The sequence below is a fragment of the Magnolia sinica genome, chromosome 16, assembly GCF_029962835.1.
Source record: "Magnolia sinica isolate HGM2019 chromosome 16, MsV1, whole genome shotgun sequence".
NCBI classification, from domain to species: Eukaryota; Viridiplantae; Streptophyta; class Magnoliopsida; order Magnoliales; family Magnoliaceae; genus Magnolia; species Magnolia sinica.
Genome location: NC_080588.1, coordinates 23,764,533 through 24,052,890, shown reverse-complemented (window position 1 = coordinate 24,052,890; position 288,358 = coordinate 23,764,533). Strand labels below are relative to the sequence as shown.

General features: G+C 41.1%; 3 protein-coding genes, 1 long non-coding RNA gene and 2 other non-coding genes across 10 annotated transcripts; 2 read left to right on the top strand and 4 right to left on the bottom strand.

Annotated features, from left to right (window-relative positions):
• The first annotated feature begins 93,821 nt into the window (after window positions 1–93,821).
• Window positions 93,822–93,928, top strand: LOC131230069 (small nucleolar RNA R71). Its single transcript, XR_009163796.1, has one exon. It is a non-coding gene; the product is annotated as a small nucleolar RNA R71 (small nucleolar RNA).
• A 43,536-nt stretch (window positions 93,929–137,464) lies between these two features.
• On the bottom strand, window positions 137,465–241,691 carry LOC131229354 (O-fucosyltransferase 2-like). Of its 5 annotated transcripts, none has more exons than XM_058225290.1 (10): window positions 240,693–241,681; window positions 228,365–228,454; window positions 228,165–228,264; window positions 227,924–227,985; window positions 198,567–198,655; window positions 165,001–165,121; window positions 164,736–164,879; window positions 162,368–162,705; window positions 161,792–162,032; window positions 137,465–138,139 (listed from the first exon to the last, which is right to left on the bottom strand). In XM_058225290.1, exons 1-10 carry the CDS (start codon window positions 241,320–241,322, stop codon window positions 137,831–137,833), a joined length of 2,124 nt encoding a protein of 707 aa, XP_058081273.1. In that variant the 5' UTR covers window positions 241,323–241,681; the 3' UTR covers window positions 137,465–137,830. The 5 variants fall into 5 exon arrangements, with proteins under 5 accessions (XP_058081273.1, XP_058081275.1, XP_058081274.1 ...); XM_058225294.1 differs by having other exon boundaries at window positions 137,974–138,135; window positions 240,693–241,691; XM_058225292.1 differs by lacking the exon at window positions 164,736–164,879 and having other exon boundaries at window positions 240,693–241,683.
• Window positions 141,880–142,937, bottom strand: LOC131229355 (uncharacterized). The gene is made up of 2 exons (XR_009163271.1): window positions 142,162–142,937; window positions 141,880–142,120 (listed from the first exon to the last, which is right to left on the bottom strand). It is a non-coding gene; the product is annotated as an uncharacterized LOC131229355 (long non-coding RNA).
• On the bottom strand, window positions 181,363–181,469 carry LOC131230175 (small nucleolar RNA R71). The gene has a single exon (XR_009163897.1). It is a non-coding gene; the product is annotated as a small nucleolar RNA R71 (small nucleolar RNA).
• An 11,695-nt stretch (window positions 241,692–253,386) lies between the features above and the next one.
• On the top strand, window positions 253,387–254,115 carry LOC131228784 (uncharacterized). The gene has a single exon (XM_058224651.1). The coding sequence runs from the start codon at window positions 253,387–253,389 to the stop codon at window positions 254,113–254,115; it is 729 nt and encodes a 242-aa protein (XP_058080634.1).
• Window positions 254,116–263,425: 9,310 nt separating this feature from the next.
• LOC131228783 (uncharacterized) lies at window positions 263,426–264,091 on the bottom strand. The gene is made up of 2 exons (XM_058224650.1): window positions 263,934–264,091; window positions 263,426–263,851 (listed from the first exon to the last, which is right to left on the bottom strand). Exons 1-2 carry the CDS (start codon window positions 264,021–264,023, stop codon window positions 263,426–263,428), a joined length of 516 nt encoding a protein of 171 aa, XP_058080633.1. The 5' UTR covers window positions 264,024–264,091.
• Window positions 264,092–288,358: the final 24,267 nt, after the last annotated feature.

Genomic DNA, 288,358 nt, shown 5'->3' with positions numbered 1-288,358 from the left:
TGCGGCCCATTTGATGAGGCCCGATGTGACGTATGAGGCCCAGGTGTGAGGCCCATTATGATGTATTTGGGGCCCAAGCATGAGGCCCTTTGAGATGTATTTGAGGCCCAGGTGTGAGGCCCATTGTGATGTATTTAAGGCCCAGATATCAGGCCCAATGTGATGTATATATGGCCCATATGATGAGGCCCATTATGATGTGATGTGGCCCATGAGTGAGGCCCGATATGATGTATGTGTGGCCCATATGTGCGGCCCAATTCGATGTATACATGGCCCATATGATGAGGCCCATTATGATGTGTATGAGGCCTTTATGTGTGAGGCCCAATGGGATGTGTATTGGGCCCTTATGTGAGGCCACAGGCCCACTATATGTTAGGCTCTATGTGGGCCACTCCTTGGGAGCAATGTTGGTTAAATGTCTACATTGATGGGCAATAATGGCTAAATGTCCACATTGTAACCTTTCCTTAGGCCTTAGGCCCAATCTCATCATTCTCTAAGTAAGTCAACCTAAATCATTAGGCCCCGTTGATGTTTGCATAGTCCATTTATTCGTATTGGGTTAACCCAAGATGTTAGGTCCCCATTGGTTGCTTGTAAGACTATTTTTTTAAATCTTTGAGTCCGTCTAGGACTCATTTGGGCCCCCTAGGGCATCTAGCGGGCTATATAATTGTATGGAGAAGGAACCCTTTTTGGATCCTTAGGTTTATAGGTAGGCCATCTAGGCCCAACCTTGGTATGAGGAGAGTTCATCATTGCCATAGACGGATGGATTGTGCTATCGAATTTGGTATATCCACAGTCAAGGGCCGATCTTTATATTATGGTTTAGATCGACCATTCATCTATGGACCCCGCCTTGTATATAGGCCAGTTATCAATACCGATTATGAGTATGTGACACCGTGGCATCATGATACATGGCTATACGCATCATCTACATGTTTGTTATGAGATGTACTTGGCCATTGCTTATGCCATAGGGTAGCTTGTTTATGGGACTCCTTGATAGGCAGAGTCATCCCATATGAGTGCACAGTATATGTCGGATTGATGCATGATTGGACTGTGTGACTCATGCATCTCGCATTGTGTATTGTAATTACTATATACCCTAGTGGATGACAGGTTTTGACACTGAAAATCTTCTCTTTATATGTGGCGCGAAGGATGTCCCTGGGTGAAAGTCCGTAAACCTGACGGTATCGGAAGACACTCCAATGTCGAGACGGAGTGGATACATGAGCACACAAGGGCAGAATACCAGGAGGCCGCGTCTCCCACTGTGTCGTGGTTAGTTGGAAGGGGGTGTGGCCTTACCTGCTCAAGGGTAGGGGGCAATTCTAGGCTGAGTGTGACCAGCTCATAAATGGGTCCGTTATCGACTTGCCGGATAGATATATTAGCTGACTATTAGCCAGGCGGATAGTGAGGTCTCTCGCTTACACGGTTGTGCGTCCAGTGTAAGGCGACAATTTAGTGTATAGTGTATTAGACCCCAGTGATTATCCAGAGATAATTGTACTGATATATGATGCTCTAGAGATGAGCTAGATTGGTATGTGGATTGGTATGCTTGAGCTGCATCTTGCACATGACATTAGCTATGTAGGCCTTGCATCGTTTGGCCTTGGTGTGGCCAATAGCATTCATGCTTTGCATCGCATGGCCTTGGTGTGGTCGATAGCATTCATGCCTTGCATCGCATAGCCTTGGTATAGCTGATAGCATTCATGGACTTACTAACATGTTTTCGCATTACTCTGATACTGTATACTTGAATTGCTACCTTACGCACAAACTTTCACCCCCTATAAGCTTTCTATAAGCTGATGCACAATGGATGCATGCATAAGCTTTCTATAAGCTTATGCACGATGGAGAGTAGGTCCCGAGTGTGTAATCTTTCTGATTTGGTTTCCTAACATTTGAGCCTTCGAGGGTTCTCAAGGCTAATGGACGCCTTTTTTTTTTCTGTAGACCATGCCGCCTAGGCACGGTACGCGAGGCACACGAGGCACCTGAGTGACTCGAGCGACCTAAGTGGCTCCTGCTCCACCACTTGAGGATCTCATTCCTTCACCCGAGGTTCTTATTCTGCCTCCCATAGTTCCCATTCCCCCACCTGAGCCTGCTGTACCTACACTCAAGGCCCCTGCAGATCCTGCACCTCTGCTTAAGACTAGCGTAGCCCCTACCATACCAGCTAGTGTAAAGTAGTTGCAGCAAATACTTCATATTGTGAAAGCCACCCTCCAGGGGCAGGGTAGGCGCCCCGCGGAGACCGCGGAGCAGACAGAGCAGGAGCTCGCGAGCACCTTATTGAGAGAGTTCCTTTGGCTTGATCCCTCACGATTCCAGGGAGAGCCCGATCCGACTGCAGTAGAGAGGTGGCGCTCCTGTGTGGAGAAGATGTTTGAAACTATGAGGTGTACGATCCAGTATCGGGTCCCTTTGGCTTTGTATTTGTTCGAGGGTGAGGCCGAACACTAGTGGACCTCTATCACCCGTGCTATGGGAGCTGACTTCGTTTGGACATGGGAGGACTTTATTGACCGATTCGACCGACTGTACTTCCCCGACCACATTCGTCGGCAGCGAGCTTGGGAGTTCGAGACCCTGGTGTAGGGAGACATGTTAGTGACTCAGTACGTAGTCTATTTTATAGCTCTATTGAGGTTTGTGTCATATTTGGTTGACGATGAGGGGTGGAAGGTTCGCCGTTTTGAGAACGGCTTACGCTACGGCCTCTGAGGCTTTGTTGTTGGGCATGAGCTCCCGACCTTCGAGGAGGTAGTATGGAGGGCTCAGATTTACGAGGCTTATTGGGCTGGTACGTAGAGCGATCGTGATCGGAGGAGAGACAGGAAGAGGCAGGCCCCCTCCAGTGGCCCCTTGCAGCAGTAGCATTGACAGCGGCAAAGGCACACGACCCACCGAGCACTAGCTGCACCTTCAGCATCACCCCAGAGGCCGTTTACAGGGATGTGTTTTAGATGCGGTGGAGTAGGGCATTGTATGCAGGAGTGTCCCCCTCCCTCAGCGGTAGTAGTAGCAGCCGAGAGCGCCTCAGTAGCCTTCACAGCAGCAGCGATTGCTGCCACCCCCGCAGCAGAGGCCCTATCCATAACCAAGATAGTAGTATGGGCCACCGCATCATCAATAGCAGCAGCAACACCCTCAGAGAGGATAAACACCTCCCCAGCCGGCTCAAGATAGATTCTATGCGGCTCAGCAGGATCCGCAGTCCTCTAGAGGGGTCGTTGAGGGTATTCTTCCTGTCTCTACATGCATTGCTCGACTTCTGTTTGATTCTAGTGCATCTCATTCTTTCATGTCTAAGGATTTCTACAGTTCGACTGGGTTACCGACAGAGTCTACCCATGAGGGATTAACTGTATCGACGCCCTTGGGGAAGACTACAATGCTAGACCGATTTTATTCATTTTACCCTATGTTGGTTAGGGAGACCTTGCCCACCGATTTATTCAAGTTACTGATGTCAGAGTTCTATGTCATCATGGGCATGGATTGGCTTACCGAGTTCCACACTGTCTTGGACTACTTAGCGAGGACGGTCACGTTCTGTATACCTGGCTTGCCGAGCCCAGAGGAGAGCCGTTGCCTTGTTTGATGTTGTGCAGTAGAGAAGCCCGTAACAGTGAGTGTTAATTAGTTGCTAGTGTTTTGCAATTTCCCCGATGTGTTTTAGGAGATTTCGGGATTACCACCGCGCTGGCATATTGAGTTTTAGATTGACCTTGTGCCTGGTACCGTGCCTATATCGAAGGCCCCGTATCGTATGACATTGATGGAATTATGAGAGTTACAGTAGCAATTGGACGAGTTATAAGAGTTGGGATTCATTCGTCCGAGCAGTTCACCGTGGGGAGCGCCGATACTATTCATCAGGAAGAAGGATGACTCGTTGAGGCTCTATGTGGCTTACCGCAAGCTCAATCAGGTCACGATCAACAACAAGCATCTGCTCCTGAGGATTAATGATTTGTTTAATTAGCTGCAGGGTACATAGTTCTTTTCCAAGATTGACCTACAGTCCAGTTACCACTAGATTCGAGTTTGAGAGGAGGACATCTCGATGACAGCTTTCAGGACGCGCTATGGTCACTTTGAGTTTTAGGTCATGTCCTTTGGACTGACTAATGTGCCTGCGGTCTTCATGCAGTTAATGAATAAGATTTTCTGGCCTTATCTTGATCAGTTTGTTGCAGTCTTTATCGACGACATTCTGATATATTTAAGGACCCACGAGGACCATGAGCAACATTTGGAGATCGACTTGCACACCCTCCTTGCCCATCAATTGTATGTGAAGCTGGAGAAGTGCAAGTTTTGGCAGGATGAGGTGAAGTTCCTCGGTCACATGGTGACGAGGGAGGGTGTCGCAGTGGACCCCTCGAAGGTTGATGCAGTGCGTCAGTGGGGCTAGTCCACGAGTGCGTTTGAGATCCGCAGTTTTCTTGGCTTGACAGGATATTATTGACGATTTATCAAGGGATTCTCCCGTATTGTAGTACCGCTAATCAAGTTGACCTGGAAGGGTGCAGAGGTTGTGTGGAGTGATGCCTGTGAGCAAGTATTTGTGGAGCTGAAGAATCGCCTCATGTCCGCTCCTATCCTCAGTCTTCCCTCTGGGAGTGATGGATTTGTTATATTTACCGATGCTTTGCGTATTGGTTTGGGTACTGTCCTAATGCAGCACGGGAAGCCGGTAGCTTATGCGTCTCGCCAGTTTAAGGTTCATGAGCTGAACTACCCTATGCATGATTTGGAGCTTACAGCAGTTGTCTTCGCACTGAAGGTGTGGAGGCAATATCTTTATGGGGTCAGGTTCAAGCTCTTCTCTGACAACAAGAGCTTGAAGTATCTATTATCTCAGTCCGAGCTGAATATGAGGTAGAGACGTTGGATGGAGCTCCTGAAGGATTATGATTTTGATCTTCAGTACCACTCGGGCAAGGAGAACATGGCGGCGGATGCCTTTAGCTGTAAGCCAGGAGGCCTGGTGGCGCACATGGTGATTCAGGAGTGGAAGATACTTGAGGATGTGTCAACACTCAACTTTGAGATCAGCTTGCAGTCTTCTATTATGCAGTTATCGATCCTATCGATTCAACCCTATCTTATCGCAAGGGTGACGAGGCTCAGCAGGCAGATGAGTCATTGTGGAGTTATTGGGTAAGAGGCAGTATCTGAGAGTCAGTCAGATTGGTAGATTGGTTTTGATGGTGGACTTCCCTTTAGAGGTTGATTATGTGTCTCAGATATTCTAGAGTTGCGCAGAGATCTTATGACCAAGGTACATCGTTCGTAGTTTTCTATCCACCCTGGCTCGACGAAGATGTATCGTGATATGTGGCGTCACTATTTTTGGGCAGGAATGAAGTGCCAGATAGCTAGTTTTGTGACCGAGTGTGACACATGCCAGCGTGTCAAGACCGATCATCGGAGACCCCTAGGTCCATTACAGTCGTTGAGCGTCCCAATGTGGAAATGGGAGTACGTATCCACTGATTTTATCATAGGCTTGCCGAGGACTCAGCATGGTTATGACTCCATCTAGGTTGTTATGGATTGTCTGACGAAGTCGGCACATTTTCTTGCAATTCATGTGACTTGACCTTTGGACCAACTTGCCAAATTGTTTGTTGATGAGATCGTGAGACTGCACAGTGTTCTAGTCTCGATCATTTCTGAACGAGACCCGAGGTTCACATCTTAGTTTGGAGGAGCTTTTAAAGGGCGATGGGGTCTACCTTACAGTTCAGCACCGCGTATCATATGTATACCGATGGGCAGACCGAGACGGTCAACCAGATTCTTGAGGATATGCTCAAAGCTTGCGTGATCAGCTTCTCGGGTGCTGGGATAGCATTTGTACCTAGCCGAGTTTGCATATAATACAGCTATCAGGCGAGTATTGGTATGGCTCCCTTCGAGGCTATGTATGTTAAGCCGTGTAGATCCCTCAGTCGTTGGACCGAGGTTGGAGAGCACCATCTCCTAGGCCCCGAGCTTGTGCAGCAGACATTAGAGGTTATCGATATCATCAGGCAGAGGATGCGCACAGCTTAGAGCCGGCAGAAGAGTTTTATAGATCGTCGGCGTCGTCCCATGGAGTTCACTCTTGAGGACCGAGTGTATCTTAAGGTCTCGCCCATGAAGGGCATGGTTCGATTTAGAGCGAAGGGCAAGCTCGTCCTTAGATTTATTACACCTTTCGAGATCACTGTGAGCATTGGAGCTATAGCCTATAGGCTTGCCTTACCTTCGGAGTTGTCTGGCATCTATAATATTTTCCATGTTTCGATGTTGCGAAAGTGTGGGTTAGGCACCGTTCCTATGATTAATTGGTAGCCTCTTAAGGTCCGTGAGGATGCTTCCAATATTGAGCAGCCGATTCGCATCCTTGATTGGAAGGAGCAGGTCCACCAAACTAAGGTCATTCCTTTGATGAGGGTTCAGTGGAGTCATTATTCTATTGAGGAGGCGTCTTGGGAGTGCTATCCCCATTTGTTTGCAGATTGATTGTGCTTATATTATGCTTTATATTGCATTAATTGTTATATATATCTGATGATGCTTTCTCTTCTTCCCTTGTTTTGTCCTGCAGATAGTAAATTTTGAGGATAAAATTTTTATTAGGAGGGGAGAGCTTTCAGGCCCATGTCCTAGTGTCCATTCCATTTCGTAGGATCCGACGGTCCTCCCGGTCAAATTTCGGCAACTCGCGGCCTGTAGATTGCATTTGCGCATGACCCTCAGTCACATCCTATAAACCTGAGTCAACTCAGTCGGAGACCTGTGCCATTGTGATCGCGCCATCACCGCGTCTTGTGCACCGATCCGACGCTTAGATCATAAGATGTGAACCGCGCATGATCATGGCTGTGGACCGCACGTTGCTGGACCGACTTATCCCTTATGTCACATTTTCCTAGGCCATTATGATAGTGACATCACCCCTACATCTAGCCACCTTCCTACCCCTACTCTATAGCCTCATGCCTTTTACAAGGCAATGATGATTTTAGCCATGCCATCTTACAACAAATCATTCCTAGCTAAGAGAGAGAGAGAGGCTAACGATCATCATTACCCCTCTCTCTCTCTCCATCATCTCTCTCTTTCCCTCTTTCATTTCCCATTTTCCTCCATTGCAAGAGCTCTCAACGTCCCAACCCATCCAAAAAATTCCAGCAATTTCCTCTCCCCAATCTTCCCAATCCAACCATCTAGAGGCCATCTCAACCATTAAATCTTGTTCCCTTGGAGCATTGGAAGCCATTAGTGGAAGAAGAAGTCCTAGATCTAAGGTAGGTGCTTGTTTTGGTTAGATCTTTCCTTTCTTTCATTGATCTTTATTTTAATTGCATGGGACCATGTAGGACCCACCAATCAATGGTGGAGATCCTACGTGACCCTTTGGATGTGGCCAACGGCTCATCCTTGATGCATGCATGATCCATGATGGGGCCATTACCCATGGACCCCATCATGATGTTTTTATTGAATCCATGTTATTGATGTGTCATCTAGACCCTTAATTTGTGGTGAGGATGGCCTCTTCACCTTAGATTCCTTTATGTAGGGCCATGCAATGCATGGGACCCATCTTGATGTATGTTATAGATCCTAGAGGGGCCCATAGTGGTGGGGTCCCTCCATCACACATTTCTTCCTCTCTCTCTCTCTCTCTCTCTCTCTCTCTTTCTTTTTATGGTGATGATGAGGCCGTGTGGCCCACCCTGATGGACCCCCACCATGAAGTATGTATTACATCCATGCCGTCCATATGTTGGACCCACCATTACTGGACTGTCCAGTGGTAGGCCCAGTGGCCTATCCATCTGGGTGAAAGTCCCTAAACCTGATGGTACCGGAAGACACTCCAATATTGAGACTGAGTGGATACATGAGTGTAGGAGGGCTGAATAATAGGAGGCCGCGTCTCCCACTTTGTTGTGGTCAGTTGGAAGGGGGTGTGACCTTACCCGCTCAAGGGTAGGGGGCAATTGCTAGGCTGAGTGTGACCAGCTCATAAATGGGTCTGCTATCGATGTGTTAGATAGATATTGGCTGACTATTGGCCAGGTGGATAGTGAGGTCTCTTTTGCTTGCACGGTTGTGCGTCCAATGTTGGGCGGTAATGTGGTGTATAGTGTATTAGACCCTGGTGATTATCCAGAGAGAATTGTACTGATATATGATGCTCCAGAGATGAGCTGGATTGGTATGTGGATTGGTACGCTTGAGCTGCATCTTGCACATGACATTGGCTATGTAGGCCTTACATCGTTTGGCCTTGGTGTAGCCTATAGCATTCATGCCTTGCACACATGGCCTTGGTGTGGCCGATAACATTCATGCCTTACATCACATAGCCTTGGTACGGTCGATAGCATTCATCGACTTACTAGCATGTTTCTGCATTACTCGGATACTGTATACTTGCATTGGTACCTTTCGCACACACTTTCACCACCCTCTAAGCTTTCTATAAGCTTATACACGATGGATGCATGTAGGTGATGTCAGGACACAGTCATAGCTGAGCAGGAGTAGGAGCGTGTCGCAGAGCTTCTGGAGTTTTATTATTATTATCATTGTATTTCCCTTTATGTGCATTGTATCTTAATATTTTTTTTATCATAATGGCTTTTGTGATGGAGTTCTAGTTATTGTTCATGGGTTATGCTTATGGTTATGCTTGTTACAAAATAAACTAATGTCAAAAAGTCCTCCTTGTAGGATCCCAAGATCGGAACCTGGTATATGGGTGCCGGGAGCTGAGAATGGGGTACTACAGAGGCTGTCGGCGCTGGATTCCGCGATCAGGAATTTTGTGAGCCCAATTTCTGAGTTTGGGGCATGACAGGAGTATGTACGGCTGGATGAAATGGATACATCATGCAGGGGTCCCACGTACCAGCTAGAATGGACGGACTAGATATACAACATATACATAAGGTGGGTCCCACCATCCAGAGTGCTGGACGGTATGGATCAGACCCACACCTCATGGTAGCCCACTCAATAGGGATGAAACACATACATTATAGGTGGGGTCCATGTCCTAGTTGGATGGTGGGGACCCCACACGTGCAGGGTGGGTCCCACCATCCAGAGAATAGGCGGACGGTTGGGATATGACACATGCCTTATGATCAAGCCCCCAGAACTTGCTGACGTCAATGCAGCAGCAGCTGCATGCTGCGTGGGATCCATCGTCCCTACCAATGGATGGTGTGAATATAAGGTGGGTCCACACGTGTGGGGCCCACCAGGTCAGCATCAAGTTGATATTTATGTTTTCTCTTCATTTGGTCTTGTCCAGATGGACAGGCCAGTGGGCCTGCTGCTGGATAGTCCAGCAATGGTGGGTCCAAAAACAAAATCTGGATAGTCTAGAATTTTGCTAAACACATCTGGTGGGCCACACAACCTCATCATCACCATAAAGAGAGAGAGAGAGAGAGAGAGAGAGAGAGAGAGAGAGAGAGAGAGAGAGAGAGAGAGAGAGAGAGAGAGAGACGTGTGATGGAGGGACCCTGCCACTATGGGCCCCTCTAAGATCTATAACATACATCAAGATGGGTCCCATGCATTACATGGCCTTATATAAAGGAATCTAAGGTGAAGATGCCATCCTCACCACAAATCAAGGGTCTAGATGACCCATTAATAACATGGATTCAATAAAAACATCATGATGGGGTCCATGGAGAATGACCCCATCATGGATCATGCATGCATCAAGGATGGGCCGTTGGCTACATCCAAAGGGTCCATCCAAAGGGTCAAGTAGGATCTCTACCATTGATTTGTGGGTCCTACATGGTCCCATACAATGAAAACTAAAGATCAATGAAAGAAAGGAAATATCTAACCTAAACAAGCACCCACCTTAGATCTAGGACTTCTTCTTCCACTGATGACTTCCAATGCTCTAAGGGAACAAGATTCAATGGTTGAGATGGCCTCTAGATGGTTGGATTGGGAAGATTAGGGAGAGGAAATGGCTAGAATTTTTTGGATGGTTTGGGACGTTGGGAGCTCTTGCAATGGAGGAAAATGGGAAATGAAAGAGGGACAGAGAGAGATGAAGGAGAGAGAGAGAGGGGTAATGATGATAGCTAGCCTCTCTCTCTCTCTCTTAGCTAGGAATGATTTGTTGTAAGATGGCATGGCTAAAATCATCATTGCCTTGTAAGAGGCATGAGGCTTTGGAGTAGGGGTTATAGGGTGGCTAGATGTTGGGGTGATGTGTAAGACCCTTAACCTTAGTGTCCATTTTGTTCCATTTGGTCCCGCAGTCCTACTGGTTAAATTTCGGCGACCCACGACCTATAGATTTTGTTTGTGATCATCTTTGAGTTCCATCATATAAACCTGACCCGGATCGACCTGAAACCTATACCGTTGTGATCGCATCGACGCCGTGGTTCCAACGCCACATCTCGTGTGTCAATCCGAGTAGCAGATCAAAAGATATAGGCGGAGCAATTTTAGACCCTTGATCATTATGTGGGACCCACTTTATCCTTGTGCATGTCTTCCCATGTGGGCCCACCGTAGCATTTCTCATTTCCCATGTAAGCTACAAGCTAGCCTATAACCTAGCCTAGCAATTATGAATTTTCTTCACCCCCCCCCCCCCCCCAAAAAAAAAAAAAAAAAGTAATCATGAGTTTTCTTCCCCATGTGCAATGGGTGGCTTTTCTTCCCGAAAAACTAATCATTTCCATCCCTCCAACACCCCACCCTCTTCTCTTTTTACCTCATTCTCCTCTCTTTCCATTGCTAGCAAGGTGGTACGTCCACCATTTTTTGAAATTTCCAGCAACTTTCCCCTCCTTTCCCTCCCAATCTAACCTTCCAAATCCCATTCTAGCCATTAAAACCTCTCCTAAGGTGCTATAGATCTCTAGTGTGGAGAAAGAAGAAGAAGTCTTGAGGTGGGTGATTCATAAGATTAGTTTCTCTCTTCTCTTCTTGCATGAATCTTTTTCATTTGTTTGGGAGTGTGTGGGACCCACCAATCAATGGTGGAGGTCCTGCATAACTCCATGAGTGTGGCCAACGGCCCACTTTATGCATGGATGTTGCCATGATGGGGCCATTCTCCATGGACCCCATCATGAGGATTTTTCCTTTGATCTAGGGTTGTTGGGTCATCTAAACCCTAAATTGTATGGTGGGGATGGTATCCCCACCATCCCGACCTCAGAATTTTTTTTTGAATGTAAGAACCTCATGCATGCATGGACCTATGATGTAAGGTTTGGATTGTTGGAGGACTAATAGTGGCGGAGTCCTCCCTATGGTCATGACTCTCTCTCTCTCTCTCTCTCTCTCTCTCTCTCTCTCTCTCTCCTTCCCTCTTTTGTTCCTAATGTATGTGGCCCACCTGATCTGTCCATAAGAAATCCAGACCGTCCAGATTTTTGGGACATCCAGGCCCACCTGCTGGATGTCCACCCTAAATTGTATGGTGGGGATGGTATCCCCACCATCCCCACCTCAGAATTTTTTTTGAATGTAAGAACCTCATGCATGCATGGACCTATGATGTAAGGTTTGGATTGTTGGAGGACTTATAGTGGCGGAGTCCTCCCTATGGTCATGACTCTCTCTCTCTCTCTCTCTCTCTCTCTCTCTCTCCTTCCCTCTTTTGTTCCAAATGTATGTGGCCCACCTGATCTGTCCATAAGAAATCCAGACCGTCCAGATTTTTGGGACATCCAGGCCCACCTGCTGGACGTCCAGGCCCATCCTATTTTGCATGGGTTGGATGGCCACTAAGGCTTGATTTCTTAGATGTTTTGAAAGGGGCTTGGGTCTGGAGTATATGTGGCCCATCTATGTGGACACCACTTTGTTGAATCTAAGCTTTAATCCCTCCATTTATTTTACAATAGGCTGGAAATGGACAGCAACATGTTGTTGTCCAGATTTCAGGCCCATTGTTGTATAGTTTTGTATGTTGTTGAAAGACCCGTTTACAATGCCTTTCTTCTAGATTTTTTTTTTGGGTATTCTCTGAGGTGTGGACCCCAACTTGATGTAGGATGGAGCCCACACCATCCACCCTTAATTTGAGCTCCATGGAGTGGACCCAAGAGGGCTGGATGGTCCAAATTTTCTGGACTGTCCAGCAGTCCTGCATGCAGAAAATGCATATGTTTCAGCTTGGTTTTGGGGATAGTGGGCCACTCTGGTGGGCCCCATTTGTTGTCCACATATGGGTGCATGCACTCCACCCATTTCTCCTTTGATTTGGCAGGCCTAGGCCCACCCCATTGGCTGTACAAGATGATGACGACAATATTCCAACAACATATTTCTTTATATATATATATATATATATATATATATATATATACACACACACACACACACACACACACACACACACACGTTGCTGTCCATTTGTATAAAAATTATTTGGGAGTGTTTATGGCCTTACTCTTTCCCCTATTTTGTGGCCCACTTGTGGGGACCCACCTCAGGTGCATGTAGGCCACTTAGATCATCAAATTTTTGGGGTTTTTGGGGCTGGGACGGTAGCACCATGCTGGACATCCAGCTATGGGCTAGCCTGACCGTTCACCCCTTGAGGCCCACTTTGATGTGTGTTTAATTCCCAACTGTCCTCCCTTGTGTGGCCCACTGAAGTGTGGACCGTCCCTTGGTGGGACGTCCAACTGTGGAGCCCACCTTGAGGTGTTTCATGCTGGCCGTCCAGCCCCATTGGGACGCCCAGATTTTTAGGGTGCTGCTGGACTTACAGTCCAACAGCAAGCCCACCATGTTTTATGTGTTGTACATCTACCTATCATCTGGTGGGGCCCATTGTATCATGTATTGGCTACCTTGGACTATATATTTTAACCAGAAAATCTATTTTGCTGGACTTCAACAGGTCTAGGAAATAGGTGGGCTAGATTTTCAGCAAGGGCCCAGAATTTGCGACATATAGTTGTTTGTTTTGAGATTTAGAGGCCCACCAGGTTAAGGGTGTTATGTGTACACACCATACTTGTAAGTCTTTGATTTTTGGGCTTAATTAGTGCCTTGTGAGGCCTACTTTTGGGTTGATTTTGAGGGCCATAGTAGGCCAGATTTTTGGACGTCTAGCCAGGCCCAGATGGGCTGGACGTCCAGCCTTGTCATTCTCCATATGCAAGTGCTGCCCATTCCATTGTGCTAGATCTTGTGGGTTGGTTGTAAGCCCACTATGGTGTATGTGATAGCACCTCTATGGCCCATCCAATTTACCAACTCTTGGGCTAACCTATAAGGCCCACAATGTGAATGTTGGATACACCTTAGCCATTTGTTTTTGGGCATATGGGCTGCCCATGAGACCCATCATAAGGCATGAACTTGGTAGCCACTGTACTTGGGCCATAATTTACCCCTTTTGGGCCCATGATAATGTATGTAGGCTTTGGACCATTTTCTTAAGGCCCATCATGTTATGTAAGATGTATGTATTGCTGCCCATTTCATTTTGATGGTTGTACTCGGGCCACAGGCCTTGTCTTGGCTATACTCCTTGATGGGCTGCCTTCTTGGGGATAAATGGTGGCTGAATGTCTACATTGTGTACCCCTCTAGGCCCCTTTGTTAGGCCCACTTTCATCTATAGGTGATTGAATGTCCACCTTAGACCTTGATTGGGCCTATTCTCACCCATTTAGGCCCATAGTATTGCTCTCTTAGTCTTTGTGGGCTACCCCAAATTGTTGGGCCCCCACTAACAGTTGTACTCTTTTTATTGTCTAAGTACCTAGACTCGATCTTATTATGAGCAGAGTACAACATCGTCGCATGGTACACTTAGTTATCTTCATGACCCATTCCCATGTACATTATATGTATGCCTGGTTGAGATGTGATTGATCATGGTTTATGACACTGGACAGGCTGTTATGGGACTCCCTGAGTGATGTAGTTGTCCCTCTTGGGCACGCGGTATGCGCAGGACTGATGCATGGTTGATTTATGTGATTCACGCATCTGACATTGCATAGCATGGTTGATATTCACCCTAGCTTCATCACGGCCGTAACCTCCACAGGCATATTGTAGATGATCAGATTTGGACATCGAAAATGTTTGTTTGAGCACTGAGGGCACGTGGGATGTCCTTGGGTGAAAGTCCTATAACCTTCATAGTATCGGGAGATGCTCCAACGCCGAGACCGAGTGGAAAACATGAGTGCCGGTGCCTTTACCTCTAGGCCGCATTTCCCACTGTATCATGGTCGGTTGGGAGGGGGTGTGGCCTTACCCGCCTAAGTAAGGGGGCAATAGCTAGGCTTAGTCTGACTAGCTCGTAAATGGGTTCGCTACCGCCATGCCTTGTTGGTGTTGGCTATCCACAGGCGGGTAGTGAGGTCTCTTACGCTCGTTGGGCTGTGCGACTAGGAGAGCGGCAGTCGGCAGGTAGTGTATTTGACCTCGGTGATTCTCCAGAGAGGAACTGTATTGATATATCGGATTGATATATGGATGAGCTTGATCATATTACATATTGCACGCGGCATTGGCTCCATAGGCCCTTCTTCTTATTGTTTAGCCTTGGGATGGTTGTTGGCACTCCTGCATCCCCTTTCATAGCTTTGTTATAACTAGTGGTGTGCATGGTCCTTGTCACATATTCCGCATACTTTGATATTGCATTCACGACACTAGTCTTACACACACTTACACCACCCTCTAAGCTCTCTATAAGCTTATGCACGATTGATGCATGCAGGTGATTCTAGGCAGTAGTAGTAGCTGAGCAAGAGCGTGGAGCGTGTCGTGGACCCATTTAGAGTTGTTCTTATATAGTTCTTGTATCTTTCCCCCTTTGAGCCTTGTACTTGTGAAAAGTTTAAATTCTTAGTGGATTTGTAATGCTGTTCTTGTGGTTATGATGTTATGGTCATGGGTATGCTCATTATGAATAAAACTTATGTTATAGAAATCCTCCTTGTAGGATCCCAGGATCTAAACCTAGTGAATGGGCGCCAGGAGCCGAGAATAGGGTACTATGGATGTTGTCGGCACCGGAATTGACAATTGGGAATCTTGTGAGCCCGGTCTCCAATTCTGGGGCGCAACATGATGTCACCCTCATAATGGCCTAGGGAAATGTGCCATAAGGGATAGGTGGGTCCAGCAATGTGCAGTCCACGGCCATGATCATGTGCGGTCCACATTTTGTGATCTAAGCATCGGATTGGCGCACAAGATGAGGCGTTGGAACCGCGGCGATGGCGCGATCGCAATGGCACAAGTCTCGGGCTGAGTAGAATCGGGTTTACAAGATGTGACTCAGGGTCACGTGCAAATGCAATCTACGGGTTGCGGGTCACCGGAATTCGATCGGGAGGACCGCAGGATCCTACAGAATGGAATGGACACTAGGATATTGGTCTGACATAAATGAAAGGCAATAGTAGAAATATGATAAAGAGTAAATCAGAAGAGTGGGAATAAGATTTAGAAAGCATAAAGAAAGTAACATCCAAGAGTATAAATTAAGTCAAACAAACCAAGCATAAGTTAAAGTTATATAATACATAACAAATAAAATCAAAGTCAAGCTAGTCAGAACTAGAGGAAGAAGGTGGGATAGATGGGTTAATCTAATGAAGTCCTTTAGTAATGCGATGAAAATATTTTCGCGTATACTTCATTGACAACTTGTGACTTTCCGTCAAATTGTCCTTTGAAACTTTTAACTTAACCACCTTCTCCTCTAAAGAACGAAGGTGATCATCAAATTAAGATGGTTGAAAGTCAGGAAGATGAAGAAAAATGAGAAAAAAGTGATTTCCCCCCTTTTTGAGAAGAGCACCCGCGCTCCTCGACCGGTCAAGTACATGCTCGACCCATCGAGGCTCAACTGGTCGAGTACATGCTCGACCGGTCGTGCCACACTGAAATTTCAAAATTTATTAAAACTTTTTTCAATTTTTTTGCATAAAAATTATAAATTAAAAAAAAATGCAAAAATAACATTATTTAATTAATTTGAAATACACATACTAATATCATGTTTTAATTTGGAAAATCTATTCCTATCAAGTAGTTTAGTCGTAATGTTGACAAGCTAATTTTTGGTCTAGATATATTCTAAAAAAATGCTTTTATCTTCAACCAATTCTTGAATATAGTGATAACAAATGTCTATATGCTTCGTACGAGAATGTTGGATGAGATTTTTTGAAATATTAATTGTGTTAGAGTTATCGCAATACAAGATCATTGTATCATGTGCAATTTCGTAATTGTTTAGCAACCTTTCATCCAAGCCAATTGAATACATGCATCACCAGCTACAATGTATTGAGCCTTAGCTGTAGATAAAGATACTGAACTTTGTTTCTTACTATGCCAGGAAACTAAACAATTTCCAACATAGAAACATCCATCACTTGTAGACTTTCTATCATCAATGTTCCTTGCCCAATCAACATCTGTATATCCAGCTAGTTGAACATTTGTATCATGCAGATACTAGAGGCCTAAATTAGTAGTACTTGCGACATATCTAATTATGCGCTTGACAGCAATAAGATGTTATTCTTTTGGATCAGATTGATATCTAGCACAGATACCTACACTGAAGGCAATATTTGGTCTACTAGCAGTTAAGTATAAGAGACTACCAATCATGATGCAATTTAAGCGAGAGTCTATACTTTTACCTATTTCATCCTTTGAAAGTTTGAGAGTTGTACTCGTAGGAGTATCAATTTTATTTTATTTTTTACCATTTTCAAATCCAAACTTCTTAACCAAATTTAAGGCATATTTGGTTTGAGAAATGAAGATACCGTCTTCTTGCTGTTTAACTTTTAAGCCTAAAAAGTAATTCAATTCTCCAACCATACTCATCTCGAACTTGCATTTCATAAGCTCTACAAACTCAATGGACAGGTTAGTGCTTGTAGAACCATAGATAATATCATCAACATATATCTGTACAATTAGTATGTGTTCATTGTACTTTTTAACAAATAAAGTTTTATCAGCACTTCCCATAATAAAATTGTGACTGAGTAAAAACTTAATCAGCTTCTCATACCATGCCCTGGGAGCTTATTTTAGACCATAAAATGCCTTTTTAAGTCGATATATATGATTTGAGTGTTTAGGGTCCTCAGAACCCTTAGGTTGTTCAACATAGACCTCTTCATGTAGATCACCGTTTAAGAATGCACTTTTAACATCCATTTGATATATCTTGAATTTTTTAAAGCAACCAATGGATAGAAACAATCTGATGGATTCAAGGCGAGCTACTGGTGCAAAAGTTTTTTCATAATCGATTCATTCTATTTGAGTGTATCCCTGTACTACCAGTCTAGCCTTCTTTCTAATTATATTTCCCATTTCATCAGATTTATTTTTTAAAATCCATTTGGTTCCAATTATATGTTTATCAAATAGTCTTGGAACCAAATACCAGACATCATTCCTAATAAACTGATTTAGCTCTTCTTGCATGGCTACAATCCAATTTTCATCGGTAAGTACTTCTTTTACATTGGCTTGTTCAATTTGATAAGTAAAGCAAATATAATTGTAAATATTCTCTAATTGTTTTCTTGTTCTCACACCAGTGAGAGGATTACCTAATATCAGATCAGTAGGATGGTCTTTGACTGATCTTAGTTCAGTGTTAACTGGACTAGATGAAGAGTTAGGTTTCTCAATTAAATTGACTTCATCATCTTCTATACTAGGTGTGGGTGTGATCAGGTGATCATCAATTACAACGTTAAAGGATTCCTGGATCTCTCCTATTCTTTTATTAAGAACACGATATGCTCGACTATTCAGAGCATAACCCAAGAATATCCCTTCATCACTCTTAGCTTCAAACTTCCCTAAGTTTTCACGGTCACGTAATATGAAGCACTTACTTCCAAAAATTCAAAAGTACTGAACAGTTGGTTTCTTATTGAACCATAACTCATAGGCTGTTTTATCTTTTAATTTTCTTACATACATATGGTTTATAGCATGCGGTATTTATAGCTTCAGCCCACAAGTTTTTAGGTAAATTCATGCTATTTAACATAACATTAGCCATCTCTTATAGCACTCTATTCTTTCTCTCAACAACCCCATTTTGTTGAGGTGTTTTAGGAGCAGAAAACTCATGCGATATGCCATGATCAGTATAATATTTCTCAAAATTGCTATTTTCAAATTCAGTACCATGATCACTTCTGATCTTGATAACATTCATTTTTTCTAGTCTGAATTCATTTTAATATTCTTTTGACTTCATTGAGAGTCTCAAATTTTCTCTCATGAAAGCTACCCAAGTAAATGTCACGCCCCAAACTTGGAAACTGGGCTCACAAAATTTCCGATCGCCGAATCCGGCGCTCGGCTCCTAGCACCCATACACCAGGTTCCGATCCTGGGATCCTGCAAAGAGGATTTTCAACATGAATTTGATTTGCAGTAAGCATAATCATAAGCATAACCCACAAACAACAACTAACAACATCATCACAAATCCACTATGATAAAAAACTTTGAGGTACAAAGTGCATGAAGGGAAATACAATGATAATAATAACGGAAACTCCTGATGCTCAACTACATGCTCATGCTGCGACTAAGCCACGACTATGTCCTGGTGTCACCTGCACGCATCAATCGTGCATAAGCTTATAGAAAGCTTAGAGGGTGGTGTAAGTGTGTGCGTAATATGAGTGTGCTCAGAATGCAATATTAGAGTAATGCGAAATCATGTTGATGAGTTCATGAATGCAATCAGCTGTACCAAGGCTATGCGATGCAAGGCATGAATGCTATCGGTCATATCAAGACCATATGATGTAAGGCATGAATACTATCGGCCACATGAAGGCCATACAATGCAAGGAGTGAATGATGTCGGCCATACCAAGGCCATGCGATAGGAGAAGCAACTCAAGCATACCAGTCCTCATCCGAATCCACATATCAATGCAACTCATCACTAGAGCATCAAATATTAGTACAATTCTCATGCTGGACAATCACCGGGGTCTAGTACACTCTACGCCAGCTTGCCACCCCTATCCGAGCGCACAATTAGGTAAGTGAAAGAGACCTCACTATCCACCTGCCAATATTGGGCTCTGCTCATCGATAGCAGACGTATTCCTCAAGCTGGTCAAACTCAACTTAGATATTACCCCCTCACTCAGGAGGGTAAGGTCGTACCCCTTTCCAACTGATCATGACATAGTGGGAGACGCGGCCTACTGTTGTACGGCCCTCCTGCGCTCATGTATCCACTCGGTCTCAGCTTGGAGTCATCTTCTGGTACCATCGGGTTTAAGGATTTTCACCCAGGGACATTTATGGCGCACCGATGCTAGTAATAATATTTTCGGTATCCGATCTTGCCATCCACGATATGCCTGTGGAGGCTACAACCCTGATGTCGCTAGGGCGTACAGTAATTATGTCATACAAATGTGAGGTGCATAGATCACACTAGCAGTCATGCAACAATCCTGCAGGTACTGCGCACTCATGTGAGGCAACTCCGCCTATCAGGGAGCCTTATAAATAATCTGCCCAAAGGCATATGCTATGATCAGTCACTCCTCATATTAAGCATACATATGATGCGCATGAGCATGAATCATGGAGCTACACTAAGCATATTATATGGTGATGAACTCTATTCATAACGAAGACGGGCCTAGATGGCCTGCACACAACAAGTATAGGCCTAATAATGGGTCCTAGGGAGAGTTACAATGCGAACATTTAACCATCATTGCTCCTAAGGGATGGACCATTATAAGCATCATTACATACATCACATTAGGCCTCACATAAAGGCCTCACGTACATTTCTTTGGGCCTCACTTATGGGCCTTAAATATATCACAATGGATCTCAAATATATCAAAATGGGCTTCATTATACGGGCTTCATATACAACGCATCGGGTCTCATCATGTGGGCCTCATATACATCAAGTGGGCCGCATCAACAGGCCGCACTAATGGGCTGCATTAACGTGCCGCACTAATGGGCCTTATAAACATTAAGTGGGCCGCATCAACGGGCCATACCAATGGGCCTCATAAACATCAAGTGGGCCGCATCAATGGGCCATCCAATGGGCTTCATAAACATCAAGTGGGCCACATCAATGGGCCGTACCAATGGTCCTCATAAACATCAAGTGGGCCGCATCAATGGGCCTCATAAACATCAAGTGGGCCGCATCAACGGGCCACACCAATGGGCCTCATAAACACCAAGTGGGCCGCATCAATGGGCCGCACCAATGGGCCTCATAAACATCAAGTGGGCCGCACACATTCCCTAAAAATGAATCGTATCAAAAGATCATCTGCACCATACTACAAGTAGAAGTGGAGATAATGACTTCCGCTGTTAAAATCCTACAGGGTCACCATAATGTTTATTTTCCATCCAATCTGTTCATATGGTCACAAGGACCTGAATCAGGAAGAAAAAAAATATCATATTGATCCAGAACCCCTATGGTCCCTAAAGGATTTGAATAGTAGCCGTTCAATCCCCCATTGTTATTTGTAGTGTGGTCCGCCTGATAGACGGTTAGGAATTGACATAAACATCATAGGTGGGGTTCACGATCAGGTCCAGACAACTAGATGGCTTGGATTAAACAGATGAACAGTTCGGGTATAACACATACCTCATGATCAGACCCTACAAAACTTGTTGACTTCAATACAGTAGCTATATAGCTGTGTGTGGGACCCAACAGAGGGATAGTTGGATATACACATGCCTCATGTAAGACCCACCATCCAAAGGTCTGGACGGTGTGGATTTGAAGCACATACATCATGGTAGTCCACACGTGTGGATCTAGACATGCATCATGGTGCGTCACACATGGATGGAGTCCACCGTCAAATGGACAGTGTGGATTCACAGATACATCATGGTTGGACTGACATTCAACACATACATTAAAGGTGGGTCCCACAGAATTTACTGACGTCAATTAGCTATGTAGCTGGTGTGAGATGCACCAGCCAGTCCACTTTCTCCAGCAGGTGGGTCCCACGTGGGGCCCACCACATACCTATATATATTTATTATATATTATTATTATTTTATTTAATATATATATATAATATTATATATTATTATTATTATTATATTTAATATATATATTTTAAAACCTCCAGCATCTATGTGGGATAGTAGGATAAAGCACGTACTTATATGGTGGGCCTCCACAGTGGATGGATGGTGCAGGTAAGCACTTACATCACAGGTGGTCCCACCGTGATGGACGGTGTGCAGATGCAACACATACATCTGATGGGGTTCACGTAGATGGACAGTTTGGATGATCTGACCTTAGTGTCAATGCACCAGCTGATATAGCTGATGTGCGGTAGACCAACCAATCTGCTTCCATTCAAAGTAAGCCCCACGTGTAGGATAGGTTCCCACTTGTCCAGCCATGGATGGTGAAGATGGTGGGACCCACATACTTGCTGACGTTAAAGCAATGGGACCCATAGAGCTTGGTGGCGTCAATACACTAGCCATAAAACTGGTGAGAGGTACCAGCCATTCCATTTTCAAGGTGGGGTCCATCTCGTGGACGACATGGATCAAGTGGACCATATAATCATCATCATCATAAAAAAATAGAGAGAGAGAGAGGAAGCGGTGTAGTGGAGGGAACCCGCCATTATGGACCCCTCATGCTTACAACACATACATCAAAATGGGTCCCATCACTAGTGGGCCATCAAATCAAAAATCAACGGTGGATCACCCACCTATTGGCCTCCTTCTTTAGCTCCTAAGACTCCTTAGCTCCTTGGCTTCAATCTTAATGGAGGATGATGAAGATTGGACGGCTAAGATGGGAGATTAGGGTAGGAAAGTGGGCCACACTTGGGTTTGGCTTGGGAGGCTTGGACATTCGGTGCTCTCTTGGAAGTTGCTTGGAATGAGAGAGAAATGAGAGAGGAGTGATGTAAGGAGAGGGGGATGGGTGTGTAAGAAGAGGGATGGGCTTGGTTGAATTTTGGGTGCGAGTGGGTTGGGTGGATAGAGAGAGAGAGAGAGAGAGAGAGAGAGAGAGAGAGAGAGAGAGAGAGAGAGTTAACTTTGGGTAAGGTTGTATAAGAGAGGGATGGGTTGGGTTACTTGTACTTGATTGATTTGATTGATTAATTGATTGATTTGATGGGTGGTAGAGATTCTCTCAGAATTCACACGCATGATATTTTTTCTCGAAATAAATGCGGGCCCACAACTCCTGGCCAGGGTATCGAATCGGTGCGCGAGTCATGACGTTGGAACCGCGGCGACGGCGCAGTCACTGGGATACAAGTTTCAGGTCGAGTTGACTTTGATATACAGGATGTGACTTAGGGTCGCTCAAACGCCAATTACAGGTCGCAGGTTGCCGAAATTCGACCAGGGGGACCGCAGAAGCATATGGAACGGTACGGTCTAGGATACAGGGCTTACAGTAAATCTGATAAAGTCATCAACAATAACTAGAAAATACTTTTTTCCGCCTCTACTCTCCATTCTGGTTGGTCTAACTAGATCCATATAGAGAAGTTCAACAGGTTTAGTTGTGAATAGAGTTCACTTTCTTGTGACTTCTCCCAGTTTGTTTGCCAATTTGGCATGCGCCACATATTTTATCAACCCTTTTAGTTTGGGTAGACCTTGAATAAGATCAATTTTGCTCATCTATAGAGGTTTTAGTAGTTAACATGTCCAAGATGTTTATGCCATAATTTTGATTCGTCTGTTTGGACCATGTAACATGAAAATTTAGAAGAGCAAGACTCATTAATAATATAACAATTTTCAGAAGTCCTACGACCATTTAATATCACACAACCTTTCTCATTTGAGATCTTGCATCCTTGATTAGTAAATTTTACACCATGTTTGTTATCGCAGATTTAAGATATATTAAGAAGATTTTGTTTAAGATCGTCAACATATAAGACGTTTTCAAAAGGAGGAAGGTTAGAGAGTTGAATAGTACCTTCGCTGATAATCCTGCAGTTGCTTTCATCACCAAAAGTAACTGAGCTATCATTCATTTCTTTGTAGTTAGTGAATATATCCTTGTCACCTGTCATATGTCTTGAACATCCACTGCCTAGGTACCATTTTGAATGGCTGGAAGCTTTGAAGGCAGTGTGGGCAACAAGACAAGTAACTTTTAGAATTCATTTCATTATAATTTTGGGTTTAGGAGTATCATTTTTTTCTTGGCTTGTGAGAGTTGAATTTTCTCTGTTTATCAACTCTGATAATATTAGAGTTAGATTTGAGAAGATCTTTGAGTAAGTCCACTATTTTTTCAGCTAAAGGGTTGTATCTTTGATTTCTAAATCTGGTGTTATTAGAATTAACTTTAAAAGCTTGAAAAAGTTTTGAGTTTTTAAAATTGTTTTGGTTATTATTTTTCAAGTTCTTATCTTTTAAGTTTGAGGATTCTCCTTTTTACAAATGAATTCTTATTTTTCAGTGGAGTATCTTTAATATAGCCCAGACCCGATTTATCGCCACATTTTCAGGATGTGGTTAATAATTTTTCCAGCTTAGGGTCTCCATGGGCGTATCTCCATGTAGCCTTAGAACTCATTATAGAAGAAACTTTGAGTTTTAAATTCTTATTATCTATTCTAAGTTTTTTCAAATTCAGAAGTATTGAAACTTAAATCAAGTTTTGCTTCTTCATAACAATTAAAAACATGAGATTTTTCTAAAACAATATTTCCAAGTTCTTCTTTTAATTTGAGAAATTTTTCTTTTTGAATATTTAACTTGATAGCTATTTTGCAACTTTCCCTATACAAGGCATTATAGGCATCTTGAAGATCATCTTCATTTTCATTTTCAGGGTCACTCCTAAGATTCTCATAATCAGATAAGTTACAACTATCTGAGGAGGTGACTCTGGCCATAGTCATTAGGGCCTTTACTTCATTTGAAGTTTCATGTTCTGATTCATCTGACTTAGAAGAACTTTCAGAGCTGGATGATTCATCCCAAGTAGCTATCATGCCCTTTCTCTTTGACTTATCCTTTTTGGGACATTTATTTGCCAAATGCTTATATTCATGGCAATTGAAACATTGAATGTCTTTCATAGATTTCCAAGTTTTAGATTTTCCCATTCTCTTATCAAAACGTTTTTGAAAATTAACTCTTTTCTTACTTTTGAAAATCTTGTAAAACTTTTTAGCAAGTAAAGCCATATCATCCTCTGTATCTTCAATATCAGAATTATCATTGTTATCTTTTGAAATAGATTTGGATGACTTAAGGGCAATGGACTTACCTTTAAGAGCTTTGAAATTAAACTCGTATATTTGAAGAGAACCAACTAACTCCTCAACCTTCATTTGATCAGTGTCTCTTAGTTCCTAAATGATAGTTACTTTGGAATTAAACCTCTCAGGAAGAGATCGCAGTATTTTAGCACAGACTTTGCTTTCTGGGATTCCATCTCCTAAACCGCACATAGAATTAACTATGTCATTTAATTTCATATAGAAGTCCATAAAAGTTTCATTTTCTTCCATACGAATTTCCTCAAACCTTGTAGTGAGGATTTGAACTTTAGATTTCTTGACAATAGTAGTTCCTTCGTGTGTCATTTCAAGAATATCCTAGGCTTGTTTAGATGTATCACATGAAATAATTCTTTTGAATTCATCAAGTGATAGAGCACATGTAATTGCATCTAAAGCCTTAGCATTTGCACTGCTTTCATTTTTCTGAGGTGTAGTCCATAAATAAAAAGGAGTTTCTTTAATGGACTTGGTTGCATCACTGTCTAGAACCTCAGACACAGGTGGTTTCCATTTGGTTACAGTGGTTTGCCACACGCTTTCATCTATGGATTTTAAGAAAATCCTCATTCTGGCTTTCCAATAAACATAATTTGAGCCATCAAAAGGTGGTAGCCTAGTACTAAACAAGCTATCGAAATTTGACATAATGAAAGCTCTAGATCTTAAAACTCAAGAAACTTAATCCAAGTAAATGAGCAACTTAGCTCTGATACCACTTGAAAAGGTTGAGCTCTCAATCCTGGAGAGGGGGGGGGGGGGGGGGTGAATAGGACTATGCCAATTTAAAAATTAAAGAACTAAAAGATTAAATAAATCAGAACTAATCAGAGATCTCAACTATAATAGTATTGAGAAATTGATTCAAACCTTGTTAAAAGGAGAACCTTACACCAAAAACAGATGTTTTAGGTAGGACAACCTGATTTCTTGAACTTAGCAAGGATCAAGATAGCAAACTAAAATAAGAGAAAAAAAAGGAAAGAAGGCTATCTATTACAAGCATTCACCACATGTACATGATAAGATTACAACCATTCAATACATATACATCACATACATCATTCACCACAAAACACTAGGAGTTATAGTGGTTCGGTGTGTACACCAACTGTTTTAAACAGCTACACCTACTCCACTCCCAATAATCACAACCCACATGATATTGGCGTTCACTAATAATCAAGGTTTTCTTAAGTTCACCTTAAAACCTATACAGTTATGTTTTCAAATGGGCTATCACAATCAAAACCCCACGCTGAGATTTTCTGGCTATCTCAGTGAAAACCAATACAAAGATTTTCTTCATATCTTAAGAAACCCAAATTGAATAAAGAATATGTATTTTCTTCTGAAGATGCTCTTTGATGTAGCCCGTAGACCCGCTTCGCTTGATGTAGAAATGTTCAATGTCCAATAACACAATCAAGGGTTCTAGGTTCTAAATTGATTTTAAATTAATTCAAACATTGAGCTACTTGTTTGAATTCCTTAGATCTCACAAGGAAGAGCATGAACTCTCTTTTAAAATAAAATTCATAAAAGAGATCAATGAATTACAAAAACAAAAACCTATTAAAGGATTTAAAATTACCGTGTTATAGCTTGAAGATAATGAGGACTTTTCTCTCTCAAAGTGAAGGCTTTTTGTGGCTTTAATGAATGAATTCGGGTGAGAAAAGACCTTTATTTATAGGCTAAAAATTGGTTGTGTCGACTGGTCTAAGGTCTCATTCAACTCATCTACGATCCAACAAAATTTCAAATTTTTTGGCGCGATCCGATAAAACCGTTCTTCGATTAGTCGAAGGGCCTGCTTGACTGGTAGAGTGGCCTGCTCAATTGGTCAAGCATTTCCTTCGAATGGTCGAGGGAGTGCAAAATTAGTTACTAGAGTTCGAGTCAAGCTCCCTTCGACCAGTCGAGGGTGTGCCCACGACTGGTTGAGCACCCTGAGCGACTCGTCGAGGAACTATTAGAAAAGTCCGTTATATGAGTTTGAATCTTGGACTGGTAGAAGTAATTCTTGGACTGGTCGAACCAGAACTTAGACTAGTCGAAATTAGGCTTGTACTAGTTAAACCAAAGCCTATCTAAAGTATAAAAACCCGTGTATGTTTTGCATGTGAAAGGTCTTAAGTCTAGGGTCTTTCTAGGGTCAATTATACCTGAAATTATTGGACATTGAAGTATATACCTTGAAGTTTCTACTTGAATCTTCAGTAGTGTTCAGTGGATCTTCTACTTGAAGTAAACTTGAAGTTGTAGCTTGATCTTGAACTTGAGGTGAAGTAGAGCTCAAACTTGAAGTAACCATCTTCATGTTTTGCACTTTCCAACTTCATGTGTTGATCTCGAAGGTGAACTTTCCATCTCGATTCACTTGAAGGTAAACTTTTCATCACATGAATGAGTCACACTATAAGCTATTTTGTCCCATCAAAATTTAACAAATAAGGGTGTTTTATACAACACAACACTTACATTTGGTGTGTCAACAACTGTTCTCAAATAGCCACACCTACTCCACTCCAAAGATTACTAACCACATAATCTCGACTTTCATTAAGAAAAAGGTTTTCACAGGGTCACCTTAAAACCTGATTCAGTTGTGATTTTACTGGGCTATCACAAACAAGGAAACCCCTCACTAAGATTTTCTTGTTATCTTAAAAAAACCAAATACAAAGTACAAAGAATACTTATCTTCACCATAGAAGAAGTTGTAGCCGTAGAATGCTTTTCTTGAATGACGAATGTTTAATGTTCAGTCCAATAGAACAGGTCTAGGGTTCTATTTGATTTTAATATATTTAAACCAAAGGCTACTTACATTAATTCCCTTAAATCTTAATAAGAGTAAACTCTTTTTAGAATCATAATGACAGAGTTTTGAGATGAAGGAATTAATGAAAAAGCTATAAAAAACGATTATAAATACCGCTTGATAGCTTGACAATAAATGAGGCTTCTCTCTCTCTCTCTTGTATAAGGGATTTGATAGGCTTGAATTATATTTTTGGATTGAAAAAGAACTTCTATTTATAGGTAGAAAGTTTGTTCCTTTGACTGGTTTAAGGCAGTCTTCGATTGGCTTAAGCACAGGATTCAGTTGCAACAAAATTTCAATTTCGAGTGGGATAAGATCTAACAGATCTTCAACTGGTTGAATGACCTGTTCGACTGGTCGAGCAAGTTGAATCTGAACTGATTTTAGTTGCTGGACTTCGAGTCGAGGAAAAAAAATATTTTACATTTCGGCTGGTGCTTGGACTAGTCAAGAAATTTTTAGACTGGTTTAGCCAAAACTTAGGCTAGTCGAAAGTCAGTCATTTATAAGTATAAAAACCTAATTTAGATATGTTTTAAAAGCACCTAAACCTAAGGTATTTCTAGGGTTTAAAATACCTGAATGGACTGAACTTCATAGGATTAAAAACATGAAGTTTTCAAAGGAGCTTGATATTCTACTAGAACTTTCAGTAGATCTAGCTTGGTCTTCAACTTAAGTTTGAGTTTGAACTTGAGCTTGAACTTGAACTTGAGCTTGAACATGAGCTTGACTTGAACTTAATCATGAGCATGACTTGAACTTGATCATGAGCTTGACTTGAAGATCACTTTACTAAGTTTTTTTGACAAGACGAAATTTAACAAACCAGGTGTAAAATGTGCTTTAAACATAATATCACTTATAGAACTGTAACTTGTAATGACCCTTTATTAATATAAATGGCCACTGGGCCATTTTTGAACCTTGTCGTCCCTTTAATTTCCACTTCTTATGTTTATAATTGACTATTGACCTGTCCCTAGAAATTTGGTAGAACGTGGTCCATCTCCGAACTTTGTGCCTCAACTACTTCCTGCTCCTGATTGTTTAGAACCTGTGATGACTTTGTCACCACGATCATTTTAGATCGTGGGTGACTGGACTACCTATTTAAATGGCATCTGGCGTATACTTGAATTCAAGTCATCTTCTCATTATAGTCCTACTCTACATCCATGGCTTCCAATCCTTCTTCCCTCATTGCAGGCGCCGAACGTTATTTGAAAGAGATTTTTGAATAGGGTCTAAAGGAATACTCTCATTCCTCATTACTATTTGATGACAATGGTTTTACGATGTATGCATCATCTATGGCCAAATTAGAAGCCATGCTCAGGAAGCTTGTTCAAATACTGAAGAGATTGTACGTCATGGGAGACAGGTTCCACAAACTGACTTTTGCTAATCAAAGGAACTTAGAATACCTTCTGTAGCAAGCCTTAGCCAAGGAAGAATCTACATCGATGAGCAAGACACATGAACTAGCCTGGTATGGCTGATTGCAATGTGTTCAAATGCACTAATTCAACCGAACCATGCTGAGAATGCTGCAATCTTATCAGGCAGGGCTAGTAGAAGAGCTGAAAGAATGAAAATATACCTTCTTCGCCAAGGAAATGGGTGTCCCTGAAGATCTTTCATTCCTGGATGAACAAATCACTCTATATCAACCATGATCGAAAGAAAGCCTTAACACTAAGAGAGCGGCTGAGGATGTAGTCTCTTCAAGCGGTCTTCATGTTGACCAGCTACTCCATCTTCTGCTGCTTATCATTGAAAATGGAGCTACCCGGGCTGCGTTACATGAGAAGAACAAAGTTGAGATACAAGTCCTCCTTGAGGAGTTCAAGAGGAAGAAGATTTAGGTCACTCAACTGCATTCGACCCCTTTTACTGTTGTGTTTCCCTTCTAATGTGCTACGGTTGATGACCTGTAGAACATCAAATAAATTCTGCTGTTAATAAAATTGTCATGTTTTTTCATAGGGTGTACGATGTACTTTCCTTTTAGTAATGCAACTTAAATGTTTATCTAAGGATGTTTGATGGTATTTTAACCATCGGCCAGGCTCCTGGGTTACCATTCGGTCGCGCTATACTTAACCACTTTTTTCCTTTTCATGCACATGTTGACTTAGTAGGAATAACGATACCACGTTTCTTGGGACAATCCCATTTATTTCGCTACATTCCCCCATGATCTCAGAAACGAATTGCCACACCATCCATTGGTCTCAGGCTCCCAACCGCCACACTTTATCCATGGTGTGCATTAATTGTTGAACTTCACGTCTATAGAAACACCCCTTAGGATTTGAAATGCATTACTATAAGCGTATTTTGAACAAGAAACCCTATCAACGCAATCTTAAATGCCATGGATTCTCTCTCACCCTTCTCTCTGTCCATTCAAATCATGGAGGAAATCTTTATAGAGGGACTCAACTCTTTTTTCTCATTCCTCTTTTTCTGCATGATCCTTATCTCTTCCTCAGGGATGTTGCTAGATCGTCCGAGAATGACAAACCACCGCAGTTCTGAAGATCATTTCAGAACTTTAGCTGCTTGAAGAGGCCTAATCTAGGGCCGACCAGGAGATCGAATGGTGAGCTGCTCCACTGATGCAGATATCGGCCCTTCTTATAGAATCTAAAATTCTCTTGGCCTGCTATGGGGCAGCTTGGAAAAACCAACTGCGTTGGACTTGTGAACATCACCTCAATAAGGAGATGTTACAGTCGATGGAGGTTGTACTTGGCAACCTCTTCACTGACCTCCATGAGGCCTAGCGTCTCTATCCAGACCGTGATCAGCTTAACAATAAAAAGATGGTCACCTTCATTGAGTTATAGGTAGCGCTTAGAGTCTAACAGGGTCGAAAAGAAATCGGCTGATCTGGAGTGCACGGACCTCGATTAACATCTCTAGTTGATCGCTCGCCTCTTTGACCAGCTCACGGCCCAACAACCCTTATGGAGGGAAAGAAAGAGGATGGTGGTGAAGGTGAAGGCATCGGCTGCCAAGAGATTTGAAGAGCTCAAGTTGGTCCATCTATAATTTGAATACTTGGCTAGCCATATGTTCTTTTCCTTGCATTTGTTTGTAATCAATTAGCCCTTATTCTGAGGCTTTTATTAATTGAATTATTCACCCCTTTCTTGCTAACTCCCCTCAATCTGCCCCTTGAAAACTTTTCACAGTGAAGGGAAATGTGGTTTCAGGAATCGGCCATTTGTGGGGGCCTTGACAACTTTTCCATTCATATCCCTCAGTACAAAAGCTTCTCCTTTAAGGACTTGCACGATCATATATGAACCTTCACATGTGGGTGACCACTTTATTAAGGGATCGGTCCTTCTAACTTATTGGTAATACCATTTTCTAGACTGTATCACCTACCCCAAAAGATTTTCTTTTCACTTTCTTGTTGTATGCATGTGCTACGGTCGCTTTGTGGGCAACGATCGAGTCCAAGGCTCTAATTCGGACATCGCCCAGTCCCTCAAACTTGGCCAACATTGCCTCTATGAACTCTTGGGGGGTGGGTGGGGATCAACTTGGCCTGATAAGCGGTCTGGAGTGTTGGTACCGTGACCTTCAGAGGTAGACTACATCATGTTCACAAGTTAATGCAAACAGGCTCACCTCGGTACTGGTACAGGGTGAATTTTTGTAGGCCTAAAGAGCCTCAGACAGCTTGGTATGACATTCTTGGGAATTTTCTTCAATCATCTTCCTTAAGATGTTCTTAATCACCTTGTTACTAGTTTTGGCCTATTATTAGTTTGGGCACAGTATAGGGTCCCGAGTGTAGAATTTTTATGTTGTATTTATCAGCCATTGCCCACACTTCCTTAATTGAAAATGTTGTACCCCAGTTCATAGTGATGGACTTTGTGATCCCAAAGCGGTGGATGATATTAGTCTCAATAAACTCAATAATCTCTCTATGACCAACTCCCTTCATGGGCTTAGCTTCTACCCACTTAGTAAAGTAATCGGTCGCTACAATGATAAACGAATGCATGTGAGTTGAAGGTGGGTGAATCTGACTGATTAAATCAATCGCCCATCCTTGAAATGGCCATGGTTTTATTATAGAATGTATTTCGATCACAGTCACTTGCTGGACCGGCCGATTCCTTTAGCAAGCTTCGTAGCCCTTAAAGTACTAGATGTAATCGGCTATCATTGTTGGCCAAAAGTAGCCATAACATCTAAGTGTGAGCCTCATCTTTCTCCCAACCTGGTGGGCCTCACATATCCCTTCGTGGACCTCTCCCATGGCCAACATGGATTCTTTCTTTGACAGACACCAAAGTAAAACTCTATCAACACCTTTACGATACAACTTGCTATCAATCATGACGTAATTAATAGCCGATTTTCGTACATTTCTATTAGTCTTAGTGTGAGGGCTTTGTAAATAACCCATAAGGGGAGCCCTCCAATCCTCTTCCTTTGTCTTTGCCTGGCACACTTCCATGGCACTCCCTCTTTGAAAAACAGAGGGCAAGGACCTTTTTTGGACGATAATCGTCCGCTTGGTCGAGCCTCTAAGGCCATCGAGCCCTGTGGCTAGCTGTGCCATTTCATTAGCATATTCATTGTGTTCTCTAGTAACATGCATCAATTCGACTTCATTGAACATGTCAAGCATCTGGACTGCTAAGGTGTAGTATGGCAACAAAGTTAGACTGGTGCATTTGAACAATCCTGCCATTTGATTTATCACTAACTGTGAATCCCCTATGACAGTTATAGTTTTTGCCCATAACTCCAATAGTAGCTCAAGTCCAATTATCATTGCTTTGTATTCGGCCTGGTTGTTAGTACAATTAAACTCCAATTGGAATGCAAATTTTTACCGATTCCCATTGGGAGCAATTAAATCACCCCAGCCCTAGACGCATCATGTGTCCTTGATCTGTCGAATATTAGCTTCCATGGTGTTAGCTGTATATAATAGAGATCTAGGATGCTCAGGGGAATTTGTTCCTTAAGATCTGAAGGGTGATTGGCCAAAAAGTCAACCATGGCCTAACCCTTTACTGCCTTCCGTGGAATATAATGGAGATCAAAATTAGATAAAGCCAACACCCATTTACCAATTTGGTCATTTAATATCGGCCGGTTCAACATATATTTTACCAAATCGGTCACTGCTATTACATTAATTCTTTCATCTAGTAAGTAACGCCTCAACTTAGTGGTCGAGAAATACAATGGCAAGCATAGTTTCTCCATAATAGAATACTATCTCTCGGCATCGAACATGTTCGACTCAAATAGTAGATCGCCCGCTCCTTTCACATATCATCATCCTATGCCATGAGAGCTCCGATTGATTCTGTTGAAGCCGCAACATATAGCTTGAGCGGTCGACCCTCGACTAGTGGAATCAACACAGGCAACTTCATCGGATGTAATGCCCCAGATTTTTTGCTATCTTGGGAACCAGATGTCCTTGGGCATTGCCTTTGATTTATGGACTTGAGTTATAATGCCCTGAATTTCAAGGGTCGAGAAAAGCTCTACTCTCGAGATCCAACACATCACTTATGCAATATGGATAATGATGTTTAGATTTCATCCATATTAATGAGTTAAACATGAGTGAGATTATACTAAAGCAACATAGCATAATCCAGATATAATTAACTAAGCAAGCGGAAGTTTGAAGCATATATATTTAAGTGTATAAGTGTTTCACAACCTCCAGAGTATGAGTATGTAACTGGGCTGAATATATACATGTATTATTTCAAAATATACAAAATGTGGAAATGTAAGGTGTCCAACTAAGCCAAATATCCCAGTGTTCCCTGCGAATCAGCATGAGGTCTACATGGACCCGCTCGAGAGCTGAAAGTCAGAGAACTCCTCCTCATCCATAAAGTTCTGCTCCATTGCATAGACTTCATCAACACTTGCATATAAACCGGAGTCTGGCTAGTGTTTTAAAACATCATCCCAGGGTGAGAGTGAGTGATCAACTCAGTAGTACTATAAGACAAAGGTTAACATGTTATCAAGTCAATCAAGCAGTAATGATAATGCAACTTAGCAATCACTTCCCAACTACTCTTGTTAATGCATGAATGGAGTGTAAGTAATGATGTATGCCCTCGCATCAAAGCTCCCTCAAAAGTGAATCCTACAACCAATTTCGCATATGACATCACTGCCTCCAGTGCGACTTTAATGCCTTTAAAGCACTTCCTAACTAATGGAGTGAGATGCATGGTCATGTTAGCCAAGTTGTTAATTAGGCTTATTCATATAACAGATTTGGGAAGCTGGGGTACCTCCCTTTATATCATTGATCCGAACTGAAGGATCCATCTAAGTTCGTCACTCCTAGTCAAGCACATATAATAGGCAAGTTATAGGGTTATTACTCCCAATGGAAAAAAACATTCGATAGGCAAATTCAAAAGTTTATACTCGCGGTCATTATGGGAAGGCTCGTCACCTCAGTGTAGTCCGAAAGCACAAACATGGTGTCCCATACCACCATTCCTGGCTCATGAGTCTTGGTTGCTCATTGGTCACTACGGGGAGGCTCGTCACCCCAGCGTAGGCCGACAACTCGATCACGGTGTCCCATAACACCATGCTCGGCTCATGAGTCTTAGCGGATCGTGGTACCATAGTTAAAGTGAGCCTTTACGTTGGAGAGGGGTACCTTAGATTCAAGAAGTAGTGTCCATACATGGTAAACACACAATAGGCCAATCGGTTCATTAGAAAAGTTCGATTGGTATGGGCACACGCTGACCTAATGGACATGGGGTGCATAAGCACTCCTCGTGGCCTAACCACCATCGACAATCGTCGTGCAACCCAGATTTTTCGAGCTTACCCAATGTGGCGAGACTAATTCGGCCACCCGAACAAGGACTATTACCGATTGCCTGGGCTACGTTGTAGTCCCAATCTTACTCAGATGTAGCACGTAAACACATGTGATAATCACTGCAGCATTTTTCAAACAATTCAAGTGAATTTTTCATTTGAGAATTTCATTAAACACATTGAACGTGTTACCAAACACTTGTATTTTATCCATAAATTTCGTAGCGGCAAATATGATTACATGAAAGAAACTATACATATGAATAAGGTAACTAAGAATCCTATCTTAATACTCTTAATAAATACAAATCATCAATAATTTCTCATTCAGACAATTCATCAAACACTTAGATTACACTAGGTTAGTTACAACGTATATTTTGGTAAATCCTTATACAGAGAGGTCCGCATGCATATGAAAATGGTGAATCCTAGATTAGTAGTCATGGCAAGCACAAATCATATTTACATGTTCATTCAAACATTTCAATAAACACATGGGATGCATCTTTTGTTCAACATAGTTCATACATATATATTATATCAAAAACGACGTATCTAAGACAATATGGCAGCAATCAAGTCAGACATAAATCATTAGCTGACATTGAAAGCATTGATAACCATAACCTAAGTGTTTATAGTCCGCACCTTTCGTCGGAATACTTGATTTGAACTCGGTTCGAATCCTACGTTCTCGAAAACGGAACGTCGGGCACCAAAATAACAAAATAGGTTAGCTAGTTTGATAAATAATTAGCCTAGATTCTATAACAAGAATATGCTTAGGTTTTCTTACCCAAAATCGTAGCTAAAACAGATTATGTAGCGTAACAGGGAGGTGATTCGGTGCGCAGAGTCGTGGGAGAGAATCACTGCAACGATCACCAAAGATCCTTCTTCTCTCTTTCCTCTTTTCTCTTCTTTTCTCTCTCTCTCCCTTAGGGTTTTGGAGAAATTCGTATATGAGAGAGGTGGGGTCGTATAAGGGCTATTTATAAGCCCAGAAGTGATGCAAATGGCCCTAGGGCCACTATATCCATGGGTTATATCCTTTGGGCAGCTGTTTTTGACAAATAGGGCTCACAGGGAGGCCCACTACTCACTTACGTCATAGGGTACATTCCCTGATAATGGATCTATGCCAAGACATGATTTCGGTGCGATCGGATAAGCCGATCGGCAGTAGAGGACCTGTGTCAAATCAACGGTCATACTTACTCAATCGGGGCCACAGTTATACAGATATGTGCAGGGAAATTTCCTTTTTCCATGGGTGAAGTTTGTTCAAAAACTAACTGTCTGAAATCCTCAATTTCACGCGTGAGTGAATGGCCCAATGCACTTAAGTTCCATTACATTTTCTAAAGATATTCGTGTTTCTCACACACTTCACTCAGGGCTCAAGTTGTGCGTTTCTAGACACTATCTAGGCTTGATTCCCACGATGGTCGTCAAGCCTAGCAGGACGGACATAGTCCTATAGTTTCAGAACTAGTGGCCCACTAATGAGTGGTTTAGAGCTTGTTCAGGAAATCGGGCCATTTCTGGAATGAATTAGGTATTGAGATTTCTTGTGCACAATTATTAGAGTTTGGATTAGTTAAGTTCATAGTGTGACCTATTCATAACCAGTGGAAATGAAAATTCGATTATAATCACTCTAAACCATCGGTTCTTAGGCTAAAAGGATATTGACTCAGTTTGGTTTGTTAATTAAGATCTGACCCTTAGTTGTCATAACTTTTGGCATGTCTTCATTTAGTTATGGTCATCTCAATTAGTTAGTGATAGGTCGGCTAGAATTGGACCCTACATGAACAAACCCGAGGCTAAGCTCGATGTTTAAGTGATCGGACGGATTCGTTGGTCTTCTACAGTCGATCAATCCTATTTGTATGGTTCTTTATCGGTACTAGTCGCGTATAGGCCCATCTCGAGTGTCGAGGGTCAGTAAGTGATGATGGGGCTAGTTATAAAAAGAAAATATAAGGATTTTTGGAAATTTCAAAATAGCAAAAATTTGGGGTGTTACATGAGTGCATGTTGATGCGTGTATTCACACATGTTTGGGACCAAAAGGAGTGACTTTGGATCCACCAAAACCGCTCGACTGAGTGAAATTTGAGAATTTTGAAGAACATGGACAACAATGTTTAGTTGAACCGAGTGGAACTTGGTTGCACTGAGCAAACTAGGGCAACTGGGGCAACAATGCTCGGTTGCATCGAGTAAACATTGAGCAATTGAGAAAATATGGAAAGCAAGGCTCGGTTGCACCAAGTGGGACTCGGTTGAACTAACTAACCTTGTTTAGCAAAATTCTGCATGTTCGGATTTTGACAGTTTTAATGTACTGACTTCAAAAAGTCATATCAATTTTTATACTCTGACTGAGGTTGTTCAAAAGCTAGATTGAAGATTTATAAGAGTAGTTTCATGGAAAAATAAAAACAAAATTTAAGAACGTTAAGTTTTAGACATTTTGGAAACTGTACCAAAATCATTGGTTTCAGGAGGCTAGTACTCCCATAATTTTTAAAAATTTTCTGAAACTCAAAATGAGATGAAATTTGGTAGGGATAAATTAAATTAAGGATAAACTAATATAAAAAATTTTAAAATAATTTGGCTAATCAACATATCAAAAATATTGCAAGCAATAGACCTATTGAAACTGAAAAATTTCTGCAACTACACATTATCGACATGTCATGCATATCTTTTTCATCTTAAAGTTTTTATATTTGCTGTCTTCTTAGGAATTTCTTATAATCATACTAGGAATCATCCCATATGATTAAAGTAATATTTTATTTTTTTAATACATTTTACAAATTTGGATAATTTCTAGTATAGTTGAATTAGGGTTCTTGATTAGGGTGATTAGAGTCGAATCACCATTTTCGCTAATTAGAAATAGACCACTCTATGAATTTAGATAATCCAAACTCCAATCATCGTGCATGAAAAATCTCACGACCGATTTCATTCTAAAAATGCCTTGATTATCTGAAAAGCTCTAGATCGCTCGTTAGTGAGGTACTAAACTCGAGACTATAGAAAGACGTTCATCTTAGTGGGCTTAACGTCCATCATGGGTAGCAAAGCAAGAAAGTGCCCATAAATGCTCAACTTGGGCTAAAGGCCGAGTGCTTGAGATACGCGAATGCCTTAGGTAGAAACCTGAAATTTATGTGAATTGACCACTCGTTAGTGGGCTACTAAACCCAAGACTATAGAAAGATGTTCTTCTTAGTGGGCTTGACATCCATCACGGGTAGCAAAGCAAGAAAGTGCCAATAAATGCTTAACTTGGGCTAAAGGCTGAGTGCTTGAGATATGCGAATGCCCTAGACAGAAACCTAAAATTTAAGTGAATTGGGTCTCTACTCTTTCGCAAAGTTGTGGCTTTCAAACTGTTAGATTGTGACTAAATTTAAGGCAACAAATTAAATTAATGTTCTAGATAAATCCGTATAGTCGTGACCCGAATACCGCTCGGTGACTATCGATCTAGGTTAGGGCCTTTTCGGTTGATGGGCACATCCAATCATCGGATGGTCGTGTCCAAACATAAATCACCTAGTGGGAAACCTAACTCATGGCTTAGATTGACCGGTACACCTCCCGATGGGTCCCATTAGTTGGAAAAAACTCCCTTCAGGGTTAATATAATGAATAAAGGGCCATTAGGGCCATTTTCATCAATTTTAGCTCTATAAAAGAATCTCATTTGCACTCTCCCTCTCCCCATATGAATTTTTACAAAGCTAAGGAGAGAAAGAGAGAGGAAGAGAGGGAAGGGAGAAATGGTGGAGCCCGATGCTACATCTCGTCGTTCGAACGCCGTGCTTGCCAGATCTTATAAGATCTCACATTTGCATTCGGTTTCATGATTTCCACGGCCGAGATCCAATTATTTTGGGATAGATATTTCACCCTTTGCTAGGTAAGAGGTTTTATACTTATCTTTCCATCTCTTTCTTTCATTTCCTACATTTCAAGCCATTAAGGTTAGAACCCCTTTCATTTCCGTCGATTCTTGTAAACCCTAATGTTAGGGTTGAATGTGTTAGGATTTTGAGTCACAATTATCGATTGGAGTAGTCCATACTCTTATAGGAACTGTAATCGGGCTTCACTCTATTATGGTTTCGGTTGTGCACTGATGATGGGCCCCGATTTAAGGAACAGAGTTGATGGATCAATTAAATTGAGTTAGTTCAGCCATAATTCATTGTTTAATATTTAATGAGGACTAAATCTACATCATTAACGATAGTCTTAGACTTTAATTTAGGTTTGAAGAGTTTTCCCCAAATCCCCGACACTAGGGCCGCATCCTAGTCGATGATTTTGACTCTGAGGTGAAGATTCACAAGCTTCTACTTGACATTTTAGAATAATTAAATATATTTATTTGCTAGTTGATTAATAACATGCTCGATGAAATGCTTGAATGACATGAAACTCTTAATATTATAAAATTCTTGGATGTTGAATGCTTAGAAATACTAGGTAAGACCCGTGTCCTAGTCCATACTGTTCCGCAGGCATCTGCGGTCCTCTCGATCAAATTTCAGTAACCCTCGACCTGTATCCAACATTTGCGTATGATCCTAAGCCGAGTCCTGCATACTAAAGTCAGATTGACCTAAAACTTGTATCTTAGCGACTGCACCGTCGCCGCGGTTCCAACGCCGTGACTCTCGCACCGATCTGATACCCGGGTCAGGAGATGTGGGCCTGCGTTCATTTCGAAGAAAACGTCACACGTGAATTTCACGGGAATCTCTACAACATGTCCCATCAATCAATCAATTAATCAAGTCAAGTACACTCCATACCTCAAGTACTAACACCTATTCCTCCTTTTTCCAGAAGTCAACTCTCTCTCTCCCCTACCCATCCCTCTTTTACAAAAATTCAAACACACCCATACCTCTCCATCCCCTTTCCTTACAACACCCATCTCTTATCAATCTATCACCTCTCCCTCTCTCATTTCTCCAATTCATTTTCTAAGCCACAAAAAAGTTCTAAACGTCCAACCCTTCCAAGAGCAAGCAAAGTGTGGTCCACTTCTTTACCACCCAACCTCTCATCCCCACCATCAAAACTCCATCATCCACTGTCAAAAGTTGAGCATAGGAGCTAAGGAGGCTAAGGGAGCAAGAAGAAGGCCAATAGGTAGGTGATCTATCGTTGATTTGCATTTGAGGGCCCACTTGTAGGTGGAACCCATTATAATGTATGTGTTGTAATCATGAGGGGCCCATAGTGGCGGGGTCCCTCTATCATCGTCTCTCTTTCTCTCTCTCTCTCTCTCTCTCTCTCTTCCCTTGTATGGTGATGATGACGATGAGGCGTGTGGACCCACCTGAAATCACAATGGCTGGAGTAGATCTGATGATCAGGTGGAGCACCTCACACCCAGCTGGATAGACGTCAGCAAGTTTTGCTGATCCCACCATGATGTGTGTTAAACCTTACACCATCCATCCATTTCCTTTTGGATGTGTGGGGCCCACCCCACACGTGCTACACATGTGGGATGGGACCCACCTTAACATTGTATCTGAGCATCCAAACCATCCAGTAGATGGTCGTCTAGCCTTTGGACATTACAGGATTTCTTTTAAAATAATATATATATATATATATATACATATACATTGGGGGTTTGCACTACGTGGGACCCACCTATCTTGGCAGCTACCCACTGTCATGGGGTGGAGAAATCCACACTGTCCATCCGTTTGCTGGATGGTGGGACCCAACCACACATGTGGGGTCCCCACCGTCCAGCCAGGATATGGCCCTCCCATGATGTACATGTGGCACATCCAAACCGTCTATCCAAATGACGAGCTCGTCATGGGCTTGAGACAAAAAAATATAATATAAAAAAATTTAGCAGATTCAAACCTATGGTGGGTCCACGTATATACGGTCTATCCAACCGTCCATCCTCTTGGCACTGTCTGGCTGTCCATCTGCTAGACAGTCAGCGGTCGCACCATGATGGATGTGCAAATCCAGCTGTCCATCCATTTGGCCAACCGTCCATCCATTATGGATGTGCCACATCCATCAGTCCATCCATTTGGCAAGTTTGTCTCAAGGCTTGAGACTGGAATTAAGTCAGATCTAGTTATCAGGTGGACCACACTACAGGGAGCAGTGGGTGTTGAACGCCTATCATTGAAACCCTTTGGGTTACAGCAGTTTTGGACCAATTTGATATTTGTTTGTCCTCTTAGTACAGGTCCTTGTGACCTTATGAACAAACTGGATGGAAATAAATACTATGGTGGGGCCCACTAAAAGATTTAACCGTAAAAAAAAAATCATTGTCATGCCCCAAACTCGAAAACCGGGTTCACAAAATTCCTAATCACCAAATCTGGTGGTGACAGCCTTCGTAGTACCCATTCTCGGCTCCTAGCGAACATACGCTAGATTCCGATCCTGGGATCCTATAAGGTGGATTTTCCAACATACATTTATCTCGTAATAAGCATAACCACAAGATTACCCAAATCACAAAGGCAACACCATCATCACATATCCACTAATATAATCATTTGAGTACAATACTAAAAAGGGAAATACATAAATCGAAAATTAAGCTCCAGAAGACCGCTGCATGCTCCAAGCTCAACGCTGTTGTGACCTAATGCCACCTGCATGCATCTATCGTGCATAAGCTTATAGAAAGCTTAGTAGGTGGTGAAAGTGTGTGCATAAGGTAAGTACCAAGTAAACAATATCAGAGTAATCGGAGTAAGCAGAAATACTAACAAGCCCATAAATCATACAATATCAGAAATACTGGTAAGTTCATAAATCATATGATATCAGAGTAATGCGAAAACATGCCGATAGGCCTATAAATACCATCAGCTTTATCCAGGCTATACGATGCAAAAAAATATAATAAAAATAATATCATATACTGATGAAGCAATGTAGATTAACTATGCAATGCAGGGACAGTAAGCCAAATATCAGATGCTGATGATGCAATGCAATATGCGGTGCGAATGAAATGACCAAGCTGGAGTGAAGTTGGGATGATAGTACTTAGTATCGCAGGCTATGGGGTCCATCACAAGGGACTTCTATCCAAACTAGTCCCATACCTAAATTTGGATAGTCAGACCCAATGTAGTAGACTCCTGATCTCAGGTTAGTCGCGCGCCCAACCGAAATCCTGGCCATGCGAAGGAACACCACAATTAGTTGTGCACCACCATCCCTAGTGGATAGTGAATGAAATGAATGTATGAGTATGTAACTCCTACTCAATAGGTCCACATATCAGTACGGTTTCTCTCTCTGGGATCATCACCGGAGTCTAGTACACTTTACATACAAACCGCCGCCCACTGACGTGCGACCATGTAAGTGGAAGAGACCTCACCATCTGCCTAACCAGTAGTCAGCTAATATCTACCCAACACATCGATAGCGAACCCATTCACGAGCTGGTCAAACTCAGCCTAGCAATGCCCCTTACCCTCGGGTGGGTAAGGCCACACCCCCTCCCAACTGACAACAACACAGTGGGAGATGCGGCCTCCTGATATTCGGCCCTCATGCGCTCATATATATCCACTCGGTCTAGACGTTGGGGCATCTCCTGGCTAGGAGGCGTAGGGATTTTCACCCAGGGACATCTATGCAGCTGTATGCTAGAACCAAACATTTCGATGTCCCATCTGGCCATCCACGATATGCCTGTGGAGGATATGGCCCTAATGTCATTGGGGCATACAGTTGTCATGTCACACAAATACGAGATGCATGAGTCACACAGTCCAACCCTGCGCACACCGTGAGCTCATGTGGGGCAACTCTGCCTATTAGGGAGTCCGTGCCATATGACATATGCAATGGTCAATCACATCTCATAACAAACATGCAGATGATGCGTATAGGCATGTATTATAATGTTATACTGTCACATACTCATAATCGGTATCAATAACCGGCCTCAATAATCGTCATCGACAATCGACCTTGATAATGTGGACATTTAACCAACATTGCCCCCAAGGGGTGGCCCACATAGAGTCTAACATATAGTGGACCCATGGCCTCATAAAGGGCCTGATATACAACACCATAGGCCTCACTCAAGAGCTTAATACATATCACAATGGGCCTAACATACATCACAATGGGCTCCATCGCCTAGCCCTCAAATGCATCACAATGGGCCTCATCACATAGGCCTCATATACATCACATTAGACCTTAAACATGAGCTGAATACACATCATAATGGGCCTCAAATATGGGCTGCATATACATCACAAAGGCCGAATACACATCATAATAGGCCTCAATTACGGGTCGCATATACATCACATAGGTCTCAACAATCGGCCTTAACAATCGAAATTTGCCTCAACAACCAGAATCGACACTTGGAATCGGTCTCGATACTCGGCCTCGACAATCGGAATCGGCCTATACAATCAGCCTTGACAATTGGAATCGGCCTCGATACTCGGCCTCGATAATCAGAATCGACCTATACAATCAGCCTCGATAATCAAAATCAGCCTATACAATCGGTCTCGACAAATCAGAATAGGCCTCGATACTCAGTTTCGACAATCGGAATCGGCCTATACAATTGGCCTCGACAATCGAAATCAGCCTCGATCTCGGCTTCGACAATCGGGATCGGCCTATACAATCGGCCTTAACAAATTAGAATCAGCCTCGACAAATCAGAATAGGCCTTGATACTCGGCTTCGACAATCAGAATCGGCCTATACAATTGGCCACGACAATCGAAATCGGCCTCGATACTCGGCCTCGACAATCGGGATTGGCCTATACAATCGGTCTCGACAAATTAGCATATAAACAAGGCGGGGTCCATAGATGGATAGACGATCAACCATAATATAAAGATCGGCCCACGGCCATGGTTATATCAAATCTGATGGCACGGAGCCATCCATCTATGGCAAATGGGGCCCACTTATTTGGGTTAACTCACTTAGAGAATGATGCGAAGGGGCCTAACAAGGCCTACGGGAAGGTCACAATGAGGACATCTAACCATCATTGCCCATCAATGTGGACATCTAACCAACATTTCTCCCAAGGAGTGGCCTACATAAGGGATTCATACAAGACATAACGGCCACACATACATCACATTGGGCCTCATCCATGGGCCTCGAATACATCACAATGGGCCACATCACATGGGTCTAATATACACCGCAATGGATCGCTCACATGACCTAACATACATCAAGTCGGACCTAATCACCTGGGCCTAATATGCATCGCAATGGGCCACTCACACGGGCCTAATACACATCACTATAGGCTGCATCACATGGTCCAGAATATATCACAATGGGCCTCGAATACGTCACAATGGGCCTTAGCACATGGGTCCTAAATACATCACATTGGGCCTCATCATATGGGCCTCGTAGCTACGCATCGGGCCTCATTATAAGGGCCTCATATACATCAAATTGGGCCTCACTTATGGGCCTCATGTAAGGGCCACACATGTATCAAGGTAGGCCCCATGATTTGGACAGTTTGGAGAAAACACATACATTGCATAGGTCCCACCGTCCATACATGGATGGTGGACTGCATGGATGAATGCATGCATCATGATAGGGCCCATCAACCAGATCATGCTGGGCCACGACCAAAAGAAAGAGAAATGGATGAACGGCTTAGAATAAAACACATATATCATGGTAGGCCCCACATGGTACCATGGATGCATGGAGTGGATACAACACTTCATCCAGGTGGGCTTCACAAGTCCTGTCCAGATGAACAGCATGGATACATGATACATACATCAGAGAGGGTCCCACATGGACGGTGGGTATAAGACATATGCACCATGGATGGGATCCCACCGTCCTGCACATATGAATGGTGAGGATGGGACCATGCATCATGGCCTGACTCCACATGGCTGGGATGGAACACATACATCAATGTGGGGTTCCACACCACCATCCAGGAATAGATGGACGTTGTGGATATAGAATACATACTACAAGGTGGGTTCCCACCCACACGTGTGGGGTGGCCATGTTCTCCAGATAGATGGATGGTTTGGGTATAAAACATGCATTACGGTGGGGTCCACCGTCCTAGCCAATGGACGGTTGGATGAAACATACATCATGGTGGGGCACACAGCACTTGCTGACGTCGGTCAGCTATATAGCTGGTGCGTGGTAGCCCAGCCAATCCGTTTCCACCGTGAGTGGGTCCCACGTGGGACCCATCATAATGTTTATTTTCCACCCAATCTGTTGGTAAGGTCACACAAATTTCCAGTGACGTGGAAAATAATGAGCTAAATTTCTGTGAAACCCAAGGGGCAGATGTTCAATCCTCCACTATTTCCAGTGACGTGGGCCACCTGAGTTCCAGGTACAACTAATTTTGGGGGGGTAGGGCTCACAACAAAAAGGGGCCCACCAAATGCATAGTGTGATGTTCAACACACATCACGATGGGGCCCACATAGGGGAACCATGTCCCTGCTCATCCATAGCGCAGAGGATGCTTCTGCGCCGTCCTCTGGATGTGTAGCAGTAGCAGCGTCATCTATTATTGTTTATATTTTATTTTATTTTTTTAAAAAAATATTTTCTCGCGGTTTTTCCTAGTTGGGGTCTGCATCAGGAGAATCCGACCAATTCTATGGCTTAAGATAGCCTGAATGAGCCCAATATTTGATCTGTTTTAGTGTATAGAAACATCAGAGTGCATTCTAATGTTAAAAACCACTGTTTTCTATGCTATGGCCCGCCAGATAATTAGATTGGCTTCATTTTTCGGTTCAACTCCTAAAATGATCTGGGGAATGGGATGGACGGCGTGGATTGGATCAATGCATCAAGATGGGGCCTGTATGAGAGGTCCTTCCCAAAAGCTTTGAACCAAAGCTAATATTTATGTTTTCAATTAACGTCCAGCATCCTTGGATGCTGGATAGTTTGGGCACACCACGTATATAAGGTGGGCCATGCTCAGGTGGGCCACCAAATGGTAGATGGTGTGGATACAACACATATATAAAGTGGGCCCCACCTACAGATGACTTGGCTAAAATACATACTTCATGGTGAGGTCCATCCGGGTGGGTCACATGGCCACATCATCACACATAATAATAATAAAAAAAAAGAAAGAGAGAGATAGACACACGTGTGATGGAGGGACACCGACACTATGGGCCCCCATTTTCAAGCATTCAATCATACATCAAGTGGGTTCCAATAATGTGGGCCCACTGAATCAAAAATCAATGGTGGAGATTACTTCTCCACCAAAATGGAAGGTCTAAATGACCTATTTAAAATTTAAAAAAGTAAATATCATGATGGGGTCCATGGAGAATGGCCCCATCATGGAACGATCATGTGAATCAAGGTGGGCCATCGGCCACATCTTAGGTCCAAAGTGAGATCCATACCATTAATCAGTAGGCCCCACTGGGCCCATCATCAAAAGAATGAAATCTAAGCCTATAGAAGCACCCACCCATGCTTCTAGGTCCGATGAAATCCCTAGCTCCTCGGCTACGACTTTAATAGAAGATGATGGAGATTGGACGGTTGGATGGTGGAGATGAGAGGTAAGAAGTGGGCCACACAAAGCTCTCTCATGGAGCTCTCATACCTTGGACGGTTGCTTGCTTGAAAGTGGGGAAGTGAGAGAGAGAGAGAGAGGATGAGATGTAAAGAGAGAGAGAGGGGGGGATGGGTGTGAGTGATGGGTGATGTGTACTTGACATGTAAGGGATGGGTATGTAAGAGAGAGTTGACTTTAGGGGAGGGGTGGTTGTACTTGACATGATGTAGTGATTGATGGGATTGATTTGACATGTTCTCTCTTAAGTTTTGCAACTGTACGGTGTTTTCCTCGAACTTTACACGGGCACACATCTCTTGGCCTGAGTATCACCTCGGTGCGCGACGCGGCATCGGAACCGCGACGACGGCGCGGTCACACTAGTACATGTCTCGAGTCAAGCCAACTCTGAAATATGAGATATGACTAGGGGTTGCGCGTAAATGTTATCTACGCATCGCGGGTCACAGAAATTCGACCGGGAGGACCACAGAAGCCTAGAGAACAGTATAGGCTAGGATACGGGTCTTACAATGATTGAATTGTGTTCCTACAGTGGATCGAGTTTCTTAAATTATCAAAATATGTGGATAGCCCACCCAATGCCAGTTTGCTAGGGTCCTCCGTAGTTGATCACATTAGTCTAATGCAAGGTCGATCATTCTTGTGCTTGGTGATTGTATAAGATTCAATAGAATCTTGGATACTACCATTAGTGTGTTATGATCCTTAAAGACTCATGAGCTGATCAAGGTGGTATGAAACATTGTGTTCGAGCTGTTGGCCTATGTTGGGGTGACGAGCCTCCCCATAGTAACCATTGAGCACTTATAGTGGTGATAGAATGTTGTTTGAATGACCCTCGTCAAATTACCTAGCCTATGGTTTCATGCCAGAATACCATTCGAACAACCGGGTGTGAGCAGAATTGGGTGAACAACCCCTTTCCTTTGTATTTATTTAGTTTTGAGTGACAAGCCCCCTCCTCTGAATTGATGGTTTATACCTGGTATTAGCTGATGACCTGTACCTTGTTGATACCTTGATTTGGATTAAGGGACACTGGTGAGGAGTCACCACACGCTGTAATGAAACACGTGATCCAGATAATGACTCATAATATAATGGCGGTATCTTAGCTTCACCAACCTACTATATAAATTAGGACTAATAATTACTTGGCTAATCATGCATATCTTAGGATAAGTTGCAATTTGGCGTTAGAGTTGCTCGTGAGGGAGTGTTGGCATTTGTGAAATAGGCATGAAAGTCATTTGTGAGGGAGTGTTGGATTGTGAGGAGTATGCATCATTTCATCATCGCATTAATAAACTTACCAAATAGATTAGGAAACTGTTTGTTTATTATGCTATCATTACTTGTGCTCTGTTGTATTGGTAACATGTGTAACTTGTTTAGTAGTTGTGTATTAAAGATAACATGTTTGAGTGTATAATATGTATTTTTTGTGAACTCGCTAATCACTAAAATGTCCCAAATAACAATCTTGGGGATATTTCTTCACTATGTTAGTGTTTGACGCCTCATATTTGACATAAGCAGATAACTCAAGAATAGGACTGGTTGGTGGTGTGCTCGGGGTGAGTAGATCCCCAGCCTCTTCCCTCCTAGTAGTTGTCCTTCTATTCCTATTATAATTGTTGTGCTTTGTATAATTCTCACAAGGGTGGTCGCCACTTTTGGAACAGTAACTTCTAGGTATTAGCCCTATATTGTTGGATGTTGCTATCTCTACCTCGCTTTGCTTCTGTTAAATTGAAATGCATTACTCTAATTATTTATGTGTGAAATAAATGTGAATTTGAATCAGGACACATGTGATTTTTATTAAGTTAACACCAAAAAACTCGGGATCAGAGTCTTATGTACTCGGGTGCCAATTTTTAGGGTGTTACAACGGATATTCTTTGATCCTATCAAAAGCCAGCTGGTGCTCTACTTCCTAAATGAATTAAACCACTGCTTTAATTTTACCAATGGAGAAAAGACATTAGTCTTACCTACACAATTAGAGATAAATCTTCTCATAAAATTAACTTGGCCTAAAAACCTTTGCAATTCTGTTTTATTTTTCAATGGTCAAGCATTGACTATGGCTTGAACTTTATTCTGATCAACTTCGATCCCTCTTTGGTGCATGAGGAATCTTAGAAAATTACCATCCAAGACCCTGAAAGCAAATTTCAAGGGGTTCATTTTCAATATGTGGAGCCTCACCCACTCAAAGGACTTACGCAGGTGGGCCAGATGCTCATCCGCATCAGTCAATTTAACTACCACATTATCCACATAAATTTCCATGAAACAACCAATCATGTCATGAAATATGGCATTCATGGCTCTTTGGTATGTAGCTCCCACCTTTTTAAGTCTAAAGGGCATCACAACCCAACAGTAGGTCCCCAATGGCCCGAGGTGTTCATAACCCTAAGTGTAGGGTCATGATGTAGTAATAACTCGGTGAGACCGAGGTCGAATCCACAGGGACTAAACTTCTATGTATTCTCAAAATAACTAGAACTAGAACTAGAACTAGAAATATAATAAGATCTAAACCTAAATCTGGAATAAAAGAGAGTAATTATGAATGAGATTTCAATAATCAAAAGGAAACTAGGGAACTAGGGTGCCAAGGATCCACTTGTAGCTATCATGAGACTACCTTGCTTGATTCAAGAAACAATTGGAATTGGAGTCCTATCCTATCTAGTTGGAAGATAAAGCAATTAAATCAAATCTCTGAACTTTTTATTGATCTAGTCCTCAATGAAGGAGTATTGTGATAATTGGAAGGGATTCTATCATCCTACCATGCCCAAGAGATGATGGTGAACAACAGGATTTACCAATATCACAATCTCAAAACAGGAAAAGAAGATATTTAAAGCTATCACAACATCTATTGTAAGAAAATCAATGAGGTTCAAGACAACTGAAAATATTCCTTAAATTCAAACTAGAAATCAATGAGGTTCAAGAAAAATAAGAATCAGAGAAAGAAAATCATCCCAACACGCTACAAGCTTCACCTCTTAGCCCTAACTAAGAGGTTTAGCCAACCATAGACATGATTGGATCTAAATCTCCTAAAGAAAACATTAAAAATAAATAAAGAAGGAAGAAAAACTCTTGAGAGGCTGCTTCACCCTTTGGCTTTGCTTCTTAAAATCTAATTCATGTTTAGAATTCCTCAAAGAACCCATATTTATAACCTTTATCCGACTGTCTTCAAAAACCACCTCAAATTTATCCACTCTATGTAACGCCTTCGATGCCATTGAACAACCTTAGATGTCATCGAGCGTAACTTGAATATGAAAGTCGCGCCTTTTCACACTGTGTAACGCCTTTCACACTGTGTAACTCTTCATGTCATCGAACATGCTTTCGATGTCATCGAATAGTCCTTTAATGTCACCGAAGGGTGTTAGATCAATCGAGAATGTGTCCAGAGTGTTCCAGCGAGTTGCTCCAAAAATCCATAAAAATCTCGATGTCATTGAATTGCCTTCAATGTCATCGAGCAATCGTATAGGTCTTCGATGTGATTAAGAACTGCATCCAATTTGACTAGCAATCAAACTTAATTTTTTATAATTGTTTGATGTCATCGACCAGTGGTCATGTCATTGAACACTGGCTTCGATGTCATCGATCATACTCGATGACATAGACAGTGAAGTTTAGATTCTATGAATTTCTACACTTTGCACTTTCGACTTCCTTCCTTCTCCACTCGGTTTCCTTGAATCTTGGGGTTTTGAAATCTTCAATCTTGGTCTCCTAAGATCCATCCCTTACCTTGGTGATTCTTGAGCATCAAATCCATGCTTTTAACATTATTTTCAATCCAAGCTCTTTAACTCACCTCGCAATACAAACATGTATAAAATATGCCCATTAAGCATTATCATGTTCATAAAACCAAGATATAAACAGGGAAAATATGCAATATTTAACATTCAACAAAGGCACCTGAATGTTGTTTTGGGCACATTGTATAATGCAATGTAGATCTGATTGTACCTTGAATACCCATCCATAAATGACATAATCCTATGTCTGGTAGCCTAGTTGATAAGCTGATCAGCCACCGACATGGGATATTCATCCTTTGGTGTAGCCAAGTTTAGAATTTTGAAATCGATGCAGACCCTCAACTTACCATTCTTTTAAAAAATAAAAATAAAAAATTATCGGGACCACATTTGACATCCATTTGGCATACATAATCGGCTGAATAAACCTGACTTTTAGAATTCACTCTATTTCTTCTAAATTTTAAGGGTGACTTCAGTCGTCATCTGCCTAGGTGACTATTTGTACAGCTGATAACCTTCTCTAGTGGGTAATCTGGGCCCAACCAGGGACTGATCGAGCCATGGAATTTCATGATAATCCACGCGAAGCAATTAGCGAATTCAGTAAGCAACTCTACCAATCGCTCTCTGTCAAGTGGCTTTAACGATTCGCTGATGTTTGTTGGTTTCGGGTCGAGCTCTGTTCCCAAATTGACCTCAACCAGTGGATCCTGAACTTAAGGTCGAGAATCCTCCATCTTTTCTGATGCTTCTTCAAATCTGATGTCATCTTCGTCAGCCACTTCCTCCATTTAGGCAAGATACACGAAACAACCATCGTCCATTTCTGTCAAGCTTTCTTCAAGCGTTCTTATTTTGGCTGTGAGGTCAGCCCGATTTACTTTCTTCTCTGGCATTCTGATCATGAGATCTCTTCAATGGTGAAGTGCGGGACCGACCGAAATGGGACAATGTCCCTTGACCAAGTGTCATTGGCTTGGGTAATCTTCAGGATGGCCTATACAATACTATCCGGGTTCTTTTTTACTGTAATTCTAGTAGGGTGGTCGAATGTATTTCTCCTAGTGACTCTGATAGGCTCCACTTCCTCGCCATAGTAGTAAGCCTCATTGGCATTCAAAGTGGTTGGGAAGGGCTTCTTGTTGGCCAGGACTAGCTTGACTTTGTTCTGGTTTCAAAAGATTACGAACTAGTGTAGCGATGATGGGATGCTTGAAAATGAGTAGATCCAATCTCTTCCTAATAGTGCATTATAGCTTGACGAGGTATCCACAACAACAAATGGTGCTACGACTGTTTTGGTGCCTGTGGTCAGATCGACTGACAAGACACCATGTGTGTTTATGACATGGATAGAAAAATTGCTAACAGTCACTTCTGACAGAATCGGATTAGCCGTGGTTTTTCCTAGTTTGGCCATCATTCTCCATGACAACAGGTTCACTGCATCCTTATTATCAACCAAGATCCTGATAATAGGGCATTTGTCCAGATGAGCCGATATGTACAACGGCTTGATGTGCTGTGTCTTGTCATGGGCAGGCTTGTCAATAATCACCCTTTCGGATACATCCCCGGTCGTACGGTAACCATGTTGACATGTGGTTCTTTATCACCATTAGACTCATTCCCCACTCTTTCATCAAATGGGAAAGAGGCGTGTTGTATGATCACTGGAGGAGTATATTCTTCCACATCACTAGCCATCATGTTCGGCTGAGTAGGTCTAGTCTAAAAGCTGGATGGTAATGTAAAAACCATATTGCAATAAGATGTAACTGGTGGCAGCATCCCTATTGGAGCATAAAAATGTATGTGTGTGAAAGTAATCATAAAGGAAGAAAGAAAAGGAGATGAAGACTGAATGGAAACAAGATGTGTTGCGTGTGACTACACAACAAAGATGTGTTTCGCGGGTCCATGTAACACAGAATGTATCAGAGGTTCATTGCGCGTGGCACAATAAGAAGTTTGCAAACAGTGGGCCCCATGGCACAAGATTTGAGGTTTTGCATGTGTGGAGGCCTATAAATACCCATCCACTCCATTTTAAAGAGAGAGGAGATCAAAGCTCCTGAGAAGAAGGAGACCTCTGAGTACCCCTGACAGGTACTTGAGAAGAGGAAGGAAGAAAGAGCAAGGAGGAAACAGCCTGAGGCCTATTGAGCCAGATCGCGCAATAGAGCTTTGTTGTGCTGGCCCACGCAATAAGACTTTGTTGCACGCAAATAGGGTGTATGGCTCATATGCTGTCGGATTTATGAGTTTTCTATAATCTTTCTTCGAATACAATTGTTATTCCATAAAGACTACTATTTTAGACAATCTAGAAGAGAGAATGGAAGATGTTCAGATCCGGACAACACTTCTCTCATTGAGATGAATGCATCGCAAGCTGGAATACTACCGAAATTATTATTTGAACTATTTTATATAATTCATACTTGTAATTTTATACTTTATTTTGGAATCAAGGGAAAATTGAGGATGTAAATGAACTCAAGATGAATAAAATATTTTATGACGACCGTTCTCTCTTTCTTTCTTTGTTGTTATTGAATAAGATAATTCTCAAAACCAAACACTTTCGTTTCTTGTCAAAATAATCCCGAACACAATTTCATTACTCTAACATTGCCCCCCAATGTTTTAAATTCCATCTTCTCGATTTGATTAGAGTACTCATCAGCCACAAGCTCGACCGACAGATCAATAGGAGAAGTAATTTTCAATGCATCAGTGATCAATGAAAATTCGGTGGTTAACCATTCATCCGTTGGGAAGTATTCCTCATTGAGGTAATCTGACAAATTACCACAGTTGTCTTCCTCTTTGAGGTTCATTGACCGATCCGTGTCATCAAGGGCATGTGGATCTTCCTGTACTACAGCAGGTAGCACTGCTCGACTATGTTTACTGCCAACCATTCATCAGAAATATGGATCCTTCAAAAAGGCTAGGGCACCTTTGTTTCTAGTCGAGGAAGTATCGTCTCTTCTTCTCTCCTTGCAGTAGCCCACTGTCTCTGCCATCAGCGCTTTTAAGTCCTCGTCAATGCTTCTGACATTGTTGGAAACTTTGGGTGAGTGACTCGTTTCCACACCCCTTCACATGTGGTGAGGGGTTTGACCATCCTTGGCAAAGGTGGACCCCATCGTGAATGGTGATTGGAGGTCAGCTGTGGTGGTTGACGATGGTCAGGGCCATTATTTGGTTGGATAGTTGCATGACGACGCTCCCATCCTCGCCTAGGAGAACCTTCCGACTGAGATGTGGTCTCTAGAGTGCATCGGTCGCAGAGTCGAGGGGTTTGACGGGCTCCTATAACAATATTTGACTGATCATTTCTAAGACAGGGGACCCATTGGCATTTCTTTGTGGATCGACCGGGCATCCCTTGTTAACCACCTGGACCGAGATCAATCTTCGACCACTGTTGATTCCTCAAATTGGCGGTGACTTATTTACTTCAATATTAGATGGGAACAGGTTGGTATAGATCAACATTGCCTCTTTTCCTTTTTCTGGGAATTTCAATAGCCCACGATCAATGTGGTCCTGAATGACGTTCCTGAATATAACACACTTGCTAGTTGAGTGGGACTGAGTTCCATGCCACTCAAGTACTCGGTCTTCTGTAATTCATCGACCGAAGGTATCTTATGATTCATAAGAATTTTAATGAATTTTTCAGCCAACAAAATATCAAATATTTCTTTGGCTCGAGTGATATCAAAGGTGTAAACCTTCTTACCCTTTTATGCAATCGAAGCATCGACTCCACTTTGACCAATGCTGAATATACTAATGACTTCTTAGCCACTACTTCAGTAATTGTAATCTCATAATTGGGGTTATTGTAATACGTCCCTAATGATGAGTTCTTTTGCCTGGCTCCTTCTTGCAGGAGTTCTTCGTAAAGAGAGACCTTTTTAATCAGGTCACACAAATCAACAAACTTTATACCTATGAATTTCTTACGGAGCTTATATTTAACGCCATCTTGCACGAGTTGCACAAATTTACCCTCGGTCATGACAACTTTACAATGGCTCTTCACTCTTTTGAACCACATAATATAACTCTCGCATGATTCCCCGGGCAACTATTAGAATCACACGAGATCGGCCATAGTAATCTCTTTATTCTTGGAGAAGAACTAAGCGTGGAATTTCTCTTCCATCTCCTGCCAAGTATGTATCAAGTCTGGTGGCAAATTTGAGTACCATGTGAAGGCCGATGTGGTCAACGATTGACTGAATAAATGCAACTTATAACACTCATTGTTGGCCAATTCCCCACACTGCATTGTGAAACGACCAACATGCTCAATGGTTGAATGGCCAGACTTGCCTGAGAAGAAAGCAAAATTCAGTTGATAATTCCTCGGCAATGGATGTTGTCGGTTTATCCACTCGGGGTAGGGCTTATGATACACAAGGATAATGTAGCGTCCAAGCACCTGGCTACCAACTTCTTAGACAATTTGTACTATCTGTTCACGATCCGTCTGCTGAGGCTCTAAAGCTAGCCGGTGATCCGGAACAAACTGATTGAGATTATCCTAGAATCTAGGGAATTGTTGTGGATTGAATCCTCCCAGTAGTCCTTGATTCCTATTCCTAGGCATGAAATTTCTAGCCTCTCGCTCCAGCCGCCTAACTTCCATAGGAGGTGGTGCATTTTTGGGCCCATGCCCTAAAATGAGCTGGAAAAACAGACGGACAGAGTGGATATACAAACATACATCGAGGTGGGCCCAGTACCAGTTCACTCAAAACTAATCCAACTGCCTAGTTGGGTCCGGGTTTTGAAACATTAATTTTCATCAAATGGATCATATTTTCGGTATTTTATTTTCTATGCTTAGTACTTCTGCTCCCTTTCCAGTGACCATACTTGTTCTGCCTACCATCACTAATTCTTGTTAAAACCAATCAGAGTGATATGGATAGATTTGCATGGTGTATTTGAAGATATGAGGGGATATACATGGATAGATTTGCATGGTGTATTTAAAGATATGTGGGGATATGCGAAGAAGATCCTATAATATTATAGTTGGAGCACATCAAGCGATGCCATGATATTTCTTAAGCGGTTGATTGAAGAACGATCGTATAAAAGCAGTTATAGGATATATGGCAGAAGTAGTAGCAAAGAAAGCCTAGAACATGGAAATGATCTAGATGTCCAGGGTAAGGCTATAAATATAAGAGAAATTCAGTGGGGAAATTGTCTCATAACAACCCAATCAAACCCAAACATATCTTTCAATTATCCGTCATTTTATATTCCTTATTGTAATCACTTTACTATTTCTGTAAATCAGTTACATTTCCTAGCGGAATAATTTATTTTTCGCCTACTGTTTACATTTCATAGTGTAATCCGTAGTGTTAATCAAGTAGTTGGTAATCTTAGTTGTAATTTGGGTCTACGCTCATATGCTAGATTTAGTTCCTCATTCAGGAAGGTGCTTTGCAGCTGTTCTCTACGATCGAATGTAAGAATTCCTTTCTCGTTTCTCTTTTATTTGTACTGAAAAGTCCTTTCGTATAAAAGACAAAGGTGTAACCCATCATCAGAGGACAAACTCTACCCTCTAAATATCACCTGATCCTATTTACATACTGAGTGAGAGACTGAATAGGCTGCCGATCCCATTTGATTTGGTCATATAATGCATATTCGCCTATCTTGGCGCTTATGGTCATAGTTATTCGATTTGAATTGAGCCGCAAAGTCAATTCTAGCATGCCCGCACTAACCACGTGACAAAATTGGAAAAACAATGAATAACAAGCAATAATTTGGCATGCTCAATAGGACCCTATCTTTAACATAACAATGTAACATTGCCAATCAAATTGTGAATAGAAGGAGTAATCAAATCGTTGGGGTCGAACCCTCTACACTGACTACACCAACTTCGATTGAGGATATGCCGGTTCAAGTGGCCCTTGAAACATTAAATCTGAACAGTAGCCCCACACTCAACAATGGGAATTAAGAAGGGGTGTCAACCTCTCGGATTATTTCTCCTGAAGAGATAACGGTCGCACTCTCGGTGGTACAACTAAGTATCCAACATGTTCAAGAATATGAAAGAGCCTAGGTCGAGCAGTTTTGTATTCAATCTGAGAACACTAACATATACATGGTGAACTAGACTAAGGCCATGTATCGATTAATGGCTACGATGGCCGAAAGAATGTGTCACGCCCCGAACTCGGAAATCGGGCTCACAAAATTCCCGATCGCCGAATCCGGCGCCAACAGCCTCGGTAGTACCCTATTCTCGGCTGCGCGCATACACCAGATTCCGATCCTGGGATCCTACAAGGAGGATTTTCCAATATACATTTGTCTCGTAATAAGCATAACCACAAGTTTACCCAAATTACAAAGGCAACATCATCATCATATATCCACTAATATAAACAGTTGAATATAATGCTGAAAGGGAAATACATATGTCAAAAATCAAAGCTCCAGAAGACCGTTACACTCCAAGCTCAACACTGCTGCAACCTAACGTCACCTACACGCATCTATCATGCATAAGCTTATAGAAAACTTAGAAGGTGGTGTAAGTGTGTGCACAAGATAAGTGCCAAGTATTCAATAAAGTCCATAAATCATACATCATCAAAATAAGCAGAAATATTGACAAGATCATGAATCATACAATATCAGAGTAAGCAGAAATATACAGGTAAGTCCATCAGGCATATAATATCAAGATACGCAATGTAGATCATAATGAGCCAAATATCATATAATGCGGATACAATGTAATATACAAATCCTGTTAAGTCTGTCTAGGCCATATAAGTGTAGAAACATAGCAACCCAAAATGTCATATGCCTATGGATGAAATGTAATATGTGATGTGAATGAAATGACCAAGCTGGAGTGAAGTCGGGATGATAGTATGAAGTATCATAGGCTATGGGGTCCATCACAAGGGAATTCTATCCAAACAAGTCTCATACCTAAATTTGGATAGTCAAACACAATGTGGTAAACTCTTGATCTTAGGTTAGTCACGTGCCCCAACCGAAATCTTAGCCATTACGAAGGTACACATAACAAATAGTTGCGCACCACCAGCCCGAGTGGATAGTGAATGGATGAATGAATGAGTATACAACTCCTGCTCAGTAACCTACCAGTACCGTAGCCTGCCAACCACTGGTAGCTCGCCCAGGCCTCAGCTCCACCCACATCAGTGTCTGCCCACGTGCACCCACCCATATGTGCAACAATGATGGGGTGTCATAATATCATGCAGTCCTCATATCAAGTCCTCATATCAGTATTGTTCCTCTCTGGGGAATCACCGAGGTCTATTATACTCCACACTGACTGTCGCCTCCCTAGCCGCATAGCCCGATGAGCAGAATAGACCACACTATCCGCTTGATCAGTAGTCTATCAATACCTACTCAGCTTATCAATAACGAACCCATTTACGAGCTAGTTAAACTCAGCCTAGCTTACAACCCCCTCACTCGGGCGGATAAGGCCACACCCTCTCCCAACCGACCACGATACAATGAGAGACGCGGCCTACTGGTTTTCGGCACTCGGGCGCTCATGTTCCACTCGGTCTAGACGTTGGGGTGTCTCTTGGCCTGGGAGGTTCTGGGACTTTCACCTAAAGACATCCTAAGTGCACACAGTGCTAGAACTAAGTACTTTCAGTGTCCCATCTGGCCATCCATAATGTGCCTGTGGAGGCCACGACCCTGATGTCTCTAGGTCTTACAATGATCATGTCACACATATGCGAGATGCATGAGTTACACCGTCCAATCATGCAGCAATCCAGCGCATATCATGCGATCATGTGGGGCACTCCGTCTCATAAGGAGTCCCGTAAATGTCTTAGCCAAACCAGCTTATGCTATGATTAAACATTCCTCATATCAAGCATACATATGATGCGTATGGGCATGAGTCATGGAATTATACTAAGCATGTTATATAGTGATGGACTATCAACAAGTATGGGCCTAACAATAGGCCCAAAGGAGAGTTACAATGCGGACGTTTAACCAACATTGTACTTACAATGTGGGTGTCAAACCATCATTGCTCCCAAGGTATAGCCTGCTATAAACATCATTGCATAAACTGTGGTGGAATCACATTACAATGGGCCTTATGTACATCCCAATAGGCCTCGACCCATGAGCCTCCAAACATCAGATGGGCCTCAACGGATGGGCCATAAATACATCAAGATGGGCCTTAACGGATAGGCCACAAAGACATTAAGATGGGGATCAGCAGACGGGCCACAAATACATCAAATGGGTCCTCATATGGCAAGTGGGCCACATCACATGGGCCGCACCAATGGGCCTCATGTATATCAAATGGGCCGCACCAATGGGCCTCACCAACCACACCATTCACCTATATGCTTAAGATTAATTTAGAGCATAAAGAAAATAAATAATATTGAAAGGTCATCTTAATGATTTCCACCATTAAAATCCCCAAGGCCCACCATAACATTTCATTTCCATCCAAACAGTTGATAAGGTCACACAGACCTAATAAAAATAAGTAAATAAATTTTATATTTCTCCAAAACCTCTAAACCAGGGGAGTTTCAATGGTAGACGTTCAATTCACCACTGTTACAAGTAGTGGCCCACCAGATAACTAGATCTGTCTCATTGTGCCTCAAGCCTTAAATGAGCTTTCAAAATGGTTGGACGATATGGATGCAACACATGCATCATGGTGGGTCCCACCGTCCAAGGTTTAGACGGTGTGGATAAAACCCATACACCACGGTGCGCTCCACAGCAGGTGGTCCACCAGAGATTTGGATCGTCCTCACATCCAGATGGACAGGGAGGAGTACATATGTCAAGGTGGGTCCCACACATGTGGCCCACCAGAAAATTATATTAATATATATATTATACATATATATATTATATTAATATATATAACATATATTATATATCCACTCTAACGTCCAGTTGGATGGCCTAGACGGTGGATACAATACATACATTGAGTACGAACCCACATGGGTACTGACGTCAATACACCAGCTATATATAACTGTGTGCGGTACACTATCCAATCTGTTTCCACGCAAGTGGGTCCCACGTGGGGCCCACCATAACATTTATTTTCATGCCCATCTATTCATAAGGTCAAAAAGACCTGAATAAAGAAGAAAAATAATTTCATATTTATCCAAAACTTCTAGGACGCAAAAAGGGTTTCAATGGTAGACGTTCCATCCCACACTGTTCCCTGTGACGTGGGCCACTTAAGCTTAGTATATGGCTGATTTTTTGTGGGGGCCCACTACCCTAAGGGGCCTACCAAATGCACGGTGGGGCTCACAGTTGGGACCTGTGGTCCCTGGCCTAAACACAGTAGTGTCCTGCTGCAACGTTAGCAGCAGCAGGCGCTGCCTAAATATATATTTTTTCTTTTCTTTGAAAAAGTGAATTTCTGGGGTTTTTCGTACGTGGGGCCCGCATCAGGTGAATCCAACCCAGCCATTGCATTCCATGGCTTAAGACAGACAAAACAAGCCCAATATTTTGGGGTGTAGAAAGATCAGAGTGCATTTTAACGGTGAAAAACACTGTTTTCTAAGCTATGGCCCGCCAGATAGTCAGATTGACTTCGTTTTTTGGCTCAACACCTAAAATGAGCTTAGGAATGGAATAGACAATGTGGATTAAACTTATACATCAAGGTGGGGCCTGCATGAGTGGCCCACCCAAATACCTTATATAAATAAATATATATTATTATATTTCATTTGCTTAGTTGGCCGATCAGCACCACACAGTCAGTGCACCCTTCACTAATGTCCAGCGTCTAGGGACGTTGGATAGTTTTGGATATAACACATATTAAGGTGGGCCCCACCTTTAGACATGCTATCCAGGTGGGCCACCATATGCATGGATGGTGTGGATAAGACATACACCAAGGTGGGGTCCATCCGAGTGGGCCACACGCCACATCATCACATAAAAAAATGAAAAAGACAGGGAGAGAGAGAGAGAGAAAGAGAGTGGGACATGTGTGATGGAGGGCACCACCACTATGAGCCCTCCCTTGCATTCAATCATACATCAAGTGGGTCCTAATACATGTGGGCCAACCAAATCGAAGATCAACGGTGGAGATTCCTTCTCCACCCAAAATGGAAGGTCTAGATGACCTCTTTTCAAACTAGAAGGTAAACATCATGATGGGGTCCATGGAGAATGGCCCATCATGGAGTGATCATGTGAATCATGGTGGGCCATCGGCCACATCTAGGGTCCAAAGTGAGATCCATACCATCAATCGGTAGGCCTCACTTGTCCCATCATAAAAATGAAATCTAGGCCTAAGAAGCATCCACTGTTCGATCTTCTTGGTCCGATGGAATGCCGATCTCCTTGTGTCTCACTTTGATGGAAGGCGATGAGAAATGAAGGGCTAGGATGATGGATCTTGGGATGAGAAGTGGGCCACACACATCACATGTTCTCTCCTTAGAATGCTTGGACGTCCACCATTTTTGGTTGCTTGGAAATGTGAAGTGAAAGAGAGAGAGAGAGAGAGAGAGAGAGAGAGAGAGAGAGAGAGGGTGGTTGTAAGAGAAGTGAGGGATGGGTGTGATGGGTGAAAGGGTAAGTGACGGCTGAAAAGGTGAGTGATGTGTACTTGACATGTATAGGTGTGTAAGAGAGAGGGTGAGAGAGAGTTGACTTTAGGGTTGCTATTGTACTTGACATGAGGTGATTGATTGATTGATGATTGATGAGACATATTGTAAAGGTTCTCTTGGGATTGCAAACGCGTGGTGTTTTCCTCGAACTGAACGTGGGTCCATATCTTTCTGCCAAGGTATCGGATCGGTATGCAAGACGAGGCGTTGGAACCGCGGAGACGGTGTGGTCGCAATGGTATAAGTCTCGTATTAAGCCGACTTAAATTTACAGGGTACGACTTAGGGTCGTGTGCAAATGTCGATTACAGATCGCGGGTTGCCGAAATTCGACCGGGAGGACCGCGGAAGCCTACGGAATGGTACGGGCTAGGATATGGGCTTTACAGAATGCCTATAGAAACATAGTATAATGCCAAGCGAGGTTCTATCGACAACGCAGTTTAACCACCACCAATGCCTCCCCTGTAGAGGAACCCACAACCAATTCCAATTTAGGAGATACGGAATGCTCCACCACCCACTAAATTCAGATGACTAGAGTAGGAGGCTAGGAATTTTGGAATCAGGGCCTATTAGGAGGGCATAATTTTTCATAATTACCTAAGAACCCATTATTCCAAGAGGGACCAAACCAATTAGGTCTCGATCCACCACCGATGGTTGAACCTTAGCAAGTGGATTATGACCAAATCATACAAATGGTCCAAGAAGTTGCGGGCCAAGTACTCAGCCACAAAACTATTAGGAGAAACTTGCGAGAGCTATATTGCCTAATTTAAAAGGGCGAAAAGCCGATGTAAGGTTGTTATGATCAAGGCCAAATTTATGCAGCTTATGCATGACAGGCTCAAATACAAACTTCATAAGAAATTCATTAGGATAGAGTTCATGGACATGTACGACCTAATTAGGAAGATCTCTAAGTACGTAGAACTTCTACAAGGGAGTGCTAGGTAAAGAACTCGTCAATTGGGCTCAAACACAAACTTTGGAAAAAAATTCATTGGGACAGAGTTCATGGACATGTATAACCTAACTAAGAAGGTCTCCAGGTATGAAGAACTTCTGCAAGAGAGTTCTAGGTAAAAGAACTCATCAATTGTGACATATTACAATGATCCAAATTACGAGGTCATGATTGCCTAAGAGGTGGCTAAAAAGCCACTCATATGCTCAGCGCTGATCAAGGAAGAATCGACCATGTTGACCGCACAAAAGGCCCCAAAAGTATATGCTTTTAATATCACACGGGCTGATGAGATATTCAAAATTCTTTTGGCAGGAAAGTTTATTAAGATTTCCATAAATCATAAGATACCTTTGGTCGACGAATTGTAAAAAATGGAATACTGTAAATGGCATGGAACTCATTCCAATTCAACTAATAAATGTGTGGTATTCGGGAACGTGGCTCAAGATCATATCAACCACAGGCTGCTGAAGTTCCTCGAGAAGGGTGAAGAGGCAATGTTGATCGATATTGATCCATTCCTACTAATCTTAAAGTCAATATGGTTATGAAAAATCTAAGAAAGGCTAATCGACAACGACTAAGGGTTGATCCTGGCTCAACTAACCGTGAAAGTGAACCATAACAACCGGGGCAGGGGTGACGTCAACCTACCCATTCGATCGCCATGCAGCTGAACACAGTTAGGTAAGACGATTGAGGCTCACAATTGTGTGACTAGTGTGCAAGAAGGACCATTCCAGGATGGGGAGACCCTCCTCAACCAAGGTCGTAAGGTTGATACATGGCTCTAAGAAGGGCCGAAGGAAGCTATCAGCATCGTTTGTAGAGGACACCTTCACTCCTTAATCGTTACTCTCATGGCAGGGTGTTAAATCAAAGGATGGTTAAATTCCATCAACTTAAAAGAAGTCTGGAAACGGGGTCACGCATCCAAAATTCCCAAAAGTGCCATAAGCAATGACTCGAAATCAAATATGCCGTTAGCAGAGGCATATAGCGGCCATGAGAAGTGAGTTGGTAAGGTTCGAAGACATACCTTGATCGAAAGCAGTGCAACCATGACCATTTTGGAGAGTCCCTTTATTTGGAGAACCCCTTTATTTGGAGAACAGTTAGCCGTTAACACGGCCGAAGTAGTTCTACCGCTTGTATTATGTGATTTATTGGCATTCTCGCCTAACCTTGTTGATCAGCTAGTCCGAAGGACAAATACAACTATGATAATCTATCTAATTATCTCAAAGATGAATGTTTCCCATGGGATGAGTGGTAGGTGAATAAGCGACCGTTGAAGCATTGCAAGTGGTCTCACCTATGACCACATCATCTTGTGTGTTGTGGCCGACGAGAACAATGGGCATATTAAAAAAAGACCCAATATGCAAGATGCCCCAGAAACACTAGGGGGGGAATGTCAGAGTTTAGAGATTGTGTTCGGGACATTGCCACTTGTTATTTTTCATTGCAATATGGTACTTTGCCTTCTAGTTTCCAAGCTAAACCGGCCAAGCCAAGTAAGATGGTAGGCGATGTAAATGAATTTAGCCCTCTTATAGTGATCCAGCACACTTCTTTCCCAACAAAGAAAACAATCAAAGGGAGAACTAGAGTGGATGAAATGCCACATGTGAACACTGTTACGATGAAATTAGAAGCTACGTAAGAAAGAGTAGTCATAGAAAGACCCACTCATGGCATGATGCAGCATCTTAAGTCGTTATATATATCTGCTCACCTTGAAGGTTGCCCAGTCACTAGGATTTTGGTTGACAATGGGGTTGCTATTAATCTCCTACCACTAAGAATGATGTTAAATTTTGGGAAGACAACAACCAATTTGATCCTATTAAAGGTAATTGTTAGTAATTTTGCTAGCTATATTACGAATACTCATGGAGTTTTGTAAGTAATGTTGGCCCCATTTTTTGTGGTCAATACCTCATCTAGCTATAATGCTCTGCTTGGCAGGGATTGGATCCATTCGTTTGCATGTATCCTATTATCCTTACACCATTTCATAATCTTCTGGAATCAGGATAAAGTTGAATTGGTTTTAGTCGATAATAAATGAGGGACCGTCATTCTAATGAGTTCTTTTTGCCTTTCAGCTAAAATGATATTTTCTCATTGTAATAGCAAAGATAAACTATGAATGTTACTCGCGCAACACCCCTACAACCACATTCTTTTGTCCTTGGCCTATAAGGGTGAGGAAGCGATAAGGGGGGTAGGATTGTGACATGTGCTCGCCACTACTTTTGGATTCAGGGCGATGTGTATATGTTGGTTTGGATGGGCTTCACTTCCTTGGTTGTGCAATATCTTTCCACGGTTGTTAAGAGTGGAACGTTTGAATACTTTGAAGTTGTCACAAGCTAGATTGGCGAAGTGATGGTCCACGGTCAGCTAGGGCCATATACCTACCTGGTGTGTCAAAGAGTCGTGAAACCCTTTGACTTAAATGGTTCCTGTGGTTGGCCTACGACCATGGAGATCTAAGTAAGGGCCTCGGTTATAAGAGAGGAAAGGATTAGGCACCCTCTCCTGCTCGCACCGGGTGTAGTCTCTACTTCAAGAGATGTGTGACCATTAAGAGAATATGATACCTACAAATGGATTAATCATTTAGCCATGCTTCATGTAACCCCGCAAGAAGGCCAAGTAGGCAAAAAGGAAAAAAAAAAGTAAATAGATCCTAACCTTACTTCGTAAAGTCAAAAGACAATGGACATGCAAACAAAATAAAATAAAAGGCAATAGAGGAGGAATGTAGTAAAAGAAAAAGACAAGTAGGGTTAGTTGTAATGGAATGTGCAAAATAAATTGCTTTATACATTTGACTGAGATGTGAGAAAGAAAAAGAGAGGTCAAACACCATTTTTTTTAAAGTAAAAAAGGGATAGTCGGATATCCCTAATCCTAATTCTACTTTTGAATTGAGTAACTCCCCTGATAAATTGACCTTTTGCAGCTGATTTGAATGAACTAAAATCTAGGTATAGGTAGGGGTGTTTTAGTGTATCCTAGGTGGTGGAGTTTCCTCATTTGGGGGGCAGGGGCTTGCTAAGTTTCTGGAAGTTTCTCACAGCCTCTTGGGTATTGTATCTGCCTTCTCTTTGTGGCTGCCTCCTGACTAAATGCTGGAGGCTTAAATTTATAGGCTTAAAAGCTATCGGCCATCTATTGGCCGACTGGACACTTGGCAAAAATTTACTGTGTGAGATTTGTCAGAGAGCATTTAAATCTCTAGGTGAAAAAAAGTGGGACCAGGTGTCTGTCGACCAACTGTTGGCTGATGGTTTACTATCCCTCGCTTTAAGGTAGCACTCGGGCTCTTCCCTCCTCCTTTTTAACTTTTAGAGTTTCCCCTGGCTTAGATGACTAGAGATTCGGGGATCTGGCCCATTCATGTTCTTTAGAAGGGTTCCTTCTGTTCGAATGCCTTAGTTTGGTGGGCTTTCAAAGGTTCCTTTAAAGGGTAGTGAGTTCTGGAAGTAGCTGCCTAAATACCCTATTCGAGGAGCCGAGAGTGGGTAATCTATGGATATGGTTTAATAGCCTAATTGGGGATGAGCTAGTGTCTAAACTTGCTTGGTTATCCAACATTGATTGAGGAGGTTAGGTACAATTTTATCAAGGGCTTCGCCAATTGGTTCAAGAGTAGAGTCTTCGTGATTTGGGTGGGGTGACTTCTTTGAAGAAGCCATTTGTGATGATAGATCTTGGAAGAGGATGCACCAAGAAACCTTCAAGATATGACTCAGGCTTTAACTCATTATCGATTCTTTTGCTTTAAGATCCTTGGTGAATGGGTTTAGACCTGATAAGGGGGTCTTTTTCTTTTCCTTTTTTTTTTAATTAGGTCTTTGAGGCTGTTCGTATTTCTTTGTCTTCTCACTTTCTCCTTTTATGATCATGTATATATTTTATTAGTTGCTCTTCCATCATTTTATGACACTATCTTTTGTAGAATCTTCTGGCCCATTTTGTGTTTATAAACAACATATCTTTTATTATGATTAAAGTTGGACACAAACTGAGCCAACTCAAAAGCTTGGCTTGGATTGGTTCAAATTAAAGTTCAAACCAAGCCAAGCCTCAGAGTCAAGCTCAATTAAAAAAACAAACTAAACTCAAACCAGGGTAGTACTAGCTAGGCTCGAAGCTCGACTTGATTTAGCTCGGTTTGATTCAGTTCGTAGATTGTATGCACACAGTTTCCTATGGTGTGATTCACTTGAGCTTTGGATATGATTCAATTTTGGGATCATGTCCTAAAATGATATGTAAAACAAATGGATAGGCACAAGGGTCAAGGCGAGATTGCGTTTGCATGAAGGTCTATTTTTTACCTGCACTGAGATGTTCCTTTCATGTAATTATATTACTTTGGTCATGGCCTTCTGTAATTGGGAACTTATGAGACTCATATATGCTTGTATTTTAAATCATAAATTTTTATTCATTATTAATCATATAGAGGATATTAAACTTTATGTTATTTTTTAGTGTTGTTAATTTGGATTAGTCTTTTTTAATATTATTTTGTAGTGTTATCTTTATATAAAAAGTTCATATTATGTATATTGTTTATTTAACCAAAAAAATGAGCTGACCCCTGTTTGAACTTCGCTCAATTCGGCTCGGCTCAAATATTTGGACCAAACCAAACCAAGCTCAAGCTCGTATAATATGAACCAAATCAAGCTCAAATAGTAGGGATAGGCTCGAAGCTCGGCTCATGTAAAGCTTGAACAGGAGGTTCACATAAACAAACAAAACCGAACTTAGGTCAAACTCAGTTCGATTCACATGCCTTTAAATCATTAGTATTAGTTTTGCATGCCTATGATCTATATGTACTTTTTTTCTTTTTTCTTTTTTATTCTTTATTCTTTTTTATTCTTTCATTCCCCACTCACTTAAATCGCCAATGAATTGCATACCATACAATAATAAGATACTATGCATACCATATATGTGAGGTCTATAATACTAACATCATTTACTCTATAAGTTCCTATATGAATTTATATTAATTTTTATATAAAACTATATTTTGTTTACTTAAGGCACGCTCGGGTGCCACCGAAAAATGCATTATCTCATTTTGTTAATATTTTAATATGTGTTAGATATTTTAATATGCATTTCGTTTAGGATCGTTTTTAATCCCTCTAAAAAGAAGAAAGAAAAGAAAACATAGATTAACTAAAATGAGCTTAATTCAATTTTAGGTGGCACTATAGACACCCCACATCAAACCAACACATTTTGAGCCAATGTGGTGGTATCACCATTGCATTTGTGCGAAGACAGCGGTAACTCCACCGCATCTGCACAAATCCAGTGGACGCTCCATCATTTTGACAAAATGCGGTGGATTTGTGGGTTTCATTGCCCTAGTTCGGGCTTGGTATACACAAGCCTCTCTTTAGGACGAACCTATGGTTCAAGTGATGATCTGTACCCTGGCCTATATCTTGGTTAGGTTAGCACAAACCCCATTTTCTAACGAAGTTGTGCTCGCGAAAGATGAACCTGCTTAAATCCCTTATGTATCCCTCTCCAATCGCCTATAAAAGGGACCCTGCACTCATAGAAAGAGAGGAGAAGCCATGTTCTAAAGGTCAATAACCAGTAAGCCAGAGGAGAGTCTAACGAGAGGAGTAGAGGTTTAAGGTGAGAGAAAAAGAAAGAAAGTGAGAGATAGAGGTAGTGGTAAAGCTTTCGCCCTTGACTGACCTTTACCATCCAAAGCCAAGAAGCTCGGCTTCTCTTCTTTTCTCTCAGTCTCTTCCAATTTTTCAATATGTTCTATTCTATTTCAACTTCAAAGCCAGCATTATTTTATTTCTACTTCAAAGCCAATGTCATATTCTCGATTTATCCTTTTCCAGTCGGTATATTCCAACCACTGCTTTTAACACCTGAGATAGTAGGCTCTGCTCTGATATCACGTATGCTCTACAGTTGCCGCTCTTGAGGATCTTCTGTATTTGAATACGTGACTTAAAGGAGTAATTGAAAACTCTGTGTTCTTTACTATTCCATATTTTTATTGAAAAACCATTTTCATTCCATTTTTCATTTAATCTTTTATAGTTTAGATATTTAAATCTTAATATTTTACTATAAGTTCCTTGAATCCCCTTTGAAAGCATATATCTTGGAAAAATAGAGATCGTGTTTCACACGAGTGGTAAAAGGGTGCCTAACCTCTTTATTTTTCTTAATCGTAGCCCTTACCTAGAATCCACGATGTAAACCTATCGAAGACTAGTCCTTGCCAAAATTCGACTAGTCCTAGCACTGGCTCGACCAGTCCAAGAAATTCTAAGACTAGTCCTAAGTTTGTTGCGAATTTTTAGAATTTTTTTGTTTAGCCACGACCAATCTTGGAGTCTGCTCGACCAGTCGTGTGAATAGTGCACGACTTGTTCATGACCACTCCAACAGCTATGACTCAAACTCTAGCAACTATTCCTAGCTCCACACGACCAGTCGTGGATAGGTCATGACCAGTCGTGGAGGTCTCACGACTAGTCGTGAAGTGCCTACGACCAGTCGTGGAACGGTTTTATCCGATCGCGCTCAAAATTTTAAAAATCAGTTCGTGTTAAGACCAATCGTAGTGTCCACAGGACCAATCGTAGACGTGATTTTTGTAACTATAAATAGAGCATGATTTTCAGAGTTTAATATTCAATTCAAGTAAAATCAAGGCATCACTCTGAGAGATAAGTTTGTAATCTTCTTAAACTAGATTGTGCATATTTAATATTATCTTTTTATTAGCTTTTTATATTTGATTTTGTTTCTGTATTCTAATTTGATTTGAAAGAGGAATTGTGATATTCCACTTCTTGGAATCAAAATCAAATAGGGCTAGCCCTAACTTGATTTAATTTAAAATCAATTAGAACCTAGAACCATTTCAAAGTGAGTGTGGACATTGAACTTCTATATTCGAATTTCTACTCCATCTTGGTTCTTCCGAGCTACAACAAAAGGAGAAATCCAGGTATTTTACATTATTATAATTTCCATTGTGTTGGTTTCTTTTGAGATTAAGCCAGAAAAATATCATTCTTTTTAGTTATCTGAGGAGAGCTAGAAAACTCAGAGAGTGTGGTTTTTGAATTATGTAAGCCCACTTGAAAGACAATGTGAGGGTTTTAGGTGAACCTGAGAAAAACCTATTTTCATAGTGAACACTAATATCCACTGTGTGAGGATATTAGGAGTGGAGTAGCTGTGTGGCTATTGTTGAACAGTTGGTGTACACACAGGCGAACCACTATAATTCTTTGTGTTTTGTGGATGTGTGATTTATTTTCTATATCTTTTATCATTCAAAGTTGTGGGATGTATTTGTGGATGTGAATGCTGTAATATTTTCATTTCAAGCATTGTGGGGAATGTTGTAATAGTGTAGATTTTAATTCTTGCTATTTTATTTCTCTTCAGTTTATGATATTGATTCTTAGATTGTTCTAGTAAGGCTATCCTTACCATAAACCCTTGGTTTTTATGGTATAAGTTTGTCCTTAGAACATCTAGAATTTTAAGGTTGCTTTACATTTCAGTATTATAGATTGTTTAAAGTGCTATCTTTCCTTTATTTAATTAAATTCCGTTATTATCATTTTAATTTGGCATAGACCTATCCCCAGGACATATAGCTTGGCCTTTTCAAGTGGTATCAAAGCCTAATAGCTCATTTTAATTGTTATATTTTTGGATTTATTTCCTAAGCTAATCAATCTAAGCTATTTATAAGATATCAAATTTTGATAGCCTTTCAGTCACTAGGCCTCCACCATTTAATGGCACCAATTATGCCTATTGGAAAGCTAGAATGAGGATTTTTTTTTTTAAATCCATGGATGAGAGTGTGTGGCAAGCCACAGTTACAGAATAGACCCCTCCTGCCATTGAAGTAACTAGAATCGATGGATCCAAAGCTATGAGAATTATACCTTACTTCTCTTGGACCACACTTAAAAAAAGTGAGAGTAGTGCAAATGAAAAAGCATTAAATGCAATCACTTGCACACTATCACCGGATGAATTTAAAATAATTATATCCTATGATTTTGCAAAGCAAGCCTGGGATATTTTAGAAATGACACATGAGGGAACATCAATTGTCAAGAAATCTAAAGTCTAAATCCTCACAACCAAATTTGAGGAAATACGTATGGAAGAAAATGAAATGTTCATGGACTTCTATACAAGATTGAATGACATTGTGAACTCTATGTGAGGTCTTAGTGATAAAATCCCAGAAAGTAAAGTGTGTGTAAAAATGCTACGCTCACTTCCTGAATGGTTCAATTCTAAGGTAACTGCGATCTAGGAACTTCGTGAAATGGATAATATGAGGGTAGAAGAATTAGTTGGCTCTTTACAGACCTATGAGTTAACTTTTAAAGCTCCTAAAGATAAATCTATCACCCCTAAATCTTCTAAAAATATTTTTCAAGAAAATAATAGCAATTCTGATTTAGAAAACTTTGAAGATGATATGGCCCTTTTAGCGAAAAAGTTTTACAAAATTTTCAAAAGCAAAAAGAGGGTTGATTTTCAAAAATCTAATGATAAGAAGATATCTAAACCTAAAACTTGAAAATCTTTAAAAGACAGTCAGTGTTACAACCGCCATGAATATGGGCGTTTAACAAACAGGTGTCCTAAAAAGGACAAACCTAAAAAAGAAAGGAATGTTGGCTACTTGGGATGAATCCTTTGACTCTAAAGCCTCTTCTAAATTAAAAGATTCTGAAACTGAGTCGGGCAGTGAAGTTAAAGCCCTTATGACTCTAGCCAAATTCACTTTTTCAGATAATGATGATTCAATTAGTGAAGAACATCAGAATAGTGATCATGAAAATGAAGATGATCTTGAAGATGCTTATAATGCCCTTTACAAGGAGAGTTGTAAAATTACTGTTAAACTTAAACTTCAGAAAGAAAAATTTTCAAAGCTTAAAGAAAATTTTGATTCTCTTATTTTAGAAAAATCCCACATTTCAGATTGTTTTGAAAAATGCAAATGTGATTTAGAATTTAAAACCTTCCTTATTGACAATATGAAATCTGAAAATGAAAAACTTAAACTTAAAGTCTCTTCACTTTTGAGTTTAAAGGATACATGGAGGTATGCCCAAGGTGATCCAATGTTAGAAAAACTTTTATGTGGATCAAGAAAATGTGGCGACCGATCCGGTTTGAGCCATGATAGAAATATTCCTCCTAAACAGAAGAATACTCCTCCTAAGTTTGTGAAAAGAGAATCCTCAAACTCAAAAGGGAATAGTTCAAATTAAAATTTTTCTAAAAATGCTAAAACTTTTTAATCTTTCAAACCTAAAAGTAATCATATCAAGTATAAAAATCATAATCAAAACCCATTAGCTAAAAAAATAGTTGATTTGCTTAAGGAGCTCTTAAAATCTTACTCAGTGGGTCATTCTTACAACAACTACAAACATAAGAAGACCAACTATACTCCTAAACCCAAAACAGTTATGAAATGGGTTCCTAAGGTTACTTGCTTGGTTGCCCACATGGCTTTCAAAGCTACAAGTCATTCAAAGTGGTACTTAGACAGTGGATGCTCAAGGCATATGACTGGTGATAAAGGTCTATTCACCGATCTTAAAGACATGGCTAATGGGTCAGTCACATTTGGTGATGGTAGCAACTATAGGATTATTGGCCAAGGTACGATTCAACTCTTTAACTTTTCCTTATTTAAAAATATTTTATATGTTGAAGGATTAAAACACAATCTGTTAATCATATCTCAAATATGCGATAACAATCATAGCGTAAAATTTACTAACCAAGGTTGTGAAATTTTATACAAAAAGGGTTCTGTAATATTAACTGGTCGTAGAACTTCTGAAAACTGCTACATTGTTAGTAATTCTAGCTCATCTAGTCAATCGTGTTACATGGTCCATACCGATGAGACTGAGTTATGGCATAAACGCCTTGGACATGTACACTACTGTAATTTGTATAGATTGAGCAAAAGAGAACTGATAAAAGGTCTATCTAAATTACAGAAAGTAGACAAAATATGTGGTGAATGCTAGATTGGCAAACAAACTAGGAGTGCTCACAAAAAGGTGGACTCCAATGCCACATCAAAACCGCTCAAGCTTCTCCATATGGATCTCATAGGACCAACCAGGACGGAGAGTCGAGGTAGCAAAAAATATATACTAGTAATCGTGGATGATTTTACTAGATTCACTTAGGTGGCCTTTTTAAGAGATAAATCAGAAACCCTTGATGAAGTAAAAAGAGTTCTCAAACGAATCCAAACGGAAAAAGGTTCTCAAGTCTGTAAGATCCGTAGTGATCATGGATCAGAATTTGAGAATAGCAGTTTTGAGAAATTCTATTGTGATCAGGGAATATCACATGAATTCTCTACACGCAAAACTCCACAACAAAATGAAATTGTTGAAAGAAAAAATAGAGTGCTTCAAGAAATGAAAAATGTAATGTTGAATAGTCTGAAGCTCCCTAAAAATCTTTGGGCTGAAGCTATAAATATTGCATGCTATATAATCAACTGAGTTTATATAAGTAAAAATTATAATAAAACGGCTTATGAAATGTGGTTCAATAAAAAGCCTACTGTCAAATTCTTTCGAGTTTTTGGTAGCAAGTGCTATATTTTACGTGACCGTGAAAATCAGGGCAAGTTTGACACTAAAAGTGATGAAGGGATCTTTTTAGGATATTCTTTGAACAGTCGAGCATATCAAGTACTGAATAAGAGGATCAGTGTTATTCAAGAGTCCATTAATGTGATCATTAACGATCACTTAAATACACCTGCCTCAAATTCAGATAATGATGAAGTTTTTTTAATTGACAAACCAGATACTGAGGAATGTTAAAGATCATCCAACTACTCAAATTCTTGAAAACCCTCTCACTAGTGTGCGCACTTGTAGACAACTAGAAGACATATGTAATTACGTGTGCTTTACATCACAGATAGAACCGGCTAACGTAAAAGAAGCTCTTACTGACGAACACTGGATTGTTGCAATGCAAGAAGAGCTTAACCAATTTTTGAGAAATGATGTTTGGTATCTTGTTCCTAGACTTAAAGTAAACATATTATCAGAACTAAGTGGATTTTAAAAAATAAGTCTGATGAACTTGGTAATATAATTCAAAATAAGGCTAGACTAGTTGTACAACGGTACACTCAAATTAAAGGCATCAATTATGATGAAACCTTGCCCCAGTAGCTCGTCTTGAATTAATCAGACTATTTATATCCATTGCTTGCTTTAGAAAATTTAAAATTTATCAAATGGATGTAAAGAGTGCTTTCTTAAATGGCAATCTGCATGAAGAAGTTTATGTTGAACAACCAACGGGTTTTAAAGACCCTAAGAATGTTGATCATGTCTATTGCCTAAAAAAGGCTCTCTACGGTTTGAAACAAGCTCCCAGGGCATGGTATGAAAAATTGACTAAGTTTCTACTAAGTCATAATTTGCTAATGGGAAGTGTTAATAAGACTCTTTTTGTTAAGAAACATAACGATCATATCTTAATAGTGCAGATCTATGTTGATGATATTATTTATGGATCTACCTATACTAACATGACTGTTGAGTTTGCAGATTTAATGAAATCTAAGTTTGAAATGAGCATGGTTGGGGAATTGAATTATTTCCTAGGGTTGCAAGTAAAATAACAACCTGATGGTATTTTTATTTCTCAAACCAAATATGCTTTGAACTTAATTAAAAAGTTCAGATTTGAGAATGGGAAAATTTTTGATACTCCTATGAGTACAACATTAAGACTCTCAAAAGACTCTACAGGTAAAAGTGTGGATCCTAAATTATATTATAGTATGATTAGCAGTTTACTTTATTTAACTGCAAGTAGACCTAATATTGTTTTTAGTGTTGGTATTTGCGCTAGATATCAATATGACCCTAAAGAGTCCCATCTAACTGCTGTTAAGCAGATTATTCGATATGTTGCAAGTTCAGCTAATTTGGGTCTCTGTTATCCATATGATACTAGAGTTTAATTGGCTGGGTACACAGATGCTGATTGGGCTGGTAATATCGATGATAGGAAATCAACCAGTGGTGGGTTTTTTTATATTGAAAATTGTTTAGTTTCTTGGTTTAGCAAGAAGTAAAGTTCCGTATCGCTCTCAATTGCTGAGGTTGAATACATCGCAGCTGGAAATGCATATACTCAGCTTGTATGGATGAATAAAATGTTATGCGATTACGGAATTGTACAGGATTCACTGGTTTTATATTGTGATAATTCCAGTTTAATAAACATATCTAAAAATCTAATTCAGCATTCACGAACCAAGCACATTAACATTAGATATCACTACATTCATGAATTAGTGGAAGAAAAGATAATCTCTTTGGATTACATTCCAACCAAGACTCAACTTGCTGACATTTTCACTAAACTGCTCGACAAAAGCAAGTTTAATAAATTAAAATTTGATCTTGGTATGTGCAATTTAAATTGATTATTCATGCATTTCTATATTATAGTTTATATATTTATTAAATTATAATTTTAAATTTTAGAATTATGTGAAAAATGCATGTTTTTGTCTTTGCATGACCAGTCGAGGATGTACTCGACCAGTCGCGGCACGACCGGTCGAGGAAATCCCACGACCAGTTGTGTAGCGCACTGGATCTTTTAATTTGGGAAAAAGTCATTTCTTCCTCATTTCCTTTTTTTTCTCCAACGGGTCGTAGCACGACTAGTCATACCCAACTTCTTGATTCATCAAGGTTAGTGCATTATTTTAGTTTTTCTTATAGATTCAAGCTCTAATCACTTCATTTTCTTCCTTGGAGTGCTTAATTTCAAGTTGCCTTAAAGTTTTTGGGGTTTTCTTCTCTAAAATCTATTTTTGAGAAAACCCATTCCACATCTTTTGTAACTCCTTACTTCTTTGATTTTCTAGTTACAAATGGATGCTAGAGGAAAAAAGAAAAACACTTGTGGTCCTTTATCATCTCATTCTTTAACTATAACAAGACGCCATCTTCGGTCACCCGAAGATGATACCTCCTATGTGTGGGATTTGCGAGTGCGCAATGTTATTGTTAAACGACCTGTTGATCTTGATCACATTGCTTCTTTTGGTCTCCTTTTACTTCTTCAAGCTGTAGGATGAGCTAACATTTTACATTGAGGTGGGTCGGTATACCGGTCTATTGTGCAGGCTATGTTTGCTTGTATTTCTGATTTTTCAACTGAGAATTTAATTTTTATAATTGCAACTAGAGAAGGCCCATTTCAAGTTAGTCAACACCTGATTTTTGGCCTAATGGACATACCTGTTAATGATGACGGTATTCCACTTAGCACTCTAGTTGAGAAACCCTAAAAAAAAAACGCATGCTTACTAGAGCATTATGCAATATGGATGCACAATGGAGTCAAAATGGAAATGCGCTTGCTTCAAAGTACTTGTTACCCAAATACAGGGTTCTTCATCGAATATTTATTTCAAATCTATATCCACGTTCTGGTAACAAAATAGAACTGACTTCCTTTATGGTTCAAATTTTGCATTCCATCATCTCAGGCACAAGTATTTGTCTTCCTTCTTTGATCTGTCATTCTATCATTCAGTTCCGTCTCCATCCTAGACACAATGATATTCCATTTGCATTTCTTATGACTGTGTTAGCTACTCACATGCTAGTTGCTATGCCTGTTGGAGAGGCTCCTATTCATCACCTTATTTTCAACAACTTAAATATACACAAAATGAAGTTGTGGTTGGCTGAGGGCCAAGTGGATGTTGGTGATGGTGGAGCAGCTATGAATGAAGAAGAAGGTGGTGAACTATCTCCTGATGATATAAATATGGATGATACCTTCAATGAGATTGAATCAGATTCTAAGGCTGACCCTGACTATCAGCCTTCTAATTTTGTTGAGTAATTACAATCTCTTGAGGAACAAGTGGCTCAAATTCGTGTAACCCAAGATTCTCAATTTGCTTATATGTGCAAATATATGAGGCGCTTAAACAAGGGTTTACACCAAATTGATCCATCTATTCCTGCACCGTCTTCTGGATTTGATTAAGTTTTTTTTGGACTGTAATAACTCTTGTGATACTTCACTCTTTTCTTTCAGTTTTTGAGACTGACTTTAGATGAATTTGGCTTATGCTGGTTAATGATATGTGATCTTTGAATTTGCTTATATCTTTCATAACATGACTAGTTTACTTCCTTATTCCTCTTTTCTTTTCCTCTTCCATATCTTAGTTGCTTCCTTTGTCATATTGTGACAAAAAGGGGGCGAATTATTTTGTTATGCTTGTACGGATATGGATTGGGATTGGATAATAGTATTTTTTTTATGGATATACGTGTGCTACTTAGGGGGAGTAAGTAAGGAGGTATTTTGACTAGTTCATGATGATGTGTGCTAAGTTGATGATAACTGGTGCATGATTCTTTAACCAGGCTGTAACTGGTTTTCTTTTATAACTGGTGCATGATTCTTTATTAAGATGCTTTTCTTATTTTTTGAGTGTGTTTTGTCACAAATTTGACAAAGGGGGAGATTGTAAATGCTATGGTTTCATGCTCCTTTGATTGTCAAATTTTGTAGTGCCAAAACCTCAATCTGTGTCTTTTGTAGCACATTGGTATATATGTTCAAGGCAATGCATCACATGTATAAGGACAATGCTTCAAGTTAAGAACAAAGATCTACTTTAAGAACTACAAGATCAAGTACATTGTTCTCTTCTGTAAGCTTCAAAGCTCAGTGTTTTAAAACTACATCGAAAGACGAGATCTTGTTCAAGACTCAAGGTGAAGTACAACTCAAGAACTACGAATTCAAGCTTCCAAAAATCTCAAGTTCAAGCTTCATCATGTGTCGAGATCTCATGCTTCATGAATGTCAAAGATCATCCATCATCTAAATAAAAGAAGGTTTAATGTTCATACTTCATGTTTAAGGTATGAATGACCTTAGATTGACCTTAGGGTAGGTCATTTTGAAAGCATAATTCAAATTGAATCACTTTATAAGTGTTTGGATTATTGTACAACTAGTCTTAGACTTTGTTCGACTAGTCCTAGTACTGGCTCGACCAGTCTAAGAAATTTCAAGACCAGTTCTAAGTTTGTTGCGAATTTTTAGAATTTTTTTGTTAAGCCACGACTAGTCCTGGAGTCTGCTTGACCGGTCGTGTGAATAGTGCACAACTCGTTCACGACCAGTCTAGCAACTACGACTCAAACTCTAGCAACTATTCCTGGCTCTGCACGACCAGTCATGGACAGGTCACGACCAGTCGTGGAGGTCTCACGATTGGTCATGAAGTGCCTACGACCAGTAATGGAACCGTTTTGTCCGATCGCGCTCAAAATTTTAAAAATCAGTTCGTTTTACGACTAGTCGTAGTGTCCACAGGACCAGTCATCGACGTGATTTCTGTAACTGTAAATAGAGCACGATTTTTAGAGTTTAATATCCAATTCAAGTAAAATTAAGGCATCACTCTGAGAGATAAGTTTGTAATCTTCTTAAGCTAGATTGTGCATATTTAATATTCTCTTTTTATTAGCTTTTTATATTTGATTTTGTTTATGCATTCCAATCTGATTTGAAAGAGGAATTATGATATTCCACTTCTTGAAATCAAAATCAAATAGAGCTAGACCCAACTTGATTTAATTTAAAATCAATTAGAACCTAGAACCATTTCAAAGTGAGTGTGGACATTGAACTTCTATATTCAAATTTCTACTCTGTCTTGGTTCTTCCGGGCTGCAACAAAAGGAGAAATCCTGGTATTTTAGATTATTGTAATTTCCATTGTGTTGGTTTCTTTTGAGATTAAGCCAGAAAGATCTCATTCTTTTTGGTTATCTGAGGAGAGCCAGAAAACTCAGAGAGTGTGGTTTTTGAGTTGTGTAAGCCAACTTAAAAGATACAATTGTGAGGGTTTTAGGTGAACCTGAGAAAAACCTTTTTTCATAGTGAACGCTAATATCTACTATGTGAGAATATTAGGAGTGGAGTAGCTGTGTGGCTATTGTTGAACAGTTGGTGTACACATAGATGAACCACTATAATTCTTTTGTTTTGTGGATGTGTGATTTATTTTCTATATCTTTTATCATTTAAAGTTGTGGGATGTATTTGTGGATGTGAATGTTGTAATATTTTCATTTCAAGCATTGTGGGGAATGTTGTAATAGTGTAGATTTTAATTCTTGCTATTTTATTTCTCTTTAGTTTGTGATATTGATTCTTATATTGTTCTAGTAAGGTTGTCCATGCCATAAACCCTTGGTTTTTAGTGTAAGGTTGTCCTTAGAACATCTAGAATTTTAAGGTTGCTTTACATTTCAGTGTTGTGGATTGTTTAAAGCGTTATCTTTCCTTTATTTAATTAAATTCCATTGTTATCATTTTAATTTGGCATAGTCCTATTCACCCCCCCCCCCCCCCCCAGGACATATAGCTTGGCCTTTTCACTTTCTAGCTCTCCAGTGAATATTGGTCAATTTATTTTCTTGCTTACATCTCGCATTCTAGTGTAAATTGGTCTGTTATACTTTCTCGCAAGCATCCTTCATTCCAATAGATACTGGTCTCATTTACATTTCTGCCTGTAGATACCTCACTTTATTTTTTGTTGTAATTACAAAAAAAAAATTACTTACAGGTTTGTCACCCAACACACATGTGTCAGAGCTTTACCCGAACTTGCTCACCGAAAACCACGTTGGTCTAAGGAGATAGTCCAGGATCTCTCCTAGACCCTCCTAGGTGGCATACCCATCAACTTACGGCTGCTCCTTTAATAGCCAACCTAGCCTCAGCATGAATAGGCTAGAAAACATCATGACCCACTTTCTTCAAAGCGGAGCAATCCCATTAAACAAAAGCATGCCGGCACAACTATCGATCACTCCAATCAGTCTGTCGTTTCAAAGCTCGGCTTTGTTTAAGACTAATCAATTCCAGCATTCTCCCCCTAAAAGAATCCGACCACATTCCAGTCAACCACAATATGTACATTCTAATAGTTAGCATCATCTTGTTGCCAAGATTTCTTTTCATTTATCATATCCCCTCCCCGTTCCAATTCAACACACTCCCCTTAATAAGAGCAATAAGAACCCATCTAGGCTTATCTTGGCCATTGCTAGGAAAGTCTATGTGACGCAGGGTGACTAACCCCTTACTCTAAAAGCTCGAACTGATATAGTGTGGCGAATCAATTCCCTTTTCTCATAGCCCGGGCCTCACTTCACATGGGTCCACTTCACATGGGTCTCACCTAACACTAGCCACCCGCCTGACACAGGCCGCCCATCCCTAGTGTGCCCTTGAGCCACTGTGCTATCAATCTGTAAGTCTTTGAGATTATGCTTAAACTTGGGCACCAGACAATCAAACCACCAAACTTTTGAAACACCTAAGCCACAGTGCTGTCCTTGTAGACCGCAATTTCAAACTGGTCCCCAAAGCCTTTGTAATTTCTGGTAAAAGAGAGAGAGAAGAAAGAAAAAGAATAAAAAAGGGAAAATAGAGGTTTGAGTTGGACCTTCTCACCCCCTTTCGTTTATTCACATGAGTCATAAAACCAAAATACCAAAAATACTCCCTACTTGATGCAATTTACCACATAAACCCCTGAGAATGTAAAACATGTTGCGCAGCATGCCAACAACGCAGTGAACTAAGATCCAATCTCCGGTCTCACCCACAAACAATAAACAAGAAATATAAACTAGAAGAAGAATCAAAGTATTCCAAACAAACTACAAGACACGATATACGTGGAAAAAACCCAAACAAGGGTAAAAAAACCACGAGTGTAAACTTCCACTATGAACAAAACAAGATTACAAGCAATATACTAACCTTTTCCCTTGGATGTATAGAGAAAACACTTTGCCTACACTTTAGAACAACTCCCATTACCCTAGAAAAGTCCTAGGGACCCCTATTTATAGTTTAGGCAACTTCCCTTTCGCACCTCTGCGAAAACCGACTAAAAAATCCATAGTCCGTGCAAAATCCAGAAATGAATCTTCGTAACCTCGAATGGACCCTCGACCGGTCGAGCACTGCAGACCCAAAAAATCATAGCTCGCTGAAATTTGAGTCGAGCCAGCCCTCGACTAGTCGAGTGGGCCCCTCGACCAATCGAGCAGCCCACTCAACTAGTCGAGTGGCGCTGCCCAGATGTGACTCTACATCTCAACAATCTCCCACTTAGAGACACATCACCATAAACCCTCGTCTTTACATCCAGAGTGCACTACCTCCTCGTCTTCAAGCCTGAAGATCAATCAAAGTTGAACAGAGCTTCAGCTTCTCCCGTGTGACTGCCTTAGTCAGCATATCCGTAGGATTCTAACTTGTATGAATCTTCTCCAGAGCAATCGATCCATCTTCCAGTAATGAACATATGAAGTGATATCTGATGTCAATATTCTTGGTCCTTGAATGAAAGGCTGAATTCTTAGCCAAGTGTATTGCACTCTAATTATCACTGTACAGCTTGCAATCTTCTTGCTTCTTACCCAACTCTTCTATGAAACCTTACATCCACACCTTCTCCTTGTACGCTTCTGTAGCTGTAACATATTATGCATCCGTTGTACTGATAAATACTATCTTCTGTAACTGAGAGACCCAACTGACTGCAGCACTATCCAGAATAAAGACATAACCTGTAGTGCTTCTTCTATGTTGATATTTTCTGCCAAATCTAAATCTATGTAGCCTTGTAGCTTGATTTTTGATCCACCATAGCACAACCCTATATCCACAATTCCTACCAGGTATCTGAGAATCCACTTCATAGCTTTCTAATGTTCCTTCCCAAGGTTGTTCATGAACCTGCAAACAACTCCCACTGCTTAAGCAATGTCTGGCCTCGTGCTCACCATAGCATACATGAGACTCCCAATAGCTGACGTGTATGGGACTTTAGCCATGTAGTCTCGTTCCTCCTGCGTCTTTGCACCTTGCTCCTTAGAAAGCTTAAAGTGGTTGGCTAATGGAGTGCTAACCGGCTTAGCACCTCCCATATTGAATCGTTCAAGTACCTTGGCTATATACTCTGCCTGTGACAAAACCAGTTTCTTGTTTTCTCTGTCACACTTTATCCTCATGATTAGGATTTAATTTGTAGCTTTTAAATCCTTCATGGCAAATTCTCTAGACAGTTGTCTTTTGAGATCTGAGATGTCCTTCATGCTTGAACCGACCACAAGCATATCATCAACTTATTGAAGAAGGATGATGTACGACGTATCAAACTTCTTCAAATAGCAACAGTGGTCTGCATGACATCTCCTAAAATCGTTTCCTGACATGAAACTGTCGAACTTCTTATACCACTGCCTCGGGGCCTGCTTCAGGCCATATAGACTCTTCTTCAGTCTACACACCTCATTCTCCTTTCTTGGTGCCACGTATATTATCGGCTAATGCATATATATCTCTTCTTCAAGGTTCCCATGAAGAAAGGCTGTCTTAACATCTAACTGCTCTAGATGTAAGTCCTCTGTAGCCACTATACTTAAGACCATGTGAATCGTAGACATTTTCACTACCGATGAAAATATTTCGGTGAAATTGATACTTGCCTTTTGTTGAAACCCTTACATGACCAATCTGGCCTTGTACCATTTCGAACCATTGTGCTCCTCCTTCAGTTGTAAACCCACTTGTCATGAAGAGCTTTCTTACCCTTGGGTAGAGTGACTAGCTCTCATGTACGATTAGACTCAAGAGAGTCCATCTCATCATCCATGGCCTGCTCCCACTTAACCCATGTATCTGACTATAATGCCTCTTCAAAATACTCTGGTTCACCATTATCTGTCAGTAGTAGATAATGTAAGGAGGGTGAGTATCGGACCGTGGGTCTCCTCTCTCAAGTAGACCTCCTCATAACTGGTATATAAGGCTCTACCTCATAATGCTCTTGTGCATGATCATCTTGTGGTGCTTAACACCCGTGTTTAGTAACTCTTCCAACTCTACGAATTCTTTCTCCTCAGCCTTATTTTTCTTCACACTATCCTTATGCATCACTTTTTCATTGAAGGCTACATCTTTTTTTCTAATGATTTTCTTGTTTTCTGTATCCCAAAACCTGTAGCCAAAATCATGTTGCCCATAGCCTATAAACGTGCACCTCTTAGACTTCGCATCTAGCTTGTTTCTGTGCTCTGCATCAATGTGAATATATAAAGTGCAACTGAACACTCTAAGATGTGCAAGGTTCACTTCTTTCCTAGTCCACATTTCTTCTGGTAGCCCACCATCCAATGGTGCTGAGGGACTTCTATTGATGTGATATGCAGCAATATTCACAACATCTACCCAAAACTCCTTGGGCAACCCTGCATGTAGCCTCATGGTCCTGGTGCGCTCAAGGATAGTCCTGTTAATGCGCTCAACCACACCGTTCTGCTGAGGTGTCCCTGGAATCATTTTTTAATGTTTGATTCCATTTGTTACACAATACTCTTCAAATTTCTTATCACAGTATTCTCCCCCATTATCAAATCTGAGACATTTTACTATTTTACCTGTCTCGTTTTCTACCATTACTTTCCACTTCTTAAATACATCAAATACATTAGATTTATGCTTTAAGAAATAAACCCACAGTTTTCTACTAGCATCATCAATAAAGGAAACAAAATAATGTGAACCACCAAGAGATGATACCTATGCCGGTCCCTACACATCAGTGTGTACAAGCTCCAACAGATGCGTCTTTGGAGCGCGTCCTGTCTTCTTGAAACTTACCCACTTCTGATTGCCATACACGCAGTCCTCATAGAATTCCAAGTCAATAGACTTCAGCCTTGGTAGCTTCCTTTTTAAGAATAGCACTTTCATCCTCTTCTCACTCATATGTCCCAACCTCTGATGCCATAACTACCCATCACTCCAGTTGATACGACTACGAGTGAACTATACGATCCTGAAGTCACGTACAAAGTACCTTCCTTCTTGCCTCGAGATATTACCAAAGCACCTTTTGTCATCTTCTAGGAATTACTAGTGAATGTCATCGCATATCCAGTATAGGCCAACTACCCCATTGAGATCAAATTCCGTTTCAAACTCGGTACATGTCTGACATCCTTTAATTTCAAAGTCATTCCGTCTTTCTGATTTATATGAACGTCTCCATTTTCAACAATACCACATGGCTCATTATCACCCAGGTAGACTCGCCCAAAGTCACCTGATATATAATCACGCATAACTTCCTTACACAAAGTGGCATGAAACGAAGCACTCGAGTCTATGACCCAAGACTCATTCCTCGCATCAAGAGACAAGATCAACGCTTCTGTGTCACTCTCCTCAGATAGATTCATTGAATCCTTCCCACCTTAAGAGCTTCCTTCTTATTTCTTAAGCGCTCTACAATCTTGTTTCATGTGCCCCTTCTTCCTGTAATGCCAACACCCATTTTTATCTTTCGGTCCCTTGGACTTCTTCCTCGACTTAGAACGTCCGTGTTTATTGCCTCATTTGTTTAACAATCTTCCTCTTCCTTCAACATTTAGAGTATTCCTTTAATCCCCTGAAACTCCTGATACCTTTCTCCTAGATTCTTTGCTGAGAATTAGACCGACCACATCATCAAATTTCAACTTTATCGACCCTAAAGAATTGCTCACAGCAATCACCAAACCATCCCAACTGTCTAGAAAACTGGACAAGATCAATAACATCCTAACCTCATCCTCAAAAATAATGCCAACGGATTCCAACTGGCTCGTGACTGTATTGAACTCGTTTAGATGTTCAGCCACGCTCCCACCATCTGACATCTTCATGTTAAATAGTTGTTTCATAAGATGAACCTTGTTGGATGCTGAGGGTTTTTCATACATCGTAGTTAGGGCTTCCATTAATTCTTTTGTGGTCTTTACCTTAGATATATTGAAGGCGACACTCTTAGACAAAGAGAGTCGGATCGTTCCTAAAGCCTTCCGATCCAATAAAAACCATTCATCATCTATCATCTTCTCTAGTTTCTTCTCTTTTCCTCCAAGAGGAATATAGAGGTCCAGATATAGATAATCCTTCATCTGCATCTTCCAGAAGGCAAAGTTTGAACCATCAAACTTCTCAATTCTAGTCTTCCCTTCTTCCGTCATCACTCCAATAGAACTAAAACTAATAGCTCTGATACCAGTTATTGCGCAGCACACCAACAACGCAATGAACCGAGATCTAATCTCTTGTCTCACGCACAAACGATAAATAAGAAGAAATATAAACTAAAATAAGAATCAAAGCATTCCAAACAAACCACAAGATAAGATATACGTGGAAAAACCCCAAACAAGGGTAAAAAACCATAGGTGCAAACTTCCACTATGAAGAAAACAAGATTACAAGCAATATACTAACCTTTTCCCTTGGATGTATAGAGAAAACCCTTTGCCCACACTTTAGAATAACTCTCATTACCCTAGAAAAGCCCTAGGGACCCCTATTTATAGTTTAGGCAACTTCCCTTTCGCACATTTGTGAAAACCGACTAAAAAATCTGTTGTCCATGCAAAATCTGAAAACGAATTTGCGTAAACTCGACTGGTCAAGTGGACCCTCGACTGGTCGAGCAAGGGCCTCGACCAGTCAAGCAACGTGAGCCTAAAAAATCATAGCTCACTGGACTTTGAGTTAAGCCAGCCCTCGACCGGTCAAGTAGGCCCCCCGACAAGTCGAATAGCCTACTCGACTGGTCGAGTGACGCTGCCCAGATGTGAATCCACATCTCAACAAAACATACATGAGGGGAGGAACTAAAGAATAGAAAAAGAGGATTAGGTGGGCCATGTGTTCATACCATTCATATTAATCATCTTTAATAGTCTTCACATAGCAGAGACTCGAGACACCGCACATCCTTCTAAAAATGAACCATGTAGAAATCTCCTACTTTGAAATGGAAAATACTTACATAGATTGCATGGTCCCAGGAGATAGGCGCTTATGAGATCATTCTCCAGGATACAGAATTCATATTCCAACCATTGTTGTCGTAGCCATACCTCGCTACTAAGAGATATCCAACCTCCTTAGCCGAACCAAATTCTCCACCACCATTTACATAGGAAAGTTATGTTGCCAGATCTGATCTTCTCAATGCATAGATCTCCTGATCGATGAGGGTTGCAGATAGGCATCATCATTCTATAAAAGAATTTTTTACATAGACTCCATTCTCTACACCACCTTGATGGGGCACGCATCAACTATAGAATACATATTAGAATGCTACTCAACACTGCCTTAATTAGCACATTTCTCCTAATTTTAAACCACAATGTTCCAATTTCCCTGAATCTTAACCCTAAACTTCTAATTTCCATGACTCCCTCAAATTCCCTAACTACAATCTCTCACCTCTACAGGAGATAATAAATATGAGATTTCGAAGACCACCCTTGAACTTTTCAGAGAAATGGCTAACTTCCCATAGCCTAATGAAATTAATTCCCTTGAATGGCTGGCTCATTTCTCTCGAAAACTACAGTACATTTCTTTCTTTCTACTTTCTCTTTCTGAGTCTTCATCTCTGTTTTAATAACCATATTATTTTTCTTTGACAGCTTTGCAAACCATAATCAAGGTCCATCCTCCAAGGGAAGAGGAAATGATGCATGCATCGTAAGGTGTAAACCCTTTCCATTCAGACCCCTCTAAAATTGATCAGCTCTAAGAATATTTCGAGGAGCGACTTAGGGCTATAAAAAGTGAACACCAAAAATGGCATGAGGTGGATCTCTCGTCCACCAAATTTATAGATCTTTGCCCTTTCCCAAACTCCAGGATGCCTGGAAACTTCAAGGTGCCGAAATTCGAACGATACGATGGTGCGGGATGTCCTGTAGCCCACATAAAAGCATTTTGTGGTGAACTCAATGCCCCTACAGGGGATGATGGAACCTTAATCTGATTGTTCCAAAAATCCCTAAAAGGTGACATGCTTAGTTGGTATACATCGCTTGATCATCACAAAGTCAAGACTTGAGAAGATTTGTCCCAAGCATTCATTTATCGGTAGCACTCGGAAGGAAGGATCTTGTTGCTTTAAGATAAAAAAAATAATGAGTCTTTGTCAGTTACTGTTGGCTAGTGGCGGGTCAAGGATGAAAACATCAATCGACAAGGAAGAGCAGATCTTTATGATTGTCCACTTGGCAGACCTGAGTGTATCTGGATACCTCATCTTGTATTCGTATGCTAACTTCACCCAACTAATCAGCGCCGAGGAACAAGTCGAAACCAGAATAAGGACCAGAACAATCTCCCCTTGGCCACATTAGCCGTCCCCAGAAAAGTGGGATCAAGTGGATGAAGAACTTTCCTAATACAAGCCTATCGAATACGAGCCTGTCGAATATGAGAGCGATGATGACGATATCCCCGTCCCCTGTCCAACATAAGATGAAGATCTTGTCTTCTTTACCTACGGCACACCATTTGCCCCTCAATGGAGACAACACCAATAATAGTAACAACTATGGAGATGGAGCTTGTAGTACTCTGTAAGTGCTTATATGTTTAGCACACATAAGGTTGTCAAATTTTGTAAGACAAAGATACATAGTGATACCGGTCAGATTGCAACTACACTACATCTCGTGAAGATCAACTCAAGATCAGCTTGTCACCTTAAGACATCACTCAATATAACATTTATCATGATTAGAAGATCTCTGTATTAGCCAACCAACATGTGATATAATCCTAGAAAGACCATAGTTTATGTGCTTTTGAACATTGTTCAAATTGGGTGAACTTTGGTGTAATTTCACTAAAGTTCAGCTAGCCTACCTTTAGGTTCGGCCAGCCTAAATTCTTTGCCTAACCTAACTTCAGGTTCAGGCAAAATTTCATATTTGAATATTTGAAAAATCTGTTGTAAATTTGGCCAGCCTAACTTTAGGTTCGACCAGTCTAACTTAGAGTTTGGCCAGCCCGAGGAAAGTTTGGGTCAAATTCCAACAACAGATTCTCGAATTTTCAAGAGAATTCGGCCAGCCGTATTGGAGATTCGTCCAACCATAATGGAGATTCAGTCAGCCGAATTTTCCCTTGGGACAGTCAAATTTTGGATAAATCTTATCCCACGTAATCCGATAGCTGTGGGAACGGAATCGTTGGAATCCGACTAGCCGAACCTACTCTTAGGCTAGCTATTCACAACCCCAAGTGTAGGGTCATGATGTAGTAATAATCTCGGTAAGACCGAGGTCGAATCCACAAGGACTAAACACATGTGTATTCTGAACGTAACTAGAAGTAGAACTAGAAGAAGATATGAATCTAAATCTGAAGTAATTAAGAAAGTAATTTTGAATAAGGTAATTTAAACTTATAAATTTAAATGTGGGGACTAAGGTGCCAAGGATCCACTTGTAGCTCTTGGGATACTACTTGATTCAAAAGATCCAACTAGAATCATAGTCCTATCTTATCCAGTTAAAGAAAGAGAGATGATCAAATCTCTGAACTTCTCATTGATCTAGCCTTAATGGAAGAAGATTGTGAAGATTTGGAAGGGATTCCGTCACCCAACCGTGCCCGGGAGATTATGGCAAACAACAGGATTTACCAATCCACAATCTCAGAATAAGAAAAGAAGATACTCAAAGCTATTGTAAATCTACTATAATTTAAGTCATAATAAACTATTAAAAATGAAAGTATTCCTTAAAATCAACTAGAAGTCAATGAAGTTCAAAATAAAAACCATGAATCAAAGAAAAATAAACATCTCGATCACACTGCAAGCTTCACCTCTTAGCCCTAGTTAAGAGGTTTAGCCAACCATAGACATGATAGAACTAAGAATTCTTAACAAAAGCATAAAAACCAAGGAAGAAGAAGAAAAACTCCTGGACGCAGCTCCACCCTTTTTCTCCACTCCTCAAACCCTAGAAGATGCTTTGGAGCATCCTAGGAGGTCCTATTTATAGTTGGGGAACTCCAACTTTCACACCGAGTTGGAAGATTCCAGAAACTGACTCAAATTTACGTAGTTTGCGTAGGCTCTACGTAACAGCTTCGATGCATCGAAGGTCTTTCGATATGATCTTCGATATAATCTTCAATGCATCTAAGTACTTTTGATGTAATCGAAAGTTGTTTAGAACTGTCTAGTGAGTTTGGCTTGAAAATCATGAAATTCTCAGTTGCACCTTCAATGCATCTAAGTACCTTCGATATGATCTTCAATGCATCTAAGTACCTTCGATATGATCGAAGTTTATTTTGACAGTTTTCCATAACTATACTTTTCTGGTCCTAGAATTTGTTTTCAGGACACTTTTCAGGATTCCTTTTATTTACTTCAAATCTTCAATTCTCTTCCTTCATCACTTGGTTTCCTTAGATCTTTGATATGTGAATGCTTCAATCTTGGTCTCTTAAGATCCATCCCTTTCCTTGGTGATTCTTGAGCATCAAATCCATGCTTTTAACATTTTTTTAATCCAAGCTCTCAGATTCACCTTGCAACGCAAACATGTATAAAATATACCATTAAACATTATGATGTTCATAAAACCAAAATATAAATGGGAGAAATATGCAATATTTGACACTCAACACACTCCCCAACCAACATTTTGCTAATCTCGATTAAAACATGCGTGAAATAATCTTCAATTCTCCATGTTCAAACCTTTTTTAGAAAATAATCTTTTGTGGAAACAAGTATGAATGAGTAGGATTAAGACGAGAGAGTGAGATTTTGAAGACCTAGAGCCGAATCAAATAGGTTCTTTACCAATTTCTTCAGATCATAAATTCATATATCAAGTTTTTCAATGTGCTCAGTGAAAATCAACTTACTTCCCATAAAAGATCTATCTTTTCATAATGTTAGCCATGCTCATCACTTCAAGATTTATTAAATAATCAAGTATTGTTTCTGAACTTATCCCCTTCTCATTGTTTTTCCAGTTTTTGATTTTATATCAATGGTCACTTGTATTCATTTAGTCTTTTCATTTTCATTCTTTTTCATTCTTTTCATTCTTTTCATTATTTTTCTATTCTTTTTCATGACCTTTTTGCCAATCTCACTGTTTTTTTAACTGGTTATTTTCATCTTTTAAGGTGGATAAAATTCTCCAGACTCAATTTTCAACATCTATCAATGATTCACATACTAACAATCAAAAATTCCAGTATGACTTACAGAAAGCAAATTGAAGTGTCCTGTGACTTAGATTAACATTATATTTTAAACTTCCTCTTAATCAATTAAGTGCAAGAACCATAAGTGAGAGGCTACTTAGTTGATCAAACTCCAACAATTCAAAATGTGATTTCTATCATATCATCATACTCAAAGCATTCTTAAATACACAAGTTATCAATTTCCAAACAGGTTTTTATCTTTAAAAATTGAAATTTTGAAAATTTTTCATAATTTTTGCTCAAAAACTAAGAAAACACCTTATTAGTTTACCTAATCCACACCCCCCAACCTAAAATCTACATTATCCTCAATGTAAAAGAAATAAGCATGCAATGCAAAAGGCGCAATGAAAAGAAAGGAGTAGTGATGGAAAGATAATACCTAAAGAAGGAATTTTTTTAAAAAGGCTTTTTCCAATGATCTCAATGTGAAGATGGGTTAGCCAAGAAAAAATGAAACAAGTGGAAGGCAAACTATCCTAATCCTAAATTCTACGAAATCAATAAACCGAACTACACCTTCGTCAGACTAGGAGGTCAATCTTAATACACAGGATCAATCAGAGGTATGGACATGTCCTCTGAATCAAGTTTCTCAACAAATGGCTTTAAATAATGTCCATTTACTTTAAAAGCATTGCCATTGTTCGGATTCTTTATCTCAACGGCCCCATGAGGATAGACATTAGTAATAGTGAAAGGGCCAGTCCAACGAGATCGGAGTTTACCCAAAAAAAGGTGTAACTGAGAATTGTACAAAAGGACTTTTTGACTAGCCAAGAATAATTTCCAAAGGATATTCTTGTCATGGAGCACTTTTATCTTGTCCTTATAAATTATTGAGTTCTTGTATGCATCATTCCAGATTTCCTCAAGTTCATTCAGTTGAAGTTTGCACAGGGAGCCAACATTGTCCAGGTTAAAGTTTAGATTTTTAATAACCCAGTAAGCTCTATGTTCTAACTCCATAGGCAAGTGGTAAGCTTTCCCATAGACAAGTCTAAAGGGAGACATTCCAATGGGGTCTTAAAGGCGGTCGGTAGGCCCATAGAGCATCGGTCAAGCAGATTGATCAATCTTTACGGTCAGGGTTAACCATTTTCTCCAGAATTAGTTTAATCTTCCTATTAAAAATCTTAACTTGCTCACTCATTTGTAGGTGGTATGGAGTGCTTACCTTATGAGAGATGTTATATTTCTTCATTAAGTTCTTGAACGGCCTATTACAGAAGTGTGAACCTCCATCACTAATGATGGCTCAAGGCGTTCCGAACCGAGAAAGAATGTTTTCTTTTAAGAATTTAATAATCGTTCGATGGTCAATGTTCCAGCACGAGATCACTTCAACCCATTTAGAGTGACATAGTCTACTGCTAGTAAAATGTATAAATTCTCAAAAGATTAGGGGAATGACCACATGGAATCAATGCCCTAACAGTCAAATGCTTCAATGATTAGTATAGGATTCAGAGGCATATATGTTGACGTTATGACAATCCCAATTTCTGACAATGCTCACAAGCTTTGAAGAACTCATGAGTGTCCTTAAACATAGTGGGCCAATAGAAGCCACATTGCAGGATTTTAGTCATGGTCCTTTTAGCAGAAAAGTGACCACCACATGCCTGAGAGTGACATAAGGAGATACACTTTGGTGTTCATTGTCTGACACACATCTCCTTAGAATTTGGTTTGGACAATATTTAAATAAATATGGGTCATCTCAGAAGAACTTACATACCTCAGTGAAGAATTTTTTCTTATCCTGTGCAGTCCAATGATTTGGCATGAAACCTATAGCAAGATAATTTACAAAGTCAATAAACCAAGGTAAGTGAGAGAGTTTAAACAGTTGTTTATTAAGGAACATGTCATTTATAGGTGTCATCTCAAGGGAATCAAGGAGGTCAAGTCTTGAAAAATGGTCAGCCACTACGTTTTCTACTCCCTTTTTATCTTTTAGTTCTAAATTAAATTCTTAGAGTAGGAGCATCCATCTTATCAAGCGGAGCTTAACATCATTCTTAGAGAGAAGGTACTTGAGTGCCGCATGATTAGTGTAGCATCTTATATCTAATCAAATAGGACCTAAATTTGTCCAAAGCGAATACTACGGCTAATAGATCCTTCTCCGTAGTAAAGTAGTTCACTTGGGCAGGATTTAGAGTTCTACTTCCATAATGAATGACGTAGGGCTTCTTTTCTTTTCTCTGGCCTAAAAGTACCCCAATAACATAGTCAGATGCATCACACATAATTTCAAAAGGAATGCTCCAGTCGGTGGCTGCATGATAGGTGCGATGGTTAACATGCCCTTGAGCTTAGTGAAAGCTTCCTGGCATTGCTTAATCCACTCGTATGGTACATCCTTTTGAAGTATATTACATAAAGGACGAGAGAGGTGACTAAAGTCTTTTATGAATTTTCTGTAAAATTCAGCGTGTCCTAAAAAGGATCGCACATCTCTTATGCTCTTAGGTGGAGGTAGGTTAAAGATAAGATTAATTTTAGCCTTGTCTACCTCAATTTCCTTAGACGAGATGATATGTCTAAGAACAATTCCCTTACGAACCATGAAGTGGCACTTTTCCCAATTTAGTACCAAATTCTTTTCCTCACATCGACTCAATGCATTTTTCAGATTTTTTAAACATTTGCTGAAGGATGGACCAAAGACAGAGAAATCATCCATGAAGACCTCTAAATATTGCCCCACCATATCAGAAAAAATACTTAACGTGCATCACTGAAAAGTGGCAGGGGCATTACACAGGCCAAATGGCATCCTTCTATAAGCAAATGTGTCATAGGGACGTGTGAACGTTGTTTTTTCCTAATCTTCAAGGGCTATCTCTATTTGATTGTAGCCCGAATACCAGTCGAGGAAGCAATAGTAAGAGTGACCAGCAAGCCTTTCCAAGATTTGATCAATGAAGAGCAAAGGAAAGTGATCCTTCCTCGTGACGGTATTCAACTTCCTGTAGTCAATGCACATTCTCCAACTAGTAGTGACTCTAGTTGGCATAGTTCATTATTGGCATTGTCTACGATGGTGATTCCAGACTTCTTGGGAACCACTTGAGTTGGACTCACCCATTGACTATCCGATATAGGGTATATGATACCTACATCCAATAGCTTAAGAACCTCGACTTTAACCACTTCCTTCATGTTTAGATTTAATCTACGTTGTGGTTGCTGAGAGGTTTTTGCATTATCCTCAAGATGAATGCGGTGAGTACATCAATGGGTCAATTCCCTTGAGGTCTGCAATCAACCATCCAAGGGCTCTTTTATGTTCAATAAGAGTAGCGATGAGCATACTTTCTTGTTCGTGCTCAAGGTGGGAAGAAATCACCACTGGGTATATCTCATATTGACATAAATAGACATATTTCAAATCAGCGGGCAAAGGTTTTAGGTCAAACTTAGGCGCTTTGAAGCTAGAAGATAGAAGCACTACATCGGTTCGGGACAACTTCTCAAATTGTGGCCTCCACCAGTTAAGTTCAAGTATCGGTGTAGTATCATGCAAGGCATCCCTCTCCCTAATCATATCATTATCTAATTTAGAGGAGTGGGCCAAGCACGTATCTAGAGGGTGAGAGTATAGGGTCGGGAGTGCTCTATCTTCCACGAAAGAATCGATCATATTAATATTGTGGGAATCATCATCATCCTCTGACTATTTGCCCGTATTGAAAAATATATTCAGCTTCAATGTCATATTTCTGAAAGATAGGCTCATAACCCCATTCCTAGAATTAATGATTGCATTTGACGTAGCAAGGAATGGACGGCTAAGTATGACAGGGATTTGAGTGCTCACATCCACGATGGGTTGAGTGTCCAGGATGATAAAATCTACTGGATAGTAGAATTTTTCATCCTGGACCAGCACATCTTCTATTATTCCTCTTGGTACATAAACTGAGCGATCAGTAAGTTGCAATGTAGTTTTGGTGGGTTTTAATTCACCATGGCCTAGTTGTTCATAGACTGAATAAGGAATCAGGTTTACACTCGCTCCCAAATTAAGAAGTGCATGCTCAATTCAGTAGTTCCCAATTATGCAAATGATGGTTGGGCTACCGGGATCCTCATATTTTTGTGGCACATCTTGCTTTAGGATGGCACTTACTTTTTCTGTCAAAAAAAATCTTCTTTTGTAGATTTTGTTGTCTTTTGGTAGTGCATAAATCTTTCAGCAATTTGGCATAGAAGGAATTTTTTTAACGGCATCCAGTAAAGGGATGTTGACCTTCACTTGCTTAAGCACCTCTAGAATATCCTGAGAGTTCTACAAAGGTTTTGGTGCGATCAACCGTTGGGGGAATAGAGCAATTGGCTTGCCTTAAGGTTCCGGTTCTAAATCTTGTGGAGCAATGCTAGGTCTATCATTATTGTTCTCTTCCGAGTCCTTAGGCTTTCCAGCCCTAACCGGAATGGTTTTGTCAATGGTTTTCCCACTCCTAAGAGTGGTGATAGACTTGGCTTGCTCTATTTGATTTGAAGAGCTTGGGTCACTAACTTCATATTGTGGCTTAGGATTGGAGAGAGTTGGGCTGGAAGTACCCCTTTCTCTCCAACCATCAAGTGTGACTCAATTTGTTGCATAGCCTTGGTAAGATCTTAAAAGGCTTGTAGTGTGCCTTGATTAAAAAGCTCTTGATTTTAAATGTGTTTCAAAACCGGATCCTCTTGAGGATTCTTTTAATTAAAAAAATGGTTAAGGATGCCCCGAGGAGTAGCAATTTGCTCATTCCTCCAACTGAAGTTTGGATGGTTTCTCTAGTTAGAGTTGTATGTGTTTGAGGTGGTTCCCTTGAAAGGCCTCGATTAGTTGTTTATGGCATTCGACTGCTCATTCAATATTTCTTGAAAGGCAGGTATTGTTGGACAATTTTCAGTCGTATGAATGTTGCACGCACAAATACCACAAACTACTTCTTAGCCTTGTCCTTCTTAAGTTCAATGGCCTCGAGTTTCCTTGTCTGACCACTTTAGCACTTATATCATCTTCTTCTCTCAAAACATACATTCCACCCCTCTCCTTTGTTTGAATTGGCTTAGAAGTGGTATTGGGTCTAGGGGAGATGTCCCATGATTGTGTGTTTTCAGCAAGCTTGTCAAAATAATCCTACACATCATTGACATCTTTACTCATGAATTCCTCATTGCACAGTATCTCGACCATTTGGTGCATGGAAGATGTTAGTCCATCATAGAAGTAACTTGTTATGTGCCACATTTCAAAACCGTGTTGTGGACATGAACTGACAAGATCCTTGAACCATTCCCAACATTGGAAGAATGTTTCATCTTCCTTTTGGGCAAAGTTCATGATCGACTTTCTAAGGGTGTTCGTTTTATAATATGAGAAGAATTTCTTTATGAACTCCCTTGTCATGTTGTTCCATCTACCAATGGATCATGGACATAGTGAATGTAACCATGTCTTAGCCTTTTCTTTTAAGGAAAAGGGAAAGAGTTTCAGCCTGACTATGTCCTCAGACACGTTAGGAAAATACAAAGTGGCTATGATCTCATCAAACTCTTTCATGTGTAAATATGGACTTTTAGATTTAAGTCCATGGAACTTTGGAAGGAGCTAGATCACACCTGCCTTGATATCCATGTTTCCTGTATTTTCTGGAAAAACCATACAAGAAGGTGTGCTCACCCCCACCGGTTGTAAATAATCTCATAAAGTACGAGGCGGGGGTACTTGACGCATCTTGTTTTCATCCTGGATTTCCTCAACCCTAGGATAAGGAGGATTTGCAGGTTGATTGGCCGATTGGTTGGTAACCATAACTTCAATTGACTCTGAGGATCTCAAGTGGTGTCTAATCCTGTGATGGATAGATAACCCCTCAACTAATCCTCCTTCACTCGAGAGACGTCGAGTGTTGTCACAGACCCACTTGAGCATGAAACACTCTCAGCCCTCAATTTCAGAATTTTTAACCTAAGATCTAAGAATTGAAAACTACAACAAATAAGAAGTAAGAAAGAGAGTTAGAATGAAGTTACCAGATAGGAGTTGCTAGGTTAGAATCCTACAAAATAGAAAACAAAGTTAGTTTCTAAAAACAAAGTAGAAAAATTCTTAACCTAAAAATAAAACAGAAAGTTAACCCCTAATCTTAACCTAATTTTAAAACTAATTAAATTCAGAAAAACGCAACCGTTAGTCCTTGATAATAGCGCCAAAAACTTGTTCACAACCCTAAGTATAGGATCGCGATGTACTAATAATCTCAGTAAGACCGAGGTCGAATCCACAAGGACTAAACTCGTATGTATTCTAAATGTAACTGGAAGTAGAACTAGAAGAAGATATGAATATAAATCTGAAGTAATTGAGCGAGTAATTTTGAATAAGGTAATTTAAACTTGTAAATTTAAAGGTGGGGACTAGGGTGGCAAGGATCCACTTTTACCTCTTGGGATGCTACTTTACTTGATTCAAAAGATCCAACTAGAATCAGAATCCTATCTTGTCCAATTGAAGAAAGAGAGATGATCAAATCTCTGAACTTCTCATTGATCTAGCCTCAATGGAAGAAGATTGTGAAGATTTGAAAGGGATTTCGTCACCCAACCATGCCCAGTAGATTATGGCAAACAACAGGATTTACCAATCCACAATCTCAGAATAAGAAAAGAAGATACTCAAAGCTATTGTAGATCTACGGTAATTTAAGTCACAATAAACCATTAAAAACTGAAAGTATTCCTTAAAATCAACTAGAAGTCAATGAAGTTCAACATAAAAACCATGAATCAAAGAAAAATAAACATCCCAATCACACTACAAGCTTCACCTCTTAGCCCTAGCTAAGAGGTTTAGCCAACCATAGACATGATTGAACTAAGAATTCTTTAGAAAAACATAAAAACCAACTAAGGAAGAAGACGAAAAACTCCTAGATGGCAGCTCCACCCTTTTTCTCCACTCCTCAAACCCTAGAAGATGCTCTGGAGCATCCTAGGAGGTCCTATTTATAGTTGGGGAACTCTAAGTTTTGCACCGAGTTGGAAGATTTCAAAAACCGCCTCAAATTTACGCAGTCCGCGTAAGCTCCGCGTAACAGCTTTGATGCATCGAAGGTCTTTCGATATGTTCTTCGATATAATCTTCAATGCATCTAAGTACTTTCGATGTAATCGAAAGTTGTTCAGAACTGCCCAGCGAGTTTGGCTTGAAAATCATGAAATTCTCGATTACACCTTCGATACATCTAAGTACCTTCAATATGATCTTCGATGCATCTAAGTACCTTCGATATGATCGAAGTCTATTTTTGCAGTTTTTCAAAAATATACTTTTTTGGTCCCGGAATCTGTTTTCAGGACACTTTTTAGGATTCCTTTTCTTCACTTCAAATCTTTAATTCTCTTCCTTCATCACTTAGTTTCCTTAGATCTTTCGCATGTGAATTCTTCAATCTTGGTCTTCTAAGATCCATTAATTGCCTTGGTGATTCTTGATCATCAAATCCATGCTTTTAACATTCTTTTCAATCCAAGCTCTCAGATTCACCTTGCAACACAAACATGTATAAAAGATACCATTAGGCATTCTCATGTTCATAAAACCAAGATATAAATAGGAAAAATATGGAATATTTGACACTCAACACTAGCCAAATTTCCAAATCCTTTGGCTATAAATAGGGACCTTCTCTTATTATATTTTACAACGAAATTCACTCAAAATCTTCTGCAAGTAAGAGAGAAGGTCAGGACCTCATCAAGATATTTGTCCGGTATTTATAAATTTATTTAAGCTTATTTAATTCCCTTTCTCAAGCAGATCTCAAATACATTTTTAGAGCGTATTAAATACTCCACTTAAGAATCAAAAGAATTGAATATGTAGCATTAGGGGTTTCATTTCCTGAAATACTTTAGATTCCTATACTCTTTGTGGTTAACCGAATACCGCTTCCTCTACACTTAAGAAAGAAGATCATTGCTACAGGTTTCGACTGCATCTTCAAATCATCATTTGAAGATGAGTACATTGTTAATTATTTTATTTTATTTAAGTTTTTCTGAGATAGCTCGAAAATCTCTGAAGGTTGATTTGCAATAACCTGTGAAAATCACAAGAATTGTATAAGGTGAACCTGTGAAAACCTTGAAATAGTGAAAGCCAAAATTATGAAGGTAGTAATTTTGGAAGTGGAGTAGGTGTGGGTTTAAGCACCAAACTATTATAACCTGTCACGCCCCAAACCCAGAAATCAGATTCACAAGAATCTCGATCGCCAAATCCGGTGCCGACAGCCTCCGTAGTACCCCATTCCCGGCTCCTAGCGTCTAAACGCCAGATTCCGATCCTGGAATCCTACTAGGAGGATTTTTTTTAAAATGAACATTTAACTCGTAATAAGCATAACCACAAGATTACCCAATTCACAAAGGCAACATCATCATCACATATCCACTAATATAATCATTGAGTACAATGCAAAAAGGAAATACATAAATCAAAAATCAAGCTCCAGAAGATCATTGCACGCTCCAAGCTGAACACTGCTGCAACCTAACATCACCTGCACGCATCTATCGTGCATAAGCTTATAAAAAGCTTAGAGGGTGGTGTAAGTGTGTGCACAAGGTAAGGGTCAAGTATGCAATACAATGCCATAAATTATACAATGGAATAAATGGAAATACTGACAAGATACAATATCAGAGTAAGCAAAATTATACTGGTAAGTCCGTAAGTTACATAATATCAGAGTAAGTGGAATACAGATCAGCTATACAAAGGAGTCGTCAAAGAGAGCCAAAAATCATATACTGAGGGTACAATGCAATATGTAAATCCTGCTAAGTCCGTCTATGCCATATAAGTGCAGAAACATAGTAACCCAAAATGCTAGGTACTGCGGATGCAATGTAATATGCAGTGCGAATGAAATGACCATGCTGGAGTGTGAAGTCGGGATGATAGTACGTAGTATCGCAAACTACGGGGTCCACCACAAGGGACTTCTATCCAAACCAGTCCCATACCTAAATTTGGATAGTCAGACTCAATGTAATAAACTCCTGATCTCAGGTTAGTCGCGCGCCGAACCGAAATCCTGGTCATGCGAAGGTACACATAATAAATAGTTACGCACCACCAACCCGAGTGGATAGTGAATGAATGAATATGCAATTCCTACTCAATAAGTCCACATATCAGTACAGTTTTTCTCTAGGGAATCACCGGGGTCTATTACACTCCAAACCAGATTGCCGCCCCATCGCGCACAACAAGGTGAGTGGAAGAGACCTCACTATCTGCCTGCCGATATCGGGCCCAGCTCGTCGATAGCGGACCCATTCCTCGAGCTGGTCAGACTCAGCCTAGCATTGCCCCCTCCTCTCGGGCAGGTAAGGCCGCACCCCCTTCCAACCGACCACGACACAGTGGGAGACGCGGCCTATGGTATACGGCCCTCATGCGCTCATGCATCCACTCGGTCTAGACGTTGGAGCAACCTCTGGAACCAAGAGGGTTTAGGGACTTTCACCCAGGGATATCTATAGCACCCCATGTAGAACAGATTTCCGGTATCCCATCTGGCCATCCACAAAATATCTGTGGAGGCTATGACCCTGATGTCGCTAGGGCGTACGGTGGCCATGTCACACAAATACGAGATGCATGAGTCACACAGTCCAATCATGCATCAACCCTGCACATGTCATGCTCTCATGTAGGGCAACTCCGCCTATCAGGAAGCCCCATGAACAACCTACCTATAGCATATGCAATGGTCAATCACATCTCATAACAAACATGCAGATGATGCGTATGGGCATGTATCATGATGCTATGCTGTCATATACTCATAATTGGTATCAAGAACCGGCATCGACATTCGATCTCGACAATGTGGACATTTAACCAGCATTACCCTTAAGGAATGACTCACATAAAGCTTAATATATAGCAGACTCATGGCCTCACACAAGGACCTAATATATAACACCATGGGCCTTACTCAAGGGCCACATATACACAACAGGTGGGCCCTAATCATGGGCTTCAAATACATAAAATGTGAGCCCTACACATGGGTCACGAATACATCAAATGGGTCATACATCATGGGCCTAATACATAGCACAATGGCCTTGCCCATAGGCCACGAATACACCACAATGGGCCTTGCCCATGGGCCATGAATACATCACAGTAGGCCTTGGCTACGGTTCACATACACATCAATAGGTCTCGTCAATCGGAATTGACACTCAGAATCGGCCTCAACAATCGGAGTCGGCCTATACAATCGACCTTGACAATCGAAATCGGCTTCAATACTCGGCCTCGGCAATAGGGATCGATCGATGATCAAAATCGGTAAATCAGTCACGATAATCAGCCTCGATCGTTAGTCAGAATCGGTAAATCGGTCACGACAATCGGATCGATCGATAATCAAAATCGACGAATCGGTCACGACAATTGGATCGATCGATAATCCAAATCGGCAAATCGGTCACGACAATCGGATCGATCGATAATCAGAATCGGTAAATCGGTCACGACAATCGGATCGGTCGATAATCAAAATCGGTAAATCGGTCACGAAAATCAGCCTCGATCGCTAATCAAAATCGACAAATCGGTCACAACAATAGATATTGATCGATAATCAGAGTCGGCAAATCAGTCACGACAATCGGATCGATCAATAATCAAAATCGGTAAATCGGTCACGAAAATCAGCCTCGATCCCTAATCAAAATCGACAAATCGGTCACAACAATAGATATTGATCGATAATCAGAGTCGGCAAATCAGTCACGACAATCGGATCGATCGATAATCAGAATCGGTAAATCGGTCACGACAATCGGATCGATCGATAATCAAAATCGGTAAATCGGTCACGATAATCAGGATCGATCGATAATCAGAGTCGGTAAATCAGTCACGACAATCGGATCAATCAATAATCAGAATCGGTAAATCGGTCACGACAATCGGATCGATCGATAATCAAAATCGGTGAATCGGTCACGACAATTAGATCGATCGATAATCCGAATCGGCAAATCGGTCACGACAATTGGATCGATCGATAATCAAAATCGGCGAATCGGTCACGATAATTGGATCGATCGATAATCAAAATCAGTAAATCGGTCACGATAATCAGCCTTGATCACAAGGCGGGGTCCATATGTGGACGACCGATGATGGACCAAGCAATATCAATGGGGCCCATTTGTTTGGGTTAACCCACTGGAGAATGATGAAGATGGGCCTTATCAAGCCTAAGGAAAAGTCACAATGTAGAATCTAACCATCACTACTTAACAATGTTGACATTTAACCATCATTACTCCCCAGGAATGGCCCACATAAAGCCAAATATATAGTGGGCCCATGGCTTCACACAAAGGCCTAATATACATCGTAAAGGGCCATAATACATTGCATGGGCCTTACCACCTGGCCATAAATACACCATAATGGGCTACGACTCGTGAAACTCAATATGTAGCAATGGGTCGCACAATGGGCCTCACACACATCAAGTGGGTTACATCAATGGGCCGCTTAATGGGCCTCACACACATCAAGTGGGTTACATCAATGGGCCGCATTAATGGGCCTCACACACATCAAGTGGGTTACATAATGGGCCACATTAATGGGCCTCACACACATCAAGTGGGTTACATAATGGGCCGCACTAATGGGCCTCACACACATAAGTGGGTTACATAATGGGCCGCATTAATGGGCCTCACACACATCAAGTCGGGTCCACCGATATGTATTTTTGAGATCCGACCTATTCACAAGTTAATATAGAGATAAATGAAGTGAAAACCAAATATCAGCTTGAGTAGAAACTACTGTGGCTCCTAAGAAGTTGAACGGTGGATGTCACTGTCCCCATTATTGCAAATGGTGGGGGTCCACTTGAACTCGAGATCTGACTCATTCTTTCTCTCGAGCCATGAAATGATCTCTCAAATGGTTGAACGGTATGGATACAACATATGCATCGTGGTGGGTCCCATAGATGGATGGCATGGATGAAACAGGTGGGACCCATAGAACTTGGTGACATCTTTCCAGCATAGTAGCCACGCTGCAGGGGCCTATCGTCCGGATGATGGACGGTGAGATATAACGCATGCATCATGGTGGGGCCCACATGCATGGCCCACCATTTAAATGGGCGGATGGTCTGGATCACGTCCGTGGTCAGACAATCAGCTCTAGGGCTGGTGCAGGTACCTCCAGCCCATCCATTTCCAATCAAGGTGGTCCCACGTGGGTGGGCCACCATCAAATAACTTATATAATATATTATATTATATAAATATTATTATAACATTTACACACACTATCAAATGGATGGCTGGAAAAAAACACATCCATCATGGTGGCTTTACAAGCACCGTTCAAATGGACTGTGTGTAAAATACATGCATTTAGGTGTCCCACACATAGGGTGCTGATGTAAGTCAGAGGTGGACCCACCAGGTATATGTGATATATACATATCATATATTATATAAAATATTATATTATTTATTTATTGGACCCAGGCCTGCTGGCCACCGTCCAGGTGGACGGTCTGGGTGCAAAATAAATGCATCATGGCCCACCGTCCTCTAGATGTACGATGTGGACCAAACATAGACATCACGTGTGGCCATGCACGAAAGGTCTGGATGCACACGTCCAAGGTGTGGGGCCCACGTCCAGATGGACGATATATACATCAAAGTGGACCCAGGCACGCCAGCATAGATGAAACACTTACATCGTGGTAGGGTAGCACCACTACCCCGTCCAAATACTCCAGCACTGTCCAAATCATCTGGACGGTGTGGACGGGACAAATGCATCACGGTGGATTCCCACCAAATGGATGACGGTGTGGGTATACATACATACAATAGTGGGTCCCATGTGGGGCCCACCATAACATTTATATGCCATCCTGACCGTTGATAAGGTCACACAGACCCAGACGAAGAGGGAAAACAAATTTTATAATGATCCAAAACTTTTGGGCGCTAAAAGGTTTCAAAGGTAGACATTCAATCTCTGCCATTGTTGGTGTGGACCAACTGAATGCTGAGAATGGCTGGTTTTTGGAGATGGCCCATTAATAAGGGGACCCATCAAATGCACGGTGTTGATGTTCAACACGCATCAAGACGGGGCCTGTAGTGGGGCCCACTGTCCCAGCGTCCAACCAAGCCGAGGACGCTGCCTGACAGCAACAGCGTCTGCTGTTTTTTTTTTCTAAATACTTTTAAAACAGTTTTCTATTGTTTTTCACATGTGGGGCCCGCGTCAGAAAAATCTACCCCGTCCACTGGCTTCCATGGTTCAAGACAAGCCAAACAAGCCTAATATTTGGCATATTTCAGTGTAGAAAGGTCAGAGTGCATTTTAACGGTGAAAACCATTGTTTTCTATGCTATGGCCCACCAGAAAACTCAAATCAGCTTCATTTTTCGGATCAACGCATAAAATGAGCTGAGGGATGGAATGGACGGCGTGGATTAAACTTATACATCGAGGTGGGGCCTTCATGAGCATCCCACCCCAAAGCTTAGAATCAAACTGATGTTTTTGTCAATTCACACTTCACAGTTCACACTTCACAGTGTAGCAACGTCCAGCGTCCCTGGACGCTGGACGGTTTGCACACACACAATTTCAAGGTGGGCCTTGGTCAGGTGGGCCACCAAATGCACGGTGTGGTGTGGATAAGACATACATCAAGGTGGGGTCCATTCGGGCGGCCACACAGCCACACCACCACATAAAATGATAGAGAGAGGGAGAGAGAGAGAGAAAGAAGCACCCACCTCGAGATCTCTCCTTCCTTCTACCGCCAATGCTTGATAGAGTCCCAAATGGACAATTTCAATGGTTGAGATGGGCTTAGGATGGTGGGACCGGGTGGTAGAAAGGTGGGCCACACTACTCTCTCCCATGGAAGCCATGGACGTGAGTTGCTCCCATGGAGCTTGGGAGAAATGAGAGAGAGAGATGATGGGAGAGAAGGATGGTGGAGTGACATGAGAGGTAAGGTGTTTGTTGACCTTTTGAGGTTGCTTTTGTACTTAGGCATGGGGAGAGTAATGGGTTGAGTGATGGGTGTACTTTTGACAAGTGATGTGACTGATGTGATGGATTTGATAGATTCTCTTGGAATTGCAATGTGCGGTATTTTCTCGAACTGAACGCAGGCTCACATCTTCTTGCCTGGATATCGCCTCAGCGCGCGAGACGTAGCGTTGGAACCGCGGCGACGGCGCGGTCGCACGGGTACAAGTCTCGGGTCAAGCCGACTCTGAATAATGGGATATGACTCAGGGTTGTGTGCAAACCCCGATAACAGAATGCGGGTTGCCGGAATTTGACCGGGAGGACCGCGAAGCCTACAGAACGGTATGGGTTAGGATACGGGCCTTACATAACCCCTCGTGCATTGTGGTGATTGTTTGTCTGTGGTGAATTTTATATTTATCGTGGTGAAGGTTGTATTTATTTTATCTTCCCTTGCTAGTTTGAAACATTAATTTCGAAGACAATCATGAAATAATATTGTCATGCCTAAAATACTATGTGAAGGTTGTCTTACAAATTATTTGGAATTAATGTTTCAATAATTAGGCTATTGAGATTATTTATTCTGCTTTATTTTAATGTATTTGGTATTGTCCTACATCGATAGCTCATTTTTTTCAAGTGGTATCAGAGCGAGGTTAATCTTTTTTAGATTTCCCTCCTAGAGCTAAATACAGAGCTATAAGATGTCAAAATTTGAAAGTTTATCCATTACCAGGCCACCTCCCTTTGATGGCTCAAACTATTCATATTAGAATACCAGGATGAAGATTCTCCTCAAATCCATTAATGAGAGTGTGTGACAAGCCACTGTGACACAATGGATCCCTCCTATGATGGAAGTCGTAGTTGAAAATAGAACCACGTCCATGAAAGAAATCACTTATACTTTTAGGACAACTGTTCAGGAAGTGAAAGTAGTGATAATGCAAAAGCCTTAAATGTAATAACTTGTGTGCTATCACCAGATGAATTCAAATGAATCATTTCATCTGATACAGCTAAACAAACATGGGATATTCTTAAAATGACACATGAAGAAACTAACATTGTCAAAAAATCTAAGATCTAAATCCTCACAACCAAATTTGAGAAAATTCGTATGGAAGAAAACGAATATTTTATGGACTTCTATATGAAACTAAATGACATAGTTAATTCCATATGGGGTCTTGGAGATAGAATCTCTGAAAGCAAGGTTTGTGCAAAAATACTGCGATCACTTCCTGATAGGTTTAATTTGAAAGTTACTGTTATACAAGAATTGAGGGATACCGATATTATGAAGGTTAAGGAGTTGGTTCTCTTCAAACTTACGAGATGAATTTCAAAGCTCCTAAGATCAAGTCCATTGCCCTTAAATCTTCTAAATCTAAATCAAAGGATTCTAATGAAAATTCAGATCTTAAGGAAAATGAAGACGATATGGCTATGTTGGTAAAGAAATTTTAAACAATTTTCAAAAATAAGAAAAGAAAAAATTTTCAAAAACCATTTGACAAAAGAAAAGGAAATTCAAACTATTAAAAATGTAAAATAAAAGGTACTCAATGTTTCAACTGTTTTGAATATGGGCATCTTGCGTCTAAATGTCTTTAAAAGGATAAATCAAGAAGAAAAGGCATGATAACTACTTGGGATGAATCATCAGAATCTGAAACTAATTCAGAAACTAACGAATTAGACCAGGAAACTACAAATGATCTGAAAGCCTTTATGACTATAGCTAAAATCACTTCTTCATATGATTATGAAACTCCAAGAAGTGACTCTAAAGATAAAGATGATCTTCAAGTTGCATATGATGCCCTATACAAAGAAAGTTGTATGATTGCGGCCAAACTGAAAATTCAAAAAGAAAATTGTGTGAAATTACAATTAAAACTTGAAAAGGTTGTTTTAGAAAAATCTCATTTTATTGATTGTTTTAAAAAAATTAAGTTAGACTTAAGTTTAAAATTTTCTAAATTGCATAATCTTAAATCTAAAAATGAGATGTTAAAACTTGAAGTTTCCTCCCTTAAGAGTTCAAAGGACACTTGAAAATATACCAAAGGTGACCAGAAACTTAAAAAATTGTTAACTTCATCTTGCCGATGTGGTGACAAATCTGGACTGGGTTATATTACAAATAACTCTTTGAAATTTAAGGATTTTTCTCATACTTTTGTAAAAGGAGAGTCCTCGAACTCTACAGTAGAAATTCTAAAAGAGTTAAACTATAAAAAGAATAACTCTAAAAATGCAAAACCCTTTCAAGAAGCCTTTAATATATATATATAAAAAAAGTTCCAACTACCACAAATATTAAAGGAATAATAATAGAAATCCTCATTTAGCTGATAAAATTGTGAACTTTCTTAAAGAGATGTAGAAATCCAACTAAGGTAAGAATAGAGTAAACAGAAATAGGAGAAATCCTAACTCCCAAAAACAGCGAAAGGTAAGAGACCCTCCTAAACCTATAAGCGTAATAAAATGGGTTCCAAAGGTTAATTGTCTTATAATCTACCTAACTTTTAAAGTAAATAGCCATTCAAGATGGTACCTGAATAGTAGATGTTCGAGACACATGACAGGGGATAAAGCTATACTATCAAACATCAACCAAATCAATGGCGTCTCAGTTACATTTGGAGATGGAAGCAACTGTAAGATTATTAGCAAAGGTAATGTACAACTTTCCAACTTACCTCTCTTCAAAAATGTTTTATATGTTAAAGGCTTAAAACATAATCTTCTTAGCATTTCTCAAATCTATGGTAATAATCATAGTGTAAAATTTTTGAATCACGGTTATAAGATAATTAATAATAAAGGACATGTAATATTAAATGGTTGTAGAACCTCTAAAAATTATTATATCATTGATGACTCTTGCTCAACAAATCATTTATGTGGGATCCCGGTCTTTTGAAACATCGCTAGTGTGCACACGTGTCCCAACTCACACCGTTAATAGACCATATACTGCACCCTAGTGAACCTAGAAACTCACCAAAGTGATTTATTCTGGATGACCTTGAGACCTCTATCATGTGGACCGCATCATCGTTGCAGTCACAATGGTGAAAACCGTGTGTCAATCCGATGCTCCATTAGTGAGATATGACCCATCGAATGTACGGCCCAAATTATGTATCCAGTACACAAGCAACCTTTATTATGCTAGGCCCATTGGACTTGAGCCCATGTAGGCCTAAAGTCCACTTTTAGAACATAGAAATTACCAACAAATAGGATAATTGCTACATGAAAAAATAAAAAGCTAGCAAATATAAGATAAGCACTATAAGACAAAATTGGATTCTCTCCCAAAACCCATCATTAGCTCTTTCCCCATGCCTTAGAAACTAATCATGGCTCATGTCCACCTCATCCTATACATGCATTCAATGCATGTCTTGATTTGTGTCACATCACTTTAAATAACCAATTGCAAAACTCCACTTCATCATCCATCATGCATCACCTACAACCCATAACCCTTATCCATAAATTAGCCAATGCATGTCTAGATTTCTTCCACCTTGGCCAATGCATGCTTAGCACCATCCACCTCATCCATCCACTACCCATACTATACATTACATTCCACTTTACTTTTAGCACCAATGAGATCCCATGAACTTGTCACATCATTTTCACATCATTTTGCCACCTTAACCCCCAATTCCATATATAAGAATAGGAGTTCTCTTGCACTTATTCTTTTCCTATACTTAGAAAAATTCTAAAATTTTAAGAGAGAGTAAGAGAGAGTGGGGCCAAGGTGTGGCCCACCATTGATCAAGAGGGAGTGGACCACACATTATCATCCAACCATCCATCCATCCATTGAAGTGAGTCTACACCCCTCCTTCCATCTTCCTCATCCTCCTCTTTCTTCCCCTTTTTATTTTCTTCTTATGTGTGGGCCCCACTGGTGTGGAGTTCTTATGTGCATGTATTTATATCTATGGTGGTCAGCAAAGTGGCCCATGTCAGTATGGTCCACCATGATAAACATCATATCTACACCCTTCATTTGTAATCTTGTTTCTGTTTCTGAACAGCAAGTTCTAAAATTCATATAAAATCAACCATGCTAAGATCAAAGTTGAAACTTGAAGATGTTATGAATCACAATATGAACTAACTCTGGACCAAATTTCGTAGCAATCCAATTGTCCAATCATATGTAACATCAAGTTTACTTGGCTATTGTCTAGCAACACATGTCAGATTTTAATTTTCCTAAATAGACCCATTTTTAACTCTTTTAATGAATGTATTAAAGATATATGTTCCGTTGCATTCTTAGACATCAAACTAGGTTTCCAATGGTATATAATAAGTCTCAATCGGAGTTCGGACGGCTGAGATCTTGGCCTTATATGAAAAATGTATTTGGGAGCTTATTATGACCATTCTTGTTTGGGTCATATCCATGATTCCAACGGTCAGATGTATTTGATATTCGCTCTTAACTTACTTGAGATAGTTAATAATCATATGTATGGTCCCTATGGTCAGATTCTTTCATGATAAATTTAGAAAATTCTGAACCGATAGATACTTCTGTAAGCACAAATGTTGAATTTCTATGTGATGGATCCAAGGCTTTGTATGGTTGGAAACCTATAAACAGCCCAAATGACTTGTTCTCAAACCATCCATTAGATCAGATCTTCCAACAGAGAATCTGATCATAGAGATTTCATCAATATATATTTCAGGTGTTACTTGATGAATATGCTGGATCTATGTTATACATAACAATTATCCTCTCATTGGCCCACTTGGGTGTGGGATCACTTGTGATTTATGCATTTCATTAGTTCAACCAATCAGGGAACCCATGTATATTTTTGTGTCTCTTATCTATGGTTTACTAGTATGTGGTCCCCACTTGCCATCGGATCTATTTCATTCCCTTCACACTTTCTGTTTGCTAAAAATTTTCCAAGTACTTAATTGTATTGCATGTAGGCCTCCTTAACACCTTGTAATAGGCCCCACACTCTGTAGTTAAGGGTCCCACTTTGGGGGATGTTTAATCCTTATATAAGTGAGCTGGGATGATCTACCTTTTTGTCAGGAATGATCCCTAAGTGTTTGGAAATTGGGCCCTAAGTTGTGACAGACCCCATTTCTGAAAACTGTCTGATTATTTGTGATTTGTACCAACTTTGGGCCTCTGTAGTGGACCACACGCTGGAGGTTTGAGTAGGCCACCACTTGGAACCTCTAACCTACACTAATGAATAGATAAATAATATTTTAATTGGGCCAAATCAGACCCCACATGATCAGGGAGTGGAGCCCAAAATGTGGTCAGACACGGTTGTGCAGAAAAATTATGTGCAGAAAATTAAAGTGCCTATGTTTGGCCCTATACCAAATATTACGTATGCACAACCAGTTGGTCCCAACTTATAATTTTTGAAGTGCATATATAGTACAACCAAGGTCACCTGACGGCACACTGAAGTGTGGTCCCTTGTGATCATGGGATGTACTTAAAATTGGGCCAAAACTAATTCTGCACTATTTCCTGCACAGTTTCTCCAAGAACCCATGTTTGGGCCATCACTGTAAATTGTACTCACCCAACCAATGAGGCATGCCTTATAATTTGTAAAGCACATATATAGAGCTACCATGTAGTTATTCGCTTTCACCATATGTAGGCCCCATGTGATCATGAATCTGACTCTAAAAGTGTTCAGAACCAACATTACACAAAAATCTGTTTGATGTAAAATTTATATGGGGCCACGTCAGTGGGTCCACCACCATCCCAAAGTATTTAATACAGCATCTAAACTCTTAAAAATAACTCTCAAATATTGTTGGGCTTAAAAACCTTATGTGGGCCATCTAGTATGGGCTGTCTTTTATGGGCCTTACCTTTCATGTAATGAGGTCCACCTGGACTATTTTGTAGATGGGTGTTGTATAACTTGTAAAATATTTAGTGGATAGATCTTGCTATCCAAATATTCTCTTAATACATAGGTGGCCTTGGGCCTATCGAAATGATACAACCCTAAGGCCTAAGCAGGCCCAACACTAGGAGAAATCGTTGGGGAATGAGAAACCCACAAAGGTAACCTTCCTTGAGCCCATTGGGTTGGCCCATTGCCTACTGGGCTGCGTATCTTGTATACTACCTCTAGTCAAGTAGACCACGCTTAGAGAGGCATATTTTATAATGCATAAACTGGATAATTGGGCTTTTTCTTGGTTTATTGTGTATGTGGCTAGTAGGCCCAATATGATATATGACATGAAAGATGTTAGCATATTATCCTTTGTGTTTGAGATTGTGCATTGTTTCTAGTTGGTGGAATGTGTGGAGTCCACTTAGTGATGGAATTAGATCTACACCATTGAAAGCATTGTGGTTGGACATTTATGCACTTGGGTTGGCCTATTGGTTCACCAAGTGGAAACTCACACTTGACCTATACAACCCCATGCCTTGCATGTAGTTCAAGTCTATTGTGGAAGTCACACTAGGTGGGATGCACCTAGTGATGGGTGAGATGATAATAATGATAATACATGTATGGTAACTTGATAATGATGATTGTGAGTTGTTGGTTGAAATGATAAATATGATTTAATGGATGGTGAATTATAGCATATTCATGAGATGATAATAATGATAATACATGTATGGTAACTTGATAATGATGATTGTGAGTTGTTGGTTGAAATGATAAATATGATTTAATGGATGGTGAATTATAGCATATTCATTGATGATGGATGAATAATTATTTATAACACTTATGATATTGTTTATGTTAATCATGAAGTGAAAATGATCCTCATGGTAATGATGATGATATTTTATATATATATGTGTGTGTGTGTGTGTGTGTGTGTGTGTGTGTGTGATGACAAAACATGCTAGTTGACCACCATGCTTGATATCTAAAGTGATGAATGAGGCCCATGAGTGAGGCCCAATGTGATGTATATGAGGCCCTTGTGTGAGGCCTAAAGTGATGTATATGAGGCCCATGAGCGAGGCCCAATGTGATGTATGTGAGGCTCTTGTGTGAGGCCCAAGGTGATGTATATGAGGCCCAATTATGATGTGTGATTCCACCATGATGTATATAAACATGTTTATGATGCCCATTCGTCTTCCGAGTTAGTATTAAAATGTGTCATGCATTGGGAGAAATGATGGTTAAATGTCCATATTGTAAGGGCGATGGTGGTTAAATGTTCGCATTGTAGCCCTCCCTAAGGCCCGTTGTTAGGCCCATTCTCATCTCCTCTTAGTGGGCTAACTCAAATCACTGGGCCTATATAATTATTAGGCATATTCTTGATATGAGTAGGCCATCTAGGCCCATCCTTGATATGAGGAGAGTACATCATTACCATGATTCATGCCCATATACATCATCTACATGCTTGATATGAGATGTGGTTGACCATTGCATATGCCATTGGGCAGGTTGTTTATGGGACTCCCTAATAGGCGGAGTTGTCCCACATGAGTGCACGGTATGCGTAGGATTGATGCATGATTGGACTGAGTGACTCATGCATCTTGCATTGTGTGATTATGATTATTGTATGCCCTAAAGACATCAGGGTTGTTGCCTCCGCAGATATAGCGTGGATGGCAGGATTGGACATCGAAAATTCTTATTAAGCACAGGGGGCACGAAGGATATCCCAGAGTGAAAGTCTTCAAACCCTTATGGTACCATGGAGGATGCTCCAATGCCTAAACCGAGTGGATGTATGAGCACATGAGGGCCGAATACCAGGAGGCCGCGTCTCCCACTATGTTGTGGTCGGTTGGAAGGGGGTGTGGCCTTACCTACCCAAGGGTATGGGCAATTGTTAGGCTAAGTCTGACCAGCTCTTAAATATGTCTGCTACCGACGTGCAGGGTAGATATTGCCAGACTACTAGTTAGGCGGATAGTGAAGTCTCTTCCGCTTGCACGGTTGTGCATCCACTGTAAGGCGGCAATGTATAGTGTATTAGACTCCAGTGATTATCTAGAGAGAACTGTGCTAATATATGATGCTCCGGAGATGAGTTGGATTGATATGTAGATTGGTATGCTTCAACTGCATCTTGCATATGACATTGGTTATCTAGGCCTTACATTGCATCTTATAGCCTTGGTTCGGCCGATAGCATTCATGCCTTGCATCACATTGCCTTGGTACGGCAGATAGCATTCATGTCTTGCAACGCATAGCCTTGATACGGTAGATGACATTCATGCCTTGCATCGCTAGCCTTAGTATAGCTGACAGCATTGTATTAGACCTTAGTGATGATCTCAGAGATATACGGTATTGATATGATGACATCTCATCACTGTTGCTCACGTGGGCAGGCACACATGGGTGGACACTAATGTGGGGCGGGGCCTAAGGGCCTGGGCCAGCTACCAGTGGTTGCAAGCTACTGTGCAACAGTTGCATACTCAGTACTTAACTCATTCATTCATCCATCCACTATCCACTCAGGCTGGTGGTTCGCAACCAAATCATTATGTGTATCTTCGCAATAGCCAGGATTTCGATTGGGGCGCGCGACCAACCTGAGATCAGGAGTTTGCCACATTGAGTCTAGTTATCCAAATTTAGGTATGGGACTGGTTTGGATAGAAGTCCCTTATGATGAACCCCACAACTTGTGATACCACGTACTAGCTCCCGACTACACACTCTAGCTTGTTAGTTCTTTTGAATTGCATATTGCATTGCATCCTCAACATATGACATTTGGCTTACTATGACTCCACATGCCAGCTTGCCATTACCTTTCCATCATACGCCATAGAGTAGAAAATGGAATTTGATTGTCTTGTTCATAATTATTGTCTATTTTAATGATTCATGGTCGCTTGTTGAGTGATATGCCTATTATTGATGTCATGTTCATAAATGACCTATGCAATTATATGACATGCTTAATTGACAACTTGCTCACATATGATAACATGCTCAGTTGATAACATGCCTATAGTTGTTTTGGATATCTTTACGGGAGCACCCTGATAAGCCGTGTTTTACTCCCGACACGTAGTAGACTCATGAGCTGTGGTTTGCTCATATAGATGACTTACACTTTTTCAGGATGCATGCAAGAGTTGTTGGAGTTGCTATTGTTTCCCTCATTACTATTAAGCTGGTGCACCATAGTATGTGTGACATATCAAACAGATTCGTCTCTTCGATATGCGTTGATACCATGTACAACATGTGTAATCACCTAAACAGATCAATCGTTCAAAAAAAATCACACTGAAAAATCCTCCTTGTAGGATTCCAGGATCGGAATCTGGCATATGGATGTTAGGAGCTGAGAATAAGATACTACGGAGGCTGTCAGCGTCGGATTCGACGATTGAAAATTTTGTGAGCCCGATTTTCGAGTTTGGGGCGTGACAATTCATGTTACATGGTCCAAAGAGATGAGACTAAACTATAGCATAACATCTTTGAAATGTAAACTATAGAGATCTATATAAATTGAGCAAAAGAGATCACTTACGTGGCTTACCTAAATTGAAAAAGATGGAAAATAAAGTATGTGGTGACTGTCAGATAGGCAAGAAAATTAGGAGTAGTCATAAGAAAGTGAACTCCTTAGCCACTATAAGACCTCTTGAACTACTTCATATGGATTCTAGTTGGACCAATTAAAATGGAGAATAGAGACGGAAAGAAATATTTCTTAGTTGTAGTTGATGACTACACTAGATATTCATAGGTAGCCTTTTTAAGAGAAAAATCGGATGCTCTTGATGAAGTCAGAAAACTTATAAAACACATCTAGACTGAAAAAGAATTATCTGGATCAGAATTAGAAGTGATCATGGAATTGAATTCAAAAATAGCAATTTTAAGAAATATTATAATGACCATGATATACTACATGAATTTTTTGCTCTAAAAAGACCTCAGCAAAATGGGGTTGTTAAAAGAAAAAATAGAGTTTTACAAGAAATGACTAGTGTAATGCTAAATAGCATGAACTTACCTAAATATTTATGAGCTAAAGATGTTAATACTGCGTGTTATATAGTTAATTGTGTTTACATTAGAACAACTAAAAACAAAACAACTTTTGAATTATGGTTTAACAAAAAACCTATTGTAAAATATTTCTGAACTTTTGGAAGTAAATGCTTTATTTTACGTGACCATGAAAATTTGAAAATTTTAAAGCTAAAAGTGATGAGGGAATATTCCTTAGTTATGCTTTAAACAATCGACCATACCAGGTTCTAAACAAAAAAACTTGGGTTATACAAGAATCGATAAATGTTGTGATTGATAATTAGCCAATCACATCACACCTAGTCTTGATCAAGATGATGATGATAACATATCAGCTAGGTTAATCAACCAGAATTATCATCTAAATCAGATAATACTAAGTTAAGGTTAGTCAAACACCATCTGACTGATCAAATACTTAGTGACCCTCACACTGGTGTTCAAACTAGAAGATAGCTTGAAATTATATGCAATCATGTTTGCTTCACTTCCTAGATTGAACCGACTAATGTAAATGAGGCACTAGCTGATGAAAGTTGGATCTTGGCCATGCAAGGTGAATTAAATCAATTTGTAAGAAATGATATATGGTATCTTGTTTCGAGACCAATTGATAAACATGTCTTTGGAATAAAATGGATTTTCAAAAATAAATTTGATGAAATGGGTAATATTATTAGAAATAAGGCACGACTAGTTATGCAATGTTATACTCAGATTAAATGTATTGATTACGATGAAACATTTGCACCAATTGCATGACTTGAATCTATCGGATTATTTATTTCCATTGCCTATTATAAAAAGTTCAAAATAGATCAAATGGATGTAAAACATGCTTTTCTAAATGGTGACTTAAGTGAGGAAGTTTATGTTGACAAACCAAAGGGTTTTGAAGATCCCAAACTTCCTGAACATGTTTACCATCCTAAAAAGGCACTATACAGTTTAAAACAAGCCTTAGAGCGTGGCATGAAAAGTTGACTAAATTTTTACTTAGTCATAATTTTGTGATGGGTAGTCTTGAAAAAACTCTGTTTATCAAGAAATATAATGATGATATCTTGATTATTCAAATTTATGTCAATGACATTATCTATGGATCTACTTGCACTAATCTTTCAAGTAAGTTTACAAATCTCATGAAATCTAAATTTGAAATGAGTATGGTCAGCGAGTTAAACTATTTCTTGGACTACAAGTTAAACAGCTCGAAGATGGTATCTTCATCTCTCAAACCAACTATGCACTGAGTAAAGAAATTCAGTTTTGAGAATGGTAGGAATTTTAACACTCCTATGAGTACAACTCTTAAATTATCAAAAGATGAATCAGGTAAGAGTATTGACTCTCGACTCTATCGCAACATGCTTAGTAGTCTACTTAACTGCTAGCAAACCCGACATTTCTTTCAGTGACGACATTTGTGCTAGATGTCAATCTGACCCTAAGGTATCTCATTTATCCATTGTTAAACGGATAATCATATATGTTACAAGCTCTACTAACTTAGGTTTGTGGTATCCACATGATACGTTTGTACAAATTGCAGGATATACTAACACAGACTGGGCAGGTAATGTGGATAATAGAAAATCTACAAGTGATGGATGTTTCTATATTAGAAACTGCCTTGTATCATGGCTGAGTAAGAAACAGAACTCTGTATCATTATCCACTGCAGAAGTAGAATACATCACTGCAGGGGGAATGCTTGCACTCAGCTTATATGGATGAAACAGATGTTAGCATATTATAGAATTATGCAAAATACAATGAATTTATATCGTGATAACACAAGTGCGATAAATATATCGAAATTTTCAATTCAATATTCTCGTACAAAACATATTGATATAAGATATCATTACATACGAGAATTAGTTGAAGATAAGACTATCATGCTGGAATACATTCAAACTAAGAAGCAACTTGTAGATATTCTGACTAAGCCATTTGACATAATCAAGTTCTCAAATTTAAAGCATGATATTGGATTATGTGTTGTTAAATAATTATTCTATTTTTACTTTTACTTTTTGCATTTATTCTCTATTTTTTATTTGTAAATAATATATGCATGAAAAGAAAAATGGAAAAATAAATTATTATTTTTTTTTGGGATTTTCAGCTTGCCCGTAGATGATCGAGAAATTTGGCCAATCAAGCATGTCCTCAGGCTAGCCGAATCGCGCGTGGAAGCACAAAAGGGGGAAAAACCCAATTGCTCTCATTCCACACTTCATCTTCTTCGATCCACCAGTGCTTCATTCGGCCAACCCATCATCCCAAATCTCTTGTAAGTCAATTTTTGTCCTATTTCTTATAGACTTAGGTTGTCAATTGCTTGATTATCTAAAATTTGTGGTCTTTCTTACATCTTGAAACCCTTTTCTTAGTGGGTTTCTTCCACAATATGATCTACATTGTTCTTGCTATCTTTTTGTGATTTTTCTTATTCTATTACATGGAACTAAGAATAAGACGTACTATACGCAAGGTACAAGCTAGTTCCTCTTCCCGATGGGTCCTCGTGATATGCGGACCCTATGCGCACCGGAGGATGACCTGAAAAATGTGCAGGATTCTTGAACTAAGAGTATAATCATAGAAAGATTAGTCAATGTTGATAACATTGCTAGATTTGGTCTTGTTGAGCTCCTTTCCGAAGTTGGATGGGAGAAAATTTTGCAATGGGGTGGGACGACATACCGGTTCATTGTGTAAGGCATGTATGCCTCTATTTTAGAAGTCTCTTTAGATGAATTATTCTTTAAAAATAAATTTTTAAAAGAGACTATCACCATAACACCTTCCACCATATCTGCTTTAATGGAAATTGAAATGGTGGAAGAAGAGATACCGATTGGCACTCTTTCAGAGAAAATGTCTAATACTGAAAAAGAGTTGCTTACCCGTGTGTTATACGGATTTAATGCTAAATGGAGGTCCGGTAATGCCTTACCCACGAACAAATTATTTCCCAAATACCGCATCTTGCATAGCATCTTCACTTCAAATGTCTATCCAAGGGTAGGGAATAAGACTGATCTTACTCCCTTTATGCTTAGAGTTGTTCATGTTGTTGCCACTGGCGTTTGTATCTATCTGCCTTCTCTGATTTGTTGTGTGATTATTCAATTTAGACTGCATCCCAAGCATGGCTTGATTCCTTTTGGACACCTTATGTCTTCCCTTAAACTTCAATATCATGTTCAAATTCCTTCATTTGAAGCACCGGAATTCAAACTTCCATTTAATAATGTTAATCTAAATACAATGTGGCTAACTCTCCTTCCTGAACAAAGAGAAAATCATGAAGAACCTCAAGAAGCAGATATTAACATGGACGACATTATTGATGACTTCAAAGGTTCAGAAGATGCGACTGACTCTGACTACACCTTCTTCTGAGTCGAAGTGATATATTTTTCTAATTTTGCTGGGTTTGCATTAACTTATATTCTGCTGGTTCGGTTTGATACATTACTTGATACTCTACTTTATACATTGGTTTATACAGTGTTTTCCCTTTTATATGATATTATGATGCCTATTTCCTATGATTTTATGATAGTCTTAAATTTCATTGCATCTACATTTTGATTTCTTCCTTTGTCAACTTGTGATAAAAAGGAGGAGAAATAAGATATATATATATATATATATATATATATATATATATATATATATATATATATATATATATATATATATCTCGATGTACGGCTATTAGCGGTCCGAATCCTGTACTGCTATTAGCGCATGCTCGTGTCGGTGATCAGTTGTCTATTCTAAATCTGAGATTAGTTGGAGCGTGCCAATGCAATAATCAAGGCAGGTGTTCGAGGACACGAGACGAGATCAGGCATGAGTCTATGAGGTCGAGCCCTGGTGGGCTAGACCCAAAACATCATTCTATGATACCTAACTAAAGCATTTGTTGTGACCGTTTGATCGCATAGTGAACGGTTTTTGTTGGACTTTGATTGCATAGTGTAGCACACAGACTCTGATTGAAAATCTTTTGGACAGAGCTATTACACGGTGGGGCCAGCTTTTCCACTCACAATAGTCCATCGGTTCCAGACCTAAACCCATCCATTTTCTGGAGATCTAAACATAATAGAAAGGGTGTGTCCTCTTATCACCCAGTTCCTTGCCATTTGCAAATGGAATACAAGCATGCAAGCATCACATGTTTGAAACATTTTGCGAAGAGTGACCAAACTAGCCATCGGCCCACTACCAGTTTCTCCCTTTCGGTAGGCAAGTTGGGATAGGAATCCATGGCCTAAAAAATGACACAACCCGCACTATTGAATAGAGAAGTGGTACAACAACAATGAAAGAGAAGCTCACCTATTTGAAGATTGTTCTTCGATAGAAGATGACGCTTGATGGAAGATAACGCTCAATGGAAGATTGTGCATTGATGGAAGATGATGCTCGATGAAAGAGGGAAAAGAGGCAACGATGCTAGGAGGATTTCTCGATGGAAGATGAAGCCCGATAAGATGAAATGACGTTCGAAGGAAATCCTCTTTTAAATATGATAATAACTTGAAATCCAAATCCCGTGAGTTTTCCATTATTTATAACACAAGCTATATTAACGGTCGTACATGCATGAGACCATTTTCTGGATGGTTAAGATTTTATTATATAATAAAATGTATAAATATTTACCATTTACAACTAGACCGATTATTTGGAAGGTCTGGATAACTCTATATCTTTGCCACTATTGTTATAAATGAGTCACCATTATTTTAAATCAAATACAAAACTCACATTTTTTCTCTGTAGATTAAAAACGTTAACTTGAGATTTGGAACTAGTATGGCTTTATGGGCGCCACCATAATCGATTTGTTTCATCCATGTTGTCCATCCATTTCTTAACATCATTTTGTCATTGATCCCAAAAAATGAGCCTAAACTAAATCTTGGGTGGACCACATAATGAGAAAACAATAGTGATTGGATGTCCACCATTAAAAACCCTAGCTCTATTGATGGATTATTGGGTTTCAGCTATGGTTACAATCCGTGCCATAACCGACGACTAAAATTCATCAGTAAAAGCTTCTAATGGCCATCGACTTTGCCTTGTTTTTTTTATAATGACTAATTGGTGTCGAATATAGATGATTGTTGAATCTACATGGCGGCTTTAATCTTTGTTATGGTTGAGATCATGAGTTTTGTTTGTATGTATGTTGGTGTACGTGTTGTGTGTGATACATACATACATTCATACATACATACATATATATATATAGAGAGAGAGAGAGAGATAGTCAGGAAATTGACAAAGGGGGGAGATTATGAGTGCTTATATGTTTAACACACATAAGGTTGTCAAATTTTATAAGACAAAGATACACAGTAATACTGGTAAGATTACAACCACACTACAACTCGTGAAGATCAACTCAAGATTGGCTTATCATCTTAAGACATCGTTCGGTTATCAAAATTAGAAGATCTCTGTATTAGCCAACCAACAGGTGATATAACCCTAGAAAGACCTTAGCTTAAGTGTTTTCGAAAATTGTTCAATTTGGGTTAACTTTGGAGTAATTTCACTGAACTTTGGCCAACCTACCTTCAGGTTCAGCTAGCCTAACTTCTTCGGCTAACCTAAAATTCAGGTTTGAGCAAAATTTTATATTTTAATATTGGAAAAATCTGTTGCAAATCGGGCAGCCTAACTTTAGGTTTAGTTAGCCTAACTTGAAGTTCGGCTATCCCAAGGAAAGTTTGGGTCAAATTCCAATAAAGGATTCTCGAATTTTTAAGAGAATTTGGCCAACCGAATTGGAGATTTGGCTAGTCGAATTTTGGATAAATCTTATCCCCGCGCAATTTGATAGCCATTAGAACGGAATTGTTGGAATCCGGCCAATCGAACCTAATCTTATGCTATCCAAATTTCTAAATCCTTTGGATATAAATAGGGACCTTCTCTCATTATAATTTACAACGAAATCACTCAAAATCTTCTACAAGTAAGAGAGAATGTCAGGTCCTTGTCAAGATATTTGTGCGGTATTTATAAATTTATATAAGCTTATTCAATTCCCTTTCTCAAGTAGATCTCAAATACATTTTTAGAGCGTAGTTTATACTCCACTTGAGAATCAAGAGAATTGAATATGTAGCATTAGTGTTTTCATTTCCTGAAATACTTTAGATTCATATACTCTTTCTGGTTGAGCGAATACTGCCTCCTCTATATTCAAGAAAGAAGATCATTGTTACAAGCTTTGATTGCATCTTTGAATCATCATTTGAAGATAAGTACATTGTCAATTACTTTATTTTATTTAGTTTTTTTCTGAGATAACTCGAAAATCTCTGAAGGTTGATTTTTGATAGCCCGTGAAAATCACAAAAGGGGTTTTATTGTGGTGAGCCCGTGAAAATTACAAGAATTGTATAAGGCGAACCTGTGAAAACCTTAAAATAGTGAAAGCCAAAATTATGAGGGTAGTAATTTTGGGAGTAGAGTAGGTGTGTGGGTTTAAGCACCGAGCCACTATAACCCCTTGTGCATTGTGGTGATTATTTATCTTTGGTGAATGTTATATTTATTGTGGTGAATGTTATATTTATTTTATCTTCTCTTGCTAGTTTGAAATATTGTTTTTGAAGACATTCGTGAAATAATGTTATCCTGCCTAAAATACTAGGTGATGGTTGTCCTACGAATTATTTGGAATCAAGGTTTCAATACTTGGGCGATTGAGATTATTTATTTTGGTTTATGTCGAAGTATTTGGTATTGTCCTATCCCCCCTTTTAGGGCATCGATAGCTCATCTTTTCATACTCCAATCAGAATCAACAAATGTGTAAGATTCAAGAACATTTATTCCATTGACTCAATCTTACAACAACATACTAGCCATGCAAGTTCAAAGGCAATTCCTTTCCCCACTATAGCCCAGGCCCCCACTTAACCCACTGCCATCAAATTATAACGTAAATGAGTATTGTGTGTTCCATCATTCTAGGGGCCACACAATGGACCACTATTTTACATTAAAACATGCAGTCCAAAATTTAGTCAACCAAAGAAAATTTTTAATGACAAACCTAAACACGGAAGCTAACAACATACTCTAGAATCCCCTATCCAACATCAAGGACCAACACATCGGTTATACCTATCATTAATCCTTTTCAGGACAGGTCTCATCTCCATCTAATCCAATTCACCCATCCTATCAACTCCCTTCCTAAGTTCACACCACTCATCTTACTGGGGGCAACATCTTACTGGGGACAGGTCTCATCTCCATCTAATCCAGTTTACCCATTCTATTAACTCCCTTCTGGAGTTCGCACCACTCATCTAATCTAGTTCCCCCTCCAATCTTGGTCCTCCATGGAAAGCCCCCTGAGCTGACCTTCTCCCCATCACCAAGCTCCATCCAAACACGAACCAATCAATCATTGGTCCTTCAAGGAAAGGCCCTAGGACCACCATGTCCTCCAGGAAAAAATCCACCAGCCAACATTCCCCACCACTCCCTGCTACAGTCCAACGTGGTCCAGTCAACCATTCGTCCTTCAAGAAATGACACTGCGCCAAATTGCCCACCACATATCTCGATTGAGTCAGAACACCATGCTAACTAGCCAACTTTCTTCCAAGCTCGGGATTCAGCCCTCTCCTTGGGTCCCCCAACATGCAACGAGCCTGTGATCCTCTAAGGAAAGAGCTCGATAAGTCACTCTGACCCATCAACCTTCGTGAGTCATGGTCCTCAAGCCTCAGCCTCCCAATCCCCAGTCATAGACATACAGCAATCCAAAAATGACACACCATACAACAATTTTGAACTAGAAACTGTAAATTGCTTTCCATCTGTGTATTTTAGTGGAACAAGATGTCTTTTGTCCTTCCAAGAACCAAATTTTCTATTATCAACTCGAATACCAAGACTCGACCAGAGTCGTTGATGTTCGAGAGAATTCAAGCAGGGTTGGATCAGGATATCAACCTACTTCAAATTTGAGGCTAGGTCAGCAAGGTCCGACAAAAGAGCGAGGCCATAGAATGGAAGACAATCCCTTCACCTACCCACCAATTAGACACATCAGTGCAGGGATTGCTTATCCCAACGACGGGTTGGACTCTGCCCTAGAGGACAAATTGCACAGGCTGACCTTAATAGAGCTGACTATTGAAGGCTTGGACAAGGGGCAAAAGTTTCCCTTCATTGATTGGACCACCGTCCACATCCCATCCAAGCTGCATATATCCAAGGAGCTCCATTACCTCGGGGAGTACCAAAATGCCACCACATTTGCCGTCAACTCGAAGCCCAATGCCAGATCCATCATGACGATAAGGCACAATGGCGAAGGTCTGCCTACTGCAATCTTTGGCCTTGCCTCTTGAGGGGAAGGAGCGTAGGGCATCCATCAAATAACTATACCCATGACGACTAAATAAGCTGACCGATCCTCTCAAGATGTCGACTACAATAAAGGCATCCCCTGGTCTACAACGTCATCCTGCCTAGGGTACATAAAAAATTCAAAAGACACAAAAAATGTTTAAAATCCCAAAAAAGACAAAAAATTCAAATCTAGCAAAACATCCAAAATTTTCAAAATATCAAAAAATCATATAATTAATTAAAAAAAAAAAACTCAACAACAAAGTGCCAATCCTGTCTAATTATTCGCATGAATTTGAAGACAAATTTGGTGATTTTGATCAAGAAGTAGACTTCAAACTCATGGGTTTGGAAGAAGTCAAGGACAAAATCAAGAAGTAGACTTCAAACTCATGGGTTTGGAAGAGGTCAAGGACTTTTATGGGAAATGATGATCCTACTCCTAAACTAGAGGACCTCCTCAAAAAGTTCAATTCAAAAGCCTATGTTGTTCTTGACAATTTCAAAATCATGAACCCAAGATCATTCGAAATCTCTCGGGAAGTGCCTATGGGAAAATTCTTACCCCTGAGAATAAGTACAGGAATAATGAGTTTTTGGAACTACGACTGTCAACTTTGCCTTTCCTCATGCCTGAACATGACCAGCACACAACTTTCTGCCTACAAGTCAAGTTGTCATATGATAGCCACCCTTGATACACTACATTGAGCCATATTTAGACGCCCGGACACACCCTGAAGCAAATACACACAGATCATCGCATGTCAGACCAACTCATGTTTCGCAGCGACATTCTATGAGGGCAAATCTTTCAACCGGGTCTTATTACTGTAGAAAAATGAAATATAGGCAGTGAAAATCATCTCTGAAGTCCACAAAGAAGTCTACAATCTTACATGAATGAGCACATGATGACCAAAGAAAATCTTACATCAAGAATACTAACGGATGTCTATGGAATCAAATTACTGCCATCACATAAAAAATGCTTCAAATGCTAGGAGCGCATGAATCACATTCATACACGCTTTTGAGCTTTACAACCTATCAACATCCTAGCAATTGTTAAAGTGAGGTATCAACATCACTAGCTAAAGTGAGCCAAATGGCATTCAACAATCGTGAGTGCATCCTCACCGTAGTTAGTTACTTCACTAATTGGTGGAAGCAATATCCCACGCCACCATAGCAACATCTCAGAAAAGCAACGTCACCAACCATCACGGAACCTTACAAGTCATCACCACAAAAAATAGAACACCCTTCATATACCAAAAGTCAAAGGACTTCTTCGAAGAAAAGTGGCCATGAGCTTGTTACAATTGGCTACATCAAGCAGACGAAAGTACATACAAATGTCGTGAGCTGCCAAAGAAGACTTGTGAAAGCTCCTGACAAACAAGTTTGAACCAGAGGTTTCAAAATAGAGGGCACGATAATGAAAAAAGAGTCCCACCCCCTCACCCGCTCAATTTCGGGGGCAAGTTCAAACACATTTGGGATAACATGCAAATTGTGAAAGTTGTTTCAAGAGGTGCTTCCTGCCTTACCAATTTGAAGGGTGAAGACTTTCCTAAGCTAGTCAACACCGACCACATCAAAGTCCATCATGGGTGATAGACATGATCGCGAAAGCAGCCCGAGGTTAGTGACCAAAATGAGAAATTTCATACTCCCCCCAAAATGTACCCCAGGGTACGAAAAAGTAAAAAACATAAAAAAGGAAAAAAAGAAGAAAAACTATATATAGTACAAGCTCTAGAGAATAATAAAAGCGTGAAATTTTTTTATTTTTATTTTTAAAAAGTAATAAAAATTGACCCCCTGGGGGCAAGATCATCCATTCTGACCACAAAGTTTCTCGGATTGGTCTAAAACCTCAAGCTCTTTTGTTCAAAATCTCATACCCCCTAGAAAGACACAATTCAACTGGCAATGAAGGAAATCCTGCCATCAATCGCAACGCTCAAAGAAAAATAAGAAAAAATAATAATCAAAAGGGCATCCAAAACATAAAGGGCGAGGTGAAAATCTGCAAGGATGCCTCAAGTAAAAACAATGGATGCAGATTTGATGAAAACCTGAAAAGGCGCTAAGGGTAAAAAGACACAACTACTAAGAGCGGGAAAGATCAAACATCCAGGATATGGTGAAAACCTAAAAGGACGCCATGGGCAAAAATGACGGGAAGACTAGACGTGGCGAAAACTCAAAAAGGGTGCTATAAGTAAAAATGGTCAGAAACAAAAAAGAAATAAAAATATCATATCCAGCCAGGCACAGTTCAAGGTAAGATAAACATGACAGTCACGATGTTTCAAAATCCTTCAACCATACTTAAACTTAGGGCATATTTCCTCTAAACACTTTCTGAAGATGTTGCAACTCTCCAAGAATCAACCAGAAAAATGTCAAGTAATGCATGACTAGCTCAACATACCTGATCCTTATAATCTAGAGCACCAAAATTCTAACCCTGAAACATACAAACAAGCTTGCACAAGAGCTAGTTCAATTCATTTCTTCCATTGATGATTCTATGGGGATTTTTTCCACACACACACACACACACACAAACAACAACAACAACAACAACAACAACAACAACAAAATAAAAATAAAAAAGGAGTGCACATACATGTATATAATCAAACACCCAATAAAAAATCCATCTTTGCAAGTCGCATCACTCAAGCCAGGTATGCTTCTCTGAAGTGTCCAACCAACAACAACCTCAACCCACAGCCTTGGTAGGCATTGATCCATCTATCCATTCCATTTCCATTCCCACGTATGTAATAAAACACATCTCCGATCTTGATTGTCAAATGCTCTAATCAAGGCATTTGGACGTCATATGACGGATTAGATTTACATATCGATCACCCATGCATGCATCACATTTCATCAGGATCCCTGATCTTGACAATCCTAGATCCATTTAGAGCCCTTCGGACGCCGTATGAAAGATTAGATCCATTCCATTGATCACCATATTTCGATTTTGACTGTCAAATGCTCTGATCGAGGCATTCTGATGATGCATGATGGATCAGATTTGCATATCAATTACACATCACACACACATGACACATATCACGCATTCACACACATCATGCATTTTCATTCCTCGATGGATCCCTGGTCTTGATTGTCTAGCATCTACTTAGAGCCCTTTGGACGTCAGATGACAGATTAAATCCATTTCATTTCATTCCATATATTTTTCTTTTATTTCCCCAATAAAGATCTGATCTTGACCATCCTGCATCCACTTGGAGCCCTTTGGACTTCGGATGACGGATCAGATTCGTTCCATTTCATTCAATGCATTTTTCTTTTATTTCCCTGGCGGAGATCTGATCTCGACCGTCCTACATCCACTTGGAGCCCTTCAGACGTTAGATGATGGATCAAATCCATTCCATTTCATTCCATGCAATTTTTTTAATTATTTCCCCAATAGAGACCAGATCTTGACCATCCCACATCCACTTGGAGCACCTTGAACATCGGATGATGGATCAGATCCATTTCAGTTCATGCATTTTTAACTTATTCCATTCCCTAGCAGATCCCTAATCTTGACCATCCCGCATCCACTTGGTGCCCTTTGGACATCGGATGACGGATCAAATCCATTCCATTTTATCACTTCATACTTTGCATTTCATCATACAAAGCATTTGCATCACATAATAACCAACATTTCAACATATCACACATTTGCATCCATCTCATTTCCATGCATCATTCAATAAGGGAACCCTAATAACAACCATCCAAATTTTTCAAAAAGACCTTTTAAACGTCGGGTGGCAAATTAGGCATGTTCCATTTCATTCAATATCTCAGATCTTGACTGTCTAAAGCTTTAATCAAGGCCATTAGACGTTGTATGATGGATTGAGTCCACATCATTCACATCGATTAAACCCTAATTTGATCATCCAATTTTCTTAAACAGACCTTTTGGACGCCAAATGACAAATCAGGTCCGCCCCATTGCATTATGCATTCTCTAATCCTGACTGTCTAAAGCTTTAATCAAGGCATTTATACGCTAGATGATAGCTTTGATCGACACATATCGATCACCCCATATCTTGACCACCCAAAGTTCCAATTGAAACCTATTGGACGTTGTATGATGGATCAAATCTATCCCAAGATATACCACAAGACCAAAATTCTGCAAGCACAACATCCATACGAATGCCAGAAGACATGTTTGCCCAACATAAAAATTCAAAAAAAAAAAAAAAAGTAAAAAAAGATATAAGATGACCAACCTGAATTCACAGCTTCAAGCTGGTCATTCTAGGAAAAGGATATATCCAGAATACTTTGTTTTGGCACTTGGATTAGCATAACCACACCACCACTTGCAAGAGAGCTTTTACGAATCACAATGACAAAATCCATAACTCGAATGGTTAAAAGCATAATCTATACCACTCTAGTCCCGGACACTCGCAAAACTATTATATTGTAATGCAAAAGATCCATATAGCCATAAAATATGCAGGCAACTGCCCATTACAAACAATACACTTGCAAGTGATCCTAGGGAGTATAACATTGAAAAAACTACTTTGTTAAATCTAACATGTGTTATCCTCGTAAGGTCACACATGCAGGGCCTCTAATCACTCAAACATCCAACCCAGTGGATTTCTTCGATGCATATGCCAATTAACGATGTGAATGAGTTTTAATAAGATATTATAACAATTTTCCCACCCTCGTGAATTGTCTGAGTTAAGCTTCTTACCAACCAAGCTTCTCAATCACGACACTCTGACAAGTGAAAGATCCAATCGTCTATCTATCTAATACAGGTGGGGTGTCCACTCGCTTTGGAATTCAGTTGTACCCCAACCTATACCAAAGAGGGGCATTTATAGACACCCCACATCAAGCTGACACATTTTGAGAGAATAAGGTGGTGTTGCACCCCCACATTTATGGGAACATGGTGGTAGCTCCACCGCATCCGCACAAATGCAGTGGACGCTCCATTTTTTGCAATGCATTTGTGGGATTCATTGCCCCGGTTCGGGCTCGGCTTTGCACAAGCCTTGTTTAACACCTTGGTTTGGGTTCACTTAACATACGCCTCTCATTGAGACGAACTTGTGGTTCGGGTGATGAGCTGGACCCTGGCCTATATCCTAGTTCAATTTGCACGAACTTTGTTATCAGACAACGTTGTGGCTCACGAGAGCCAAATCTATTGTCACGCCCTAAATCCGAAAATCGGATTCATAAGAATCCCAATTGCTGAATCTGGTGCCGACAGCCTCCATAGTACTCTATTCTCAGCTCCCAGTGGCCATATGCTAGGTTCCGATCCTAGGATCCTACAAGGAGGATTTTCCAACGTGCATTTATCTCATAGGAGGCATAACCACAAGTTTACCCAAATTACAAAGGCAACATCATCATCACATATCTACTAATATAAACATTTGAATACAATGCTAAAAGGGAAATACATATGTTAAAATCAAAACTCCAGAAGTCAGCTACATGCTTCAAGCTCCATGCTGCTGTAACCTAACATCACCTATACGTATCTATCGTACATAAGCTTATAGAAAGCTTAGAGGGTGGTGAAAGTGTGTGCGCAAGATAAGTGCCAAACACACAAATACAATGTCACAATCATACAATGTCGGAAATACAGGTAAGATCATGAATCATATGATATCAGAGTAAGCAGAAATACTGACAAGTCCATGAGTCAAACAATATTAGAGTACACAATACAGATCAACTATGCAAATGAGGAGTCATAAAGAACTAAATATCAGATGTCATATCTATACCATATAAATACGAAAACACAGTAACCAAAAATACCATATGTCGTGGATATAATGCTATATGCGGTGCAAATGGAATGACCATGCTGGAGTGTGAAGTCGAGATGATAGTACATAGTATCGCAGGCTATGGGGGTCCATCACAAGGGACTTCTATCCAAACCGGTCCTATACCTAAATTTGGATAGTCAGACTCAATGTGGTAAACTCCTGATCTCAGGTTAGTCGCATGCCCCAACTAAAATCCTGGTCATTGTGAAGGCACACGTAACAAATAGTTGCGCACCACCAGCCCGAGTGGATAGTGAATGAAAGAGTATGCAACTCCTACTCAATAAGTCCACATATTAGTACTGTTCATTTCTGGGATCATCACTGGGGTCTAGTACACTCTACACCAGCTTGCCGCTCCATCAAGCGCATAAATGGGTAAGTGGAAAAGACCTCACTATCCGTCTAGCCAGTAGTCGACCAATATCTACCCAGCATGTCTATAGTGAACCCATTCACGAGCTGGTTAAACTCAGCCTAGCTATGCCTACTCCCTTAGGCAGGTAAGGCCACACCCCCTCCCAACCGACCATGACACAATGGGAGACGAGGCCTACTGGTATACGGCCCTTATGCGCTCATATATATCCACTAAGTCTTAACGTTGAGGCGTCCTCTAGTACCAAGAGTGTTTAAGGATTTTCACCCAGGGCCATCTATGGCAGCCTGATGCTCAAACCAAATATTTTTGGTGTCCCACTTGGTCATTCACAATATGCCTATGGAGGCTACGACCCTAATGTCCTAAGGCATACAGTAATTACAACACAATGCAAAATGCATGAGTCATACAATCCAGTCATGCATCAATCCTGTGCATACCGTGCGCTCATGTGAGATAACCTCCGCCTATCAGGGAGTCTCATAACAACCTGCCCAATGACATATGCAATGGTCAACCACATCTCATAATAAACATGTAGATGATGCGCATAGGCATGTATCATGATGCTATGCTGTCACATACTTATAATTGGTACCAACAACCAGCATCGACAATCGACCTCAACAATATGGACATTTAACCAACATTGCCCCCAAGGAATGGCCCACATAGAGCCTAACATATAGTAGACCCATGGCCTCACACAAGGGCCAAATATACAACACCATGGGCCTCACTTAAGAGCTTAATATACATCACGATGGGCCTTTCACATGGGCCTAACATACATCACAATGGGCTTCATCGCCTAGCCCTCAAATGCACAATGGGCCTCATCACATAAGCCTAATATACATCACATTGGGCCTCAAACACGGGCTGAATACTCATCACAATGGACCTCAAATACAAACTGCATATACATCACATTAGGCTTCGACAATCGGAATCGGCCTATACAATTGGCCTCGACAATCGGAATCGGCCTCAACAATCGGAATCGACCTCGACAATCGGAACCGGTCTCGATAATCAGCCTCGATAATCAGAATCGACAATCATAATCGGTCTCGACAATCGGCCTTGACAATCGGAATCGGCCTTGACAATCAACCTCGACAATCGGAATCGGCCTCGACAATCAAAATCGGCCTCGATAATCGAGATCGACAATCGAAATCAACAATCAGAATCAGCCTCGACAATCGGACTCAGCCTCGATAATCAGAATCGGCCTTGACAATCGGACTCGGCCTCGACAATCAGAATCGACAATCCAAATCAGCCTCGATAATTGGCTTTGACAAACGGAATCGGCCTTGTCAATTGGATTCAGCCTCGACAATCAGAATCGGCCTCGACAATTGGCCTCGACATACGGGATTGGCCTCAACACAGCCTCATTGATCAGACTTGGCCTCGACAATCGAAATTAACAATCGGGATCGGCCTTGACAATCAGCCTTGACACACAGAATCGACCTCGTCGATCGGACTCGGCCTCGACAATCAGGATCGGCCTCGACAATCAGCCTCGACAATTGGAATTGGCCTCATCGATCGGACTCGACCTCGACAATTATAATTAATAATCGAGATCGGCCTTGACAATCAGCCTCGACAATCGGAATCAGCCTCGACAATCGGCCTATAAACAAGGCGGGGTCCATAGATGAACAGCCGATCAACCATAATATAAAGATCGACCATCGGCCGTGGTCATATCAAATCTGATAGCACGGAGCCATCCGTCTATGGCGAATGGGGCCCACTGATTAGGGTTAACCCACAAGAGAATGATGAGAATGAGACTATCAAGGCCTAAGGGAAGGTCACAATGTGGACATTCAACCATCATTTCCCATCGATGTGGTCATTTAACCAACATTACTCTCAAGGAGTGGCCCACATAGGGCCAAATATATAGTGGGCCCATGGCCTCATACAAGGGCCTAATATAAATCACTTGGGCCTCATACAAGGGCCATATACACACCACATCGGGCCTCGCCATATGGGCCTCATATACATTGCAGGTGGGCCGCAAATATACATCACAGGTGGGCCTTGCACATGGGCCATTATGAAATGGCCTAGCTATATGTCCTAGAGGGGGGGGGGGGGGGGGCGTGAATAGGACGATGCCAAAATAAAACTTTAACAGTGGAATAAAGAAAGATAGATAGCCAAATAAACTAAATCAAATCACAATGCTGAAATAAAAGAAACTTCTCTAAACAAGAATTGAGAGGTTGATACGAATTCAGTTCTAAGGACAACCTTACACCATAAAAACCAAGGGTTTATGGAAGGACAATCTTATTTCTAGAACGTCCTTTGTATCAAAAACTTAACCCAGAGAGGAATGAATAAATAGCTGGGAATTGAAATAAATTGCAGGAATTTAAAACTAAATTATTACAACATTCCCACTATGCTTGAAATGTAAATTTTACAACATTCACATCTACACATACATTCCACAAATCTGAATAAAAAGAGATATAACACTTAAGCAACCATTCAAACCACAGGACAAAGAATTATAGTAGTTCACTTGTGTGTACACTAACTGTTCAACAACAGCCACACAGCGCTACTCCACTCCTAATATCCTCACACAGGGGATATCAACATTCACTATCAAAGATAGGTTTTCCAGGTTCACCCAAAACCTTCACAATTGTGTTTTTCTTTGTGGGCTTACACAATTAAAAAACCCCTCTTCTGAGTTTTCCTGGCTCTCCTCAGATAACCAATACAATGAGATTTTTCTGACAAATCCCAAAAGAAAACCAAATGACAGTAAATTACATAAACGTAAAATACCTGAATTTCTCCTTCGTTGTAGCAGCCCAGAAGAACCAAGTTGGAGTAGAGATTTGAATGTCAAAGTTCAATGTCCAATACTCACTTTATAATGGTTCTAGGTTCTAACAGATTTTAAATTAAACCAAATTGGGCGTAGCTTTATTTGATTTTGATTCCAAGAAGACGGAATACAGTAATTCGTCTTTTTAAATAAGATTGCAATATATGAACAAAATCAAATAAGAAAAGTTAGAGGAAGAGAATATTAAATATGCACACTTAGCTTAAAATGGAGCACAGACTTATCTCTCAGACAATCGAATTAAAGTAGCTTGAATTTCATATTTTATTCTGAGATTCGTGCTCTATTTATAGGTGAGCATATCACGTCTTTGACTGGTTTAACGAACTCTACGACTGGTCGTAGAACCAACAGATAGTTGAAAATTCGGGCACGATAAGATCTGGCGGTTTCACGACTGGTCGTAAGTGGTCTACGACTGGTCGTAGGTCTCCTTCGACTGGTCGTAGGTTGCTCACAACTAGTCGAAGCTAGCCGAAATTCAATACTGTACTTTGAGTTGTAGGTCTACGACTGGTCGAAGCAATAGTTGATACTGTTCATACGACTAGTCGAACAGTCCCTAAGACTAGTCGAAGCCTAACAGAAAATATCTGAATTTTGCAACAAACTTACGACTGATCTAGGAAATTCTTAGACAGGTCGAAGCAGTGCTAGGACTAGTCGAACAAGGTCCAAGACTAGTTTTAGAACAGGCCAAAACTCACTTATATAAGACATATGAATTATGTATCCAGAATGGCCTACTTTAAAGGTCAACCTAAGGTCAATCATACCTCAATAGTGAAGAAAGGAAATTGAAACTTAGAGACGAGTGACCTTTGAAAGTAATGAAGCAGTAGAGCTTTGTTCTTCACATATGCAAGCTTCATAACAGTGTCTTTGGCACCACAAATTTGACAACAAAAAGGGGCTATAAACTATAACACTTACACATTAATACATCTCAATGGGCCATGACCCATGAGCCTCAGATACAACAAGTGGGCCACATCGATGGGCCGCACCACGGGCCTTATATACAACAAGTGGGCCGCATCAATGGGCCACACCAACTACACCATTCATCTATTTTATAAATCATCATAGAGCATTTCCCAAGAATGAATCATATTGAAAGATCATCTGAACCACACCCTGAATAGTGGCGGAGATGATGATTGAAAGATCAACTGGACCATACCACAAATAACAGTGGTGATAATGATTTTCCACCGTTAAAATTCCAGTGGGCCCACAATAGTATTCATTTTCCATCCAGTCCGTTCATAAGGTCATAAAGACCTGAACTAAGAGGACAAACAAATATCAGATTGGTCCAAAACTGCTGTAACTCAAAGGGTTTCAATGGTAGGCGTTCAAAACCCACTGCTCCCTGTAGTGTGGTCCACCTGATAACTGGATCGGTCTTATTTCCAGTCTTAAGCTTAAGACAAGCTAACCAAATGGATGGGCGGTAGAGATACGGCACATGCATCATGGTGGGGCCGGTCGCCAAATGGACGGTCTAGATGGGATACGCACACCAGTTGTGGGTCCCACCGAAATGTCTGACTCCTGGTGCCATATATATGTATAATATATATATATATATATATATATATATATATATATATATATATATATATATATATATATAAAATGATATAATATCATATAATATAATATATTATAATATAACATATATACATGAATTATATATAATAAAAAAAGCCACCGTCCAGACCCCTCCAGATGTTCTGGACGGTGCTGATTAGTGCATAAATCATGGTGGGTCCTCACGTAGGAGTCGCCCACCATAGCATTATTAATATAAAATATTATATAATATATTATAATATAATACATATATCACATACACACATGTGAGTGTGGGAGGGTGGCAGTGTCAACGACCTGATGAACGGACGGTTGGATGTATACATACATCACAGTGGCTACTCAAATCTCCTGCCCGTCCCAGCTATTATTGGATGGACGGTTGATATGAAACACAGACATCAAGGTGGGGTCCATGAGCGTGGCCCACCGAAAGAAATTTATTATTATTATTATTTTAATATTGCACGCCAGACATCCAGCGTCCTGGACGGACGGCTGGATGTAAGACCAAGGCATCAGGGCCCACCGTCCTTAACATATCCACGGTGAGGGTAAATCACATGCATCATGGTGGTGCCACGTGGGTGGGCTACCATGATTTAGATCAAGATGATATTCGTGTTTTAACATCACGTGGGGGTCCCACATGGATGAATGGCCTGAATTTTATTATTATTATTATTTTGGTTAGCTTGTTAGTACACACCCATGTCAGTACACACACTCCATGTTAACCACACCCTACTGCATCACGTCCACCGTCCTGGGACGCTCGACGGCATAGATATAGCACAGGCATTATGGTGGGTCCCACACGGACGTGGGCCACCTGATTTGAATCGTTCTAATGTTTGTGTTTTTCCTTTCCGTCCAGGCTCAGTAACGGGCTGAACGGTGTAGATCAACACATCCATCATGTGGGTCCCACAAAGGTGGATGGCATGGATAAGACACCTACTTCATGGTGGGCCACACACTCGTCATTAACATCACCAAAAGAAAAGGGGAGAGAGAGAGAGAGTGGGTCCCACAAAGGTGGATGGCATGGATAAGACACCTACTTCATGGTGGGCCACACACTCGTCATCAACATCACTAAAAGAAAAGGAGAGAGAGAGAGAGAGAGAGAGAGAGAGAGAGAGAGAGAGATCGGTGTAGTAGAGGGACCCCGCCATTATGGGCCCCTCATATGATTACATCACATGGATCAAAATGAGTCCCACCTATAAGTGGACCCTCAAATGCAAATCGACGGTAGATCACCACCCTATCGGCCTTCTTCTTGAGCTCCTTGGACTCTTATGGTTCTTGCCTTCAACTTTGATTGAGGTTGATGGAGATTGGAAGGTTGAGATGGGAGATGAGAGAGTAGGAAGGTGGGCCACATATGTTATTCTGGGAGAGCTTGGGAAGGCTTGGACGTGTGATATTTTTGTTGCTTGGGAATGAAGAGAGAAAATGAGAGGGAGAGAGAAGTTATGGGTGAAAAGGGATGGGATGATGGGTGATGGGTGATGGGTGTTGTAAGAAAGGTATGAGCTTGGTTGAAAATTTGTGTAAAAAGGGAATGGGTAGGGAGAGAGAGAGTTGACTAAGGGAAAAAGAGTGATGGTTGCTTGTACTTGAGGTATGAAGTGTACTTGACTTGATTGATTGATTGATTGATTGATTGATGGACATGTTGTAGAGATTCTCTCAGAATTTGCAAGCGTGGTGTTTCTTCAGAATAAACGCGGGCCCACATCTCCTGGTCTGGGTATCGGATCGGTGTGCGAGTCGCAACGTTGGAACCGCGGCGACGGCACGGTCGTTAGGATACAAGTTTCAAGTTGAGTCGACTCTGATATACGGGACTCGGCTAGGAATCGCGCGCAAACGTCGGATACAGGTCGAGGGTTACCGGAATTCGACCGGGAGGACCGCGGAAGCCTACGGAACGGTACGGTCTAGGATACGGGTCTTACACCTGCTCAAATCCCTTATGTGTCCCTCTCTAATCACCTATAAAAGGAGCCTTGCACTCATAGAAAGAGAGGAGAAGCCAAAGTCTAGAAGCCAGAGTGCAAAGGCCGAGAGCCAGTAAGCTAGAGGAGTCCGATGAGAGGAGCGAAGGTTTGAGGTGAGAGAAAATGAAAGAAAGTGAGAGGCAGAGGCAGAGGCAAAGCTTTCACCCCTGACCTCTATCATCTAAAGCCAAGAAGCCGCTTCCCTTCTTTTCTCTTAGTCATTTCCATTTTTTCAATCTCTTATATTTTATTTCAACTTCAAAGCCAACGCCGTATTCTCGATCTATCCTTTTTTCAATCTGTATATTCTACACGCCCCCTACTTTGAATACTTAAGGTAATAGGCCCTGCTATGATATCATGTTGCTTGATAGTTGCCTCTCTTGAGAATCTTCTGTATCAGAATACATGACTTAAAAGGAGTAACTGAAAATTCTTTATTCTTTCCTTTTTGTACTTTTATCGAAAAACCATTTTTCTACCATTTTCATTTTGTTTTCAGTTTATTTTTTGTGGTTTAGACATTTAAATCTTAGTATTTTATTGGAAGTTCCTTCAATCTCATTTGAAAGCGAACATCTTGGTAAAGTAAAGACCATGTGAAACACGGGAGGTAAAAGGTTCCTAACCTCTTCCTTTTCTGTAACTGTGGCCCTTACCAAGAATCTATGATGCGGACCTATCCAAGAGTCATCTGAGTTGGGAATTCTTCGATTTTCCCAATTTCAGGGTGATTCAATGAATTCTAGCCAATCATGGACTCTGGAGGCTTCATTGTGGCTAGTGGCAACTCTGATCACAAGTACGTTGCATGAGATATACGAGTGGTATACATATAATTATTTATCTTTGTTAGTGCACTGAATTATATACCCTAGTTGGTTGAGCCCTTGAAATCCATGTTGCTGAGAAAACTACACAAATTCAACAACCTTGACTTTGACCAAAAACGACTAAAACATGAAAAAGTGCTAAGGCAGAATTTCGAGTAATTGGGTGCAATAGAGTGCCGCATTCGATCTCACCGAAGACCACCTTTGGTGCTACCGAAAGTGCCCAAATCTGTCTAGTGGATTTCCTATCTAAAATTAGTACGACAAAACCTCAATTCGGTGTGACCGAAGACTAACTGTTATAGATCTGTTGGAGCCTTTTCCCTATAAATCTAACACCTAGATCTTTGTGGAGATGATGAATTTTGACATTTTAAAGACCCTAATGCATCCCAAGCTCTACCAAACCTCCTAATCTCTATTACAATGAGATAATGCTCTCTTCTTAGTAATTCTTCACTCTAATGAGCATTCTTAGCTCCTTTACAAGAAGACAATGATCTTAAGCCCTCTCTAGAGTTTACACACTATTTCTCTTAGTAAACCCAAGTGTCTATCAACCTCTAAAGTGTCCATCAAATAGAATCCCATGGGCTTTTCAACTTCCTATTAGTTGTAGAAGATTATACCCAACCTCTCATTACCTTTATCACCGCATTGGAGCATCACATGCAAAGTGTTCGATCTTGGAGTTGAAACATTGGCAAAGCATTCACATCATGATCGGGGGAGCAAATGGGAGTTGATTGAAGCACGGGAGAGCATCGATCAAGCAACCCAACAGGGGTACGTACATGTTAGTCTCCGTGGGAGCTTTCGATAGGAGTAAACGTAGGTCATTGGATTAGGACCGAGGTTGTTGCTTAATCTATACAAAACCAACTAAAGTCCCTTGCAGGAGCATCCAACGGGAGTGTACATTAATAGGTTTTTGTGTAGGACCAAGATTCGAGGTGAACATATAGAAAATCATGTAAAGTCTCTTGTGGGAGCCGGCCCTAGAAAACCATGTAATGTCTCTTATGGGAGCCGATCCTTATATAGGATTGTAAATGTTGGAGGTGAACCTGATTCAAAACCTTCGATAGTAAAATTCGATACACTCATGAGTTGAGTGTGTCCGCTGGGAGTAAAGTAAAGAAACCGAAGCGCTATATATGTTTGTTTTCAGGACTGTTATTTGAGGACTTGTTTAATTATATTTATGTGGTAAATGTTTAATTATATATATACATGATTAGATGAATGTTAGGTATTGATAGTTAGCACATTTTACACACATATGTACATTATCATGTTTATAAAGTAATTGTTTAATTGCTACATCTTTTGTAATTTATGTGATTGGACCCTCTAATGGCTTGTAAGCCTTAAAGTTAATTTTCCTTAGTTTAATTTGCACATGGGCTTAAGCAATTACGTTTTTAAAAAGCATAATTTTTAATTGGTCTTAATCACTACCCTCTAGGATATAACCATCATTCCTTAGCTCTGCTAAGCTTCCGCATGCATAGTCATGGTATCATTTTCCACACAATTTCAAGCCTCTGTTTTCAACCCCTCCGCAAGGTTTGAGCATGGAGATGTTAGCTTTACTAGATCTGGATAAACTTTGGGTCTGCACAATATTTATATCAACCGAGTACCTAAAATCATTAACCTTGGTTCAAGCATGGAAGTCTTATCTATGGGTTTCACTAGATCTGGATAGACTTCATATCTGGCCTTCATATGATATCGCTCGTATCAACTGATTATACAATATTTTTATTTCTATCACTATATATATATATAGTTTGACTCATGCAACCATTTAGATGGTCCGACACGGACACCTAGTGGGCTGCCCGGGAGGGAGGGGGTAGCCAAACAGACGTTAGCATATGCAGTGGAGCGACCCACATAATCAACGAGATATGGCTGATCCAGGTAATGGCCTCACAACTTGGGAGTTTGATTTACTAAGGAGTTGGTTCCACAATCACCATTTAAAAAAGAGGGAAAGACGACCTCAAGATCTTTCCACTGCATCTTTCATGAAGTAGGCAGGCATATTGTAATACCAGATCTTGCGCAACGTACAACCTTGGTCCCACTAGCTAATGTTTGGAGATTTGATACACCCATATGCATCGATAAACCATCTGATCTACACGCCAATGCATATGCCTACCTGACACACCTTTGCAAGATCCAATCATCCAATCCCACTGCATGGATGCCCAGTCACTAAATCAGCACAGACCACTCACAAATAGCTAGTGTTCAAAACAATGGATAGCTGAAGAATGTTTTCAAAATTTTCTGAGCCCTGAAGAGCCGACTTGCCCAATACTCCGGATAGGTTATCTATCTTGATGATAGTGTTCCAAATTGGCTCATGTTGTGGCATGCAGATAGACTGCCTTTATATAAAGGCAGCCTCAGCACTGCCAATTCTGCATGTGTTTGGGCCACTGATCATCCAAACTCGGTCACTGCTAGCAAAATGGAACACCTGATATGTGTGTGGGATCTGAGGTTTCCGTCTCACTGGAAGTAATGCCTAGGATCTTCCTAAAAATCAAACAGATTCACTCAAGCAGACAATCTACAGAGCAAATGGATGGCCAACAACAACAATTATCATTTAAAATTAAAAAAATAAAATAAAATGAGCCTCCTAAGGTGTGAAACAACCTGATTCATATGCCAGAAGATCCAAACAGTAAACCACACCAGATGGAAAGATATGGTAAACAAGACTAGCGTTTTAAAATCATTGACACATTTTAAAGATTGTTAGAGGGCACCCAAAGCTAGCTTTTCCAGTGCCTCCCCATTAAGTACTCTCTCCTCATTTCTTTAATAAATTTCGATTTACAATTAAAAAATTTGCATTTAGACTCTTACACGAAAAAAGAAAAAAAAACTCAACTCTTTCTACTCTCCTAATCCAATCCTCTTATTATAGTGGCCAAAATGATTCTATTGAAGAATGGCTAACAATAAATAAATAAATAATGAGACACTACAAATTCAACTTAAATCACATTCATGTTGATTTGCTGATAACAATGTTAAGGTGGTGGTGGTGGTGGTGATTATCAATTCATGTTGCACATGCACTCAAGACACCGAGGATGCCTGTAAATGCTCCTCGCAACAGGTCTTTCCCGAATCTTTTTACTCTGCCTGACTGCTTTTCTTACACTCTCTTCCAGCTCCTCCCATTCCATGGTGGCATTCTTCAAGAAGATCCCAGCTAGCCGCCGCTTATTGGGCCGTATTGTCGGCAGTCTCCCCTCACCATAGTATATTCGATAACCTGACACTAAGGATGATAGCTGACTCCCTGAATCTGTCATGGCAAATGCATCCGCAGCAGCACATCCTATGAAGTCGAGGGCAGCTAACTACAAACAAAACCATAGCGACATTATGAGAAAGCTGTTTTGCTGCATGACCGAGATTTCAAATTTGAAACTGAATTTTACCAAGTATTGTTTAAGGTTTTGGGTTTGTCGTGAGTCGTGAAAATTTCGCACTTTGGTACATTGAGACACCATTGTACATGTGGCTATACAGTCCGTGAATCCAATCCATCTAAAGGGACTAACCATGCTACAAAAGTTGACAAACCCTAGAACTGTGCAGTCAAGGGACTATTATTACCCTTCGAATGTGGAACATTGACCCTTATTTTATCAAATGCCATAGATTGGATAATTTGGAATTATTATCCAATAGGAATGGTTTTTCCACTGTGGTCCATCCACGTTAGGACCCTCAAGGCAGCTAAGACACATGGATGGTGGTGATTCATCGTGAACCAAGACAGGTTCAGCATGATGAACCAGAGACATCCTTTTATATTGTGTATGAGAACCATATTACAATCAGAAAAGAAATTTGCATATAAGTTGTCAAATCGAATCCAAGTTAACACCAATATTGATCATATGTTGGTCAGTCAGTACTTATGGACTGGTGCATTCACAATCAATAAACAATGATACAACTATACAAGCATCCACAATCAAGGGCAGATAACTTAAATGCCACTAAATTTTTTTTATCTAACTTAAACATACAAGACATACCATGAAACTTTGGAAGAGTGATAGAGCAAAGGTTAAAAGTGTGAGATGTCAGAAAATCAGTTTAAATATATGCTAGGAACGTCAACCATTGAGGCCATTTTCCCACTTAGGTGCCATTTAGTAAACTGAAAAATAAGGTCTGAAAATTAATTTAAGTGCTAAAAACTAAAGAAGTGCTGAATTTAAGTAGTGTTTGAAATATCGGTGTCACATTACGTATCGCATCCTTGGGATACAGAAACGTATCATTTATTGCATGGGACATATAGTTTGTATCGGGTAATTTATCGCACTTTTCGGGAAACATCGGAAAACATTGGGAAAATGGTTGAATTTTTCAATGAAACTTAGAGGATTGTTAAAAAAAATTAATACACATTTTTAAATCATAACATCTTAAAAAAGAAATGTACACAATAGGTTTCCTTTGTATAGGGTCCTAAGTTATGCATTATCTGACTGAACTAATGTAACTATATTCGAATTGAATGTATAACATTTAGAGTGTATGTGATAATCATTTAATCAAATACTCTTAAATATTTTAAAATTAGTCTCAATTGACAACTGGTTGAAGGGAAATTTCAATATATATATATATATATATAATTTATTTTTTGATTAAAAAATGATTTTTATTTTTCAAAAATTAACAAGGACTTAAAAAATCAGTAGATCAACTCTCATACATGCTTGATTTCATGTTTGGAGTGCAACATTGCAAGCAATTTGGGAGATATTAGAGAAATTTCGAATTTTTCCCAAATTGGACCACCAACACTCAAATTTTAAAATTAGAGTGTATGTGATGATCATTTCATCAAATACTCCAAAACACTTCGAAATTAGTCTCAATTGATAGGTTGTTGAAGGAAAATTTCGAAAAAAAAAAAACATGGAGAACATGAAGAACCAATGGATATCTAAATCAAATCTTCGACTCCATGATTTTTCATGCAAAACATGAAAAACCAGTGGATTTAACATAATTTCAACAACAAAAGGGATCGAAAATTAAAAATGCTCATTGGATTGAACATGTGGGATATATTGGCACTACTCGTACGTTTCATATCACATAGGTAGGATATAAGATATATCGTGGGATATATCGGCCGATATCGTTGATAATTAAAACATTGAATTTAAGTACTTATAAGTACTGGAAAATCTGTTGGTAACTTGTTTGCAAAAAGTGATGATATCTGAAAATAATCACTATTTTTTTTTTTTTTTGTTTAAATTTTTTTTAAAATTTTTTTTACAAAAACCTATTTGGTAAAAACAAACCACAAATGTTTGAAATTTGGCAAGTTGTCATTTTTTGCCCCATTGTCTCAATTTCTATCTTTTGTAGAATATGAGACGAAACATGTATTGCCATGCCACCAATTTGGTACACGTATGTCTTATCCATATACATCTCTCAAGCATAACCCTTCAATTGATGGACCATGTGTTATACTCTTCTTGATAGAATAATCAAAACCCTTCGATTAGTGGACCATGACATCTCACACTAGCATGATATTGGGTCATTCATCTAGAGGGTCCCACCTACAACATGCTTTTGGATTGATGACCTTGAATATATATATATAAAAAATGCTTTGGCTCGAGAAAAAATATCCGTGTCCTGTCGAATAAGTGGGCCACATGTACAAATTTTTACCTTATAGGTGTGCACGCCACTAAATATTTATCATCCATCATCCAAAAAAACAAAATAGTTTCAATTGCATATCCTCGCATAAAATCAAATTAACAGAAAGATTAAATTGTATGTCCATGTCGTCCATCTGTCTTGCCATCCTATTTTAGGAAAAAAAAAAAAGCCCAAAAATGAAACAAATACAAATTTCAGGTAGACCACACCAAAAGAAATAGTGGTCATTGAACGCCCACCATTAAAAACATATTGGGGTCCACTATAATGTTTATTGACCATCCAATCTGGTGACAAAGACTGGTATGAAAGGAAAAAAAAAAAACAAATATCAAATTGATCCAAAACTTTTGTGGCCCCCAAAAGGTTGTTAATGGTCAATAATCACTGTTTCCTCTAGTGTGGTCTACCTAAAACTTGCATCTTCTACATTTTTGGGACCATGCCCTAAAATTATGTGGAAAAACAGATGGACAACATGGATATACAATGCATACATCAAGGTGGGCCCTTTGGTCAGGGTCCCACCCACATCTAGGGTTACAGCCAAGTCGCACTCCCTGGTGGAGGTAGTACCCAATGGAAGCGGATTGCATGGTGTGCGCACACCACTATTCTCGATGGTGTGTTGATGTCACCAAGTTTTGTGGGCCCCACCATGATGAATGTGTTATATCGACACAATCTATCCATTTTGTGAGATCATTTCAAGTAAGGGGCCCAAAATGAGGTAGATCCAAACCTCAGGTGGAACATACCACAAAAAGCAATGGGGACAATGACGACCACCGTTGAAACCTTCCTAAGGCCCACCATGATGTTTATTTGCAATCCAACCTATTCACAAGGTCACACAAACCTGGATGAAGGGAAAACACAAATATCAGCTTGATCCAAAACTTCAGCGGCCCCCAAGAAGTTTTCAATGGTAAGCATTCAATCTCATTGCTTACTGTGGTGTGGTCCAACTAAGCTTTCGATTTGTCTCATTTTTGGGCCCATGCCTTGAATGATCTCGCAAAATGAATAGACGTCGTGGATATAACACATTCATCATGGTGGGGCCCACAAAATTTGGTGACGTCGACACACCACAACGGTTGGTGGTGTGTGGCACACCATGCAATCCGCTTTCGTCCCCAATGGACATGGATTGCTTAGGAAGCTGGATGGGCCCATAGCAATGTTTGTGAGAAATCCACTCCGACCATCTGTTTTTCGAAATCATGTTAGGATGTGGGACAAAAAATGAGGTAGATCCAAAACTCAAGTGGGCCACATGACAGGAAACAATGTGGATTTCAATCCACCATTGAAACATTCATGGGGCCATGGAAGTTTTTGATTTGGCTAATATTTTTGTGTTTTCAGTTCATCCCAATTGGAATGACCTTATGAACGGTATGGATCACATATAAATGTCATGGTGCACCCTAGGGAGGTTTCAACGGTAGGCTATTCCGTACCCATTGTTTCATGTCGTGTGGGCCAATTGAGCTTTGGATCTACCTCATTTTTTTGTCCCATGATCTAATGTGATATGGAAAAATAGATTGACAGGGTGGATTTCTCACAAACATCATAGTGGGCCCCACCTAGTTTCCCTAGGGCTTTTGCAGGCAATCAACCTTCCAGCACTGCTTTCGCAGGCAATTTGCAGGCAATCAACCTTCCAGCACTGCTTTCGCAGGCAATTTGCATTCCAACGTGGTTGTGTGTCGTAGGCAGTGTTATCACTGTGGTCACATATTTATGCACTGATCGCATATGCGATCACATGTTTTGCAAATGCAAGCATATGAGATGTATGTGATCACATACCCAACGGTCAGAAATATGGCCGTTGGGTATTTAATTAATTAATTTTTGCAAATCTGGACTTTTTATCATAAAAAGGCATTCAAGTCCCCTCTATTTACAAGTTACATTCACTCAAACTCCTCCTCTAATTCTCTTTTACATTCTCCATTTTTCAACTCTCAAGTTCTAACTCTTCAAGACCCAAGCTCCAACTTTCAAGTTTCAATCAAGAATCAGGGATTCAAGATAGAAGAAGCAAGAATACATTGAATTCCAAGTCTCTTACATTACATAGTTACACTTACATTCTCTCATTTCATTTTCTACAAGACTACATGTATCTCTTTCTAGTTTCTAGTTGTAAGTTTCTAGATACATTCCTCTCATTTCATTTTCTACAACTATCTCATTCATTTCATTTTCTACATTATCTTATTACATTCATTCTCTAGATACTAGATATTAGATAGTTACATAACATTCATTCATCATACATCAAGGTGTTCCGTATCCATTACAATACAGCCGTAAAGGCCAATATGTATAGGTAACGGCTGTGACTGTTATACGATATGGGGGTGAAACGGGGCAATTGTTTTTTGGGGGACTGTATTAGCTATTGCGGGGCATAATGACCGTTACCCCCACTTTTCTCATCCCAAAAACTTTCCTAGATCATTCTACAGTAGATTTCAACCACTTGTACTATATATGCCTTTTTCTTTTTCTTTTTTTTGTCAATTTCTAATTCTAATGCTTGGTTATGATGCGCAAACATTAAACACAACCATGTTTATACATTCACTAAACAACCCAATACAACACTCCTACCAAAGAGTGGACCGTTATGCTACCATAAACATGTTCAAAATAAAAAATGAATACAGATTTGGAATATTTACATCATTATAATTTTTCTTGATATTCTTTCAGAATTTTCAAGAAAAAAGAAAATAATAATAATAATAAAAATAAATTCAACCATTGCCAGGGTCGTAATGGACATTATTAGTCGTTACAGCCGATACCCATATCTGTAGTGGTGGTGACCGTTACAGTCACCATTACCGATACAAAATACCTTGTCATACATTCTCTCTCTCTCTCTCTCTCTCTCTCTCTCTCTCTCTACATTCTACATGCTTAATCTATACATTCATTCATTCATTTTCATTTCTACATCTCTTTAATCTCTAGATTCTCATTTATGCAATCTACCTTCATTCATTCTCATTTCTACAATTTACATTCATTCATTCTCATTCTCTACAATCTATACATTCATTTCTATTGAAATTTGAATATATTCTACATTTCTACTTCTCTTTCTATCTCTCTCTCTACATTCAACAGTCGAGAGACATTTTTTAAAGCTAGGGTACACGCTGAGGATTTTTTATATATTAAATAATTGATATATCACCTCTAATAAAAAAAAAAATTTCTTGGAAGATGAGCAAGAGCAAGAAGAGGTGGCAACAGAAGGGGTTAGACGATTGTGAGAAAGGCAAAGCCAAGGTGCATGCTCAGAATGCATCTTCCACCTCTTAAGGGGAATGCTCGAAAGGGAAGGTGGGGATATCCATCGAGAGTGACGCGGCTAAAGGAGATGGCTAGTGGATTACAGTTAGAGGTGTACACGAGTCGAACCGAGTCGAGCTTGGCATAGCTCAACTTGGTTCGGCCACTAGTTGACCCCAACCCCGACTCGGCTCGGTCCTCAAGCCTAACTGGCTAGCTTGGCTCGGCTCGGTTCGGTCAACAGCTCAGGCTAGTTCGAGCCAAGTTCGAGCTAAGATCGAGCGTCTGCGACATTTTCTCAAACACATGGAGTGCACCTTCAATTTCTCACGGAATGTAAAGCAACAACATCGATTTACAGGCATTTCATCAAACACTCAATAGGCAACATAAAAATCAAGATACAAGCGTATTGGTTTCATATCCACACCTTCCTCGCCACCAGCCGACACTTCGTTGAGTCATTTCATCAAATACTTGCTGAGCAACATCAATATCAAAATAACCAAGTCGCCGAACTAGTTTGATTCGAGTTGGGTTTCGATCCGAGTCAAGTCGAGCTTGGGCAAGCTTGAACTCGGCTAGAAATATTTTCGAGCTCAAAAAATCAGCTCGATTCGGCTTGAACTCAATTTCGAACCGAGTCAAATCGAGCTTTTTAGAGTCGAGTTGAGTGAGCTAACCAAGCTAACTCGGTTCGTGTACAACTCTAATTACGGTGGCCAATAGGAATAAGTTTGCACAGTCAAAGACGGGCAGGTGACCAATCTATCAAACTTATCCCACCTTATTCATCCATGGTTTCCTAGAGGGATGGGTGCTAGTTAATTTCACGAGGGTTTTTTGCCGAGCCAGGGCGGTGACGGATGCTATCATCCTTTGGGATAGGGTGTCGGCAAGCGGGAGAAGATTCACATTTATTAAAATGAGCTCTGATGAAGAGTTGGCAAGAGAAGTGGATCCATTGCATGGTGGGAGCTTTGGAGGGAAGAAACTATTTGGCCAAACGGCTAGGTTTGGTCCTGAACAATCTCGTAGGGGGAGGGAGTTAGGTGGTGGGATTCATACTGTGGAGAGGATACCTCTGAGAGGCTCGGATAGGAGGCTTGATGTGGAGGTTCCTACTATAGGTCTCTCTAGTAAAAGCAAAGGGAAGCCCTCTTTCAGGTATGTAGTGTAGGGAAAGGAAGGAACAGGAAGGAAGAAAGTTGAGGGGAAGGTCACGGCAAGGGAGGACGTTCCTGATTGAGGGGTTCCACTAGAGGTGAGGAAAGATACACACATTGGGGGGCCTCAGAAATTGGAATCATGAGGAGAAAGAGTAATTAGGTTGAGCCAAGAGGCTATTGCAAATTCCTGGGGTTGGTTACAGGGCTCGGTAGTCCTTTCCACTTGCCCAAGGGCTACAATGCCTGAGATTTTCCATTGATTGGACGAGTGTTGTCACTAGAAGCAGGAGATGTACTCAATCAAACCCATTGGGCATAATGAAGTCTAGCTCTGGTTGGGCACCGAGGTGAATATCGACACACTTTTCACAGTCGCAGTGGCTTCACTGCACAGAGAAGGTCCTATTGGTAGGATTTGGAGATGGGAAGAGTTATCGCTATTTAGTTATGAAGAATCCTGGTTTCTCATTTGGGGAGTACCTTTAGAGTTTTGGTCCCCGGATATTTTCGTCGTCGCTGCTGCAGGTCTAGGTGAAGTGATGCAGATCGATCCCTAGACGAAGTCTGGCGAGGAGATGGGGGTGTATTGGGTTCGTGTGAGTAGGAAGAAGGGATCTCCCTTGCCAAGTTCGTTGAAGGTGGTGGTTGAGGACAGAAGCATCTCGTTGTGGGTTCATAAGGAAGAATTAGGCCTCATTTATCCTTGCTAGGGGGAGGCTTGGAGGATGCGGGAGGCTGGCAAAGCTGGCAACCACGGAGGCCGTAGTCGCCTCGATGAAGGTACACAAGCTTCGTACCCAAAGGAGTACCAGTTCTAAACCAAGACACGTGTCTAGGGGGGATGGAGCCAATGCAGGCGGAAGAGGTATGGCGGCTTCGGGAGTGGACACCCGTATCTCGTAGTTTTGCGGGAGCTCAGCTCATCGCATGCGTAGCTCTAGACTTGGTTCAAAAAACAAGTTCGGATCCCGAGCCTGTCCCAACCTTACCTTTGGTTGACAAAGACATGCATATGAGTTTGGTTTGGAGGGACAAGCGGGACAACTGCCCCCCAACCTCTATCAACATTCCTCTCAGTTGTCCATTACTACAAGTGCTTAGGATGTCAACACATGGAAAAATGTTGCCCTAGTGGAACATGAGGGCTCTTCGCTCCCTCGTGCCTCTTGTGGGAGTGGCGCTATGACACGTGGAGAGCTTCTCCTCTCCCTCACATGATCACTTAAAAGTCACGTGCATCCCAAAAGTTTCTATTTTAGGGCTGATCCCACGGGCTCCCCTTTCTCCAGAGCCTTATTTCGAAATGCAAGGAGAAGTGGAGTCGTGTGGACGTCTTGTGCGGCTGCCAAATGCGGAAGATGACTCCAACAAGTTCGAATGTGCTAGGAATAGCTTCAGTTGCGATTCTCAAGGAGAAGTAGAGCCTCTATGCTGCAAGTATTCTCCAATCCAAGAAGTAGGCAAGAGGCAACTGGCAGTGGACGTAGTAGATAGGGACAACCTTGAGGAAGCTTTGCTGATCACTCTCTGCTATGAGAAGACATCTCCTTCCGTGGTTATGGTCTGTTCTGCTGAACTTGTCCAAGACACCCCTACATAGAATTTCAGGTGGGAGGGTGTGATCCCTAGGGATCAATTCTTGTGGGCGAAAGACACTCTCTTTAGAGTGGGTGGATTGGTGGGCTTGTCCTTTGGTACTCGAGACGAAGATCTTTACGACTTCCTTCTTTTTGCAGAGTTTAGGGCAGTGCAGTTAGAGCAAGAGGGACTAGAGCCCAAGCCCAAGAAATTCCCCAAGGGACTTCGTGAATTGCTAAGCCGCAATTGCTCCATCAACTATGAACATGAGATTATAGCCAGTGGTGGGAAGAGGGCGAGAACATGGAAAGGATGTGACCAATGTTAATCTTATATTGGAATGTTCGAGGGTTGGGTTGTAGGACTAAAAGGGCCCAGGTTTGCTCGGTTCAGTGTGGGGTTCTAAGTGCGTGGAATGGATTGCGGTTGATGCCTTCTCTGCTTATGTTTTTCTGCAGGACATCTCTTCCAGATTTTGTTCAGCATTTTCTTTTGTGTATGGGCCATGCCATTCATCTCTTCGCGACAGTTTCTAGGAAGAGCTCAATAATGTCAGTCAAAGATGGGATGGTGCCTTGGTGTCTCGGTGGAGATTTTAACATAGTGCGTTTCTCTGGCAAAAAGTCTAAGGGTGGTAAAGGGACCAAAAGTATGGCTTCTTTTTTTAATTGGATCAATAGGCATGAATTGGAGGATTTTCCGATGAGCAGGCCTGCCTTCACTTGGTTGAATGGTTAGGATCCTCCAGTTTTTTCAAGGCTGGACCGGTTCCTGGTGTCCGCAAGTTGGTTGCAAAAGTTTTCCCTGGTGTATCATCGCGGTCTTCCAAGGTTAGTCTCAAATCATATGCCCATAGTGCTAGACATTTCCGAAGCAGGCTGGGGTGGGGGCCTAAGCCTTTCAAATTTGAAGCGGCATGGTTGGAAATAGAGGGCTTCTCTCAACTGGTGGCAGATTGGTGGGATTCCATTTCGGTTGAAGGCTATGCTGGCTTCAGGTTGTTTAGTAAGTTCAGGTTGCTAAAGGAAAAGCTCAAATGGTGGAAAAAGGAGGTCCTCGGACTACTGGAGGTCGAATTTGATAGGATGGTGGAAGAAATCCAAGCTCTTGACATCCTAGAAGAAGGGGGTGCCCTCTCTGCCAATAGTAAGGCTAGGAGGGAAAGTCTATCTCAACATCTCACTACAAGGGCTAAAGAGGAGGAGATCAAATGGCACCAAAGATCTCTTGCGGTGTGGTTAAAGGAAGGTGATCGGAACACTCATTTTTTTCACAATTTTGCTCGTGCTCGAGCCAGTATCTATAGAATTTCATCCTTACAGATTAAGGGTGAGTGGACAACGAACAAGGATAGAATCTGTGAGGATATTTCAGTTATTTCAGAAATTTGTTGTCGAAGGATAGTAGCAAGAGGCCTAGGTTGGATTACCTTGACTTTTCCAAAATTTCCACAGATGATGCTTCCTAGTTGGAGAGACCTATCACTGAGGATGAAGTGGTAGCGATTCTTCAATCCATGTGTGTGGATAAGGCACCGGGCCCTGATTGGCTCCCCATTCTCTTTTTTCAAAATAAAAATAAAAAATGGCATGCTATCAAGGCTGATTTTATGGAGTTTGTGGCTGAATTTTCGGAGAGTAGTCGGTTATCGAAGGAGCTTGAGACGTCTTTCATTGCTTTTACTCTGAATGTACATGGAGCTGAGAATCTTAAAGATTTCAGACCTATTAGCCCTATTAGGAGTCCTTACAAGATCCTAGATAAGGTTTTAGCTTCCAAGTTCAGGGAGGTGCTCCCTAAAGTTATTTCGGAGAACCAGTCAACCTTTGTTGTCAGGCAACAAATTTTGTATAGTGCATTGGTTGCCCACGAATGCATCGACTCAAGGTTTAGGAAGGGAAAAAGTGGCGTGGTGTGTAAGCTAGATTTTGAGAAGGCATATGATCATGTTGACTGGGGCTTCTCGGATTACATGCTCGATAGGCTGGGTTGTGGGCTGAAGTAGAGAGGCCAGTAAAGGGCTTGCGTGCTTTCCCCTTACTTCTCTATTCTTGTCAACAGTTCACCTAAAGGCAACTTTAAAGCCTCACGGGGACTGATACAAAGGGATTCATTGTCTCTGTACATGTGTGTAGTAATTGGAAAGGCCTTGAGCAAGATGCTTTCCAAAGGAGTGGAGAATGGGTTGTTTAATGAGTTCAATGTGGCAAGCTGGGGAAGCCAGATTTGCCGCCTTCAATACGCTGATGATACGCTTCTTTTCTATGAGGGTAGTGAAGATGCGGTTGACGATCTTTGGAAGCTCACATTGTGCTTTGAGGCGATATCGAGTCTAAAGATTAATGTGGCCAAGTCAGAGATGCTTGGTATTAATGTTGAAGGTGTTGAGCTGCGATTTTTGGCGAGTATTTTCAGGTGTAAGTCGTTGAATGGATGTCTTCAATCTATTGCAGAAACAGGGGACATCGATAGATCGACAGCCATGCTCAATCAATCGAATCTCTCCGGGATTAGAAAGATTGCTCTCTGGACGTTTTGGACCATGATCAATCGATTAAACCATCTGGTTGATTGATTAACAGTAATTTGAAAAATACCCCAAACTCTTTGGACTGTTTTTGGCGTGTTCAATTGATCGAACATGCATCCTTGATCGATTGACGACACGCGTGGAACTATTTAAGTGCATGATTTGTTTCTAATCCGATTGTGATAGTATATATATCGGGTGTAATCGGGATTAGGGTATTCTAAGTAAATGTTAAGACATTCCCAAGCGTTCTAGAGAGAAAAAGCTAGGGTTTTGGGAGATTCGAAGGTCGTTCTCATCGTTATAAGTTCTCTATCTCTTGTAATATCGTTTCATAGTGGATTGATTGTCTCATTGTGCAGTGGGTTTTTTTCCCGAGATGGTTTTTCCACGTAAAATTCGTGTGTTCTTTATGTGTTTTGTTTGCGTTTGATTTCGTCTTGTTTGATTGAGTTTGGGTTTGCTTCTGCGATATTCCCAATAGGTGATATTAGAGCTATCGTTGGGTGTCGAGTTCTAATTTGAGACATGTCAACGAAAGGGTCTAATGTGAAGTACGAAATAGAGAAATTCACCGGTAGAAACAATTTTGAACTATGGAAGGTGAAGATGAGAGGCTTTCTAGTTCAACAAGGATTGCAACATGCACTCCTTGGTAAGGTGAACCGTCTTGCGTCTATAAGTGATGAAGAGTGGGATGAAGTTGATGATAGGGCTACAACCTTGATCCAATTGTGTCCAGCAGACAATGTTCTCTACAATGTCATGGATTAAAAGACTGCTGCAGGGGTATGGACGAAACTTAATAGTTTGTACATGAAGAAATCCTTGGGCAATCGTCTGTATCTTAAGATACAGTTCTACAATCTTAAGATGACAAAAGGAAATTGATAATAACAAACACATGAGCACAGTCAACGAATTGCTCTATAAACTTACGAATGCGGTGGTTAAGATTGGAGATGAAAATCAAGCCTTAATTCTTATGAATTCGCTTCCACCGTCTTACGAGAATCTTGTAGACACTCCACGGTAGGGATACCATTGATGTTAAAACTGTCATCTTAGCCCTTCATGAAAAGCAACTGAAAGATAGTGCGAGGGTACCTCTACAGATGTGTTGGTTGCCATGGGAAGAAATTTTGAATGGGAGAAGGGGAATTCTTGATCTAAATCTAAATCGAAAGGGAATGGCAAAATGAAGTGCTAGAATTATGACATGACAAGACACATGAAGAAATATTGTCGAAATCCTAAGGCTCAAAAGGAAAAAAAAAAAAAATCTAATAATACGTTGAAGGAAGCCAACAAAGTGGAATTCAGCAAGGAAGTTGATGGTGGTGATGTTCTCACCGTATCCAAATCCAGGTATCTCAGCAACAAGTGGGTTTTGCATGCGGAGGCCTCATACCACACATAACTTTTAAGCGAGATTGGTTCACCAGTTACAGCGAGTGCGATGTTGGACAAATGTTTATGTGCAATGACATTTCTTGTAAGGTTGTTGGAATCAGTTTGGTGCGCATCAGGATGTTCGATGGGGTGAAACATATCCTGACAAATGTGAGACGGGTTCTTAACCTTAGGAAGAGTTTGATCTATCTTGGGGCATTAGAGGCACTTGGGTGTAAGTTTACTGGTTTTGATCGGGTCCTTAAAGTTTCTAAAGGGGCAGTCGCAGCGATGAAAGCACAGAGGAATAAAAATCTTTAGTTGATCGGGAATACTGTATCGGGTGGAGCTGAGGCGTCTGTAGCGGAGTCCACGTTGGCACATTTGTGGCATGTGCGTCTGGGCCACATGAGTGAGCGCGGCATGAAAGTACTTTCTTCCCTTGAGTGTTCTTTTTTCACTATTACTAGAAGTCTTAAAGAGGCTCTTAATTCTCTTATATGACGACAAGATATGAAGGAGGAGATGGTTGTCCTTGAGAAGAATCATATATAGAAGATGATTAATTTACCAATTGGGAAGAATCCAGTGAGTTTTCGTTAGGAGTACGCTCTTAGGTACAATCCTAATAGTAGTATAACTCAATATAAAGCTCGTCTTGTTACTCTCGTAGCTAAAAAATTTACACAAACATATGATAAGGATTATTCTAGGTAATGATTTCTCTTATTGCTAATTTGAATTGTGCATTGTATCAATTAGACGTTAAGAATGCCTTTTTGAATGGTGATCTGACTGAGGAAATTTATATGAAAGATTTTTTGTCTCAAGAATGTTATATATGGTTTGAAGTAGGCTCCTTGAGCTTTGTTTGAGAAGTTTAGTGGGGCCGTAATTCGCATTGGCTTGACTAGTATTCATTCTGAGCACTACGTGTTTGTTAACTGGTGTGTACAAGCTACCATCATTGTAAGCGTGTACGTGGATAATATTATTGTTACAGGTGATGATGTTAGTATAAATTCTGAGCTGAAACTCTATCAAAGTAAGGTTTTTGACATAAAAGATTTAGGACCGCTAAAATGCTTTATTGGAATTAAAGTTTCTTGTTTTAAGAAGGGCATTGTTTGGTCTCAACAAAAATATGCCATTGATTAATTGACTTTAACTACTAATCTTGATGTCAGAATTATTAATTCATAGTTAGAGGTTAATAAGGACCTTCTGATGAGGACATCGTGCACACGCACGCTCGCACACCACCACCCCTACGCACGTACGTACGCAGAAGGAGGACCCCACCATCGATCTGCTCGATGACAACGTCCAGGGAGGGCCTCCTATCTAGAATACAAGTTTTGGTTCAGAAAAGCCCATCATGGGATCTCATGATTGTGGCCCACTCATCGAATTGATTTCATATTTTAGCTTTTGCTTATTGTTATTATTTAGAACATTGTGAATGCTTTAGATTTCTCTGTTTGGTTTTTATTTTAGTTTACTTCATCGCTAAGCAATAGGTTGCGCACATGGTGCGAGTTTTGGGGTATAGGATTTTCCTTATAAATAGGCACCCCTTGTAGTTCTTTTGATTGATTGAAGTTAATAAAAAAATTATGCTTTATTTTTCTGCTCTCTTCGTGAGTTGTGGAAGAATTCAAAAGTGGGTGCGAAGCCCTCCCTTTTCGAAGGGCTAACTACCATGGTGCGAAGCCACATCGATCCCAATTCACCCCCATCTTCCATCATCTTTTTTTCCATCTTCCCCCATCATCTGTACTTCGAATTTGTCCTTTCGTTGCATCAGATTTCTTCATTACAGCAGGTTTCCAGATTTCGGCCCGCAGGAGAGCTGAAACTTCAGCGGAGCACCACGCACAAACCGTACATCGGATCAAGCTGAGATTTGAGGGTTTTGGAGTCCATCCCTGACCGATCAGGGCCAAGGTGGCCTTTTTCTGAATATTGAGCCCCACACACGTGCAGCCGGGATCACACGCACGTCCGTCTAGGCCATTATTGCTGTCCACACGCGGGATCATCTTTTGGCTCAGGTTTTTATCCTCTTTTATCCTCTCATAGCCATTTTTCATGAACCCTAACCCTAGATTACATGATCCCTAATTGATTTGCCCCTTTTTATCACCTTAGGGTTCCTTGAATTGAAATTAGGGAATCCCTTGGATTAGGGACTGATTTTTATGCATGAGTAGTTGATTTTATTTCCCTTTGACATCGTTTGGTTTATAATTTTTATTGGTCCAGTCCTAGCCTGTGTCGGCTTGGACTCACATAGATTCCCCTTTTTAATTGAATGTTTGGATTTTCATGTGGGACGTGGAATTTGTGTGATTGTTTCTGAATTGGTAGGATCTAAGCCTGAAATCTTGCATATCATATTTAATTTTCCATGTCCTGCATCAAATTTGGTATCAAAGCCTAGGGTTCTTGTAGGGGAATTCACCACATATTTAGGGTTTAGTTTGTTTGAGTCCTTTCATGCATTCAGTCCATCATATATAGCTGAATTTTAGTAACAGTGTGTAGTCTCCTTCATATAGTCTCATAGGGTCATTTAGTTTTTAAACGCATATAGTTGTCATAGCAGGTCCTTAGGTTGAACTAGTGTATGCCCACACGTACGGGTCGCGGTTTTGGCTTGCACCCCACACTAAACATGGAGCAACTACAAGAAACAGTAGCCAAGTTAGCCCAGCAAGTTGAGTCCTTGAATAAGCATTTGGAACAACACGTAGATAAACGCGTTGAAGAAATAGAGGCTTCCTTCAGAGCAAACCCCACCACTGGGGAGGATGCCCAATCTCAGGCAGTTGGTCAGGAGGTTAGACCAAAGAATGGAGGCGGCCAAGGAGCTGGTCATGGGCGCATACCTGTGCACCCACGCCGTGAGGGACATCATGATCAATATGACCCAGATGCACAACTCCTCAAGGGAGTTAGGGTAGATGCCCCTACTTTTGATGACCACTTAGACCCTAAAGCTCTTTTAAATTGGTTGGCGGATATGGACCACTATTTTGAGTAGTATGATATGTTAGATGCTCGACGAGTCCGATTCGCCAAGATGAAGCTTGTGGGTCAAGCAAAGAGGTTTTGGGCGACGATTGAGCGAAAAAAAGAAAGAGCAAGGGAACTCCCAATAGTCCATTGGGGAGAAATGAAAGAAACGCTAAAAGAGAAATACCTCCCTTTCTCTTATCGCATGCAGTTGATTGAGGAGTGGCAGTCTCTTCGACAGGGTTCCATGAGTGTTGTTGATTATATTGAGAAATTCGAAGAGTACTCGACCCGCTGTGAGGTTGATGAGGACCCCGTACTCACCCTTGCTCGTTTTAAAACGGGCCTCCGTCCTGACATTGGGAGAGAATTGCTCGCCAAAGACACAGACACTATCAAACAGTTGTACCAAGTAGTGTTAGATGTCGAGCAATACCTTAAAGCATCTGTGGGAAGGCGGTTTGACTTTCGCGAATCCGGTACTAAGGCCAACCCCTCTGGGGCTAAACTTAACACGGGATTCCAAAACAAACCTTCCCCTAATATTCAGCCCAGACCTAAGGATGATAAGGGTAAAGAGATTGTCGGGTCTAGTTCACGTGGAAGTGGGGCCACTAGGTGTTTTAGGTGTCAGGGGTTTGGTCACTTTGCTCACCAGTGTGGCACGAGAGAGAGCACCAAAGTACTCCTTATTGATGGGCAAGTGGAAGTAGTGCCCCTAGAGAGTGATAGTGAGGAGGAGGAATATGAGCCAGTCAGAACCCCTAGTGATGAGGAAGAGGGAGCACAAGAGTCAGTGACCCTCGCAACTGTGCGTTGCGCCCTGGCTCAAGCCAAGAACACTGATGACTGGCGCCGCAACACAATCTTCTACACTTATGCAAAATGTGGGGAAAAGAGCTGTAAGATTATCGTGGCTAGTGGTAGTTGTGCCAACGTGGCATCGACTAGCACTGTGAGTCGTTTGGGCTTGAAACTGGAAGCCCATCCTCAGCCCTATAGAGCCTCCTGGGTTGATGAAACATCCATTCCAGTCTCGCACCGCTGTCCTGTCCCTATTCAGTTCGGATCTTATAAAGACACAATTTAGTGTGATGTTGTTCCTATGGATGTGGGCCATGTCATTCTGGGTAGGCCGTGGCTCTATGACAGGGATGTTACCATATTTGGTCGTTCAAATGTGTATACATTCTGGTTTGAGGTCAAGAAGGTCAAGCTAAATCCTTTGCCACCCAAGAATACAACTGGAAAAGAGTTCACCACACAGAGTGGTGTGAGCGGCCCAAAAGAAGTGGAGTCGAAGTCCAAGTCCAAACCGCTCCATATTTTGAATGCCAAAGACTTTGAGCGAGAGACGGAGGCGAACTCGATGATATACGCCCTTGTGGCTAGGGAGAGTGTACCAGAGACTAGCGTAGAGTTACCCACTGAGGCCATTCAGGTAGTACATGAGTTTCGTGATGTTTTTCCTGATGATTTACCGAATGAGCTTCCCCCTATGAGGGATATATAGCATGCCATTGATTTAATCCCTGGGGTAACTCTACCAAACCTCCCATGTTATAGAATGAACCCGAAGGAGCATGCTGAGTTGAAGAGGCAGATTGATGAACTCCTAGAGAAAGGTTTCATTCGAGAGAGCATGAGTCTGTGCCGTGCCCGCCCTTCTTACACTTAAGAAGGATGACACATGGAGGATGTGTGTTGATAGTAGGGTCATCAACAAAATCACAATCAAGTATCGATTTCTCATACCGTGTCTTGATGACATGCTAGATATGATGGCTACTGCTACTATCTTCTCAAAAATCGACCTCAAAAGTGGGTATCACCAAATCCGTATACGCCCTGGTGATGAGTGGAAGACGGCCTTCAAGACGAAGGATGGGCTATATGAGTGACTAGTTATGCCTTTTGGGTTAACTAATGCCCCAAGCACTTTCATGCGTGTGATGACCTAAGTGTTGAGACCCTTCATGGGGAAGTTTCTGGTTGTATACTTTGATGATATCTTGATTTATAGCATGACTAAGGAGCAACACCTCAACTATTTGAGGCAGGTTTGTGGGATCCTTAGGGCCGAGAAATTGTACGCTAACTTAAAGAAGTGCGTGTTCTTGTCTGGTAGTGTGATCTTCTTAGATTTTATTGTGTCAGCTGAGGGCGTATCGGCGGATCCCGAGAAGGTCAAGGCCATCGTTAATTGGCCTGAACCCCGTAATATTCATGAGGTGCGCAGCTTTCATGGCTTAGCCACTTTTTATAGGCGGTTCATTCGAGGCTTCAGTTCCATTGTGGCTCCCATCACGGACTGCATAAAAAAGGGAGAGTTTCAATGGACAAAGGCCGCCTCGAAGGCCTTCAAGGAGATAAAGGTCAAGATGACCGAAGCTCCAGTCACGCGACTTTCAAATTTTTCAAAAGCTTTTGAAGTTGCATGTGACGCGTCAGGAGTCGGCATAGGAGTACTTAGCCAGGAAGGGCACCCTGTCGCCTTTTTTAGTGAAAAACTGAATGAGGCGAAGCAAAGATATTCCACCTATGACAAGGAATTCTACGCGGTAGTGCAATCACTACGCCATTGGCAACATTACCTGTTACCGCAAGAATTCGTCTTGTTCTCAGATCACGAGGCCTTAAGATACTTGAACTCTCAAAAGAAATTAAGCCCCAAGCATACTAAGTGGGTTCAATTCCTTCAAGAGTACACTTTTGTGCTTAAGCACAAGACTGGTGTAGAGAATAAGTATGCCGACGCGTTGAGTCGTCGAGTCGCATTACTCAACTCCATGAACGTTGAAGTTACGGGCCTTGAGCGCATCAAAGAAGAGTATTCTGAGTGTCCAGATTTTGGGGTTGTGTATATGTCTTTATTAGAGAGTCCGTCAGGAGCTAACAGTGAGTATTTGATTTTAGACGGATATTTGTTTAGGAGTGACCACTTGTGCATACCACGCACCCCCCTTCGCGATTTTCTTGTCTGGGAGTTACATTCAGGGGGGGTTGCAGGTCATTTTAGTCATGACAAGACCATTGCCCTAGTAGAGGATAGATTTCATTGGCCAAGCCTCACGCGGGACGTGGCCAAAATTATAGGGCAATGCCGTACTTGTCAACTGGCAAAGCAGAGGAAACAGAATACAGGATTATATACACCTTTGCCAGTCCCATTCATCCCTTGGCAGGACATCAGTATGGACTTTGTGCTTGGACTTCCCAAGACTATTCGAAAGCATGACTCCATATTCGTTGTCGTGGACCATTTCTCTAAAATGGCCCACTTCATTCCTTGTTCTAAGACCTCCGACGCCTCTCATGTAGCCAAGTTGTTCTTTAGTGAGGTTGTCAAACTGCATAGGTTACTAAAAACCATAGTGTCTGACCGTGACGTGAGATTCATGAGTTACTTTTGGAAGACACTATGGCACATGATGAATACTAGGCTCCAGTTTTCTTCTACCTACCGCCCTCAGACCGATGGCCAAACTGAGGTGGTTAATAGGAGCCTAGGGAGTTTACTTCGATGTTTAGTGGAGGAGCATACTAGGACATGGGACGCTGTACTACCTATAGCCGAGTTTGCATACAATAGTTCTGTCAATAGATTCACAGGTTTAAGTCCTTTTGAAGTCGTTATTGGTTATAAGCCTAGGAAACCTATTGATCGTATCCCCATGTCATTGTCCCATAGGCCATCAGAGTCTGCAGAGCCTTTTGCGCATCACATACATTCATTGCATCAAGAAATCAGGCGAAAGATCACTACTAGTAATGAGCATTACAAATTTTCTGCAGACCTACATATACGTTTCAAAGAGTTCAATATTGGAGATTGTGATGGTCCGTATCAGGCCCGAGCGGTACCCTCTAGGGGCCGTTCGTAAGTTACACGCGCGTAGCGCTGGGCCCTTTAAAATTATAAAGCGAAACGGTCTCAATGCGTATGAGGTAGATCTTCCACCTTCCATGGGAATTAGTTTCACATTCAATGTGGAGGATCTAGTTGCTTTTCAGGGACCCACTGATACTTTGTCCGGCCCTTCGCCCACCCATCCTGATGTCCCAACCTTACCCTTTGATCCATGGCCTCTTCCCGACATTTCATCCTAGCCTCTGCCTCCCATACCTAGCCTTCACACACCCAGAGAGGAAATAGAGGATATCCTGGACCATGAGATAATTTCCACGTCGGATGGCGGGTTTCAGAAATACCTAGTTAAATGGAAGTCACACCCAGCTTCGGACAGCGCGTGGCTCACTGAGGAGGAGCTTCAGAGACTTGATCCCAACATCCTAGAGCGGTTCAGGAGTTTTATTTTGCCAGTGGCGAAATCTTCGCAGCCAAGGAGAGTTGATGAGGACATTGTACACACGCACGCCCGCACACCACCACCCCTACGCACGTACGTATGCAGGAGGACCCCACCATCGATCTAGCTCGATGACGACGTCCAGGGAGGGCCTCCTAGCTAGAAGACAAGTTTTGGTTCAGAAAAGTGGGCCCGATAGTCAAGAAAAGCCCATCATGGGATCTCATGATTGTGGCCCACTCGTCGAATTGATTTCATATTTTAGCTTTTGCTTATTGTTATTATTTAGAACATTGTGAATGCTTTAGATAACTCTGTTTGGTTTTTATTTTAGTTTACTTCATCGTCAAGTAATAGGTTGCGCACATGGTGCGAGTTTTGGGGTATAGGATTTTCCCTATAAATAGGCACCCCTTGTAGCTCTTTTGATTGATTGAAGTTAATAAAAAATTCCTACTTTATTTTTCTACTCTCTTTGTGAGTTGTGGAAGAATTCAAAAGTGGGTGCGAAGCCCTCCCTTTTTGAAGGGCTAACTACCGTGGTGCGAAGCCACATCGATCCTAATTCACCCCCATCTTCTGTCATCTTTTTTTCCATCTTCCCCCACCATCCGTACTTCGAATTTGTCCTTTTGTTGCATCAGATTTCTTCATTACAGCAGGTTTCCAGATTTCGGCCCGCAGGCGAGCTGAAACTTCGGCGAAGCACCACGCACAAACCGTACATCGGATTGAGTTGAGATTTGGGGGTTTTGGAGTCCATCCCTGGCCGACTAGGGCCAAGGTGGCCTTTTTCTGAATAGTGGGCCCCACACGTGCGGCCGGGATCACACGCACGTCCGTCTAGGCCATTATTGTTGTCCACACGCGGGATCATCTTTTGGCTCAGGTTTTTATCCTCTTTTATCCTCTCATGGCCGTTTTTCATGAATCCTAACCCTAGATTACATGATCCCTAATTGATTTGCCCCTTTTTATCACCTTAGGGTTCCTTGAATTGAAATTAGGGAATCCCTTGGATTAGGGACTGATTTTTATGCATGAGTAGTTGATTTTATTTCCCTTTGACATCGTTTGGTTTATAATTTTTATTGGTCCAGTCCTAGCCTGTGTCGGCTTGGACCCGCATGGATTCCCCTTTTTAATTGAATGTTTGGATTTTCATGTGGGACGTGGAATTTGTGTGATTGTTTCTGAATTGGTAGGATCTAAGCCTGAAATCTTGCATATCATATTTAATTTTCCATGTCCTGCATCACCTTCGGTCTAACGATGGGCAACTTCTTGATGATCCTCGCACGTAGTGTTCGAAATATCGCATTACGTATCGCACCCTTGGGATTTAGATACTTATAGGTTATTGCATGGAATATAACAGTTGTATAGCGAATGTATCGTTGTTGTTGGAAACATGGGGAAAGATTGGGAAATTGGTCGATTTTTTCAATGAAACTTCGGTGATTGTTAAAAAAGACATCAACACACACTTATAAATCAAAACATTACAAAAAACAAGTGCACATAATAGGTTTTCTTTGTATGGGGTCCTAATATATACGTTGTCTAACTGAATTGATGAAAGTATATTCAAAGTCTATTCATATTAATTTATAAATGTAAGAAGACATGTGGAAACACAAGCAATACATTAAAAAATAAAAGAAGAATCACTAGATCAGGTTACATATATGTTTGATTCTATGTTTAGACATAAAAATTGCTACTGATTTGCGAGAAATTGGAAATTTTTGATTTTTTTTTTTTCAAATTTCTGCAACTCGGCCCATCTCCAAATCTCGAAATCGAAGCTTCCAAAACATTAAAAATCATGGATTGTAACAATTTGGCACTGATTTAGCATGATTTACAGGAAAAAAAAAAAAGGATCGAAAATTGAAAGTGCTCACCGGATTGAACATGTAAGATATATCCCACTACTTGTGCATTACGTATCGCATAGGTTGGATACAAGATATACCTTGGGATATATTGGCAATATCTTTGATATTTAAAACACAACTCATATGTACTAGTGTTTGGTTGGTTAATTGATATATTTGACTACTACTCGCCCATATCTATTTCATGCAGTGAGTTTGGTTAGTAAATTCATACATGCTCCTCGATCCAATCACCTTGAAGCAGTTCGTCGCATCTTATGCTATATTAAGTCTTCTTTAGAACATGGCATATTATGTAGTCATCACAATAATATTGATATTAAATGATATTTGATGCAGATTGGGCAGGTTCGCTAGATAATCAATGCTCTATGAAAGGATAATGTACTTTTTTCAAAGACAATTTCATTACCTAGAAGACAAAAAAGCATATAGTTGTTGCATAATCCAGTGTCGAGGCTAAGTACTCTGTAATAGCGAATACTGCATGCGAAATTTTCTGATTAAGAAGTTTTGTTGTTAAATTGGGATTTCCAAGGAAGACTCCTACCTGTATATATCATGCCAATCAAGCTACAATCATATAGCTTCTAATCCTATTTTTCATGAGCAGACAAACCACATTGAAGCTGATTATCACTTTATTCATGAGAAGATTGTTGTTGGCATTATTTATACTCCATTTGTTACGACTACCACTCAATTTGTGGATATCTTCACAAAGTCTTGATGTTTAATTTGAGTGCAATATTATTGGCAAGTTGGGCATGATTAATATCCATGCCTTAGCTTGAGGACTGGGCAAACCACATTGAAGCTGATTATCACTTTATTCATGAGAGGATTGTTGTTGGCATTATTTATACTCCATTTGTTACGACTAGTACTACCACTCAATTTGTGGATATCTTCACTAAGTCTTAATGTTTAATTTGAACAGCGTATTATTGGGAAGTTGGGCATGATTGATATTTATGCTTCAGCTTGAGGGAGAGTGTTGATATTTCTAAACCACAAGCCCTCTCTCTAGACTGTGGGCCTTCTTACTCTAGACCATGGGCCATCTCTTATTCTTCTTTTATTTCTCTTATTATTTTCCTTTCTTTTGTTTTTCCTATTTCCCCCTTAGTTCCAAGCAGTGTTTCGAATAGCGCCCGTAGCGTAGCGTGGCCATAGCGCTACGTAGCATCCCAAATAGCGTAAATCCCCTGTAGCGTACGCTACAAGGTTTGTAGCGTACGCTACAGCTACGTAGCGTGTAGCGTCCATAGTGTAAGCTACGATGTATTTTTTTACTATTTTTTTCACGTTTTCTTTGTTTCTAATGTTAAGGAATGTGACACTTGTATTGTACTTGATACTTTTAACCTATGAGATTTTTATTTCTTTTCATAATTGTGACTTGTGGTTTCAATTAGACATTATTAATTAAAGTGGTTTGCTTAGAAAGTTGTTGATGTGATAATTTTTTGATTTGGCTTATATATGTGGATTGGCTTTTGATAAATGATAACTAATAACTTTTTTGAACATGCTTATAATTGATAAAATGAATCATCTTTTAGGCATTTTTATATTTTTCCCTTTTTTTTCACTATTTATTATATTTGTCCTATTTTTAAATTTAAAAATAGAAGTATTATTTACGCTACACACTATAGAGGGCTGGGCGCTACGCATCACGCTACCGCTATTTAAAACACTGGTTCCAAGCATATTTTATGTTATTTAGGGGACGTTCAACCCTCATTCTCCCCCAAAAGGCTTTTTTCTCTTTGACGAAAACAAATAAAGCAGATGTCAAAAACTGCAGACCAACAAACAGATTTTTCCTGAGTTTAACAACAATGGGTGAAGGATAATAGGTGAAGAGTGTAGACGAACAAAAATCCGGGGAAATAAACAAAGAATACAAGAATAACAAGTATATTCCAAGAAATGCTTCCTTCATTTAGTAGTTATATTTGAATCCTACATTAAGAGTATCAACAAACTAAAAATAATTGAATTAAAAATTTTGAAAGTTCAAATTTTGGCTAGTGACGGAATTGCATTAAAAGACACTAACTGTATTCATTACCTGAGACGAAAAATTCACGAATGGTCTGATCTCAGTTGATGAAAGCAGGTCTTCTTTAGTAACAAAATTAGGATACAAGCTAGTCAAAGCAGCCATTCTCGACTTTCCCCCATAAATATGTGCACCTGCAAGAAATATCAGTGTCTTACGGTTGAAACCAAGAGCAGCAAGCATAAGTACTGCCTCTTCAGGTGTTAGAGGACATTTTCCTTCTGATCGTAGTAATGCAGAAGAAGGTAGCCTGCAAAAACATCAAACAAGCTAAGGGATATAAATTCAAAGTATATGGGAAAATATTGTTTTATCTTGCTAAGATATGTCAACAAAATAAACATAATAGCCATCAACACATAGGCAAGATATTTCAAAATGGTTACGAACGGTGCATTATGAGGCCAGTACATTTTTTTTGTGTCATAAACCATATCGTCATGGTAACAGTGGTGGCTGTTACAGCCAATGTTACCGTTATTGAATACCCTCCACATCGGAGAATGATCTTCAATTATAGGAGAAGTTTAACGGAAACCCCAATCAATGGATAAGCAGTTCAAGAAAAGAACATATCATACATACTTTGAGCTCTTCTTAAGAAGTGTCAGTGCAGGAAAATGGATTGCACGATATGCATCCAACTCTTCTCTCTCTTCTTCCCCACCACCAAAGTCACACATAGAATGAGCCACCATGTCAATTTCAAACCTTAGATGGAGAGCTAAATATGAAGAAGCATCACCAGGAAGATCCTTTTCTCCTTCCCTTTTTGATTCCACTGCGAATGAACCAAGCAGATTACGATCAACGGGTCCCAGACGTGGTGAATGCTGACGCATCCGTTTGATAAGCAATGCCCCAGTTTCTTGTATTTTAGGAACAAATTGTAGAGCATGGAAGTTGCATCTGCATCGGAGTCTCTAGAACAACACCTTCAATTAGGGATCAAAATTGGAAGAGCAAAAAACCTAATGGAACAAGTGTATAAGCCAAGAAATTGGTAATCCAGAAGTAAATTGTAAATGACAATGCCTATGAATGCAAATTTGCTAAGTTTCAATATGTACCAAAAAAAAAAAAAAAAAAAAGTGGAAGAACCATGTTTTTACAGCTTCCATGTGCCAACAGTGGCAATTAACACCCAAAATTGGTTCCAGGGATTGAACCTGTTTCCAAGCAACCCATGACTTCTAAAGGACTTTTTAAGTTTAGGATAGTAGGAATAGAGGTAAGAACATGAGTTAAAAAGTAATCATGATTTCCAAACCACAAAAACTGCAATGGAAATCATACCGAGGATTCCTTACCGTTTCTTGCAACCCAAACGGTGGAAAATGGTGACTTTGTGGAAAAGGTACTCATGATTTCTCTTCCTAGTGAAATCCTCAATAAATACTAGTGGATTCCTCACTGTTTATTGCACTCCAAACAATGGAAAATAGTGATTTGTGGAAAAAGGTAATCATTATTTTCAAACGCAATGAATGCAGTGGAAATAGAATTGAGAATTCCTTAGTCTTTTGCAATCCAAACAGTGGAGAAAAAAAAACAGCAGTAGTTTTCTGCAAAAAGAATTCTTTTCCCACAGATTCCTCGTATCCAAACAGGGCCTAGGTTTACTTCGATGGATAAATAACTCTAGCATTTTTAATTCCTAACGAATTTAATATAAAAGATGAAGTTAGTTTCTCTTCTTCAGTTAACTCAATCATGCAACATCTCCTTTTCCCATTTTGCATGTTAGATCCCTCTCCATGAGCCCCAATTCAGAGATAAGGATGTGAGATCCATAATGGATCCGAAGAATGTAGATATTGTGAGCAGCGTTCGAAGTATAGGTATCACTACAAGTTCCGCTGGCCAGGGATACAGAAACAATATTGATATCGCCAATAATATCGCTGATAACCGGAAATGTGGGGAAACATGGGGAAAATGGTGGAATTTTTGGCAAAACGTCAGGAGATGTTAAAATGGACATATTTGCATATTTAGAAATAAAAAAATTTGCAAAAAGAATGCATACATAACAAGTTTCTATTTAATGGGGCCCTAAAAGCATGTGTTGTTCCTATCTGGCCTATTTAACCATCCAACCTTCCATCCAAACATCCATTGATATTGCAAAATATCAACAACACATGATATTTCACCAAGAAATCATCAACAATTGGAAAGGAAACGAAAGATTGTGGTCTCAATATCGCGCATGTTCCGATATCGATAATATCGAGATGTTATCAATATTATCAATGACAAATTGAACACTACATACAACCATGTGCCCATGAAAAGAAAAAAAAATAAAATTTGAAATAAATTTACTATTGAAATATCGTCGATACACTTGTGATACAAGCATTACCTAGAATTTACATAGTTGAAAATATTGGCAATACATTGGCGATATTGATGCATTGGCAATACAACAGACACTTAGAATTTACATAGCTGAAAATATTGGCGATTAAATTAGCGATATTGATACATTGGTGATACTTAGCGATATATTGCTAATAATGGAATTTCTGATACTACCAGCGTTATCGGTATCGCTACCAGTGTTATCGGTATCGCTAAGCTGGAGATAAAGATAATATTGGATATATTTCGATAATATCGGAGATAATTCGAACACTGATTGTGAGAAGAAACCTAGGCAAGACACTCAATGTAATGACTAGTGAATGTAAGAACAAAATCAATGCTATCACCACCTAAACAACAAAAAGCTTTGAGAGGATGTTAATTTCCTACAAAGCAGAGATAGCATGCAGGATATTCACATGTACATAACTAAAAGAAAATAAAGATTTTGCAATGTGTAAGTAAATAAAATATGGATATTCATATAAAGAAAGAAGTCATAAAACCTTCCTAAATGGTGATGCACAAAACCATTAGATACACTATCCATGGAAGTGAACCGCATTTACTGCAGTTAATATACCTGCAATTCAGATGGTATAGGGTCAAAAGCCAGGCGGTTTCCAAAACCAATGAAATGGACAACTCTATTTTTAAGTAGGATAGGGAGAATGTTTTTCAGATAAAAACTTGGCTTTGCTTCCTTCATGTATTCTTCATCAGTTACCTTGCAAAAAATCCATCATTAATGCCAGTAAGATGACATCGAAAAAACAACATGGTAATTAAATTCGACTTCCGTCAATTACATAGCAACTCAAAAACAACAGCATGAAAATCATACTTACCAGACTACCAATCACCTCCAAATCAAGTGATTGCAGTTCTAGAGGAAGTTCTTTCACAATTCGGATATCAGCTTTCAAGTAGTTCATAAAATGATCCTCCTGATATATATCGCTGAATTGACTAAGAAATTATAGATATGGTATGGTTAATTTTTGTCCATAAAATGCAAATAAGAGAAATAACAATAAAATAACATTTAATCTATTAGCTCAACCAATTCAAAAAAGGACAAAAAAAGACTGTAAAAGAAAATATCTAATACTAGATTATAACTCCAAGGTGCTCAATCAGACTAGCGAACTTCAGGATCTCGCAGTCATTTAGGGAAAAGTTGGGCAAAGTTTTCATTAGCTGGGGCATATTTAAAGAAAGAGCTAAGATTCTTCAGAGGTAGCTCCCTTTCATGGTATGTTGGAGATTTGGAAGGAAAGGAATAATCAAATATTAATGAAGAAAAGATACCTTGTCAATGCTCAGAGATAAATTCCTCCCCAATTTTCCAAGGCATTTCCGCTACAAACTTTAGAGGAGATTGGTTACTTGATACAGCCAGAAAGACTCCTTGTGCCATCCAGGGGATCTGATGGATTCCTCCCCAGGTATTTGGAAGCTTAATTTTGATGGGAAATTCCTCCTCTAACAGGTTTTTGGATTCCTCCTTCGATGGGCCCCGTTTCTATTTGCTGTCTATTGGGGATCCCTCATCACCCTCTCTAGTAGTCTTGTTCTTGCTTCTAGTGAATTAGTTGTCGCCTTTTAATTTTTTAACAAAAACGGGGTGTTCATTGGCAAACATAGTCCTTCTAGAATAGCTAGAATTTTAAGAAATGATATAAGCCACATTTTTGAAGGCATTCATGGGCCCTATTTCTGCAGGAGATGGATTTAGGACAATGTCTCTCATTAAGGAAGATCTCCATATTTCCAATAGAAAGCTCAGTGGGGAAGTCAAAGAGGACTGTGTCTCAGCTAATGTATTTAATTGGGTGCTGAATTTCGGAGCACAACCATGGGAATTAAGATTTTAGTTTAATAGATCTACCAATTGTAGGTGAAGCACATTGTTTTCCGTTGGAACCACCAAGGCTTTAGCTATAGAATAGCTTCGTCATTAAGCTATATAGATATAGGGGATTCAATACTTTTATTTTCTTTTCTTTTTTCAGGGGATCCAATTCTTTTTTATTTTTTATTTTTATGGTGTTTAAGTTAATCCAAGTTCCAAGTTAAACCTTCAAGAATAAGGACCTGACGAAGGAGGAGGTTATGAGTTATCCATCGTCTGTAGGCTAAACATATAGTTTACCCTTGGAACCACCAATACCACCATACTTTAGGTAAGGGACATAGAGTTGGGTATTTTGGTAATATCGAATCAAGTTTCCAGACTTTGTAGTACTTTTGGAGTTAGTTTAAAGTTGTTTCAAGTTCTTTCAATAAAAGGGGAATGGATGAGTGAACCCTTCTTTTTTTTCTGTGACAGGTATGGATGATTGAAACTTTTGAGTGTTTTTTTTTTTTCCAAGTTCCTTCTTGAAGAGAGAGGGTGTCATACTCTTCCATTGGGCATAAACCATAACATTTTCCCCAGTTTATTTTGTTCTCATTTAATGCTCTAGATCTGTTATTGGACTATTTACCTTTCTTTCCCTTTTTGGGCTGCATCTTTATTATTGCTGCAATTATTCAAATTACATGTGGACCCACCAAAAATTGATTGATGTGTCAATTATGTGTCATCTTACCACATTTCCCACCATAAGACGAATTGATATCGAAGTAAGTGCCATAATGCGGCTTATCTTTTAGATAAAACCCGTGGCAACAAAAGGTGACTGCATTAGTGATACAAGGTAAAGATGGAATGAAAGGCATTGCCCAAAATACATGAGATGGAGAGAAGGCATTCGCCCATGTTGGGCTAGAATTCATGCATGGTTATGACTTATGATAGAACAACACAATGACATGAAGACCAAATCGTGGAGCGGAAACAAAGAAATTGAAATTGCGTTGAATAGGATACCATGACTAGGTGTGGAATTTTGGCGGAGCTAAGGAATGATGGCTATGTCCTAAGGGGGAGGGGGCATTATGACCAAATAAAAATTATGCCTTTTAAAAATACAATTGCTTAACTTAAACTAAGTAAAGCAATTTAACACTAAGGCTTCCAAGCCATTAGTGGGTCCAATCACATAGACTATAATAGATGAGGCAATTAAGCAACTAGTTTATAAACATGATAGTGTACATGTGTGTGTGAGATGTACTAGCTATGTACTCCTAGCATTCATCTAATCATGCATACATATAATTAAACGCTCACCACATAAGCATAATTAAACAAGTGCTCTAATATAATCCCAAACACAAGCATGTATAGTGTTTCGGCTTCCCTACTCCACTACCGATAGAACCACTCAACCCATGAGTGTACCGGATTTCACTATCGGAGGTTCACCTCTAACCTTTACAATCCTACACAATGATCAGCTCCCTCGGAGACTAACGTGGTTTTCTATCGGTGCGCCACAAACCTCAATCTTAGTCCAAGGACCTACGTTTACTCCTGCCGAAGGCTCCCACGGAGGCTAACATATACACACCCGTGTCTGGTGGATTCGGCCCTACACAAAAGTCTAGGTCCTACATAAGAACTTATTCGAGTTTGAGTCACAAACTCTTACCCTCAATCCTACACAAGGAATGAGAGTATGGATTCACTTAATGACAATTGTTGAATGGAGCCCCGTTGATGCACAGTCTTGGGTTGTTTGATCGATGCTCTCGCGTGCTTCAATCAACTCCCCTTTGCACCCTAAATTATAATGTTGATGCTTTGTCAAGGCTTTGACTCTAAGATCCAACACCTTGCATGTAGTGCTCCTTTGAAGTGGCCAAAGTGATAGGAGGTGGGTAGAATCTCCTACAACTAATGGGAAGTTGAATTCCTAGGGGATTCTACTTGATGGACACTCTAGATGTTTATAGATAATCGGATTTGCCAATAGAAATGGTGTCTAAACTCTAGTGAATGCTTGAGATCATGATTTTCTTATGGATGAGCTTGGAATGCTCATTAGAGTAAAGAATCACTAAGAATAGAGCATGAATTTCATTAGTATAGAGCCTAGGAGGTTTGGTAGAGTTTAAGATGCATTAGGGTCTGTAAAATGCCAAAATATATCCTCTCTACAAAGATCCGGTTGCTATATTTATAGAAAAAAGGCTCCAAAGGATCTATAACAGCTAGTTTTCAGTCACACCGAATTAGCCTGTTGAAAAACCACAGATATTGCTGGACAATTTTTGGTGCCTTCGGTCAGACCGAACATAACCTTCAGTCACACTGAATCCATCCAAAGGTTTGTCCGGCTGGAGCCGAAACATATTTTTTTTCAAGACGGCTTGCTGACCATTTTTTGTCATGTTCAGTCGAACCGAACCGAACCGAATTCACAGTTCGGTGGCATCGAGTCCAGCCGAAGGTTTGTCCGGCTACAACCAAATTAGGATGAAATTCAGGGTTGAGCTTGCTGTCCTGTTCTTACCAATTTCGGTGGGACTGAAGGGGTGTTCGGTGGGATCGAAGGTTGTTGAATGTGCAGTTATTTCAACAACTTGAGACCTTTAAAGCCAATCTAAGGGTGCTCAATTTAGGCTTCTATGGCTTAAGGGATGATCAATAAAAGTTTTACTAATTAAGGTTAGGATCATCTAGAGGTTAAGGTTGTTTTGGGTTAAAGGTTAGGGTCACCAAGGCACTTCATCCATTCGTTCTTTTGCTCCTTGATGATCCACTTTACTTGTGTCTTTGGTCTTCAGCTTCCAAGGGCTCAACTAACTACATGACACATGGACTCACGTGATTGACAAATAAGGTGTATGAATCAGTGCACTAGCAAAAACCAATGGTTCGGTCAACAGCCAAATAAGAGGATGAGCCAATTCACTCCCCCTAGATAATGATGATGATGGTTTGTCAGCCAAGAAGACCTTAATCAAGTGCCAGAGACCCCAAGTACTCGTCACTTTTAACACGGCTAACAATTGCAACATTTTTTTTATGATCAAAATAGACCTATTCCTAGTGACGTTGCATCCAAAGAGGAGAAGGAATCAACAAAGAAATGGGTGCAATAAATGTTCCCGTAAGGCTCTCAGAACCTTATTCCTAGCAAGGAAACAGTTGTTCAATACAATGAGGGTGCAGCGATGATAGAAGTTTCGGTGACAAGAGGGTTAAATATGCAATATTTGAGTCTCAACAATATGCTATAATCGGTCGAAAAGAGACTGCACATGGTCGATGGGTAGAAAAGCCTCCTTCATGAGAAACTTCATCTTCTCCCATGTTTTCACCTTGGACATCACGCGCCTTTCTCAAGTGGCCTTAACCTGTTCCCACCATGCTGAAGCTCTACCTTTTAACTTCACGACAATTATTTTCACCTTTTTTGCTTCGTCCACATTTTTGTTATCAAAGATCCTTTCCATTGCATCAATCCAATCCAAAAATCGTCCCCGCGTATACTACCATGATATTTAAGGGACTTCCAACTCACTACTTCGATCATAATTATCCCTCCTTCCGACTCATCATAGTACAACAAACGGAGCTTCATGATGGAACCGATTAATGTCACTCCCACTCGACTCATTGTCATGACTTTCCTGAGTCGGTAGTTCATTCCTTGCTAATAATATAGTGAGTTGTTGAGAGATGGTCTACATTTGCCTCTCTAACATGGCAAATCTCTTATACTGGGTCTGCATCTTCCTCGTCCATTTTTGGTGCACCATAGCCTTTACCTCTACATGGCACAATCGCAGAGTAAGAAGCTCACGCAAGAATGAAATAATGGTAGAAGTGAAGGCTCTAATACCAAATCAGGTATAGCTAACAAATGAGAATTGTCAATTGCACGCAATTATATCAAACCCTAAAACCAAATCATACCTAAACACACCCAATCCAAGAGTAGAGATTCTTCCACTTGAAAAAGAAAGGAAAAATAATACAATAACTAGCGAATAATCAAAGCCCCACCAATTTTGATGGCCTAGATCATACATCCCACTTGTAAAAACATGCACTTACACAAACCCTAGATAAGGGTTGATGCACAAGGCTTGTTTATTGAACTTTATATGAAGAAAAACAAAAGAGAAGCCCTAGTACTAATTTGAGCCTTCCATCAATCATAAACCATGGGTTAGATGTTATAATTTGAGCCCCATAATCTTTTTTACAAAGGAAAATTACCAAAATAACCCTATCTACTTAAGTGAGACATAAGCTAAGCATAAGTAAACCAAAATTCGTCCAAAGATAAAATTTGGAACTAAAGGTAAATGCCAGCAAAAGACCCTTTTATAGACCTAAAAGTGTGCGAAGGGTGCCACAATCCGTGGTCCATTGATGAGTCCACGGATTATAGAAGGTATTTGGGCCCCTTTCCACACTCTAACCATCACAACTCCTCAGCAAATGCATCTACTTGATTCATCAACATTTGGTTGTCCATGTCCTCATCAGTAGCAATGAAGACCAAGCTTCAGTTCCCTAGTGCCTACGAACCTCAGACCAATGGTTAAACGGTAGTAGTCAAGCGTTTTCCATGAAATGGGATGAGAACTATTAGCCCCATACGCGGTTTGTGAATAAGAGCTTGTCTAATAGTAAGCAAGGAATATCTTTCTATTAAATAGGATTTATTGAACTCATAATTCATTAGATACTTCTTATGAGTGTCAACTAAGTATCATAAGTAAATTGATCCTGGTTGTTCAATCATTTGATAACCAGAGTCGTTCTTTGATAAACAATCACTATGAGTCAGACTCAATAGAATTTGAACAAGTTATTATCGTGTCTTGTCCACGATCATATAGCTACGTGGGACCTAGTAATACCCATGGCTGAGTTTTCCTCTAATAACTCAATCAACAGGTCCACAAGGATGTCAGCTTGTTAAGCAATAACTCGTATATGACCTCATCTTCTAGTCAATTTGGTTCCTCTACCCATAGAGTTGAGACTAAGAGCAAAAGCCGATGACTTCATCTGCTATATGCAGCATGTGTATGACGAAGTTCAATACGAGACTGCAGCAAGTAATGAAAGCTAAAGCAACTTGTCGTTTTGTCGAATTTGCGCAAGGCAACGTGGTTATGGCCCATATTCATCTTGAACAATTACCCACTGGATCTTCAAAGAAGCTTCATCCTCACAATGCGAGACCGTTCAAAATCATAAAGAAGATTAGTGTCAATGCTTATATTTTAGATCTCCCACTAGATTTACCTCTCAATCATACTTCCAATGTGGATGATCTTTCCATCTATCACAGGCACCATGTTAATGATGGTATCAAGGAACAAGTTATCACAATTTTAACCATTTTGCCACCTACAAATAGGATCATTGACGTTCTCAATGGCCAGATCGTTTCCACATGCTAAGGTGGTTACCAAAAGTTTCTCGCCCATTGGCAAGGTTGACCACTCTCCAATGCTACATGGATCACAACTACTAACTTCCAGCACCCGAATCCTAACCTCTATAAGCAATATCAAGCCATTAACTTGCCAGAATCGAGTTCTTTCAAGACAAGGAAGACTACTAAAAGTTGAATTGGGCTCGAGATCCATGGGCCAGGCCCAAGCCCAAGCCCCACAACTAGCCCATCACAACAAGGAGGCCCAAGCCTCCTAATTAGGCAGCAAGCTATGCAAAATCAATCAGCTAGCCATGTTATAAAATCTCATTATATATCTTTTATCCATTAAGCATCTTTCATATTTACTTTTCCATTTTTGCGATAAGTCATTAGTTGTCAATGACATTAAGAACCTTCCTTTATACGTTATAAAGCTTATTTAGAGGCCTGACATGAGTAGTATCAACGCATCGTGGAAATGAATGAAAATTCTAGTTATTGTTTCTACTTTGTTTATGATTCTTCTGCTTAGTTTGGAGGTGCCTACATTTGGGTGCATCCTTCCTATCAGTTGCCCGCGCCACAAGGTTTACCATCTTAAGAAGTACATTTATGGTCGAATACAATCTCCAAGAGTTCAACTTGACAAATTCAATAAAGTAGTGTCTGAAAATGAAATAAAACAAAGTCACGCTGACCACTATCTTTATGGGAGAAGTGAGGCAGGGCCACAGGGATCATTGTGTTGGTAGTGTATGTAAATGATATCATTGTCACTAGCAATGACAGTGTGGGTATTGACAAGTTGAAGATATTTTTACAACAACACTTCTATATAATGAGCTTGGGCCATCTTCAATACTTATTAGATATTGATGTAGCAAGATCTAAGGTCGGTATTAATTTGTCAAACAAAAACATGTGATAGTTTTACTGACAGAGCCTGGTCTCCTAGGAGCGAAACCAGTTGAAACTATTGGGGAACCACGGAAGCACACAGAGATGAATCAAACAAAGTACTCCAATCGCAACAACCAAGTCCAAACACAAACACTCCGAATTTAACATGGAAAAACCCTTTCGGGAAAAAACCACAGCACGACGCGATAGATATAACTATGAAAGCAGAAACTACAAGAGATAAAGAGAATACCCGACTCAAACAAGCCTCAAATCTCCCTTTACAAGCCCTTGAAACCCTAGGAACGAATTAGAAAGCTCTTAGACTACCCCCTAATCTCGATTACACCCCTATTTATAACCTCTAGGAGAATCACAATCGAAATCAGAAACAAATTCCGCAGATACGCAGTTCTGCGTAACTTTTGTGTAATCGTACGATGGCACCTTCGATGGGACTTCGATGTCATCGAACAATCATCGATGGGATCGAACTAATATCAAAACATTCTAGCGACTAAACATGAAAAATCCAAATTTTTGCGATGGCATCGACCAGGGCTTCGATGTCATCGAATGACCTTCAATGGCATCGAACCTCACTCGATGGCATCGAACAGGACCCTCAAAGTGTCCAGGAACCAATAAGGGAAATTCTGGATTTTTACGATGGCATTGAGCAAGACTTTGATGGCAATGAACTATCATCGACAGACATGTTGATTTACAGATTTAAGACATCAATCAACAATCTCCACCATGTCTTCAATCGCCATTCTTCATAGCTCTTTTTTCTTCTTCTCTAATTCTACCTTGCATCAAAGCTCTACCATTGCTTCTTGTGCATCCTCCATCTTCTTTTACGCCTTCGCCAAACCCAGAGAGGTTGCACAGAACTTGAACTTCTCTGGGGGGAACTACCTTAGTGAACATGTTCACCGGATTTATGCTCGTGTGAATCTTCTCCAGAGTCACACCTCCTTCCTTAAGCACCTGTCGGATAAAATGGTGGCGAACATTAATGTGTTCAGTATGTGAGTGATAAACAAAGTTTTTAACCAAATTGATAGCAGTTTTGCTGTCACAATTAACAGGCATGGCCTCCTGCTGAAGCCCCAACTGATTTATCATCCTCCTCAACCAAACACCTTCCTTGAATGCCTCCGTCACTGCCATATACTCAACTTCGGTTGTGGAAAGAGCCACCACAGATTGAAGCTTCGACATCCAACTGATTGCTCCACCGGCTAACACAAACGAGTACCCTAAAGTTGACTTCCTAGAATCCAACTTATCCAACTAACTTGGCCTCTGATTTCTTAAAAGATAAGACGTAGTCCTGCGTATCTCAAATGTATCGAAGCAACCACTTCACTGCCTCCCAGTGTTGCTTTCCGAGGCTAGACATGTATCTGCTAACAACAACAACCGCACGTGAAATATCCGGTCTAGTATAGACCATGGCATATATCAAACTGCCCACTACATTCGAATAAGGCACATGAGACATATCTTGCTTTTCTTCATCTGTTTTACGACATTGTTCTGAAGATAGCTTGAAGTGAACTGCATGAGGAACGCTAACCGGCTTTGCCTTGTCCATCCTATACTTGATCAATACCTTCTCAAGGTATTCTGCCTAAGATAACAAAAGCCTACTCCTCTTCCTGTCTCTGTGAATATCAATGCTTAAAACCTTCCTTGCGGCCCCCAGATCTTTTATCTCGAATGTCCCTGATAACTGAGTCTTCAGTAAATCGATTTCAGGCATGCTATGACCAACGATCAACATATCATCAACATAGAACACTAGGATGATGAATTTGTCATCACTCAGCGTCTTGTAATAGACACAGCGATCATACTCCTTGAAAACTTCTGACTCAACATGAAAGAATCAAACTTTTTATACCACTGCTTAGGCGACTATTTTAGGCCGTACGACGACCTCTTTAACCTACAAACCTTGTTCTATGCCCCTTTTGTTTCGAAGCCTTCTGGTTGCTTCATGTCGATCTGCTCTTCCAATTCCCCATGCAGGAAGGCAGTCTTCACATCCATCTGCTCCAACTCGAGATTATATTGGGCAACCAGCGCCAACATGAACCTAATAGATAGTTGCTAGACAACCAGCATGAATATCTCAATGAAGTCGACGCCTTCCCTCTGAGCATATCCCTTTGCCACCAACCTTGCCTTGTACCTATCCTGTTTCTTCTTAAAGATCTACTTGCACCCTTTTCAGTTAACGGGAAGCTCCGCCAGCTCCCACATCTCGTTTTTTACAAGGAGTTCATCTCATCATCCATCGCAGCTTTCCACTTTTCGGCATCAGGCTCATCAAGAGCTTCTTGAAGAGTAGATGGATATCTCTCATCCATAGTGAGGGCATATGCGATATTTGATTCATCCCTGTATTTTGCTAGTAACATGCGTCCCACGGCGGATTCTCTAAAAGGTGGCTGCTCCACCTGGTCCTATGCCTCTGTCTGCATCTTCATCTCAGCCCGAGTATCATCCATGTCCACCTAAACATCTACAACCAATATTTCTGGTTTCTCTTGTTCATCCTTACGAAATAAGGATCCTTCGTCGAATTTGACGTCACGGCTAATGATGATTTTCCGTGTGACTTGGTCATACAGCCTATATCCCTTCACACCACTACCATAGCCAACAAAGATGTATGTTTTGGCTCTTTGGTCTAGCTTATTTCTCTCAACCAACGATACATGAGAGTAAGCTTCACAACCAAACACATGCAAACCACTCCATACTTCCTCTGGAATTTTACAATCAATTGTCATAGAAGGAGACTGATTCACTGAGTAACAAGTCGTATTAATGACCTTGGTCCACAATTCCTTTCCCGACCCAGCATTACTAATAATGAATCAAGCCCTCCAAGAGAGTCCGATTCATCCGCGCAGCCACAACATTTTTCTCTAGTGTGTGGCACATTGTGTTGTGCCTTACGATCCCTTTACTCTTACAATATTGATTAAATTCACCTGAAGTAAATTCTCCACCATTATCTGTCCTCAGAACCTTCACTTTTCCCCCTGATTGCTTTTCCACCATCGCTTTCCAGTGCTTGAAATTGGTGACAATGTCAGATTTATTTTTCATGAAATAAATCCACACTTTCCTAGAAAAGTCGTCAATGAACGTGACAAACCATGACGACCCTCCAGCGGAAACCACGAGCGACGAACCCCATACATCAGAATGCACGTAATCAAGGATACCCTTACATACATGTTTTCTAAATTTAAAAGATAACCTTGAATGTTTACCATATATACAATGCTCAGATATACTTAAATCAAAAACTTTAAAAGCTGTAATTAAACAATAGTTAAAAAGTTCCTTCATGCCTTGCTTGCTGATGTGGCCCAGACGTGCATGCCACATACATGCAGATGTGGAATCCGCTACATCCGTTATATCTCCACCCAATGAAATGCTCCTGATCAACCTGTAAAGGTTTCCGCTCTTCTATGCCTTCATAACGAGTGCCCCTTTTGAAACTTTAAGGACACGATCAAAGCCGGTGATTTTGCACCCAAGTGCTTGGAGTGCTCCAAGAGATACCAAGCCCTTCCTCATGTCAGGAACGTGTCTCACCTCGGTCAAGGTACACTCCATGCCATTAAACATCTTGATGCACACCGATCCAACACCCACCACATTACAAGCATTGTCATTGCCCATAAATACCCGACCACCATCTGTTGAGGGTCAAATATTGCATATCGGACCCAGTTGTTGCCTAGATTTATGAACATGGTACCGTTTAATATCTCATTTTAATCATGTTTCTGTTGCAAGGTGGAATCAGGAGCATGGACTGAAAAATAGTATCAAAAGCATGAATTTGACACTCCGAAGTCATCAGAGCAAGGGACGGACTCCAGGGGACCAGGATCAACGGAATTACACTCCTGGGGTCCGCGAAAATTGAGAAACTGAAGCTCAAGCGGCCTGAAAGTCAGCCAAAATGCAAGATCATTAGGTTTCCGCCATCTGCTTGGTTCAAAACTTCGTACACGGCCTGAAGACCATAAATTAACCGTACACGTCAAAAATCAGCCATTGGATCTTTGTGGAAATGTCCCAACGGACAGATCAGCCCACAAATTATCAATCTGGGGCCCGCCTGCTATCTTGAAATACTTCAAGTTTGGTGTCAACCGTTTAAATTATATGGCAACCAGGTTGGTCGGAGCTGATCTCTCATATACATCAGCGTGGGACCCACATGTGCATTGCACATGTACAGCATAGGTGCACTAGCCGTGCACGGCAACACGTTTGACCGAGTCTCCCTCTCCAATTCGATTTTTTTTTCCTGCGGAAGAAACAGGGATCGCGGTTCGCTCTAGTGGGCCGCCATCACGATTTTAAAGACCAATCTAAACCGTCCATTAGATCATATTGGTCCACATTACCAATGCCTAGGTGGATTAACTTCAAAATACCAGCGACAATGGCGTCTCAAACATTCTAACACAGGTCGAACGGTTGTAAGACTGATCAAGTGGGTCGCACCAACGGAAGGCAGAAACCATCCTTTCCCGACCAGAATTTCGGGAGGAAACCGATGGACGACGTGGATTTCTCCATCGCTGTCAGTATTGAGCCCCACCAAGACACAGCGAAAGCCTTTCACAGGCCCTGTTTTAGCGCCGGACGCTGGCCGATTTTTGCGGGCCGTTACATGATCTCAACGGCGATCGGACGGCTGATCCGAACCGTTCATCATGTAGGTGGGCCAAAAATCTCCCAGAGGACGCTGTCCTTTTGAAAAGAAGGCAAAGAAGAACAAGAACCCAGACCGGAATCCCGGACTGTGTGAGATACCTCGCAGCGGAGGGACTGTTTCCGCAGCTGGCTCGTCTGCGGACTCTAGCTCTCCACCGGTCCTGGCTGCGTAAGGAGTGTCTCCGCATCCTACTTCCGGTAGGACTCTCGGAGGACAGCTCTATAAGGACGTGAGGAGAAAACGGAAGGGAGGGAGAAAGAGTAGGGGCGTGGCTGCTGGACGTTAGCTTGGGACAGGAGCTTGGTGCCGGTTTTGTGCTCGGTTTAAGGAAGAGAATCGGAGAGAGAAAGGGAGCAGAAGTCTGTGCTCGGTTTGGCTGCTGGCAGCGTGGGAAGAAAAAGAGAAACAGAGAAGGACGTACGGCTGGCTTGGGTTTGGGCTGGAACGTGGACAGAAGCTGGACAAGGCTCGGTTCTCCTTCTTCCTCTTTTTCTTCTTCTTCTTCTTCTTCTTCTTTTTAATTGGAATTTAGCCCATATCATGTGTGGCTAAACCTCTTAGCTAGGGCCAAGAGGTGAAGCCTGTAGTGAGATGGGAGATTTTACTGTGTGCCTTTAATTCATAAACTGAATTTAATATAGTTGATTTTTAAGGGAATATTTTTCTTGGTCTTTTATGGTCTGTTGTGACCAAGGTATGCCAAATCGGTTACGTATCGGCCGTATCGGCCGATACGTAACGGTAACGGTGCGAACCGTTACCCGTTTCGGGGCCGTATCGGCCGATCCGATACGGGACCGATACGGGCGTAACGGCCCGTTACGGGCCCGTATCGGGCCCGAAACGGTAACTTTTTTTTTTTTTTGTTTAAGCTCTGTTTTTGCTATTTTTTTGAAACCTCTTGCTTCCAAACTGTTTCTAACTCCTTCTACTACTAATTTCGACCAACCTTAGCTAGGTATTTGATAGAAAAACACATTATACTATAGATTTTTTTGAATCAAAGCTCGGTGGGCCATTTTTCAAAAATTCGTCAAAAATAGGTATTTATACTTTTTTTAATATATTTTGCTGTTTTAATCATGTCATATGATGTGTTAATCATAGTAGAACATGTTAATGTGCATTTTACAGATTTGGGGAGCCATTTAATAATTTTTTAATATTTTTTTCTATTTACGCATGAATTTTGGCCCCTTTTTTTAAAATTCGAAAAATCAGTTTTTAATGGTTGTTTTGCTGTTTTAATCATGCCATTTGATGTATTAATCATAGTAGAACATGTTAATGTGCATTTTACAGATTTGGAGTGCCATTTTATATTTTTTTAATATTTTTTTCTATTTACGCATTTATTTTGGCCCTTTTTTTGAAAATTCGAAAAACCATTTTTAAATGATTCTTTTGCTGTTTTAATGATGTCATATGATGTGTTAATCATAGTAGAACATGTTAATGTGCATTTTACAGATTTGGGGTTCCATTTTATATATTTTTTATATTTTTTTCTATTTACGCATTTATTTTGGCCCTTTTTTTGAAAATTCGAAAAATCATTTTTTAATGATTCTTTTGCCGTTTTAATGATGCCATATGATGTGTTAATCATAGTAGAACATGTTAATATGCATTTTACAGATTTGGGGTGCCATTTTATATTTTTTTTATATTTTTTTCTATTTACGCATTTATTTCGGCCCTTTTTTTGAAAATTCGAAAAATCATTTTTTAATGATTCTTTTGCTGTTTTAATGGTGCCATATGATGTGTTAATCATAGTAGAACATGTTAATGTGCATTTTACATATTTGGGGTGCCATTTTATATTTTTTTTTTATTTTTTTCTATTTACGCATTTATTTTGGCCCTTTTTTGAAAATTCGAAAAATCATTTTTTAATGATTCTTTTGCTGTTTTAATGATGCCATATGATGTGTTAATCATAGTAGAACATGTTAATGTGCATTTTACATATTTGGGGTGCCATTTTATATTTTTTTTCTATTTACGCATGAATTTTGGCCCTCAAAAATAATTGCAAACACCTAAATGTAAGATATTTTCATATTACATTCATTCTAATATATCTATCATTGATAGTAAATAGTTAGAAAATTAAATATATGAATTTTGTAGTCAAATTCAGGTTATCTGGTTCATAAATTCATCAGACAGTCCGATACAACTTCTCACTAAAGAGTAGACCGTTACACCACCATAAACATGTTCCAATTTATAAATAAATGCATATTTGGAATCCTTAGAATATTCCGGATTTAATCTATATTTTTTCATATTTTTTTGGCAAAAAAAAAATTTTGCGCCGTTATGGGCCGTTACGCCCCCGTATCCGTATCGGTTTTGGAGGTCACTGTTACGCCAACCGATACCGATACGGGACACCTTGGTTGTGACTGAAATTACAATGGGTTTGCAATGGCTTTGAATATTTCTTTTTCCCTTTTATGTTTATGAAGTCAGGAACCCCTGTTGTTCATCATTGTCCCATGGGCATGGTAGGATGACAGTACCCTTCCTGATCTTCATACATTGTTGATTAGTTGGTAATTAGTTTAATCCTGTTGTTTGCTTTGTCTCCTGGGCATGGTTGGATGATGGAATCCATTCTAATTCATATACTTTTCATCTCTTAAAAACCAGATCAAGTAGGTTCAGTTTGATTTCCATAAATCTTAATGCAGGCATAAGATCTCCCTGATCCCTACAAGTGGATCCTCTGAATCCCTAGTTTCCTTCCTCTGAATTACTTAAGTTTTAGATAATTATTCCGCAATTATTTCCTAAATTCTATTTGTTTTAGATCGCATCTTAGACTAGTTCTAGTTCTACTTGGTTTCAGATAACGTACAGGTATCAGTCCCTATGGATTCGACCTCGGTCTTACCGAGTTTATTACTACATCACAACCCTATACTTGGGGAGTGAACAAGTTTTTGGCGCCGTTGCCGGGGACTGACGGTTACGATTCTTTGAAATTAATTAGTTTTAGAATTAGTTTGAGATTAGGATTTTATTAACTTTAGTTTTAGATTTTTATTTCTATTTGATTTTTAGAACTAACTTGTTTCCTGTTTTGTAGGATCCTGACATAAATTTCTAAATTGGTAATTCTTTCCTAAATTCTCTACTTTTTCTGTTTTTAGAATTAAGGTTTAAATCTTAGAAATTTTCTAATTCTAGTATCCTCTCATCTGTAGGAAATAGAAATTAGGTTATTTCTTAATTAACTTTCTACTTTTATTTTTAGTAACTTTCTAATCTTAGAATCTAATTTGTTTCCTACATTATTTTTAGAATTTTTGTTTAGAAACTAACCTTCATATTTTGTAGGCCTTTAAGATAGAAATTCCTAATTCGGTAAGCTCCTTCCCTACTTTCTATTTTTTTAGTTCTCTTTTAATAATTTACTTTCTAGTTTAGATCTTCCCTAATTTACTTTAGAAATTTTCACTTTCTTTTAAGAATACCTTCTTTTAGAAATTAATTTACTGTTATTTTTCTTTTAAAGGATCATTCTTCTCTTTTTAGAATCTAACTTATTTTTGTTTTATTTTGCAGGTTTTTAACTTAGGACTCCAATTTGGTAATTTCTTTCCAACTCTCTCTTTCTTTCTAGATTTTCTTTCCCTTTCTTAGGATTAGGTTTTTAATTGAGGGCTGCGAGTGTTTTCATGCCCAAGTGGGCCCGTGACGACACTCGACGTCTCTTGACTGAAGGAGGATTGGTTGAGGGATTGACTATCCATCGCAGGACTAGACACCGATCGAAATCCCCTGAGTTAACTGAAGTTATGGCTGAAGACCAACCTCCTCTACCCCCACCCAGGGTGGAGGATACCCAAGATGAAAATGAGGTGCAACAGGCACCCCCGCCTCGTACTTTACGAGATTATCTACAACCGGCGGGAGTGAGTACGCCCTCATGCATGATTTTTCCTGAAAACACAGGACAAATGGACATCAAGCCAGGAGTTATCCAACTCCTTCCCAAATTCCATGGACTTGAATCTGAAAGTCCATATTTACATTTGAAAGAGTTCGATGAGATTATAGCTACATTATGTTTTCCTAATGTATCTGAGGATACAATCAAGTTGAAACTCTTTCCTTTTTCCTTAAAAGAGAAAGCTAAGACGTGGTTACATTCACTGCGTCCTAGATCCATTGGCACATGGAACGACATGCAGAGGGAATTCATAAAAAAATTCTTCCCACATCATAAAACGATTACCCTCAGAAAAGCAATCATGAACTTTGCCCAAAAGGAAGATGAAACATTCTTCCAATGTTGGGAAAGGTTCAAAGATTTGGTCAGTTCATGCCCACAACACGGATTTGAAACGTGGCGCATTACAAATTTTTTCTATGATGGATTGACATCTTCCATGCGCCAAATGGTCGAGACAATGTGTAATGGAGAGTTCATCAACAAAGATGTTGACGAGTTATGGGATTACCTCGATAGTCTCGCTGAAAAAACACAATTATGGGACTATTACCCAATGGCGAACACCACGTCTAGGCCGACTCAATTAAAGGAGAAAGGTGGATTATATCTCTTGAAAGAAGAGGATGATCTCAAGTGTAAAGTGACTACGCTCATAAGGAAAGTTGAGGCCATGGAAGGAAAGAAGGATAAGGTCAATGAAATTATTTGCGGCATCTGTGATTGCAACATTCACACAACTGAAAACTGTCCTACAATACCTGCCTTTCGAGGAGTGTTGAATGAACAAGCCAATGCCGTAAACAACTATCAAAGACCTTTTACTGGACCTAACTCCAACACATACAATCCTGGCTGGAAAAATCATCCAAACTTTAATTGGAGGAATGGACAAACGGCGACTCCTCCAGGTTTCTTCAATCAAAATCCAAATCAAGTGAAACCTCAAGAGGAACCGGTTCAAAATCCCATACAAGAGCTGGCTCAGGCAATGCGGGGAATCACAGATTTTATGCAAAAGATAGATTCTCGTATGACGGTTATAGAAAAGGGGATGCTTCCTGCACAACCTCTCCCCAATCCTAAACCGCAGTACGAGAATAATGATCCCAGCTCTTCAAATCAGATGGGGCATGCTAAATCCATCACCACTCTTAGGAGTGGGAAGATCATTGATAAAACTCTTCCGGTTAGGCCCGAAAAGCCTCAAGAACCAAAAGAGGACAACAATGATGGATCCAGTGATGCCTCACAAAAAGTAGAACCGGAACTTCTAGAGAAGCCAGTTGCTCCATTCCCCCAACGGTTGGTTTCACCAAAACCTCTCTCTAACTCTCAGGATATACTAGAGGTGTTGAAACAAGTGAAAGTCAACATTCCCTTACTTGATGTCGTTAAATAGATACCTTCATATGCCAAATTCCTGAAGGACTTATGCACGACCAAAAGACGGAAAATTATTCAAAAGAAAATCTTCTTGACTGAGAAAGTGAGTGCCATCCTGAAGCAAGACGTGCCACAGAAATTCAAGGATCCCTGTAGCCCAACCATATCATGTGTAATCGGGAACCATCGAATTGATCACGCACTTCTTGACTTAGGAGCGAGCATCAATCTGATTCCCTACTCGGTATACAAACAGTTAGGTTTGGGTGAATTAAAACCCACCCTAACCACACTACAACTTGCTGATCGCTCTGTTCGTGTACCAAGAGGGATAATTGAGGATGTGTTAGTCCAGGTCGATAGATTTTACTACCCCTGTAGATTTTATCATCCTGGACACCGAACCCATCAATAACATGAGCACTCGATTCCCGTCATTCTTGGTCGCCCATTCCTTGCCACGTCAAATGCAATTATCAATTGCGGGAATGGTATCATGACTATGTCTTTTGGAAATTTGACATTGGAGTCGAACATTTTTTCAATAACGGCGGCTCAGAGGATGATGGCGATTTCCATGACATTAATATGATTGACTCTTTCGTGGAAGATACGACACCTCGACCTTATCCTCCGACCATCTAGAGACGTGCCTGGCCCACTCCCATGATTTTGATGATGACATGATTAGGGAGACGTGCGCCTTGGTTGATACTGCACTTGAAGTTAACAGGTGGAGGCCACAATTTGAAGAATTACCACAACCCGATGTATGCCTCTTCCGTCTAACCTCAAGCCGCCGAAGCTTGACCTAAAACCTTTGCCCTACGATTTGAAATATGCCTATTTAGGTCAAGACGAGACATACCGGTGGTGATCTCTCCCACCTGGAGAAAGAACAGGAGAGTATGCTTATAACTACTCTCATTGAGCATAAAGGAGCCCCGGGATGGACGATAGCGGACCTCAAGGGAATCGATCCCTCGATATGTACTCACCGCAAATATCTTGAGGATAATGCAAAAACCTCTCGGCAACCACCACGTAGACTAAATCCAAATATGAAGGAAGTGGTTAAGGCCGAGGTTCTTAAACTATTGGATGTGGGTATTATATACCCAATATCCGATAGTCAATGGGTGAGTCCAACTCAAGTGGTCCCTAAGAAGTCCGAATCACCATCGTAGTCAATGCTAATAATGAACTCGTGCCAACTAGAGTCACTCTTGGTTGGAGAATGTGCATTGACTACGGGAAGTTGAATACGTCACGAGGAAAGACCACTTTCCTTTACCATTCATTGATCGGATCCTGGAAAGGTTAGCTGGTCATTCCTATTACAGTTTCCTTGACGGGTATTCAGGCTACAACCAGATAGAGATAGCCCCTGAAGACCAGGAAAAGACCACATTTACATGTCCCTACGGTACCTTTGCTTACCGAAGGATGCCATTCGGACTATGTAATGCCCCTGCCACCTTTCAGCGATGTATGCTTAGTATCTTTTTTGATATGGTGGGGCAATACCTAGAGGTCTTCATGGACGACTTCTCTGTTTACGGTCCATCTTTCAACAAGTGCTTGGAAAGTCTTAAATGTGTGCTGAAAAGATGTGAAGAAAAGAACTTGGTACTTAATTGGGAGAAGTGCCATTTCATGGTTCAAAAGGGAATTGTCAATGGTCGAGACAATGTGTAATGGAGAGTTCATCAACAAAGATGTTGACGAGGTATGGGATTACCTCGATAGTCTCACTGAAAAAACACAATTATGGGACTATTACCCAATGGCGAACACCACGTCTAGGCCGACTTAATTAAAGGAGAAAGGTGGATTATATCTCTTGAAAGAAGAGGATGATCTCAAGTGTAAAGTGACTACGCTCATAAGGAAAGTTGAGGCCATGGAAGGAAAGAAGGAGAAGGTCAATGAAATTGTTTGCGGCATCTGTGATTGCAACATTCAACTGAAAACTGTCCTATAATACATGCCTTTTGAGGAGTGTTGAATGAACAAGCCAATGCCGTAAACAACTATCAAAGACCTTTTACTGGACCTAACTCCAACACATACAATCCTGGCTGGAAAAATCATCCAAACTTTAGTTGGAGGAATGGACAAACGGCGACTCCTTCAGGTTTCTTCAATCAAAATCCAAATCAAGTGAAACCTCAAGAGGAACCGGTTCAAAATCCCATACAAGAGCTGGCTCAGGCAATGCGGAATTACAGATTTTATGCCAAAGATAGATTCTCGTATGACGGTTATAGAAAAGGGGATGCTTCTGCACAACCTCTCCCCAATCCTAAACCGCGATACGAGATAGTGACCCAAACTCTTCAAATCGGATGGAGCATGCTAAATCCATCACCACTCTTAGGAGTGCGAAGATCATTGATAAAACTCTTCCGGTTAGGCCCGAAAAGCCTCAAGAACCAAAAGAGGACAACAATGATGGATCCAGTGATGCCTCACAAAAAGTAGAACCGGAACTTCTAGAGAAGCCAGTTGCTCCATTCCCCCAACGGTTGGTTTCACCAAAACCTCTCTCTAACTCTCAGGATATACTAGAGGTGTTGAAACAAGTGAAAGTCAACATTCCCTTACTTGATGTCGTTAAATAGATACCTTCATATGCCAAATTCCTGAAGGACTTATGCACGACCAAAAGACGGAAAATTATTCAAAAGAAAATCTTCTTGACTGAGAAAGTGAGTGCCATCCTGAAGCAAGACGTGCCGCAGAAATTCAAGGATCCCGGTAGCCCAACCATATCATGTGTAATCGGGAACCATCGAATTGATCACGCACTTCTTGACTTAGGAGCGAGCATCAATCTGATTCCCTACTCGGTATACAAACAGTTAGGTTTGGGTGAATTAAAACCCACCCTAACCACACTACAACTTGCTGATCGCTCTGTTCGTGTACCAAGAGGGATAATTGAGGATGTGTTAGTCCAGGTCGATAGATTTTACTACCCTGTAGATTTTATCATCCTGGACACCGAACCCATCAATAACATGAGCACTCAGATTCCCGTCATTCTTGGTCGCCCATTCCTTGCCACGTTAAATGCAATTATCAATTGCAGGAATGGTATCATGACTATGTCTTTTGGAAATTTGACATTGGAGTCAAACATTTTTTTCAATAACGGCAGCAACTCAGAGGATGATGACGATTTCCATGACATTAACATGATTGACTCTTTCGTGAAAGATACGACACCTCTGATCTTATCCTCCGACCATTTAGAGACGTGCCTGGCCCACTCCCATGATTTTGATGATGACATGATTAGGGAGACGTGCGCCTTGCTTGATACTGCACCGGTACTTGAAGTTAACCGGTGGAGGCCACAATTTGAAGAATTACCACAAACTGGTGTAGTGCCTCTACCGTCTAACCTCAAGCCGCCGAAGCTTGACCTAAAACCTTTGCCCTCTGATTTGAAATATGCCTATTTAGGTCAAGACGAGACATACCCGGTGGTGATCTCTGCCCACCTGGAGAAAGAACAGGAGAGTATGCTTATAACTACTCTCATTGAGCATAAAGGAGCCCTGGGATGGACGATAGCGGACCTCAAGGGAATCGATCCCTCGATTTGTACTCACCGCATATATCTTGAGGATAATGCAAAAACCGCTCGGCAACCACAACGCAGACTAAATCCAAATATGAAGGAAGTGGTTAAGGCCGAGGTTCTTAAACTATTGGATGTGGGTATTATATACCCTATATCTGATAGTCAATGGGTGAGTCCAACTCAAGTGGTCCCTAAGAAGTCCGGAATCACCATCGTAGCCAATGCTAATAATGAACTCGTGCCAACTAGAGTCACTACTGGTTGGAGAATGTGCATTGACTACAGGAAGTTGAATACCGTCACGAGGAAAGACCACTTTCCTTTACCATTCATTGATCAGATCCTGGAAAGGTTAGCTGGTCATTCCTATTACAGTTTTCTTGACGGGTATTCGGGCTACAACCAGATAGAGATAGCCCCTGAAGACCAGGAAAAGACCACATTTACATGTCCCTACGGCACCTTTGCTTACCAAAGGATGCCATTCGGACTATGTAATGCCCCCCGCCACTTTCACCGATGTATGCTTAGTATCTTTTTGATATGGTAGGGCAATACCTAGAGGTCTTCATGGACGACTTCTCTTTTACGGTCCATCTTTCAGAAGTGCTTGGAAAGTCTTAAATGTGTGCTGTTGAAAAGATGTGAAGAAAAGAACTTGGTACTTAATTGGGAGAAGTGCCATTTCATGGTTCAAAAGGGAATTGTCCTTGGGCATATCATCTCGTCCAAAGGAATCGAGGTAGATAAGGCAAAAATCGATCTTATCTCTAACCTACCTCCACCCAAGAACATCAGAGATGTGCGATCCTTCTTAGGACACGCAGATTTTAAAAAGCGATTCATAAAGGACTTTAGTCTTCTCTCGCCCTTTATGTAATCTTCTTCAAAAGGATGCTCCGACGAGTGGACTGAGCAGTGCCATGAAGCTTTCACCAAGCTTAAGGGCACGTTAACCATCGCACCTATCATGCACCACCCGACCGGAGCCTTCCTTTTGAGCTTATGTGCGACGCTTCGATTATGCTCTTGGAGCGGTCCTAGGCCGAGAAAAGATAAGCGGCCCTACGTCATTCATTACGCAAGTAGAACTTTAAATTCGCCGGGTGAACTACTCGACTACGGAAAAGGAACTCTTAGCCGTAGTGTTCGCCTTGACAAATTTAGGTCCTACTTGATCGGATCCAAGATCATTATCTACACGATCATGCGGCACTTAAGTATCTTCTTTCTAAGAATGATTCTAAGCCCCACTGATACGATGGATCCTTCTACTCCAAGAATTCGATTTGGAAATTAAAGATAAAAAGGAGTAGAAAACGTTGTGGCCGATCACCTTTCTCGCCTTAATACTTCTGATTCCCCGAGACGCCCCATATCAACGACATGTTCCCTGATGAACAACTGTTCAGAGTCTCCCATTCACCTTGGTTTGCTGATATTGCTAATTATCTTGCTACAGGTGCCATACCGACACAGTGGACTGCGCAAGATAAGAAGAAATTTTTCACCGAGGTGCGCAACTTTTTCTGGGATGATCCTTATTTATTTAAATATTGCCCAGACCAAATTCTAAGGAGATGTGAACCAGACGATGAGCATCAGAGCGTCATCTCCTTCTGTTACTCAGAGGCTTGTGGTGGTCACTTTTTTGCTAAAAAGACCACGGCCAAGATTCTGCAGTGTGGCTTTTACTGGCCCACTATGTTTAGGGACACTCATGAGTTTTGCAAAGCTTGTGAGCGTTGTCAAAAATTGGGAGCATTGTCCCGTCGAAATATGATGCCTTTGAATCCCATCCTTATCATTGAAGCATTTGATTGCTGGGGCATCGATTTCATGGGACCATTCCCCTAATCGTTTGGGAATCTGTATATTTTGCTCGCCGTGGATTATGTCACTAAATAGGTCGAAGCGATTCCGTGTCGAAAGAATGACCATCGCACGGTCATTAAATTCCTAAAAGAAAACATTCTTTCTCGATTCGGAACGCCTTGAGCCATCATTAATGATGGGGGCTCACACTTTTGTAATAAACCATTTGAGAGCTTAATGAAGAAATATGGTATCTCTCATAAGGTGAGCACCCCATACCATCCACAGACAAGTGGGCAAGCCGAGATTTCTAATAGGGAAATTAAACACATCTTGGAGAAGACGGTCAACCCTGATCGTAAGGATTGGTCAATTCGATTGACCGATGCCTTATGGGCATACCGTACTGCATTTAAAACTCCTATTGGAATGTCTCCCTTTAGACTTGTCTATGGGAAGGCTTGTCACTTGCCTGTGGAGCTGGAACATAAAGCGTATTAGGCGATCAAAAATCTTAATTTCAATCTGGACAACGCTGGCTCGCTACGCAAACTTCAATTGAATGAACTTGAAGAAATCCGGAATGATGCGTACGATAATTCGAGAATTTACAAGGACAAGATGAAAGCATTTCATGACCAACACATTTTGCGAAAATCATTCACGCCTGGTCAGAAGGTCCTTTTGTACAATTCTCGATTACATCTCTTCCCGAGTAAGCTTCGATCTCGTTGGACCGGCCCTTACATTGTTGTTACTGTTTTTCCTCATGGGGCCGTTGAGATAAGAGATCCCGACAATGGCAAGGAGTTTAAAGTCAATGGACATCGATTGAAACCATTTGTCGAGAAATTTGATTCAGAGGACATGTCCATGCCTCTGACTGATCCTGTCCTAGTCTGATGGAGGTATAGGTAAGTTTCCTGTTTTCTTAGGACTAGGGTAGTTGCTTTATTTGTCTGGCTGAAGACGGTAAACTTAGCGCTCCTGGGAGGCAACCCAGTTCTTCATTTTATGTCATTTTTTTTCATTAGTCAGTTCAATGTTTGTGGGTAACATTACTGCAAACCCTCACGAGACTACAACTCGTCCACTAGGGGTAACCTAAGGGTTTAAAGGCTTGTTGCATACGCTAAATGCAATCGAGAGTACCTGCGAAAGTGGTGTAGGTAGGATTTCATTTTTGTTATTTTTATTTTACTTCTGTTGGTTTCTCTCTTGTGCTGACCCGATCTTACGTAGATATCTTTGGAAAGCCTTTTGATTCTTTCATCCAGGTACTATCTTTCCATCACTCCTCTTATATTTTTGTTGTCCCTTGTGCATTGCATGCCTATTTCTTTTACATTGAGGACAATGTAGATTTTTGGTTGGGGGTGGGAGATTAGGTTTCTTAATCAGTGTTTTCTTGGTCTTGAGCAAAAATTGTGAAAATTTTTAAATTTTTCTAGAATTTCATATGAATTCGAAGCGATTTTGACGGCCATCTTGGACTTAGAATTTTAAAATGCGTGATGTTGGTACTTCATGACTCTTGGATTTAGTTATCTATCAAATTTCACAGTTAAGTTAGAACTATTAATCCATTATTAGAAGTTTTAAACATTGAGTGAATCATAATTTTACATGTCACATCTCGCTTACACGTTAAGGTTTCATTCGATATTGAAGGATTAATTTGGTGATCACTAAGCTTGAAAGGAACCAACTTGAGAAATTGAAAAGATTGGGCGAATGGTTTTCACCATAGGTTTGCTCCCTATAGGTGAGGATTCGATTCCCCATGAATGATATGTGAAAAAGTTGGGTGTACAGTCTTTACCTTAGGTTTGCTCCCTATAGGTGAGGATCTGATCCCTCTTCTTGGCGTTACTTCTAATGAAAAAAATAAAAAACTAAAAGAATAAAAAGATAATGTGTAAGCCAAGTTGAGTTATCGTGAATTCTCTTAGTTGTCACCAATGATATCCTTAAATATCGAGGTGAATCTTAGTGTTGACAAGTCGAGATTAGACTATACATCCATGGAATTCAATATTTAGAATCGTTCTAATTGATGGATTAATATTTGAGCTTGATTATGAAGTACCGTGAGTTTGATTCTAGGAGAAAGTACTGCCAACATTCATGAATCTTAGAATTCGAATATCTGAATTGTTTTTCATAAATCTCTCGAGTTTGTAGAAATTGGTCTGTAATTCTCAACTTACCTTTCGCATATTTTGCTCGGGACTAGCAAAATGCTGGTTGGGGGTTGTGTTGAGGGTCAAATATTGCATATCGGACCCAGTTGTTGCCTAGATTTATGAACATGGTACCGTTTAATATCTCATTTTAATCATGTTTCTGTTGCAAGGTGGAATCAGGAGCATGGACTGAAAAATAGTATCAAAAGCATGAATTTGACACTCCGAAGTCATCAGAGCAAGGGACGGACTCCAGGGGACCAGGATCAACGGAATTACACTCCTGGGGTCCGCGAAAATTGAGAAACTGAAGCTCAAGCGGCCTGAAAGTCAGCCAAAATGCAAGATCATTAGGTTTCCGCCATCTGCTTGGTTCAAAACTTCATGCACGGCCTGAAGACCATAAATTAACCGTACACGTCAAAAATCAGCCATTGGATCTTTGTGGAAATGTCCCAACGGACAGATCAGCCCACAAATTATCAATCTGGGGCCCGCCTGCTATCTTGAAATACTTCAAGTTTGGTGTCAACCGTTTAAATTATATGGCAACCAGGTTGGTCGGAGCTGATCTCTCATATACATCAGCGTGGGACCCACATGTGCATTGCACATGTACAGCATAGGTGCACTAGCCGTGCACGGCAACACGTTTGACCGAGTCTCCCTCTCCAATTCGATTTTTTTTTCCTGCGGAAGAAACAGGGATCGCGGTTCGCTCTAGTGGGCCGCCATCACGATTTTAAAGACCAATCTAAACCGTCCATTAGATCATATTGGTCCACATTACCAATGCCTAGGTGGATTAACTTCAAAATACCAGCGACAATGGCGTCTCAAACATTCTAACACAGGTCGAACGGTTGTAAGACTGATCAAGTGGGTCGCACCAACGGAAGGCAGAAACCATCCTTTCCCGACCAGAATTTCGGGAGAAAACCGATGGACGGCGTGGATTTCTCCATCGCTGTCAGTATTGAGCCCCACCAAGTCACAGCGAAAGCCTTTCGCAGGCCCTGTTTTAGCGCCGGACGCTGGCCAATTTTGCGGGCCGTTACATGATCTCAACGGCGATCGGACGGCTGATCCGAACCATTCATCATGTAGTTCTGTCAAAACACCCCTAGAGGACGCTGTCCTTCTAGAAAGAAAGCAAAGAAGAAGAAGAATGGCAACGCGGAACTCCTGACTGCGTGAGAGATACCTCGCAGCGGAGGGACTGTTTCCGCAGCTGGCTCGTCTGCGGACTCTAGCTCTCCACCGGTCCTGGCTGCGTAAGGAGTGTCTCCGCATCCTACTTCCGGTAGGACTCTCGGAGGACAGCTCTATAAGGACGTGAGGAGAAAACGGAAGGGAGGGAGAAAGAGTAGGGGCGTGGCTGCTGGACGTTAGCTTGGGACAGGAGCTTGGTGCCGGTTTTGTGCTCGGTTTAAGGAAGAGAATCGGAGAGAGAAAGGGAGCAGAAGTCTGTGCTCGGTTTGGCTGCTGGCAGCGTGGGAAGAAAAAGAGAAACAGAGAAGGACGTACGGCTGGCTTGGGTTTGGGCTGGAACGTGGACAGAAGCTGGACAAGGCTCGGTTCTCCTTCTTCCTCTTTTTCTTCTTCTTCTTCTTCTTCTTCTTTTTAATTGGAATTTAGCCCATATCATGTGTGGCTAAACCTCTTAGCTAGGGCCAAGAGGTGAAGCCTGTAGTGAGATGGGAGATTTTACTGTGTGCCTTTAATTCATAAACTGAATTTAATATAGTTGATTTTTAAGGGAATATTTTTCTTGGTCTTTTATGGTCTGTTGTGACTGAAATTACAATGGGTTTGCAATGGCTTTGAGTATTTCTTTTTCCCTTTTATGTTTATGAAGTCAGGAACCCCTGTTGTTCATCATTGTCCCATGGGCATGGTAGGATGACAGTACCCTTCCTGATCTTCATACATTGTTGATTAGTTGGTAATTAGTTTAATCCTGTTGTTTGCTTTGTCTCCTGGGCATGGTTGGATGATGGAATCCATTCTAATTCATATACTTTTCATCTCTTAAAAACCAGATCAAGTAGGTTCAGTTTGATTTCCATAAATCTTAATGCAGGCATAAGATCTCCCTGATCCCTACAAGTGGATCCTCTGAATCCCTAGTTTCCTTCCTCTGAATTACTTAAGTTTTAGATAATTATTCCGCAATTATTACCTAAATTCTATTTGTTTTAGATCGCATCTTAGACTAGTTCTAGTTCTACTTGGTTTCAGGAAACGTACAAGTTTCAGTCCCTGTGGATTCGACCTCGGTCTTACCGAGTTTATTACTACATCACAACCCTATACTTGGGGAGTGAACACCATCGCACTCTCTGAAACTGGTGAATCAACTCCGATGAGGAGTCATGTGATATGATGCCCCAGTATCCAAAATCTACTCGTCCCTATGATCATCGTGTAAGTGTTCGACAATAGATACCGACAATACATCACTTCCACTCATGCCTTCATCAGATTCGGCGGTGTTGGCTTCCTTGGAAGAAGCCTCTGAGTTCTCTTTTCTTGCCTTACAATTTGTACAATCATTCTTCATGTGCCCAGATAACCCACAGTTCCAGCACTTCAACTTCCCTTGCCCTTGCCCTTGGATTTGGATCTTGATCAAGAAGATCCAGTCTCACTTAGAATTTTGCCCCCTCGTAACCAATGCATTAGTAAAGGCACCCATGTTACCGTTTTTCTTTCTCATCACCTTTCCTTGAAAGGCTGAGATGACAGTATCGACACTAATGGATGATTTAGCAGTGCCCAACATGTCTTTGAAAGACTCATACGAAGCCGGGTGAGAATTCAACACGATACACGCCTGATCTTCATCCTTAATCGTTTCCTCCACATCCAGCAATTTGCAAATCATTTTGTTAAAGTTGCTACTGTGGGCCTCAACATCACCTCCCTTTGCCATCTTCAGATTGAACAACTAAAGCTCCAAGTATAGGTAGTTTTCAAGAGATTTCTTTAAATAGATGTCCTCTAACTTCGCCTATAAACTTGCTATAGTTTTCTCTCTCATGATATTATAAAGGACCTCATCTGTTAGGCACAATTGGATGAAGGTTCTTGTTTTCTTATCCAACTTGTTCCATTCATCATCTGTCATAGATTCTGTTCGCTTCTCAAGGAGTGCATCATCTAATCCTTGTTGAACTAGGAGACCAGTCATCTTGACCTTCCATAATTCAAAATTATTTTTTCCTGGAGTATTTCTCAATATTGTACTTAGGATTTGAAGCCATTGATACTCTGTTTTAGATCCAATCTGCGCCCCACCGATAAGCTCTGATACCACTTGTTGAGAGACCATAGAAGCACATAGAGAGAATCAAACAAAGTACTCCAATTGCAACAATCAAGTCCAATCACAAACACTCCGAATTTAACGTGGAAAAACCCTTTCGGGAAAAAACCACAGCACAAAGCGACAGATATCACTATGAAAGCATAAATTACAAGAGATAAAGAGAATACGTGATTCGAACAAGCCTCAAATCACCCTTTACAAGCCCTTGAAACCCTAGGAATGAATTAGAAAGCTCTTAAAATACCCCCTAATCCTGATTACACCCCTATTTATAACCTCTAGGAGAATCAAAATCGAAATCAGAAACAAATCCCATAGATATGCAGTTCTGCGTAACTTCTGCATGATTGTTCGATGCATCTTCAATGGGACTTCGATGTCATCGAACAGTCTTCGATGGGATCGAAATAACATCAAAATGTTCCAACAACTAAACATGAAAAATCCATATTTTTGCGATGACATCGAGCAGGGCTTCAATGTCATCGAACAGCCTTCGATGGCATCGAACAGGACTCTCAAAGTGTCCAGCAACCAACATGGGAAATTCCAGATTTTTACAATGGCATCGAGCAAGACTTTGATGGCATCGAAGTCTGCTCAATGCCATCGAACTGTCATCGACAGACATGTTGATTTACAGATTTAAGACATTAATCAACAGAAACTCTTATGGACCCAAATTAAAAGCCTTAAATGGGCTAGGGAGAGTTGATTAATGATCCAAGAAGATATCATCAACTTCACGAAAATTGATTTACTTAACAATCACAAACTGATATCACTTCTCTTATAATTGTGGTCATGAAGATTACGAAGCTCTTCATGTTCCTCATATGGAAGCCAAGTTTAGTATACTTAGATACCTAAAGGGAGCTCCTAATCATAGTATTCTATACAAGTGTAATAGTCATCTTCGAGTATAAGGGTATTTAGATGCAAACTGAGTTGGTTCTCCATCTGAAAGATAATCTACTACAGGCTATTGTACCTTTGTACGAGATAACCTACTCATGTGAAAAAGTAATAAACAAAGTGTGGTGGCCCGTTGAGTGTAGAGGAGAGTACAAGGCAATGGCTCATGTTACGTGTGAGCTTGTTTGGCCAAATACGTTGATGATAGAGTTGGGGTTTATGGTTGATGTTCCCATGAAGCTATATTGTAATTATCAAGTTGCTTCTCACAATGCCAATAATTTGGTTTATCACTAGAGAACCAAGCACATCGAAGTTTTTTGTCACCTCATCAAGGATAAAGTTGCGAGTAAGGAAATTTGCATGTTGTTCGTCTAGACTTAGGATCAATTGGCATTTGTGTTTACTAGCCTCTTGTTCCTACTCATTTGGATCATCTCTTCATCGAGCTAGGTATTCATAATATATATGCTTCAACTTGAAGGAGAGTGTTGACGAACCATGATGGATGGTGATGATCACGGGTGTGGCTCACCTCACATGGAGATTATGGTTTCTATTGTTTCATGTCATAATTCTTTTTGTTTCATCATTGAGGGGATGTGTTAGCATATAGTTTTAAGCATATGGCTTTGGTTATGGACTAACTTAAGCATGAAGGTATTTTTGAACTTCTGCATATATTATGAAAGCCTTAATGATAATAAGAGAGCTAGGGGCATCACCACATTTAGCCTTCTCTCTTTTCTCTTGCTTCTTCTCCTTCTCAATCTAACTCAAGGAACACACCTTTTTCCCAATGTTTCCCTCGAAGAGCATATTTTATTAAGTATCTGTGACATTATCAACCATCTCAGTACATGTTTCCATATCTGAAGTCAAGCGCATTGATACTCTAATCATTGAAGGTTCCTAGAGGTTGCCCCTCCATTTTGCACTTGTTATTTGTTGACGATATAATGATTTTCGTTAATGGATCCATGGCTGCCCTTCACAAGGTGTGTTTTCTAGTGAAGTATGAAGAGTTGTTTGGCCAGTTGATTAGCAGACAGAAGAGTGGTTTTCTAATTGCAGATAATTCGTTGAGAATGAGAATTAAGTCTGTTGCTAATTTTAACGGGTTTTGTCAGCTCCATTTTCCAGTCCGTCATCTAGGCATTCTGTCCTATACTGGTCATATGTAACATGTTCTCCTTAGGCCTATGATTGAGTACAATATCTAGTCAGGTGTCAGGATGGAAGGGGCTCTTACTCTCCTTGTGGTGCTCGACTGATCTTATTGAAAAATGTGTTCCAAAGTATGCTTTTTTTCCTGCTCATTAATTTCCTCAAAAGGGGTTTTAAAGGAGATTGAAGCTGTTTGTTCCAATTTCCCTTGGGAACAGCAAATTTGGTCAAATATATCACTGGGTTAGGTGGAAGACCGTTTGCAACCGTATGAAAGAGGGTGCGTTGCGGTAGGATTTTACAAGATGTCTCGAAATCTTTCCATCTAAAATTAATCCGGGCAATGGACACTAATTCATTATGTGCTGCTTACATGAATGGTAAATGCACCCAGTCCAATCATTTATTGGAGGCACAGGAATCAGCTTCTGCATCCAGGTGCTTGGGAGATGCTCAGATATTGATCTATTTTCTTATCAAATTTTAAGGCCTTGTTTGGCAGACGCCAAAAAAAAAGAGTTCATTTCAAATTTAGTTAAGAGTAACTATGTACTGGAGATCTTGATCTCTAATACATAATGAGTCATGTTAACAGTAATTAACGTATTAGAGATCTACATAATTACTATGAAATAAAACAAGATAAACTCATTTGGCACCTACCAAACAGGTCCTAAATGGATGGTGAGAGAAGGAAATATAGATTTCTGTCTTGATAACTGTTGGGGAAACCAGCTTCAAGTCATTTATTGATTTCAGAGAATGTTGATCGATCCTTGCATCTTTAACCAACGCTGGTTGGGACATCAGCATGTCATCTTCAACTCTTCCAAGTACAATTGATTTCTAGCTCAAGTATTAAGCTATGCAGCTTACTAGATAAATTAGTATGAAAAACCAATAGTGATGGTCAGTTTTTGTTGAAATCCTCTTGGCACATTGTTCACCGGCAAGGTCAGAGCTTTGAATGGCATAAATGGGTTTGGAGACAGTATCTTCTGTGAAAGGTTGATGCATTATTGCCACAAGAAATAAATTCCCACCGACTACCAGCTTCAGCATTCAGGCATATCCCGTTTGTCTCTACATGTTCTTGCAGTGAGAGAAAGGAAGGTGATTGTTTTCTTCTATTTTCCCTTCTTTTAAAGGAAGAGAAATGTATAAGTGAAAGAAGGAAAGAAGATCAAAGACAAAGTCTAGGGTGGGGGCAAATGATAAAAGGAAGCTTGACATATGAGAAAGCTAGGGTCCGTGGAGATAAGGTATTCAGAAAGTGCAAGGAATATTAGGGTTTGTGGAGACCACGATTTTGGTACCGTGGAAAACATGCAGCGTTATGGCAGAAAAACTGCAATGGTATTGTTGCAGTGAAGAGTTTGAGAGGAAATGAATTTATGGATAGAAATATAAAAAGAGAGTGTGATAAGGGAAGGATTGGCATAAAAGAAGCAGAGAAGTTGACAAGTGATGGAAAACCACAATGACTGAAAGAAAAGAAATATATTTGCATGAAGCATACTGCAAAGCTGCAAACAGATTTGGGTGAGGTAGCAGGGGAGCATTTGTTTTATTGAGTATAAACAGCTAGGAAGCAAGAGCAAGAATGCAATGCCAAAGAGCGATTCGAAGTGGGAGTGGCACCTGGAGCTCGTGCAACCAAGGCATTCAGAAGTTGAAATATGAAGTAAAGAAAATGAGCAACTAATTTCATCAAGCTCACAAAGTAAAAATACCAAAGGAAACATCCCATATATAAAAGTCCAGCACATATATGAAAAGTCAAATTTATCACAATAAATTTAATGGGAAGATTTTTTATTTTTTATTTCTTTCTTCTTCTTCTCTAAGTAACCAAGGGTTGAATGTGCATCAAGTAATCATGTTCTTGCCATGTAAAACCTTCCTCTCCTCTTCTTCATTCCAAAGGCCAAGAGTATAGTAAGCGATGAAGCCTTTAGTGGTACGTCATTTTTTACGTACCTCATAAAAGCGGTTTTGTGAATTTGTTAATTCCTAACATAATGCATGGAAGGAAACTCAGTCATGAAGGATTCATCCAGCTGCAGGCATCACTTCATATGTGAGTTTGAATATTTCATCTCACATATATTAGCATAACGAAACTCCTAGGAATCAACCACTCAATTGGTTTAGTGACATCAATCATGTGTAAGGTAAAAGTTCCTTTTATCCATGAAATGCAGGAGGATAACTCTGATGCAAAACATACCAATAGGCAACAGACGTTCCAAACTGGGAAAAAAATAAATCAAGAGACAATGTGAAACATAAGGTCTTACTATTTGTTGATATGTAAGTCTGCATCACTGTATGATGGCATTGCTTTAATTACTGTGGCAGTATGGTTTAAATGAATTAACCATTAAGGATGAAGTTGCTTGGTGTATATTGTTTATGGGCTAAGTGGTTCAGGTCGACCAGACCAGAGAGTAGGGAAATGCTTAATAAGAGGTCTGGATGACAGTCTTACTGTACAAGTTTAAAGTTTGAAAGAACCAAGACAGACCAGACCGTCTTTTGTATGCAAATTTACTAGGAATAATTATAGAGGCAAGTTTATTTTAAATTGATGCCAGTAGATTCCTCAATGCAATTTCTTCTATTATCATGACTCTATAATTCAACATGACGGGGAGATTAATGTCTCCAATAGAATTACAAGGCGATATGCCTCTAGAGATTGCCACACACCAATGAAACTATGGAAATTCTTGTAAGATAGCCGTCCGATTAGTAATGCTATTCAGGAAAGATGGATCTGGGGAGTCCTGGGCTGCTACTATGACGAAAACCACGATATCGATGATAATTATGTTGGTGATGGTTTCGTGAAATTCAATTTTGCTTGGTGATCTTTTTTTAATGCTTAGCATATTATTTTCCAAAACTACCAATTACTTATATAAAAAAAGAGCAATTTTTGAGTTCCTATTTACCATATTAACATTGTGAGCAATCATCAGGTTAGGTTTTCCATAGTTTTGTATACAAGGATAAATAATAGCAAGAGTAGAACATTCAATCGAAGCAATGAAATGAACATCTCCAAACATATGGGTAAAAGTGGAGTGTACCTCTTATCTTTCCATACACTACTATACAAAAAATTTGGTAGAACAAGAGTTGCATTAAGTAAACGAGCAACAGCCACAGCGTTGCAAACCTGATATCAAGAAAGATAACATAAGAAAAATGGCATCCATTGGAAACAATAGAATAGAGAAGCTAAATAAATCATCAAATATCTTTCTTAACTCCATCCTTAGATCTCAAATAAGTATGAGAATACGAGAAGGATAGAAAGCAAACTTGTAATAGATTTTGAGAAGGATTGAAGAAATGTCATTTTAAAACAAGACAACCAAACTAGCTTTGGACCCAACTACAAACTCTACTGTCTTTCCATAGCTTCCTGTAGTGTTGGGCCAACTACAATTTTGCTAGCTGGCATCAACTCCAAAGCATTTATTATGCAGCCTATGGGTGGGGACCAACACCTAACACCTAAGGCTGACAATATTTGTCTCTCCTTTCCTCCCTCCCTCCCTCCCTCCCTCCCAGTTGTATACGAGTCAAATAGAGTCAAGCTTAGCATAGCTCGGCTCAGCCAGCAGCCAACCCCAGCTCGAACTCGGCTCGGTCAACGAGCCTGTCTATCCAGCTCGGCCCGGTTTGGTCAATAGCTCGGGCCGGCTCGAGCCGAGTTCGAGCTCAAGCTTTCAAGTTGAGTTCAAGTTTGTGCTTTCAAGCAGAGTTCAAGTTCGATCTGTTGAGTCAAGTTTGAATTCGAGTTCAAGGTTGAACATAAAATATAATCCATTCTAATTACATTGTTCACAACATTAACTTAATATCCTCCATAGAAAGAGTGCCTTGCTGGCATATAACTATAGGCTCCTGCCTCCCACAATTGAACCGGATCCATCACTTACGTCGTTCGATTCATCCAAGCTACTATCCAATTTTTCATATACATATTGGTTCACCTCTTTTGAATCAGAAGGTGAAGAGAGGCTTCATTCGTGCTCTTGTATGGTTTGAACCAGTGTTTTAAATAGCGCGTAGTGTATTGTGTAGCGTTCAATCCCCTATAGCATGTAGTGTAAGCTACATCGCGTGTAGCATAAGCTACACAATAATTCTTTTTTATATTAAAAAAATAGAAAACATATAATACATTGTAAGAATAAATATGAAAAAAATGCAAAAAATAATAATGGAAATGTCTACACATGTTTCGTTTTTCAAGTAAAAGCAAGCCAATTCACATATTTAAACTAAATCAAATTAGAATCACATCAAAAACATTCTAAGCAAACTACTTTAATTAATGATCTCTAATTAAGAAGTTTAAAACCACAAGTCACAACTCACAAGCATAAACTATTATAAAATCCCAAAGGCCAAAGGTTTAGAGGTTTAAGTACAAAACAAATTTCACATTCCTTGAACTCTCAATTCTCAAATTTAGCACTAAATCTACTAGGCACTAGACTTTAGAGGTCTTCATCATCATCTAATAGATCATCATCATTGTCATCTTCATCCATGTCATCACTAGGTATAGGCCTTTCATCATCAGCATCTGTATCTTCATCATCTACATCGTTCGCTTCATTAACATTCTTGCCCATATCTCCTTCCTCTACTATAGGAGAAAGAAATCGTCCCATAGGACCACCTACACATTAAAGAAAGGAATTCGTTGGTTTTTTTGTGAAAAATGTTCATGAAAAACTTATGTTGGGACTTGGAAGCTATAATTAGAAGCACTTACTTAACTTGCTAGCCTTTCTTTTATAAGTTTTACTAATGGAAGGGGGAGGATTTGGGGGACAAGGAGTTGAACTTGAACCACTAGATGCTAGTGGTGGTGGTGGATTGTTGCTAGCTAGATCATCTACATTCGGAATAGTTGCAATAGCACTAATATCAAATGCCATGCTTTGATCTTCGAGCCACGATGCATCAGTTGGGAGAAGAGGGTCTTCTTTTTCAGCAATCCATTCATCATCTGAGGCAAGGTGGTCAACTAATATAGGATCCATTGTCGCACTCCTCTTCATAATCCTTTCCCTTAATTTCATAATATACATCACATATACTAGAGAATTTATCTTCTATTGCTCTAGCCGATTTCTCCTCTTCGTGTGAATCTGTCAATTCCATATGGTGATTAATGTAAATTTAAAAAAAAAAAAAAAAACTTGCTAATGTACTAATTATTGTTGTTTTAAAACATCAACGAGAAAAAGAGTCACCTGCTCAAAAGTACTCCAATTTCTCTCACATCCAGAAGCACTGCATGTAAGGCTTAAAACTTTGATTGCAAACTTCTTAAGATGTGGTGTTCTATCTCCAAAGAGCTACACAAATTAATTAGAAATTAATGAAATGCTTTCACCAGTTATAAAAATATAGTATCCATAAAAATGAAACTATAAAGTATAAATTACCTGGGAAATGCTTCATCATAGTTGTAATTGCTAGCTGAGAACCAAAATCTCCTCTTCTAAAGTCATATTCATCCAATTGAATATCAGCATCAAACCAATCATTTATATCAAGGATCATCCTATCCATGCACTCCATCAACCCTTTTTTTATCTCAGGGTGTGTAGAGAACTTATCTGAGTACCATATTTGAGGATTCAAATAGTACCCAGCTGCATGTAGAGGACGATGAAGCTGTGGAGTCCATCTCTCATCTATCTTCTTCCAAATTGGAAGATATCTCTTCTTTACATTATTGCAATTCAATACAATCTTCTCCTTTGTTGAATCCATTAATTCATAAATGAAGCCCATCGCCGGCCTCTCCTCTGAATCTACTTCTCTCAAAACACTTACCAAAGGCATTGTGCTCTTAACGCATAACGCAACATGCGGCCAAAACTTTGGATCAAACATTATGATGGCCCACGCCCTTATTCCTTCTGGTTTTTTAGCCCAAGAACATAAAGACTATTGCTCTGATGCAAACATGGCTTGAATGTCAGATTTGCTCAATGACCCTCAATCAAGTGGTCCTTTTTTTTATATAAAAATCATTTTCCCTACTTACAATATATCCCTTAATTACAGCATAACAGCAGCATCTATATCCCCTAATTACAGCCCTTAATTACAGCATAACAGCAGCATCTATATCCCCTAATTACAGCCCTTAATTACAGCATAACAGCAACATCTATATCCCCTAATTATAGCATTTATATCCCCTAATTACAACCCTTAATTACAGCATAGCAGCAGCATCTATATCCCTTAATTACAGCAATATATGGTACAACAATATATGGTAGGTTTGTTGTCTATCCTACTAACATCCCCCCTCAAATTGATGCTGGTTGATCAAGAAGCATCAATTTGCCAACAAGAAATTGATGACGTAGTCATGTCATAGCTTTGGTGAAGACGTCCGCTATCTAAAGATCGCTTGAGACATGTGGAAGAGAGATAACCCGAGTATCAACAACTTCCCGTATAGAATAGTAGTCCACCTCAATATGTTTGGTACGCTCGTGATAGACGGGATTGGTAGCGATCTGAATAGCACTCGTATTATCAGCATGAAGAGGAGTGGGAGTAGACTGAAGAAAACCTATTTCAGCAAGTCACGGATCCACATAATTTCTGAGCAGACTGCCGACATGGCACGCTACTCGGACTCGGTCGAAGATTTGGAAACACGATCCTATTTCTTACTCTTCCAAGAGATAAGTGAATCACTAAGAAACATACACCACCCGGTGACAGACCGGTGAGTATCAGGACATCCTGCCCAATCAGCATCACTAAAAGCCACAAGGCGAAGAGGAGTACCAGTAGAGAAGAACAAGCCACGGTGAGAGGAACCCCGGAGATATCGAATAATTCGACGGATTGCGGCAAGATGAAGGTAGCGAGGAGATTGCAGAAATTGACTGACTTACTGGACAGGCTAAGCATATCAGGAGAACTGGTCATGTGATTAGATGCAGCGGAGTCAACAAGCCAAGACAGTGGAAGATGACACTGGAGTGAGATTTTGAGTGCTGGTTACCCCATCTGAAGTGTGGCCAGTGGCAGTAGCATGATAAGCATTCACGGGTCGGTTTTGAGGACGTGTTGGGTATTCTTTGATGATGTGCCCCTTCTGTTTACAGTAGTTGCAGAACTTTTTAACACAATAGACAGCAATATGCCCATAATCTTTGCAACTGTAGCATTGAACTGTACGCATGTCTCGAACCCTCCCTTTGCCTTGAGCGGCGTATGCGACAGCATTCTCTTGTGGAAGCAAAGATTGAGTAAGAAGACGTTGTTCCTCTCGAAGAAGTGTCCCAAAACACACATCAAGAGATGGTGAAGGATCCCTGTGCATCAGGTTGGAGAGAATAGACTTGAATTCTGGCCTTAGTTTCATTAAAAACTGGTCTCTTTTGCTAACTTCATGAACTGCTTGAACAGCAGAGAGGGACTCGGTCAACACGTCGGCATACACAATGTCGGAAAACTCAGCCCAAAGATTCTGAAAACCATAGAAATATTCCTGAACAGAGTGTACCTTGGGAATAGGAAGCAAGATCAATTTCCAACTGAAATCGCCAGGCGGAATGATCGTGATGATAGACCTTTTTCAAGTACTCCCACATCGATTTAGCCGTCTTGTGCGGCCTTAAATTGAGTATAAGCAGTGGATCAATAGACCCAAGAATCCAAGTCATCACGTGAGCATTTTTCACCTTCCATTGAACCAACGTCGTAGGATCGGTAGGCACTGGATCACTCCCATCAACATGACCCCACAACTCCTTTCCCATGACAAAAAGTTGAAACTAAAACTCCCAGGCAGCATAATTCTTCACTGTAAACCGAGTTTGAAAGACTTCTGAGTTGGAGTTGTTAGCCATAACTAGAATCTCTCGAAATGCACCAAAAAAACTGCAAACCAAAACCCGCACCCAAGAAACCAGAAAACCAGAGCCTACAACCACGAAGATTGGACCAAAGACAAGGTTGCAGAGAGTGGCTTTGATACCATGTCAGATTTGCTCAATGACCCTCAATCGAGTGGTCCTTTTCTTATATAGAAATCATTTTCCCTACTTACAATATATCCCTTAATTACAGCATAACAGCAACCTCTATATCCCCTAATTACAGCATAATATCTCTAATTACAGCAGCATCTATATCCCCTAATTACAGCATCTATATCCCCTAATTACAGCCCTTAATTACAGCATAACAATAGCATCTATATCCCCTAATTACAGCTCTTAATTACAGCATACCAGCAGCATCTATATCCCCTAATTACAGTCCTTAATTACAGCAATATATGGTAGGTTTGTTGTCTATCCTACTAACATTGAAGACCCTTCTTTTGCTTAAAAATACTTCGAAGGGTGAGGTACGCTGTTGCAAAGCGTGTCACTACCGCCCGTAGAAGCTCATGATTATTTGTGAAGCTTCTCATCATGCTAAGGACAATTCCATGTCCAATATCCTCCAACATTAGATCTATACAATGTGCAACACATGGGAGTCCAATAGATCTTTCTTCTCTCATCCATCAGCTTCTTACCGGCGCTCACATAGCTCGAATGGTTTTCTGTGATAACCTGAACCACATTTTCTTCTCCGATCTCTTCCACAATATCATTAAGAGATTTAAACAACAAATTTCCATCTTTTATTGAATCTGAAGCATCAATAGATTTATAAAACATCGTTCCGGCCAGACTATTTATTAAGAAGTTGATGATACTTCTATTCTTTCCATCTGTCCAACAATCAGACATAATCGAACACCCGTAAGTTTTCCATGAATCCTTGTATGCTTTCATCAAAGTATAAATGTTACCAACCTCCTCCTTTAGTATCCAAGTTCCCATCTCATGCACGGATGGTGGCTTTAATCCCTGCCCAAACTTTCCAATCGCTTCACAAATAGCCGGAAAGTATGGGCTAGTACAAAGGTTGAATGACAAAGCACTTCCAAAAAAAAATCTCCCAATCGCCCTACACGCTTCTTTTCTTCCTTCTTCCACTTTATATTCAATGTGGCTTGTCGCGGTTCACTGCTAACAAATTGGTCTATGGGACCTCTTGCTCTCACCACAGGTTGGTTACTAGTCCCAGAAGATCCACTGCCAATCACAAATGCATCATTACCCACACTACCACTACCAAAATCAGAACAATATGTCGATCCTGCCCTTCCTATATCACGAAACATCACATTTTTTTTTTATCTTTTTCAATATGATACATTTTTAGAGCCTTTTAACACTCCTCTTTTGCTTCTGCAGTCACTTTTGGGCATGGCTTTATCCCATTGTGTGTTCTAGCCAAATGATTCTTTAGGCGAGTCACACCTCCCGTACATCTTTGACCACAAAATTTACAAAACACATAATTTCTACAAGCTTGTCCTCGTGGATCCTCTTTAATATATTTCCACGAAAAATCTCTCTTTACCATTAGACATCTCCCTCTTTTCAATTTACTAAAAAACAAAAAATTCCCAATTGATAGTCATTTAACCATAATTTACTGAAAAAATAAAATTCACAAATGGACAGTATACACTACTGAGTAGACAATTGGACACCATACACTGTTGGGCCATGCCATACACACATCACAGTGGGCCCCACGCATGTGGCCCATGCCATACACACATCATAGTGGGCCCCATGCATGTGGGCCATGCCATACATCACAGTGGGCCCCATGCATGTGGGCCATGCCATACATCACAGTGGGCCCCACGCATGTGGCCCATGCCATTCACACATCACAGTGGGCCCCACACATGTGAGCCATGCCATACACACATCACAGTGGGCCCCATGCATGTGGGCCATGCCATACACACACCACAGTGCACTTCACGCATGTTTAACATAAAAACCGACTTCCTAGAAAGAAAAAAAAATAAAAAATTTGAAAAAATGAAAAAATAACAACTTTCCAACATAAATAAAAAGAAAACTCATTAGCAATGAATAAAGGGCCAAAACATACCTTGAATAGATATTAATAGAGATTTAATCAACCGGAAACTGATTTTTTTGAGCTATGTATTCGTGCGGCTGCGAAATGGGGGAAATGTGATTTCTCCGTTGTTTGGGCTTCAATACTCATGAAAATACAAGAATAAGATGCTCCTATGGGGCCGATTCAATGCCCGAAATTTCGTCTCCAAGGGGCCTTTGGAGCCAGAGGATCGAAAATCTCCAACAAGCTTCTTGCGACAAGTGCGGCATGAGATAGGGCTTTCGAAAGAAGGCCTTCGTAACCTTTTAAGTTAAACAGGTTTTTTTTTCATATGAGTCTCCCACCATCTCCTAAGAGGAAAAAAGCCTCATCCGTACATTTGGAGGCCCATTTTTTAATGGTTTAGATTGTAGAAAAGGTTAAATGAGCACATGTTTATAATCTACGCAATGCCACGTGTGTGAAGGATGGTCTAGATAAATCTACATGCTGCCACGTGTGAGAAATATGAGTCACCACCATTTTAAAACATTTTACAAACTCACATAACAAAGTACTTTTATTTTAACCAAAATGGAGCATGTTCCTGAGGCGTACGCTATTGACGCTACACACTACACGTGTAGCTTACGCTACAGGGGAAATACGCTATTTAAGTACGCTACATAGCATTTTTAGTACACTACGCTACGTAGCGTACGCTACATAGCATTTCACAACATTAGTTTGAACTAGATTTTTATAACTTTATTTGTGGGAAATTTATACGTAGTACCCAACGCCTTATAAAATTCACCGAGATGAGCGAGAAACTTGGATTTGTTACCCTTCTTTTTGCTCATGTTCGATCCTGCTTCAGCATCATGTTGTCTTGAAGGGCATCTCTGATTTCTATAAGCCTCTTCTATACTACGTTTTAAGGCGAGTTAAAGTTGCTCTTCTTCTAGTGCTATTAATCTGGTTTCCTCCTCTACCTCTTCCCTAGTAGTTCTCCGTGTACCAGAAGGTATGGATGGGATAGAAGGTTTCTTATTTGAATCTAGAATGGTCTAGAGCCAAAAAAAAAAAAAAAATGAACCTCCTTCGGGGCTTTAGGGCATGGTTTTACATCACCACCCTGACATGTTAGGTGTAACCGAATTCGATTAGTATTGTTAACAAACTTTACCCCACACACAATCTTCATTCTTCCAGACCTTAGGAATTCGACTAAGGAATCATAGTCCCAAATGTTGGTCGATGGGTAGGAAAACGACATATCTACACTCCATTTTTTGAAGAAAAAAAATTGTATTTTGAGGATTTGTAAAAATAAAATAGAAATTAGAAAAGAATAACTTGACATACGCACTAAGCATAAGCAATATGATAAACAAAAGCAAATAAGCAATAATAAAATATACAAACAAAATATAAAGGAAATTGAATACAAGTCACATTATACCACTTTCAACTTAAGTAACATGTAACGTCTCGGAAAAATTCGTACAAAGACCAGAGTACCACCTCAGGCAGAAATCTCTAAGGACCAAATTCCTTTAGAAATTAGACGAAATTAACTAAGTGCTAAACTAGATTAGCTGTGAAATTAGCTTGAACTACTTTAAATACGAACTGCAAGACCCAAAACTTGTAAAATCGTTAACGCTACATTACCCTGAAACTTATGATCCATCTCAAAACCCAGTTGCTCTTGGGAGCACATCGAAACTCCGTATTGGACCTGGACCGCGGGTTGAAAGTCCGATTTCCTCAAATCTATACGGTTATGACCGCCTTGCTGGACTTGGCAACCATCTCAAAAATCAAGTCCTAAAGGTATCCAGAAACACATAACTTGAGCCTGCAGCGAAGTGTGTGAGAAACGCGAATATCTTTAGGAAATGAACTGAAACTTAAGTGAATTGAGTCGTTCGCTTGTAGGCCAAATCTATGGATTTAGACCGTCAGAATCTGACCCAATTACACCCTCAGATCAGAGAAAATTTCCAACACATGTCAGTACACTTGTGGCCCTGATCGAGCACCGGTGACCGTTGAACTGAAACTGGTCCGCCATGGTCGATCTGTAAATCCGATCGGACCAAAAACTTAACTCGACCTAGATCTAATGTTAGGGAGCTTAAGTCCGACCGCATGCAAAAAAGGGGCCTCCGGAAGTGTTCCGTTGGACCGAAACTGTCGCCCTTTGGCTATAATCTAAGTATACCTTGGCCCTGGGGCCATTTCCATCAGTCCTGGGCTTATATAAAGGCGTAAAACCCTCTCTCACCCTTCACATACGAATTTCTAACCCTAGGTGAGAGAAGATAAAAAGAAAGAGAAGGAAAGAGAAAGAAAGTGTGAGGGAAAGCTAGGGTTTGCTGCAGAGATTCTTCCATGCTGCTCTACGTATCGTATCACCGCTACCGTATCGCTATACCAGCGATTCTGGTTCCATTTTCGGGTAAAAAATCCTAACCCTAACCTATTTTAGGGTTTCAAATAGAGTAAATGCTGAAGTAGCTAACCTATTTCATGCTATAGGCTTTCGTTTTGCCATAGGCAAGGACTTAGTGATTAAATTGAGTTCGTTACGAGTATACCGGCGTAAGGTGCGGACTATAAACGTTTAGGTTATGGTTTTCAAGGCTTTCAATGTCAGTCAATGATTTGTGACTGACTTGAGTGCTATCACATATGCGTAGTTAGGATGTTTCAACATATTACACATATATGTAGGTTAGGCTATTTCGAATGCATTCGAAGTGTTTGTTAAAATGTTTGAATGAATATGGAATTATGATTTGTACTTGCTATGATTATTGATTGCTAATACATGATCGTTGTGAGTGTGCAACTCCTATGTAGGAGGATTCGCTATAACATGTGTTTTAACTGATTTATTACATGTATGTAATATGTGTAAACTACGTGTTTGATAAAATGCCTGAATGAGAAAATGTTGGTTTAAATGTATGTAATGAGGGTGTTGAGATAGGATTCTCAATCCCCTTATCTATGGTTACAGTTTCTTTATGTAACCTACCTTACTACTATGTGGATGATGGATGAACTGCCGATGTATTGTAACATGTGTAGAATGTGTTATGTTGAAATGCTCAGATAAGATTTATATTCAGATTTGGTTGTCACATGCTGGCTTTGGTTGTTACACGTGAATGTTAATGTTTGAAGTGTGATTGGGGCTACAATGTAGCCCAGGCAATCGGTAACGGTTTACGATCGGTGGCCGAATTGATTTAGCCACGACAGATACGTTCGACGAATCCGAATCGTACGTCGTTTGACGACAGTGGTTAGGCCACGCGGAATGCTTATGTATTTCATGTCGATTAAGTCGACGTACGCTCGTACTAGTCGAGCTTGTCAAGTAACTCGATTGGCCCGATGTATGTTCACCATGTATGGACGCTACTGTTTGAATCTAAGGTACCAACTTACCAGTGTCAAACCCGTTTAACCTTGGTACCTCGATCCGCTAAGACTCATGAGCCGAGCATGGTGGTATGGGACACCGTGGCCGTGCTGTCGGCCTACGCTGGGGCGACGAGCCTCCCCGTAGTGTCCAGTGAGCAACTCAGACTCATGAGCCGAATACGGTGGCATGGGATACTGTATTCGAGCTGACGGCCTACGATCAGGTGACGAGCCTGTAGTGACCTTGAGCATACACTAGAAACTACGTTAAGGTGACGAGCCTTTCCGTAGTAAACTAGAATATAAACCAGGCCTACGCTAACGGTGACGAGCCTCTCCGTAGCGACCTGGAAACCATCTATCGTATGTGACTACTAGGATTGACGACCCTAGATGGATCAATGTTTGGGTTATAATATAAAAGGAGGTGCCTTAGCTTCCCAATCCTGCTGTATGAATGTCTAATTAAGAACTTGGCTAATACAAGCATGCATCGCATTGCACAGTGCTTTGGCGAGGAAGTGCACAGAGGAAGGGGTGCATGCCGCGATCGTAAGATGTTGTCGCAAGAGGGAGTGTAGGCAAGGGCATGCATCATTAAGACATAGCATGTTTGCATTAACCAGAGTACTTACGAATGCTTGATTGTATTGCTTTATCATTACTGCTTGATTGAATTGATAACATGTTAACCTTTGCCTTATAGTTTCACTGAGTTGATCACTCACTCCCATGTTCTGGGACAGTGTTTTAAACACCAACCAGACTCTGTCTTAGATGCAAATTCTGGCGAGACGTATGAGGCCGAGCCAGACTTCTACGACGATAAGGAGTTCTCATACATACAGTTATCAGGCGGGTTTATGTAGGCCGCTCTGATCAACGGGATTACAGGGATATATGATTAGTTGGACATTCACATTTTGTCATTCTGTATATATCTTTTTCGGGACAGATATGTATTTATTGAACTCAGCAATGCCATCATACTCAAGAGGTTGGGAAACACATCTATGTACTTTATATATCTATCACAGTCTTCCGCTAGCGTACTTTAATTGCCTTTGGAGTATGATATGTTGTTTTGGTATAATCTCATTCATGTTTAAGGCACTAATACGGACAACATTTAATCATTATTATCTATGTTGCATGAGTGATGCGTCGAAACTCGGGAGTTGAATCTATGCTCGACCCCCGATTTTCAGGGTGTTACAAGTTGGTATCAAAGCATGATTTGGATTAAACTGGACATGGGTTATGGTCACACGACACCCACTGACGTACTTTGACTTAGGAGAGTGCAATGAATGTAGGAACAGTCCTAGGATTTTCAAGTTTTGCCTGTCGACGAAACTGATCATTCATAGGTGAAACTGACCATCGTAGTTCACCCCATAGGCACTTTTGACCATGTAAAACAATCCTAATCTCCCTCTAATCAGTTAATTGACGAGTATGGACGTCAATTCATTCAATCCCACGCACAAAACACGCCAAAAGCGTAAATACTCGCAAGATGAGGCTCGAACGTGTCTCGAACGAATGCGGGGGGGCCATACCGCAACTTATGATGGGATCCGAGGTGGGTCCCACACATTTTGGGCATCCGGGGGGGGTGGACACCGCCCCCGTGCAGAGCCACCGTCGGCCAGACAGACCCCGGGTGGAGCCTCCGCCAGCTCGGCGGGGCCCCGCCCGGCCAGACAGCGCCCGGGCGGAGCCTCCGCCCGCCCGTCTGGGCCCCGCCAACCGACGAACTGTGGGGTCCTCCACACACATGTGGGACCCCTCTCCCCTCTCTAAAAACCCATTTTAGGGTGTTTTTGCAAAATCCCAACCCCCTCCACTCCATATTCTCTCCCAAACCCCTCGAATCTTTCTTCCTCTCTAACCCATTGCACTAAACTCATCTTCAAGCTTCAAATCTTCTTCTTTCATCATCACTACCTTTTTATCTCCCTTTCCAAGTGGCTCAAACCCCATTAACTTTTTCAATCCCTCTCGAATCTTTTTCCATATCTTGCAAACACCACCTTTTCCTTCATTTTTCATACCATCTCCCTCCTTTCTTCCCATTTGAGTACACAAACCCACTTGTGTGTATCAAAACTCCAGGAGCCACCAACCCATCCTATTCCCAATGGCTTTCTTTGAAGTGGTCACCGCCATTTTCTCCATCTCTACGCTCTTGTCTCTCATGACAAGGAAAAGAGCGGCCCCGGATGAGGCCGGGCCAAGCCGACCACGTCGTCCTACGAGGAGGGCAAATGCCGAAGCAAGTACCAGTGCCGAGCAAGAACGGAGATCCAAGTGGGACCTCGATCCTCGGTTCCATTGGAGAGATCCCTACTGCCGAACATTGGCCTCGGTAAGTTCCGCAACCGCAAGGTCGTGTTTGAAGCACACGTCGATGAGAAGATGTTTGGGACGTACCCAGTCATCAACTTTCTCGCGGAAAATGGGTGGGGTCCCATATTCGAGGGAAAAACTCTTGTGAGTGCAAACTCCTGTAGGCAAGGACTTAGTGTTTAAACTGAGTTCGTTACGAGTCTACCGGCGTAAGGTGCGGACTATAAACGTTTAGGTTATGGTTTTCAAGGCTTTCAATGTCAGTCAATGATTTGTGACTGACTTGAGTGCTATCACATATGCGTAGTTAGGATGTTTCAACATATTACACATATATGTAGGTTAGGCTATTTCGAATGCATTCGAAGTGTTTGTTAAAATGTTTGAATGAATATGGAATTATGATTTGTACTTGCTATGATTATTGATTGCTAATACATGATCGTTGTGCGTGTGGCAACTCCTATGTAGGAGGATTCGCTATAACATGTGTTTTAACTGATTTATTACATGTATGTAATATGTGTAAACTAAGTGTTTAATAAAATGCTTGAATGAGAAAATACTGGTTTAAATGTATGTAATGAGGGTGTTGAGATAGGATTCTCAATCCCCTTATCTATGGTTACAGTTTCTTTATGTAACCTACTTTACTACTATGTGAATGATGGATGAACTGCCTATGTATTGTAACATGTGTAGAATGTGTTATGTTGAAATGCTCAGATAAGATTTATATTCAGATTTGGTTGTCACATGCTGGCTTTGGTTGTTACACGTGAATGTTAATGTTTGAAGTGTGATTGGGGCTACAATGTAGCCCAGGCAATCGGTAACGGTTTACGATCGGTGGCCGAATTGATTTAGCCACGACGGATACGTTCGACGAATCTGAGTCGTACGTCGTTTGACGGCAGTGGTTAGGCCACGCGGAATGCTTATGCATTTCATGTCGATTAAGTCGACGTATGCTCGTACTAGTCGAGCTTGTCAAGTAACCCGATTGGCCCGATGTATGTTCACCATGTATAGACGCTACTGTTTGAATCTAAGGTACCAACTTACCAGTGTCAAACCCGTTTAACCTTGGTACCTCGATCCACTAAAACTCATGAGCCGGGCATGGTGGTATGGGACACCATAGTCGTGCTGTTGCCTATGCTGGGACGACGAGCCTCCCCGTAGTGTCCAGTGAGCAACCCAGACTCGTGAGCCGAATACGGTGGTATGGGACACTGTATTCGAGTTGTTGGCCTACAATCAGGTGACGAGCCCGTAGTGACCTCGAGCATACACTAGAAACTACGTTGAGGTGACGAGCCTTTCCGTAGTAAACTAGAATATAAATCAGGCCTACATTGACGGTGACGAGCCTCTCCATAGCGACCTGGAAACCATCTATCGTATGTGACTACTAGGATTGACGACCCTAGATGGATCAATGTTTGGGTTATGATATAAAGGGAGGTACCTTAGCTTCCCAATCCTGATGTATGAATATATCTAATTAAGAACTTGGCTAACGCGACCATGCATCGCATTGCACGGTGCTTTGGCGAGGAAGTGCAGAGAGGAAGGGGTGCATGCCGCAATCGTAAGATGTTGTCGCAAGAGGGAGTGTAGGCGAGGGCATGCATCATTAATACATAGCATGTTTGCATTAACCAGAGTACTTAGGGATGCTTGATTGTATTGCTTTATCATTACTGCTTGATTGAATTGATAACATGTTAACCTTTGCCTATAATTTTACTGAGTTGATTACTCACTCCCACGTTCTGGGACGGTGTTTTAAACACCAACCAGACTCTGTCTTAGATGTAGATTCTGGCGCGACGTATGAGGCCGAGCCAGACTTCTACGACGATGAGGAGTTCTCATACATGCAGTTATCAGGCGGGTTTATGTAGGCCGCTCTGATCAACAAGATTACAGGGATATATGATTAGTTGGATGTTCACATTTTATCATTCTGTATATATTTTTTTTGGGACAGATATGTATTTATTCAACTCAGTAATGCCATCATACTCGGGAGGTTGGGAAACACATCTATGTACTTTATATATCTATCACAGTCTTCCGCTAGCGTACTTTAATTGCCTCTGGAGTATGATATGCTATTTGGTATAATCTCATTCATGTTTAAGGCACTAATACGGACAACATTTAATCATTATTATCTATGTTGCATAAGTGATGCGTTAGAACTCGGGAGTTGAGTCTATGCTCGACCCCCGATTTTCAGAGTGTTACATAACATTACACCACTTTCAAGTTTCAACATAATAGAAATAAGTTATAATCACCTTCATGTAGTTGTTGTTGTTGCAGGTGCAGATGTAGTCTTGTCTTGACTCTCGACCTCTTCCTCTTCCTCGTCCTCAACATTAGAAATATTACCTCCCTAAATCGGATGCAACCAAACTTGTGTACAAATTAATGCTTCAACTCTTTTTGGTGAAAGTGAGCTTCGATGCTTACTCACAACCCTACTCCCCCATTCTAAAAGCGGATTCTAATGCCACTATTGAAATTGGTATTGATAATATGTCTCGTGCCATTACAAATAATGTAGGGTATTTTGATTCACTAACTCTCATCTTCCACCATTCCAAAACATCAAAGTCCGAGCACTTTACGATTAGCTCTTTCATTTACAAGTCTAGCTTTGATTCCTTTGTCTGATCTCCCGTATCATCTTGTGCTAAGAAAGACATGCATTCATTGAGCACATTCACGACATTAACTTAATATCATTCATACTTCCAGTTAATCTAATGTTGATTGTGTTGGAAGCTTTCATGATAGACATTCTACATCGGGATATTGTACCTTTGTGGGTGGCAACCTTGTCACTTGGAAACGTAAGAAGCAGTTTGTTGTTGCTTGATCTAGTACAAAAGTTGAGTATAGAGCAATGGCTCATGCTACGTGATAGCTCATTTGGCTACAAACCCTGTTGCAAGAACTTAACTATCCTTCTTCAAGTCTCATTCCATTACATTGTTATAATCAAGCTACGATTCACATGGCTACCAATCTCATATTTCGTGAGTGCGCTAAGCACAATGGGTTTGATTGTCATTTTATATGGGAAAAAGTTGTGAATGAGGAGATTGAGACCTCTTCTGTTTGCTCAGGGAGCAGCTAACCAATGTTCTCACTAGATCTCTTAGTCGAGATGTTCTTCATCGTATTACTAACAGGTTGGGCATGGGCACTATCTATGCTCCAACTTGAGAGGGAGTATAGGAGATGGGAATATATGTGTTGTGTGTGCATGGTTCTTAGCACTCCTACATTATATTGTTTGGTTCTTTTCTTTAAGTTATAAAAGGGTGTGTGAGTTGTTTTTTGACAAACACACCATCTCTACCCTAAAAACTTTCTTTGCCTCCCATCTTCTCTCTTCTCCCTTTTTTCTCTATTTCTTCTCTCAACTCATCTTTTCTACTGGAACTCTTTGAAAATTTTCATTTGGATGGCTTAAACCTTGTTTGTTGAAACAATTGTGCTGGATATTTTTAATTTTTAACTGTCCAAAAAATGTCCACTAATCTGATAGTCAAATAATTAAATGTGTAATTTTTGGTTCATCATACATCTAAAATGGTTAAATCTGAATTAGTTATAGAATATTTATTTGAATGGTATGAACTCATTTTGGACATAACTACACTTGGTCAAACAACAAATAGTTTAGGACCAATACAATGGAAACTTCTTATGCATACTAGTTTTCTTGTAATGCTTTGAGTTGTAAGTGTGTAATCATGTGTTTTTCTAACATCTCTTGAAGTACCAATATAAAATTCCATCATTTTGTCAATATTCCCTCAGATAGTGATACATCCCCCGATACATGCAATCCCTTGTGAGACCGATATGTTTCTATACACCAACGGTGCGATACATGCATCAATAACAATACCATGAACATGAGTTATATAACCGATGGTAAGAAGGGGCCTCCAGTAGATGATCCATACAATGAGGATTGGAAAGTAAAATTTTGAATGCCGTAACATGGTTGCTCCACTCCATGAAACCTACTAGTAGCAATGGTTCAATTTTTTGCAAGAATGCCAAGAAGATATGAGATACCATCACTGAGATGCATTCTCAATATGCTGACTTAGCCTGTACATACCAGTTACGCAAGGAGATACGAACATGCAACAGGGAGAATACGCACTGGACGAGTATTATGCCTCTCCAAGTTTGAAGTGGGAGGAGTTAGATCATTGTATATTGGATGAAACCATCCCTAAGAAACTACAAAAGTTGTTTCAACAGAGGCGCATATTCGAGTTTCTCACAGGGCCCCATCTGGATCATGAGTTCTAGCATGCTCACATACTTGTGAGAGATTCATTGCCATCTTTAGAAGCCATCCATAAATACGTTTGATGTGAAGCAAATCATCATGTGTCTTCAGGCCACAAGTACATCTCTTCCAGATTGATCTACACCTTGTTGCAGGGCCAAAACTACCTCAATGTGAAATGGGGTAGCCATGTTCATTCACAAGCAACAAGGACAAGTTAATTTGTACTCACTGTGGCCATCATCATCATACTCGAAACACGAGTTATGATCTCCGTCTTCATTTGTGACTATAGCCCAAGGGTAATGCAAATAGTGTTGAAGTTAAGGGGAAGCAGCCTCACATGGTGCCTACAATCCTATAGATCATACTAGTGTTCTCTACAAGTCGGTGGATGATCTTCGCCTTCAGTTTACAGAGCTTTGTTCCACTCATGTAATCGGTACCTCCGGCAGGGACCCCGGTACATTCATTCATTCTGCCCAGTCCCATTATCTTCATCCATTTTACGTCTTGGATTATAGATTCCAATGCCATGAATCATATGACTGATGCCGAAGATAATTTTCTTTCATATTCTGAGTCCTCAAGTCAGATAAAACTGCAGATGGGTCCCTCTCTCAAGCATATGGGAAAGGAAATTTTCAGCTCTCTTCTTCTTTAGTATTACCTTAATCCTTCATTTTCCCACGTTTCCTTCCAACCTTTTATCTGTTAGTGCTTTGAGTAAACAGCGGAATTGCAGCATCACATGTTTCCTTCATACTGTGTTGTTCAAGACCTGCTAACAAGGAAGACGATTGCAAGACCATGGGATGTACTTATTTGATTCAAGTGATATTCCCTCTGCTTTGCTTCCAAAGTCTCATATCAGGAACAAAGAACATGTTCAATTATGGCATGCACTTTTCAGTCATATCTCTTAGGAGCCTTGGAACTTTATTACCAATTAAATTTCATGGTGTTGAACTTAATTATAAAAAGTTGTCGTTTTTCAAAACATTGGCAAACAACTTTTCATCAGGCATTAATAAATGTTGGAATTCCTTTTTATTTAGTTCATTCTAATGTATGGGGACCTGCCCTTATATTTGTGTTTGGCTATTAATACTTCATTTCTTTCATTGATGAATGCAAAGAAGTTACTTGGCTTTAATGAAAAGTACAAGTGAAATTCCTTCCATTGTTAAATCCTTTCAAGAGATGATTCTTACATACTTCAAAAAGACAACTGAATGTTCCAGCTGGACAATGCTAAAGAATACTTATATCATGATCTATATAGTTATATTTGTGATCAATGGCATGGAGTTTAAAATCACATGCCCCCATCAATAGAACAGAGTTGCGGAGAGAAAGAACTGTCATCTACTAGAGATTTTTTTTTTCTTTGAGAGAGAGAGAGAGAGAGAGAGAGAGAGAGAGAGAGAGAACAAAAATTTATTAAGCACCCACCAAGGGCAGGAAAAGAATACAGCTAAACACTAATTATCATGAACAAAAGAAGAAATAGTAACCGTAGAGTCCAACCCAAAACGAAACCCCTTACAATACCAATCACCCCATCTACCAAGTTCTTTTCATTCCTGAAGCAACACTCATTTCGCTCCTTCCAAATGGCCCCAAAAATCGCCATAATGAGGAGCCTCCCAATCGCTTCGCCAGCTTTTTCCAATGCCCCCTCCATGCCAAGCCCAAAGAAAATCCTCCACAAACTCCAGCATAACCCAAAACATTTGATTCATTGCAAAAAATGCTCCCACACTCCTCTAGCGAAAGGCCAGTGAATGAATAAATGGTAAATAGATTCTGCATCTGCCATACACAACAAGCAGACAATTTGAAGAATTAGAGACCCACGGTAGTCAAAACTCTCTTTCTAGCAACCAACCATCCAAACACCGCAACGCAAGGAGCAGCGCCATAGAACCAGGGATGAAAAGGATAAGCAGGCCTAGGAGAAGACTAATAAAAGACAGAAAAAAGAGCAAACAGAAAATTTTCTAAATCAGTGCCCAGACCAAATCATCGATTCCTCTTCACAAGGCGAGGGGGTCACATGCTTGATACACTCCAACAGGCCGACAAACTCTGCAGTCTCGTCATCTGTCAAATCCCTGTAGCAAGTAGGGCACCAAGCAACCAAGGCACCACAAATAGAGAAGCACCGCTCCACTAAAACGAAGCAATCCAGAGCAAAAGAAGCTAGTCTATTAAAAGACTCTTGGAGTGCCTTTTTGCCACACCACACATCAACCCAGAAGCGGATGCGCTTTCCATTCCCAAGGGTGAAAGCAATACCTCTCCGAACTAAATGTTCTGTCGATGACACTATAGCTTTCCAAATACTTAAGGCACGATAAAGAGAAGGAGACTTAACCCTCCACCCACCCTCTTGCACTCCAAATTTGCTAACCATGATTCCCTCCAAAGCCTACCCTCTTCAATGCCAAGCTTCCAAATCCACTTCCCAAGGAGTGCTATGTTCATGAGGCCCAATTTTTTTAGCCCTGCACCCGCTTCCAAAATCGGATTAGAAATCTTCCCCCAACTTAGAAGATGAAACTTATGGCAATCCTTTGCCCCTTTCCAAAAGAAGTCCCTTCTCAACTTATCAAGTCTTTCCAACACTGACTTGGGACACTTAAAAAGAGAGATGAAATATACCAGCATGTTAAAAAAAGGTTGCTTTGATGAAAGTCAACTACCCTCCCATTGAAAGATAACGACACTTCCAGCTGGCTGGCTTCGTCTCGATTCTTTCACCTTCCTCATCCCGAAGATGCTTAGCAGGCTTCCTAATGTAAAGAGGCAAACCAAGAGAAGAGGATGGGAATGACCCTTTCTCACACCCAAAAACATTCGCAAACCGCAAAAGATTTGCGTCAAAAACATGAACTCCGAACATTTCACTTTTAGCCACATTAATCTTAAGCCCCTAAACCCCTTCAAAACAAACAAGAATTTTGCGGAGATTATCCACAGAATCCATTTCTGCATCGCAAAAATAACAAGGTGTTGTGCGCATGCTAAAGCTGGCTAACTTGAATTCCATTCTCAAACACTCTAAAGCAGCTAATAAGACCATTCCCCTCCCCCTTGTAGAGCATCTTACTAAGCACCTCACCAATAACCACAGAAAGATATGGGGAAGGGGTTCCCCTTGCCTTAATCCGTTGGAGGGTCTGAAGAAAGAATTAGGCAACCCATTAGTTAGTATTGAAAAAGAAGTGGACTTCACGCAAGAGCAGATCCACCCCCTCCACTTTATACCACATCCCACCTAATCTAGCATACAATCTAAAAACTCTCAATCAACGTGATCGTAAGCCTTTTCCAGATCTAGCCTGCAAACCAGGCCACTCATTTTCTCTCTGAACCTAGAGTCGATGCATTCATGTGTGATGAGAGCATTGTCGAGAATATGTCTACCCATAACAAAAGCCCTTTGGTTGTCTGCAATGATCTTGGAAAGAATTTCCCGAAACCGCAAACCAAGGATTTTTGCTAATATCTTGTAAGGGCCTCCGATTAGACTTATAAGAAAGTAGTCTTTTAACTCCCCTTTATCCGATATTCTTCCGTTATCAACAATCCAGCCGCCAATACGATCACATTGAGCTCAAGCTCGAGCTTGAGCACTCGCTATGCAATGAAAGTAGCGCATATTTATGTCCCCTTCCTTTAACCACACTACTCTAGAATGTAGTCGCCATCTAATTTCCTCCTCTTTGGAACAATTCACATAACTTAGAGCAATGCCCTCTTATACCTATCCTCGGTCAAAAGATCTCCTTCCTCCTCTAGAAGGTCTAGGTCATAAATCTCCATGACCATTTTGTCAAAGTCTACCTCCCGCGGCCCAAGAACATCTTTTTCCATATTTTATTTTTTTTCTTTCAATAATTCTAGCTTTCTACATAACTCGAAACCAGCAAAGCATTCAACTTCTATTGAACTCCACCATTAAGCTATCAGCCCCTTAAAGCCTTCAAGTTCTAAGGTTTGGGTCCCCAATTTTCCTTAGCTATTTCCAGAGCTATCAGGTGGTGATCTGAGATGGGTCTTGATAGCCCACGTTGATGCACTAACAGATATTGCTTGACCCAGTTTGCGGACACTAAAAACCTATCCAAAGGCAATAGAATAGCATTTTTTTTGCCCATTAGACCAAGTAAATTTGGCTCCCTCAAGTGGCAAATTCACCATATCATTATTAACCACCAATCACGGAACTTCTTCACGTTGTTGGTAAATATTCCCCCATTGGACTTTTCATGTAGAAAACACACTAGGTTAAAATCACCACCAACGCACCATAAGGAATCCCATTTCTGCCTGACACAGTCCAAATCAGCCTAGAACTAGTCTCACATGCTACTAGAACACAGTGCATACACAGTAGTAAAAACCCATTGCTTCCTAAAGGAGATCTCCAAAAAGAATATAAAGAGAAAAAGGACCCAAAAAACTGTCAATTTTCTTCCATAAATCAGAATTCCAAGAAACCAAAATCCCCCTGCAGCCCCAATAGAATCAACCGATTCCCAACCCTTATTTTTAATACCCCAGACAGAATCAAGCAAACCTGTGTCTATTGCTTGAAGCTTTGTCTCCTACAAAGCAATGACTTCCGCTTTAACCTTCTTACAAACCTTCTTGACCTAGGCTATTTTAAATTTATAGCCCAATCCTTTGACGTCCCAGGAGTGAATAATCATTGGTCATTGGCTTTACTCGATCTCCCCTACTTGCCCGCACGGCTTTATGATGCAAACCCGAAAGGGAAAGCAAATAAATCAATAAGAATTTAAAGAGATTGCGAGAAAAGACCCAACAATCCTCTGGCTGAATGTTAGATATCACAAATGCAAGACTGTGAGCAAGCTCAATAGCCCTCTAGTCTTTAAACTAGAGACCACTCCCCCTCCCTTCAACAGCTACCGTAGAGAAAATGAGAGAATTTCATAAAGAGAATATTAGTCAGCTTGTCTTATTCCATAGGAGCCATATACCCCATTTATAATCAAACCTTACAATCTGTAATAAAGGCTATGGAATCTGTGAAAATAAGAAAGCATCTAAATAACAAAGCATTATAATTAAGAAAATGCCTAAAATAATAAGATACTTAGATAAGAAAATATTTCAAATTATTCCCTATCTAAAATAAAGATATGAAAGAAAGAGAAAATTTCCTAATCTAGAGATTTGAAAGAAATGGAAAGTGGTGATGGGCTAAAAAAGAAAGGTGGTCCTTTTCTTGTACACACGTACGAAGAGTGCACGTGCGGTATATGGAACGATTGCATCACTTTGCTTGCTGACTCATAGTTAATGGTGCATTCCAGGCTAAGGAGCTCCCTCCATCCCCTTGGGGACTTCCTTGCCTTCACCTGTTGACACTCCTACTACCTTTGACTTGCACCATTCCTAACAAATTGATTAAATATGATAACATCTTCATCACAAGTCCCAAAAGACATACCTACCAAGCGCCCAACCCTTCCAAGGATATCCATGGACCACCTAAGTTGTTCTTATGTTATGAAGTCCTGCCTTGGGAGGTGAACTTCATCCCTAGCAACCATTATTGCCTATAGTTGGTCTTCTGCCTCTAAAGCACCCTCCATATTCGAAGCGCGAAGAGGTGTGATGATTACAACCTCTTCCAATGAGTCTCCAAGCTCCAGCAACCCTTCTGAAGCCACCCCACGCTGGTTCCCCGCAAAAATCTTTGTAATAGCCCATCAATCCTGAGCATGATAACTATCATGGCCCTCTAATTCCAACTCATAAACTACGGCATCTTGAGAGAAATCGCTAACATGGTCCATTGTCTCCATCTCACAATCTTCTAATTCCACTACAAGAAACTAAAAAGGTGGGTCTTCAAACACGCAAACCAACTCTATCTCCTTTTTCTGTTCTAAGCTAATTGCGACCTCTGCAGTATGTGTAAGGAGAGGAAGGCTTTTCGATAGAAACTTAAAGGGAGAAGGCTCCCACGTGCAACGATGGGGTCACATGTCGGAGAAAGTAAGTGCTTCACATGTGCTAAAGGAAGAATAACAACCAACTCTCCTTCTACCCTAACACGTGTCGGCATATTAGCCACATATAAGGTGGGGCCCAGGCACGTGTCGACCCCCGCCATTGCTCCTTCCCCCTCCTGAAAATCTCCACCAACCGACCTTGTCTCTAGAGGACACGTTGCCCGATCCGAGGTTTGAATAGACCCAAGGCTACCAAATGCTGGGTGAGGGAGGTACAGACCAAGATCGGATTTCAAACCTAAGACCGAAAAGAGGTTTGGAGCCGCATAGCTCACAATCTATACTCTAGAATGACATACCACATTAGGAGATGAGACCCTCTTTAACCGACTCTCACCTACCACATCTCCACCACTAACAGACTAACACGTCATTGGGTTAGCAACTAGTGCTCCACTAGAGCATATGGGAAGTGCTCCATCCTCCTCCAATTTCCGAAGGGCATGGCTGCCTGCCAGAGGCTAAGATTCCCTACTCCAAATCTCCCCCCATTTGGGGAGAGACCTCCCTCTCTCCTCCCTTTTGACCCTCACCACCAACGTATCACACCTTGCCATGATTTTGATTGATTTGGGATTGTTGTCGATCTCTTCTTCCTAATACAAACCCTATCATGTCCCCATTTTTTGTGCCCCCATCGATGGCAATAACCTCTCCAATGCATGACCCGACAACAACAAAGACATCTGTAAACCAGAGATCCATCATAATGCCCCATATCAAAAACCAGGAGTCTTCTTTCCCGAAGGAGTATTCCGCCCATCTACACTCCATCTTTGTATAAGGCCCCAGCAAACATCACTTGATCAATATTCACCTCCAGATGCACATAATCCAAGCCTCCTTTGCTTCACTTGGTTTGATCTAATCATTGTTATCATGTAGATTACAGGACTTCGCAAGCCACCTCTTGACCGGCGGGATAGTAGTGCCATCACTAGTAGTAGTGACAAGCAAACACTGCAAGAAACCCCAAGCTCATTAAATCGCTTATGGGTTAACTCTGACCACTTGGTTGCTCCCGGACCCATTTGACCAAATCCACTTCCCCTCCCCTAATTTCTCTCCCTCACTTTCGAGTTGCTCCTCTTTCTCCCCCACCACAATATCTCTAAAAAGAGGCAAAACCTACCTCCCTCGTTTGGTTGCGTGCCCACCCTCCTTACCCTATCCCTTCCCTTCCTCACTCCAAAACTTAAACCCTTCTCTCTCTCTCTCTCTCTCTCTCTCTCTCTCTCTCTACCATCCCACCGCACCCCCCACCCCGGCCAAAGCTCTCGTTGTGAATCAAGTTCACTACCCTCTCCACCTCATGTTCGCTCATCCAGACTAATGTGAATCCTTAGTAGGCTCCTGTATATGGAGCTCGAGGGATGATAAACTCCATTACAATTGCAGCATTAACGAACACTAGAGAGAAGTTGATGCACAATCATCCTTACCTTAAGGAAAGCCCGTGACATACAAGGTTAGCAATTCAGGAAAAGCTCTAGGCTTACTAAGCTTCCTCCAACTGACCTCAGTTCATTCTCCAGCATCAACATCCTCCGAGTTGTTAACTTCACCAGAGCTCCCATTACCACCTCCCTGCATCGTCGTTCCCTTACTAGAGGCGGTGATATCACCACTGCTTGCAATTCTACCGGTTAGGCCTTGCCCTAACCTGCCACCAACAACATTCACACTCCCTTTTGTTCACCACTCTGCATGTTTCAAAGATCTATTACAATGAGGCAACCCTACCGCCACCTCATGATCAATTGGATTCCATCTTGATTAATGGGTGATAATTTTCCTCTAAAACTTTTAGAGTGTTACATGCAACTCTTTATGATTTCCCTAAAAACGTTTGGTTGTGTCAATTTCATACAACTTTTAGGACCATGAAGAGTTAAATTTGGACCTCAGTCTATTAAACATAAATTCCTATAGTACTCCAACAGGTACAAATGTTACAACCTTGTGACTCTTAAGGGTTTGTCTCCTTAAAATGTTACTTTCTTGAAAATGACATGTGTCCAATCCCTCATTTTGAGGAAACCCTCTTCCCGTTGCAATATACATTATGAATGATAGTGAACAGGTTTCTACCCCTGTGATAAAGCTGCTGCAAGTATGTACGAGGTGGAGACACAAGGACCAATCCATTGACATCCATGATCATCACTTGTCCTCTAATTTGCAGCGATCATCTTCCTATCTTGACTTGCCCATCACTTTGCATCAAGAAAAATGCTCGTGTACTTGTCATCCTATTAGTAATTTTGTCTCTTACCGTTCTATTTATCCAGTGTCTAAGGCATTTCTTTACTCTATTTCCTCTTCTTCCATCCTTTCTAATGTCATGGATGCCTTAGCTAACCCTAGTTGTGAAGCTGTAATTATGAAGGAAACGAATGCTTTAAAACAACAAGGTGCATGGGAACTTGTTGATCGTCTAGCGAACAAATTGTTGATTGTAAGGGTTTTCACTCTCAAGTATCACTCAGATGGATTTATTACAAGGCACAAAGCTCGTCTCACTACAAAAAGCTTAATGCACAAATATGGAGCAAATTATCACAAGATGTTCGCTCTTGTTGCCAAGTCAAACTCCATACAAATTCTCCTTGCTATTATTACACATCATCATTGGCCCCTTCATCAATTGGACGTGAAGAACACCTTTTTGCATGGCAATCTTCACAAAAAGGTGTATATGGCCTTGCCTCATGGATTTTGGCCATTGAACTCAAATAGTATATAGACTGAAAAGGCATTGTATGGCCTTGATCAATCTCTACAGGCATCTTTTGATTAGTTGTGAGATGTTCTTTCTACGATTCGCTTCTGGAGGAGTGCGTGTGATCAATCTATTTTTTTGTCAAAAGCACAGGCCAGTTGTTCACTATTCTTGCCGTGCTCGTTAATGATATTACCCTAATTTGGGCATTGTGAAAAGTGAGATATCCATAGTGAAGAATTTTTGTCCAAGTCATTCGAGATTAAAGATCTAGGAATACTCAAATACTTTCTTTGGATTGAAGTTGCATAGTAGCTCCTCCTTGAGTGTAGAGAGAGAGAGAGAGAGAGAGAGAGAGAGAGAGACTACTATTCTCCACATGTGTATGGGATATCACTAGGTGAGGGTGTATTATCTTTGGGTGATCCATGCACCATACATATTTATGTTTAGGGTTTTATATAGAAAGGATATATAGGTTTGTGTGAGATTAGATTCTCTACAACCTCCCTCTCTAAAACCCTTCTCTTTCTCTTACTTTTGTCTTTGACAAATGAAAATTAACAGTCCTAGGTCCACGTGGAGTTGCAAGGCTGCTCGAAAGCGTCATCCATCCCTACCAGGGGGCTATGATACTGTCACTCCTCATAACAATCGTATTCTCATCAGCTCATGAGGTTATGATACCATGCCATGTACTCTCAAACATATCAATGAGACTCCTCCATAGCAATGTGCACTAGTATATCAATTGGTGAATATTGAGAAGTCATTATAACTGTCACAGTTTCTCCTAGCGACACTAGTTGTGGTTCCAGCTGTGGTTCTGGTTGACATCTCAATTCCTATATCTGTATTCCAGATACATCTGTCCATAGACATACCCCTCTCCATATTCGCATTATAACTTGTGACTACAGCATATTTTATAACAAAAATGTGTAATAGCCTAACATATTCATTATATACTAATAAATAAGAATTTTAATTTCATCAGTTTCAATAAAATTATTTTTAAATTAATAAAACAATTTTTAATGAACTATTTCTTTAATAATAAAGTTTACTTATTTAATAGAAACAAGGGGTCAGCCACTGAATATCTCTATCCTAATAATTTTTAGATTATGTATTTTTAAATATATAAAAAGTTGACTTTTAAAAAAGATGAACTCTGGTCAATCTATAGATCAGAATATGCTGATCAACATATATTTTTCTACCCTCATATAACATTTTTTTTTTATGTTAAAACTGAAGAAATTTGGATTTTGCCAATTTCTTCTATTTTTCACCTTGGAAATCAAATTTTCTTGCCTGAAATCCATTTAAATACATCAACATCATGCATGGACATGGAATTCAATTTTCAATTGATTTCGTTGTTGATATGTTGAAACAAAAATGATACAAGAAAATTGCATTTTTCTCATCTTTTCTCCAGCCAAAATCCCTCTCCAATCCATGCTTTGAGGCGAAACAACTCAAGTGGAACAAACACAACAACAAAGGGAGTACCAAATATTATTCTGAGAAAAAAAAAAATTATAATTTTTTCTGATTTAGTCTGGTCTTAGTCGAAATTTTGCAAGTTTATAACTAGCATGCGGCAAATATCAACGTTAATTATCATCGATAACTTTAAACCACAAAGGCCCCACTGAGATAATTGGGATAAGGCTTAGATGATTATGAGTGGCCCCACTGAGAAACACTACATATAGGCCAATATTGATGATATATTTAGAATACTGCTATTCCAAGATATCATATTGTCATGATTCATGTTAAAAGTTGTGGCCAAAGTTTCACACCAGCTGCCAACCTGATGCAACTCCCGTCCTTTATAGTGCAGGCTTGGGACCAGCAATGAGAGCACAAAACTCCGACAAAACTGCTTTTCCAAGATATATGAAGTATGATTCTCTCTCTGAATTTGTCTTTTCTCGTGTCTTGCAAGAGGTTAATGAAATGGTCGATTCTCGTGCCAAAGCAGATCAATGAAAGGGTCAATAGTAGTTGGCACTTCTTTGCAACTCGTTGTGCCTCTCTTTGTATGCTGTGTTGGTTCTGATACAGGATATCTACCAAGCAGAGAAAGAAAAAAAACCTTACCAACTGCTGAAGTTTGATTTAGGCCATCCCAAACTCAATCTGCCCCAGCAGATCTCCATATCTGTTGCTTCTTGTGACCTACAGTTGTGTCACATCTTCAATTCATATATACTTCACAGCATGCTTAGAGAGTGTGATAATACTCTCCAATAGAGGAATCAAAATGATTCTCTAGCCATCTTTGATGAAAATGTAGAAACAGTTCATTCTACTAATATCCTGCATAATTTTGTACTCCCCGCAGAAAGAGATCTTTAGTAGGATTAGTTTATTCATCTACATGTTGGTACTAGTGCTTGTATTATGTTCACCACTACATCAACATATAATGTACTGAAAATTCAGTTTATGAATTTTAGACATGGAAATGGAGTCGCCTGGCCAGTACCTATACAAAGGACATTCTTGCTTATTCCTGGGGATGCAGCACCTGTGACTCCTAAGAGAAAACATGCAACTACTTACTGTATGATGGAATCGGAATACATGACTGAGTGATGCTATTGGGGAAATTATTGTGACACGTTTTATCCGACTTCCATATAGTCTACCAGCATTCAGCCGCACAGATACTTCTTGCCACAAAAACTATTAACCATGTGCTATTGTAATACATCTTGGAAGTAAGTTTTATCGGTATTACAATTTCAATCACCTGAATACCGCATCAGGATAACTGCTGTACAGAAAAAAGCTGGTCTCATAAATGTTACTGAAATGGAATCGTAAAGCCTAGTAACATCACGCTTCATCTTAGTTTATTTTCAGAGTATCTGAAAGCCCGAAGCTATGTGCTTGATTATTGCCATGCCATCCCATATTTCCTGCCAACCTGCCATCCATGTAGGACCATCTGTGCCATTCAAACGGTAGGCCCAACCACGATGATAACCTGGCAGAAAAACCCAGCCAGTTGGCTCATCTGGTGGGCCACAGCATTGGAATCAATGTACAACCAATGGTCTGACTCAACATACAGGTGAGGACTGACTCAACATACAGGTGAGGCCTGACCCAATGAGTGGATCAGACTGATTTCAAGATGGACGATCTCCAGATATACGTGAGGCCCACCGCCCACCCAAGTAGGGGCCTACTGTTTGCATGGTACAGAGTCCTACAAAAGTGGCATGTAGATGTGACAGCATGACAAATTATCATGCAGGAAAGATGATGCCTACTGTTTGCGTGGTACATACATCCTGCAAGTGACGTTTTGGCAGGAAAGATGGGACAGCATCACGAATAATCATGAAGGCAGCTGCAGGTGATCAGTTCTCTTATTTTGAACCTCAAGCATGATATCATACACTTGTAATCAATCCCCAGCTTACCATTCCCAGACAAATACTCAGAGGAAGGAATTGGAAAATCTTTTTAGCCAACAAAAGAATCTCAGAAGATGATATTCATGAAAGCAGAGAATTATCTGAAAACATTACTCACAGCAACTCGCTGCTGGTTTATGCCGCCATTTGCACTGACTAGAATGTAACCATTGTTCCCCTCTACAATGTCGAATTTCACAGATATAGACAAAATGGGGTCAGAAGAATAAAATCTTATATGATTATCAGAAACTAGGAATAATGATAATTAGAGAGAGAACAAAGATGTCTCATCCCACATGTGCAAGATCAAGAATGCTAAAAAGAAATCAATTAATGGAAATCTTAATTGGTATTACCATGATCTTGCCAACTGCGATGATGAGCACAAGGTGTCCAAACAGAATCAGGAATCAATGGTTCCTCCCATAAGCCTTTGGGATCCGGTTTATCCACTCCCTGGATGGGATAGGTTTAAAAGGTCTCAAATACTCCAACTTACTGAAAGCTAAAATGTGCACTCTCAGGCTATAACTAAAACGTTCACACCAAACCCTACCTCAGCCAATGCATGGGCAGCCAAAGCCAACAGCCTCGTATACAAGACTCTTTGGGGCCTTTTCCCTTTTGCAAACTTACTCCACTCACCCTGCAAATATTAGGAAAGAAAGAATAACCACACCTTATTGGTGCCTCATGTATCACTAAGATGAATCTACAACATAAAGAAACATAATAAATATCTCATGTATATCAAATTTTCGGAGAAAAGATCGCCATTCTACATGATAATACATGGCTTATAACAAACTCAGTTGTTTTCCTGTAATTCGCCATCTGTATGAAACTGAAAAGAGTCAATTTTTCTGATATTATCAAATAATATCAAGTATTGTGTCAAAAATAAAGGGAATTCGACAAAGAGAACAAATCAAGAAAACTATGCTAGCATATGAAAGGAGCCTTCTATTTAGAAAGGTCATCTACAAAGAATTTTTTGTGAAAGTACGAATGTAGATGTACGTGAGCACTTCATGTTTGTGAGGGCTTTGTGCTTCTAAAAACAATTAATGGTAACACAAACTTTTATCAGCACCAATCACTGAGGGCTGTGTGAAGTGATTGATTCCCTGCTGTTACAGTTTTAGGGACTACATTTTGGAGAATGTATTGTTTCTCTTACATTGAGTTTGAAGAAAATATATAGAAGAGTTGAGAGATCTGTAGAGAATAGAAATCTATAGAAGATCCTAACAGATCTACAATTGATTCATCCATATATCTATTTATAGTATGTACAATTGTACATACAGATCCTATACTCGTAACACCCCCACCAAGCTCAAGGTGGCTGAAAGAATAACTTGAGTTTGAAAGGAATGGAGAACACTTATTCAACAATAAAAGGAAACATCCAAGTAGCAATGAGTAGCATAAGGCAAGTAGGCAAAGTTGCAATATGATGCACCAAAGGACAGGTGAACATACGTGTACAACACTCTCAATGACTCATAAGATATGAACCATTTGCACTTCCAATGACTAGCAAATGATCTAGTGGTACTTCTAATGGCTAGGATTTCAATCAATGCTCTTTTGGCGGCTCTAAAATGTTTGACACTAGTTCCAATTAAAAAGGCATCAGAGAATATATTCAGTTGGAAGCTGGCATAAAAAGAATGCAAGAAAAGAGCATGCCAAAGATGGCATAGAAAACAAATGGTTAATGGAGCGAGTGTGCACGCCGTTCAGTGCACTTACAAAGCACTAAAACCCCCAAAATTATGCATTGAATCTGGTGCATCGAAGGAGCACCGGATGAAAAGGAAACTTGAAAAGGGTATCAAGCCTCTTCCTCTTGAGGAAAAGATCGGTAGTGCTGTGCAATCGATGAGCAAATAGATGTGCAAATCTGGAGTTTGTTGGGATTGCAAAAACAATCTGGCTGTGGGGGATTCGTGATGCCAAAAAAATGTTGCCTGAGAAGAGGCGGACAGCGGCAGATGACAGGATGGTGGGGCAGCAATGGGTTGGGTGAGGGATGGGTTCTGGCTGTTGCAAATAAGTTTGAATGGGTTTGGATGAAGAAGATTCAACAATGGCAATGAGTTCGCTTGGTGAGTTTCCAGTGGGTGCTAAGGAGGTCTCGGGTTGCAGCGGTAGGTGGTCGATTCAGATTTCAGCAACTAGTGGGTCTGGCACTGGCGATGATTGATAGTCTGTGAATAAGGTGTGGTGATAGATGATAGGGGCAACATCACTGGTGGGTTTCAGATGGTGATCAGTGTTACAGACAATGGTGACATGTGCAAAAAATGAGTTCTGCCAGATCCGCTGTGGCAGTGGTGGTGCTGAGATGCATTCGGAGTTCAAGGCTGCTGAAGATCATATCTGTGTGATTGTTGGCATTCAGAATTCTGATAGGGTTTCCAATGGATCTAGTTGCCAGTGATGTTATTGATCCAGTATAGACATATGAAATCAGAGACAGATGTGTAGTTGTAGCCAATGAGGCTAAGCAGCAGCAGCAATGAAAATTGGCGGTGGTTTTGCAACAAGTAGCAGGTGGGTTCAGTGTTGTAATGGCAGCGGCTGAGGTTGGAGCTGCAACAGAGATGAAGATGGTGATGGAAGCCGACAGTGATGCTTCAATCTGGCAGCACTAGGTGGAAGATGACATTAATGGCAGGTTGATGGTGTCAGGCATGGTTGGTGAGGCAGATGGGGTTGCTGTGGCAGTAGGTTTGTGTGGTGAATAGGGATGATAATGGATGATTCAGACCTGTTGGAAAGACAGAACAGGGCATTACAGAGGGTTACAGGTGATGGGTTGATGATAGATGATACAGATGATCGGAGATGAGCAAAAAAGAGGATTTAACAACTATGATCAGGTCCACAGTCATGGCTCTGATACCATGTTGTTTCACAAGAGACTACATTGGAGCAGTTGCAGCAGACAATTGTAGATCTGGTACAGATCTGACGAACACCCACAGATCCGGTTACGATTCATGGTTTCAGCCTTGTTGATGGGTTCAGGCACTGGTGGTCATCGGAGAGGAAGATGAAGAAGATACCAGTAGCAGCAGCGATGGTTGGAGGTCTCGAGCAGAGATGGGGTTTGGGGAGATGGTGGGGCCATGGGAACGTGTTTGTCGATCCTGGCACAAACAAGGCCTTGATTCCGACGATGGGTTCGATCATCAATAGTGGAGGCGATGCTGATGGGTTTGAGGAAAGCAGATTGGAGCAGCAAGGGTTGTTAGATTTGAACAGCAGAGCTGTTGGATTCAAGCAGCAGCAACAATGGCTGTGAGTCGTAGCGGCAACAGATCGGACTGATGAAGAGAGCACATGAAGGAGATACGAGGATTCCAACAGCAACAGGGTGCAGCAGGTCAGGCGGATGATGGGGGATTGTGCAACCAGATTAGCAAACAGGAGGAAGATTAAGGGAAGAAGATGGGTATCTGAATTTATCGGTGTGTGGATAAAAGAGAAGACGTCACTGTCTTCTTCTGGGAAAATGGCCCTTGAATGCATGAGGAGAGAGAAATCTCTCAGGGCCTATTTGGTTTTCTAATTACAATGGTAAATGGCTGTAAATGGGTGATGATTATTTACTCTTGCAATTATGTGGTGATATCACTTACATTTGACTGCAATGATGATTTTACTACATTGTCTGTTTCACCCAGAATTCAAAGGAGTGATTTTACAGTGTGAAAATGTAATTATTACAATTTACTTGCTTTTTTACCTGTGTATTTGACTCTCAATTTACAAGTAATTCCAATTTAAACAAACACCTGAAAATGATAATGATGGCTTATTTACTTTGCATTTCATAGGAAATTGGAAAACCAAACAGGCCCTAAAAAAACAAGAGAAGGAAATTGATATCATTGATGAAAGTCTTAATAAAGTCTCTTTACAAATGACTTATATAAGCCCTAAACCCAAATTCATAACTCTATCAAAATAATAAACTTTTCTAAAACAGTAAATTTACTAAAAATAGTAAACCTCTAAATTGACTCCAAAATCTTTCTCGTGACTCAAACAAGGACTTTAAGCTATTCTAGGACTCCAAACTCGAAAATATCCTTAAAATAATAAAACCCCTAACTTGCTAGAAATAGTAAATTTTTACTTAAAAACCAAAATTAACCCTAAAATGACCTATTTTTGGAAAACTATTTGGGGGCCAATTGCCATTGGCATTGGCCATTATGTAGAGCTCCTTGATAGCTTTCCAACAATAGATTATATGTGTGAAACTTGATAAGTAGTTGCAAAGTTATGGTTGTCGGTGGCTATAGTGTGCGCTAGACCCTTGGATCAAACTTTCTAGCCCGAATTCTTTCAGACCTGGCTATCCATGAGATTCTCCTTGACTAATCCTACATCAGACCCCTCCATTTGAAAAATTAAACTCTCCCTCAATGTAAGAATTATAATAGCACATTGCAATGATCCACCCTAACAGCGCAACTTCTTAGGCTTTGGCATCAACTGATGGTGAAGGCCTGCACATCATATTTGAATTTTAAACTTATGATGAAACTTTTGAAAACGGAACCTCACCTTCCACTTCTTTGTAATCTTTCGTGTCTAGAGTATCAACATCCACCTCTTCTGTAACAATCATGGTATTATGTAACGGTAACAGTGGCCATAACAGCCTCCACCTTTACCGTTACGATACGGGTCGTAATCGCCGTTACGATCTTCTTCATTTTTTAATTTTTATTTTGAAAAAAAAAAAAAACTGTAACCATAACGGTTGTTATGGCACACTTTGGTGACAATGAATTTGTGATTGGCTGCTCTTGGTTAATGTCGACTGGCCACATCATTGTTGTCGTTGCTGCTGTCCTTCAATCTAGCACTTTGGTGGTTGCAAAGAAGGTAGAAGGGTGACAATCTGCTTAGAGCTTGACGCAATGATCATGAAAGTATCAATCTCCTTAGCCATCAAATCATCTGTATCCATCGAATCATCCATCAACTACATTTTTTACTCAAGAAACTTTTTTTCTAGAAAGAGCGTCAATCCATTCATGGATTCATCCAGCAATCGGATAGTGGATTCCTCTTAGTGTAATGGCACATGTTAATGCAAGTTGTGAGCAGTTGATCCATCCATAGTTCCATCCGGCAATCAAACGATGGATTCCTCAAGAGGCACTCCTTGATCTACTTAAGTCCACTTTGTTTCAATATCTGATGTCTAGAAAACATCTGGCCACAAACTGATTAACTGTGAGCCCCTTCAACGGTCATTGATCGTTTGTCACCATGAACATATTTGCAATAAATGGCATCAATTTATCACTTAATCGATGTTATTATCGCATGCATTGATCATAAGTTCTCTTGATGAAAAGCATTGAATATCACGTTAGTCACTACATGATTCCTCATAGCACCATCCAAAGGATTATTGTCACTCGATCCACTTTTGGACACCATAACCTGAGGGAAGACCTCACTCCGATACCAAATAACATAGGGGGTGCACGGATAAAAGAGAAGTTCTCAGAAAATGACCCTTTAATCCACAAGGAAAGAGAAATCTCTAAAAGATTAAAGAAGGAAATTGATGTTATTGATGAAAGTTTGAACAAAGTCTGCTTACATACGACTCATATGAGTCATAAACCCTAAATTTGTAACTTTCACAATATAGTAAACTTTGTTAAAATAGTAAATGACTTTTAAAATAACTCAAAACTCATTCTCGTGACACGAACGAGGACTTTAAGCTATTCGAGGACTCTCCAAACCCTAAAATACCCTTACAATAGTAAAACCCATAACTTGGTAAAAATAGTAAATTTTGACTAAAAAACCTAAAGTTAACCCCTAAAACGACATATTTTAAAAAAAAAAAAAAAAAAAAGTATAGGAGCTAATTGCTTTTAGCATTGACCACAATGTAGAGCTCCTCGATTGCTTTCCAATGACATTATATGCGTGACAAGGATTACTGGTCACAAAGTTGTAGCCGTTGACCGTTGAAAGCTATAATGCGCACAAGACCCTTGAATCGAACTTTCTAGCTCGATTTCTTTCAATCCTAACTATCCATGAAATCTTCCTTGAGTTGTCCTACATAAGAATACAAACAGAAGACGGATCTAACAATGGAGAAAAGGATCTTACGAACAACGACCATAGATATGGTGAGCGCAACAACAAGGTATTCAAAAACTATTACATAACAATCATTACAACCATTATGTAATGGTAATGGTGGGAACCATTCGTGTTATGAAAAAAAATGCACTATAATGGCCACGATGAGGTCGATACACGTTTTTCCAATAAAAAATTATCATGATGGTAATGGCAGTGGCCGTTGTGGCCACCGTTTCAATTATTGAATACCTTGGCAACAATGTCGGCTATCAGAGATGATGAAATGATGAAAACCATCTGATTCAATGGCACATATCAGGTAAAGATGGTAGGCAGGGGTTGTTATATAGACGGAGATTCACTCTTGCTTATATTGAAGACAAACCCTGATTACACTACAAATCTAATGGTCACAACAACGATAAGATGGCCATCAGATAGCCATTGTTTAGGAAGCTCATAGATCAGACGAATGGGGTTATATGCACACTAATGAAAAGTAAGGATCAAAGGCCCAAATCGATGCTCTAATACTGTGAGGGGGCTACATTTTGGAGAATGCATTGTGCTGATTCCATTGAGATTGAAGAATACAAAGAGGAGGTAGGAAATATGCCGAGATCTATAAAAGAACTAAACAAATATACTTATATATAATGTTCGAAGTGTCGGTATCACTCTAAGTTTCATTGGCCAGGGATACAGAAGCAATATCAATATCATCAATAATATCGTCAATAACCAAAAATGCGGAGAAACATGGGGAAAATGGTGGATTTTTTGTGAAACATAAAGATATGCTCAAATACACATATTTGCATATTTAGGAATTTAAAATATATATAAAAATAAATAAATAAATAAATTGCAAAAAAAAATTCAAACATTGTAAGATTCCATTTAATGGGGGCTTGAAAGCATGTGTTGTCGTAAAAAACCAATCCAATCATCCCATCCAACCTTCCATTCAAATATCTATCGATATTTCACAATATCGACAACATATGATATTTCGTTGAGAAATCATCGATAACAGGAAAGGAAATGAAAGATTGTGGTCCAGATATTGCCCATCTTGGGATAACGATAATATTGTGATATTATTGTCAACAATTTGAACACCGCGTATAACTATCCCATTAAAATAAAAAATAAAAAATAAAAAAGAAATGGGAAGTTTTTTAATAAACAGATTTTTGGCGATGTCGATACATTGGCGATATTATCGAAATATCGCCGATACACTGGCGATACAAGCAACTTTTGGAATTTACACAGTTGAAAATATTGGCCATACATTGGTGATACTTAGCGATACATTGCCGATACCTAGAATTTCTGAGACTACCAGAGTTATTGGTATTGCTCCCAGTGTTATTGGTATCGCCAAGCTAGAAATAGGGATAATATTAGGGATACTTAAACAATGCCTATATATAGTACGTACAACTATACATGCATATCCTATAACACCTATTGTTTATGTAGCCAACTATTCAGGTGAGGCCCATATCCCTGGAAGACCATCCGTGAGCTTAGTTTCCAATGTCGGCACACCACGGATGGACCAAATCGGCGAGCACCGCTCGAGCACCCTGTTTTAGTACCACAACGCCCCGAGACCTATACCCTGACAACTGCACGGGCGTTACGATTCCAACGCCGCGTGACACACCCCATTGCGATACCTGGTTTAAAAGTTGTTATCATTGGCACAATCCGAGGCGAGTCATGCAATGCACGCGTCGTGCATGCCCCACTTGCGCATTTCCCGAGGAATCTTGTCAATCAATCCCCATCAACCCATCAATCTATCACCTGCCAACCCCCATCATCTTTTTCTCCATCAATCCATCACCATCACCCTCATTACCCAAATACCCTACTAAAGTACCACCTCCCCCCTACAAAACCCCAATACGCTCCTACCAAGCTACCTTTCTCTCCCCCAAAAGTCAACAATATACGTAGCTTGAGAGAGAGAGAGAGAGAGAGAGAGTGAGTGAAAGAGAGATTGAAGAGATTGAAGAGAAAGGAGGAAGAGATTAGGGAGAAGGGAGGGTTTTGGATGGCGGAGCCGTTGGAGCGTGGTGGTCGTCCGATCGCCAATCCGACCACCCACCCTTTGTGGTGAGTGCAAGGGAGGATGAAATCCCCCTTTGTGGTGAGTGCAAGGGAGGATGAAACCTTATAGTGGTGGTCATCCGATCGCCAATCCAGCTGACATGCTCATTAAGATGGTTCCCACAGAGAAATTCAAGTTATGTGCAACTTCTCTGAGCTTAGCAAAGGTGTAAAAGGAAAATGAAGTGTGCACAAGAAGCGATGGTGGAGCTATGATGCAAGGCGGAATTAGATATGAGGAAAAGAAGCTATGAAGAATGAAAATTGAAGACATGGTGGAGATTGTTGTTGATGTCTCAAATTTGTAAACAATAGGGTTTGTCGATGTCATCAATAGACCACTCGATGCCATCGAGCAGATGCCGATGCCAGCAACAGATACTCGATGCCATCGGAAAAATCTTAAAAATCCATGTTTTATCGTTGGAATGTTTTGGTGTTTTCTCAATGCCATCGAAGTGTAACGCCCCAAACTTTTCAATACTCGGGTATCGAAAGTCCTCAAGCGTCACCATGAGAGTCAATATAAAATGTATGACCCTTAAGTTGAAATTAAGACCATACACACGAGAACCAGTGCATAAACTTCCCTATAAATAAACTAGTAGGTAACTCCCACGCTCACAATCAGGTAGAACCATTATATTTCACAAAACTCTTATATTAACAACAAATATGAAAAATGCCATTAACATAGGCTCATGATTCTAGAACACATGATTCCCGCCATCCGTTGGACGCAAAATTTCACACCATGTCTCTATACCACAAATTAGCCATACATGTCGGATTACAACCCTTAGATCATCAGAGAAATAACCCAATGGTGGAGATCAGCTAGTAGCCACTGATTTGGGGCCACCTAATCTTTGGATACGCTCCAGATTTCGGATCAACCCCTTAAATTGGATGGAAAAATGGATGAACGGTGTAGAGTTCCCACGAGCATCACTGTGGGGCCCATTTGTATCAAGCAGGTGCACCAAAAGGTGTGCACCGGCGTTGCACCGAGCTGCAAGCCCGGTCAAAACGTCTTTGACACGAGCTCTCCAGGCCGAAAGAGGAGTCTTCTCCCTCTTCTTCCATTCCTTACGCAGCCAGGACGAACGATCATCCGCTGGACGATGGGTGGGCCACCAACGTAGCTCCGTTGGATGATCGGAACCGTCCATTTGAAGCGGGGTGGACCACCGACCAAAACCCGATGGAGTCTCATCAGTAACAGACCAGGCATCGACCCCAACTGTCCGTTGCATCAAAACCATCGATGAGGATCTGATTCGATGGACCACACCGAACTCAGATCGATAACCCCTTCCTTTGGGTCAGAACCTTGTGAGGAGCTCAATGGAGGGTCCGGATTTAGCGAAAGCTCCGGATTGGAGGCCCCACTGATGTTGCCACAACCAATAGGGTGCGTGCGTCCAAGGAATCCGGACGATCCGGAACCATACACGATCAAACCCGGGATCAAGAAACTAATCCAGGCCGTTCAAACACAGGAGAAAGGGATTTCGATCACTCCCACGCAGTGGGATTGTTCGGACGGAATGGCCTTTCACCCTGAATTCAGAACAACCGCAAGTCGCCTCCGTGTTTTCGCAGCGCAGAAACAGAGTTTGTGCAAACCGACTCTGCGAAAGAGCTGCTGGAACGTTCTGGAAAAAGACGCAGCACGCTATAAATAGGGTGTTGTCCGGTGACGAGGAGAAGTATTGAAAGAAAAGACAGCAATAAAAGAAGAAGAACAAGAGAGGAAAGAAGAAGGAGAAACAGAGAGGAAGACGGTCAGTGGCCCGGTTTAGCGTTGAGCAATTATCGGAAGGTAAAGATTTCGGTTCTTTGTCTATTTTTGGGTTCTCTTCTTCCTTTGCCTTCACTCTTCTTTGCAACAAAAAGAGGTGGAATATTCCACCGTCTTGGACCGAGTCAACTTGGTGGAATGCACTTCCAAAGAGAAACACATACTTAGATTGGGTCTTAGAATCAAGTTTAATCAAAGCTAACAAACACTGTAATCGATCCGAGTCAGGCAAATATAGACAAGATTTAATCCTAAAGGGTGCCTTCAAACATCTGAATACCTAAATTTTGTAGGGGACGATCAAACAGCTAAAGGTGAGGGTTTTATCCTTTAGGCTTACTTTAATTTGAGTTGGTGAAATTCATTTTGTCTCTATCTAAGTTAAAAGCTTTCCCCTTTATTTTACTTTAAATCAAGATTTTATGGTTTATCCTACCTTCTACCTATTTCATCTGGCCTCTTTCATGCCTTTTACGATATGAATTATCCTGTCTTTCAGGTTTACACGTTTTCTGGGAATTATCCTATCGATTAATTTAGTTAATATGATTACAACTATTGGCCCTTTCGGGATTATGACATGATGTCAAATACAAGTGATTTCTCTAAATTTATGTGAGGCCATGGATACATGCCTTGCCCCTGCCTTATCAAATTTATTGAGCTGTCCCTGCCACTCGTCTCTTTATTTGAGTTGGCTCTACCACTCGCCTTTTCTTTTATGTTGGTCATTGCCACTTTTGTTGAGTTGACCATCATCACTCTTCTCTTTATTATGTTGGCTTCGTGTTGTCTATCTTTAAGGCTTAGGCATATGTCTTGCTATTCCAGAACCTCCATGATTCAGATTATATTCTTCATAATTCAGTTTATATTCTCTATGATTCAATTTATATTTTCTTGATGCAAGTACTATGTTGGGAATCCCTCCTCTAGCGATCGATTAAATATCGTGGATGTAATGCATTTTCAGTAGCGGCCCTGGGGCGACACGTAATTTCATGTTTCTCGGGTAAGAGTGCAACAGTTGGTGTGTGTAAATCGTTCTATATACGTGACATATCAATTTGGGGAATTGGATGTCGCTTAGTCGCTCCTTTTCCAGTCTTTTAAGGGTTGGATGTCGCTTAGTCGCTCCTTTTCCAATCTTTTGGGGGTTGGTTGTCGCTTCAGTCGCTTCAATCCGGGTTACAAGATTCACCTGGGAATGTGTGATGTTCGTTTTGGGATAATCGCGTAAAACTATGTTAAACGTGGGACACACAGGCGAATCTCCGTAGTATGGGATGCGAAGCGAGTCGGATAACTCTAATCATATTCCACATTATGGCGATCGCTAAGTGTGATATACCGCATATACTTAGCTAGGCATGCATCTCATATAGATTGCTTGTGCATTAATACCTCTTGTAGTGTGGAGGTATCAGAACATTTATCTTGCTTTCATGAATCTCTTAAATTATTGTTAATCTCAAAGGATAACCATCACTATGAGTAGGGGATTGACCCTCTCCCAACCGTACAGATTATGCAGGTGACGTACAGATTTAAAGACTTAAAGGACCATCTCCCTATAGAAGACTGTACCGAAAGAATACGAAGATAGTTTATTTATTTAACTTTATACTTCCGCTGCGAACTCGACAATGTAATAAGCTTCCATTGAAAGGGCATTTGATTATTCTTTTTACTCTAATGAGATATAATCTATACAGTTGATTTTATTCTTGTGAATGCTACCTTCATGAATGTATCTAGATGTAATCCAAACGGTAAAAAAAAAAAAGGTGCGATTTTAAAGCATCTAGGTTTATAGATTATTAACACCCAGTTTTCTCAGGCACGAGTATAAACTCTAGCCGTGAAATCTCGGGCTGTTACACAAAGTCCCATAGAAGGAGCCATCGAGCACAGGCGCAGAATTGTGTAAGTGCAGGATTTGTTTCCTATTCCGATTGTGATAAGAGCATGAGAGGTGTTCTATGGTTTCTAAATTCGTTCCTAAGGGTTTCAAGGGCAAAGCTTGGCTTGTGAGGAAGATTCGAGACATGTTCGAATCAGTAATCTCTCTCTCTCTCTCTCTCTTGTGATTTTCTGCTTTCATAGTGCATTATTGTCACTTTGTGCCATGGTTTTATCCTACAAGGGTTTTTCCACGTAAAATTCAATTTGTTTGTGTTTGAACTTGGTTGTGCGATTGGAGTACTTTGCTTGATTCATCTCTGTGTGCTTCCGCGATTCCCCAACAACGGTAAATCTTGACTGATCTCAAACCAACCATCTATCTTAGTCAATGACATTATTGTCTATGATCCCTATGCAATTCATCTTCATTCCTAGTCTGATTGATGAAAAACAACCATAGTTGTTCACTAAAGATCTATAGCCACATTTGATACCACTAACTGTACATCGGACTCATCCATCCTACACATGGCATACATGTATTGCAATATGGGCAAGTCCAAACAACAAAGCCTATCTTGTGGATGGAGCATGGCCCAAATTTCACAATGGTCGAACAATCTAATGAATCTAGTTTTTATATGTTGAATTTGGACCACTAACCACAATTCATTCAATTAACCATCTATTTCAGAGACAAATTAGATGCTTAGGATCTTTTGATGCGTGTGAGTTTCGGGCACAACCAGTTGGAAGGTATGGATTGATGTGCACCTAAGCAAACCACATGTCAGTAGATTAAAGATAATAAGAAGATGTTGATAGTCCAGTCCTTGTTTTCAATGGTGAATTCAACAACATGAACACATGACGCAACGAAAATGTACAAGAAGTAAACAATAGATACCCGAATAGACAGCGAAGATGATTTGTTAAAGAAAGGCCCGGTGTCCTTGTGACGAAGATCGGAATCTTGAAGATGCAAAAGCATCCACCAATTCAGTAAGAAGAAGAAAGACAGCACCAGCCCAATAACCACCGCAACACCCCTGACCCGTTTCCGCCGATGCCAGAGGCACATCGACCCCTTCCTTTTCCCCAATAGATGCTGCTTCACCCCAGTCACATTCCCAGCACTCCCCCAAGGAAACCAAAAACCAGCCCAAAGCTTCCATCTCCACAAACAACCGAAATCAAGAAAAGAGGAAGAAGAAGGAGAAGGGACAGAAAGCCTGCTACTGCTTCTCAAGGGACTCGAGAGCAAACCAAAGCCAGAGTCCCTTAGCTGATGAGGACTCTTCGGAGATACAAAGGCAGAGGCCCCTTGCCTGCTCCTCGGAGTAGTAGTGGAATGGGAAGTTCTAGCATGGAAAGAGCTGGACCAGGCGTTGGTCTCGTCCCGATCTGAAGCCTTAATTTCCTCTATCTCTGATGCCGAACATTTCCTTTGTTCTTCTCCTCCTCCTTGCCCATCTGCTGCTGCTGCTGCTCTCTCAGCGCCTTCAGCCCACGAAAACAAGCTATGGGAAGTCGACATTTCTCTTCTTCCCTTCGGAGGACACGTTTTTTTCTGATTTGAGATTTTTGGGAGGAGGTGGTAGCGTGCGTTATTCGCGTGGGAAGAGAGAGAGAGAGAGAGAGAGAGAGAGAGAGAGAATGGAGGTGGTCGTGAACTGATCTTTCTTTTTTTCTTTCTTCCTTCCTTTCTTTACCAAACAAAGCAAATGGTCTTTTTCTTCATTCCATGAATCCTCTCAGCTTCCGACAGCCCGACGCAAGCGGCTCACGACCCGTAAAGCCACGCTTTTCTCCTCCCTTTCTGTCTGAGGCCGAATCCTCTGCAGGTTTGTAGGAAAGGGAGTTATTTTTACTCCTGTGTACGACGCTTGATATGCAAGCGTAGCGAATTGCGGCCAGGACGGAAATCGGTCTGGGCAGGGGCTCTGTGGGACCCACCATACATCATGGGCTCCGCGCCGTTCATCCATTTTTTTCAGGTCATGTTAGAATGAGAGCACGAAAATAGGCAGGTCCAAGGCTCAAGTGGATCACACCGTTGAAACCCTCCTGGGGCCCACCGTAATGTTTATTTTCCATCTAACCTCTCCGCAAGGTCACAAAAACATGGATTTAGTGAAAAAATAAATGTCAGCCTGATCCCGTACTCCTGTGGACCCCAAGAAGTTTTCAACGGTAGGATTCAATTCCCACTATGTGGTCTACTTGAGCCTTATGTCTACCTAATTTTTGGGCTCATACCTTAAAATGATATGGAGAAATGGATGAGCGGTGTAGATAAACATCACACTGGCTCCACAGACCCCTGCCAATTCCGTCTAAGGTGCGGGACGCAATCCGCTTCCCTACGTAAGCAGTCAGATATTTAGTAGGACAAATTTTGGATCCCACTACTGAATTATAGTCCGAAAACGAGTTAGCTAAACAATCCTGACCTTTGATTCTTGGATACTTGATTAGGACCTTTGGGTTTTTTTTTTTTAATCTTTAACCGTTCGGCACCAGTATGATATTTCATATTATTAAATGAGAATAATTTTTAGATCATAATACATCAATTAGAGCTGCGCACAGGATGACTCAACTCGACTGGACTTGCGTAACTCGACTCGTCCGACCCTACTCGACCCAAACCGAATTAGTGAGTCGGTCCAAACCGAGTAGGCTTCGTCCAATCCGAATTCAAACCAAGTTGAGTCCGAGTTACCCAATAACTCGACCCGAAACTCGATTCGGTCAAACTCGACTCGATTTGGATTTGGGTATTGTAGACACTCCACCCAAGCTAACATCTTGAAGAGGCAAAGACAATCCAGGCCATGATCAACAATATGAACCCGAAACCCTAATCTGAACCATACCCGAACCCGAAACCCTAATCCAAACCCTACCCGAATCCGAAACCCTAATCCAAACCCTTAGAACCTCCCAAACTGTAACAGCCCACGCCCACACTGTATGATATTGTCCACTCTGGGCACAACCCACACGGTTTTGTTCTCGGAATCGTCCTCAAAAGGCCTCATACAGTATAGGGTGAATCCCCAGATATAACCACCATTACTTCGGACAGCGCTTCCGATGTGGGACAAGTTCAACCTCCCACTGCGTACACAGTAGCCTGTCAGCACAGTAGCCTGCAAACTACTGGTAGCTCACCCAGGCCATTAGGCCCCGCCCACATCAGCGTTCACCCACGTGTGCACGCCCACATGTGCAACAGTGATGGGGCGTCACAATATCACTTCAGTCCTCATATCAAGTCCACATATCAGTACGGTTCCTCTCTAGGGAATCACCGGGGTCTATTACACTCCACATTGACTGCCGCCTCCCTAGCCACACAGCCCAGCGAGTGGAAGAGACCACACTATCCGCCTGACCAGTAGTCTACCAATATCTACTCGGCTCGTCGATAGCGGACTCATTTGCGAGCTGGTCAAACTCAGCCTAGGTTACAGCCCCCTCACTCGGGCGGATAAGGCCACACCCCCTCCCAACCGACCACAACACAGTGGGAGACGCGGCCTACTGGTATTTGGCACTCGGGCACTCATGTATCCACTCGGTCTAGACGTTGGGACGTTCCTGGCCTCGGAGGTTTAGGGACTTTCACCCACGGACATTCAAAGTGCCCAGATACTCAAACCAAACATTTCAGGTGTCCCATCTGGCCATCCACGACATGCCTATGGAGGTCATAGCCCTGATGTCGCTAGGGCGTACAGTAATCACAGTCACACAATGCAAGATGCATGAGTCACACTGTCCAGTCATGTAGCAATCTCACGCGTACCACGCGCTTATGTGAGTAACTCCTATCAATGAGTCCCATGAATAGTCTGCCCAATGGCATATGCTATGATCAATTACTACTCATATCAAGCATACATATGATGCGTATGGGCATGAATCATAGAATTACACTAAGCATGTTATAAGGTGATGAACTATCCTCACAATGAAGATGGGCCTAGATGGCCTACACACAACAAGTATGGGCTTATCAATAAGCCCTAGGGAGAGTTATAATGCGGACATTTAACTAACATTATTCTTACAATGTAGACGTCATAGATAAAGCACATACATCGTAGTAGGGACCGTAGGTCCCTAGCCTTTCCGTCCAGGGGCGCAGGGCGAAAAGGTGTGAATACAATGAATACATCAGTGGATCCCACGTGGGGCCCACCATAACGTTTATCACCATCCAATCTGTTAATAAGGTCACACAGACCCGGTTGAGAAGGAAAAACAAATTTCATAAGGATCCAAAACTTCTGTGACAACTCAAAAGGGTTTCAATGGCAGATGCTCAATCCCACTGTTCCTGTGACGTGGGCCACCTGAGTTATACATACGGCTGATATTTGGGGGCACCCCATATATAAAGGGGACCCATCAAATGCACGGTGTTAATGTGCAGTACACATCATGGTGGGGCCCACGGCTGGGACCCAACTGTCCCTACCTCTTCACGACAAGCGCAGCAGGATGCTGCTGCACGTCCTCTGGACGTCAGCAGCAGCACCTGCTGCTTGTATTTTTTTATTTTATTTTATTTTATTTTATTCGGTTTTCATAAGGTTTTTTCATGATAGGGCCCGCATCAGGTGGATCCACTCCACCCATTGGATTCTAGGACTCAAGACGGACCAAACAAGCCCAATATTCGGCATGTTTTGGCGTGTAGAAACATCAAGGTGAATTTTAACGGTAAAGACCACTATTTTCTATGCTATGGCTCGCCAGATAATCGGATTGGCTCCATTTTTCGTCTCAACGCCTAAATTGATCTGAGGAATGGAATGGATGGCGTGGATAGGGTTCATACATCAAGGTGGGGCCTATATGAGTGGCCCACCCAAAAGCCTTAAAATCAAACTGCCTTTTTGTAGTGAGTACACCTCACTATCTGTTCACTCTTCATAACGTCCAATGTCCAGGGACACTAGACATGGATGTATTTATCAAGGTGGGTCCCACGTGTGGGGACCGCAGCTAGTGGGTCCCATGTGGATGTGGCCCACTTGATTTGTACTAAACTTATATTTATGTTTTCCAATCATCCAGAGGGTAGGGCCTACATGGCTTGGACAACCATGGGGTCCATTTGATGGACGGTTTGGACATCACATACACTCATTAAGTGGGCCACAAAATAAGGAAGGAGAGAGAGAGAGAGACATGTGATGATGGAGGGACCCTACACTATGGCCCTCCCTTCCGTGATTTACAACATAGATCAAGTGGGTCCCATTACATATGGGCCCACCAATCAAAATCAACGGTGGAGATCCTTTCTCCATCGAAATGCAAGGTCTAGATGACCCGATCCATGCAAGGAAAATAAACATCATAATGGGGTCTATGGAGAATGACCCCATCATGGAATAATCATGAGAATCAAGGTGGACCATCGGCCACATCTAGGGTCCAAAGTGAGATCCATACCATCAATCGGTAGGCCTCACTTGTCCCATCATAAAAACATAAAATTTAGACATATAGAAACACCCACCGTTTGATCTTCTTGGTCTGATGGAACGTCGATCTCCTTGTGTCTCACTTTGATGGAGGGTGATGAGAAATGAAGGGCTGGGATGATAGATCTTGGGGTGGAAAGTGGGCCACACACAACATCTCACTTTTCTCTCTTTGGAAATGCTTGGACATTCACCATTTTTGTCTCCTTTGTTGCTTGGAAAATGTGAAGAGAAAGAGAGAGAGAGAGAGAGAGAGAGAGAGGGTGGTTGTAAGAGAGGTGATAGGTGTACTTGACATGTATGGGTGTGCAAGAGAGAGAGGGAGAGAGTTGACTTTGGGGTTGCTCTTGTACTTGACATGAGGTGAATGATTGATTGATTGATTGATTGATTGATGAGACATATTGTAGATATTCTCTAGGGATTGTAAACGTGCAGTGTTTTTCTCGAAATAAACGCGGGTCCACATCTCCTTGCCAGGGTATTGGATCGGTATGCAAGACACGGCATTGGAACCGTGGTGACGGTGTGGTCGCAATAATACAAGTCTCGGATTAAGCTGACTCAAATCTACTGGATACGACTTAGGGTCACGTGCAAATATCGATTACAGATCGCAGGTTACCGGAATTCGACTGAGAGGATCGAGGGAGTATATGGAACAGTACGGACTAGGATACGGGCCTTACACAAACCTAACCCAAAATCCCAAATCTAGGACCTATTCGAGCAAAGTTAGCCTAGAAATACGCCTAGCCAAGCCAAAAACTCAAAAAAAGGACCACCGGACAAACCAACGCGCCACACGAGGACCGCACGTTTGGGCTCGGCCCGAGCTTGGCCTGGGCAGTAGTTTAACAACCACCGGCGGTACTCCGATTACCTCCATTCCCCAAACGCGTGTGTCCTCCAACCAACAGCTGGCACAACGTCCGAAAGTCAACTTTACCAAGCCCTATCCGATCCTATTTACCATTTTACCAAGCCCAAGAGCCAATGAGAGCGCGCCATGTGGCGATTCTCTCTCCTCAACCAATCACCACTTGCCACCTCAACTTTTACCCCTCCTAAACCTCACAACTACCGTAGTGTCATTGAAGAAGGCTATAAATAGCCCTCTCCTCCTCTCATTTTTAACAACAACAACACATCAACCATCTCCACATCTAAGAGAGTGAGAGAAAGAGAAAGGGAGAGAGAAAGAGAGAGAGAGGAAGAGGGAAGGAGAGGGAAGGAGAGGGAAGGAGCTCCCAAGCCCCCAAGATTTGATCATTTAGCCACCCCCTGGCCTTTCCTCTGGACTCTTCTAGCTTAACCCATGTTGGTCATGGTTCAATCCATGTTCTAGCCTATCCAAGTTTAAAGCTAAGGATCCACTCATCTCATACACCATCATGACATTTACTCCCTTCTTAACCCCCCTACTCCTCTAGACTTCTAGCGAACGTATGCTCTGTGACTTGCCTACTACGAATCCTGTCACATCAAAAATTCCTAGTAGTCTAGTCCATTTTTCCTACCTCTTGGCATAAGCATCATTACATACGCCTTCTAGACACGCCGTGGACATATGCTCTGTGGCTTGCCGAGACTTTGAATCTTGTCACATCAAAAAATCTGTGTGTGCGCCTAGTCTCATCTTGACCACAACATCCATCTTCCCTTGAGAGTATTTTATCACTTTAAGTAGAGATCATACACTTGTATGGATAGAGAGGGTGCCTAACACCTTCCCTCTCTGTAACCGAGGTCCCTTACCCGGAATCCCAAATCGCAGATTAGGAGTCAATTTGAGGGAGGGAAGTCTTCAGACTTCTCCAACCTTACGTATTCCGCGGTTTTAGCCGACCGCGAGATTCTGAGATTTATCGACTAGTGGCAACTCCAACACGTACATATCAGCCTAATTCCTCCATCATCAAATTGCATCAAACGCCAGAGCCGGCGTGAGCGTCGATTTTCAGTGTTCACAGAATGACGGCTCCACTGGGGAATGCTAGCTTTCACTAGTTGAGATCTTATTCGAAAGTGTGTGATACTTTACCCTCAAGGGATATTCACCAATTTCATTTAACAACAAAAAAATTTCTTTAGCTTACACTTGCTTAGGCACTGATCCGAACCATGACCACTCGATCCCTGCGCAGCCATGACCTCTCAGCCAGTTCCTGAAACATCAACACCCACACCTACACCAACACCCACACCCTTACCTCCAGCATCTCCAATAGACCCACAAGTTAATGCAACCATGCAAGAGGTGGCCTAAAGTCTTTGGGCAATGCAAGAGCTATTGCTTCGCCTGGTACCGAGTGCCACACCGAATACATAGGCAACCCAGCCTAGTGTACAAAACAGTTCAATCCCTCAAACTCCTTTTGCTTTTTCCCTCATTTCTCCAACAAATTATGTCCTCCCTCTCCCAGAGGAGTCAGCACAAGATCAACAACAACCAGCAAATGGGAGCAACCCTCCCACAATCACAACAATCAGGTTACAACATCTGTTCCCCCTAACGGGAACCACAGACAAGAACTGGCAGATACCAATGAAGAGGGTCAGTTTCAAGTCCAACTCACTCCCCCTAACGGGAGAAACATTCTGGAATTGGTAAATACCTCAGGTGGGAGCCATTTCCTTATATCACAGCCTCCTCCAAAAGGGAGCGGTGTTCAATTTCAATTACCTCCCGCCACCAGGAGTCCATCTTCTTTCCAACAACCCCCCATTCTGGCAAACCAAAGGATCGAGGAAGTCGATCCATATGAGGAAGAGGTAGCACAAGCCGTACAGCAAGGGGCAAGATACGCGTAGCATAATAGAGCAGAGATTGAGGAATTGCGAGAACAACTATAAATGGTGCAGAACCAATTGCAGAGGCAACAGGGGGTGGAACATCCATCCACCAAGTTTAAGACCTATGTCCTTTATTAGATGCTCGGGTACCTCCAAACTTCGAGGTGCCCAAATTCAAGAGGTATGATGGTAGTGGGTGTCCCACAGCACACTTGAAAGCTTTTTGTGGGGAACTCAATGCAATAGCAGGGAATGATGGAGCCTTGATACGGCTCTTCCAGAAATCCCTTAAAGGTGACGCTCTAGATTGGTACACCTCACTGGACAACCATCAAATCAAGACTTGGGAAAGACTCTCCCAAGCATTCATTGACTGATTTTCATATAACCTGAACATGGCTCCGAGAAGGGTAGACCTGCCTACCCTGAGACAGAAAAGTGATGAGTCATTATCAGTATACGTAGGGCGATGCAGGTCATGGCAACCTGAATGAGAAACCCCATCGATGACGAAGAGAAGATATCCATGATCGTCCATTCTGCAAACCCAAGCATTTCTGGATATCTGATCTCGTACCCATAGGTGAATTTCTCACAGCTCATCCGAGTTGGGGAACAGGTGGAAACCAGGATCAGAGCCGGAACCATTTCTCCATGGCCGCACCAGGCCCCCTCAATCAAAAGAAATAAAGTCGAGGGGAAACCTGTCGGATATGGGAATGGAAACGGTACTGCTCCTGCGCAACGCACCACAGAGGTCAACAATATCATCGCCAATGCTCAAGGCAACCAGTACCCCCTGCAACCGGAGCCACAACAAGATAGACAGTACTGGCCACTGAACCAACAATACTAGTCACAGTAAGCCCAACAGGGATATCAGGCGTAGCCGCCTCAACAGCAATGCAACAGCCTCGTGGAAATGCGCAAAGCCCATACAAGCAAGCGAAGTTGGGTAGGAAGTTCACCCCTCTAGCACAAACACACAGTTAGGTCTTTACAATGCTAATGCAAAGGCAACTCTTGACACCACTTCAGCCTCAGCTTCCGCCAAATCTCCTTCCACCCAGATACAATGAAAACCAGTATTGCGCATATCATCAGGCTCCCAATCATCTAACAGACCACTATTTCACCCTAAAACATACGGTTCAAGACTTGATCGAGAGCCAGAAGATCGCAATTACCCCACAGGCTAGCAATGCCAATCAGGCCAACATTCTCCAGAATCCCCTGTCATCGCATCTAGCAGGACCTAGCACATTTGACACCTCTACTGTCAACAACATCAAAAGAGAGCATCCCACATACTCTTTCCCACATCACTTCATACAAGCAATCATGCCCGATACAGCAAATCGGATATGGGGATACCAACAAGCGCCTCTGCCTGGACCACAGATATACCCGAAGCAGCACTGACAGCTTCACCTCTCATTCTCGAAGCAGCATCAACCACACCGCTTCTCATACTCGAAACGACACTGACAACACAACCTCTCAACCTCCAAAGGGCATCAACAACATCCAGGTCACAATCTCAATCTTTCACCCTCTAAGGGGCACATCTAGCACCACCCCCGGCATATCCAAATAGGCCAGGTCCTGAACCTATCATCCTTTCGATCGATCTCGCCTCGCTACCCTGCAAGGGGCACCCCCTGACCAATTTCCAAGTCTCCTCTTGCCTCACCAATTGACATATGGCCAGAGGATCCCTCCTTCACAAAGTACACATCAAAAGGAGGAGGAAAATCCCACTGTTAAACCCTATGAGGATTCAGTCGCATCCTGGGGAAAGTCCTCGAGTCTACCACAGACAGATCCCACCACTCAACCTCAAGAACCGATGATATATCTAGAAGGGAGGATGGTTCCCTCCTATAACCCAAAGCCAGTCCCATGGCACTATCCTGAATGTGCTGAAGTGGGCAACAACGACAGGTATTTCAGAAGTGATAATCAGAACCCAAAAGAAACCCGGGGAACTGTGTCAGGAACAACCCACAAAGTTGATGCCGCTTACGACATAACATCTCAGCTCAAGTCCATTCCCGCACAGATTTCCATCTGGGAACTCTTGTGTACATCAAGATCACACCGAGAGATCTTTGCAAAGACCCTGAATGATGCGCACATCTCTCCTGACGTACCACCTGAAATGGTGGCAAGTATGATCGGCCAACTCCTTGCACCACGAGCGATCACATTCTCAGACGAGGAGTTGCCACCCTAGGGCCGCAATCATGGACGCTCATTAAATATAGATGTCCGTTACAAGAACTTCAAAGTCCCACTTGTGCTTATAGACAACGGATCAAGCCTAAATGTTTGCTCTCTGAGGACTGCCGAACGTTTAGGGATAGAACCATCTTCTTTCCGACCTAGCACCATGAGTGTCCGAGCTTTTGATAACTCCCGAAGGCAAGTAGAAGCGGAAATTGACATTGGGTTACAGATTGGACCAGACATAACTCTAGTCACATTCTAGATTATCGATATACCTGCCTCTTTCAACCTTCTATTGGGACGGCCATGGCTCCAGGCTGTCGAAGCCATCCCATCCACTCTCCATCAATTCCCATCGGGAAATCAAATCATCTTGGTGCTAGCTAAGCTAGAAATCATCTTACCAGTAGCTGTCAATACCCCAGAAACTGACATTTCAGTGATTGACGTCCAACATACAGAGGGTGACATATCATATCACAGTTTTGAGTTCGAAATTGTGAACTCCATTGCCAATCCTTACCCGCTTGCAGTCGAATATGTCATCCCTCCAGCTGAACGTCTAATCCTGAACTACCGTACCGAGTTCCTTAAGAAAGGTATGGTAGTAAAACCAGCCTGTGCCAACATACAAAGATAGGGACTGGGGTATCAACCAACACCGGAAGATCAGGCTGCAAGTCTAAGAAGAGGCAACCATTCAAGTGCACACCCATCAAGTTTATCAAGGCTAGAACAGTCTGTGGTGACACATTGATCTCCCTTGAGGATCACCTCTAGCGGCTCAATCTAACAAGACATTCCATCCAGGAGTCCATTTGGCCACCAATAAGGTGGGACAAGATCCTCAAGGCATCAAAAGCACATCCAATGCTAGGGGCAGAACCCCCAGACCCATCACATGAGACTAGGAGTATGGAAGCAGGGCCACCCACAGAGGACCCAAGACCAGGAGTGCCCATTACCAAGGACACGGGCAAGAACGGGGAGGCACCCATCCCCACCAACAGTTAAGGGGAAACACCCCCACCAACAAACCATCAACACAAGGAGCAGAAGTAGCCCATCCATTGGATTGACAAAGGGAAATGGCCTTCCCTCGACTGGACATATATCAACATCCCACCACAATGTGAACTTGAGGAGCTTGAAGAGCTTCAACTTCTAAGCGAAGAGGTCAGATTGGAGTCAGATTCCAAACCCGGCCTAGTAGGCATCATGGTCATCAGGATTGATGGCCCATAGGTACAAATAGAGCAGCGCAACAAGATCGAAAGAGGGAAAGAACCAGGCTAGACAGCCACCCCCCTAACGATCGAGTCGGCCAGTGAATCACCTATGATTGTCGATCCCAAAAAAAAGGCCAATGTAAATAGCAGTTGGTACCCCGAACCAGGGCAGGATCAATCATGGTTTGCAACAGTATCCTGTTCGGGATCCCGTAACACAAAAAAATCAGAAAACCTTCAAAACACAAAACATCACATATTCCAAAAATCACAAAACATCAAATACTTTTCAAAATCACAAAACATCGAAAAATCTTCAAAACACAAAAACAACAGAAAAACTTTCAAAAATCATTGTGCCAAACACTTCACATGCAGCGCCCGAGTTTAAGGTCGACTTATATGATTTCGATCTAGAGTTGGACTTCGAGCTCATGGGTTTAGATGAGGCCCAGGATGAGGGAAATTATGGTACAACTCTCGAACTTAAGGACTCCCTCAAAAAGTTCGAAATGAAGGCCAATGTTGTGGCAGACGACTTCGAGACTGAACTTGGGATCAGGGAACTCCCCAAAGAAGTGCGCATCAGTAAATCAGTCTCCATAGTACAAGCACAGGATGATGGAATTCCTGAGACCGAGGTTGTCCAACTTTACTTTCTCTTATGAGGACATGCCCGGGCTCGATGAAGACTTGGTAGTACACCACTTGCCAACAATGCCAGACATGAAGCCTATCAAGCAGAAGCTATGAAGAATGAAACCAGAATGGGCCCTGAAGGTTCGTGATGAAGTCATCAAGCAATACAACGCAGGGTTCCTGGTAATCTCCAACTATCCGGAATGGCTTGCAAATATCGTACCAGTTCCAAAGAAGGACAACAAGTCAGGATGTGCATCGACTTCAGGGACCTCAACAAAGTGAGTCCTAAAGACGATTTCCCTCTGCCTCACATCGACACACTGGTAGATAATACTGCTGGACACAAGATCTTCTCCTTCATGGACGGCTTCTCGGGCTACAATCAGATCAAGATGACCATCGAACATCAAGAGAAAACTTCTTTCATTACACCGTGGGGAACTTTTTGTTACCGAGTTATGCCTTTCGAGTTAAAGAATGTGGGAGCTACGTATCAGCGAGCCATGAATGCCTTGTTCCATGACATGATAAACAAGAAAATAGAAGTCTATGTGGATGATATGATTGTCAAATCTCACACAATCGAAGGACATTTTAAAGTCTTCAAGAAGCTATTTGACAAGTTGGATAAGTTTAAGCTTCGCCTCAACCCGCAAAAATGTGTCTTCGGCCCAACCGGAGGCAAGCTGTTAGGCTTCATTGTCAGCAAAGATGGCATATGAGTGGACGAGACCAAGACCAAGGCATCATCGAAATGCTACCGCCCAATACTGAAAAAGAGATTCGGGGTTTCCTCAGAAGGATTCAGTATATCAGCCGATTCATCGCGTAGCTCACACCAATCTGTGAGCCCATATTCAAGCTTCTAAGGAAGAATTCGCTAAAGGAATGGAACGACGACTATCAAAGGACCTTCAATAAAATCAAGAAATACCTGTTAAATCCTCCAGTACTCATGCCACCTACCCTAGGTAGGCCACTATTGCTGTATATTTCTGTCGCAGCAGAAGCAATCAGATGCGTCCTCGGCTAAGACGACGGCATAAGAAGAAAGGAGCAAGCGATTTACTATCTAAGCCGACGTTTCACAAGCTACGAAGCCAGGTACTCTAGCTTAGAGAAAACGTGCCTCGCCCTAGTTTGGGCAACACAACGGCTACGACAGTACATGATAGCTCACCCAATCCTACTGCTTGCTCGCATGGACCCGTTGAAGTACTTGTTCAAAAAACCAGCACTAATGGGTAGGATTGCAAAATGGCAACTACTGCTTTTCGAGTTCAACATCACCTATGTCACTCAGAAGGCAATCAAGGGGCAAGCACTGGTCGACCACCTAGCAGCACACTTTCTACCTGATTACAAACCGCTGAAGACCTTCTTCCCTGACGAGGACATCCTCCTGATTGATGAAAAAGAAGAAAGAAAGGCAGGAGACTGGACACTCTTCTTTGACGGAGCTGCAAACTCAAAAGGGAGTAGAGTAGGCACCATACTCTACTCTCCCGATGACGTCTCAATTCCCATATCCAGGCCATTGGCATTCCAATGCACCAACAATGTAGCTAAATATGAAGCGTTTATCGCTGGTCTGAGAGAAGCCATCATCCTCAATGTGAAGAAGTTGCGAGTCTTTAGAGATTCACAGCTCATCATCAATCAGACGAATGGCGATTGGATAGCCAAGGATGAAAAGTTGATCCCTTATCACGTCTATCTGAAGAATCTAACAGTTGAATTCAAAGAGATCACGTTCTCTTACATGCCCCTAGCCAAGAACCAATTTGCGGATGGTTTGGCTACCCTCGCCTCAATGCTGGAGATCCCAAAAGGAGTTGCTGAATCGGAGCTCATTGTCGAGCTCCAGGAGGAACCCGCGTTCTGCCTGCAGATAGATGAAGGTGAAACCTCCTCGAATGATCAGCCATGACACACAGACATTAAGGAATATCTTGAGCATCAGAAGTACTCGAAAGGAGCGACATCAACCGATCATCGCACTATCAAGCAGCTAACAGCCCAGTTCACAATCACTGGGGGCATCCTCTACAAGCGATCCTTCAACCAAGTCCTTCTACGCTGCGTGGATGAAACAGAAGCAGCATAGATTGTCATGCCCCGAACTCGAAAACCAGGCTCACAAAATTCCCGATCGCTGAATCCGGCGCCGACAGCCTCCGTAGAACCCCATTCTCGGATCCAGGCACCCATTCACCAGGTTCCGATCCTGGGATACTACAAGGAGGATTTATAATTATCAGTCTGGTTCATAACGAGCATAACCAAAAGCATAACCCACGAACAATAACCACAAGAACACCACCACAAAATCCACTATGATCAAAAACTTTTGAGTACAATGCGTCTGAAAGGAAAAAAAAATACCATGTAACAAAAGAAACAAAACTCCAGAAGCTCGGCTGCACGCTCCAACTACAGCGAGACTATGGCTGCGACTGCTTCCTGGCGTCACCTGCACGCATCAATCGTGCATAAGCTTATAAAAAGCTTAGAGGGTGGTGTAAGTATGTGCGCAATATAAGCGTGCTCAAAATGCAAGGTAAGAGTAATGCGAAATCATGGTGATGAGCTCATGAATGCAATCAGCCGTACCAAGGCTATGGGTGCAAGATATGAATGCTATCGGCCATATCACAGCCATGCGATGCGAGATGCAACTCAAGCATGCCAATCCTCATCATGTATCAGTACAGTTCTCATTCTGGATAATCATCAGGGTTCAATACACTCCAAATGGCACTGTCGCTCTCCTAGCTGCACAGTCCAAGTGAGTGTAAGAAACTTCACTATCCGCCTGGCTAATAGTCTGCCAATACCTATCCAGCACTTCGATAGCGGACCCATTTACGAGCTGGTCAAACTCAGCCTAGTATTGCCCCCTACCCTCGGGCGAGTAAGGCCACACCCTTTTCCAACCGACCACGACACAGTGGGAGACGTGACCTCCTGGTATTCGGCCCTCATGCGTTCATACATCCACTTAGTCTCGACGTTGGAGTCATCCTCTGGTACCATTGAGTTTAGAGATTTTCACCTAGGGACATCTATGGTGCCCGTATGCTAGGACCAAACATTTCGGTATCCAACCCAGTCACCCACAATGTGTCTGTGGAGGCTATGACCCTGATGTTGCTAGGGCATACAATAACTACAATCACACCAATGTAAGTGTATGAGTCACACTATCAGTCATGCAATAGTCCTGTATGTACCATGCACTTATATGGGGCAACTCCGCCTATCAGGGAGCCCATAAACAGTCTGCCCAAAGGCATATGCTATGATCGGTCACTCCTCACATCAGGCATACATATGATGCGAATGATCATGAATCATGGATCTATACTAAACATGTATAAAGAGATGAGCTCTGTGTATAATGGAGATGGGCCTAGACGGCCTACTTACCAAAAGTATGGGCCTATCAGTGGGCCTTAGGGAGAGTTATAATGCGGACATTTAACCAACATTATCCATTCAATGTGGACGTCAAACCAGCATTGCTCCCAAGGCGTGGCCCGTTACAAAATCAATACATATACCATGATGGAATTACACCACATTGGGCCTTATATATGTCCTATTGGCCCTTGACCCGTGGGCCTCCAGTACATCAAATGGGCTTCATAATATGGGCTTAATACAATTCAAGGTGGGCCTCAACAAGGACCACCAATACATAAAGATGGGCCTCCACAATGGGCCTTAAATTATCTACAAAACGGTTGGACAGTTGGATGAAACACATGCATCATGATGGAGCCCACTCTAGTGGAGGGTATGGTTTGCAATACATACATAAGTGGGTCCCATGTGGGGCCTACCATAATGTTTATTTTCCAACCAACTGTTCATAAGGTCATGTGGACCAAGGTAGGACCCACTGTGATACTTGTTTGCCATCCAATCTATGCATATGGTCATGTGGACCTTGAGTAGGGCCCTCATTGATATTTATTTGCCATCTAATTTATTCATAAGGTCATGTGGACCTTGAGTAGGGCCCACAGTGACATTTATATGCCATCCAACTGTTGAGGAGGTCACGTGGGCCTGGATAGGGCCCACTGTAATATTTGTTTTCCGTCCAAATGGGCCGAGGTCACGTGGGCCTGGATAACGCCCACTGTAATATTTGTTTTCCATACAAAATGGGCCCACTGTAATGTTTGTTTTCCATACAACCTGTTGATAGGTCGTGTGGACCAGGGTAGGGCCCACTGGACTGGGGCCCACTGGAAATATTTATTTTCCACCCAATTCGTAAGGTCACACGGACCGTGGGTTGGGCCCACCATAACACGGTCAGAAGCCCACCGTGATGATTTTTATTTTATTTTATTTATTATTATTTTTTTTTTATATATACATATATATCATATGGAAAGGGAGCCCACCGTGATGTGGTCTACAAATCCAACCCGCTCATTATGTGTGCCCCACTTGGCTGAGGGTACAGACCAAGTTTCAGCCGCATTCAAATTTCAGGTAGGCCCCACCAAGTGTTTTTATATGTTTAGACATGTCTTCACATGATTTTAGATGGTGTGGCCCACCTAAGTTCCATATAAGGCAGATTTTTGGGATGGACGGTCAGTCCATGGGGACCCATCAAATGCACGGTTTGGATGGTCGAAAGGCATCAAGGTGGGGCTCACAGTAGGGCCGTGAGGGCCTGCTCGGTCCGTCCGCCCGTCCTCTGACAGCGGCAGCAGCAGATGCTGCTGCCTCTGATTCCAAATTTTTTTTTTTAAAAAAAATCAATGTTTTGATGGTTTTTGATAGATGGGGCCCACTACAGACGAATCCATCCCAGCCATTGGTCCCTGTGACTCGATATAATCCCATCGAGTCCAATATTGGGTGGTTTTTGATATACAGGAGCATCAGGGAGGTATTTTAATGGCAATACCGCTATTTCCTTTGGTATGGCCCGCTTGATTATCAGATTAGTCTATATTTTTGGTTCAATGGCTGAAATGAACTGGGTAACGGAATAGACGGTGTGGATCAGTCCCATACATCAAGGTGGGGCCTGCATGGGCAGCCTACTCCAAAAAGGCTCCCTTTTTAACGTTTTGCTAGCTTGCGAGTACACACCACTGTCAGTATACACACTCTATGTTGGCCACGCCCGTCCAGCATCCACTGACGCTGGACGGTGTGGATAAACACATGCATTATGGTGGGTCCCACATGGACGTGGCCCACCAAATATATACATATAATACATATATTATATTATATATATAATACATATTATATTATATATATTATATAAAATATAACATATATATATATAAAGCATTTGGCCCACCTAAACAGTGGATGGTGTGGATCATCACCTACAATAGGATGGGCTACACCGTCTGATGTAGATGGACGGGTAGATATAACACATATTGGTGGGATCCACACCATAACAAAGGAAGAGAGAGAGAGAGATAGAGAGAGAGATATACGGTGAGATAGAGGAACCCCGCCACTATGGGCCCTCTTGATTAAATCACATACATCCAAATGGGTCCCACCAACAAGTGGGCCCTAAAATCTAGAGTAGTGGTAAATCACCCACCTTATCTTCCTTCTTCTTGGTCCCTTAGACTCCAATGCTCCTTAGCTTCAACTTTGATGGAGGTTGATGGGGTTTAGATGGTTGAGATGGAAGTTAAGAAGGTGGACCACACTTGGGAGGGAGAGGAGAGCTTGGACGTGAGGGGGTTGAGTTGCTTGGGAGAGATTTTCTTTCTGGAGAAATGAGGGAGAGAGAGAAGATATGGATGGGTGAGGTGAGGTGATGGAGTGATGGGTTGGGTTGAAAAATTGTAAAAGGTGTATGGTTGTTGTTGAAAATGGGAAAAAGAGGAGTGGTGAGGTGGAAAGAGGGTAGACTTTTGAAAAAGGAGGGAATGGGTTGATGTACTTGAGGTAAGGCTTGCATTTATGATTGATTGATGGGACTAATAGTAGAGATTCCCTCGAAATCCGCAACGCGCGGTGTTTCTTTGGAATAAACACAGATCGACATCTTCTTGCCTGGGTATCGGTTGGTTGCGCAAGTCACGGCGTTAAAACCGCGGCGACGACGCGGTCGCCAAGACATAGGTTTCGGATCGAGCTGACGTCGGTGTGCGGGACCTGGCTTAGGATCGTGCACAAACGCCGGATACGGTGCGAAGGTTGCCGGAATTTGACTGGAAGGACTGCGGAAGCCAACGGAATAGTACGGACTAGGACACGGGTCTTACATAGATAATGTCAGAAATCCACGAAGGACTATGCGGCCCACACATGAACGGACATATGATGGTAAAGAAGATCTTATGGCTCGGTTACTATTGGCTAACGATGAAGATAAATTGCTGCAAACACGTTAGGAAATGCTTCAACTGTCAAGAACATGCGAACTAAATCCATGCGCCTGCTTTCGAACTTTACAACTTGATGACACCATGGCCCTTCTCTATATGGGGACTTGACATCATCGGCAAGGTCTACCCCAAAGCTTCAAATGGGCATGAATACATCCTGGTAGCAGTAGATTACTTCACCAAGTGGATAAAGGCAGCATCCTACACCACCATCGCAGCATCTCATGTGGTCAAGTTTATGAAGAACAATATCATCAGCCGATATGGGATTCCTCGGGCCATTATTACAGACTACGGAACTCCGTTCGTTAATAAAAGGATGGGCGATTTCCTCAACAAATTCAGAATTCAATGTCATTAATCAAGCCCCTACCGTCCTCAAATGAATGGTGGGGTCGAAGCTGCAAACAAGATCATCATCCGTATACTGGAGAAAATGGTCAAGACATATCATGACTGGTCGGAAATGCTCCCATACGCACTCTAGGCTTATCGGATGTCTATACGGTCTGCTATAGGCACAAACCCATATGAACTTGCATACGGAATGAAAGTAGTACTACCAGTTGAAATTGAAATCCCATCACTCCGAGTATTGCTAGAGAGAGAGGTCGAGGAAGGTGAGTGGCAGCAAGCAAGATACGATCAACTGCATCTGGCAGATGAAAAGCGCATGCATGCGCTGAGTCACTCACAGTGCTACCAAAGAAGGATCGCACGGGGTTACAATAAAAGGGTCTGAAAAAGAAGTTTCAAAGTCGGCAACATGGTCATGAAGCGCATCCGACCGCCGCATTTGCCAGATCCCAGAGGAAAGTTCAAACCCTCGCGGGGCGAACCACTGATAATTTGGGAAGTACTCCCAGGATGTGCTCTTTGGCTCACTAGTCTGAGAGAAGAAGATCTTCCCGAGCCCATCAATGCCAATAACGTGAAAATTTATCATGGATAACTATTCCTAACCTAGTCAACGAGTACAATCGCAAAGCTGTATCCATCACCCCTCTCACAAAAATAAAAAAAATCTCCATCACTTCCCCTAACCAAAAATCCCCATCACTCCTCCCATAAAAAAATTAACAAAAAAAAGGAGAAAAAGAAGAAATAACACCACAAACAACAAAAAAAAGACAAAAAAGAAGAAGAAAAAGACAAAAACTTTAAAAAGAAGACCGAAAAGGAGAAGAAAATAAGACCATCCCCAAATAATTCGACCAAAAACAGCTTATGATTGTGATCAAAGACTAGGACAGGAAAGTAACCAGTTGGTCGGCTATGAAGGAAGTCTCTTCGTCTCTTCCGGCACTCAAAAAAAAGAGAGAAAAACATGCTTAAGCAAAAAGGGCGAGTTGAAAACCCGAAAGGGCAGCTCGAGTAAAAATAGCAGGCTTATAGCGGACTTGGTAAAAACCTAAAAAGGCACCAAGGGTAAAAGTAGCACAGTTGCCAAGGGGTAGGCAAGATAAAAAAACCCGGGACGTGAAAATTCAAAAGCACACTACAGGCAAAAAGGAGGAGAAAAGCCGGTCGTAGTGAAAACCGGAAAGGGTGCTACGGGCAAAAATGGCTAACAAATAAAAATGAAAAAAAAAATGCAGGTATAGAAGAGGCCAAGGCAACAAATACAACGAAGAGATACAAGGAGAGGACCAACTTCGGATCAGTGTTCTATCAAGACTCTGCTCAAATCCAAAGGACACGATCCTGGACATGCTCTTAGGGAACCAAAATCCCAAGTACACAACCCAGATTACTGCACACAACATGCGTTGAGCCTAATATTCTAATCCCAATCATCCAAAGCACAAATCCAAACATGAGCTAGCACTTAAAAGTTTTGGCACACACAAAAAACTTTTTCTTTTCAAAAAGTCTTTTACATCATTTGTCTTTCTATTTACAAAAAAAAAGATATATGTATATATATATATATATATATATATATATATATATATATATATATATATATCCATCCATAGAGGACAAGCAGCCAATCAGATCAAGGACCCCAGGTAAGTCCCTATCACTCATACATCGACAGTCTCTGCCTGAGCCTCTCTACCTCCATGCACGGGTAAAAGACCTCATCCCTCTCCAATTAATGAGCAGCGAACATACTCTCATTGTACCACCTCTCCACTGCTAGCTGACGAGCCATGTCCTCATAGGAGTGACGAAGGATAATAATCTCTGATATCAAGTGGCCGTGTGTCGTAAGAAGAAACAATGGATCAATGAATGGTTGCTCCTCGAATGCCTCCAGCGAATCATCAACACACGAGGAAGACGAAGTGGTATCACCGACCATGTCTCGATCAATGGCCTCATCCGCCAAGTGCCAACCTGGGACCTGGCGATAAAGTAACTGCTCTGCCACCCATCGCTAATATGGCACTGTAACTAAAGGTGGAGACCAAGACTCAAACTCCAGAACCACCGCATCCAAGCAACCCTGCCAAGATATCCAGACTCGTCGATACAAAGATATTAAGTCGGAAGGAAGAGGAGCATGTCCAAATCCAGAAAAGGCGAAGTCCGAGACATCCTGCCAGAAACCGAACTACCGAAGAAATTGCACAGGATGGTAAGAGCAGTACCCTCAGAGACCCAACAACAGCAAAGGAGTGCGAGTTGCACTATAAATCAAAGGCGAGCGGCAGAGCCATGGAGCCTCCCAGCTCACCTCCCATCCCCGGAGCTGAGAAAGCATACGATGGTACAACGACTCAGTGGCCTCAACACTGGAAGGAAGGCCATCAAGCAATAGAGACAACACATCATCACGGCAGGACTCAGGCCACACAAGCGGAGGGGTCATATGGAGGTGCTCCCATAGCCATACCTAGATGGAGCTATGAGTTAAATTCAAATGCACAACACAGGCATCAGAGTAGAGGAAAAACAAAAATTGGAAGATACGAGTGTGACCAAGAGAGCAATCAGTCAAGCCCATAAAGAGCTCCGCCAACACCACAGAAACAATACTTCTGCGGCCTAGAACGCGACGGAATACATCCAGTAGAACTGCTAATGAGGACTGCCGCCAGCCTGAGAAGAGCAGCTCACCCAGGACACAAAATATCAGTGCATTCAAGCATTGAAGCTGGCGATCGAATCCAGAGCCCCCTTGAGTAGTCGAACAACGATCATATAGAAGCTTGAGTGAAAACTCATTGGCTTCACCCTCTGCAGTGGGAAAAGCAGCTGAAAATCCAAACCAAGGGATCAGGTCAGCTGGATGAACTAGCTCAGATGAAGGAACATAAGGCTCTCGAGCGAGAGGAAGACCAGATAGGCGTGTAAACTCCTCCAAAGATGGCCCCAGCTCCAAATCATTGTAGGAAAAGAGGTTCAATGTTGGAACTCAATCATACGAAGCCGCACTCAATAGTCACCAACCTAGGTGAACTCGGTAGAAGTGAAGAACCTCTTTGAAACCCAAGGAGCCCAGCTCAAAGATCTCAGACTCAGTTAAGCTCTCATCCAGATATGCAACCACTCAGAACAGGTGCCACATGGTTGTAGTCGGTAAGTCTAAACAGGCACACCCTCTACAATCTGGAACCCCGGGTCAACAAGAGAATCATCGAAGATTAACATCCCCTCATCCAACAGATCTATCTCATGGTGACGGAAGAAACCAGACTCACCCATCACTTCCCGTAGAGTGTCCTGAAAAGTTGCAACAGGTGGGCCCGAGCCGCCAATGATCGCCACATCAGGAGCAGTCTAGAAAGCACATGCCCCAAGAGCTGCAACGCCTAAAGTATCCCAGTAGCTGACTGGACCAATACCTTGATCCCCGACAACAACCGCCTGTCCCATCACTACCTCGAAGTCTGCACCAAATATCTGACCCAAGCCAACTGCAAAGAGTCCATCGCCTACCAGATCCAAATCGCTCGAACCACCAAAGTGGGGCCCGCCACCCATCTGGACCTGATCTATCCCATCCACACCATCCACTCCCATCAACATAGCATCTCCGACACCCAAAAGTGACTCACCAAGGTCTGGACTGTCCACCACCCCTCCAACACCATCCACATCATCCGATGGTTCTACAATCCCAACACTCGATGACCCACTAGGCATGGAAACATCAAATCTATCCACACCAACAAACCTATCAAATCCATCAAGCCCATCCATCCCATCCAATCCAACCTCATACCCTCCATTAATGGTGGTAGGAATCATGCCATAAATGGCATTAACCTCTCCATCACCAACCTCCATCAACCCATCTATAAAAGAGCTTCCATTACCATAAATTCCAAAACCCCCACCCATCTCCCCTTCATTCATGGACCCACCAACATTCTCATCATGACCAGCCATAAAGGACAAGGAGGAAAAGACAAAGAGGAGAAAAGACAAAGGAAAGAAAAAGAGGACAAAAGAGATGGATTCGAAGGTCAGGGCGGAGAAAGAATGTCCAGAAAGGTGCTAAAGAATGTATAGAGAAGAAGAGGATTTATTGGAAGAAAAGATGGATAGAGGCAGTAATCGAAATACCGCTAGTGGTACTCAAAGTACCATTGTAGGTACTGACATCCCTGTATCACTACTGCACTTGACAAGACAGGGGAACAGGCAAAAGTCAACTGGTGGTAGTCGGACCAGCGGTAGTCCAACTGCCGTCCCTGCCCATAATCGCACACAATCAAACTTAGGGTCCGATTCTGAAACTCTGGAGCCCAATTCATCTCCGAAAAAACTGTTTGGGCCATCAACAACAATGTTTCAAGAGTCTAAGGGCAGAGAAGGTAGGCGAGAAAGTTTTTTTATATATGTTTAAGAAATGTTGTACAAAACGAGCATACAGATCACATGATACAATAGGAACTAGTCATCCTCGTCAGGTATATATTCATCTCTACCCTTTCGGCGGACATGCGGCCTCAGAAGACCTCCACCGGCGAAGCGCGCACCATCACGGGGGGAATAAGCATGCTGCGGTATGTGGCCGATACCATACTGCTTGCACCAGGAGCTATACTCCCTCGTTGGGTCCACAAAGGCACTAGCATCAAAGCCCTCCAAAGCAGCAGCCAACTCTTGCTCAGGCACCACTCTCCAGTCAGATGGACCAGTTGGGGGACTGAACGAAACGAGCAGACTCCCATCCAACTGCCAAAAGAGCCTCTCGCCAAGGTACCACTTCGTCACTCGAGGGTCTTCCAGGATATGTCGCCGCCTCAAACCCTGAAAAGCCTCCTGGGTAGCAGGAGGAAGGGCCGCGTTTGATCGAAAGTATGGCCGAGTATGAAACTGAAAAAGTAAAGGGTGTACATAAATCAAATAGTACAGAGCAAAACTACATAGGGTAACACAGGACAGGGCAGTGACTTACATCATCAGGGACCAGGGCATCTATGTTCGACCTCAAAGCAAGATCAGAAAACATGCACATGTGGCTGCGGTTATCCTTGTACCATAGCATCGTGCGAGGAAAAGGAGGCGAATGATCGATCAGAGTGGGCGCCAAGTGAGGGAAATGGTCGAAAAAGCACACCTACATGCGATCATAGTCAGAAGTCGACCCCAATCATCTCAAAGCCGAAAAACGTGAAGGAACATATTCAAAGGATACCTCAACGACCGGATAAAAGCCAGTCAGAGACCTTCTGATGCAGCGATTGGCCTTGTCCAGTCCTTCATACAGATGGGCGAGGAGAGTCGCATTCCAATTGTATGGTGTGAGGAAGGTGATATCTGCCACCAACGTCGATAGACGGGAACTCTCCAGCTCATTCCCGTGGTAGAAGATCATCGCTCCCATAGTGTACAGTATTAGGGTGCGGGCCTTCACGATGGCTGTGGCCTCGGTCTCAAGGATACGCTGGGCAAAGTTTGATGATAGCCAGAGCAACCTGAACCGATGGCTGAAAAAATCTGAAGCATCCGGCATCATCCCTAGCAGACTCATCTAATCATCCTCAGAAGGTATCGGGAGGTCATCCTCAAAAGGGACAGATCCCTCATCATACTTACGGCCCAGCTGCATATAGATATCATATGTGGTGACCCCCCACTCTCCGAAGGGCAGATGAAAGGTATGAGTCCCAGCGTGCCACCGCTCCGTCAAAGCCGATAGGAGAGATATGTTCATCTTGCTCAGACGAACCTAGAATAGACTGGCAAATGGAGTGTGCTCCAACACATCAAAAAATAGAGGCTAAGGGTCATGGAACCAATCTGGCCAGTGAGTCCTGACTCCCCGACCCCTCAGGATCGCAGGAGCACCACCCTCACGAGCCACATTAGATAAATGACGACCCTTAGGAGGCACAAAACAAGGATTGACTGACTGACGGGAAGAGCTAGCGCCATTCCTACCATGACGAGGCATGCTACACAAGCAAAACCCATAGGTAAGCACCTCCTTAATGTCAAACTTAAAAGACAAAAGCCCCAAAAACTGAAAAAAGAAAAAGAAAAAAAAGAACCTAACTTAAAGTCCAAGTCAAAATTCAAAGCTTAAAGTCAAGGTCCATTTTCCAAAGCCCATTCTCAAGGCCCATTCTAAAGGCCCATTTTCCAAAAACCCATTCCAAAGGCCCAATTTCAAAGCCCATTCCAAAGGCCCATTTTCCAAAACCCATTCCAAAGGCCCAATTTCAAGGCCCATTCCAAAGGCCCATCCCAAAGCCCCATTTTCCAAAGGCCCATTTTCCAAAGGCCGTCTCCAAAGCCCAATTTCAAGGCCCGTCTTTCAAAAAGCCCAAACCATTTCTTAAGGCTCATTTCCCATAAGAGTCCATGAAATCACATCCAGGGACCACATCTCTAAATCAAGGTCCACCTCAACTAGGCCAAATCAGAATCATGATTTGAGGCCCACTCAAGGAAATTCATCCATACATCAAATCAAATAAATTACATTGGATGTACCACAAATAACGGCCCGCCATCAAGATCCATACCATAAAAGTGCTCAAGTGGGTCCCAAATCACCCATCTTATGGTCTAGATCATTCAAAAGAAGAAGAAGAAAACAAACAAACAAACAAACAAAAAAGAAGAAGAAAAAGAAAGACAAAAACTAAATAAAAGAGTGGGGCCGCCTTTCTTATCACACCCCACTCTAACAAAGAAAACAAAAAATATATATGCAACAAAAAACAAAAAATTCAACCATCCCTATGGCCCAAAATAAAAAATCCTGCAAGATCCAATGGTAAAGATCTGGCTAAAATGTCCAATGGTCCTGATCATGGCCTCGCTAAGCTTAAAAGGAGATCCAAGGCTGCATCAAGTCTTTCATAAAGAAAATCTAACCAAACTCCAAGCAAAACACAAGCAAAGATTCAAGATCATCCACTTGGATTTGAAGGAAAAAGAAGGATAATGGAAAATCACAAAGATCAATGGTCAGAAAACACTCAAGGGAGCTACATTGGCGTCCCTGGACGTCCTTGGAAGGAGAAGAAATAGGAAAGAAAGACACACTGTTTGGACCAGTGCATAGCCCGGACCACCAGACAAAGGCCCGGACCAACGGTAATCGGACTGCCGCTGGCGGCAGTCCGACTGACGCTGGTGGCAGTCCGACTGACGCCCGACCGAATTTTGCATGGGTTAGCGAGCTTGCCCCTTATGTAATGATGGGATGCTCGAATGTCCCTTTGATCCATTAGGTAATACCTCAAGAAAATATAAAAAAGTAAAAAGTAAAGATTCCATGATTCCATCTCAAAATCTCACGAGAGATTCAATATCTCACAAGAAAATGAGAATCTTGATAAAGTGCACCAGGAAATTGCTGGAAATTGCCAAAAAAAAAGGAGAAAAGGGAAAAAATGTAAATAAATTGTACTCAATGCCCCATTATTAGTGGAGGCCATCTGACTGTTTAATCTACACCGTACAATAAAACTAGACGATCATGACCATCCGCAAATTAGACAGATCTTTCAAAAATCCAAAAATATTTCAACCATTAGCCCCATTAATTTATTAGTGGAGGCCATCTGTCAATTTATTATAAAAACCGAACGACGGCGCCCACCTGAGAGATCGAACAGATATTTTTCAAAAATCCAAAAATATTTCAAATAAAATCCCTAAGGAGTCTAGTTCCAAAGGAATTACTTTTCAAACAATTTTTTTTTAAAAACTCACACACAGTGCGCAGTACACTGAGGAATCTTCCATATTCTCCAGTTGCAGTCAGTGCAAACAACTAAATAAGATTCGATCTCTTCCGGTTTCCCCGGAGGATGGTCGTATCCGTACATGATACATGTACGATTGGCCCGATCTCTATATTTGGACAGTCGTACAAGTGCTAGTAGAAATGAGTGGATCCATTTCTAGGAAGAATAATTAACTCAAAGTGACAACAATCCATAGTATCCAAAGTATCAGAATTAAAAGATTGCATGGTAAAAGATTACCTGCACATACCTAGTCCAGGATGTTCGTAAAATTTGATCGAGTCCAAGTCGGCGTAGTGAGTTCCCCGTAAGGCCGCACCAACGCGTAGGGCAGCTAACCACTTTGACGATCTGTAGACACCCCACCCAGGCTAACATCTTGAAGAGGCAAGGACAATCCAGGCCATGATCAACAATTCAAACCTGAAACCCTGATCCGAACCATACCCGAACCTGAAACCCTAATCCAAACCCTACCCGAACCCGAAACCCTAATCTAAACCCTACCCAAATCCAAAACCCTAATCCAAACCCTTAGAACCTCCCAAACCCAGCCCAAAATCCCAAATCTAGGATCTATTCGAGCAAACCTAGCTTAGAAATACGCCCGGCCGAGCCAAAAACCCAAAAAAGGACCACCGGACAAACCAGTGCGCCACACGAGGACTGCATGTTTGGGCCCAGCCTGAGCCTGGCCTGGGCGGTAGTTTGACTACCGTCGGCGGTACTCCGATTATCTCCGTTCGCCGAACGCATGTGTCCTCCGAGTAACAGCTGGCAGAACGTCGAAAGTCAACTTTCTCCAGGAATTACCCCCCTATCTGATCCTATTTACCATTTTACCATGCCCAAGAGCCAATGTGAGCGCGACACCTGACAATTCTCTCTCCTCAACCAATCACCACTTGCCACCTCAGCTTTTACCCCTCCTAAACCTCACAATTACCGCAGTGCCATTGGAGAAGGCTATAAATAACCCTCTCCTCCTCTCATTTTCAACAACAACACATCAACCATCTCCACATCCAAGAGAGTGAGAGAAAGAGAAAGGGAGAGAGAAAGAGAGAGAGGAAGAGAGGGAAGGAGAGGGAAGGAGCTCCTAAGCCCCTAAGATTTGATCCTTTAGCCACCCCATAGCCTTTCCTCTGGACTCTTCTAGCCTAGCCCATGTTGGTCATGGTTCAATCCATGTTCTAGCCTATCCAAGTCTAAAGCCAAGGATCCACTCATCTCATACACCATCATGACATTTACTCCCTTCTTAACCCCTTGCTCCTCTAGACTTCTAGCGAACGTATGCTCTGTGACTTGCCGTACTACAGATCCTGTCACATTAGTAATTCCTAGTAGTCTAGTCCATTTTTCCTACCTCTTGGCATAAGCATCATTACATATGCCTTCTAGACACACTATGGATGTATGCTCTGTGGCTTGCCGAGGCTTCGGATCTTGTCATATCAAAAAATCTGTGTGTGCACCTAGTCTTATATCAACCACAACATCCATCTTCCCTTGAGAGTATTTTATCACACTAAGTAGAGACTGTACACTTGTACGGACAGAGAGGGTGCCTAACACCTTCCCTCTCTGTAACCGAGGTCCCTTACCCGGAATCTCGAATCGCAGATCAGGAGTCAATTTGAGGGAGGGAAGTCTTCAAACTTCTCCAACCTTACATATTCTACGGTTCTAGCCGACCGCGGGATTCTGAGATTTATCGGCTAGTGGCGTCTCCAACACGTACATATCAGCCTAATCCCCCTATCATCAAATCGAATCAAATGCCAGAGCTGACGTGGGCCCCAATTTCTAGTGTCCACAAGTTTATGTATAATAAAAAACTCTAATTTTTAACTATCTCAAACCTTACCCGCTGCACCTAACCCAACCCGATCCCAAACTCTCTCTCTCTCTCTCCCTCCCTCTTTTTTTTTTTTTTACACACACACCCGACACATGCCCCATGCACACATCGTAGTGGGATTTCACCACACATGGGTTTCGAACCCAAGGCCTCATGTTGAAACTCCTCAGAGTCTGCCATTGAGGTAAGGACCCGAACCCTCATCCTCCTCTTCCAAGCCTAGCAGCCACCCACCACCACCACCACCCTCCTCTCTCTCTCTCTCTCGATCTGACTTTGTAAGTGCTATAATGTTCAAAGCATGATTCACACCTTGTTTGTTAAATTTCATTTAGTCAAAACTTCTTAGCAAGTGATCTTCAAGTTGAAAACCAAGCTTAAGCTCAAGTTGAAGATTAAGCTCAAGCTCAAGTTGAAAACTAAGCTCAAGCTCAAGTTGAAGATCAAGCTCAAGCTCAAGTTGACAAATAAGCTTGATCTACTTAAGTTCTAGTAGAAGATCAAGCTCTTACGAGATGTTCAAGTCTCTAATATACTTCAAGGCAATGAAGTTCAGTCCATACAGGTATTATAAACTCTAGAAAGACCTTAGGTTTAGGTGCTTTCAAAATATATTTTAAATTGGGTTTTTATACTTATATTTGGTTGAGTTTTGACCAGCCCAAGTTGTGGTTCGACTAGTCTAGGAATTTCTCGACTAGTCCTAGTTTAAGCCGAAATGAAATGGAAATTCTATTGGATCTTCAACTAGTCGAGTGGATTCCTCGACCAGTCGAAGAACCCTCTTCGACCAGTCGAGCGTTCCTCGGCTCGAAGTCCAGTGTCCAATTCAGTTCGAATTTTTGGCTTTTCGACAGTCGAAGACCATGTTCGGCTAGTCGAAGACCACCTTCGACCAGTTGAAGATCTATTATATCTTATCTCGCTCAAAATTGAAAATTTGTTGGAACTAAATCTGGTGCTTAGACGAGTCGAAGCAACAACTTCTTTGCCTATAAATAGAGGTTCTTTCTCAATCCGAAAATACAATTGAAGTCTATCAAAATCCTTTTGCAAGAGAGAGAAACCTCAGTTATTGTCAAGCTATCAAGCGGTACTTATAAATCATTTTATAGCTTTTTTATTTAATTCCTTAATCTCTAATTCTATCATTCTGATTCTAAAAAGAGAGGGAATACTCTTTTTTTTGAGATTTAAAGGAATTAATACAAGTAGCCATTATTTTAAATTTAATTAAAATCAATAAAACCCTGGACCTTTTCTATCGGACTGAACATTGGCATTCATTATTCAAGAAAAGTGGTTCTACGGCTACAGCTTCTTCTGCGGTGAAGATAAGTATACATTTACATTTTATATTTGGTTTTTCTGAGATAGTTAGAAAATCTTAGAGTTGGTTTTTCTGAGATAAGTGAGAAAATCTAAGTGAGGGGTTCTTTATTTGTGATAGCCCGATAAAATCACAACTGTATCAGGTTTTAAGGTGAACCTGTGAAAACCTTATTCACAGTGAAAGCTGGGATTACGTGGTTAGTAATCTTGGGAGTGGAGTAGGTGTGGCTGCTTGAGAACAGTTGTTGACACACCGAAGCACTATAATTCTTGGTGTTGTGGTGAATGTTTTTATTATTTTTGTGGTGAATGGTTGTAATTTCTTTTATGCTAAAGTGGTGAATGTTTGTAATAGATAGTTTTATTTATTGTTGCTTAGTTTGGAATTTTGATTCTTATCACATTCGTGAAATAAGGTTGTCCTGCCTAAACTTTTTTGGGTAAAGGTTGTCCTACGAATCAGTTTGAATCAACGTTTCAATACTTGTGCGATTGAGATCTTTGATTTATTTATTATTCAGCTCTTTATTCGATTATTTGGTATAGTCCTATTCACCCCCTAGGACTTCTTAAGCTCGCCTTTTCAGACTCAGTTCCAACTTGATGTAGAGTGGGTCGTGGACATTTTCATGTCCAGGATGGACTAGAGAAGGCCCGATTGGAGGCAGAAGTCATCAAGACCATTAGAACCTTAAAACAAGCATATCTCGCAAACTAGAATGAGTTACTCGAGGTACCATATATGATTTTGGGGTAGGACAAGCTACTTTAGCCAACCAACCCAGTATTTTTAGGTTACCCATGCCAAATTTGTAAGATTCCATCAGATCGATGGTCGAATTCCATGTTTATTTCCATTTTTACTATTTTTAGTAAGTTTTAGTTTGATTATAACTCTTCATCCGTTTGGCTTTAGGAGTTGTGTCTAACATGAAAAGTGTTTAGAAAAATTAGGAGAATAACGTGGTTAAGCCACATAAGACACTTACTATAAATAGAAAATTTACTATTTATAGTAAGTTACGAATTTTTGGGAGTTTTAGTTATAGTTTAATTCTTAAAATTCTTCCTAGTCGGTATCCCTATTTAAAGAGTTGTAGACTCGTTTATTTCATCTATCAATCAATCAACAAGTTTCTTTCATATATCTTAAAATTATTTCTATTTCTTTTCCTCGTGGATTCGAGAAGTCTCTGTGAGGAGTCCAGAGAAGTTCCGTGGATTCGGAACAGTTATCCCCCTGAGGAAAACTGTGCTCGACCTCACGTCCTTCCCTGCATCAATTTGGTATCAGAGCGAGGATTGTCCTCGGATCTATGGCTTCCAACGATAGGTCGGGCAACAATCCTGTGGATGGTGCTCTATGGGGTCATCTTTTAGCGGCTTTCGAAGTAGCACAACGAGAGAATCGATAAGCCATACAAGGGTTGCAGGTTTCCATCGCTCTCATGACGGAGGCCATAGGGCAACTCCGTGTTCCTGGTGGTAATCCTCCTCCACCAATTGTTGAAACTCGTAATCGCCCTGATCGTGGGATAGTGTCAGCAACGCATCAAAGGATCATTCTTAAGGAAGGGGGATCCAGCGAGGAGAAGATCGACGACATAATCCTCCAATATCCCAGATAAGGCGGCGATCGAGTAGATCGAGAGTTCAAGATGAGGGTCGATATTCTTAGTTTCAATGGCCAACTACACATTGAGGATTTCCTTGATTAACTTTCTGAAGTTGAGCGATTCTTCGACTATATGGACATCCCTGAAGTAAAAAATGTCAAACTTGCGGCCTACAAGTTGAAGAGCGGAGCTTCAGCTTAATAGGAACAATTGCAACTTGCATGGACCAGACAAACAAAAACATCAATCTGCACATGGCAGCGGATGAAGCAACTACTACTCACCCGATTCCTCCCTAGTGACTACGATCAGGTATTATTCCAACAATACCAAAATTATCGACAGGGTAGTCGGCTAGTGAGAGAATACGCAGAAGAATTCTACCGCTTGGGGGCAAGTAACGATTTGGTTGAGACTGAATCACAGTTAGTCACCCGATTCAACGATGGATTGCATATGGCGATCCAAGATTGGGTCCAGATGTAGTCCGTTTGGATGATGAATGATGCAATCAAGTTGGTTACCTGGGCGAAAGTGCAGCTTGAATGTCCTAACATAGGGACCTATCCTACCGCAAGGGTCACCGTGGCAAGTTCACCCCAGGGAGCCCCACAGCCTAAGGGAAAGGAGCCCATGGGAGCATGCACTCAACCTCTTACACCCATGAACCGGGATCAAGGAAGCGGATAAACTAGGCCCCAAAAGGGTGTATCGACTACTGCTAGCCCAAGCAGGATCCCTAACCCCTATGCTCAGCTAAGGCCGGACCATTGCTTTCGTTGTGGCCAGCCGAGTCACTTATCAAATACTTGTCCCCAGTGATAAGTGGCGAACCTCGCCATCAATGATGATACTGCTAAAAACGCCGACGAGGATCTGGGTATTGAGGAACCAGAGCATGCCACAGAAGATGAGACAAATGAGTCAGGTTGGGTCTAACAAGATCATGGAGAATCGCTCGTTGTGAGGTGACTATTGTATGCGTTAAGGAAAGAAGTACACCCACAACGACATAATATCTTTCGAACTAGGTGTATGGTGAATCGAAAAGTTTGTGATGTGATCATTAACAATGGGAGCAGCGAGAACATTATCTTCAGGGTAATGGTAGAAAAATTGCAATTGAAAATGGAGTGTCATCCCTCCCCATATATGATCGGTTGGATCAAGAAGGTTAGTAAAACAAAGGTAACTGAACTGTGCACCATATCCTTTTTAATCGGCAAATGTTATAAGGATGAAGTAGTATGCGATGTGGTTGACAAGGAAGCATGTCACATACTACTTGATCGACCCTGAAAATTCGATCGTGACGCCACTCATAAAGGGAGATATAATGTATATATTTTTGTTAAGGACGGTCAGAAAACCATATTGGCCCCTATGGATCCAGAGAGACTACCTGAAACTTCTAAAGTGGAGGGTTGTTTCCTCTTAACCATATGGGACTTCGTGGAGGAATCCAAAGAAACAGGACAGGCCTATGCACTAATTGTAAAAGGGAAAGAACTTGATCCCACCAACATCCCTGATGAACTAAAACCCTTACTGCATGAGTTTAAAGAAATTTGACCTGATGACCTTCCCGATGGATTACCTCCATTCGAGATATCCAACACCATATCGATCTTGTCCCTGGCTCTAGCTTACCCAATCGTCCTCACTATCAGATGAGTCTGAAGGAGTGTGAATTTCTACAAGGACAAGTGGAGGAGCATATCCATAAGGGTCTTATCCGACAAAGCATGAGCCCATGCGCCATACCAATTCTATTAACTCCTAAGAAAGATGGGAGTTGGTGCGTGTGTGTCAACATCTGAGCCATTAACAAGATCAGTATAAAGTATAGGTTTCTGATACCACAGTTGGATGATATATTGGACATTCTTGTGGGCGCGAAATTATTCTTTAGATTGGATCTAAGGAGTGACTACCATCAGATTCACATACGGCCGGGTGATGAGTGAAAAACAGCCTTTAAGACCAGGGAAGGATTGTACGAATGGATGGTCATGACCTTCGGTCTTTCAAACGTTCCTAGCACATTAATGAACCAAGTTCTGAAATCTTTCATTGGGCAGTTCGTTGTGGTTTATTTCAACGATATTTTAATATATAGTCAAGATGAAACCACCCATATGGAACACCTCAAGAAGGTCCTTCAAGTGCTCACTGAAAATAAACTGTATCTCAATTTTAAAAAGTGCAAGTTCATGACCGATAGTCTTTTATTTTTGGGCTTTGTCATGATATCCATGGGCATTCGGGTGGATGAGTAAAAGGTGAAGGCAATTAGGGAATGGCCGATTCCCACAAATATTTATGAAGTACGAATCTTTCATGGACTGACAACATTCTATTGTCGATTCGTGATGAATTTTAGTATCATTGTGTCACCAATCACGGATTGCATGAAGAAGGGGCAGTTTAAGTGGACCAACGAAGCCGACAGGAGCTTTGCTGAAATTAAGCACAGGTTATCCACAACCCCGGCTCTTGTACTTCCCAATTTTAACAAACTGTTTGAAGTTGAATGTGATGCCTCATATGTCAGAATTGGGGGAGTTTTGTCTCTAGAAGGTAAGCCAGTAGCCTTTTACAGTGAGAAACTTAGCAATACCCACAAGAAGTGGTCTACATATGAGATCGAATTGTATGCAGTGGTCTAGGCACTGCGACACTAGCAACATTATTTGATTCAAAGGGAATTTATACTTTACACAGATCATCAAGCTCTCAAATTCATTAATAGTCAAGTTAACATTAACCATGTGCATGCTAGGTGGATTTTGTTTTTGCAGGAATTTACGTTCGTGCTGAAACATAAGTCTGGGAAAAAAAATAAAGTAATCGATGCACTGAGTCGCTGTGCAACTTTGTTAGTCACTATGAGCAATGAGGTTGTCAGGTTTGAGCGCGTCAAGGACATATATGCCGACAAGGATGACATCAAGCATACGTGGGTTAGATGCCAAGAAGGTCACCCTAGCGACTTGCATATGCAAGATGGGTTCCTTTTTAAGGGGAATCGACTGTGGATCCCTAAAAGTTCGTTAAGGGAACAGATCATCAAGAGCTACATGGAGGTGGCCTTAGTGGACACCTTACGCGAGACAAGATGCAAGCTCTTGTGGAAGAGTAGTATTATTGGCCACAATTGGTACGTGATGTGAAAAAAGTAGTTCAACATTACTATATTTGTTAGACCTCCAAGGGGCAATCTCAGAATACGGGCCTCTACACCCCATTACCTGTGCCTGACGGCCCATGGGAGGATTTATCTATGGACTTCGTGCTTGGTCTCCCATGAACACAATACGACATAGATTCAGTGTTTGTGGTAGTAGATCGTTTCTCCAAGATGACGCACTTTATCCCATGCAAGAAGACTCTTGATGCAACAAACAAGGTGAATCTATTCTTCGGAGAGATTGTGCAACTATACGGGGTTCCTAAGACTATTACTTCTGACTGTGACATGAAGTTCATTAGCCGCTTTTGGCGGACTTTGTGGACTCGATTCGATACACGACTTTAATTTAGCAGCGTATACCACCCACAGACTAATGGACAAACAGAGGTTGTGAATCGCACGTTGGGAAACCTCCTTCGATGTATTTCAGGAGAAAAATTTAAGCAGTGGGATTTGACCTTGTCTCAAGTGGAGTTTGCATTTAACAACATGGTGAACCGCTCGATAGGGAAATCCCCATTCTAGATTATTTACGGATGAGTGCCTTGCCACACACTTGACTTGGTCCCTCTACCCAAGCTCCAAGGCATGAGCATTACAACAGAACATATGGCAGAAAGGATTATGGGCATTCATGCGGAGGTATAGACCAAGCTATATGCCTCAAACAAGAAGTACAAGGAACAAGCGGACAAGCATCGACGACAAAAAGTGTTTGAGGTGGGCGACCACGTTATGGTCCATCTGCACAAAGAAAGATTTTCGACCGGGACATATAACAAGTTGAAGAATAAGCAGATTGGACCGGTACCAATCATTCGAAAGATCAATGACAACTCTTACATTGTTGATCTTCTAGATGACATGACGATCTCACGGACTTTCAACGTCGCGGACTTGACCGAGTATAATGAACCAAAACAGGATGAGAACTTAAGGATGAGTTCTTTTGAAGTGGAGGGGACTGATGCAGGACGGGTCGTGGACACTTTCATGTCTAAGATGGACTAGAGAAAGCCCTATCGAAGGCGGAAGTCATCAAGACTGTCAACACCTTAAAATAAACATATCTCACAAACCGGAATGAGTTACTTGGCGTACCAGGTATGATTTTGGGGTAGGACGAGCTACTTTAGCCAACCAACCTGACATATCCAGGTTACCCATGCCGAATTTATGAGATTCCATCATATCGATGGTCGAATTCCATGTTTATTTTCGTTTTTACTATTTTTAATAAGTTTTAGTTTGATTATAACTCTTCATCCGTTGGGCTTTAGGAGTTGTGTCCAACATGAAAAGTGTTTAGAAAAATTAGGAGAATAACGTGCTTAAGCCAGATATGACACTTACTATAAATAAAAAAAATTTACTATTTATAGTAAGTTACAAATTTTAGGGAGTTTAGTTTAATTCTTAAACTTCTTCCTAGTCTTAGTATCCCTATTTAAAGGGTTGTAGACTCGTTTATTTCATCTGTCAATCAATCAACAAGTTTCTTTTATATATCTTAAAATTATTTCTATTTCTTTTTCTCGTGGATTCCAGAAGTCTCTATGAGGAGTCCAGAGAAGTTCTATGGATTCAGAACAGTTATCCCCTTAAGGAAGACGATGCTTGACCTCACGTCCTTCCCTGCGTCACAACTTAACCTGATTCGGTACTTTTAACCGGGTCGGATTCAGTCCGGATTAGTCTAGGCTAGACCTAGACTCAGATCGGGTCAGGCATGCTGGACTTGATACCGAGTCGATTCGAGTTCGAGTTAAGCCTATTTAAAAACCAAATCAAGTCAGGTCAGCCCTAACTCGATCCGACTCGACTCGATGCCTAGCCCTAACAACAATATAGTTTGGACAACTTAAATTCAATTGCTCTTATGCTACATGTATCACAAATTTTAGGGTCTAAATGTTTTTTTTAGAAACGTAATGGGACTGATCATCAACTGAACGATTGATACCATTTGTCTTAAATTTGGGAAGATATGACCGTTGGATCTTCAATATATACTATTGGATCTTTGATCATGACCATTTGTCCTATACCTTGAAAGATCTAACTATTGGATCTTTGATCGAGATAATCTATCTTGAATTTAAGAAAATATTATCGTTGGATCTTTGTTCCAAACCATCTGTCCTAAATCTGGGATGATCTTACTATTGGATCTTTGATTTATACATTAGAGCTTCGATCTAAGCCATTTAAACTCAAGATTTACTATCAGATCATCAGATGGACCATTGAAAATGAAATCCGATAGACAAATCTTCTAGATCATGAAAGATGAGTCTTTGATCCTTTGATTCACTTGTTGATCTTTGCTTATTTTGTTAAGTTATGGTAAATTGGTATCTGATTATGTACATCTTTTAAATAGATGTGTAAATTTCTTTATATTGATCTTGGCTTGATTCCCATGCTTGATCCAAAAATTTCATATACACAGTTTAGATGAACATAACATCACTTGGGTGACCATAATTAGTTCTGAGTGTATATGGTTATGGATATGTAGTCGCCTCTATCTGTTTTTGTGATGATTTTGTTAGATTAATAGATAAGATGGATAGTTTTCTTAAAAATACTTTGACCTAAGTATTACATTAAGTCGTGCTTAATGGATCCTCACCCTTATATCATGTGAACTATTGATACAAAAATCTGGACCACCCTTTATAGACCTTTGAGTACCTGCACAGGAGGAAGACAAAGGAGACCCTGGCTAAAACAAGGAACTCTCCGATGCCAAAGTTAGCTAAGAATTTGGGTTAATAGGATTAAGGGATTTTGGGTGAGAGATTCTGCATACCTTTCACCATTAGGAGTGCTCCTATCTATAGGCGAGAGAAGATGGTGACGTGAAGGGAGATCTCCCTATTTAGCAAGGGCGTGTTGTAGAGGGATTCGAATCCTGAGTGTGTCGTAGATATTTTCTGAGATCCTCAGCCGAGATCTCGAAGAGATCCGTGTTGCGGTGATCTTTCGAGATCTCGGAGAGATTCGTTTTGCGATGATCTTCTGAGATCTTTGGTTGGGATCTTGGGTGAGATCTGTTGGAGTTAAGTCAGAACTTTTGAGGACAATGCCATGCTGACTTGGAGTTGTGCCAACATGAGGTTTTCGTTGCTTTCGGGGTCATGTTATCCTGAGACTGTGCTGACCTGGTGGCTTTATGAATGGTGAACGAGGCCTAGTTGACCTTAAGCTTCCCGACTTACCCTTGATGGTGGTCGTGGAGTCGAGTCTGAGCTGGATCCTTGATTGAAAGTGGTCTTAAACTGAGTCGGCCGTTTGATCGATCTCGCTTAGCCCCTCTGACTTGACCTTTTATTGGTTGGCCCATTTTTCCCATAACAATAAGCCCCCTTACTTCCGAGTTCGTGGAGCAGGCTTGGGAAGTAGGTTGGATTAAGGTCAGGTCGGATCATGTTGTACTTGGGTCGTCAAATTGGCTTGTTATTAATGCTGGGTAAGGTGGCACGCACAAAGATCGAGGCGTATTTGTAATCATGACACATTATACTCGAGTCATTACACGTCACTTAAGATCACATGCGCTGGCGGCACGCCTGCTCGGGTTCTGCCCTATAGAGCGTTGACGCATCACACTTTTTGCAGAGAGTAGATGGTTGACGAGTGGGGAAGCTCTGCGTGTCCAAGCATGGGCGTCGAGGGGCTAGGTAGTTGCGTCATCTATAAAAGGGGAAAATCCTAATCAAGTAGGGATTACTTGCATTATTACTTTGCCCGTCTACCCACCTTCCTGTACTTAAACGATCCTCGACGTTAATTCCGGCAACCTCGCGAGTTCCGGTCTCCTTCTTTTCTTACTGGTGAGGCTTCATTTTAGCCTCTCTCCTCTTTCCTCTTTTGGTTTTCTTTTCTTGTCGGATCTTGGCTTCTTTTCACTATTAGTAAAAGAGGGATGATGAACCCATTAGCTTAGGGGGAGTTGCCTCAGCGTGATGATGGGCCAGACGTTTTTTGATCCATGTCAAACCCACCATTGCCATTGATGATGATGAGCGGCAGGGATTTCTGGGCATCTCATGAGTCCCGTGTGGTCGAGCGGTCCTTAGTGGAGCAGCCATGGGACATGGAGGAAATGTCATGGTGACGGAGGAGGCCAATGGGTCCTCGTCAGAGTTGGAGGAGAGGGGGCCAGTAGGGTATGCACTGACGAAGGCCAACATGGTGCAGATCAGGTTGGGGTATCACATTCCAAATTTTGTGATACTCCGAACTCCCTCATCAGGCGAGCTTCCAAATAATCCTCTTGAGGGCGAGGTGGCTGTTTTCTAGGCAGCCCTTCAGTGCGGTCTCATGCTCCCTCTTCAAAGGATAGTGAGACGAGTCATTGCGCATTTGGGGTTAGCCCCTGGGCAACTGATCCTCAATGCCTGGAGGGCATTGGTGGGTTTATTCATTCTCTGGTCTGAACTTGACCAACCTGAGCTGATTGTGAATGAGTTTCTCCACCTTTAGCAGGTAAAATCCAACCCTTTACATGAGGGTTAGTATTACTTTGCCTCTTAGCGGGGAATTGGCATGGCCTTAATCACGAACGTCCCAACCTCGACAAAAAAATGGAAGAACAAGTGGTTCTAAGCATCAGTGGAATGGGAGGCACCAGGAATTTTTGGGTCTTGTTCGTGGGTTCCAACCTCTTTCTTCGAACTATGTTGGTATATCCAAACTCAAATCTTCCTTGGTTTGTTTCATTTTTTCTCTCTTTTTTTTTTGTCTGATTAATGTTCCTCGGCAGTTGTGCCCAAGTATCCTGCTACACTGGGCAAGGAGGCTCTTGCTTGGATTTCTAGGGCTAGGTTAGTAGACGTCGACCTAAGATCTTGGAGGTAGCTCATCACACCCGAGTGTTGCTTAAGTCAGGTCTTGATCTGGTCTTAACAGGTACACCTCTTTAAGTATGTCATTCAGAGATTTCACACGTTTCATGGTATTTACTAACTCTTTTTTTTTGAGTAGAGATGCCGGAGCCAAGGGGTTCAAAGTGTAAGGCACCTCCTCTTGACAAAGTTGCTCAAAAAAAGAAGAAGCCAACCGCAAAGAGAAAGGGGATGGTTGGGTCTTCGTCTTTTGCAGGCCAGGAAGTTGCGGATGACTATGAGTCCCACTGCCTCTATCTCTGAGGTGGTCGAGGTGGTTGCAGGTCAGCTCCTGTTGCCAAGATCCAAGCTGCCAAGGCCCAAGGGGTCATGAAAATTGAGATCGAGGGCCCTTCGCCTCAAGTGGAGTGCCTAACTGGTGGCCGAGGTGACGAGGGCCAAAGGTCCCTCAAGTCGGCCCATGCTACGATGAAGGGCCTTCTGCCCTGCATAGAACGACATATTCAGATGCTAACTTCACCAGGACTAAGGACCTGCCGCCATATGGCCTTATGGGTCAGCTGGCAAAGTTTTTCTTCAGGGTAAGTCATCTTACCCGAGATAGTAGACTTTCCATCACTTTGCATTTCTTTAGCTCTATTTAACTTGGTTTTTTTATTACAGTTCACCCCCTGCTTAACATCTATTATGAAGTGTTGCGCATCTAGGCAGAGTGCAAGGAAGTGGAGGTAGCACTGTTGCGATTGAGGCCGAGCAACTTCATGTGGAAGCCAAGCAGCTTCGCACTCAGAATGCTACTTTAAAGGCTTAGGCGCAAGAATCAACGACTAAGCTAGAGGTGTCAAAAAAGCTTTTAGCCAATGCTTTAAAGAAAGGCATGAAATGGAAGTCCGACCTGGGTGAGTTGAGGCATGAATATAGCGCGAAGATGAAAGAAGCCCAGGTGGCCATCCTTGTGGCTTAGGCGGCTACTGTGGAGGAGTACAAGGCCTCCAAGGATTATGAGGAGGATAGGGATGCCCTTTATAGCCTTGGGTACGAAAATGCCTGGAGGACATAAAGGGGACATATCCCGAGCTCGACCTCTCTACTTTCGAGGTCGACCCTTCTGAAGATTCAGAGATGCTTCTTGAGGACTCGCCTTCCGAGCAGCCTCCTCTGATGTCGTGGTTCTTTCTGTTTTTCTTTTTATATAGTTTTACTTTTGCAATATACTCCTTTTATGAGAGGATTTTTCTATTTCTCTTATCATATTAATGAAAAGGTTCCTTTGTCGTTACAATCTTCGTGTGGATTTTTAAAGTAGGATGGTCAGTTTGATTTATCGTCAATGGCAGGTCAATATTTTCAGGCCTTGTCGTGGCTAGCTTAAGTAGTAATAACATTTAGTGGTCCGACCTCTTCTCTAAGGGTCAGATGGTTAATTAAGGGTTGTTCCTTCCCTTGTGTTAAAGGAAGTTTTTAGTAGGCCGTGCGAGTGGTTTAATTATCAGCCCGACCTCTTCTTTAAGGGTCAGGCCATCGGTGGGGGCATCTCTTCCCTTATACTAAGGGTAGCCCTCGGTGGATTTTCATAGGTCGAACATTTGTAGATGGAAAAGTGGAGTGTAAAATTCCCTTGGCTCGGTACTTTCATTGTAGCTCTAGAAGAAAACATGTAGATTCCAACATTGTAGATCTAATATAGTAGAAAAGTAGATTTTATGCTTAAGCTTAGCTGGTTATACATAGTAGATCTTTGTGTGCTCGTCATTCCACGGGTGTGGCAAGGGTCGTGCCTCCATACTTTTAAGTCGGTATGCTCCCGGTCAGCTCATTCTTATCATCTTATAGGGTCCTTCCCAGTTCGGTCCCATGGTCCTTGAGCCCGACTCCTTAGTGTTCTAGAATGTTCTACATAGGACTAGGTCTCCAGCTCGGAACCTTCTTGTTTTCACTCTAGAGTTGTAGAAGTGAGCGACCTGCTGTTGTCGAGCTGTAACCTTGAGTTGGGCTTGTTCCCTTCTTTCTTCGACCAGGTTAAGGCCTAGTGTCATCTACTCAACATTTTGATGTTCGTCGTAAGAGCGGGTTCGGCCAGTTGGGAGTCCGATCTTGACTGGAACTATGGCCTCTGCGCCAAAGGCTAGTGAAAATGGGGTTTCTCCCGTAGAAGTTCAGGCAGTGGTCCGATACGCCCAGAGGACATGGGGAAGCTCTTCCACCCATGCCCCTTTAGCCTTCTCAAGCTTGGTTCAAAGGTGATTTTTGATGATTTTATTGATTGCCTCGACTTGTCCGTTAGCTTGGCGATGCCGCGGTGATGAATAGACATTTCAAATTCTAAGGTTTTCACACATATTAGAATCGGTCATTATCGAACTACTTTCCATTGTCTGAGATGATAGTGTGGGGGATTCCGTACTGACATATAATGCTTTTCCAAACAAAGTTGGTAATCTTCTGATCGGTGATCTTGACTAAGGGCTCAGCCTCAGCCCATTTAGTGAAGTAGTCGACTATGACAACCATGAACTTAGTCTGTCCGTTACTAGTTGGTAGAGGGTCGATGATATTGATCCCCCATTGTGCGAAGGGCCACAGTCTGGTCATGGGGGTCAGATGCTTAGGTGGCTGATGGGGTAAGCCACAAATCGTTGACATTTGTGGCATTTTTGAGTTTGAGTATATTGCTTGGCGTCTGCTTTGATGGTCGGCTAAAAATATCCCAGCCGAATGACTTTGTGAGCGAGAGTGCAGATGCCAGAGTAGTTGCCACAGACACCTTCATGAATTTCTCTCATCATGTATTCAACTTCGTCAGGTCGGAGGCACCTGAGGTATGGGAGAGAGAATCCCTTTTTTACAAGCTGTCTCCGATCATGACATATTGAGCCGATCTAGAATGGAGTCTGCATGCCTACAGTCAGTCTTCGGGTAGTTTTTCTTCTTAAAGGTAGTCGACTATTGGGTCCATCTAGCTCGATTTTTAATCTATTAGAAGGATTGTGCTCGGATCGGATTCACTGATACTTGGCTCAACTAAGAACTCGATCGGGGTTGATTTTGGGATATCATCTTCGGTCATTGTACCCAATTTTGCCAACATGTCTGCTTTGCAGTTTTTCGATTTAAGGATTAGTCTGATGTCACATTTTGAGAATTTGTTGATGAGTTCTCTTACTTTTTGCCGGTAGGCCATCATTCTTTCTTCTTTAGCCTAAAATTCGCTGGCAATCTAGTTAACTACGTGTTGAGAATCACTGTGTACTTTCAGGTTCTGAGCTCACATTGTTGGTGCCAGCCTGAGCTTGGATAACAAAGTTTCATATTTTACCACGTTGTTCGATGTTTGGAATCTAAATCTTAAGGCATATTGTATAAAGGTCTAGTTAGGAGCCTCAAGGACTATTCTGGCTTCGTTGCCTTTAAAATTGGATGAACCATTGATGTGTAGAATCCATCTTGGTAGGTTTGATTCAACTATCTAATTTTCGGGTTGGCTGAGCTCGGTGTCGGGACTAGTCCCTGGGTTGGCCTTACGTGTGAGCAATGCTACTCGAACTACACGATCGACTACGAGGGCTTCCCTTAGTACAAGGGAATAAAGTCATCCACTGTGAATTCTACTATGAAAGAACCTCCCCAGGTCAGGGAAGGAGAATTTCTTTCAATTCCCTACTATACTACCTTACGATCGACTATGAAAACTTCCCTTAGTATAAGGGTAGAAAGTCCTTCTACCGTGTGCTCAGCCTACTACTATGGGAACGACTGGGACTTTCTAAATTAAAGGAAAGAAAAGTCCCTCATATTAATTCTACCGTGTCCGATCTACCACGGAACAATCAACTTATCGATCTTAGCTCTACTCTGTTCCACCTCCCGACCTCTTCAGTGCAAGTTATCACACAGTGTCAGTCCACACTAACTTACTTCCCGAGCTCCTGAAGAACGCTTGGAAGTAAGGGGCTACTATTATGGGTAAAAATGGACTGACTAGATGAACAACTCGAAGATTATGGATTGCTTGAGGGCTGAAAAATCACCCCGACCTCGCCTTCGGGTACTAACCTCGGCCTCAGAAGTTGGCCTTGAATAAAGACCTCGACCTCGGAGATCGGCCTTGACCTCGGTTACCAACTTTAGAGGTCAGCCTCGGATACCGACCTTGGCCTTAGGAACCAACTTTGGAGGTTGTCTTCGGGAACCAACTCTGGAGGTCGGCCTCATGATAGATGTTGAGTGTCAAATATTGCATATTACTAACCTCGACCAAGGGAATAGTGCTTGGACATATAATTTCATCCAAGGGAATTGAGGTAGACAAGGCTAAAATTGACCTTATCTCTAACCTACCTCCACCTAAAAGCATACATGACGTGCGATTCTTCTTAGGACACGCTGAATTTTATAGACGATTCATAAAGGATTTTAGTCATCTCTCTCGTCCTTTATGCAATCTACTTCAAAAGGATGCACCATATGAGTGGACTGAGCAATGCAAAGAAGCTTTCACTAAGCTTAAGGGCATGTTGACAACCGCACTTATCATATAGCCACCCGATTGGAGCATCCCTTTTGAGATCATGTTCGATGCGTCTGACTGTGCTATTGGTGTGGTGTTAGGACAGAGAAAAGAAAAAAAGCCCTATGTGATTCACTATGCGAGTAAAACTCTAAATTCTTCCCAAGTGTACTAATCTACTACGGAGAAGGAACTCTTAGCCGTAGTGTTTGCTTTGGATAAAATTAGGTCCTACTTGATCGGATGTAAGATCATCATTTACACTGATCATGTGGTGCTAAAGTACCTTCTTTCTAAGAATGATGCTAAGCCCCACTTGATAAGATGGATCCTTCTACTCTAAGAATTTGACATAGAAATATGAGATAAAAAAGGGAGTAGAGAACGTAGTGGCTGACCATCTCTCTTGACTTGATCTCCATGATTCCCTTGAGATGACACTGATAAATGACATGTTCCCTGACTAACAATTGTTTAAACTCTCCTAATTACCTTGGTTTGCTGACATTGAGAATCATCTTGCCACAGGTTTCACGTCGACATATTGGACTGCGCAAGATAAGAAGAAATTCTTCACCGAGGTACATAAGTTTTTTTGGGATGATCCTTATCTATTTAAATATTGCCCAGACCAAATTCTAAGGAGATGTGTGCCAGACAATGAACATCGGAGTTCATCTCCTTTTGTCATTCTCAGGCCTGTGGTGGTCACTTTTTTGCTAAAACAACCCCAACCAAAATTCTGTAGTGCAGCTTTTACTAGCCCACTATGTTCAGAGATACTCACGAGTTTTGTAAAGCTTGTGAGTGTTGTCAGAAATTGGGAGGATTGTCCCGTCGAAATATATTGCCACAAAACCCAATTCTTGTCATTGAAGCGTTTGATTTCTGGGGCATCGATTTTATGGGATCATTCCCCCAATCCTTTAGAAATATTTATATTTTGTTAGTAGTAGACTATGTCACTAAGTGGGTCGAAGTGATCTCATGCCGGAACAATGATCATCGAATGGTCATTAGATTCTTAAAAGAAGACATCCTTTCCCAGTTTGGAATGCCTCGAGCCATCATTAGTGATGGAGGGTTACACTTTTATAATAGGCCATTCGAGAACTTAATGAAGAAATATGACATCTCTCATACGGTGAACACTCCTTGCCACCCGCAGACAAGCAGGCAAGCCAAGATTTCCAACAGGAAAATTAAGCAAGTTCTGAAAAAAATGGTTAATCCTAACCATAAGGATTGGTTAATCCGCTTAACTGATGCTTTATGGGCTTACCGTACAGCTTTTAAGACACTCATTGGAATATCTCCCTTTAGACTGGTTTATGGGAAAGCTTGCCACTTGTCCGTGGGCAATCAAAAATCTGAATTTTAACTTGGACAATGCTAGCTTGCAGTGCAAACTTCAATTAAATGAACTCGAAGAAATCCGGAATGACGCCTACGAGAACTCGAGAATTTATAAGGACGGAATGAAGGTGTTCCATGACTGAAACATCCTTCAGAAATCATTCATAACTGGTCAAAAAGTCCTGTACAATTCTCGGTTACATCTTTTTCCGGGTAAGCTTCGATCTTGTTGGACCGGTCCTTTAACTATTACTAATGTTTATCCTCATGGGGCCGTCGAGATAAAGAATCTGACGAATAATAATGTTTTCAAGGTAAACGGACATCGTCTTAAGCCATTCGTTGAGAAGTTTGATTCAGAGGATATGTCCATACCTTTGATTGATCCTGTGTATCAAGATTGACCTTCTAGTCTGATGAAGGTGTAGTTAGGTTTATTGCTTTCATGGGTTTAAGATTAGGATAGTTTTTTTCAATAAGTTTAGTCTTCGTGCTAACCCATCTACATGTTGAGAACTTTGAAAAAGCTTTAATTCTCTTTCTTCAAGTACTACCTTTCCATCACTTCTCCTTTCTTCTCGTTGTCTCATGTGTATTGCATGCTCATTTCTTTTACATTGATGACAATGTAGATTTTAGGTTGGGAGTGTGGATTAGGTAAACTAATCAGTGTTTTCTTAGCTTTTAAGCAATTTTTTTTTTAAAATTTTCAATTTTTAAAATTAAAACCTGTTTGGAAAATAAAAGTTTGCGCACTTAAGAATGCTTTAAGTATTTTGATAAGATAGAGATTGAATTTTGAATTGTTGGAGTTTGATCAACCGAGTAGACTATCACTTAAGTTCTTTCATTTAAAATGATTAAGAGGAAGTTTGAATATCATGTCGATCTAAATCACAAGACACGTTCAATTTATTTTGTTGGTATTGTGCTAGAATTTGTGATTGTTAGTATGTGAATCATTGATAGATGTTGAGAATTAAGTCTGGAGAATTTTATCCACCTTAAAAAGATGAAAAGAACCAGTTAAAAAATAGTGAGATCGACAAAAAAGTCATGTTTGATGAAAAGATTGGAAAAGAATAAAAAGTCTAAAAAGAATGAATAAATAAAAGTGACCGTTGATATAAAATCAAAAACTAGAAAAAGAAGAAAATGGGATAAGTTCGGAATTAGCACTTGATTATTCAATCAATCTTGAAGTGATGAGCATGGCTAACATTATGAAATGATAGTATTTTTATGGAAAGTAAGTTGGAATTCACTAAGCATATTGGAAAAACTTGATATATGAACTTCTGCTCTTAAGTGATTGATAAAGAACCTATTTGATTGATTGCTCATATGATTCGGCTCTAGGTTTTCAAAATTTCACTCTTGCTTCTTTGAATTATACTTATTCATACCTGTTTAGACAAAAGATTGTTTTCTAAAAAAGTGATTTGAACATTGAGAATTGAGAATTCTTTCATACATGTTTTGCTCCGGACTAGTAAAATACTAGTTAGGGGGTGTGTTGAGTGTCAAATATTGCATATTCCCCTATTTATATCTTGGTTTTATGAACATGATAACACTTAATTGGTATATTTTATACATGTTTGTATTGCAAGGTGAATCTGAGAGCTTGGATTGAAAAGAATGTTAAAAGCATGGATTTGATGCTCGAGAATCTCCAAGGTAAGGGATGGATCTTAGGAAACCAAGATTGAAGATTTCAAGACCCCAAGATTCAAGGAAACCTAAGTAGAGAAGGAAGAAAGTCGAAAGTGCAAAGTGCATAAATTCACAGAATCTGAACTTCACTGTCTATATCATTGATCGCCAGTTGATGACATCGAAGCTAGTGTTCGATGACATCAAAAAATTACAGGAAATCAAGTTTGGTTGTTGGACAAATTGGATGCAGTTCTTGATGACATCGAAGCCCTGTTCGATTGCTCGAAGACCTGCTCGATGACATCGAAGGTAGTACGATGACAATGAGATTTTTGTGGATTTTTATAGCAACTCGCTGGAGCAATCTGGGCACATTCTCAATTACTCGAACACCTTTCGATGACATCGAAGGTATGTTCAATGATCTGAAGACTTATGCAGTGTAAAAAGGCGTGACTTTCAGATTCAAGTTACGTTCGATGACATCGAAGGTGTTATACAGAGTGCGTAAATTTGAGGTCGTTTTCAAAGACAGTCAGACAAAGGCTATAAATATAGGTTTTTTAAGGAGTTCTAGACATGAATTAGGTTATGGGAAGCAGAGCTAAAGGGTGGAGCAGCCTCCCAAGAGTTTTTCTTATTTATTTTTAATAATTTCTTTTAGGGTTTTAGATCCAATCATGTCTATGGTTGGCTAAACCTCTTAGCTAGGGCTACGAGGTGAAGCTTGTAGCGTGTTGGGATGATTTTCTTGCTTTTATTCTTATTCTTGTTGAACCTCATTGATTTCTAGTTTTATATTAGAGGAATATTGTTAGTTTTTTATGATTTATTGTGACTTAAATTACAATAGATGTTGTGATAGCATTGGATATCTTCTTTTCCTATTTTGAGATTGCGAGATTGGTAAATCCTATTGTTCACTATCATCTCTTGGGCATGGTAGGATAATGGAATCCCTTCTAATCACCACAATGCTCATTCATTGAGGAATAGATCAATGAAAAGTTCAGAGATTTGATTTAATTGTTTTATCTTCCAATTGGATAGGATAAATCTCCAATTCCAATTGTATTCCTTGAATCAAGAAAGGTAGCATCCTGATAGCTACAAGTGGATCCTTGGCACCCGAGTTCCCCCCTTTCAATTAATAGTTTTAATCAACATTAGTCACAATTACTTTCCTTTATTCCAGATTTAAGTTTAGATCTTATTCTAGTTATAGTTCTAGTTACTTTC

Excerpts from the sequence above, each read along its gene's own strand:
- LOC131229354 (XM_058225290.1), bottom strand. The coding sequence starts at position 241,322 with ATGTCGACTTCCCATAGCTTGTTTTCGTGGGCTGAAGGCGCTGAGAGA. Across the intron at positions 228,265-228,364 it reads CTGCCCATGCATTGGCTGAG|GGAGTGGATAAACCGGATCC; the intron begins GTAGGGTTTGGT and ends TATCCCATCCAG. Across the intron at positions 162,706-164,735 it reads CTATACCATCTGAATTGCAG|AGACTCCGATGCAGATGCAA; the intron begins GTATATTAACTG and ends GTGTTGTTCTAG.
- LOC131228784 (XM_058224651.1), top strand. The coding sequence starts at position 253,387 with ATGGACCCGTTGAAGTACTTGTTCAAAAAACCAGCACTAATGGGTAGG.
- LOC131228783 (XM_058224650.1), bottom strand. The coding sequence starts at position 264,023 with ATGCTATGGTACAAGGATAACCGCAGCCACATGTGCATGTTTTCTGAT. Across the intron at positions 263,852-263,933 it reads ATGCCCTGGTCCCTGATGAT|TTTCATACTCGGCCATACTT; the intron begins GTAAGTCACTGC and ends TTACTTTTTCAG.